Below are 288,358 nucleotides of genomic sequence, written 5' to 3'. Positions count from 1 at the left end.
TGCACCGTTGGTGGGAGTGCAGACCGGTGCAGCCACTACGCCAAGCGGTGTGGAACTGCCTCAGAACTTTAAGAATCCATGTCCCATATGATTCAGTTATTCCTCTGCGGCCTGTTGATCCAAAGAACTCGGAAACACTCCTGCCTAAAGACATGTGCTCCGCTGAGTTCACCACAGCGTCGCTCCCACTACCCAAGACTTGGAAGCCTCCCTGGAGCCCAGCAAGGGACGAGTGCAGAAGGAAGATGGGCTATAGCCACGCAATGGCATACCAGTCAGCCGGAACCAAGGATGCAATCCAGCCACTTGTGACCACCAGAATGGCTGTGAGGGTTTTAGGGAAGTGAAACAAGCCCCAGGGAGCAAGGCAAGTACCGTAGGACCTCACTTAACAGGAGAAGGAAAAACAAGCGGTCAGGAACAGGTGGCACGGGACATTTGATTGGGGGTTCCCAGAGACAAAGCGGGGAGGTGTGAGAGGGTGAAACAGATGATGAGGCACAAGTGTGTGGTGAGGGCCTGCTATTAGGCTTACGCAGGGGAAGATGATGTAAGCTACACGGAAGTCTACATCGATGAGGATGCAAATCGGAATGATATAGGATGTTCTAATGCAGGGTTGTGGCAATAAATTCACCTAAAAGCAAAAAATCCAAAATGGGGTCCAGAATGACGGCCTAAAGCTTTGGGGCTGAAAGAGATTAGAGAGGGTGAACTTCCAAGGCTGGAAAATCACCTCAAAATGCGTACTGATGCTACAGAAAGGTAGACCCTTCCAAATAGATGAAGAGGAATACTACCCACAGAACATGCTGCCTGCTAAACCCATGCACCCACGGAAAAGGTTACCGTCCAGGATGTTACTACTAATCACCTTCACGAATAATCCAAACAGGCCCACGTGTTCCCAAGCTCAGGCAAAAGGTTGGTCCAAAAGTCCAATTCAGGGCCGGCCCTGTGGCGGAGCGGGTAAGTGCCCACGTTCTGCTTGGCCGGCCCAGGCCTCACTGTTTCACATCACGGGTGCAGATCACATTAGCAGTGTTAGGACATACAGATTTCATGGTACGGTGCGGACAGGGATCATAAACTAAGTAGCAATGGTGAGGTCACGTTATCAATACGCACCAGAAAAAGAACCGTGAGGCTTTTACAATCCATGAACGCATCTGGTACACTTCCCCAGAGGAAGAAGGAAGGAAAACATGGGACCTGCCAAGGTGGAATCGGCAGAGTGCTAGGAGATGGCACGATCATTGCGCATCAGAGGACTGCCCGGGCAACTTCAACTTGGGAGGGAGTCCAGGACTTTCTCTGGGGAACGTCCACCCACTTGGCCATCTACATAAAATGTAAGAGGTAAAACCCAGGATAATCTTACAGGACAGAAACCAGTGTCTAGAGAGAATGTAGCAGGCCTTCCAAAGTTCGAGGAGCAAGACAGAAACCGACAAGAAATCGAGAAAAAGGAAAACTATCCTACCAGGAAAGGGTGAGGAGTCGGACTGGCCTGAGATGGCTCTGAAACTCTGTGTGCACGCAGGTTGTCAGGACAACTTCGAATTTTGAGGTTGTTTATGACATCACGAGGATCCTGTCCGCCAAGATGGCCGCACGGTTACAGACCGAGGATTGGCCTAGGCTAGGCTATTACAGGGAGGGATACCCAGAAACAGCTTTGAGAAACAGAAAGCGGACACAGAAACTGGAAGACATAAAACAGACGCTGATTCGAGGGGTAAGAAAGGGATCCTTGGCAAGAAGCGAGAATAGAGGGACAAGCCCCGAGAGGAGAACGTTGTCATCTATTCAAGTCTATGGGGAGGCCATGCTGATTCAAGCTTGCAACTTGATTGGAAGCAAGAGGCCGGACTTGGGCCTTATCAGACCTACGTGGTCCTTCTGCCTTAAGCATAAGCCAAAGTCAAGAATGAGGGCTTGAGGACGTTGAAGAGAAGACTCGATGCCTCCTTTCCTAGGCCCCTGGCATTCTTTGCAGATCAGTCTCACTTTCCATAGCTCTGGCGTCACGGGGGCCCACCGGGTACATGCTAATGTGTCCCAAGAGATGTCTTGGAAGCCTTGAAGGAATGGAGCCCCGTCACGCTTGGGCTACGTCTCTTTGTTTGGAAGTGCTCTACAAGGGTGCTGAAAAGCACCCTTTTCCACAGGGCTTCGTTCCTTCGTGAAGGCTGCCCTCCCAGGCTAGTGTGCTCAGTTTGCCTCCATCGAAATTCTCTCCCCCTACCTCTTGCCGTAGAAGGATTATTGATTATGTGTTTTGACACCACATGTAAGGAAGTGGGCTGAAAATGAGAACATTACAATTCTGTTTCAAGAAAAATAAACAGGCCAGGGCTGAGGATGTAAGGCAAACAAATGGCACAGCCTATAGAAATAAAGTAAGCCCGTATCTAGACGGCACCTGGGGGAACGTTCCAGGATCAGGGGTGAAGTTCGAAACTTCCCAAATCCGGAAAGGAGACAGAAAAATATCTTTCCTGGAGAGAGGGATTCATCAGATTCGTCTAATTTGTCTTGGAAACATTGTGTCCGTGAAGGGGGATGCCAGGACCACCTCGAGTTTGGAGTTTGTGACCTCAGGATGGCAAACCAACCCAGATGACCACGTGTTCCCAGTGCTTAGTTTGACCCAGGCTAGGACAGCAAAGACTCCTTCAAGTGACCGGTGCAAATTCAAAGACAACAACCAAGAGTCACGAAAGCACTCACACCTCGGCCTAGAGAACATACGGTGATTCCAGAAATGCAAAATGAATCACTTGGAATGAAGGGGAACGGACTGATAAGCATGTCTAAGGGGGATAGCTGAGAAATACCATGACGATTCTCCTATGGAAAAGAGACAAAGGTCCCAGAAAATGGAAGGCGAACAGAAATCACCCCTGGATAATCCACAATGAAAGATGATGTCCGTCTTTAGACAGACTCTGCTGGAACGTTTCAAAGGCAGAGAAATTCACAAGCCAAAAGACGGCAGCGAAGGTCAAGGCTGGGCTAAGTGGGAAGGGTGAGCTATGAGACTGCTCCAAGCGGGCCGGGAAACCGTGTGTCCGTGAAGCTTGCCGGGACAGCAGAGACACGATTATGACCAATCCTCTGACATCGCAGTGGACCCGAAAAACAACCTGGCCTCATCTACACAGTGCCAGAGTTGGGCTCAAGTAGCATATTCAAGTCCCATTGCCCTCAACTGCAGGTTGCCAACGGAACATGAAAGGGGCCGGCCGGTGGTGTAGCGGTGAGGTCCGCACCTTTTGGGTCGGTGGCCCGGGGTTGGCCGGGTGCACCCTCGCGTGAGCCTGCTCACCACTGCTTCAGGCATTCTGGGGCAGGCGTCCGAGGTAGTGTAGAGGCAGATGGGAAGGGACGTTAGCCAGGGCCAGACTTCCACAGCAAATACAGGAGCATTGCCAGCAGATGTGAGCTCAGCGATGCACTTCTGCCAGAGCAAAACCGATTCAAAGTTGCAAAGCATAGAGAAACTGAAGCTGAAAAGAAAAAGTGAAAAACTGCATGCCAGTGAGAAGGATGAGATCTCTATGAAGAAACTTAGCAAAACAGGTGAAAGCCATGGCAACGGAAAACTCACAAACGTTGGGGGAAATAAATTCAAGAAGACACAAGGAGAAAGAAGGAGATTCCAGGATCTAGGAGTGGAAGCATCAACACACTGGAAACGTCCCTACCAGAGCAAGGAATCTCTGGATTCCATGCAATCCCAGTCAAAGTTGCAGCAATGTTTCCCACAGAGACAGAAGAGGGAATCCTAAAGCTTCTAGCCAGCAACAAGAGACCCTGACTAGGCAAAGGAATCCTCAGGAAAACGAAAAAAGCAGGACGTGGCACACTTTCCGATTTCAACATATAGGACGAAGCACTAGGTACCGAGACGGCACAGTCTGGGCCCCAAAACAGGCACACAGACCCATGCAACAGAATCGAGAACCCAGAGCCCAACTCAAACGTACATGGACAGCCCATTTTCGACCAGGGAGCCAAGAGGAGACAGCGGAGAAAGGAGAGTCTCTACCATAAACGGTGCTGGGAAGCCTGCACAGCCACCTGGAACACAACGACAGTACACCATGATGTTACACCTGGCACACACACCACCTGAAATGGATCAAAGCCTTGAATGGCAGACTTGAAACCGTGAACCTTGTAGCAGAAGACCTAGGCAGAGTGCTCTTTGCCATCGGTCTGAGCCGCCTGTTTGGAAGAAGCAAGTCCGGCTGGGCCAGGGCAACCAAGTCAACAAGAAACCAACGGGACCACGTCAAATGCGGACGCTTCTGCCCAGTGAAGGAAACCATCGACTGAATGCAAAGATAGCACAACGACTGGGGGAGGATGTTTGCAAACCACACATCGGACAAGGGGTGAAAACCCCAAAGATGCAATCAACTCGCACGTCCCCACAAGAAAAAAAAAACAACAAGCCAATGAAAACCTGGGCAGAAGATGGAAACAGAGATTTCTGCCAAGAAGATCGAAAGAGGGCCAACGGGTGCATGAACACTTGTTCACCGTCATGAAGTCTCAGGCCAATGCAAATGCAAACTGCAAGGGCACAGCAGCTCACTGTGGTCAGAATGGCTATAAGGAAGCAGACAGGAAGCAACAAGTGTCACAGAAGAGGTGGAGAGAAGGGAAGCCTCCTGCACCGTTGGTGGGAGTGCAGACCGGTGCAGCCACTACGCCAAGCGGTGTGGAACTGCCTCAGAACTTTAAGAATCCATGTCCCATATGATCCAGCTATTCCTCTGCGGCGTGTTGATCCAAAGAACTCGGAAACACTCCTGCCTAAAGACATGTGCACCGCTGAGTTCACCACAGCGTCGCTCCCACTACCCAAGACTTGGAAGCCTCCCTGGAGCCCAGCAAGGGACGAGTGCAGAAGGAAGATGGGCTATAGCCACGCAATGGCATACCAGTCAGCCGGAACCAAGGATGCAATCCAGCCACTTGTGACCACCAGAATGGCTGTGAGGGTTTTAGGGAAGTGAAACAAGCCCCAGGGAGCAAGGCAAGTACCGTAGGACCTCACTTAAGAGGAGAAGGAAAAACAAGCGGTCAGGAACAGGTGGCACGGGACATTTGATTGGGGGTTCCCAGAGACAAAGCGGGGAGGTGTGAGAGGGTGAAACAGATGATGAGGCACAAGTGTGTGGTGAGGGCCTGCTATTAGGCTTACGCAGGGGAAGATGATGTAAGCTACACGGAAGTCTACATCGATGAGGATGCAAATCGGAATGATATAGGATGTTCTAATGCAGGGTTGTGGCAATAAATTCACCTAAAAGCAAAAAATCCAAAATGGGGTCCAGAATGACGGCCTAAAGCTTTGGGGCTGAAAGAGATTAGAGAGGGTGAACTTCCAAGGCTGGAAAATCACCTCAAAATGCGTACTGATGCTACAGAAAGGTAGACCCTTCCAAATAGATGAAGAGGAATACTACCCACAGAACATGCTGCCTGCTAAACCCATGCACCCACGGAAAAGGTTACCGTCCAGGATGTTACTACTAATCACCTTCACGAATAATCCAAACAGGCCCACGTGTTCCCAAGCTCAGGCAAAAGGTTGGTCCAAAAGTCCAATTCAGTGCCGGCCCTGTGGCGGAGCGGGTAAGTGCCCACGTTCCGCTTGGCCGGCCCAGGCCTCACTGTTTCACATCACGGGTGCAGATCACATTAGCAGTGTTAGGACATACAGATTTCATGGTACGGTGCGGACAGGGATCATAAACTAAGTAGCAATGGTGAGGTCACGTTATCAATACGCACCAGAAAAAGAACCGTGAGGCTTTTACAATCCATGAACGCATCTGGTACACTTCCCCAGAGGAAGAAGGAAGGAAAACATGGGACCTGCCAAGGTGGAATCGGCAGAGTGCTAGGAGATGGCACGATCACTGCGCGTCAGAGGACTGCCTGGGCAACTTCAACTTGGGAGGGAGTCCAGGACTTTCTCTGGGGAACGTCCACCCACTTGGCCATCTACATAAAATGTAAGAGGTAAAACCCAGGATAATCTTACAGGACAGAAACCAGTGTCTAGAGAGAATGTAGCAGGCCTTCCAAAGTTCGAGGAGCAAGACAGAAACCGACAAGAAATCGAGAAAAAGGAAAACTATCCTACCAGGAAAGGGTGAGGAGTCGGACTGGCCTGAGATGGCTCTGAAACTCTGTGTGCACGCAGGTTGTCAGGACAACTTCGAATTTTGAGGTTGTTTATGACATCACGAGGATCATGTCCGCCAAGATGGCCGCACGGTTACAGACCGAGGATTGGCCTAGGCTAGGCTATTACAGGGAGGGATACCCAGAAACAGCTTTGAGAAACAGAAAGCGGACACAGAAACTGGAAGACATAAAACAGACGCTGATTCGAGGGGTAAGAAAGGGATCCTTGGCAAGAAGCGAGAATAGAGGGACAAGCCCCGAGAGGAGAACGTTGTCATCTATTCAAGTCTATGGGGAGGCCATGCTGATTCAAGCTTGCAACTTGATTGGAAGCAAGAGGCCGGACTTGGGCCTTATCAGACCTACGTGGTCCTTCTGCCTTAAGCATAAGCCAAAGTCAAGAATGAGGGCTTGAGGACGTTGAAGAGAAGACTCGATGCCTCCTTTCCTAGGCCCCTGGCATTCTTTGCAGATCAGTCTCACTTTCCATAGCTCTGGCGTCACGGGGGCCCACCGGGTACATGCTAATGTGTCCCAAGAGATGTCTTGGAAGCCTTGAAGGAATGGAGCCCCGTCACGCTTGGGCTACGTCTCTTTGTTTGGAAGTGCTCTACAAGGGTGCTGAAAAGCACCCTTTTCCACAGGGCTTCGTTCCTTTGTGAAGGCTGCCCGCCCAGGCTAGTGTGCTCAGTTTGCCTCCATCGAAATTCTCTCCCCCTACCTCTTGTCGTAGAAGGATTATTGATTATGTGTTTTGACACCACATGTAAGGAAGTGGGCTGAAAATGAGAACATTACAATTCTGTTTCAAGAAAAATAAACAGGCCAGGGCTGAGGATGTAAGGCAAACAAATGGCACAGCCTATAGAAATAAAGTAAGCCCGTATCTAGACGGCACCTGGGGGAACGTTCCAGGATCAGGGGTGAAGTTCGAAACTTCCCAAATCCGGAAAGGAGACAGAAAAATATCTTTCCTGGAGAGAGGGATTCATCAGATTCGTCTAATTTGTCTTGGAAACATTGTGTCCGTGAAGGGGGATGCCAGGACCACCTCGAGTTTGGAGTTTGTGACCTCAGGATGGCAAACCAACCCAGATGACCACGTGTTCCCAGTGCTTAGTTTGACCCAGGCTAGGACAGCAAAGACTCCTTCAAGTGACCGGTGCAAATTCAAAGACAACAACCAAGAGTCAAGAAAGCACTCACACCTCGGCCTAGAGAACATACGGTGATTCCAGAAATGCAAAATGAATCACTTGGAATGAAGGGGAACGGACTGATAAGCATGTCTAAGGGGGATAGCTGAGAAATACCATGACGATTCTCCTATGGAAAAGAGACAAAGGTCCCAGAAAATGGAAGGCGAACAGAAATCACCCCTGGATAATCCACAATGAAAGATGATGTCCGTCTTTAGACAGACTCTGCTGGAACGTTTCAAAGGCAGAGAAATTCACAAGCCAAAAGACGGCAGCGAAGGTCAAGGCTGGGCTAAGTGGGAAGGGTGAGCTATGAGACTGCTCCAAGCGGGCCGGGAAACCGTGTGTCCGTGAAGCTTGCCGGGACAGCAGAGAGACGATTATGACCAATCCTCTGACATCGCAGTGGACCCGAAAAACAACCTGGCCTCATCTACACAGTGCCAGAGTTGGGCTCAAGTAGCATATTCAAGTCCCATTGCCCTCAACTGCAGGTTGCCAACGGAACAGGAAAGGGGCCGGCCGGTGGTGCAGCGGTGAGGTCCGCACCTTCTGGGTCGGTGGCCCGGGGTGGGCCGGGTGGACCCTCGGGTGAGCCTGCTCACCACTGCTTCAGGCATTCTGGGGCAGGCGTCCGAGGTAGTATAGAGGCAGATGGGAAGCGACGTTAGACAGGGCCAGACTTCCACAGCAAATACAGGAGCATTGCCAGCAGATGTGAGCTCAGCGATGCACTTCTGCCAGAGCAAAACCGATTCAAAGTTGCAAAGCATAGAGAAACTGAAGCTGAAAAGAAAAAGTGAACAACTGCATGCCAGTGACAAGGATGAGATCTCTATGAAGAAACTTAGCAAAACAGGTGAAAGCCATGGCAATGGAAAACTAACAAACGTTGGGGGAAAGAAATTCAAGAAGACACAAGGAGAGAGAAGGAGATTCCCGGATCTAGGAGTGGAAGCATCAACACACTGGAAACGTCCCTACCAGAGCAAGGAATCTCTGGATTCCATGCAATCCCAGTCAAAGTTGCAGCAATGTTTCCCACAGAGACAGAAGAGGGCATCCTAAAGCTTCTAGCCAGCAACAAGAGACCCTGACTAGGCAAAGGAATCCTCAGGAAAACGAAAAAAGCAGGACGTGGCACACTTTCCGATTTCAACATATAGGACGAAGCACTAGGTACCGAGACGGCACAGTCTGGGCCCCAAAACAGGCACACAGACCCATGCAACAGAATCGAGAACCCAGAGCCCAACTCAAACGTACATGGACAGCCCATTTTCGACCAGGGAGCCAAGAGGAGACAGCGGAGAAAGGAGAGTCTCTACCATAAACGGTGCTGGGAAGCCTGCACAGCCACCTGGAACACAACGACAGTACACCATGATGTTACACCTGGCACACACACCACCTGAAATGGATCAAAGCCTTGAATGGCAGACTTGAAACCGTGAACCTTGTAGCAGAAGACCTAGGCAGAGTGCTCTTTGCCATCGGTCTGAGCCGCCTGTTTGGAAGAAGCAAGTCCGGCTGGGCCAGGGCAACCAAGTCAACAAGAAACCAACGGGACCACGTCAAATGCGGACGCTTCTGCCCAGTGAAGGAAACCATCGACTGAATGCAAAGATAGCACAACGACTGGGGGAGGATGTTTGCAAACCACACATCGGACAAGGGGTGAAAACCCCAAAGATGCAATCAACTCGCACGTCCCCACAAGAAAAAAAAATCAACAAGCCAATGAAAACCTGGGCAGAAGATGGAAACAGAGATTTCTGCCAAGAAGATCGAAAGAGGGCCAACGGGTGCATGAACACTTGTTCACCGTCATGAAGTCTCAGGCCAATGCAAATGCAAACTGCAAGGGCACAGCAGCTCACTGTGGTCAGAATGGCTATAAGAAAGCAGACAGGAAGCCACAAGTGTCAGAGAGGAGGTGGAGAGAAGGGAAGCCTCCTGCACCGTTGGTGGGAGTGCAGACCGGTGCAGCCACTACGCCAAGCGGTGTGGAACTGCCTCAGAACTTTAAGAATCCATGTCCCATATGATCCAGCTATTCCTCTGCGGCGTGTTGATCCAAAGAACTCGGAAACACTCCTGCCTAAAGACATGTGCACCGCTGAGTTCACCACAGCGTCGCTCCCACTACCCAAGACTTGGAAGCCTCCCTGGAGCCCAGCAAGGGACGAGTGCAGAAGGAAGATGAGCTATAGCCACGCAATGGCATACCAGTCAGCCGGAACCAAGGATGCAATCCAGCCACTTGTGACCACCAGAATGGCTGTGAGGGTTTTAGGGAAGTGAAACAAGCCCCAGGGAGCAAGGCAAGTACCGTAGGACCTCACTTAAGAGGAGAAGGAAAAACAAGCGGTCAGGAACAGGTGGCACGGGACATTTGATTGGGGGTTCCCAGAGACAAAGCGGGGAGGTGTGAGAGGGTGAAACAGATGATGAGGCACAAGTGTGTGGTGAGGGCCTGCTATTAGGCTTACGCAGGGGAAGATGATGTAAGCTACACGGAAGTCTACATCGATGAGGATGCAAATCGGAATGATATAGGATGTTCTAATGCAGGGTTGCGGCAATAAATTCACCTAAAAGCAAAAAATCCAAAATGGGGTCCAGAATGACGGCCTAAAGCTTTGGGGCTGAAAGAGATTAGAGAGGGTGAACTTCCAAGGCTGGAAAATCACCTCAAAATGCGTACTGATGCTACAGAAAGGTAGACCCTTCCAAATAGATGAAGAGGAATACTACCCACAGAACATGCTGCCTGCTAAACCCATGCACCCACGGAAAAGGTTACCGTCCAGGATGTTACTACTAATCACCTTCACGAATAATCCAAACAGGCCCACGTGTTCCCAAGCTCAGGCAAAAGGTTGGTCCAAAAGTCCAATTCAGGGCCGGCCCTGTGGCGGAGCGGGTAAGTGCCCACGTTCCGCTTGGCCGGCCCAGGCCTCACTGTTTCACATCACGGGTGCAGATCACATTAGCAGTGTTAGGACATACAGATTTCATGGTACGGTGCGGACAGGGATCATAAACTAAGTAGCAATGGTGAGGTCACCTTATCAATACGCACCAGAAAAAGAACCGTGAGGCTTTTACAATCCATGAACGCATCTGGTACACTTCCCCAGAGGAAGAAGGAAGGAAAACATGGGACCTGCCAAGGTGGAATCGGCAGAGTGCTAGGAGATGGCACGATCACTGCGCGTCAGAGGACTGCCCGGGCAACTTCAACTTGGGAGGGAGTCCAGGACTTTCTCTGGGGAACGTCCACCCACTTGGCCATCTACATAAAATGTAAGAGGTAAAACCCAGGATAATCTTACAGGACAGAAACCAGTGTCTAGAGAGAATGTAGCAGGCCTTCCAAAGTTCGAGGAGCAAGACAGAAACCGACAAGAAATCGAGAAAAAGGAAAACTATCCTACCAGGAAAGGGTGAGGAGTCGGACTGGCCTGAGATGGCTCTGAAACTCTGTGTGCACGCAGGTTGTCAGGACAACTTCGAATTTTGAGGTTGTTTATGACATCACGAGGATCCTGTCCTCCAAGATGGCCGCACGGTTACAGACCGAGGATTGGCCTAGGCTAGGCTATTACAGGGAGGGATACCCAGAAACAGCTTTGAGAAACAGAAAGCGGACACAGAAACTGGAAGACATAAAACAGACGCTGATTCGAGGGGTAAGAAAGGGATCCTTGGCAAGAAGCGAGAATAGAGGGACAAGCCCCGAGAGGAGAACGTTGTCATCTATTCAAGTCTATGGGGAGGCCATGCTGATTCAAGCTTGCAACTTGATTGGAAGCAAGAGGCCGGACTTGGGCCTTATCAGACCTACGTGGTCCTTCTGCCTTAAGCATAAGCCAAAGTCAAGAATGAGGGCTTGAGGACGTTGAAGAGAAGACTCGATGCCTCCTTTCCTAGGCCCCTGGCATTCTTTGCAGATCAGTCTCACTTTCCATAGCTCTGGCGTCACGGGGGCCCACCGGGTACATGCTAATGTGTCCCAAGAGATGTCTTGGAAGCCTTGAAGGAATGGAGCCCCGTCACGCTTGGGCTACGTCTCTTTGTTTGGAAGTGCTCTACAAGGGTGCTGAAAAGCACCCTTTTCCACAGGGCTTCGTTCCTTCGTGAAGGCTGCCCGCCCAGGCTAGTGTGCTCAGTTTGCCTCCATCGAAATTCTCTCCCCCTACCTCTTGCCGTAGAAGGATTATTGATTATGTGTTTTGACACCACATGTAAGGAAGTGGGCTGAAAATGAGAACATTACAATTCTGTTTCAAGAAAAATAAACAGGCCAGGGCTGAGGATGTAAGGCAAACAAATGGCACAGCCTATAGAAATAAAGTAAGCCCGTATCTAGACGGCACCTGGGGGAACGTTCCAGGATCAGGGGTGAAGTTCGAAACTTCCCAAATCCGGAAAGGAGACAGAAAAATATCTTTCCTGGAGAGAGGGATTCATCAGATTCGTCTAATTTGTCTTGGAAACATTGTGTCCGTGAAGGGGGATGCCAGGACCACCTCGAGTTTGGAGTTTGTGACCTCAGGATGGCAAACCAACCCAGATGACCACGTGTTCCCAGTGCTTAGTTTGACCCAGGCTAGGACAGCAAAGACTCCTTCAAGTGACCGGTGCAAATTCAAAGACAACAACCAAGAGTCAAGAAAGCACTCACACCTCGGCCTAGAGAACATACGGTGATTCCAGAAATGCAAAATGAATCACTTGGAATGAAGGGGAACGGACTGATAAGCATGTCTAAGGGGGATAGCTGAGAAATACCATGACGATTCTCCTATGGAAAAGAGACAAAGGTCCCAGAAAATGGAAGGCGAACAGAAATCACCCCTGGATAATCCACAATGAAAGATGATGTCCGTCTTTAGACAGACTCTGCTGGAACGTTTCAAAGGCAGAGAAATTCACAAGCCAAAAGACGGCAGCGAAGGTCAAGGCTGGGCTAAGTGGGAAGGGTGAGCTATGAGACTGCTCCAAGCGGGCCGGGAAACCGTGTGTCCGTGAAGCTTGCCGGGACAGCAGAGACACGATTATGACCAATCCTCTGACATCGCAGTGGACCCGAAAAACAACCTGGCCTCATCTACACAGTGCCAGAGTTGGGCTCAAGTAGCATATTCAAGTCCCATTGCCCTCAACTGCAGGTTGCCAACGGAACATGAAAGGGGCCGGCCGGTGGTGCAGCGGTGAGGTCCGCACCTTCTGGGTCGGTGGCCCGGGGTGGGCCGGGTGGACCCTCGGGTGAGCCTGCTCACCACTGCTTCAGGCATTCTGGGGCAGGCGTCCGAGGTAGTGTAGAGGCAGATGGGAAGGGACGTTAGACAGGGCCAGACTTCCACAGCAAATACAGGAGCATTGCCAGCAGATGTGAGCTCAGCGATGCACTTCTGCCAGAGCAAAACCGATTCAAAGTTGCAAAGCATAGAGAAACTGAAGCTGAAAAGAAAAAGTGAACAACTGCATGCCAGTGACAAGGATGAGATCTCTATGAAGAAACTTAGCAAAACAGGTGAAAGCCATGGCAATGGAAAACTAACAAACGTTGGGGGAAAGAAATTCAAGAAGACACAAGGAGAGAGAAGGAGATTCCAGGATCTAGGAGTGGAAGCATCAACACACTGGAAACGTCCCTACCAGAGCAAGGAATCTCTGGATTCCATGCAATCCCAGTCAAAGTTGCAGCAATGTTTCCCACAGAGACAGAAGAGGGCATCCTAAAGCTTCTAGCCAGCAACAAGAGACCCTGACTAGGCAAAGGAATCCTCAGGAAAACGAAAAAAGCAGGACGTGGCACACTTCCCGATTTCAACATATAGGACGAAGCACTAGGTACCGAGACGGCACAGTCTGGGCCCCAAAACAGGCACACAGACCCATGCAACAGAATCGAGAACCCAGAGCCCAACTCAAACGTACATGGACAGCCCATTTTCGACCAGGGAGCCAAGAGGAGACAGCGGAGAAAGGAGAGTCTCTACCATAAACGGTGCTGGGAAGCCTGCACAGCCACCTGGAACACAACGACAGTACACCATGATGTTACACCTGGCACACACACCACCTGAAATGGATCAAAGCCTTGAATGGCAGACTTGAAACCGTGAACCTTGTAGCAGAAGACCTAGGCAGAGTGCTCTTTGCCATCGGTCTGAGCCGCCTGTTTGGAAGAAGCAAGTCCGGCTGGGCCAGGGCAACCAAGTCAACAAGAAACCAACGGGACCACGTCAAATGCGGACGCTTCTGCCCAGTGAAGGAAACCATCGACTGAATGCAAAGATAGCACAACGACTGGGGGAGGATGTTTGCAAACCACACATCGGACAAGGGGTGAAAACCCCAAAGATGCAATCAACTCGCACGTCCCCACAAGAAAAAAAAATCAACAAGCCAATGAAAACCTGGGCAGAAGATGGAAACAGAGATTTCTGCCAAGAAGATCGAAAGAGGGCCAACGGGTGCATGAACACTTGTTCACCGTCATGAAGTCTCAGGCCAATGCAAATGCAAACTGCAAGGGCACAGCAGCTCACTGTGGTCAGAATGGCTATAAGAAAGCAGACAGGAAGCCACAAGTGTCAGAGAGGAGGTGGAGAGAAGGGAAGCCTCCTGCACCGTTGGTGGGAGTGCAGACCGGTGCAGCCACTACGCCAAGCGGTGTGGAACTGCCTCAGAACTTTAAGAATCCATGTCCCATATGATCCAGCTATTCCTCTGCGGCGTGTTGATCCAAAGAACTCGGAAACACTCCTGCCTAAAGACATGTGCACCGCTGAGTTCACCACAGCGTCGCTCCCACTACCCAAGACTTGGAAGCCTCCCTGGAGCCCAGCAAGGGACGAGTGCAGAAGGAAGATGAGCTATAGCCACGCAATGGCATACCAGTCAGCCGGAACCAAGGATGCAATCCAGCCACTTGTGACCACCAGAATGGCTGTGAGGGTTTTAGGGAAGTGAAACAAGCCCCAGGGAGCAAGGCAAGTACCGTAGGACCTCACTTAAGAGGAGAAGGAAAAACAAGCGGTCAGGAACAGGTGGCACGGGACATTTGATTGGGGGTTCCCAGAGACAAAGCGGGGAGGTGTGAGAGGGTGAAACAGATGATGAGGCACAAGTGTGTGGTGAGGGCCTGCTATTAGGCTTACGCAGGGGAAGATGATGTAAGCTACACGGAAGTCTACATCGATGAGGATGCAAATCGGAATGATATAGGATGTTCTAATGCAGGGTTGCGGCAATAAATTCACCTAAAAGCAAAAAATCCAAAATGGGGTCCAGAATGACGGCCTAAAGCTTTGGGGCTGAAAGAGATTAGAGAGGGTGAACTTCCAAGGCTGGAAAATCACCTCAAAATGCGTACTGATGCTACAGAAAGGTAGACCCTTCCAAATAGATGAAGAGGAATACTACCCACAGAACATGCTGCCTGCTAAACCCATGCACCCACGGAAAAGGTTACCGTCCAGGATGTTACTACTAATCACCTTCACGAATAATCCAAACAGGCCCACGTGTTCCCAAGCTCAGGCAAAAGGTTGGTCCAAAAGTCCAATTCAGGGCCGGCCCTGTGGCGGAGCGGGTAAGTGCCCACGTTCCGCTTGGCCGGCCCAGGCCTCACTGTTTCACATCACGGGTGCAGATCACATTAGCAGTGTTAGGACATACAGATTTCATGGTACGGTGCGGACAGGGATCATAAACTAAGTAGCAATGGTGAGGTCACCTTATCAATACGCACCAGAAAAAGAACCGTGAGGCTTTTACAATCCATGAACGCATCTGGTACACTTCCCCAGAGGAAGAAGGAAGGAAAACATGGGACCTGCCAAGGTGGAATCGGCAGAGTGCTAGGAGATGGCACGATCACTGCGCGTCAGAGGACTGCCCGGGCAACTTCAACTTGGGAGGGAGTCCAGGACTTTCTCTGGGGAACGTCCACCCACTTGGCCATCTACATAAAATGTAAGAGGTAAAACCCAGGATAATCTTACAGGACAGAAACCAGTGTCTAGAGAGAATGTAGCAGGCCTTCCAAAGTTCGAGGAGCAAGACAGAAACCGACAAGAAATCGAGAAAAAGGAAAACTATCCTACCAGGAAAGGGTGAGGAGTCGGACTGGCCTGAGATGGCTCTGAAACTCTGTGTGCACGCAGGTTGTCAGGACAACTTCGAATTTTGAGGTTGTTTATGACATCACGAGGATCCTGTCCGCCAAGATGGCCGCACGGTTACAGACCGAGGATTGGCCTAGGCTAGGCTATTACAGGGAGGGATACCCAGAAACAGCTTTGAGAAACAGAAAGCGGACACAGAAACTGGAAGACATAAAACAGACGCTGATTCGAGGGGTAAGAAAGGGATCCTTGGCAAGAAGCGAGAATAGAGGGACAAGCCCCGAGAGGAGAACGTTGTCATCTATTCAAGTCTATGGGGAGGCCATGCTGATTCAAGCTTGCAACTTGATTGGAAGCAAGAGGCCGGACTTGGGCCTTATCAGACCTACGTGGTCCTTCTGCCTTAAGCATAAGCCAAAGTCAAGAATGAGGGCTTGAGGACGTTGAAGAGAAGACTCGATGCCTCCTTTCCTAGGCCCCTGGCATTCTTTGCAGATCAGTCTCACTTTCCATAGCTCTGGCGTCACGGGGGCCCACCGGGTACATGCTAATGTGTCCCAAGAGATGTCTTGGAAGCCTTGAAGGAATGGAGCCCCGTCACGCTTGGGCTACGTCTCTTTGTTTGGAAGTGCTCTACAAGGGTGCTGAAAAGCACCCTTTTCCACAGGGCTTCGTTCCTTCGTGAAGGCTGCCCGCCCAGGCTAGTGTGCTCAGTTTGCCTCCATCGAAATTCTCTCCCCCTACCTCTTGCCGTAGAAGGATTATTGATTATGTGTTTTGACACCACATGTAAGGAAGTGGGCTGAAAATGAGAACATTACAATTCTGTTTCAAGAAAAATAAACAGGCCAGGGCTGAGGATGTAAGGCAAACAAATGGCACAGCCTATAGAAATAAAGTAAGCCCGTATCTAGACGGCACCTGGGGGAACGTTCCAGGATCAGGGGTGAAGTTCGAAACTTCCCAAATCCGGAAAGGAGACAGAAAAATATCTTTCCTGGAGAGAGGGATTCATCAGATTCGTCTAATTTGTCTTGGAAACATTGTGTCCGTGAAGGGGGATGCCAGGACCACCTCGAGTTTGGAGTTTGTGACCTCAGGATGGCAAACCAACCCAGATGACCACGTGTTCCCAGTGCTTAGTTTGACCCAGGCTAGGACAGCAAAGACTCCTTCAAGTGACCGGTGCAAATTCAAAGACAACAACCAAGAGTCACGAAAGCACTCACACCTCGGCCTAGAGAACATACGGTGATTCCAGAAATGCCAAATGAATCACTTGGAATGAAGGGGAACGGACTGATAAGCATGTCTAAGGGGGATAGCTGAGAAATACCATGACGATTCTCCTATGGAAAAGAGACAAAGGTCCCAGAAAATGGAAGGCGAACAGAAATCACCCCTGGATAATCCACAATGAAAGATGATGTCCGTCTTTAGACAGACTCTGCTGGAACGTTTCAAAGGCAGAGAAATTCACAAGCCAAAAGACGGCAGCGAAGGTCAAGGCTGGGCTAAGTGGGAAGGGTGAGCTATGAGACTGCTCCAAGCGGGCCGGGAAACCGTGTGTCCGTGAAGCTTGCCGGGACAGCAGAGAGACGATTATGACCAATCCTCTGACATCGCAGTGGACCCGAAAAACAACCTGGCCTCATCTACACAGTGCCAGAGTTGGGCTCAAGTAGCATATTCAAGTCCCATTGCCCTCAACTGCAGGTTGCCAAGGGAACATGAAAGGGGCCGGCCGGTGGTGTAGCGGTGAGGTCCGCACCTTTTGGGTCGGTGGCCCGGGGTTGGCCGGGTGGACCCTCGGGTGAGCCTGCTCACCACTGCTTCAGGCATTCTGGGGCAGGCGTCCGAGGTAGTGTAGAGGCAGATGGGAAGGGACGTTAGCCAGGGCCAGACTTCCACAGCAAATACAGGAGCATTGCCAGCAGATGTGAGCTCAGCGATGCACTTCTGCCAGAGCAAAACCGATTCAAAGTTGCAAAGCATAGAGAAACTGAAGCTGAAAAGAAAAAGTGAAAAACTGCATGCCAGTGAGAAGGATGAGATCTCTATGAAGAAACTTAGCAAAACAGGTGAAAGCCAAGTCAATGGAAAACTCACAAACGTTGGGGGAAAGAAATTCAAGAAGACACAAGGAGAGAGAAGGAGATTCCAGGATCTAGGAGTGGAAGCATCAACACACTGGAAACGTCCCTACCAGAGCAAGGAATCTCTGGATTCCATGCAATCCCAGTCAAAGTTGCAGCAATGTTTCCCACAGAGACAGAAGAGGGCATCCTAAAGTTTCTAGCCAGCAACAAGAGACCCTGACTAGGCAAAGGAATCCTCAGGAAAACGAAAAAAGCAGGACGTGGCACACTTTCCGATTTCAACATATAGGACGAAGCACTAGGTACCGAGACGGCACAGTCTGGGCCCCAAAACAGGCACACAGACCCATGCAACAGAATCGAGAACCCAGAGCCCAACTCAAACGTACATGGACAGCCCATTTTCGACCAGGGAGCCAAGAGGAGACAGCGGAGAAAGGAGAGTCTCTACCATAAACGGTGCTGGGAAGCCTGCACAGCCACCTGGAACACAACGACAGTACACCATGATGTTACACCTGGCACACACACCACCTGAAATGGATCAAAGCCTTGAATGGCAGACTTGAAACCGTGAACCTTGTAGCAGAAGACCTAGGCAGAGTGCTCTTTGCCATCGGTCTGAGCCGCCTGTTTGGAAGAAGCAAGTCCGACTGGGCCAGGGCAACCAAGTCAACAAGAAACCAACGGGACCACGTCAAATGCGGACGCTTCTGCCCAGTGAAGGAAACCATCGACTGAATGCAAAGATAGCACAACGACTGGGGGAGGATGTTTGCAAACCACACATCGGACAAGGGGTGAAAACCCCAAAGATGCAATCAACTCGCACGTCCCCACAAGAAAAAAAAATCAACAAGCCAATGAAAACCTGGGCAGAAGATGGAAACAGAGATTTCTGCCAAGAAGATCGAAAGAGGGCCAACGGGTGCATGAACACTTGTTCACCGTCATGAAGTCTCAGGCCAATGCAAATGCAAACTGCAAGGGCACAGCAGCTCACTGTGGTCAGAATGGCTATAAGAAAGCAGACAGGAAGCCACAAGTGTCAGAGAGGAGGTGGAGAGAAGGGAAGCCTCCTGCACCGTTGGTGGGAGTGCAGACCGGTGCAGCCACTACGCCAAGCGGTGTGGAACTGCCTCAGAACTTTAAGAATCCATGTCCCATATGATCCAGCTATTCCTCTGCGGCGTGTTGATCCAAAGAACTCGGAAACACTCCTGCCTAAAGACATGTGCACCGCTGAGTTCACCACAGCGTCGCTCCCACTACCCAAGACTTGGAAGCCTCCCTGGAGCCCAGCAAGGGACGAGTGCAGAAGGAAGATGAGCTATAGCCACGCAATGGCATACCAGTCAGCCGGAACCAAGGATGCAATCCAGCCACTTGTGACCACCAGAATGGCTGTGAGGGTTTTAGGGAAGTGAAACAAGCCCCAGGGAGCAAGGCAAGTACCGTAGGACCTCACTTAAGAGGAGAAGGAAAAACAAGCGGTCAGGAACAGGTGGCACGGGACATTTGATTGGGGGTTCCCAGAGACAAAGCGGGGAGGTGTGAGAGGGTGAAACAGATGATGAGGCACAAGTGTGTGGTGAGGGCCTGCTATTAGGCTTACGCAGGGGAAGATGATGTAAGCTACACGGAAGTCTACATCGATGAGGATGCAAATCGGAATGATATAGGATGTTCTAATGCAGGGTTGCGGCAATAAATTCACCTAAAAGCAAAAAATCCAAAATGGGGTCCAGAATGACGGCCTAAAGCTTTGGGGCTGAAAGAGATTAGAGAGGGTGAACTTCCAAGGCTGGAAAATCACCTCAAAATGCGTACTGATGCTACAGAAAGGTAGACCCTTCCAAATAGATGAAGAGGAATACTACCCACAGAACATGCTGCCTGCTAAACCCATGCACCCACGGAAAAGGTTACCGTCCAGGATGTTACTACTAATCACCTTCACGAATAATCCAAACAGGCCCACGTGTTCCCAAGCTCAGGCAAAAGGTTGGTCCAAAAGTCCAATTCAGGGCCGGCCCTGTGGCGGAGCGGGTAAGTGCCCACGTTCCGCTTGGCCGGCCCAGGCCTCACTGTTTCACATCACGGGTGCAGATCACATTAGCAGTGTTAGGACATACAGATTTCATGGTACGGTGCGGACAGGGATCATAAACTAAGTAGCAATGGTGAGGTCACCTTATCAATACGCACCAGAAAAAGAACCGTGAGGCTTTTACAATCCATGAACGCATCTGGTACACTTCCCCAGAGGAAGAAGGAAGGAAAACATGGGACCTGCCAAGGTGGAATCGGCAGAGTGCTAGGAGATGGCACGATCACTGCGCGTCAGAGGACTGCCCGGGCAACTTCAACTTGGGAGGGAGTGCAGGACTTTCTCTGGGGAACGTCCACCCACTTGGCCATCTACATAAAATGTAAGAGGTAAAACCCAGGATAATCTTACAGGACAGAAACCAGTGTCTAGAGAGAATGTAGCAGGCCTTCCAAAGTTCGAGGAGCAAGACAGAAACCGACAAGAAATCGAGAAAAAGGAAAACTATCCTACCAGGAAAGGGTGAGGAGTCGGACTGGCCTGAGATGGCTCTGAAACTCTGTGTGCACGCAGGTTGTCAGGACAACTTCGAATTTTGAGGTTGTTTATGACATCACGAGGATCATGTCCGCCAAGGTGGCCGCACGGTTACAGACCGAGGATTGTCCTAGGCTAGGCTATTACAGGGAGGGATACCCAGAAACAGCTTTGAGAAACAGAAAGCGGACACAGAAACTGGAAGACATAAAACAGACGCTGATTCGAGGGGTAAGAAAGGGATCCTTGGCAAGAAGCGAGAATAGAGGGACAAGCCCCGAGAGGAGAACGTTGTCATCTATTCAAGTCTATGGGGAGGCCATGCTGATTCAAGCTTGCAACTTGATTGGAAGCAAGAGGCCGGACTTGGGCCTTATCAGACCTACGTGGTCCTTCTGCCTTAAGCATAAGCCAAAGTCAAGAATGAGGGCTTGAGGACGTTGAAGAGAAGACTCGATGCCTCCTTTCCTAGGCCCCTGGCATTCTTTGCAGATCAGTCTCACTTTCCATAGCTCTGGCGTCACGGGGGCCCACCGGGTACATGCTAATGTGTCCCAAGAGATGTCTTGGAAGTCTTGAAGGAATGGAGCCCCGTCACTCTTGCGCTACGTCTCTTTGTTTGGAAGTGCTCTACAAGGGTGCTGAAAAGCACCCTTTTCCACAGGGCTTCGTTCCTTCGTGAAGGCTGCCCTCCCAGGCTAGTGTGCTCAGTTTGCCTCCATCGAAATTCTCTCCCCCTACCTCTTGCCGTAGAAGGATTATTGATTATGTGTTTTGACACCACATGTAAGGAAGTGGGCTGAAAATGAGAACATTACAATTCTGTTTCAAGAAAAATAAACAGGCCAGGGCTGAGGATGTAAGGCAAACAAATGGCACAGCCTATAGAAATAAAGTAAGCCCGTATCTAGACGGCACCTGGGGGAACGTTCCAGGATCAGGGGTGAAGTTCGAAACTTCCCAAATCCGGAAAGGAGACAGAAAAATATCTTTCCTGGAGAGAGGGATTCATCAGATTCGTCTAATTTGTCTTGGAAACATTGTGTCCGTGAAGGGGGATGCCAGGACCACCTCGAGTTTGGAGTTTGTGACCTCAGGATGGCAAACCAACCCAGATGACCACGTGTTCCCAGTGCTTAGTTTGACCCAGGCTAGGACAGCAAAGACTCCTTCAAGTGACCGGTGCAAATTCAAAGACAACAACCAAGAGTCAAGAAAGCACTCACACCTCGGCCTAGAGAACATACGGTGATTCCAGAAATGCAAAATGAATCACTTGGAATGAAGGGGAACGGACTGATAAGCATGTCTAAGGGGGATAGCTGAGAAATACCATGACGATTCTCCTATGGAAAAGAGACAAAGGTCCCAGAAAATGGAAGGCGAACAGAAATCACCCCTGGATAATCCACAATGAAAGATGATGTCCGTCTTTAGACAGACTCTGCTGGAACGTTTCAAAGGCAGAGAAATTCACAAGCCAAAAGACGGCAGCGAAGGTCAAGGCTGGGCTAAGTGGGAAGGGTGAGCTATGAGACTGCTCCAAGCGGGCCGGGAAACCGTGTGTCCGTGAAGCTTGCCGGGACAGCAGAGACACGATTATGACCAATCCTCTGACATCACAGTGGACCCGAAAAACAACCTGGCCTCATCTACACAGTGCCAGAGTTGGGCTCAAGTAGCATATTCAAGTCCCATTGCCCTCAACTGCAGGTTGCCAACGGAACATGAAAGGGGCCGGCCGGTGGTGCAGCGGTGAGGTCCGCACCTTCTGGGTCGGTGGCCCGGGGTGGGCCGGGTGGACCCTCGGGTGAGCCTGCTCACCACTGCTTCAGGCATTCTGGGGCAGGCGTCCGAGGTAGTGTAGAGGCAGATGGGAAGGGACGTTAGCCAGGGCCAGACTTCCACAGCAAATACAGGAGCATTGCCAGCAGATGTGAGCTCAGCGATGCACTTCTGCCAGAGCAAAACCGATTCAAAGTTGCAAAGCATAGAGAAACTGAAGCTGAAAAGAAAAAGTGAAAAACTGCATGCCAGTGAGAAGGATGAGATCTCTATGAAGAAACTTAGCAAAACAGGTGAAAGCCATGGCAATGGAAAACTAACAAACGTTGGGGGAAAGAAATTCAAGAAGACACAAGGAGAAAGAAGGAGATTCCAGGATCTAGGAGTGGAAGCATCAACACACTGGAAACGTCCCTACCAGAGCAAGGAATCTCTGGATTCCATGCAATCCCAGTCAAAGTTGCAGCAATGTTTCCCACAGAGACAGACGAGTGCATCCTAAAGTTTCTAGCCAGCAACAAGAGACCCTGACTAGGCAAAGGAATCCTCAGGAAAACGAAAAAAGCAGGACGTGGCACACTTTCCGATTTCAACATATAGGACGAAGCACTAGGTACCGAGACGGCACAGTCTGGGCCCCAAAACAGGCACACAGACCCATGCAACAGAATCGAGAACCCAGAGCCCAACTCAAACGTACATGGACAGCCCATTTTCGACCAGGGAGCCAAGAGGAGACAGCGGAGAAAGGAGAGTCTCTACCATAAACGGTGCTGGGAAGCCTGCACAGCCACCTGGAACACAACGACAGTACACCATGATGTTACACCTGGCACACACACCACCTGAAATGGATCAAAGCCTTGAATGGCAGACTTGAAACCGTGAACCTTGTAGCAGAAGACCTAGGCAGAGTGCTCTTTGCCATCGGTCTGAGCCGCCTGTTTGGAAGAAGCAAGTCCGACTGGGCCAGGGCAACCAAGTCAACAAGAAACCAACGGGACCACGTCAAATGCGGACGCTTCTGCCCAGTGAAGGAAACCATCGACTGAATGCAAAGATAGCACAACGACTGGGGGAGGATGTTTGCAAACCACACATCGGACAAGGGGTGAAAAGCCCAAAGATGCAATCAACTCGCACGTCCCCACAAGAAAAAAAAATCAACAAGCCAATGAAAACCTGGGCAGAAGATGGAAACAGAGATTTCTGCCAAGAAGATCGAAAGAGGGCCAACGGGTGCATGAACACTTGTTCACCGTCATGAAGTCTCAGGCCAATGCAAATGCAAACTGCAAGGGCACAGCAGCTCACTGTGGTCAGAATGGCTATAAGAAAGCAGACAGGAAGCCACAAGTGTCAGAGAGGAGGTGGAGAGAAGGGAAGCCTCCTGCACCGTTGGTGGGAGTGCAGACCGGTGCAGCCACTACGCCAAGCGGTGTGGAACTGCCTCAGAACTTTAAGAATCCATGTCCCATATGATCCAGCTATTCCTCTGCGGCGTGTTGATCCAAAGAACTCGGAAACACTCCTGCCTAAAGACATGTGCACCGCTGAGTTCACCACAGCGTCGCTCCCACTACCCAAGACTTGGAAGCCTCCCTGGAGCCCAGCAAGGGACGAGTGCAGAAGGAAGATGAGCTATAGCCACGCAATGGCATACCAGTCAGCCGGAACCAAGGATGCAATCCAGCCACTTGTGACCACCAGAATGGCTGTGAGGGTTTTAGGGAAGTGAAACAAGCCCCAGGGAGCAAGGCAAGTACCGTAGGACCTCACTTAAGAGGAGAAGGAAAAACAAGCGGTCAGGAACAGGTGGCACGGGACATTTGATTGGGGGTTCCCAGAGACAAAGCGGGGAGGTGTGAGAGGGTGAAACAGATGATGAGGCACAAGTGTGTGGTGAGGGCCTGCTATTAGGCTTACGCAGGGGAAGATGATGTAAGCTACACGGAAGTCTACATCAATGAGGATGCAAATCGGAATGATATAGGATGTTCTAATGCAGGGTTGCGGCAATAAATTCACCTAAAAGCAAAAAATCCAAAATGGGGTCCAGAATGACGGCCTAAAGCTTTGGGGCTGAAAGAGATTAGAGAGGGTGAACTTCCAAGGCTGGAAAATCACCTCAAAATGCGTACTGATGCTACAGAAAGGTAGACCCTTCCAAATAGATGAAGAGGAATACTACCCACAGAACATGCTGCCTGCTAAACCCATGCACCCACGGAAAAGGTTACCGTCCAGGATGTTACTACTAATCACCTTCACGAATAATCCAAACAGGCCCACGTGTTCCCAAGCTCAGGCAAAAGGTTGGTCCAAAAGTCCAATTCAGGGCCGGCCCTGTGGCAGAGCGGGAAAGTGCCCACGTTCCGCTTGGCCGGCCCAGGCCTCACTGTTTCACATCACGGGTGCAGATCACATTAGCAGTGTTAGGACATACAGATTTCATGGTACGGTGCGGACAGGGATCATAAACTAAGTAGCAATGGTGAGGTCACCTTATCAATACGCACCAGAAAAAGAACCGTGAGGCTTTTACAATCCATGAACGCATCTGGTACACTTCCCCAGAGGAAGAAGGAAGGAAAACATGGGACCTGCCAAGGTGGAATCGGCAGAGTGCTAGGAGATGGCATGATCACTGCGCGTCAGAGGACTGCCCGGGCAACTTCAAATTGGGAGGGAGTCCAGGACTTTCTCTGGGGAACGTCCACCCACTTGGCCATCTACATAAAATGTAAGAGGTAAAACCCAGGATAATCTTACAGGACAGAAACCAGTGTCTAGAGAGAATGTAGCAGGCCTTCCAAAGTTCGAGGAGCAAGACAGAAACCGACAAGAAATCGAGAAAAAGGAAAACTATCCTACCAGGAAAGGGTGAGGAGTCGGACTGGCCTGAGATGGCTCTGAAACTCTGTGTGCACGCAGGTTGTCAGGACAACTTCGAATTTTGAGGTTGTTTATGACATCACGAGGATCATGTCCGCCAAGGTGGCCGCACGGTTACAGACCGAGGATTGTCCTAGGCTAGGCTATTACAGGGAGGGATACCCAGAAACAGCTTTGAGAAACAGAAAGCGGACACAGAAACTGGAAGACATAAAACAGACGCTGATTCGAGGGGTAAGAAAGGGATCCTTGGCAAGAAGCGAGAATAGAGGGACAAGCCCCGAGAGGAGAACGTTGTCATCTATTCAAGTCTATGGGGAGGCCATGCTGATTCAAGCTTGCAACTTGATTGGAAGCAAGAGGCCGGACTTGGGCCTTATCAGACCTACGTGGTCCTTCTGCCTTAAGCATAAGCCAAAGTCAAGAATGAGGGCTTGAGGACGTTGAAGAGAAGACTCGATGCCTCCTTTCCTAGGCCCCTGGCATTCTTTGCAGATCAGTCTCACTTTCCATAGCTCTGGCGTCACGGGGGCCCACCGGGTACATGCTAATGTGTCCCAAGAGATGTCTTGGAAGCCTTGAAGGAATGGAGCCCCGTCACGCTTGGGCTACGTCTCTTTGTTTGGAAGTGCTCTACAAGGGTGCTGAAAAGCACCCTTTTCCACAGGGCTTCGTTCCTTCGTGAAGGCTGCCCGCCCAGGCTAGTGTGCTCAGTTTGCCTCCATCGAAATTCTCTCCCCCTACCTCTTGCCGTAGAAGGATTATTGATTATGTGTTTTGACACCACATGTAAGGAAGTGGGCTGAAAATGAGAACATTACAATTCTGTTTCAAGAAAAATAAACAGGCCAGGGCTGAGGATGTAAGGCAAACAAATGGCACAGCCTATAGAAATAAAGTAAGCCCGTATCTAGACGGCACCTGGGGGAACGTACCAGGATCAGGGGTGAAGTTCGAAACTTCCCAAATCCGGAAAGGAGACAGAAAAATATCTTTCCTGGAGAGAGGGATTCATCAGATTCGTCTAATTTGTCTTGGAAACATTGTGTCCGTGAAGGGGGATGCCAGGACCACCTCGAGTTTGGAGTTTGTGACCTCAGGATGGCAAACCAACCCAGATGACCACGTGTTCCCAGTGCTTAGTTTGACCCAGGCTAGGACAGCAAAGACTCCTTCAAGTGACCGGTGCAAATTCAAAGACAACAACCAAGAGTCACGAAAGCACTCACACCTCGGCCTAGAGAACATACGGTGATTCCAGAAATGCCAAATGAATCACTTGGAATGAAGGGGAACGGACTGATAAGCATGTCTAAGGGGGATAGCTGAGAAATACCATGACGATTCTCCTATGGAAAAGAGACAAAGGTCCCAGAAAATGGAAGGCGAACAGAAATCACCCCTGGATAATCCACAATGAAAGATGATGTCCGTCTTTAGACAGACTCTGCTGGAACGTTTCAAAGGCAGAGAAATTCACAAGCCAAAAGACGGCAGCGAAGGTCAAGGCTGGGCTAAGTGGGAAGGGTGAGCTATGAGACTGCTCCAAGCGGGCCGGGAAACCGTGTGTCCGTGAAGCTTGCCGGGACAGCAGAGACACGATTATGACCAATCCTCTGACATCGCAGTGGACCCGAAAAACAACCTGGCCTCATCTACACAGTGCCAGAGTTGGGCTCAAGTAGCATATTCAAGTCCCATTGCCCTCAACTGCAGGTTGCCAACGGAACATGAAAGGGGCCGGCCGGTGGTGCAGCGGTGAGGTCCGCACCTTCTGGGTCGGTGGCCCGGGGTGGGCCGGGTGGACCCTCGGGTGAGCCTGCTCACCACTGCTTCAGGCATTCTGGGGCAGGCGTCCGAGGTAGTGTAGAGGCAGATGGGAAGGGACGTTAGACAGGGCCAGACTTCCACAGCAAATACAGGAGCATTGCCAGCAGATGTGAGCTCAGCGATGCACTTCTGCCAGAGCAAAACCGATTCAAAGTTGCAAAGCATAGAGAAACTGAAGCTGAAAAGAAAAAGTGAAAAACTGCATGCCAGTGAGAAGGATGAGATCTCTATGAAGAAACTTAGCAAAACAGGTGAAAGCCATGGCAATGGAAAACTAACAAACGTTGGGGGAAAGAAATTCAAGAAGACACAAGGAGAAAGAAGGAGATTCCAGGATCTAGGAGTGGAAGCATCAACACACTGGAAACGTCCCTACCAGAGCAAGGAATCTCTGGATTCCATGCAATCCCAGTCAAAGTTGCAGCAATGTTTCCCACAGAGACAGAAGAGGGCATCCTAAAGTTTCTAGCCAGCAACAAGAGACCCTGACTAGGCAAAGGAATCCTCAGGAAAACGAAAAAAGCAGGACGTGGCACACTTTCCGATTTCAACATATAGGACGAAGCACTAGGTACCGAGACGGCACAGTCTGGGCCCCAAAACAGGCACACAGACCCATGCAACAGAATCGAGAACCCAGAGCCCAACTCAAACGTACATGGACAGCCCATTTTCGACCAGGGAGCCAAGAGGAGACAGCGGAGAAAGGAGAGTCTCTACCATAAACGGTGCTGGGAAGCCTGCACAGCCACCTGGAACACAACGACAGTACACCATGATGTTACACCTGGCACACACACCACCTGAAATGGATCAAAGCCTTGAATGGCAGACTTGAAACCGTGAACCTTGTAGCAGAAGACCTAGGCAGAGTGCTCTTTGCCATCGGTCTGAGCCGCCTGTTTGGAAGAAGCAAGTCCGACTGGGCCAGGGCAACCAAGTCAACAAGAAACCAACGGGACCACGTCAAATGCGGACGCTTCTGCCCAGTGAAGGAAACCATCGACTGAATGCAAAGATAGCACAACGACTGGGGGAGGATGTTTGCAAACCACACATCGGACAAGGGGTGAAAACCCCAAAGATGCAATCAACTCGCACGTCCCCACAAGAAAAAAAAATCAACAAGCCAATGAAAACCTGGGCAGAAGATGGAAACAGAGATTTCTGCCAAGAAGATCGAAAGAGGGCCAACGGGTGCATGAACACTTGTTCACCGTCATGAAGTCTCAGGCCAATGCAAATGCAAACTGCAAGGGCACAGCAGCTCACTGTGGTCAGAATGGCTATAAGAAAGCAGACAGGAAGCCACAAGTGTCAGAGAGAAGGTGGAGAGAAGGGAAGCCTCCTGCACCGTTGGTGGAAGTGCAGACCGGTGCAGCCACAACGCCAAGCGGTGTGGAACTGCCTCAGAACTTTAAGAATCCATGTCCCATATGATCCAGCTATTCCTCTGCGGCGTGTTGATCCAAAGAACTCGGAAACACTCCTGCCTAAAGACATGTGCACCGCTGAGTTCACCACAGCGTCGCTCCCACTACCCAAGACTTGGAAGCCTCCCTGGAGCCCAGCAAGGGACGAGTGCAGAAGGAAGATGAGCTATAGCCACGCAATGGCATACCAGTCAGCCGGAACCAAGGATGCAATCCAGCCACTTGTGACCACCAGAATGGCTGTGAGGGTTTTAGGGAAGTGAAACAAGCCCCAGGGAGCAAGGCAAGTACCGTAGGACCTCACTTAAGAGGAGAAGGAAAAACAAGCGGTCAGGAACAGGTGGCACGGGACATTTGATTGGGGGTTCCCAGAGACAAAGCGGGGAGGTGTGAGAGGGTGAAACAGATGATGAGGCACAAGTGTGTGGTGAGGGCCTGCTATTAGGCTTACGCAGGGGAAGATGATGTAAGCTACACGGAAGTCTACATCGATGAGGATGCAAATCGGAATGATATAGGATGTTCTAATGCAGGGTTGCGGCAATAAATTCACCTAAAAGCAAAAAATCCAAAATGGGGTCCAGAATGACGGCCTAAAGCTTTGGGGCTGAAAGAGATTAGAGAGGGTGAACTTCCAAGGCTGGAAAATCACCTCAAAATGCGTACTGATGCTACAGAAAGGTAGACCCTTCCAAATAGATGAAGAGGAATACTACCCACAGAACATGCTGCCTGCTAAACCCATGCACCCACGGAAAAGGTTACCGTCCAGGATGTTACTACTAATCACCTTCACGAATAATCCAAACAGGCCCACGTGTTCCCAAGCTCAGGCAAAAGGTTGGTCCAAAAGTCCAATTCAGGGCCGGCCCTGTGGCGGAGCGGGAAAGTGCCCACGTTCCGCTTGGCCGGCCCAGGCCTCACTGTTTCACATCACGGGTGCAGATCACATTAGCAGTGTTAGGACATACAGATTTCATGGTACGGTGCGGACAGGGATCATAAACTAAGTAGCAATGGTGAGGTCACCTTATCAATACGCACCAGAAAAAGAACCGTGAGGCTTTTACAATCCATGAACGCATCTGGTACACTTCCCCAGAGGAAGAAGGAAGGAAAACATGGGACCTGCCAAGGTGGAATCGGCAGAGTGCTAGGAGATGGCATGATCACTGCGCGTCAGAGGACTGCCCGGGCAACTTCAAATTGGGAGGGAGTCCAGGACTTTCTCTGGGGAACGTCCACCCACTTGGCCATCTACATAAAATGTAAGAGGTAAAACCCAGGATAATCTTACAGGACAGAAACCAGTGTCTAGAGAGAATGTAGCAGGCCTTCCAAAGTTCGAGGAGCAAGACAGAAACCGACAAGAAATCGAGAAAAAGGAAAACTATCCTACCAGGAAAGGGTGAGGAGTCGGACTGGCCTGAGATGGCTCTGAAACTCTGTGTGCACGCAGGTTGTCAGGACAACTTCGAATTTTGAGGTTGTTTATGACATCACGAGGATCATGTCCGCCAAGGTGGCCGCACGGTTACAGACCGAGGATTGTCCTAGGCTAGGCTATTACAGGGAGGGATACCCAGAAACAGCTTTGAGAAACAGAAAGCGGACACAGAAACTGGAAGACATAAAACAGACGCTGATTCGAGGGGTAAGAAAGGGATCCTTGGCAAGAAGCGAGAATAGAGGGACAAGCCCCGAGAGGAGAACGTTGTCATCTATTCAAGTCTATGGGGAGGCCATGCTGATTCAAGCTTGCAACTTGATTGGAAGCAAGAGGCCGGACTTGGGCCTTATCAGACCTACGTGGTCCTTCTGCCTTAAGCATAAGCCAAAGTCAAGAATGAGGGCTTGAGGACGTTGAAGAGAAGACTCGATGCCTCCTTTCCTAGGCCCCTGGCATTCTTTGCAGATCAGTCTCACTTTCCATAGCTCTGGCGTCACGGGGGCCCACCGGGTACATGCTAATGTGTCCCAAGAGATGTCTTGGAAGCCTTGAAGGAATGGAGCCCCGTCACGCTTGGGCTACGTCTCTTTGTTTGGAAGTGCTCTACAAGGGTGCTGAAAAGCACCCTTTTCCACAGGGCTTCGTTCCTTCGTGAAGGCTGCCCGCCCAGGCTAGTGTGCTCAGTTTGCCTCCATCGAAATTCTCTCCCCCTACCTCTTGCCGTAGAAGGATTATTGATTATGTGTTTTGACACCACATGTAAGGAAGTGGGCTGAAAATGAGAACATTACAATTCTGTTTCAAGAAAAATAAACAGGCCAGGGCTGAGGATGTAAGGCAAACAAATGGCACAGCCTATAGAAATAAAGTAAGCCCGTATCTAGACGGCACCTGGGGGAACGTACCAGGATCAGGGGTGAAGTTCGAAACTTCCCAAATCCGGAAAGGAGACAGAAAAATATCTTTCCTGGAGAGAGGGATTCATCAGATTCGTCTAATTTGTCTTGGAAACATTGTGTCCGTGAAGGGGGATGCCAGGACCACCTCGAGTTTGGAGTTTGTGACCTCAGGATGGCAAACCAACCCAGATGACCACGTGTTCCCAGTGCTTAGTTTGACCCAGGCTAGGACAGCAAAGACTCCTTCAAGTGACCGGTGCAAATTCAAAGACAACAACCAAGAGTCACGAAAGCACTCACACCTCGGCCTAGAGAACATACGGTGATTCCAGAAATGCCAAATGAATCACTTGGAATGAAGGGGAACGGACTGATAAGCATGTCTAAGGGGGATAGCTGAGAAATACCATGACGATTCTCCTATGGAAAAGAGACAAAGTTCCCAGAAAATGGAAGGCGAACAGAAATCACCCCTGGATAATCCACAATGAAAGATGATGTCCGTCTTTAGACAGACTCTGCTGGAACGTTTCAAAGGCAGAGAAATTCACAAGCCAAAAGACGGCAGCGAAGGTCAAGGCTGGGCTAAGTGGGAAGGGTGAGCTATGAGACTGCTCCAAGCGGGCCGGGAAACCGTGTGTCCGTGAAGCTTGCCGGGACAGCAGAGACACGATTATGACCAATCCTCTGACATCGCAGTGGACCCGAAAAACAACCTGGCCTCATCTACACAGTGCCAGAGTTGGGCTCAAGTAGCATATTCAAGTCCCATTGCCCTCAACTGCAGGTTGCCAACGGAACATGAAAGGGGCCGGCCGGTGGTGCAGCGGTGAGGTCCGCACCTTCTGGGTCGGTGGCCCGGGGTGGGCCGGGTGGACCCTCGGGTGAGCCTGCTCACCACTGCTTCAGGCATTCTGGGGCAGGCGTCCGAGGTAGTGTAGAGGCAGATGGGAAGGGACGTTAGACAGGGCCAGACTTCCACAGCAAATACAGGAGCATTGCCAGCAGATGTGAGCTCAGCGATGCACTTCTGCCAGAGCAAAACCGATTCAAAGTTGCAAAGCATAGAGAAACTGAAGCTGAAAAGAAAAAGTGAAAAACTGCATGCCAGTGAGAAGGATGAGATCTCTATGAAGAAACTTAGCAAAACAGGTGAAAGCCATGGCAATGGAAAACTAACAAACGTTGGGGGAAAGAAATTCAAGAAGACACAAGGAGAAAGAAGGAGATTCCAGGATCTAGGAGTGGAAGCATCAACACACTGGAAACGTCCCTACCAGAGCAAGGAATCTCTGGATTCCATGCAATCCCAGTCAAAGTTGCAGCAATGTTTCCCACAGAGACAGAAGAGGGCATCCTAAAGTTTCTAGCCAGCAACAAGAGACCCTGACTAGGCAAAGGAATCCTCAGGAAAACGAAAAAAGCAGGACGTGGCACACTTTCCGATTTCAACATATAGGACGAAGCACTAGGTACCGAGACGGCACAGTCTGGGCCCCAAAACAGGCACACAGACCCATGCAACAGAATCGAGAACCCAGAGCCCAACTCAAACGTACATGGACAGCCCATTTTCGACCAGGGAGCCAAGAGGAGACAGCGGAGAAAGGAGAGTCTCTACCATAAACGGTGCTGGGAAGCCTGCACAGCCACCTGGAACACAACGACAGTACACCATGATGTTACACCTGGCACACACACCACCTGAAATGGATCAAAGCCTTGAATGGCAGACTTGAAACCGTGAACCTTGTAGCAGAAGACCTAGGCAGAGTGCTCTTTGCCATCGGTCTGAGCCGCCTGTTTGGAAGAAGCAAGTCCGACTGGGCCAGGGCAACCAAGTCAACAAGAAACCAACGGGACCACGTCAAATGCGGACGCTTCTGCCCAGTGAAGGAAACCATCGACTGAATGCAAAGATAGCACAACGACTGGGGGAGGATGTTTGCAAACCACACATCGGACAAGGGGTGAAAACCCCAAAGATGCAATCAACTCGCACGTCCCCACAAGAAAAAAAAATCAACAAGCCAATGAAAACCTGGGCAGAAGATGGAAACAGAGATTTCTGCCAAGAAGATCGAAAGAGGGCCAACGGGTGCATGAACACTTGTTCACCGTCATGAAGTCTCAGGCCAATGCAAATGCAAACTGCAAGGGCACAGCAGCTCACTGTGGTCAGAATGGCTATAAGAAAGCAGACAGGAAGCCACAAGTGTCAGAGAGGAGGTGGAGAGAAGGGAAGCCTCCTGCACCGTTGGTGGGAGTGCAGACCGGTGCAGCCACTACGCCAAGCGGTGTGGAACTGCCTCAGAACTTTAAGAATCCATGTCCCATATGATCCAGCTATTCCTCTGCGGCGTGTTGATCCAAAGAACTCGGAAACACTCCTGCCTAAAGACATGTGCACCGCTGAGTTCACCACAGCGTCGCTCCCACTACCCAAGACTTGGAAGCCTCCCTGGAGCCCAGCAAGGGACGAGTGCAGAAGGAAGATGAGCTATAGCCACGCAATGGCATACCAGTCAGCCGGAACCAAGGATGCAATCCAGCCACTTGTGACCACCAGAATGGCTGTGAGGGTTTTAGGGAAGTGAAACAAGCCCCAGGGAGCAAGGCAAGTACCGTAGGACCTCACTTAAGAGGAGAAGGAAAAACAAGCGGTCAGGAACAGGTGGCACGGGACATTTGATTGGGGGTTCCCAGAGACAAAGCGGGGAGGTGTGAGAGGGTGAAACAGATGATGAGGCACAAGTGTGTGGTGAGGGCCTGCTATTAGGCTTACGCAGGGGAAGATGATGTAAGCTACACGGAAGTCTACATCGATGAGGATGCAAATCGGAATGATATAGGATGTTCTAATGCAGGGTTGCGGCAATAAATTCACCTAAAAGCAAAAAATCCAAAATGGGGTCCAGAATGACGGCCTAAAGCTTTGGGGCTGAAAGAGATTAGAGAGGGTGAACTTCCAAGGCTGGAAAATCACCTCAAAATGCGTACTGATGCTACAGAAAGGTAGACCCTTCCAAATAGATGAAGAGGAATACTACCCACAGAACATGCTGCCTGCTAAACCCATGCACCCACGGAAAAGGTTACCGTCCAGGATGTTACTACTAATCACCTTCACGAATAATCCAAACAGGCCCACGTGTTCCCAAGCTCAGGCAAAAGGTTGGTCCAAAAGTCCAATTCAGGGCCGGCCCTGTGGCGGAGCGGGAAAGTGCCCACGTTCCGCTTGGCCGGCCCAGGCCTCACTGTTTCACATCACGGGTGCAGATCACATTAGCAGTGTTAGGACATACAGATTTCATGGTATGGTGCGGACAGGGATCATAAACTAAGTAGCAATGGTGAGGTCACCTTATCAATACGCACCAGAAAAAGAACCGTGAGGCTTTTACAATCCATGAACGCATCTGGTACACTTCCCCAGAGGAAGAAGGAAGGAAAACATGGGACCTGCCAAGGTGGAATCGGCAGAGTGCTAGGAGATGGCATGATCACTGCGCGTCAGAGGACTGCCCGGGCAACTTCAACTTGGGAGGGAGTCCAGGACTTTCTCTGGGGAACGTCCACCCACTTGGCCATCTACATAAAATGTAAGAGGTAAAACCCAGGATAATCTTACAGGACAGAAACCAGTGTCTAGAGAGAATGTAGCAGGCCTTCCAAAGTTCGAGGAGCAAGACAGAAACCGACAAGAAATCGAGAAAAAGGAAAACTATCCTACCAGGAAAGGGTGAGGAGTCGGACTGGCCTGAGATGGCTCTGAAACTCTGTGTGCACGCAGGTTGTCAGGACAACTTCGAATTTTGAGGTTGTTTATGACATCACGAGGATCCTGTCCGATAAGGTGGCCGCACGGTTACAGACCGAGGATTGGCCTAGGCTAGGCTATTACAGGGAGGGATACCCAGAAACAGCTTTGAGAAACAGAAAGCGGACACAGAAACTGGAAGACATAAAACAGACGCTGATTCGAGGGGTAAGAAAGGGATCCTTGGCAAGAAGCGAGAATAGAGGGACAAGCCCCGAGAGGAGAACGTTGTCATCTATTCAAGTCTATGGGGAGGCCATGCTGATTCAAGCTTGCAACTTGATTGGAAGCAAGAGGCCGGACTTGGGCCTTATCAGACCTACGTGGTCCTTCTGCCTTAAGCATAAGCCAAAGTCAAGAATGAGGGCTTGAGGACGTTGAAGAGAAGACTCGATGCCTCCTTTCCTAGGCCCCTGGCATTCTTTGCAGATCAGTCTCACTTTCCATAGCTCTGGCGTCACGGGGGCCCACCGGGTACATGCTAATGTGTCCCAAGAGATGTCTTGGAAGCCTTGAAGGAATGGAGCCCCGTCACGCTTGCGCTACGTCTCTTTGTTTGGAAGTGCTCTACAAGGGTGCTGAAAAGCACCCTTTTCCACAGGGCTTCGTTCCTTCGTGAAGGCTGCCCGCCCAGGCTAGTGTGCTCAGTTTGCCTCCATCGAAATTCTCTCCCCCTACCTCTTGCCGTAGAAGGATTATTGATTATGTGTTTTGACACCACATGTAAGGAAGTGGGCTGAAAATGAGAACATTACAATTCTGTTTCAAGAAAAATAAACAGGCCAGGGCTGAGGATGTAAGGCAAACAAATGGCACAGCCTATAGAAATAAAGTAAGCCCGTATCTAGACGGCACCTGGGGGAACGTTCCAGGATCAGGGGTGAAGTTCGAAACTTCCCAAATCCGGAAAGGAGACAGAAAAATATCTTTCCTGGAGAGAGGGATTCATCAGATTCGTCTAATTTGTCTTGGAAACATTGTGTCCGTGAAGGGGGATGCCAGGACCACCTCGAGTTTGGAGTTTGTGACCTCAGGATGGCAAACCAACCCAGATGACCACGTGTTCCCAGTGCTTAGTTTGACCCAGGCTAGGACAGCAAAGACTCCTTCAAGTGACCGGTGCAAATTCAAAGACAACAACCAAGAGTCACGAAAGCACTCACACCTCGGCCTAGAGAACATACGGTGATTCCAGAAATGCCAAATGAATCACTTGGAATGAAGGGGAACGGACTGATAAGCATGTCTAAGGGGGATAGCTGAGAAATACCATGACGATTCTCCTATGGAAAAGAGACAAAGGTCCCAGAAAATGGAAGGCGAACAGAAATCACCCCTGGATAATCCACAATGAAAGATGATGTCCGTCTTTAGACAGACTCTGCTGGAACGTTTCAAAGGCAGAGAAATTCACAAGCCAAAAGACGGCAGCGAAGGTCAAGGCTGGGCTAAGTGGGAAGGGTGAGCTATGAGACTGCTCCAAGCGGGCCGGGAAACCGTGTGTCCGTGAAGCTTGCCGGGACAGCAGAGAGACGATTATGACCAATCCTCTGACATCGCAGTGGACCCGAAAAACAACCTGGCCTCATCTACACAGTGCCAGAGTTGGGCTCAAGTAGCATATTCAAGTCCCATTGCCCTCAACTGCAGGTTGCCAACGGAACATGAAAGGGGCCGGCCGGTGGTGCAGCGGTGAGGTCCGCACCTTCTGGGTCGGTGGCCCGGGGTGGGCCGGGTGGACCCTCGGGTGAGCCTGCTCACCACTGCTTCAGGCATTCTGGGGCAGGCGTCCGAGGTAGTGTAGAGGCAGATGGGAAGGGACGTTAGACAGGGCCAGACTTCCACAGCAAATACAGGAGCATTGCCAGCAGATGTGAGCTCAGCGATGCACTTCTGCCAGAGCAAAACCGATTCAAAGTTGCAAAGCATAGAGAAACTGAAGCTGAAAAGAAAAAGTGAACAACTGCATGCCAGTGACAAGGATGAGATCTCTATGAAGAAACTTAGCAAAACAGGTGAAAGCCATGGCAATGGAAAACTAACAAACGTTGGGGGAAAGAAATTCAAGAAGACACAAGGAGAGAGAAGGAGATTCCAGGATCTAGGAGTGGAAGCATCAACACACTGGAAACGTCCCTACCAGAGCAAGGAATCTCTGGATTCCATGCAATCCCAGTCAAAGTTGCAGCAATGTTTCCCACAGAGACAGAAGAGGGCATCCTAAAGCTTCTAGCCAGCAACAAGAGACCCTGACTAGGCAAAGGAATCCTCAGGAAAACGAAAAAAGCAGGACGTGGCACACTTCCCGATTTCAACATATAGGACGAAGCACTAGGTACCGAGACGGCACAGTCTGGGCCCCAAAACAGGCACACAGACCCATGCAACAGAATCGAGAACCCAGAGCCCAACTCAAACGTACATGGACAGCCCATTTTCGACCAGGGAGCCAAGAGGAGACAGCGGAGAAAGGAGAGTCTCTACCATAAACGGTGCTGGGAAGCCTGCACAGCCACCTGGAACACAACGACAGTACACCATGATGTTACACCTGGCACACACACCACCTGAAATGGATCAAAGCCTTGAATGGCAGACTTGAAACCGTGAACCTTGTAGCAGAAGACCTAGGCAGAGTGCTCTTTGCCATCGGTCTGAGCCGCCTGTTTGGAAGAAGCAAGTCCGACTGGGCCAGGGCAACCAAGTCAACAAGAAACCAACGGGACCACGTCAAATGCGGACGCTTCTGCCCAGTGAAGGAAACCATCGACTGAATGCAAAGATAGCACAACGACTGGGGGAGGATGTTTGCAAACCACACATCGGACAAGGGGTGAAAACCCCAAAGATGCAATCAACTCGCACGTCCCCACAAGAAAAAAAAATCAACAAGCCAATGAAAACCTGGGCAGAAGATGGAAACAGAGATTTCTGCCAAGAAGATCGAAAGAGGGCCAACGGGTGCATGAACACTTGTTCACCGTCATGAAGTCTCAGGCCAATGCAAATGCAAACTGCAAGGGCACAGCAGCTCACTGTGGTCAGAATGGCTATAAGAAAGCAGACAGGAAGCCACAAGTGTCAGAGAGGAGGTGGAGAGAAGGGAAGCCTCCTGCACCGTTGGTGGGAGTGCAGACCGGTGCAGCCACTACGCCAAGCGGTGTGGAACTGCCTCAGAACTTTAAGAATCCATGTCCCATATGATCCAGCTATTCCTCTGCGGCGTGTTGATCCAAAGAACTCGGAAACACTCCTGCCTAAAGACATGTGCACCGCTGAGTTCACCACAGCGTCGCTCCCACTACCCAAGACTTGGAAGCCTCCCTGGAGCCCAGCAAGGGACGAGTGCAGAAGGAAGATGAGCTATAGCCACGCAATGGCATACCAGTCAGCCGGAACCAAGGATGCAATCCAGCCACTTGTGACCACCAGAATGGCTGTGAGGGTTTTAGGGAAGTGAAACAAGCCCCAGGGAGCAAGGCAAGTACCGTAGGACCTCACTTAAGAGGAGAAGGAAAAACAAGCGGTCAGGAACAGGTGGCACGGGACATTTGATTGGGGGTTCCCAGAGACAAAGCGGGGAGGTGTGAGAGGGTGAAACAGATGATGAGGCACAAGTGTGTGGTGAGGGCCTGCTATTAGGCTTACGCAGGGGAAGATGATGTAAGCTACACGGAAGTCTACATCGATGAGGATGCAAATCGGAATGATATAGGATGTTCTAATGCAGGGTTGCGGCAATAAATTCACCTAAAAGCAAAAAATCCAAAATGGGGTCCAGAATGACGGCCTAAAGCTTTGGGGCTGAAAGAGATTAGAGAGGGTGAACTTCCAAGGCTGGAAAATCACCTCAAAATGCGTACTGATGCTACAGAAAGGTAGACCCTTCCAAATAGATGAAGAGGAATACTACCCACAGAACATGCTGCCTGCTAAACCCATGCACCCACGGAAAAGGTTACCGTCCAGGATGTTACTACTAATCACCTTCACGAATAATCCAAACAGGCCCACGTGTTCCCAAGCTCAGGCAAAAGGTTGGTCCAAAAGTCCAATTCAGGGCCGGCCCTGTGGCGGAGCGGGAAAGTGCCCACGTTCCGCTTGGCCGGCCCAGGCCTCACTGTTTCACATCACGGGTGCAGATCACATTAGCAGTGTTAGGACATACAGATTTCATGGTATGGTGCGGACAGGGATCATAAACTAAGTAGCAATGGTGAGGTCACCTTATCAATACGCACCAGAAAAAGAACCGTGAGGCTTTTACAATCCATGAACGCATCTGGTACACTTCCCCAGAGGAAGAAGGAAGGAAAACATGGGACCTGCCAAGGTGGAATCGGCAGAGTGCTAGGAGATGGCATGATCACTGCGCGTCAGAGGACTGCCCGGGCAACTTCAACTTGGGAGGGAGTCCAGGACTTTCTCTGGGGAACGTCCACCCACTTGGCCATCTACATAAAATGTAAGAGGTAAAACCCAGGATAATCTTACAGGACAGAAACCAGTGTCTAGAGAGAATGTAGCAGGCCTTCCAAAGTTCGAGGAGCAAGACAGAAACCGACAAGAAATCGAGAAAAAGGAAAACTATCCTACCAGGAAAGGGTGAGGAGTCGGACTGGCCTGAGATGGCTCTGAAACTCTGTGTGCACGCAGGTTGTCAGGACAACTTCGAATTTTGAGGTTGTTTATGACATCACGAGGATCCTGTCCGATAAGGTGGCCGCACGGTTACAGACCGAGGATTGGCCTAGGCTAGGCTATTACAGGGAGGGATACCCAGAAACAGCTTTGAGAAACAGAAAGCGGACACAGAAACTGGAAGACATAAAACAGACGCTGATTCGAGGGGTAAGAAAGGGATCCTTGGCAAGAAGCGAGAATAGAGGGACAAGCCCCGAGAGGAGAACGTTGTCATCTATTCAAGTCTATGGGGAGGCCATGCTGATTCAAGCTTGCAACTTGATTGGAAGCAAGAGGCCGGACTTGGGCCTTATCAGACCTACGTGGTCCTTCTGCCTTAAGCATAAGCCAAAGTCAAGAATGAGGGCTTGAGGACGTTGAAGAGAAGACTCGATGCCTCCTTTCCTAGGCCCCTGGCATTCTTTGCAGATCAGTCTCACTTTCCATAGCTCTGGCGTCACGGGGGCCCACCGGGTACATGCTAATGTGTCCCAAGAGATGTCTTGGAAGCCTTGAAGGAATGGAGCCCCGTCACGCTTGCGCTACGTCTCTTTGTTTGGAAGTGCTCTACAAGGGTGCTGAAAAGCACCCTTTTCCACAGGGCTTCGTTCCTTCGTGAAGGCTGCCCGCCCAGGCTAGTGTGCTCAGTTTGCCTCCATCGAAATTCTCTCCCCCTACCTCTTGCCGTAGAAGGATTATTGATTATGTGTTTTGACACCACATGTAAGGAAGTGGGCTGAAAATGAGAACATTACAATTCTGTTTCAAGAAAAATAAACAGGCCAGGGCTGAGGATGTAAGGCAAACAAATGGCACAGCCTATAGAAATAAAGTAAGCCCGTATCTAGACGGCACCTGGGGGAACGTTCCAGGATCAGGGGTGAAGTTCGAAACTTCCCAAATCCGGAAAGGAGACAGAAAAATATCTTTCCTGGAGAGAGGGATTCATCAGATTCGTCTAATTTGTCTTGGAAACATTGTGTCCGTGAAGGGGGATGCCAGGACCACCTCGAGTTTGGAGTTTGTGACCTCAGGATGGCAAACCAACCCAGATGACCACATGTTCCCAGTGCTTAGTTTGACCCAGGCTAGGACAGCAAAGACTCCTTCAAGTGACCGGTGCAAATTCAAAGACAACAACCAAGAGTCACGAAAGCACTCACACCTCGGCCTAGAGAACATACGGTGATTCCAGAAATGCCAAATGAATCACTTGGAATGAAGGGGAACGGACTGATAAGCATGTCTAAGGGGGATAGCTGAGAAATACCATGACGATTCTCCTATGGAAAAGAGACAAAGGTCCCAGAAAATGGAAGGCGAACAGAAATCACCCCTGGATAATCCACAATGAAAGATGATGTCCGTCTTTAGACAGACTCTGCTGGAACGTTTCAAAGGCAGAGAAATTCACAAGCCAAAAGACGGCAGCGAAGGTCAAGGCTGGGCTAAGTGGGAAGGGTGAGCTATGAGACTGCTCCAAGCGGGCCGGGAAACCGTGTGTCCGTGAAGCTTGCCGGGACAGCAGAGAGACGATTATGACCAATCCTCTGACATCGCAGTGGACCCGAAAAACAACCTGGCCTCATCTACACAGTGCCAGAGTTGGGCTCAAGTAGCATATTCAAGTCCCATTGCCCTCAACTGCAGGTTGCCAACGGAACATGAAAGGGGCCGGCCGGTGGTGCAGCGGTGAGGTCCGCACCTTCTGGGTCGGTGGCCCGGGGTGGGCCGGGTGGACCCTCGGGTGAGCCTGCTCACCACTGCTTCAGGCATTCTGGGGCAGGCGTCCGAGGTAGTGTAGAGGCAGATGGGAAGGGACGTTAGACAGGGCCAGACTTCCACAGCAAATACAGGAGCATTGCCAGCAGATGTGAGCTCAGCGATGCACTTCTGCCAGAGCAAAACCGATTCAAAGTTGCAAAGCATAGAGAAACTGAAGCTGAAAAGAAAAAGTGAAAAACTGCATGCCAGTGAGAAGGATGAGATCTCTATGAAGAAACTTAGCAAAACAGGTGAAAGCCATGGCAATGGAAAACTAACAAACGTTGGGGGAAAGAAATTCAAGAAGACACAAGGAGAAAGAAGGAGATTCCAGGATCTAGGAGTGGAAGCATCAACACACTGGAAACGTCCCTACCAGAGCAAGGAATCTCTGGATTCCATGCAATCCCAGTCAAAGTTGCAGCAATGTTTCCCACAGAGACAGAAGAGGGCATCCTAAAGTTTCTAGCCAGCAACAAGAGACCCTGACTAGGCAAAGGAATCCTCAGGAAAACGAAAAAAGCAGGACGTGGCACACTTTCCGATTTCAACATATAGGACGAAGCACTAGGTACCGAGACGGCACAGTCTGGGCCCCAAAACAGGCACACAGACCCATGCAACAGAATCGAGAACCCAGAGCCCAACTCAAACGTACATGGACAGCCCATTTTCGACCAGGGAGCCAAGAGGAGACAGCGGAGAAAGGAGAGTCTCTACCATAAACGGTGCTGGGAAGCCTGCACAGCCACCTGGAACACAACGACAGTACACCATGATGTTACACCTGGCACACACACCACCTGAAATGGATCAAAGCCTTGAATGGCAGACTTGAAACCGTGAACCTTGTAGCAGAAGACCTAGGCAGAGTGCTCTTTGCCATCGGTCTGAGCCGCCTGTTTGGAAGAAGCAAGTCCGACTGGGCCAGGGCAACCAAGTCAACAAGAAACCAACGGGACCACGTCAAATGCGGACACTTCTGCCCAGTGAAGGAAACCATCGACTGAATGCAAAGATAGCACAACGACTGGGGGAGGATGTTTGCAAACCACACATCGGACAAGGGGTGAAAACCCCAAAGATGCAATCAACTCGCACGTCCCCACAAGAAAAAAAAATCAACAAGCCACTGAAAACCTGGGCAGAAGATGGAAACAGAGATTTCTGCCAAGAAGATCGAAAGAGGGCCAACGGGTGCATGAACACTTGTTCACCGTCATGAAGTCTCAGGCCAATGCAAATGCAAACTGCAAGGGCACAGCAGCTCACTGTGGTCAGAATGGCTATAAGGAAGCAGACAGGAAGCCACAAGTGTCAGAGAAGAGGTGGAGAGAAGGGAAGCCTCCTGCACCGTTGGTGGGAGTGCAGACCGGTGCAGCCACTACGCCAAGCGGTGTGGAACTGCCTCAGAACTTTAAGAATAAATGTCCCATATGATCCAGCTATTCCTCTGCGGCGTGTTGATCCAAAGAACTCGGAAACACTCCTGCCTAAAGACATGTGCACCGCTGAGTTCACCACAGCGTCGCTCCCACTACCCAAGACTTGGAAGCCTCCCTGGAGCCCAGCAAGGGACGAGTGCAGAAGGAAGATGAGCTATAGCCACGCAATGGCATACCAGTCAGCCGGAACCAAGGATGCAATCCAGCCACTTGTGACCACCAGAATGGCTGTGAGGGTTTTAGGGAAGTGAAACAAGCCCCAGGGAGCAAGGCAAGTACCGTAGGACCTCACTTAAGAGGAGAAGGAAAAACAAGCGGTCAGGAACAGGTGGCACGGGACATTTGATTGGGGGTTCCCAGAGACAAAGCGGGGAGGTGTGAGAGGGTGAAACAGATGATGAGGCACAAGTGTGTGGTGAGGGCCTGCTATTAGGCTTACGCAGGGGAAGATGATGTAAGCTACACGGAAGTCTACATCGATGAGGATGCAAATCGGAATGATATAGGATGTTCTAATGCAGGGTTGCGGCAATAAATTCACCTAAAAGCAAAAAATCCAAAATGGGGTCCAGAATGACGGCCTAAAGCTTTGGGGCTGAAAGAGATTAGAGAGGGTGAACTTCCAAGGCTGGAAAATCACCTCAAAATGCGTACTGATGCTACAGAAAGGTAGACCCTTCCAAATAGATGAAGAGGAATACTACCCACAGAACATGCTGCCTGCTAAACCCATGCACCCACGGAAAAGGTTACCGTCCAGGATGTTACTACTAATCACCTTCACGAATAATCCAAACAGGCCCACGTGTTCCCAAGCTCAGGCAAAAGGTTGGTCCAAAAGTCCAATTCAGGGCCGGCCATGTGGCGGAGCGGGTAAGTGCCCACGTTCCGCTTGGCCGGCCCAGGCCTCACTGTTTCACATCACGGGTGCAGATCACATTAGCAGTGTTAGGACATACAGATTTCATGGTACGGTGCGGACAGGGATCATAAACTAAGTAGCAATGGTGAGGTCACCTTATCAATACGCACCAGAAAAAGAACCGTGAGGCTTTTACAATCCATGAACGCATCTGGTACACTTCCCCAGAGGAAGAAGGAAGGAAAACATGGGACCTGCCAAGGTGGAATCGGCAGAGTGCTAGGAGATGGCATGATCACTGCGCGTCAGAGGACTGCCCGGGCAACTTCAAATTGGGAGGGAGTCCAGGACTTTCTCTGGGGAACGTCCACCCACTTGGCCATCTACATAAAATGTAAGAGGTAAAACCCAGGATAATCTTACAGGACAGAAACCAGTGTCTAGAGAGAATGTAGCAGGCCTTCCAAAGTTCGAGGAGCAAGACAGAAACCGACAAGAAATCGAGAAAAAGGAAAACTATCCTACCAGGAAAGGGTGAGGAGTCGGACTGGCCTGAGATGGCTCTGAAACTCTGTGTGCACGCAGGTTGTCAGGACAACTTCGAATTTTGAGGTTGTTTATGACATCACGAGGATCCTGTCCTCCAAGATGGCCGCACGGTTACAGACCGAGGATTGGCCTAGGCTAGGCTATTACAGGGAGGGATACCCAGAAACAGCTTTGAGAAACAGAAAGCGGACACAGAAACTGGAAGACATAAAACAGACGCTGATTCGAGGGGTAAGAAAGGGATCCTTGGCAAGAAGCGAGAATAGAGGGACAAGCCCCGAGAGGAGAACGTTGTCATCTATTCAAGTCTATGGGGAGGCCATGCTGATTCAAGCTTGCAACTTGATTGGAAGCAAGAGGCCGGACTTGGGCCTTATCAGACCTACGTGGTCCTTCTGCCTTAAGCATAAGCCAAAGTCAAGAATGAGGGCTTGAGGACGTTGAAGAGAAGACTCGATGCCTCCTTTCCTAGGCCCCTGGCATTCTTTGCAGATCAGTCTCACTTTCCATAGCTCTGGCGTCACGGGGGCCCACCGGGTACATGCTAATGTGTCCCAAGAGATGTCTTGGAAGTCTTCAAGGAATGGAGCCCCGTCACGCTTGCGCTACGTCTCTTTGTTTGGAAGTGCTCTACAAGGGTGCTGAAAAGCACCCTTTTCCACAGGGCTTCGTTCCTTCGTGAAGGCTGCCCTCCCAGGCTAGTGTGCTCAGTTTGCCTCCATCGAAATTCTCTCCCCCTACCTCTTGCCGTAGAAGGATTATTGATTATGTGTTTTGACACCACATGTAAGGAAGTGGGCTGAAAATGAGAACATTACAATTCTGTTTCAAGAAAAATAAACAGGCCAGGGCTGAGGATGTAAGGCAAACAAATGGCACAGCCTATAGAAATAAAGTAAGCCCGTATCTAGACGGCACCTGGGGGAACGTCCCAGGATCAGGGGTGAAGTTCGAAACTTCCCAAATCCGGAAAGGAGACAGAAAAATATCTTTCCTGGAGAGAGGGATTCATCAGATTCGTCTAATTTGTCTTGGAAACATTGTGTCCGTGAAGGGGGATGCCAGGACCACCTCGAGTTTGGAGTTTGTGACCTCAGGATGGCAAACCAACCCAGATGACCACGTGTTCCCAGTGCTTAGTTTGACCCAGGCTAGGACAGCAAAGACTCCTTCAAGTGACCGGTGCAAATTCAAAGACAACAACCAAGAGTCAAGAAAGCACTCACACCTCGGCCTAGAGAACATACGGTGATTCCAGAAATGCAAAATGAATCACTTGGAATGAAGGGGAACGGACTGATAAGCATGTCTAAGGGGGATAGCTGAGAAATACCATGACGATTCTCCTATGGAAAAGAGACAAAGGTCCCAGAAAATGGAAGGCGAACAGAAATCACCCCTGGATAATCCACAATGAAAGATGATGTCCGTCTTTAGACAGACTCTGCTGGAACGTTTCAAAGGCAGAGAAATTCACAAGCCAAAAGACGGCAGCGAAGGTCAAGGCTGGGCTAAGTGGGAAGGGTGAGCTATGAGACTGCTCCAAGCGGGCCGGGAAACCGTGTGTCCGTGAAGCTTGCCGGGACAGCAGAGACACGATTATGACCAATCCTCTGACATCGCAGTGGACCCGAAAAACAACCTGGCCTCATCTACACAGTGCCAGAGTTGGGCTCAAGTAGCATATTCAAGTCCCATTGCCCTCAACTGCAGGTTGCCAACGGAACATGAAAGGGGCCGGCCGGTGGTGCAGCGGTGAGGTCCGCACCTTCTGGGTCGGTGGCCCGGGGTGGGCCGGGTGGACCCTCGGGTGAGCCTGCTCACCACTGCTTCAGGCATTCTGGGGCAGGCGTCCGAGGTAGTGTAGAGGCAGATGGGAAGGGACGTTAGACAGGGCCAGACTTCCACAGCAAATACAGGAGCATTGCCAGCAGATGTGAGCTCAGCGATGCACTTCTGCCAGAGCAAAACCGATTCAAAGTTGCAAAGCATAGAGAAACTGAAGCTGAAAAGAAAAAGTGAACAACTGCATGCCAGTGAGAAGGATGAGATCTCTATGAAGAAACTTAGCAAAACAGGTGAAAGCCATGGCAATGGAAAACTAACAAACGTTGGGGGAAAGAAATTCAAGAAGACACAAGGAGAAAGAAGGAGATTCCAGGATCTAGGAGTGGAAGCATCAACACACTGGAAACGTCCCTACCAGAGCAAGGAATCTCTGGATTCCATGCAATCCCAGTCAAAGTTGCAGCAATGTTTCCCACAGAGACAGAAGAGGGCATCCTAAAGTTTCTAGCCAGCAACAAGAGACCCTGACTAGGCAAAGGAATCCTCAGGAAAACGAAAAAAGCAGGACGTGGCACACTTTCCGATTTCAACATATAGGACGAAGCACTAGGTACCGAGACGGCACAGTCTGGGCCCCAAAACAGGCACACAGACCCATGCAACAGAATCGAGAACCCAGAGCCCAACTCAAACGTACATGGACAGCCCATTTTCGACCAGGGAGCCAAGAGGAGACAGCGGAGAAAGGAGAGTCTCTACCATAAACGGTGCTGGGAAGCCTGCACAGCCACCTGGAACACAACGACAGTACACCATGATGTTACACCTGGCACACACACCACCTGAAATGGATCAAAGCCTTGAATGGCAGACTTGAAACCGTGAACCTTGTAGCAGAAGACCTAGGCAGAGTGCTCTTTGCCATCGGTCTGAGCCGCCTGTTTGGAAGAAGCAAGTCCGACTGGGCCAGGGCAACCAAGTCAACAAGAAACCAACGGGACCACGTCAAATGCGGACACTTCTGCCCAGTGAAGGAAACCATCGACTGAATGCAAAGATAGCACAACGACTGGGGGAGGATGTTTGCAAACCACACATCGGACAAGGGGTGAAAACCCCAAAGATGCAATCAACTCGCACGTCCCCACAAGAAAAAAAAATCAACAAGCCACTGAAAACCTGGGCAGAAGATGGAAACAGAGATTTCTGCCAAGAAGATCGAAAGAGGGCCAACGGGTGCATGAACACTTGTTCACCGTCATGAAGTCTCAGGCCAATGCAAATGCAAACTGCAAGGGCACAGCAGCTCACTGTGGTCAGAATGGCTATAAGGAAGCAGACAGGAAGCCACAAGTGTCAGAGAAGAGGTGGAGAGAAGGGAAGCCTCCTGCACCGTTGGTGGGAGTGCAGACCGGTGCAGCCACTACGCCAAGCGGTGTGGAACTGCCTCAGAACTTTAAGAATAAATGTCCCATATGATCCAGCTATTCCTCTGCGGCGTGTTGATCCAAAGAACTCGGAAACACTCCTGCCTAAAGACATGTGCACCGCTGAGTTCACCACAGCGTCGCTCCCACTACCCAAGACTTGGAAGCCTCCCTGGAGCCCAGCAAGGGACGAGTGCAGAAGGAAGATGAGCTATAGCCACGCAATGGCATACCAGTCAGCCGGAACCAAGGATGCAATCCAGCCACTTGTGACCACCAGAATGGCTGTGAGGGTTTTAGGGAAGTGAAACAAGCCCCAGGGAGCAAGGCAAGTACCGTAGGACCTCACTTAAGAGGAGAAGGAAAAACAAGCGGTCAGGAACAGGTGGCACGGGACATTTGATTGGGGGTTCCCAGAGACAAAGCGGGGAGGTGTGAGAGGGTGAAACAGATGATGAGGCACAAGTGTGTGGTGAGGGCCTGCTATTAGGCTTACGCAGGGGAAGATGATGTAAGCTACACGGAAGTCTACATCGATGAGGATGCAAATCGGAATGATATAGGATGTTCTAATGCAGGGTTGCGGCAATAAATTCACCTAAAAGCAAAAAATCCAAAATGGGGTCCAGAATGACGGCCTAAAGCTTTGGGACTGAAAGAGATTAGAGAGGGTGAACTTCCAAGGCTGGAAAATCACCTCAAAATGCGTACTGATGCTACAGAAAGGTAGACCCTTCCAAATAGATGAAGAGGAATACTACCCACAGAACATGCTGCCTGCTAAACCCATGCACCCACGGAAAAGGTTACCGTCCAGGATGTTACTACTAATCACCTTCACGAATAATCCAAACAGGCCCACGTGTTCCCAAGCTCAGGCAAAAGGTTGGTCCAAAAGTCCAATTCAGGGCCGGCCCTGTGGCGGAGCGGGAAAGTGCCCACGTTCCGCTTGGCCGGCCCAGGCCTCACTGTTTCACATCACGGGTGCAGATCACATTAGCAGTGTTAGGACATACAGATTTCATGGTATGGTGCGGACAGGGATCATAAACTAAGTAGCAATGGTGAGGTCACCTTATCAATACGCACCAGAAAAAGAACCGTGAGGCTTTTACAATCCATGAACGCATCTGGTACACTTCCCCAGAGGAAGAAGGAAGGAAAACATGGGACCTGCCAAGGTGGAATCGGCAGAGTGCTAGGAGATGGCATGATCACTGCGCGTCAGAGGACTGCCCGGGCAACTTCAACTTGGGAGGGAGTCCAGGACTTTCTCTGGGGAACGTCCACCCACTTGGCCATCTACATAAAATGTAAGAGGTAAAACCCAGGATAATCTTACAGGACAGAAACCAGTGTCTAGAGAGAATGTAGCAGGCCTTCCAAAGTTCGAGGAGCAAGACAGAAACCGACAAGAAATCGAGAAAAAGGAAAACTATCCTACCAGGAAAGGGTGAGGAGTCGGACTGGCCTGAGATGGCTCTGAAACTCTGTGTGCACGCAGGTTGTCAGGACAACTTCGAATTTTGAGGTTGTTTATGACATCACGAGGATCCTGTCCGATAAGGTGGCCGCACGGTTACAGACCGAGGATTGGCCTAGGCTAGGCTATTACAGGGAGGGATACCCAGAAACAGCTTTGAGAAACAGAAAGCGGACACAGAAACTGGAAGACATAAAACAGACGCTGATTCGAGGGGTAAGAAAGGGATCCTTGGCAAGAAGCGAGAATAGAGGGACAAGCCCCGAGAGGAGAACGTTGTCATCTATTCAAGTCTATGGGGAGGCCATGCTGATTCAAGCTTGCAACTTGATTGGAAGCAAGAGGCCGGACTTGGGCCTTATCAGACCTACGTGGTCCTTCTGCCTTAAGCATAAGCCAAAGTCAAGAATGAGGGCTTGAGGACGTTGAAGAGAAGACTCGATGCCTCCTTTCCTAGGCCCCTGGCATTCTTTGCAGATCAGTCTCACTTTCCATAGCTCTGGCGTCACGGGGGCCCACCGGGTACATGCTAATGTGTCCCAAGAGATGTCTTGGAAGCCTTGAAGGAATGGAGCCCCGTCACGCTTGGGCTACGTCTCTTTGTTTGGAAGTGCTCTACAAGGGTGCTGAAAAGCACCCTTTTCCACAGGGCTTCGTTCCTTCGTGAAGGCTGCCCGCCCAGGCTAGTGTGCTCAGTTTGCCTCCATCGAAATTCTCTCCCCCTACCTCTTGCCGTAGAAGGATTATTGATTATGTGTTTTGACACCACATGTAAGGAAGTGGGCTGAAAATGAGAACATTACAATTCTGTTTCAAGAAAAATAAACAGGCCAGGGCTGAGGATGTAAGGCAAACAAATGGCACAGCCTATAGAAATAAAGTAAGCCCGTATCTAGACGGCACCTGGGGGAACGTCCCAGGATCAGGGGTGAAGTTCGAAACTTCCCAAATCCGGAAAGGAGACAGAAAAATATCTTTCCTGGAGAGAGGGATTCATCAGATTCGTCTAATTTGTCTTGGAAACATTGTGTCCGTGAAGGGGGATGCCAGGACCACCTCGAGTTTGGAGTTTGTGACCTCAGGATGGCAAACCAACCCAGATGACCACGTGTTCCCAGTGCTTAGTTTGACCCAGGCTAGGACAGCAAAGACTCCTTCAAGTGACCGGTGCAAATTCAAAGACAACAACCAAGAGTCACGAAAGCACTCACACCTCGGCCTAGAGAACATACGGTGATTCCAGAAATGCCAAATGAATCACTTGGAATGAAGGGGAACGGACTGATAAGCATGTCTAAGGGGGATAGCTGAGAAATACCATGACGATTCTCCTATGGAAAAGAGACAAAGGTCCCAGAAAATGGAAGGCGAACAGAAATCACCCCTGGATAATCCACAATGAAAGATGATGTCCGTCTTTAGACAGACTCTGCTGGAACGTTTCAAAGGCAGAGAAATTCACAAGCCAAAAGACGGCAGCGAAGGTCAAGGCTGGGCTAAGTGGGAAGGGTGAGCTATGAGACTGCTCCAAGCGGGCCGGGAAACCGTGTGTCCGTGAAGCTTGCCGGGACAGCAGAGAGACGATTATGACCAATCCTCTGACATCGCAGTGGACCCGAAAAACAACCTGGCCTCATCTACACAGTGCCAGAGTTGGGCTCAAGTAGCATATTCAAGTCCCATTGCCCTCAACTGCAGGTTGCCAACGGAACATGAAAGGGGCCGGCCGGTGGTGCAGCGGTGAGGTCCGCACCTTCTGGGTCGGTGGCCCGGGGTGGGCCGGGTGGACCCTCGGGTGAGCCTGCTCACCACTGCTTCAGGCATTCTGGGGCAGGCGTCCGAGGTAGTGTAGAGGCAGATGGGAAGGGACGTTAGACAGGGCCAGACTTCCACAGCAAATACAGGAGCATTGCCAGCAGATGTGAGCTCAGCGATGCACTTCTGCCAGAGCAAAACCGATTCAAAGTTGCAAAGCATAGAGAAACTGAAGCTGAAAAGAAAAAGTGAACAACTGCATGCCAGTGAGAAGGATGAGATCTCTATGAAGAAACTTAGCAAAACAGGTGAAAGCCATGGCAATGGAAAACTAACAAACGTTGGGGGAAAGAAATTCAAGAAGACACAAGGAGAAAGAAGGAGATTCCAGGATCTAGGAGTGGAAGCATCAACACACTGGAAACGTCCCTACCAGAGCAAGGAATCTCTGGATTCCATGCAATCCCAGTCAAAGTTGCAGCAATGTTTCCCACAGAGACAGAAGAGGGCATCCTAAAGTTTCTAGCCAGCAACAAGAGACCCTGACTAGGCAAAGGAATCCTCAGGAAAACGAAAAAAGCAGGACGTGGCACACTTTCCGATTTCAACATATAGGACGAAGCACTAGGTACCGAGACGGCACAGTCTGGGCCCCAAAACAGGCACACAGACCCATGCAACAGAATCGAGAACCCAGAGCCCAACTCAAACGTACATGGACAGCCCATTTTCGACCAGGGAGCCAAGAGGAGACAGCGGAGAAAGGAGAGTCTCTACCATAAACGGTGCTGGGAAGCCTGCACAGCCACCTGGAACACAACGACAGTACACCATGATGTTACACCTGGCACACACACCACCTGAAATGGATCAAAGCCTTGAATGGCAGACTTGAAACCGTGAACCTTGTAGCAGAAGACCTAGGCAGAGTGCTCTTTGCCATCGGTCTGAGCCGCCTGTTTGGAAGAAGCAAGTCCGACTGGGCCAGGGCAACCAAGTCAACAAGAAACCAACGGGACCACGTCAAATGCGGACGCTTCTGCCCAGTGAAGGAAACCATCGACTGAATGCAAAGATAGCACAACGACTGGGGGAGGATGTTTGCAAACCACACATCGGACAAGGGGTGAAAAGCCCAAAGATGCAATCAACTCGCACGTCCCCACAAGAAAAAAAAATCAACAAGCCACTGAAAACCTGGGCAGAAGATGGAAACAGAGATTTCTGCCAAGAAGATCGAAAGAGGGCCAACGGGTGCATGAACACTTGTTCACCGTCATGAAGTCTCAGGCCAATGCAAATGCAAACTGCAAGGGCACAGCAGCTCACTGTGGTCAGAATGGCTATAAGGAAGCAGACAGGAAGCCACAAGTGTCAGAGAAGAGGTGGAGAGAAGGGAAGCCTCCTGCACCGTTGGTGGAAGTGCAGACCGGTGCAGCCACTACGCCAAGCGGTGTGGAACTGCCTCAGAACTTTAAGAATAAATGTCCCATATGATCCAGCTATTCCTCTGCGGCGTGTTGATCCAAAGAACTCGGAAACACTCCTGCCTAAAGACATGTGCACCGCTGAGTTCACCACAGCGTCGCTCCCACTACCCAAGACTTGGAAGCCTCCCTGGAGCCCAGCAAGGGACGAGTGCAGAAGGAAGATGAGCTATAGCCACGCAATGGCATACCAGTCAGCCGGAACCAAGGATGCAATCCAGCCACTTGTGACCACCAGAATGGCTGTGAGGGTTTTAGGGAAGTGAAACAAGCCCCAGGGAGCAAGGCAAGTACCGTAGGACCTCACTTAAGAGGAGAAGGAAAAACAAGCGGTCAGGAACAGGTGGCACGGGACATTTGATTGGGGGTTCCCAGAGACAAAGCGGGGAGGTGTGAGAGGGTGAAACAGATGATGAGGCACAAGTGTGTGGTGAGGGCCTGCTATTAGGCTTACGCAGGGGAAGATGATGTAAGCTACACGGAAGTCTACATCGATGAGGATGCAAATCGGAATGATATAGGATGTTCTAATGCAGGGTTGCGGCAATAAATTCACCTAAAAGCAAAAAATCCAAAATGGGGTCCAGAATGACGGCCTAAAGCTTTGGGGCTGAAAGAGATTAGAGAAGGTGAACTTCCAAGGCTGGAAAATCACCTCAAAATGCGTACTGATGCTACAGAAAGGTAGACCATTCCAAATAGATGAAGAGGAATACTACCCACAGAACATGCTGCCTGCTAAAGCCATGCACCCACGGAAAATGTTACCGTCCAGGATGTTACCACTAATCACCTTCACGAATAATCCAAACAGGCCCACGTGTTCCCAAGCTCAGGCAAAAGGTTGGTCCAAAAGTCCAATACAAGGCCGGCCCTGTGGCGGAACGGGTAAGTGCCCACGTTCCGCTTGGCCGGCCCAGGCCTCACTGTTTCACATCACGGGTGCAGATCACATTAGCAGTGTTAGGACATACAGATTTCATGGTATGGTGCGGACAGGGATCATAAACTTAGTAGCAATGGTGAGGTCACCTTATCAATACGCACCAGAAAAAGAACCGTGAGGCTTTTACAATCCATGAACTCATCTGGTACACTTCCCCAGAGGAAGAAGGAAGGAAAACATGGGACCTGCCAAGGTGGAATCGGCAGAGTGCTAGGAGATGGCACGATCACTGCGCGTCAGAGGACTGCCCGGGCAACTTCAACTTGGGAGGGAGTCCAGGACTTTCTCTGGGGAACGTCCACCCACTTGGCCATCTACATAAAATGTAAGAGGTAAAACCCAGGATAATCTTACAGGACAGAAACCAGTGTCTAGAGAGAATGTAGCAGGCCTTCCAAAGTTCGAGGAGCAAGACAGAAACCGACAAGAAATCGAGAAAAAGGAAAACTATCCTACCAGGAAAGGGTGAGGAGTCGGACTGGCCTGAGATGGCTCTGAAACTCTGTGTGCACGCAGGTTGTCAGGACAACTTCGAATTTTGAGGTTGTTTATGACATCACGAGGATCATGTCCGCCAAGATGGCCGCACGGTTACAGACCGAGGATTGGCCTAGGCTAGGCTATTACAGGGAGGGATACCCAGAAACAGCTTTGAGAAACAGAAAGTGGACACAGAAACTGGAAGACATAAAACAGACGCTGATTCGAGGGGTAAGAAAGGGATCCTTGGCAAGAAGCGAGAATAGAGGGACAAGCCCCGAGAGGAGAACGTTGTCATCTATTCAAGTCTATGGGGAGGCCATGCTGATTCAAGCTTGCAACTTGATTGGAAGCAAGAGGCCGGACTTGGGCCTTATCAGACCTACGTGGTCCTTCTGCCTTAAGCATAAGCCAAAGTCAAGAATGAGGGCTTGAGGACGTTGAAGAGAAGACTCGATGCCTCCTTTCCTAGGCCCCTGGCATTCTTTGCAGATCAGTCTCACTTTCCATAGCTCTGGCGTCACGGGGGCCCACCGGGTACATGCTAATGTGTCCCAAGAGATGTCTTGGAAGTCTTCAAGGAATGGAGCCCCGTCACTCTTGCGCTACGTCTCTTTGTTTGGAAGTGCTCTACAAGGGTGCTGAAAAGCACCCTTTTCCACAGGGCTTCGTTCCTTCGTGAAGGCTGCCCTCCCAGGCTAGTGTGCTCAGTTTGCCTCCATCGAAATTCTCTCCCCCTACCTCTTGCCGTAGAAGGATTATTGATTATGTGTTTTGACACCACATGTAAGGAAGTGGGCTGAAAATGAGAACATTACAATTCTGTTTCAAGAAAAATAAACAGGCCAGGGCTGAGGATGTAAGGCAAACAAATGGCACAGCCTATAGAAATAAAGTAAGCCCGTATCTAGACGGCACCTGGGGGAACGTTCCAGGATCAGGGGTGAAGTTCGAAACTTCCCAAATCCGGAAAGGAGACAGAAAAATATCTTTCCTGGAGAGAGGGATTCATCAGATTCGTCTAATTTGTCTTGGAAACATTGTGTCCGTGAAGGGGGATGCCAGGACCACCTCGAGTTTGGAGTTTGTGACCTCAGGATGGCAAACCAACCCAGATGACCACGTGTTCCCAGTGCTTAGTTTGACCCAGGCTAGGACAGCAAAGACTCCTTCAAGTGACCGGTGCAAATTCAAAGACAACAACCAAGAGTCAAGAAAGCACTCACACCTCGGCCTAGAGAACATACGGTGATTCCAGAAATGCAAAATGAATCACTTGGAATGAAGGGGAACGGACTGATAAGCATGTCTAAGGGGGATAGCTGAGAAATACCATGACGATTCTCCTATGGAAAAGAGACAAAGGTCCCAGAAAATGGAAGGCGAACAGAAATCACCCCTGGATAATCCACAATGAAAGATGATGTCCGTCTTTAGACAGACTCTGCTGGAACGTTTCAAAGGCAGAGAAATTCACAAGCCAAAAGACGGCAGCGAAGGTCAAGGCTGGGCTAAGTGGGAAGGGTGAGCTATGAGACTGCTCCAAGCGGGCCGGGAAACCGTGTGTCCGTGAAGCTTGCCGGGACAGCAGAGACACGATTATGACCAATCCTCTGACATCGCAGTGGACCCGAAAAACAACCTGGCCTCATCTACACAGTGCCAGAGTTGGGCTCAAGTAGCATATTCAAGTCCCATTGCCCTCAACTGCAGGTTGCCAACGGAACATGAAAGGGGCCGGCCGGTGGTGCAGCGGTGAGGTCCGCACCTTCTGGGTCGGTGGCCCGGGGTGGGCCGGGTGGACCCTCGGGTGAGCCTGCTCACCACTGCTTCAGGCATTCTGGGGCAGGCGTCCGAGGTAGTGTAGAGGCAGATGGGAAGGGACGTTAGACAGGGCCAGACTTCCACAGCAAATACAGGAGCATTGCCAGCAGATGTGAGCTCAGCGATGCACTTCTGCCAGAGCAAAACCGATTCAAAGTTGCAAAGCATAGAGAAACTGAAGCTGAAAAGAAAAAGTGAACAACTGCATGCCAGTGAGAAGGATGAGATCTCTATGAAGAAACTTAGCAAAACAGGTGAAAGCCATGGCAATGGAAAACTAACAAACGTTGGGGGAAAGAAATTCAAGAAGACACAAGGAGAAAGAAGGAGATTCCAGGATCTAGGAGTGGAAGCATCAACACACTGGAAACGTCCCTACCAGAGCAAGGAATCTCTGGATTCCATGCAATCCCAGTCAAAGTTGCAGCAATGTTTCCCACAGAGACAGAAGAGGGCATCCTAAAGTTTCTAGCCAGCAACAAGAGACCCTGACTAGGCAAAGGAATCCTCAGGAAAACGAAAAAAGCAGGACGTGGCACACTTTCCGATTTCAACATATAGGACGAAGCACTAGGTACCGAGACGGCACAGTCTGGGCCCCAAAACAGGCACACAGACCCATGCAACAGAATCGAGAACCCAGAGCCCAACTCAAACGTACATGGACAGCCCATTTTCGACCAGGGAGCCAAGAGGAGACAGCGGAGAAAGGAGAGTCTCTACCATAAACGGTGCTGGGAAGCCTGCACAGCCACCTGGAACACAACGACAGTACACCATGATGTTACACCTGGCACACACACCACCTGAAATGGATCAAAGCCTTGAATGGCAGACTTGAAACCGTGAACCTTGTAGCAGAAGACCTAGGCAGAGTGCTCTTTGCCATCGGTCTGAGCCGCCTGTTTGGAAGAAGCAAGTCCGACTGGGCCAGGGCAACCAAGTCAACAAGAAACCAACGGGACCACGTCAAATGCGGACGCTTCTGCCCAGTGAAGGAAACCATCGACTGAATGCAAAGATAGCACAACGACTGGGGGAGGATGTTTGCAAACCACACATCGGACAAGGGGTGAAAAGCCCAAAGATGCAATCAACTCGCACGTCCCCACAAGAAAAAAAAATCAACAAGCCACTGAAAACCTGGGCAGAAGATGGAAACAGAGATTTCTGCCAAGAAGATCGAAAGAGGGCCAACGGGTGCATGAACACTTGTTCACCGTCATGAAGTCTCAGGCCAATGCAAATGCAAACTGCAAGGGCACAGCAGCTCACTGTGGTCAGAATGGCTATAAGGAAGCAGACAGGAAGCCACAAGTGTCAGAGAAGAGGTGGAGAGAAGGGAAGCCTCCTGCACCGTTGGTGGAAGTGCAGACCGGTGCAGCCACTACGCCAAGCGGTGTGGAACTGCCTCAGAACTTTAAGAATAAATGTCCCATATGATCCAGCTATTCCTCTGCGGCGTGTTGATCCAAAGAACTCGGAAACACTCCTGCCTAAAGACATGTGCACCGCTGAGTTCACCACAGCGTCGCTCCCACTACCCAAGACTTGGAAGCCTCCCTGGAGCCCAGCAAGGGACGAGTGCAGAAGGAAGATGAGCTATAGCCACGCAATGGCATACCAGTCAGCCGGAACCAAGGATGCAATCCAGCCACTTGTGACCACCAGAATGGCTGTGAGGGTTTTAGGGAAGTGAAACAAGCCCCAGGGAGCAAGGCAAGTACCGTAGGACCTCACTTAAGAGGAGAAGCAAAAACAAGCGGTCAGGAACAGGAGGCACGGGACATTTGATTGGGGGTTGCCAGAGACAAAGCGGGGAGGTGTGAGAGGGTGAAACAGATGATGAGGCACAAGTGTGTGGTGAGGGCCTGCTATTAGGCTTACGCAGGGGAAGATGATGTAAGCTACACGGAAGTCCACATCGATGAGGATGCAAATCGGAAAGATATAGGATGTTCTAATGCAGGGTTGCGGCAATAAATTCACCTCAAAGCAAAAAAAATCCAAAATGGGGTCCAGAATGACGGCATAAAGCTTTGGGGCTGAAAGAGATTAGAGAAGGTGAACTTCCAAGGCTGGAAAATCACCTCAAAATGCGTACTGATGCTACAGAAAGGTAGACCATTCCAAATAGATGAAGAGGAATACTACCCACAGAACATGCTGCCTGCTAAAGCCATGCACCCACGGAAAATGTTACCGTCCAGGATGTTACCACTAATCACCTTCACGAATAATCCAAACAGGCCCACGTGTTCCCAAGCTCAGGCAAAAGGTTGGTCCAAAAGTCCAATACAAGGCCGGCCCTGTGGCGGAACGGGTAAGTGCCCACGTTCCGCTTGGCCGGCCCAGGCCTCACTGTTTCACATCACGGGTGCAGATCACATTAGCAGTGTTAGGACATACAGATTTCATGGTATGGTGCGGACAGGGATCATAAACTTAGTAGCAATGGTGAGGTCACCTTATCAATACGCACCAGAAAAAGAACCGTGAGGCTTTTACAATCCATGAACTCATCTGGTACACTTCCCCAGAGGAAGAAGGAAGGAAAACATGGGACCTGCCAAGGTGGAATCGGCAGAGTGCTAGGACATGGCACGATCATTGCGCATCAGAGGACTGCCCGGGCAACTTCAACTTGGGAGGGAGTCCAGGACTTTCTCTGGGGAACGTCCACCCACTTGGCCATCTACATAAAATGTAAGAGGTAAAACCCAGGATAATCTTACAGGACAGAAACCAGTGTCTAGAGAGAATGTAGCAGGCCTTCCAAAGTTCGAGGAGAAAGTCCGAAACCGACAAGAAATCGAGAAAAAGGAAAACTATCCTACCTGGAAAGGGTGAGGAGTCGGACTGGCCTGAGATGGCTCTGAAACTCTGTGTGCACGCAGGTTGTCAGGACAACTTCGAATTTTGAGGTTCTTTATGACATCACGAGGATCATGTCCGCCAAGATGGCCACACTGTTACAGACTGAGGATTGGCCTAGGCTAGGCTATTACAGGGAGGGATACCCAGAAACAGCTTTGAGAAACGGAAAGTGGACACAGAAACTGGAAGACATAAAACAGACGCTGATTCGAGGTGTAAGAAAGGGACCCTTGGCAAGAAGCGAGAATAGAGGGACAAGCCCCGAGAGGAGAACGTTGTCATCTATTCAAGTCTCTGGGGAGGCCATGCTGATTCAAGCTTGCAACTTGATTGGAAGCAAGAGGCCGGACTTGGGCCTTATCAGACCTACGTGGTCCTTCTGCCTTAAGCATAAGCCAAAGTCAAGAATGAGGTCTTGAGGACGTTGAAGAGAAGACTCGATGCCTCCTTTCCTAGGCCCCTGGCATTCTTTGCAGATCAGTCTCACTTTCCATAGCTCTGGCGTCACGGGGGCCCACGGGGTACATGCTAATGTGTCCCAAGAGATGTCTTGGTAGCCTTGAAGGAATGGAGCCCCGTCACGCTTGGGCTATGTCTCTTTGTTTGGAAGTGCTCTACAAGGGTGCTGAAAAGCACCCTTTTCCACAGGGCTTCGTTCCTTCGTGAAGGCTGCCCTCCCAGGCTAGTGTGCTCAGTTTGCCTCCATCGAAATTCTCTCCCCCTACCTCTTGCCGTAGAAGGATTATTGATTATGTGTTTTGACACCACATGTAAGGAAGTGGGCTGAAAATGAGAACATTACAATTCTGTTTCAAGAAAAATAAACAGGCCAGGGCTGAGGATGTAAGGCAAACAAATGGCACAGCCTATAGAAATAAAGTAAGCCCGTATCTAGACGGCACCTGGGGGAACGTTCCAGGATCAGGGGTGAAGTTCGAAACTTCCCAAATCCGGAAAGGAGACAGAAAAATATCTTTCCTGGAGAGAGGGATTCATCAGATTCGTCTAATTTGTCTTGGAAACATTGTGTCCGTGAAGGGGGATGCCAGGACCACCTCGAGTTTGGAGTTTGTGACCTCAGGATGGCAAACCAACCCAGATGACCACGTGTTCCCAGTGCTTAGTTTGACCCAGGCTAGGACAGCAAAGACTCCTTCAAGTGACCGGTGCAAATTCAAAGACAACAACCAAGAGTCAAGAAAGCACTCACACCTCGGCCTAGAGAACATACGGTGATTCCAGAAATGCAAAATGAATCACTTGGAATGAAGGGGAACGGACTGATAAGCATGTCTAAGGGGGATAGCTGAGAAATACCATGACGATTCTCCTATGGAAAAGAGACAAAGGTCCCAGAAAATGGAAGGCGAACAGAAATCACCCCTGGATAATCCACAATGAAAGATGATGTCCGTCTTTAGACAGACTCTGCTGGAACGTTTCAAAGGCAGAGAAATTCACAAGCCAAAAGACGGCAGCGAAGGTCAAGGCTGGGCTAAGTGGGAAGGGTGAGCTATGAGACTGCTCCAAGCGGGCCGGGAAACCGTGTGTCCGTGAAGCTTGCCGGGACAGCAGAGACACGATTATGACCAATCCTCTGACATCGCAGTGGACCCGAAAAACAACCTGGCCTCATCTACACAGTGCCAGAGTTGGGCTCAAGTAGCATATTCAAGTCCCATTGCCCTCAACTGCAGGTTGCCAACGGAACATGAAAGGGGCAGGCCGGTGGTGCAGCGCTGAGGTCCGCACCTTCTGGGTCGGTGGCCCGGGCTGCGCCGGGTGGACCCTCGGGTGAGCCTGCTCACCACTGCTTCAGGCATTCTGGGGCAGGCGTCCGAGGTAGTGTAGAGGCAGATGGGAAGGGACGTTAGACAGGGCCAGACTTCCACAGCAAATACAGGAGCATTGCCAGCAGATGTGAGCTCAGCGATGCACTTCTGCCAGAACAAAACCGATTCAAAGTTGCAAAGCATAGAGAAACTGAAGCTGAAAAGAAAAAGTGAGAAACTGCATGCCAGTGAGAAGGATGAGATCTCTATGAAGAAACTTAGCAAAACAGGTGAAAGCCATGGCAATGGAAAACTAACCAACGTTGGGGGAAAGAAATTCAAGAAGACACAAGGAGAAAGAAGGAGATTCCAGGATCTAGGAGTGGAAGCATCAACACACTGGAAACGCCCCTACCAGAGCAAGGAATCTCTGGATTCCGTTTAATCCCAGTCAAAGTGGCAGCAATGGTTTCCACAGAGACAGAAGAGGGAATCCTAAAGCTTCTAGCCAGCAACAAGAGACCCTGACTAGGCAAAGGAATCCTCAGGAAAACGAAAAAAGCAGGACGGTGCACACTTTCCGATTTCAACATATAGGACGAAGCACTAGGTACCGAGACGGCACAGTCTGGGCCCCAAAACAGGCACACAGACCCATGCAACAGAATCGAGAACCCAGAGCCCAACTCAAACGTACATGGACAGCCCATTTTCGACCAGGGAGCCAAGAGGAGACAGCGGAGAAAGGAGAGTCTCTACCATAAACGGTGCTGGGAAGCCTGCACAGCCACCTGGAACACAACGACAGTACACCATGATGTTACACCTGGCACACACACCACCTGAAATGGATCAAAGCCTTGAATGGCAGACTTGAAACCGTGAACCTTGTAGCAGAAGACCTAGGCAGAGTGCTCTTTGCCATCGGTCTGAGCCGCCTGTTTGGAAGAAGCAAGTCCGACTGGGCCAGGGCAACCAAGTCAACAAGAAACCAACGGGACCACGTCAAATGCGGACGCTTCTGCCCAGTGAAGGAAACCATCGACTGAATGCAAAGATAGCACAACAACTGGGGGAGGATGTTTGCAAACCACACATCGGACAAGGGGTGAAAACCCCAAAGATGCAATCAACTCGCACGTCCCCACAAGAAAAAAAAATCAACAAGCCACTGAAAACCTGGGCAGAAGATGGAAACAGAGATTTCTGCCAAGAAGATCGAAAGAGGGCCAACGGGTGCATGAACACTTGTTCACCGTCATGAAGTCTCAGGCCAATGCAAATGCAAACTGCAAGGGCACAGCAGCTCACTGTGGTCAGAATGGCTATAAGGAAGCAGACAGGAAGCCACAAGTGTCAGAGAAGAGGTGGAGAGAAGGGAAGCCTCCTGCACCGTTGGTGGGAGTGCAGACCGGTGCAGCCACTACGCCAAGCGGTGTGGAACTGCCTCAGAACTTTAAGAATAAATGTCCCATATGATCCAGCTATTCCTCTGCGGCGTGTTGATCCAAAGAACTCGGAAACACTCCTGCCTAAAGACATGTGCACCGCTGAGTTCACCACAGCGTCGCTCCCACTACCCAAGACTTGGAAGCCTCCCTGGAGCCCAGCAAGGGACGAGTGCAGAAGGAAGATGAGCTATAGCCACGCAATGGCATACCAGTCAGCCGGAACCAAGGATGCAATCCAGCCACTTGTGACCACCAGAATGGCTGTGAGGGTTTTAGGGAAGTGAAACAAGCCCCAGGGAGCAAGGCAAGTACCGTAGGACCTCACTTAAGAGGAGAAGGAAAAACAAGCGGTCAGGAACAGGTGGCACGGGACATTTGATTGGGGGTTCCCAGAGACAAAGCGGGGAGGTGTGAGAGGGTGAAACAGATGATGAGGCACAAGTGTGTGGTGAGGGCCTGCTATTAGGCTTACGCAGGGGAAGATGATGTAAGCTACACGGAAGTCTACATCGATGAGGATGCAAATCGGAATGATATAGGATGTTCTAATGCAGGGTTGCGGCAATAAATTCACCTAAAAGCAAAAAATCCAAAATGGGGTCCAGAATGACGGCCTAAAGCTTTGGGGCTGAAAGAGATTAGAGAGGGTGAACTTCCAAGGCTGGAAAATCACCTCAAAATGCGTACTGATGCTACAGAAAGGTAGACCCTTCCAAATAGATGAAGAGGAATACTACCCACAGAACATGCTGCCTGCTAAACCCATGCACCCACGGAAAAGGTTACCGTCCAGGATGTTACTACTAATCACCTTCACGAATAATCCAAACAGGCCCACGTGTTCCCAAGCTCAGGCAAAAGGTTGGTCCAAAAGTCCAATTCAGGGCTGGCCCTGTGGCGGAGCGGGTAAGTGCCCACGTTCCGCTTGGCCGGCCCAGGCCTCACTGTTTCACATCACGGGTGCAGATCACATTAGCAGTGTTAGGACATACAGATTTCATGGTATGGTGCGGACAGGGATCATAAACTAAGTAGCAATGGTGAGGTCACCTTATCAATACGCACCAGAAAAAGAACCGTGAGGCTTTTACAATCCATGAACGCATCTGGTACACTTCCCCAGAGGAAGAAGGAAGGAAAACATGGGACCTGCCAAGGTGGAATCGGCAGAGTGCTAGGAGATGGCACGATCACTGCGCGTCAGAGGACTGCCCGGGCAACTTCAACTTGGGAGGGAGTCCAGGACTTTCTCTGGGGAACGTCCACCCACTTGGCCATCTACATAAAATGTAAGAGGTAAAACCCAGGATAATCTTACAGGACAGAAACCAGTGTCTAGAGAGAATGTAGCAGGCCTTCCAAAGTTCGAGGAGCAAGACAGAAACCGACAAGAAATCGAGAAAAAGGAAAACTATCCTACCAGGAAAGGGTGAGGAGTCGGACTGGCCTGAGATGGCTCTGAAACTCTGTGTGCACGCAGGTTGTCAGGACAACTTCGAATTTTGAGGTTGTTTATGACATCACGAGGATCATGTCCGCCAAGATGGCCGCACGGTTACAGACCGAGGATTGGCCTAGGCTAGGCTATTACAGGGAGGGATACCCAGAAACAGCTTTGAGAAACAGAAAGCGGACACAGAAACTGGAAGACATAAAACAGACGCTGATTCGAGGGGTAAGAAAGGGATCCTTGGCAAGAAGCGAGAATAGAGGGACAAGCCCCGAGAGGAGAACGTTGTCATCTATTCAAGTCTATGGGGAGGCCATGCTGATTCAAGCTTGCAACTTGATTGGAAGCAAGAGGCCGGACTTGGGCCTTATCAGACCTACGTGGTCCTTCTGCCTTAAGCATAAGCCAAAGTCAAGAATGAGGGCTTGAGGACGTTGAAGAGAAGACTCGATGCCTCCTTTCCTAGGCCCCTGGCATTCTTTGCAGATCAGTCTCACTTTCCATAGCTCTGGCGTCACGGGGGCCCACCGGGTACATGCTAATGTGTCCCAAGAGATGTCTTGGAAGTCTTCAAGGAATGGAGCCCCGTCACGCTTGCGCTACGTCTCTTTGTTTGGAAGTGCTCTACAAGGGTGCTGAAAAGCACCCTTTTCCACAGGGCTTCGTTCCTTCGTGAAGGCTGCCCTCCCAGGCTAGTGTGCTCAGTTTGCCTCCATCGAAATTCTCTCCCCCTACCTCTTGCCGTAGAAGGATTATTGATTATGTGTTTTGACACCACATGTAAGGAAGTGGGCTGAAAATGAGAACATTACAATTCTGTTTCAAGAAAAATAAACAGGCCAGGGCTGAGGATGTAAGGCAAACAAATGGCACAGCCTATAGAAATAAAGTAAGCCCGTATCTAGACGGCACCTGGGGGAACGTTCCAGGATCAGGGGTGAAGTTCGAAACTTCCCAAATCCGGAAAGGAGACAGAAAAATATCTTTCCTGGAGAGAGGGATTCATCAGATTCGTCTAATTTGTCTTGGAAACATTGTGTCCGTGAAGGGGGATGCCAGGACCACCTCGAGTTTGGAGTTTGTGACCTCAGGATGGCAAACCAACCCAGATGACCACGTGTTCCCAGTGCTTAGTTTGACCCAGGCTAGGACAGCAAAGACTCCTTCAAGTGACCGGTGCAAATTCAAAGACAACAACCAAGAGTCAAGAAAGCACTCACACCTCGGCCTAGAGAACATACGGTGATTCCAGAAATGCAAAATGAATCACTTGGAATGAAGGGGAACGGACTGATAAGCATGTCTAAGGGGGATAGCTGAGAAATACCATGACGATTCTCCTATGGAAAAGAGACAAAGGTCCCAGAAAATGGAAGGCGAACAGAAATCACCCCTGGATAATCCACAATGAAAGATGATGTCCGTCTTTAGACAGACTCTGCTGGAACGTTTCAAAGGCAGAGAAATTCACAAGCCAAAAGACGGCAGCGAAGGTCAAGGCTGGGCTAAGTGGGAAGGGTGAGCTATGAGACTGCTCCAAGCGGGCCGGGAAACCGTGTGTCCGTGAAGCTTGCCGGGACAGCAGAGACACGATTATGACCAATCCTCTGACATCGCAGTGGACCCGAAAAACAACCTGGCCTCATCTACACAGTGCCAGAGTTGGGCTCAAGTAGCATATTCAAGTCCCATTGCCCTCAACTGCAGGTTGCCAACGGAACATGAAAGGGGCCGGCCGGTGGTGCAGCGGTGAGGTCCGCACCTTCTGGGTCGGTGGCCCGGGGTGGGCCGGGTGGACCCTCGGGTGAGCCTGCTCACCACTGCTTCAGGCATTCTGGGGCAGGCGTCCGAGGTAGTGTAGAGGCAGATGGGAAGGGACGTTAGACAGGGCCAGACTTCCACAGCAAATACAGGAGCATTGCCAGCAGATGTGAGCTCAGCGATGCACTTCTGCCAGAGCAAAACCGATTCAAAGTTGCAAAGCATAGAGAAACTGAAGCTGAAAAGAAAAAGTGAACAACTGCATGCCAGTGAGAAGGATGAGATCTCTATGAAGAAACTTAGCAAAACAGGTGAAAGCCATGGCAATGGAAAACTAACAAACGTTGGGGGAAAGAAATTCAAGAAGACACAAGGAGAAAGAAGGAGATTCCAGGATCTAGGAGTGGAAGCATCAACACACTGGAAACGTCCCTACCAGAGCAAGGAATCTCTGGATTCCATGTAATCCCAGTCAAAGTTGCAGCAATGTTTCCCACAGAGACAGAAGAGGGCATCCTAAAGTTTCTAGCCAGCAACAAGAGACCCTGACTAGGCAAAGGAATCCTCAGGAAAACGAAAAAAGCAGGACGTGGCACACTTTCCGATTTCAACATATAGGACGAAGCACTAGGTACCGAGACGGCACAGTCTGGGCCCCAAAACAGGCACACAGACCCATGCAACAGAATCGAGAACCCAGAGCCCAACTCAAACGTACATGGACAGCCCATTTTCGACCAGGGAGCCAAGAGGAGACAGCGGAGAAAGGAGAGTCTCTACCATAAACGGTGCTGGGAAGCCTGCACAGCCACCTGGAACACAACGACAGTACACCATGATGTTACACCTGGCACACACACCACCTGAAATGGATCAAAGCCTTGAATGGCAGACTTGAAACCGTGAACCTTGTAGCAGAAGACCTAGGCAGAGTGCTCTTTGCCATCGGTCTGAGCCGCCTGTTTGGAAGAAGCAAGTCCGACTGGGCCAGGGCAACCAAGTCAACAAGAAACCAACGGGACCACGTCAAATGCGGACGCTTCTGCCCAGTGAAGGAAACCATCGACTGAATGCAAAGATAGCACAACGACTGGGGGAGGATGTTTGCAAACCACACATCGGACAAGGGGTGAAAACCCCAAAGATGCAATCAACTCGCACGTCCCCACAAGAAAAAAAAATCAACAAGCCACTGAAAACCTGGGCAGAAGATGGAAACAGAGATTTCTGCCAAGAAGATCGAAAGAGGGCCAACGGGTGCATGAACACTTGTTCACCGTCATGAAGTCTCAGGCCAATGCAAATGCAAACTGCAAGGGCACAGCAGCTCACTGTGGTCAGAATGGCTATAAGGAAGCAGACAGGAAGCCACAAGTGTCAGAGAAGAGGTGGAGAGAAGGGAAGCCTCCTGCACCGTTGGTGGGAGTGCAGACCGGTGCAGCCACTACGCCAAGCGGTGTGGAACTGCCTCAGAACTTTAAGAATAAATGTCCCATATGATCCAGCTATTCCTCTGCGGCGTGTTGATCCAAAGAACTCGGAAACACTCCTGCCTAAAGACATGTGCACCGCTGAGTTCACCACAGCGTCGCTCCCACTACCCAAGACTTGGAAGCCTCCCTGGAGCCCAGCAAGGGACGAGTGCAGAAGGAAGATGAGCTATAGCCACGCAATGGCATACCAGTCAGCCGGAACCAAGGATGCAATCCAGCCACTTGTGACCACCAGAATGGCTGTGAGGGTTTTAGGGAAGTGAAACAAGCCCCAGGGAGCAAGGCAAGTACCGTAGGACCTCACTTAAGAGGAGAAGGAAAAACAAGCGGTCAGGAACAGGTGGCACGGGACATTTGATTGGGGGTTCCCAGAGACAAAGCGGGGAGGTGTGAGAGGGTGAAACAGATGATGAGGCACAAGTGTGTGGTGAGGGCCTGCTATTAGGCTTACGCAGGGGAAGATGATGTAAGCTACACGGAAGTCTACATCGATGAGGATGCAAATCGGAATGATATAGGATGTTCTAATGCAGGGTTGCGGCAATAAATTCACCTAAAAGCAAAAAATCCAAAATGGGGTCCAGAATGACGGCCTAAAGCTTTGGGGCTGAAAGAGATTAGAGAGGGTGAACTTCCAAGGCTGGAAAATCACCTCAAAATGCGTACTGATGCTACAGAAAGGTAGACCCTTCCAAATAGATGAAGAGGAATACTACCCACAGAACATGCTGCCTGCTAAACCCATGCACCCACGGAAAAGGTTACCGTCCAGGATGTTACTACTAATCACCTTCACGAATAATCCAAACAGGCCCACGTGTTCCCAAGCTCAGGCAAAAGGTTGGTCCAAAAGTCCAATTCAGGGCCGGCCCTGTGGCGGAGCGGGAAAGTGCCCACGTTCCGCTTGGCCGGCCCAGGCCTCACTGTTTCACATCACGGGTGCAGATCACATTAGCAGTGTTAGGACATACAGATTTCATGGTATGGTGCGGACAGGGATCATAAACTAAGTAGCAATGGTGAGGTCACCTTATCAATACGCACCAGAAAAAGAACCGTGAGGCTTTTACAATCCATGAACGCATCTGGTACACTTCCCCAGAGGAAGAAGGAAGGAAAACATGGGACCTGCCAAGGTGGAATCGGCAGAGTGCTAGGAGATGGCACGATCACTGCGCGTCAGAGGACTGCCCGGGCAACTTCAACTTGGGAGGGAGTCCAGGACTTTCTCTGGGGAACGTCCACCCACTTGGCCATCTACATAAAATGTAAGAGGTAAAACCCAGGATAATCTTACAGGACAGAAACCAGTGTCTAGAGAGAATGTAGCAGGCCTTCCAAAGTTCGAGGAGCAAGACAGAAACCGACAAGAAATCGAGAAAAAGGAAAACTATCCTACCAGGAAAGGGTGAGGAGTCGGACTGGCCTGAGATGGCTCTGAAACTCTGTGTGCACGCAGGTTGTCAGGACAACTTCGAATTTTGAGGTTGTTTATGACATCACGAGGATCATGTCCGCCAAGATGGCCGCACGGTTACAGACCGAGGATTGGCCTAGGCTAGGCTATTACAGGGAGGGATACCCAGAAACAGCTTTGAGAAACAGAAAGCGGACACAGAAACTGGAAGACATAAAACAGACGCTGATTCGAGGGGTAAGAAAGGGATCCTTGGCAAGAAGCGAGAATAGAGGGACAAGCCCCGAGAGGAGAACGTTGTCATCTATTCAAGTCTATGGGGAGGCCATGCTGATTCAAGCTTGCAACTTGATTGGAAGCAAGAGGCCGGACTTGGGCCTTATCAGACCTACGTGGTCCTTCTGCCTTAAGCATAAGCCAAAGTCAAGAATGAGGGCTTGAGGACGTTGAAGAGAAGACTCGATGCCTCCTTTCCTAGGCCCCTGGCATTCTTTGCAGATCAGTCTCACTTTCCATAGCTCTGGCGTCACGGGGGCCCACCGGGTACATGCTAATGTGTCCCAAGAGATGTCTTGGAAGTCTTCAAGGAATGGAGCCCCGTCACGCTTGCGCTACGTCTCTTTGTTTGGAAGTGCTCTACAAGGGTGCTGAAAAGCACCCTTTTCCACAGGGCTTCGTTCCTTCGTGAAGGCTGCCCTCCCAGGCTAGTGTGCTCAGTTTGCCTCCATCGAAATTCTCTCCCCCTACCTCTTGCCGTAGAAGGATTATTGATTATGTGTTTTGACACCACATGTAAGGAAGTGGGCTGAAAATGAGAACATTACAATTCTGTTTCAAGAAAAATAAACAGGCCAGGGCTGAGGATGTAAGGCAAACAAATGGCACAGCCTATAGAAATAAAGTAAGCCCGTATCTAGACGGCACCTGGGGGAACGTTCCAGGATCAGGGGTGAAGTTCGAAACTTCCCAAATCCGGAAAGGAGACAGAAAAATATCTTTCCTGGAGAGAGGGATTCATCAGATTCGTCTAATTTGTCTTGGAAACATTGTGTCCGTGAAGGGGGATGCCAGGACCACCTCGAGTTTGGAGTTTGTGACCTCAGGATGGCAAACCAACCCAGATGACCACGTGTTCCCAGTGCTTAGTTTGACCCAGGCTAGGACAGCAAAGACTCCTTCAAGTGACCGGTGCAAATTCAAAGACAACAACCAAGAGTCAAGAAAGCACTCACACCTCGGCCTAGAGAACATACGGTGATTCCAGAAATGCAAAATGAATCACTTGGAATGAAGGGGAACGGACTGATAAGCATGTCTAAGGGGGATAGCTGAGAAATACCATGACGATTCTCCTATGGAAAAGAGACAAAGGTCCCAGAAAATGGAAGGCGAACAGAAATCACCCCTGGATAATCCACAATGAAAGATGATGTCCGTCTTTAGACAGACTCTGCTGGAACGTTTCAAAGGCAGAGAAATTCACAAGCCAAAAGACGGCAGCGAAGGTCAAGGCTGGGCTAAGTGGGAAGGGTGAGCTATGAGACTGCTCCAAGCGGGCCGGGAAACCGTGTGTCCGTGAAGCTTGCCGGGACAGCAGAGACACGATTATGACCAATCCTCTGACATCGCAGTGGACCCGAAAAACAACCTGGCCTCATCTACACAGTGCCAGAGTTGGGCTCAAGTAGCATATTCAAGTCCCATTGCCCTCAACTGCAGGTTGCCAACGGAACATGAAAGGGGCCGGCCGGTGGTGCAGCGGTGAGGTCCGCACCTTCTGGGTCGGTGGCCCGGGGTGGGCCGGGTGGACCCTCGGGTGAGCCTGCTCACCACTGCTTCAGGCATTCTGGGGCAGGCGTCCGAGGTAGTGTAGAGGCAGATGGGAAGGGACGTTAGACAGGGCCAGACTTCCACAGCAAATACAGGAGCATTGCCAGCAGATGTGAGCTCAGCGATGCACTTCTGCCAGAGCAAAACCGATTCAAAGTTGCAAAGCATAGAGAAACTGAAGCTGAAAAGAAAAAGTGAACAACTGCATGCCAGTGAGAAGGATGAGATCTCTATGAAGAAACTTAGCAAAACAGGTGAAAGCCATGGCAATGGAAAACTAACAAACGTTGGGGGAAAGAAATTCAAGAAGACACAAGGAGAAAGAAGGAGATTCCAGGATCTAGGAGTGGAAGCATCAACACACTGGAAACGTCCCTACCAGAGCAAGGAATCTCTGGATTCCATGCAATCCCAGTCAAAGTTGCAGCAATGTTTCCCACAGAGACAGAAGAGGGCATCCTAAAGTTTCTAGCCAGCAACAAGAGACCCTGACTAGGCAAAGGAATCCTCAGGAAAACGAAAAAAGCAGGACGTGGCACACTTTCCGATTTCAACATATAGGACGAAGCACTAGGTACCGAGACGGCACAGTCTGGGCCCCAAAACAGGCACACAGACCCATGCAACAGAATCGAGAACCCAGAGCCCAACTCAAACGTACATGGACAGCCCATTTTCGACCAGGGAGCCAAGAGGAGACAGCGGAGAAAGGAGAGTCTCTACCATAAACGGTGCTGGGAAGCCTGCACAGCCACCTGGAACACAACGACAGTACACCATGATGTTACACCTGGCACACACACCACCTGAAATGGATCAAAGCCTTGAATGGCAGACTTGAAACCGTGAACCTTGTAGCAGAAGACCTAGGCAGAGTGCTCTTTGCCATCGGTCTGAGCCGCCTGTTTGGAAGAAGCAAGTCCGACTGGGCCAGGGCAACCAAGTCAACAAGAAACCAACGGGACCACGTCAAATGCGGACGCTTCTGCCCAGTGAAGGAAACCATCGACTGAATGCAAAGATAGCACAACGACTGGGGGAGGATGTTTGCAAACCACACATCGGACAAGGGGTGAAAAGCCCAAAGATGCAATCAACTCGCACGTCCCCACAAGAAAAAAAAATCAACAAGCCACTGAAAACCTGGGCAGAAGATGGAAACAGAGATTTCTGCCAAGAAGATCGAAAGAGGGCCAACGGGTGCATGAACACTTGTTCACCGTCATGAAGTCTCAGGCCAATGCAAATGCAAACTGCAAGGGCACAGCAGCTCACTGTGGTCAGAATGGCTATAAGGAAGCAGACAGGAAGCCACAAGTGTCAGAGAAGAGGTGGAGAGAAGGGAAGCCTCCTGCACCGTTGGTGGGAGTGCAGACCGGTGCAGCCACTACGCCAAGCGGTGTGGAACTGCCTCAGAACTTTAAGAATAAATGTCCCATATGATCCAGCTATTCCTCTGCGGCGTGTTGATCCAAAGAACTCGGAAACACTCCTGCCTAAAGACATGTGCACCGCTGAGTTCACCACAGCGTCGCTCCCACTACCCAAGACTTGGAAGCCTCCCTGGAGCCCAGCAAGGGACGAGTGCAGAAGGAAGATGAGCTATAGCCACGCAATGGCATACCAGTCAGCCGGAACCAAGGATGCAATCCAGCCACTTGTGACCACCAGAATGGCTGTGAGGGTTTTAGGGAAGTGAAACAAGCCCCAGGGAGCAAGGCAAGTACCGTAGGACCTCACTTAAGAGGAGAAGGAGAAACAAGCGGTCAGGAACAGGTGGCACGGGACATTTGATTGGGGGTTCCCAGAGACAAAGCGGGGAGGTGTGAGAGGGTGAAACAGATGATGAGGCACAAGTGTGTGGTGAGGGCCTGCTATTAGGCTTACGCAGGGGAAGATGATGTAAGCTACACGGAAGTCTACATCGATGAGGATGCAAATCGGAATGATATAGGATGTTCTAATGCAGGGTTGCGGCAATAAATTCACCTAAAAGCAAAAAATCCAAAATGGGGTCCAGAATGACGGCCTAAAGCTTTGGGGCTGAAAGAGATTAGAGAGGGTGAACTTCCAAGGCTGGAAAATCACCTCAAAATGCGTACTGATGCTACAGAAAGGTAGACCCTTCCAAATAGATGAAGAGGAATACTACCCACAGAACATGCTGCCTGCTAAACCCATGCACCCACGGAAAAGGTTACCGTCCAGGATGTTACTACTAATCACCTTCACGAATAATCCAAACAGGCCCACGTGTTCCCAAGCTCAGGCAAAAGGTTGGTCCAAAAGTCCAATTCAGGGCCGGCCCTGTGGCGGAGCGGGAAAGTGCCCACGTTCCGCTTGGCCGGCCCAGGCCTCACTGTTTCACATCACGGGTGCAGATCACATTAGCAGTGTTAGGACATACAGATTTCATGGTATGGTGCGGACAGGGATCATAAACTAAGTAGCAATGGTGAGGTCACCTTATCAATACGCACCAGAAAAAGAACCGTGAGGCTTTTACAATCCATGAACGCATCTGGTACACTTCCCCAGAGGAAGAAGGAAGGAAAACATGGGACCTGCCAAGGTGGAATCGGCAGAGTGCTAGGAGATGGCACGATCACTGCGCGTCAGAGGACTGCCCGGGCAACTTCAACTTGGGAGGGAGTGCAGGACTTTCTCTGGGGAACGTCCACCCACTTGGCCATCTACATAAAATGTAAGAGGTAAAACCCAGGATAATCTTACAGGACAGAAACCAGTGTCTAGAGAGAATGTAGCAGGCCTTCCAAAGTTCGAGGAGCAAGACAGAAACCGACAAGAAATCGAGAAAAAGGAAAACTATCCTACCAGGAAAGGGTGAGGAGTCGGACTGGCCTGAGATGGCTCTGAAACTCTGTGTGCACGCAGGTTGTCAGGACAACTTCGAATTTTGAGGTTGTTTATGACATCACGAGGATCCTGTCCGATAAGGTGGCCGCACGGTTACAGACCGAGGATTGGCCTAGGCTAGGCTATTACAGGGAGGGATACCCAGAAACAGCTTTGAGAAACAGAAAGCGGACACAGAAACTGGAAGACATAAAACAGACGCTGATTCGAGGGGTAAGAAAGGGATCCTTGGCAAGAAGCGAGAATAGAGGGACAAGCCCCGAGAGGAGAACGTTGTCATCTATTCAAGTCTATGGGGAGGCCATGCTGATTCAAGCTTGCAACTTGATTGGAAGCAAGAGGCCGGACTTGGGCCTTATCAGACCTACGTGGTCCTTCTGCCTTAAGCATAAGCCAAAGTCAAGAATGAGGGCTTGAGGACGTTGAAGAGAAGACTCGATGCCTCCTTTCCTAGGCCCCTGGCATTCTTTGCAGATCAGTCTCACTTTCCATAGCTCTGGCGTCACGGGGGCCCACCGGGTACATGCTAATGTGTCCCAAGAGATGTCTTGGAAGTCTTCAAGGAATGGAGCCCCGTCACGCTTGCGCTACGTCTCTTTGTTTGGAAGTGCTCTACAAGGGTGCTGAAAAGCACCCTTTTCCACAGGGCTTCGTTCCTTCGTGAAGGCTGCCCTCCCAGGCTAGTGTGCTCAGTTTGCCTCCATCGAAATTCTCTCCCCCTACCTCTTGCCGTAGAAGGATTATTGATTATGTGTTTTGACACCACATGTAAGGAAGTGGGCTGAAAATGAGAACATTACAATTCTGTTTCAAGAAAAATAAACAGGCCAGGGCTGAGGATGTAAGGCAAACAAATGGCACAGCCTATAGAAATAAAGTAAGCCCGTATCTAGACGGCACCTGGGGGAACGTTCCAGGATCAGGGGTGAAGTTCGAAACTTCCCAAATCCGGAAAGGAGACAGAAAAATATCTTTCCTGGAGAGAGGGATTCATCAGATTCGTCTAATTTGTCTTGGAAACATTGTGTCCGTGAAGGGGGATGCCAGGACCACCTCGAGTTTGGAGTTTGTGACCTCAGGATGGCAAACCAACCCAGATGACCACGTGTTCCCAGTGCTTAGTTTGACCCAGGCTAGGACAGCAAAGACTCCTTCAAGTGACCGGTGCAAATTCAAAGACAACAACCAAGAGTCAAGAAAGCACTCACACCTCGGCCTAGAGAACATACGGTGATTCCAGAAATGCAAAATGAATCACTTGGAATGAAGGGGAACGGACTGATAAGCATGTCTAAGGGGGATAGCTGAGAAATACCATGACGATTCTCCTATGGAAAAGAGACAAAGGTCCCAGAAAATGGAAGGCGAACAGAAATCACCCCTGGATAATCCACAATGAAAGATGATGTCCGTCTTTAGACAGACTCTGCTGGAACGTTTCAAAGGCAGAGAAATTCACAAGCCAAAAGACGGCAGCGAAGGTCAAGGCTGGGCTAAGTGGGAAGGGTGAGCTATGAGACTGCTCCAAGCGGGCCGGGAAACCGTGTGTCCGTGAAGCTTGCCGGGACAGCAGAGACACGATTATGACCAATCCTCTGACATCGCAGTGGACCCGAAAAACAACCTGGCCTCATCTACACAGTGCCAGAGTTGGGCTCAAGTAGCATATTCAAGTCCCATTGCCCTCAACTGCAGGTTGCCAACGGAACATGAAAGGGGCCGGCCGGTGGTGCAGCGGTGAGGTCCGCACCTTCTGGGTCGGTGGCCCGGGGTGGGCCGGGTGGACCCTCGGGTGAGCCTGCTCACCACTGCTTCAGGCATTCTGGGGCAGGCGTCCGAGGTAGTGTAGAGGCAGATGGGAAGGGACGTTAGACAGGGCCAGACTTCCACAGCAAATACAGGAGCATTGCCAGCAGATGTGAGCTCAGCGATGCACTTCTGCCAGAGCAAAACCGATTCAAAGTTGCAAAGCATAGAGAAACTGAAGCTGAAAAGAAAAAGTGAACAACTGCATGCCAGTGAGAAGGATGAGATCTCTATGAAGAAACTTAGCAAAACAGGTGAAAGCCATGGCAATGGAAAACTAACAAACGTTGGGGGAAAGAAATTCAAGAAGACACAAGGAGAAAGAAGGAGATTCCAGGATCTAGGAGTGGAAGCATCAACACACTGGAAACGTCCCTACCAGAGCAAGGAATCTCTGGATTCCATGCAATCCCAGTCAAAGTTGCAGCAATGTTTCCCACAGAGACAGAAGAGGGCATCCTAAAGTTTCTAGCCAGCAACAAGAGACCCTGACTAGGCAAAGGAATCCTCAGGAAAACGAAAAAAGCAGGACGTGGCACACTTTCCGATTTCAACATATAGGACGAAGCACTAGGTACCGAGACGGCACAGTCTGGGCCCCAAAACAGGCACACAGACCCATGCAACAGAATCGAGAACCCAGAGCCCAACTCAAACGTACATGGACAGCCCATTTTCGACCAGGGAGCCAAGAGGAGACAGCGGAGAAAGGAGAGTCTCTACCATAAACGGTGCTGGGAAGCCTGCACAGCCACCTGGAACACAACGACAGTACACCATGATGTTACACCTGGCACACACACCACCTGAAATGGATCAAAGCCTTGAATGGCAGACTTGAAACCGTGAACCTTGTAGCAGAAGACCTAGGCAGAGTGCTCTTTGCCATCGGTCTGAGCCGCCTGTTTGGAAGAAGCAAGTCCGACTGGGCCAGGGCAACCAAGTCAACAAGAAACCAACGGGACCACGTCAAATGCGGACGCTTCTGCCCAGTGAAGGAAACCATCGACTGAATGCAAAGATAGCACAACGACTGGGGGAGGATGTTTGCAAACCACACATCGGACAAGGGGTGAAAAGCCCAAAGATGCAATCAACTCGCACGTCCCCACAAGAAAAAAAAATCAACAAGCCACTGAAAACCTGGGCAGAAGATGGAAACAGAGATTTCTGCCAAGAAGATCGAAAGAGGGCCAACGGGTGCATGAACACTTGTTCACCGTCATGAAGTCTCAGGCCAATGCAAATGCAAACTGCAAGGGCACAGCAGCTCACTGTGGTCAGAATGGCTATAAGGAAGCAGACAGGAAGCCACAAGTGTCAGAGAAGAGGTGGAGAGAAGGGAAGCCTCCTGCACCGTTGGTGGGAGTGCAGACCGGTGCAGCCACTACGCCAAGCGGTGTGGAACTGCCTCAGAACTTTAAGAATAAATGTCCCATATGATCCAGCTATTCCTCTGCGGCGTGTTGATCCAAAGAACTCGGAAACACTCCTGCCTAAAGACATGTGCACCGCTGAGTTCACCACAGCGTCGCTCCCACTACCCAAGACTTGGAAGCCTCCCTGGAGCCCAGCAAGGGACGAGTGCAGAAGGAAGATGAGCTATAGCCACGCAATGGCATACCAGTCAGCCGGAACCAAGGATGCAATCCAGCCACTTGTGACCACCAGAATGGCTGTGAGGGTTTTAGGGAAGTGAAACAAGCCCCAGGGAGCAAGGCAAGTACCGTAGGACCTCACTTAAGAGGAGAAGGAGAAACAAGCGGTCAGGAACAGGTGGCACGGGACATTTGATTGGGGGTTCCCAGAGACAAAGCGGGGAGGTGTGAGAGGGTGAAACAGATGATGAGGCACAAGTGTGTGGTGAGGGCCTGCTATTAGGCTTACGCAGGGGAAGATGATGTAAGCTACACGGAAGTCTACATCGATGAGGATGCAAATCGGAATGATATAGGATGTTCTAATGCAGGGTTGCGGCAATAAATTCACCTAAAAGCAAAAAATCCAAAATGGGGTCCAGAATGACGGCCTAAAGCTTTGGGGCTGAAAGAGATTAGAGAGGGTGAACTTCCAAGGCTGGAAAATCACCTCAAAATGCGTACTGATGCTACAGAAAGGTAGACCCTTCCAAATAGATGAAGAGGAATACTACCCACAGAACATGCTGCCTGCTAAACCCATGCACCCACGGAAAAGGTTACCGTCCAGGATGTTACTACTAATCACCTTCACGAATAATCCAAACAGGCCCACGTGTTCCCAAGCTCAGGCAAAAGGTTGGTCCAAAAGTCCAATTCAGGGCCGGCCCTGTGGCGGAGCGGGAAAGTGCCCACGTTCCGCTTGGCCGGCCCAGGCCTCACTGTTTCACATCACGGGTGCAGATCACATTAGCAGTGTTAGGACATACAGATTTCATGGTATGGTGCGGACAGGGATCATAAACTAAGTAGCAATGGTGAGGTCACCTTATCAATACGCACCAGAAAAAGAACCGTGAGGCTTTTACAATCCATGAACGCATCTGGTACACTTCCCCAGAGGAAGAAGGAAGGAAAACATGGGACCTGCCAAGGTGGAATCGGCAGAGTGCTAGGAGATGGCACGATCACTGCGCGTCAGAGGACTGCCCGGGCAACTTCAACTTGGGAGGGAGTGCAGGACTTTCTCTGGGGAACGTCCACCCACTTGGCCATCTACATAAAATGTAAGAGGTAAAACCCAGGATAATCTTACAGGACAGAAACCAGTGTCTAGAGAGAATGTAGCAGGCCTTCCAAAGTTCGAGGAGCAAGACAGAAACCGACAAGAAATCGAGAAAAAGGAAAACTATCCTACCAGGAAAGGGTGAGGAGTCGGACTGGCCTGAGATGGCTCTGAAACTCTGTGTGCACGCAGGTTGTCAGGACAACTTCGAATTTTGAGGTTGTTTATGACATCACGAGGATCCTGTCCGATAAGGTGGCCGCACGGTTACAGACCGAGGATTGGCCTAGGCTAGGCTATTACAGGGAGGGATACCCAGAAACAGCTTTGAGAAACAGAAAGCGGACACAGAAACTGGAAGACATAAAACAGACGCTGATTCGAGGGGTAAGAAAGGGATCCTTGGCAAGAAGCGAGAATAGAGGGACAAGCCCCGAGAGGAGAACGTTGTCATCTATTCAAGTCTATGGGGAGGCCATGCTGATTCAAGCTTGCAACTTGATTGGAAGCAAGAGGCCGGACTTGGGCCTTATCAGACCTACGTGGTCCTTCTGCCTTAAGCATAAGCCAAAGTCAAGAATGAGGGCTTGAGGACGTTGAAGAGAAGACTCGATGCCTCCTTTCCTAGGCCCCTGGCATTCTTTGCAGATCAGTCTCACTTTCCATAGCTCTGGCGTCACGGGGGCCCACCGGGTACATGCTAATGTGTCCCAAGAGATGTCTTGGAAGCCTTGAAGGAATGGAGCCCCGTCACGCTTGGGCTACGTCTCTTTGTTTGGAAGTGCTCTACAAGGGTGCTGAAAAGCACCCTTTTCCACAGGGCTTCGTTCCTTCGTGAAGGCTGCCCGCCCAGGCTAGTGTGCTCAGTTTGCCTCCATCGAAATTCTCTCCCCCTACCTCTTGCCGTAGAAGGATTATTGATTATGTGTTTTGACACCACATGTAAGGAAGTGGGCTGAAAATGAGAACATTACAATTCTGTTTCAAGAAAAATAAACAGGCCAGGGCTGAGGATGTAAGGCAAACAAATGGCACAGCCTATAGAAATAAAGTAAGCCCGTATCTAGACGGCACCTGGGGGAACGTTCCAGGATCAGGGGTGAAGTTCGAAACTTCCCAAATCCAGAAAGGAGACAGAAAAATATCTTTCCTGGAGAGAGGGATTCATCAGATTCGTCTAATTTGTCTTGGAAACATTGTGTCCGTGAAGGGGGATGCCAGGACCACCTCGAGTTTGGAGTTTGTGACCTCAGGATGGCAAACCAACCCAGATGACCACGTGTTCCCAGTGCTTAGTTTGACCCAGGCTAGGACAGCAAAGACTCCTTCAAGTGACCGGTGCAAATTCAAAGACAACAACCAAGAGTCACGAAAGCACTCACACCTCGGCCTAGAGAACATACGGTGATTCCAGAAATGCCAAATGAATCACTTGGAATGAAGGGGAACGGACTGATAAGCATGTCTAAGGGGGATAGCTGAGAAATACCATGACGATTCTCCTATGGAAAAGAGACAAAGGTCCCAGAAAATGGAAGGCGAACAGAAATCACCCCTGGATAATCCACAATGAAAGATGATGTCCGTCTTTAGACAGACTCTGCTGGAACGTTTCAAAGGCAGAGAAATTCACAAGCCAAAAGACGGCAGCGAAGGTCAAGGCTGGGCTAAGTGGGAAGGGTGAGCTATGAGACTGCTCCAAGCGGGCCGGGAAACCGTGTGTCCGTGAAGCTTGCCGGGACAGCAGAGAGACGATTATGACCAATCCTCTGACATCGCAGTGGACCCGAAAAACAACCTGGCCTCATCTACACAGTGCCAGACTTGGGCTCAAGTAGCATATTCAAGTCCCATTGCCCTCAACTGCAGGTTGCCAACGGAACATGAAAGGGGCCGGCCGGTGGTGCAGCGGTGAGGTCCGCACCTTCTGGGTCGGTGGCCCGGGGTGGGCCGGGTGGACCCTCGGGTGAGCCTGCTCACCACTGCTTCAGGCATTCTGGGGCAGGCGTCCGAGGTAGTGTAGAGGCAGATGGGAAGGGACGTTAGACAGGGCCAGACTTCCACAGCAAATACAGGAGCATTGCCAGCAGATGTGAGCTCAGCGATGCACTTCTGCCAGAGCAAAACCGATTCAAAGTTGCAAAGCATAGAGAAACTGAAGCTGAAAAGAAAAAGTGAACAACTGCATGCCAGTGAGAAGGATGAGATCTCTATGAAGAAACTTAGCAAAACAGGTGAAAGCCATGGCAATGGAAAACTAACAAACGTTGGGGGAAAGAAATTCAAGAAGACACAAGGAGAAAGAAGGAGATTCCAGGATCTAGGAGTGGAAGCATCAACACACTGGAAACGTCCCTACCAGAGCAAGGAATCTCTGGATTCCATGCAATCCCAGTCAAAGTTGCAGCAATGTTTCCCACAGAGACAGAAGAGGGCATCCTAAAGTTTCTAGCCAGCAACAAGAGACCCTGACTAGGCAAAGGAATCCTCAGGAAAACGAAAAAAGCAGGACGTGGCACACTTTCCGATTTCAACATATAGGACGAAGCACTAGGTACCGAGACGGCACAGTCTGGGCCCCAAAACAGGCACACAGACCCATGCAACAGAATCGAGAACCCAGAGCCCAACTCAAACGTACATGGACAGCCCATTTTCGACCAGGGAGCCAAGAGGAGACAGCGGAGAAAGGAGAGTCTCTACCATAAACGGTGCTGGGAAGCCTGCACAGCCACCTGGAACACAACGACAGTACACCATGATGTTACACCTGGCACACACACCACCTGAAATGGATCAAAGCCTTGAATGGCAGACTTGAAACCGTGAACCTTGTAGCAGAAGACCTAGGCAGAGTGCTCTTTGCCATCGGTCTGAGCCGCCTGTTTGGAAGAAGCAAGTCCGACTGGGCCAGGGCAACCAAGTCAACAAGAAACCAACGGGACCACGTCAAATGCGGACGCTTCTGCCCAGTGAAGGAAACCATCGACTGAATGCAAAGATAGCACAACGACTGGGGGAGGATGTTTGCAAACCACACATCGGACAAGGGGTGAAAAGCCCAAAGATGCAATCAACTCGCACGTCCCCACAAGAAAAAAAAATCAACAAGCCACTGAAAACCTGGGCAGAAGATGGAAACAGAGATTTCTGCCAAGAAGATCGAAAGAGGGCCAACGGGTGCATGAACACTTGTTCACCGTCATGAAGTCTCAGGCCAATGCAAATGCAAACTGCAAGGGCACAGCAGCTCACTGTGGTCAGAATGGCTATAAGGAAGCAGACAGGAAGCCACAAGTGTCAGAGAAGAGGTGGAGAGAAGGGAAGCCTCCTGCACCGTTGGTGGGAGTGCAGACCGGTGCAGCCACTACGCCAAGCGGTGTGGAACTGCCTCAGAACTTTAAGAATAAATGTCCCATATGATCCAGCTATTCCTCTGCGGCGTGTTGATCCAAAGAACTCGGAAACACTCCTGCCTAAAGACATGTGCACCGCTGAGTTCACCACAGCGTCGCTCCCACTACCCAAGACTTGGAAGCCTCCCTGGAGCCCAGCAAGGGACGAGTGCAGAAGGAAGATGAGCTATAGCCACGCAATGGCATACCAGTCAGCCGGAACCAAGGATGCAATCCAGCCACTTGTGACCACCAGAATGGCTGTGAGGGTTTTAGGGAAGTGAAACAAGCCCCAGGGAGCAAGGCAAGTACCGTAGGACCTCACTTAAGAGGAGAAGGAGAAACAAGCGGTCAGGAACAGGTGGCACGGGACATTTGATTGGGGGTTCCCAGAGACAAAGCGGGGAGGTGTGAGAGGGTGAAACAGATGATGAGGCACAAGTGTGTGGTGAGGGCCTGCTATTAGGCTTACGCAGGGGAAGATGATGTAAGCTACACGGAAGTCTACATCGATGAGGATGCAAATCGGAATGATATAGGATGTTCTAATGCAGGGTTGCGGCAATAAATTCACCTAAAAGCAAAAAATCCAAAATGGGGTCCAGAATGACGGCCTAAAGCTTTGGGGCTGAAAGAGATTAGAGAGGGTGAACTTCCAAGGCTGGAAAATCACCTCAAAATGCGTACTGATGCTACAGAAAGGTAGACCCTTCCAAATAGATGAAGAGGAATACTACCCACAGAACATGCTGCCTGCTAAACCCATGCACCCACGGAAAAGGTTACCGTCCAGGATGTTACTACTAATCACCTTCACGAATAATCCAAACAGGCCCACGTGTTCCCAAGCTCAGGCAAAAGGTTGGTCCAAAAGTCCAATTCAGGGCCGGCCCTGTGGCGGAGCGGGTAAGTGCCCACGTTCCGCTTGGCCGGCCCAGGCCTCACTGTTTCACATCACGGGTGCAGATCACATTAGCAGTGTTAGGACATACAGATTTCATGGTATGGTGCGGACAGGGATCATAAACTTAGTAGCAATGGTGAGGTCACCTTATCAATACGCACCAGAAAAAGAACCGTGAGGCTTTTACAATCCATGAACGCATCTGGTACACTTCCCCAGAGGAAGAAGGAAGGAAAACATGGGACCTGCCAAGGTGGAATCGGCAGAGTGCTAGGAGATGGCACGATCACTGCGCGTCAGAGGACTGCCCGGGCAACTTCAACTTGGGAGGGAGTCCAGGACTTTCTCTGGGGAACGTCCACCCACTTGGCCATCTACATAAAATGTAAGAGGTAAAACCCAGGATAATCTTACAGGACAGAAACCAGTGTCTAGAGAGAATGTAGCAGGCCTTCCAAAGTTCGAGGAGCAAGACAGAAACCGACAAGAAATCGAGAAAAAGGAAAACTATCCTACCAGGAAAGGGTGAGGAGTCGGACTGGCCTGAGATGGCTCTGAAACTCTGTGTGCACGCAGGTTGTCAGGACAACTTCGAATTTTGAGGTTGTTTATGACATCACGAGGATCCTGTCCGCCAAGATGGCCGCACGGTTACAGACCGAGGATTGGCCTAGGCTAGGCTATTACAGGGAGGGATACCCAGAAACAGCTTTGAGAAACAGAAAGCGGACACAGAAACTGGAAGACATAAAACAGACGCTGATTCGAGGGGTAAGAAAGGGATCCTTGGCAAGAAGCGAGAATAGAGGGACAAGCCCCGAGAGGAGAACGTTGTCATCTATTCAAGTCTATGGGGAGGCCATGCTGATTCAAGCTTGCAACTTGATTGGAAGCAAGAGGCCGGACTTGGGCCTTATCAGACCTACGTGGTCCTTCTGCCTTAAGCATAAGCCAAAGTCAAGAATGAGGGCTTGAGGACGTTGAAGAGAAGACTCGATGCCTCCTTTCCTAGGCCCCTGGCATTCTTTGCAGATCAGTCTCACTTTCCATAGCTCTGGCGTCACGGGGGCCCACCGGGTACATGCTAATGTGTCCCAAGAGATGTCTTGGAAGTCTTCAAGGAATGGAGCCCCGTCACGCTTGCGCTACGTCTCTTTGTTTGGAAGTGCTCTACAAGGGTGCTGAAAAGCACCCTTTTCCACAGGGCTTCGTTCCTTCGTGAAGGCTGCCCTCCCAGGCTAGTGTGCTCAGTTTGCCTCCATCGAAATTCTCTCCCCCTACCTCTTGCCGTAGAAGGATTATTGATTATGTGTTTTGACACCACATGTAAGGAAGTGGGCTGAAAATGAGAACATTACAATTCTGTTTCAAGAAAAATAAACAGGCCAGGGCTGAGGATGTAAGGCAAACAAATGGCACAGCCTATAGAAATAAAGTAAGCCCGTATCTAGACGGCACCTGGGGGAACGTTCCAGGATCAGGGGTGAAGTTCGAAACTTCCCAAATCCGGAAAGGAGACAGAAAAATATCTTTCCTGGAGAGAGGGATTCATCAGATTCGTCTAATTTGTCTTGGAAACATTGTGTCCGTGAAGGGGGATGCCAGGACCACCTCGAGTTTGGAGTTTGTGACCTCAGGATGGCAAACCAACCCAGATGACCACGTGTTCCCAGTGCTTAGTTTGACCCAGGCTAGGACAGCAAAGACTCCTTCAAGTGACCGGTGCAAATTCAAAGACAACAACCAAGAGTCAAGAAAGCACTCACACCTCGGCCTAGAGAACATACGGTGATTCCAGAAATGCAAAATGAATCACTTGGAATGAAGGGGAACGGACTGATAAGCATGTCTAAGGGGGATAGCTGAGAAATACCATGACGATTCTCCTATGGAAAAGAGACAAAGGTCCCAGAAAATGGAAGGCGAACAGAAATCACCCCTGGATAATCCACAATGAAAGATGATGTCCGTCTTTAGACAGACTCTGCTGGAACGTTTCAAAGGCAGAGAAATTCACAAGCCAAAAGACGGCAGCGAAGGTCAAGGCTGGGCTAAGTGGGAAGGGTGAGCTATGAGACTGCTCCAAGCGGGCCGGGAAACCGTGTGTCCGTGAAGCTTGCCGGGACAGCAGAGACACGATTATGACCAATCCTCTGACATCGCAGTGGACCCGAAAAACAACCTGGCCTCATCTACACAGTGCCAGAGTTGGGCTCAAGTAGCATATTCAAGTCCCATTGCCCTCAACTGCAGGTTGCCAACGGAACAGGAAAGGGGCCGGCCGGTGGTGCAGCGGTGAGGTCCGCACCTTCTGGGTCGGTGGCCCGGGGTGGGCCGGGTGGACCCTCGGGTGAGCCTGCTCACCACTGCTTCAGGCATTCTGGGGCAGGCGTCCGAGGTAGTATAGAGGCAGAGGGGAAGCGACGTTAGACAGGGCCAGACTTCCACAGCAAATACAGGAGCATTGCCAGCAGATGTGAGCTCAGCGATGCACTTCTGCCAGAGCAAAACCGATTCAAAGTTGCAAAGCATAGAGAAACTGAAGCTGAAAAGAAAAAGTGAAAAACTGCATGCCAGTGAGAAGGATGAGATCTCTATGAAGAAACTTAGCAAAACAGGTGAAAGCCATGGCAATGGAAAACTAACCAACGTTGGGGGAAAGAAATTCAAGAAGACACAAGGAGAAAGAAGGAGATTCCCGGATCTAGGAGTGGAAGCATCAACACACTGGAAACGTCCCTACCAGAGCAAGGAATCTCTGGATTCCATGCAATCCCAGTCAAAGTTGCAGCAATGTTTCCCACAGAGACAGAAGAGGGAATCCTAAAGTTTCTAGCCAGCAACAAGAGACCCTGACTAGGCAAAGGAATCCTCAGGAAAACGAAAAAAGCAGGACGTGGCACACTTTCCGATTTCAACATATAGGACGAAGCACTAGGTACCGAGACGGCACAGTCTGGGCCCCAAAACAGGCACACAGACCCCTGCAACAGAATCGAGAACCCAGAGCCCAACTCAAACGTACATGGACAGCCCATTTTCGACCAGGGAGCCAAGAGGAGACAGCGGAGAAAGGTGAGTCTCTACCATAAACGGTGCTGGGAAGCCTGCACAGCCACCTGGAACACAACGACAGTACACCATGATGTTACACCTGGCACACACACCACCTGAAATGGATCAAAGCCTTGAATGGCAGACTTGAAACCGTGAACCTTGTAGCAGAAGACCTAGGCAGAGTGCTCTTTGCCATCTGTCTGAGCCGCCTGCTTGGAAGAAGCAAGTCCGACTGGGCCAGGGCAAGCAAGTCAACAAGAAACCAACGGGACCACGTCAAATGCGGACGCTTCTGCCCAGTGAAGGAAACCATCGACTGAATGCAAAGATAGCACAACGACTGGGGGAGGATGTTTGCAAACCCCACATCGGACAAGGGGTGAAAAGCCCAAGGATGCAATCAACTCGCACGGCCCCACAAGAAAAAAAAAAACAAAACAACAAGCCAATGAAAGCCTGGGCAGAAGATGGAAACAGAGATTTCTGCCAAGAAGATCGAAAGAGGGCCAATGGGTGCATGAACACTTGTTCACCGTCATTAAGTCTCAGGCCAATGCAAATGCAAACTGCAAGGGCACAGCAGCTCACTGTGGTCAGAATGGTATAAGGAAGCAGACAGGAAGCCACAAGTGTCAGAGAGGAGGTGGAGAGAAGGGAAGCCTCCTGCACCGTTGGTGGGAGTGCAGACCGGTGCAGCCACTACGCCAAGCGGTGTGGAACTGCCTCAGAACTTTAAGAATCCATGTCCCATATGATCCAGCTATTCCTCTGCGGCGTGTTGATCCAAAGAACTCGGAAACACTCCTGCCTAAAGACATGTGCACCGCTGAGTTCACCACAGCGTCGCTCCCACTACCCAAGACTTGGAAGCCTCCCTGGAGCCCAGCAAGGGACGAGTGCAGAAGGAAGATGGGCTATAGCCACGCAATGGCATACCAGTCAGCCGGAACCAAGGATGCAATCCAGCCATTTGTGACCACCAGAATGGCTGTGAGGGTTTTAGGGAAGTGAAACAAGCCCCAGGGAGCAAGGCAAGTACCGTAGGACCTCACTTAAGAGGAGAAGGAAAAACAAGCGGTCAGGAACAGGTGGCACGGGACATTTGATTGGGGGTTCCCAGAGACAAAGCGGGGAGGTGTGAGAGGGTGAAACAGATGATGAGGCACAAGTGTGTGGTGAGGGCCTGCTATTGGGCTTACGCAGGGGAAGATGATGTAAGCTACACGGAAGTCTACATCGAGGAGGATGCAAATCGGAAAGATATAGGATGTTCTAATGCAGGGTTGCGGCAATAAATTCACCTACAAGCAAAAAAAATCCAAAATGGGGTCCCGAATGACGGCCTAAAGCTTTGGGGCTGAAAGAGATTAGAGAGGGTGAACTTCCAAGGCTGGAAAATCACCTCAAAATGCGTACTGATGCTACAGAAAGGTAGACCCTTCCAAATAGATGAAGAGGAATACTACCCACAGAACATGCTGCCTGCTAAACCCATGCACCCACGGAAAAGGTTACCGTCCAGGATGTTACTACTAATCACCTTCACGAATAATCCAAACAGGCCCACGTGTTCCCAAGCTCAGGCAAAAGGTTGGTCCAAAAGTCCAATTCAGGGCCGGCCCTGTGGCGGAGCGGGTAAGTGCCCACGTTCCGCTTGGCCGGCCCAGGCCTCACTGTTTCACATCACGGGTGCAGATCACATTAGCAGTGTTAGGACATACAGATTTCATGGTATGGTGCGGACAGGGATCATAAACTAAGTAGCAATGGTGAGGTCACCTTATCAATACGCACCAGAAAAAGAACCGTGAGGCTTTTACAATCCATGAACGCATCTGGTACACTTCCCCAGAGGAAGAAGGAAGGAAAACATGGGACCTGCCAAGGTGGAATCGGCAGAGTGCTAGGAGATGGCACGATCACTGCGCGTCAGAGGACTGCCCGGGCAACTTCAACTTGGGAGGGAGTCCAGGACTTTCTCTGGGGAACGTCCACCCACTTGGCCATCTACATAAAATGTAAGAGGTAAAACCCAGGATAATCTTACAGGACAGAAACCAGTGTCTAGAGAGAATGTAGCAGGCCTTCCAAAGTTCGAGGAGCAAGACAGAAACCGACAAGAAATCGAGAAAAAGGAAAACTATCCTACCAGGAAAGGGTGAGGAGTCGGACTGGCCTGAGATGGCTCTGAAACTCTGTGTGCACGCAGGTTGTCAGGACAACTTCGAATTTTGAGGTTGTTTATGACATCACGAGGATCCTGTCCGCCAAGATGGCCGCACGGTTACAGACCGAGGATTGGCCTAGGCTAGGCTATTACAGGGAGGGATACCCAGAAACAGCTTTGAGAAACAGAAAGCGGACACAGAAACTGGAAGACATAAAACAGACGCTGATTCGAGGGGTAAGAAAGGGATCCTTGGCAAGAAGCGAGAATAGAGGGACAAGCCCCGAGAGGAGAACGTTGTCATCTATTCAAGTCTATGGGGAGGCCATGCTGATTCAAGCTTGCAACTTGATTGGAAGCAAGAGGCCGGACTTGGGCCTTATCAGACCTACGTGGTCCTTCTGCCTTAAGCATAAGCCAAAGTCAAGAATGAGGGCTTGAGGACGTTGAAGAGAAGACTCGATGCCTCCTTTCCTAGGCCCCTGGCATTCTTTGCAGATCAGTCTCACTTTCCATAGCTCTGGCGTCACGGGGGCCCACCGGGTACATGCTAATGTGTCCCAAGAGATGTCTTGGAAGTCTTCAAGGAATGGAGCCCCGTCACGCTTGCGCTACGTCTCTTTGTTTGGAAGTGCTCTACAAGGGTGCTGAAAAGCACCCTTTTCCACAGGGCTTCGTTCCTTCGTGAAGGCTGCCCTCCCAGGCTAGTGTGCTCAGTTTGCCTCCATCGAAATTCTCTCCCCCTACCTCTTGCCGTAGAAGGATTATTGATTATGTGTTTTGACACCACATGTAAGGAAGTGGGCTGAAAATGAGAACATTACAATTCTGTTTCAAGAAAAATAAACAGGCCAGGGCTGAGGATGTAAGGCAAACAAATGGCACAGCCTATAGAAATAAAGTAAGCCCGTATCTAGACGGCACCTGGGGGAACGTTCCAGGATCAGGGGTGAAGTTCGAAACTTCCCAAATCCGGAAAGGAGACAGAAAAATATCTTTCCTGGAGAGAGGGATTCATCAGATTCGTCTAATTTGTCTTGGAAACATTGTGTCCGTGAAGGGGGATGCCAGGACCACCTCGAGTTTGGAGTTTGTGACCTCAGGATGGCAAACCAACCCAGATGACCACGTGTTCCCAGTGCTTAGTTTGACCCAGGCTAGGACAGCAAAGACTCCTTCAAGTGACCGGTGCAAATTCAAAGACAACAACCAAGAGTCAAGAAAGCACTCACACCTCGGCCTAGAGAACATACGGTGATTCCAGAAATGCAAAATGAATCACTTGGAATGAAGGGGAACGGACTGATAAGCATGTCTAAGGGGGATAGCTGAGAAATACCATGACGATTCTCCTATGGAAAAGAGACAAAGGTCCCAGAAAATGGAAGGCGAACAGAAATCACCCCTGGATAATCCACAATGAAAGATGATGTCCGTCTTTAGACAGACTCTGCTGGAACGTTTCAAAGGCAGAGAAATTCACAAGCCAAAAGACGGCAGCGAAGGTCAAGGCTGGGCTAAGTGGGAAGGGTGAGCTATGAGACTGCTCCAAGCGGGCCGGGAAACCGTGTGTCCGTGAAGCTTGCCGGGACAGCAGAGACACGATTATGACCAATCCTCTGACATCGCAGTGGACCCGAAAAACAACCTGGCCTCATCTACACAGTGCCAGAGTTGGGCTCAAGTAGCATATTCAAGTCCCATTGCCCTCAACTGCAGGTTGCCAACGGAACATGAAAGGGGCCGGCCGGTGGTGCAGCGGTGAGGTCCGCACCTTCTGGGTCGGTGGCCCGGGGTGGGCCGGGTGGACCCTCGGGTGAGCCTGCTCACCACTGCTTCAGGCATTCTGGGGCAGGCGTCCGAGGTAGTGTAGAGGCAGACGGGAAGGGACGTTAGACAGGGCCAGACTTCCACAGCAAATACAGGAGCATTGCCAGCAGATGTGAGCTCAGCGATGCACTTCTGCCAGAGCAAAACCGATTCAAAGTTGCAAAGCATAGAGAAACTGAAGCTGAAAAGAAAAAGTGAAAAACTGCATGCCAGTGAGAAGGATGAGATCTCTATGAAGAAACTTAGCAAAACAGGTGAAAGCCATGGCAATGGAAAACTAACAAACGTTGGGGGAAAGAAATTCAAGAAGACACAAGGAGAAAGAAGGAGATTCCAGGATCTAGGAGTGGAAGCATCAACACACTGGAAACGTCCCTACCAGAGCAAGGAATCTCTGGATTCCATGTAATCCCAGTCAAAGTTGCAGCAATGTTTCCCACAGAGACAGAAGAGGGCATCCTAAAGTTTCTAGCCAGCAACAAGAGACCCTGACTAGGCAAAGGAATCCTCAGGAAAACGAAAAAAGCAGGACGTGGCACACTTTCCGATTTCAACATATAGGACGAAGCACTAGGTACCGAGACGGCACAGTCTGGGCCCCAAAACAGGCACACAGACCCATGCAACAGAATCGAGAACCCAGAGCCCAACTCAAACGTACATGGACAGCCCATTTTCGACCAGGGAGCCAAGAGGAGACAACGGAGAAAGGAGAGTCTCTACCATAAACGGTGCTGGGAAGCCTGCACAGCCACCTGGAACACAACGACAGTACACCATGATGTTACACCTGTCACACACACCACCTGAAATGGATCAAAGCCTTGAATGGCAGACTTGAAACCGTGAACCTTGTAGCAGAAGACCTAGGCAGAGTGCTCTTTGCCATCGGTCTGAGCCGCCTGTTTGGAAGAAGCAAGTCCGACTGGGCCAGGGCAACCAAGTCAACAAGAAACCAACGGGACCACGTCAAATGCGGACGCTTCTGCCCAGTGAAGGAAACCATCGACTGAATGCAAAGATAGCACAACGACTGGGGGAGGATGTTTGCAAACCACACATCGGACAAGGGGTGAAAACCCCAAAGATGCAATCAACTCGCACGTCCCCACAAGAAAAAAAAATCAACAAGCCACTGAAAACCTGGGCAGAAGATGGAAACAGAGATTTCTGCCAAGAAGATCGAAAGAGGGCCAACGGGTGCATGAACACTTGTTCACCGTCATGAAGTCTCAGGCCAATGCAAATGCAAACTGCAAGGGCACAGCAGCTCACTGTGGTCAGAATGGCTATAAGAAAGCAGACAGGAAGCCACAAGTGTCAGAGAGGAGGTGGAGAGAAGGGAAGCCTCCTGCACCGTTGGTGGGAGTGCAGACCGGTGCAGCCACTACGCCAAGCGGTGTGGAACTGCCTCAGAACTTTAAGAATCCATGTCCCATATGATCCAGCTATTCCTCTGCGGCGTGTTGATCCAAAGAACTCGGAAACACTCCTGCCTAAAGACATGTGCACCGCTGAGTTCACCACAGCGTCGCTCCCACTACCCAAGACTTGGAAGCCTCCCTGGAGCCCAGCAAGGGACGAGTGCAGAAGGAAGATGAGCTATAGCCACGCAATGGCATACCAGTCAGCCGGAACCAAGGATGCAATCCAGCCACTTGTGACCACCAGAATGGCTGTGAGGGTTTTAGGGAAGTGAAACAAGCCCCAGGGAGCAAGGCAAGTACCGTAGGACCTCACTTAAGAGGAGAAGGAAAAACAAGCGGTCAGGAACAGGTGGCACGGGACATTTGATTGGGGGTTCCCAGAGACAAAGCGGGGAGGTGTGAGAGGGTGAAACAGATGATGAGGCACAAGTGTGTGGTGAGGGCCTGCTATTAGGCTTACGCAGGGGAAGATGATGTAAGCTACACGGAAGTCTACATCGATGAGGATGCAAATCGGAATGATATAGGATGTTCTAATGCAGGGTTGCGGCAATAAATTCACCTAAAAGCAAAAAATCCAAAATGGGGTCCAGAATGACGGCCTAAAGCTTTGGGGCTGAAAGAGATTAGAGAGGGTGAACTTCCAAGGCTGGAAAATCACCTCAAAATGCGTACTGATGCTACAGAAAGGTAGACCCTTCCAAATAGATGAAGAGGAATACTACCCACAGAACATGCTGCCTGCTAAACCCATGCACCCACGGAAAAGGTTACCGTCCAGGATGTTACTACTAATCACCTTCACGAATAATCCAAACAGGCCCACGTGTTCCCAAGCTCAGGCAAAAGGTTGGTCCAAAAGTCCAATTCAGGGCCGGCCCTGTGGCGGAGCGGGTAAGTGCCCACGTTCCGCTTGGCCGGCCCAGGCCTCACTGTTTCACATCACGGGTGCAGATCACATTAGCAGTGTTAGGACATACAGATTTCATGGTACGGTGCGGACAGGGATCATAAACTAAGTAGCAATGGTGAGGTCACCTTATCAATACGCACCAGAAAAAGAACCGTGAGGCTTTTACAATCCATGAACGCATCTGGTACACTTCCCCAGAGGAAGAAGGAAGGAAAACATGGGACCTGCCAAGGTGGAATCGGCAGAGTGCTAGGAGATGGCACGATCACTGCGCGTCAGAGGACTGCCCGGGCAACTTCAACTTGGGAGGGAGTCCAGGACTTTCTCTGGGGAACGTCCACCCACTTGGCCATCTACATAAAATGTAAGAGGTAAAACCCAGGATAATCTTACAGGACAGAAACCAGTGTCTAGAGAGAATGTAGCAGGCCTTCCAAAGTTCGAGGAGCAAGACAGAAACCGACAAGAAATCGAGAAAAAGGAAAACTATCCTACCAGGAAAGGGTGAGGAGTCGGACTGGCCTGAGATGGCTCTGAAACTCTGTGTGCACGCAGGTTGTCAGGACAACTTCGAATTTTGAGGTTGTTTATGACATCACGAGGATCATGTCCGCCAAGATGGCCGCACGGTTACAGACCGAGGATTGGCCTAGGCTAGGCTATTACAGGGAGGGATACCCAGAAACAGCTTTGAGAAACAGAAAGCGGACACAGAAACTGGAAGACATAAAACAGACGCTGATTCGAGGGGTAAGAAAGGGATCCTTGGCAAGAAGCGAGAATAGAGGGACAAGCCCCGAGAGGAGAACGTTGTCATCTATTCAAGTCTATGGGGAGGCCATGCTGATTCAAGCTTGCAACTTGATTGGAAGCAAGAGGCCGGACTTGGGCCTTATCAGACCTACGTGGTCCTTCTGCCTTAAGCATAAGCCAAAGTCAAGAATGAGGGCTTGAGGACGTTGAAGAGAAGACTCGATGCCTCCTTTCCTAGGCCCCTGGCATTCTTTGCAGATCAGTCTCACTTTCCATAGCTCTGGCGTCACGGGGGCCCACCGGGTACATGCTAATGTGTCCCAAGAGATGTCTTGGAAGCCTTGAAGGAATGGAGCCCCGTCACGCTTGGGCTATGTCTCTTTGTTTGGAAGTGCTCTACAAGGGTGCTGAAAAGCACCCTTTTCCACAGGGCTTCGATCCTTCGTGAAGGCTGCCCTCCCAGGCTAGTGTGCTCAGTTTGCCTCCATCGAAATTCTCTCCCCCTACCTCTTGCCGTAGAAGGATTATTGATTATGTGTTTTGACACCACATGTAAGGAAGTGGGCTGAAAATGAGAACATTACAATTCTGTTTCAAGAAAAATAAACAGGCCAGGGCTGAGGATGTAAGGCAAACAAATGGCACAGCCTATAGAAATAAAGTAAGCCCGTATCTAGACGGCACCTGGGGGAACGTCCCAGGATCAGGGGTGAAGTTCGAAACTTCCCAAATCCGGAAAGGAGACAGAAAAATATCTTTCCTGGAGAGAGGGATTCATCAGATTCGTCTAATTTGTCTTGGAAACATTGTGTCCGTGAAGGGGGATGCCAGGACCACCTCGAGTTTGGAGTTTGTGACCTCAGGATGGCAAACCAACCCAGATGACCACGTGTTCCCAGTGCTTAGTTTGACCCAGGCTAGGACAGCAAAGACTCCTTCAAGTGACCAGTGCAAATTCAAAGACAACAACCAAGAGTCACGAAAGCACTCACACCTCGGCCTAGAGAACATACGGTGATTCCAGAAATGCCAAATGAATCACTTGGAATGAAGGGGAACGGACTGATAAGCATGTCTAAGGGGGATAGCTGAGAAATACCATGACGATTCTCCTATGGAAAAGAGACAAAGGTCCCAGAAAATGGAAGGCGAACAGAAATCACCCCTGGATAATCCACAATGAAAGATGATGTCCGTCTTTAGACAGACTCTGCTGGAACGTTTCAAAGGCAGAGAAATTCACAAGCCAAAAGACGGCAGCGAAGGTCAAGGCTGGGCTAAGTGGGAAGGGTGAGCTATGAGACTGCTCCAAGCGGGCCGGGAAACCGTGTGTCCGTGAAGCTTGCCGGGACAGCAGAGACACGATTATGACCAATCCTCTGACATCGCAGTGGACCCGAAAAACAACCTGGCCTCATCTACACAGTGCCAGAGTTGGGCTCAAGTAGCATATTCAAGTCCCATTGCCCTCAACTGCAGGTTGCCAACGGAACATGAAAGGGGCCGGCCGGTGGTGCAGCGGTGAGGTCCGCACCTTCTGGGTCGGTGGCCCGGGGTGGGCCGGGTGGACCCTCGGGTGAGCCTGCTCACCACTGCTTCAGGCATTCTGGGGCAGGCGTCCGAGGTAGTGTAGAGGCAGATGGGAAGGGACGTTAGACAGGGCCAGACTTCCACAGCAAATACAGGAGCATTGCCAGCAGATGTGAGCTCAGCGATGCACTTCTGCCAGAGCAAAACCGATTCAAAGTTGCAAAGCATAGAGAAACTGAAGCTGAAAAGAAAAAGTGAACAACTGCATGCCAGTGAGAAGGATGAGATCTCTATGAAGAAACTTAGCAAAACAGGTGAAAGCCATGGCAATGGAAAACTAACAAACGTTGGGGGAAAGAAATTCAAGAAGACACAAGGAGAAAGAAGGAGATTCCAGGATCTAGGAGTGGAAGCATCAACACACTGGAAACGTCCCTACCAGAGCAAGGAATCTCTGGATTCCATGTAATCCCAGTCAAAGTTGCAGCAATGTTTCCCACAGAGACAGAAGAGGGCATCCTAAAGTTTCTAGCCAGCAACAAGAGACCCTGACTAGGCAAAGGAATCCTCAGGAAAACGAAAAAAGCAGGACGTGGCACACTTTCCGATTTCAACATATAGGACGAAGCACTAGGTACCGAGACGGCACAGTCTGGGCCCCAAAACAGGCACACAGACCCATGCAACAGAATCGAGAACCCAGAGCCCAACTCAAACGTACATGGACAGCCCATTTTCGACCAGGGAGCCAAGAGGAGACAGCGGAGAAAGGAGAGTCTCTACCATAAACGGTGCTGGGAAGCCTGCACAGCCACCTGGAACACAACGACAGTACACCATGATGTTACACCTGTCACACACACCACCTGAAATGGATCAAAGCCTTGAATGGCAGACTTGAAACCGTGAACCTTGTAGCAGAAGACCTAGGCAGAGTGCTCTTTGCCATCGGTCTGAGCCGCCTGTTTGGAAGAAGAAAGTCCGACTGGGCCAGGGCAACCAAGTCAACAAGAAACCAACGGGACCACGTCAAATGCGGACGCTTCTGCCCAGTGAAGGAAACCATCGACTGAATGCAAAGATAGCACAACGACTGGGGGAGGATGTTTGCAAACCACACATCGGACAAGGGGTGAAAAGCCCAAAGATGCAATCAACTCGCACGTCCCCACAAGAAAAAAAAATCAACAAGCCAATGAAAACCTGGGCAGAAGATGGAAACAGAGATTTCTGCCAAGAAGATCGAAAGAGGGCCAACGGGTGCATGAACACTTGTTCACCGTCATGAAGTCTCAGGCCAATGCAAATGCAAACTGCAAGGGCACAGCAGCTCACTGTGGTCAGAATGGCTATAAGAAAGCAGACAGGAAGCCACAAGTGTCAGAGAGGAGGTGGAGAGAAGGGAAGCCTCCTGCACCGTTGGTGGGAGTGCAGACCGGTGCAGCCACTACGCCAAGCGGTGTGGAACTGCCTCAGAACTTTAAGAATCCATGTCCCATATGATCCAGCTATTCCTCTGCGGCGTGTTGATCCAAAGAACTCGGAAACACTCCTGCCTAAAGACATGTGTACCGCTGAGTTCACCACAGCGTCGCTCCCACTACCCAAGACTTGGAAGCCTCCCTGGAGCCCAGCAAGGGACGAGTGCAGAAGGAAGATGAGCTATAGCCACGCAATGGCATACCAGTCAGCCGGAACCAAGGATGCAATCCAGCCACTTGTGACCACCAGAATGGCTGTGAGGGTTTTAGGGAAGTGAAACAAGCCCCAGGGAGCAAGGCAAGTACCGTAGGACCTCACTTAAGAGGAGAAGGAAAAACAAGCGGTCAGGAACAGGTGGCACGGGACATTTGATTGGGGGTTCCCAGAGACAAAGCGGGGAGGTGTGAGAGGGTGAAACAGATGATGAGGCACAAGTGTGTGGTGAGGGCCTGCTATTAGGCTTACGCAGGGGAAGATGATGTAAGCTACACGGAAGTCTACATCGATGAGGATGCAAATCGGAATGATATAGGATGTTCTAATGCAGGGTTGCGGCAATAAATTCACCTAAAAGCAAAAAATCCAAAATGGGGTCCAGAATGACGGCCTAAAGCTTTGGGGCTGAAAGAGATTAGAGAAGGTGAACTTCCAAGGCTGGAAAATCACCTCAAAATGCGTACTGATGCTACAGAAAGGTAGACCCTTCCAAATAGATGAAGAGGAATACTACCCACAGAACATGCTGCCTGCTAAACCCATGCACCCACGGAAAAGGTTACCGTCCAGGATGTTACTACTAATCACCTTCACGAATAATCCAAACAGGCCCACGTGTTCCCAAGCTCAGGCAAAAGGTTGGTCCAAAAGTCCAATTCAGGGCCGGCCCTGTGGCGGAGCGGGTAAGTGCCCACGTTCCGCTTGGCCGGCCCAGGCCTCACTGTTTCACATCACGGGTGCAGATCACATTAGCAGTGTTAGGACATACAGATTTCATGGTACGGTGCGGACAGGGATCATAAACTAAGTAGCAATGGTGAGGTCACCTTATCAATACGCACCAGAAAAAGAACCGTGAGGCTTTTACAATCCATGAACGCATCTGGTACACTTCCCCAGAGGAAGAAGGAAGGAAAACATGGGACCTGCCAAGGTGGAATCGGCAGAGTGCTAGGAGATGGCACGATCACTGCGCGTCAGAGGACTGCCCGGGCAACTTCAACTTGGGAGGGAGTCCAGGACTTTCTCTGGGGAACGTCCACCCACTTGGCCATCTACATAAAATGTAAGAGGTAAAACCCAGGATAATCTTACAGGACAGAAACCAGTGTCTAGAGAGAATGTAGCAGGCCTTCCAAAGTTCGAGGAGCAAGACAGAAACCGACAGGAAATCGAGAAAAAGGAAAACTATCCTACCAGGAAAGGGTGAGGAGTCGGACTGGCCTGAGATGGCTCTGAAACTCTGTGTGCACGCAGGTTGTCAGGACAACTTCGAATTTTGAGGTTGTTTATGACATCACGAGGATCATGTCCGCCAAGATGGCCGCACGGTTACAGACCGAGGATTGGCCTAGGCTAGGCTATTACAGGGAGGGATACCCAGAAACAGCTTTGAGAAACAGAAAGCGGACACAGAAACTGGAAGACATAAAACAGACGCTGATTCGAGGGGTAAGAAAGGGATCCTTGGCAAGAAGCGAGAATAGAGGGACAAGCCCCGAGAGGAGAACGTTGTCATCTATTCAAGTCTATGGGGAGGCCATGCTGATTCAAGCTTGCAACTTGATTGGAAGCAAGAGGCCGGACTTGGGCCTTATCAGACCTACGTGGTCCTTCTGCCTTAAGCATAAGCCAAAGTCAAGAATGAGGGCTTGAGGACGTTGAAGAGAAGACTCGATGCCTCCTTTCCTAGGCCCCTGGCATTCTTTGCAGATCAGTCTCACTTTCCATAGCTCTGGCGTCACGGGGGCCCACCGGGTACATGCTAATGTGTCCCAAGAGATGTCTTGGAAGCCTTGAAGGAATGGAGCCCCGTCACGCTTGGGCTACGTCTCTTTGTTTGGAAGTGCTCTACAAGGGTGCTGAAAAGCACCCTTTTCCACAGGGCTTCGTTCCTTCGTGAAGGCTGCCCTCCCAGGCTAGTGTGCTCAGTTTGCCTCCATCGAAATTCTCTCCCCCTACCTCTTGCCGTAGAAGGATTATTGATTATGTGTTTTGACACCACATGTAAGGAAGTGGGCTAAAATGAGAACATTACAATTCTGTTTCAAGAAAAATAAACAGGCCAGGGCTGAGGATGTAAGGCAAACAAATGGCACAGCCTATAGAAATAAAGTAAGCCCGTATCTAGACGGCACCTGGGGGAACGTCCCAGGATCAGGGGTGAACTTCGAAACTTCCCAAATCCGGAAAGGAGACAGAAAAATATCTTTCCTGGAGAGAGGGATTCATCAGATTCGTCTAATTTGTCTTGGAAACATTGTGTCCGTGAAGGGGGATGCCAGGACCACCTCGAGTTTGGAGTTTGTGACCTCAGGATGGCAAACCAACCCAGATGACCACGTGTTCCCAGTGCTTAGTTTGACCCAGGCTAGGACAGCAAAGACTCCTTCAAGTGACCGGTGCAAATTCAAAGACAACAACCAAGAGTCAAGAAAGCACTCACACCTCGGCCTAGAGAACATACGGTGATTCCAGAAATGCAAAATGAATCACTTGGAATGAAGGGGAACGGACTGATAAGCATGTCTAAGGGGGATAGCTGAGAAATACCATGACGATTCTCCTATGGAAAAGAGACAAAGGTCCCAGAAAATGGAAGGCGAACAGAAATCACCCCTGGATAATCCACAATGAAAGATGATGTCCGTCTTTAGACAGACTCTGCTGGAACGTTTGAAAGGCAGAGAAATTCACAAGCCAAAAGACGGCAGCGAAGGTCAAGGCTGGGCTAAGTGGGAAGGGTGAGCTATGAGACTGCTCCAAGCGGGCCAGGAAACCGTGTGTCCGTGAAGCTTGCCGGGACAGCAGAGACACGATTATGACCAATCCTCTGACATCGCAGTGGACCCGAAAAACAACCTGGCCTCATCTACACAGTGCCAGAGTTGGGCTCAAGTAGCATATTCAAGTCCCATTGCCCTCAACTGCAGGTTGCCAACGGAACATGAAAGGGGCCGGCCGGTGGTGCAGCGGTGAGGTCCGCACCTTCTGGGTCGGTGGCCCGGGGTGGGCCGGGTGGACCCTCGGGTGAGCCTGCTCACCACTGCTTCAGGCATTCTGGGGCAGGCGTCCGAGGTAGTGTAGAGGCAGATGGGAAGGGACGTTAGCCAGGGCCAGACTTCCACAGCAAATACAGGAGCATTGCCAGCAGATGTGAGCTCAGCGATGCACTTCTGCCAGAGCAAAACCGATTCAAAGTTGCAAAGCATAGAGAAACTGAAGCTGAAAAGAAAAAGTGAACAACTGCATGCCAGTGAGAAGGATGAGATCTCTATGAAGAAACTTAGCAAAACAGGTGAAAGCCATGGCAATGGAAAACTAACAAACGTTGGGGGAAAGAAATTCAAGAAGACACAAGGAGAAAGAAGGAGATTCCAGGATCTAGGAGTGGAAGCATCAACACACTGGAAACGTCCCTACCAGAGCAAGGAATCTCTGGATTCCATGCAATCCCAGTCAAAGTTGCAGCAATGTTTCCCACAGAGACAGACGAGGGCATCCTAAAGTTTCTAGCCAGCAACAAGAGACCCTGACTAGGCAAAGGAATCCTCAGGAAAACGAAAAAAGCAGGACGTGGCACACTTTCCGATTTCAACATATAGGACGAAGCACTAGGTACCGAGACGGCACAGTCTGGGCCCCAAAACAGGCACACAGACCCATGCAACAGAATCGAGAACCCAGAGCCCAACTCAAACGTACATGGACAGCCCATTTTCGACCAGGGAGCCAAGAGGAGACAGCGGAGAAAGGAGAGTCTCTACCATAAACGGTGCTGGGAAGCCTGCACAGCCACCTGGAACACAACGACAGTACACCATGATGTTACACCTGGCACACACACCACCTGAAATGGATCAAAGCCTTGAATGGCAGACTTGAAACCGTGAACCTTGTAGCAGAAGACCTAGGCAGAGTGCTCTTTGCCATCGGTCTGAGCCGCCTGTTTGGAAGAAGAAAGTCCGACTGGGCCAGGGCAACCAAGTCAACAAGAAACCAACGGGACCACGTCAAATGCGGACGCTTCTGCCCAGTGAAGGAAACCATCGACTGAATGCAAAGATAGCACAACGACTGGGGGAGGATGTTTGCAAACCACACATCGGACAAGGGGTGAAAAGCCCAAAGATGCAATCAACTCGCACGTCCCCACAAGAAAAAAAAATCAACAAGCCAATGAAAACCTGGGCAGAAGATGGAAACAGAGATTTCTGCCAAGAAGATCGAAAGAGGGCCAACGGGTGCATGAACACTTGTTCACCGTCATGAAGTCTCAGGCCAATGCAAATGCAAACTGCAAGGGCACAGCAGCTCACTGTGGTCAGAATGGCTATAAGAAAGCAGACAGGAAGCCACAAGTGTCAGAGAGGAGGTGGAGAGAAGGGAAGCCTCCTGCACCGTTGGTGGGAGTGCAGACCGGTGCAGCCACTACGCCAAGCGGTGTGGAACTGCCTCAGAACTTTAAGAATCCATGTCCCATATGATCCAGCTATTCCTCTGCGGCGTGTTGATCCAAAGAACTCGGAAACACTCCTGCCTAAAGACATGTGTACCGCTGAGTTCACCACAGCGTCGCTCCCACTACCCAAGACTTGGAAGCCTCCCTGGAGCCCAGCAAGGGACGAGTGCAGAAGGAAGATGAGCTATAGCCACGCAATGGCATACCAGTCAGCCGGAACCAAGGATGCAATCCAGCCACTTGTGACCACCAGAATGGCTGTGAGGGTTTTAGGGAAGTGAAACAAGCCCCAGGGAGCAAGGCAAGTACCGTAGGACCTCACTTAAGAGGAGAAGGAAAAACAAGCGGTCAGGAACAGGTGGCACGGGACATTTGATTGGGGGTTCCCAGAGACAAAGCGGGGAGGTGTGAGAGGGTGAAACAGATGATGAGGCACAAGTGTGTGGTGAGGGCCTGCTATTAGGCTTACGCAGGGGAAGATGATGTAAGCTACACGGAAGTCTACATCGATGAGGATGCAAATCGGAATGATATAGGATGTTCTAATGCAGGGTTGCGGCAATAAATTCACCTAAAAGCAAAAAATCCAAAATGGGGTCCAGAATGACGGCCTAAAGCTTTGGGGCTGAAAGAGATTAGAGAAGGTGAACTTCCAAGGCTGGAAAATCACCTCAAAATGCGTACTGATGCTACAGAAAGGTAGACCCTTCCAAATAGATGAAGAGGAATACTACCCACAGAACATGCTGCCTGCTAAACCCATGCACCCACGGAAAAGGTTACCGTCCAGGATGTTACTACTAATCACCTTCACGAATAATCCAAACAGGCCCACGTGTTCCCAAGCTCAGGCAAAAGGTTGGTCCAAAAGTCCAATTCAGGGCCGGCCCTGTGGCGGAGCGGGTAAGTGCCCACGTTCCGCTTGGCCGGCCCAGGCCTCACTGTTTCACATCACGGGTGCAGATCACATTAGCAGTGTTAGGACATACAGATTTCATGGTACGGTGCGGACAGGGATCATAAACTAAGTAGCAATGGTGAGGTCACCTTATCAATACGCACCAGAAAAAGAACCGTGAGGCTTTTACAATCCATGAACGCATCTGGTACACTTCCCCAGAGGAAGAAGGAAGGAAAACATGGGACCTGCCAAGGTGGAATCGGCAGAGTGCTAGGAGATGGCACGATCACTGCGCGTCAGAGGACTGCCCGGGCAACTTCAACTTGGGAGGGAGTCCAGGACTTTCTCTGGGGAACGTCCACCCACTTGGCCATCTACATAAAATGTAAGAGGTAAAACCCAGGATAATCTTACAGGACAGAAACCAGTGTCTAGAGAGAATGTAGCAGGCCTTCCAAAGTTCGAGGAGCAAGACAGAAACCGACAGGAAATCGAGAAAAAGGAAAACTATCCTACCAGGAAAGGGTGAGGAGTCGGACTGGCCTGAGATGGCTCTGAAACTCTGTGTGCACGCAGGTTGTCAGGACAACTTCGAATTTTGAGGTTGTTTATGACATCACGAGGATCATGTCCGCCAAGATGGCCGCACGGTTACAGACCGAGGATTGGCCTAGGCTAGGCTATTACAGGGAGGGATACCCAGAAACAGCTTTGAGAAACAGAAAGCGGACACAGAAACTGGAAGACATAAAACAGACGCTGATTCGAGGGGTAAGAAAGGGATCCTTGGCAAGAAGCGAGAATAGAGGGACAAGCCCCGAGAGGAGAACGTTGTCATCTATTCAAGTCTATGGGGAGGCCATGCTGATTCAAGCTTGCAACTTGATTGGAAGCAAGAGGCCGGACTTGGGCCTTATCAGACCTACGTGGTCCTTCTGCCTTAAGCATAAGCCAAAGTCAAGAATGAGGGCTTGAGGACGTTGAAGAGAAGACTCGATGCCTCCTTTGCTAGGCCCCTGGCATTCTTTGCAGATCAGTCTCACTTTCCATAGCTCTGGCGTCACGGGGGCCCACCGGGTACATGCTAATGTGTCCCAAGAGATGTCTTGGAAGCCTTGAAGGAATGGAGCCCCGTCACGCTTGGGCTACGTCTCTTTGTTTGGAAGTGCTCTACAAGGGTGCTGAAAAGCACCCTTTTCCACAGGGCTTCGTTCCTTCGTGAAGGCTGCCCTCCCAGGCTAGTGTGCTCAGTTTGCCTCCATCGAAATTCTCTCCCCCTACCTCTTGCCGTAGAAGGATTATTGATTATGTGTTTTGACACCACATGTAAGGAAGTGGGCTAAAATGAGAACATTACAATTCTGTTTCAAGAAAAATAAACAGGCCAGGGCTGAGGATGTAAGGCAAACAAATGGCACAGCCTATAGAAATAAAGTAAGCCCGTATCTAGACGGCACCTGGGGGAACGTCCCAGGATCAGGGGTGAACTTCGAAACTTCCCAAATCCGGAAAGGAGACAGAAAAATATCTTTCCTGGAGAGAGGGATTCATCAGATTCGTCTAATTTGTCTTGGAAACATTGTGTCCGTGAAGGGGGATGCCAGGACCACCTCGAGTTTGGAGTTTGTGACCTCAGGATGGCAAACCAACCCAGATGACCACGTGTTCCCAGTGCTTAGTTTGACCCAGGCTAGGACAGCAAAGACTCCTTCAAGTGACCGGTGCAAATTCAAAGACAACAACCAAGAGTCACGAAAGCACTCACACCTCGGCCTAGAGAACATACGGTGATTCCAGAAATGCCAAATGAATCACTTGGAATGAAGGGGAACGGACTGATAAGCATGTCTAAGGGGGATAGCTGAGAAATACCATGACGATTCTCCTATGGAAAAGAGACAAAGGTCCCAGAAAATGGAAGGCGAACAGAAATCACCCCTGGATAATCCACAATGAAAGATGATGTCCGTCTTTAGACAGACTCTGCTGGAACGTTTGAAAGGCAGAGAAATTCACAAGCCAAAAGACGGCAGCGAAGGTCAAGGCTGGGCTAAGTGGGAAGGGTGAGCTATGAGACTGCTCCAAGCGGGCCAGGAAACCGTGTGTCCGTGAAGCTTGCCGGGACAGCAGAGACACGATTATGACCAATCCTCTGACATCGCAGTGGACCCGAAAAACAACCTGGCCTCATCTACACAGTGCCAGAGTTGGGCTCAAGTAGCATATTCAAGTCCCATTGCCCTCAACTGCAGGTTGCCAACGGAACATGAAAGGGGCCGGCCGGTGGTGCAGCGGTGAGGTCCGCACCTTCTGGGTCGGTGGCCCGGGGTGGGCCGGGTGGACCCTCGGGTGAGCCTGCTCACCACTGCTTCAGGCATTCTGGGGCAGGCGTCCGAGGTAGTGTAGAGGCAGATGGGAAGGGACGTTAGCCAGGGCCAGACTTCCACAGCAAATACAGGAGCATTGCCAGCAGATGTGAGCTCAGCGATGCACTTCTGCCAGAGCAAAACCGATTCAAAGTTGCAAAGCATAGAGAAACTGAAGCTGAAAAGAAAAAGTGAACAACTGCATGCCAGTGAGAAGGATGAGATCTCTATGAAGAAACTTAGCAAAACAGGTGAAAGCCATGGCAATGGAAAACTAACAAACGTTGGGGGAAAGAAATTCAAGAAGACACAAGGAGAAAGAAGGAGATTCCAGGATCTAGGAGTGGAAGCATCAACACACTGGAAACGTCCCTACCAGAGCAAGGAATCTCTGGATTCCATGCAATCCCAGTCAAAGTTGCAGCAATGTTTCCCACAGAGACAGACGAGGGCATCCTAAAGTTTCTAGCCAGCAACAAGAGACCCTGACTAGGCAAAGGAATCCTCAGGAAAACGAAAAAAGCAGGACGTGGCACACTTTCCGATTTCAACATATAGGACGAAGCACTAGGTACCGAGACGGCACAGTCTGGGCCCCAAAACAGGCACACAGACCCATGCAACAGAATCGAGAACCCAGAGCCCAACTCAAACGTACATGGACAGCCCATTTTCGACCAGGGAGCCAAGAGGAGACAGCGGAGAAAGGAGAGTCTCTACCATAAACGGTGCTGGGAAGCCTGCACAGCCACCTGGAACACAACGACAGTACACCATGATGTTACACCTGGCACACACACCACCTGAAATGGATCAAAGCCTTGAATGGCAGACTTGAAACCGTGAACCTTGTAGCAGAAGACCTAGGCAGAGTGCTCTTTGCCATCGGTCTGAGCCGCCTGTTTGGAAGAAGCAAGTCCGACTGGGCCAGGGCAACCAAGTCAACAAGAAACCAACGGGACCACGTCAAATGCGGACGCTTCTGCCCAGTGAAGGAAACCATCGACTGAATGCAAAGATAGCACAACGACTGGGGGAGGATGTTTGCAAACCACACATCGGACAAGGGGTGAAAAGCCCAAAGATGCAATCAACTCGCACGTCCCCACAAGAAAAAAAAATCAACAAGCCAATGAAAACCTGGGCAGAAGATGGAAACAGAGATTTCTGCCAAGAAGATCGAAAGAGGGCCAACGGGTGCATGAACACTTGTTCACCGTCATGAAGTCTCAGGCCAATGCAAATGCAAACTGCAAGGGCACAGCAGCTCACTGTGGTCAGAATGGCTATAAGAAAGCAGACAGGAAGCCACAAGTGTCAGAGAGGAGGTGGAGAGAAGGGAAGCCTCCTGCACCGTTGGTGGGAGTGCAGACCGGTGCAGCCACTACGCCAAGCGGTGTGGAACTGCCTCAGAACTTTAAGAATCCATGTCCCATATGATCCAGCTATTCCTCTGCGGCGTGTTGATCCAAAGAACTCGGAAACACTCCTGCCTAAAGACATGTGTACCGCTGAGTTCACCACAGCGTCGCTCCCACTACCCAAGACTTGGAAGCCTCCCTGGAGCCCAGCAAGGGACGAGTGCAGAAGGAAGATGAGCTATAGCCACGCAATGGCATACCAGTCAGCCGGAACCAAGGATGCAATCCAGCCACTTGTGACCACCAGAATGGCTGTGAGGGTTTTAGGGAAGTGAAACAAGCCCCAGGGAGCAAGGCAAGTACCGTAGGACCTCACTTAAGAGGAGAAGGAAAAACAAGCGGTCAGGAACAGGTGGCACGGGACATTTGATTGGGGGTTCCCAGAGACAAAGCGGGGAGGTGTGAGAGGGTGAAACAGATGATGAGGCACAAGTGTGTGGTGAGGGCCTGCTATTAGGCTTACGCAGGGGAAGATGATGTAAGCTACACGGAAGTCTACATCGATGAGGATGCAAATCGGAATGATATAGGATGTTCTAATGCAGGGTTGCGGCAATAAATTCACCTAAAAGCAAAAAATCCAAAATGGGGTCCAGAATGACGGCCTAAAGCTTTGGGGCTGAAAGAGATTAGAGAGGGTGAACTTCCAAGGCTGGAAAATCACCTCAAAATGCGTACTGATGCTACAGAAAGGTAGACCCTTCCAAATAGATGAAGAGGAATACTACCCACAGAACATGCTGCCTGCTAAACCCATGCACCCACGGAAAAGGTTACCGTCCAGGATGTTACTACTAATCACCTTCACGAATAATCCAAACAGGCCCACGTGTTCCCAAGCTCAGGCAAAAGGTTGGTCCAAAAGTCCAATTCAGGGCCGGCCCTGTGGCGGAGCGGGTAAGTGCCCACGTTCCGCTTGGCCGGCCCAGGCCTCACTGTTTCACATCACGGGTGCAGATCACATTAGCAGTGTTAGGACATACAGATTTCATGGTACGGTGCAGACAGGGATCATAAACTAAGTAGCAATGGTGAGGTCACCTTATCAATACGCACCAGAAAAAGAACCGTGAGGCTTTTACAATCCATGAACGCATCTGGTACACTTCCCCAGAGGAAGAAGGAAGGAAAACATGGGACCTGCCAAGGTGGAATCGGCAGAGTGCTAGGAGATGGCACGATCACTGCGCGTCAGAGGACTGCCCGGGCAACTTCAACTTGGGAGGGAGTCCAGGACTTTCTCTGGGGAACGTCCACCCACTTGGCCATCTACATAAAATGTAAGAGGTAAAACCCAGGATAATCTTACAGGACAGAAACCAGTGTCTAGAGAGAATGTAGCAGGCCTTCCAAAGTTCGAGGAGCAAGACAGAAACCGACAGGAAATCGAGAAAAAGGAAAACTATCCTACCAGGAAAGGGTGAGGAGTCGGACTGGCCTGAGATGGCTCTGAAACTCTGTGTGCACGCAGGTTGTCAGGACAACTTCGAATTTTGAGGTTGTTTATGACATCACGAGGATCATGTCCGCCAAGATGGCCGCACGGTTACAGACCGAGGATTGGCCTAGGCTAGGCTATTACAGGGAGGGATACCCAGAAACAGCTTTGAGAAACAGAAAGCGGACACAGAAACTGGAAGACATAAAACAGACGCTGATTCGAGGGGTAAGAAAGGGATCCTTGGCAAGAAGCGAGAATAGAGGGACAAGCCCCGAGAGGAGAACGTTGTCATCTATTCAAGTCTATGGGGAGGCCATGCTGATTCAAGCTTGCAACTTGATTGGAAGCAAGAGGCCGGACTTGGGCCTTATCAGACCTACGTGGTCCTTCTGCCTTAAGCATAAGCCAAAGTCAAGAATGAGGGCTTGAGGACGTTGAAGAGAAGACTCGATGCCTCCTTTCCTAGGCCCCTGGCATTCTTTGCAGATCAGTCTCACTTTCCATAGCTCTGGCGTCACGGGGGCCCACCGGGTACATGCTAATGTGTCCCAAGAGATGTCTTGGAAGCCTTGAAGGAATGGAGCCCCGTCACGCTTGGGCTACGTCTCTTTGTTTGGAAGTGCTCTACAAGGGTGCTGAAAAGCACCCTTTTCCACAGGGCTTCGTTCCTTCGTGAAGGCTGCCCTCCCAGGCTAGTGTGCTCAGTTTGCATCCATCGAAATTCTCTCCCCCTACCTCTTGCCGTAGAAGGATTATTGATTATGTGTTTTGACACCACATGTAAGGAAGTGGGCTAAAATGAGAACATTACAATTCTGTTTCAAGAAAAATAAACAGGCCAGGGCTGAGGATGTAAGGCAAACAAATGGCACAGCCTATAGAAATAAAGTAAGCCCGTATCTAGACGGCACCTGGGGGAACGTCCCAGGATCAGGGGTGAACTTCGAAACTTCCCAAATCCGGAAAGGAGACAGAAAAATATCCTTCCTGGAGAGAGGGATTCATCAGATTCGTCTAATTTGTCTTGGAAACATTGTGTCCGTGAAGGGGGATGCCAGGACCACCTCGAGTTTGGAGTTTGTGACCTCAGGATGGCAAACCAACCCAGATGACCACGTGTTCCCAGTGCTTAGTTTGACCCAGGCTAGGACAGCAAAGACTCCTTCAAGTGACCGGTGCAAATTCAAAGACAACAACCAAGAGTCACGAAAGCACTCACACCTCGGCCTAGAGAACATACGGTGATTCCAGAAATGCCAAATGAATCACTTGGAATGAAGGGGAACGGACTGATAAGCATGTCTAAGGGGGATAGCTGAGAAATACCATGACGATTCTCCTATGGAAAAGAGACAAAGGTCCCAGAAAATGGAAGGCGAACAGAAATCACCCCTGGATAATCCACAATGAAAGATGATGTCCGTCTTTAGACAGACTCTGCTGGAACGTTTGAAAGGCAGAGAAATTCACAAGCCAAAAGACGGCAGCGAAGGTCAAGGCTGGGCTAAGTGGGAAGGGTGAGCTATGAGACTGCTCCAAGCGGGCCAGGAAACCGTGTGTCCGTGAAGCTTGCCGGGACAGCAGAGACACGATTATGACCAATCCTCTGACATCGCAGTGGACCCGAAAAACAACCTGGCCTCATCTACACAGTGCCAGAGTTGGGCTCAAGTAGCATATTCAAGTCCCATTGCCCTCAACTGCAGGTTGCCAACGGAACATGAAAGGGGCCGGCCGGTGGTGCAGCGGTGAGGTCCGCACCTTCTGGGTCGGTGGCCCGGGGTGGGCCGGGTGGACCCTCGGGTGAGCCTGCTCACCACTGCTTCAGGCATTCTGGGGCAGGCGTCCGAGGTAGTGTAGAGGCAGATGGGAAGGGACGTTAGCCAGGGCCAGACTTCCACAGCAAATACAGGAGCATTGCCAGCAGATGTGAGCTCAGCGATGCACTTCTGCCAGAGCAAAACCGATTCAAAGTTGCAAAGCATAGAGAAACTGAAGCTGAAAAGAAAAAGTGAACAACTGCATGCCAGTGAGAAGGATGAGATCTCTATGAAGAAACTTAGCAAAACAGGTGAAAGCCATGGCAATGGAAAACTAACAAACGTTGGGGGAAAGAAATTCAAGAAGACACAAGGAGAAAGAAGGAGATTCCAGGATCTAGGAGTGGAAGCATCAACACACTGGAAACGTCCCTACCAGAGCAAGGAATCTCTGGATTCCATGCAATCCCAGTCAAAGTTGCAGCAATGTTTCCCACAGAGACAGACGAGGGCATCCTAAAGTTTCTAGCCAGCAACAAGAGACCCTGACTAGGCAAAGGAATCCTCAGGAAAACGAAAAAAGCAGGACGTGGCACACTTTCCGATTTCAACATATAGGACGAAGCACTAGGTACCGAGACGGCACAGTCTGGGCCCCAAAACAGGCACACAGACCCATGCAACAGAATCGAGAACCCAGAGCCCAACTCAAACGTACATGGACAGCCCATTTTCGACCAGGGAGCCAAGAGGAGACAGCGGAGAAAGGAGAGTCTCTACCATAAACGGTGCTGGGAAGCCTGCACAGCCACCTGGAACACAACGACAGTACACCATGATGTTACACCTGGCACACACACCACCTGAAATGGATCAAAGCCTTGAATGGCAGACTTGAAACCGTGAACCTTGTAGCAGAAGACCTAGGCAGAGTGCTCTTTGCCATCGGTCTGAGCCGCCTGTTTGGAAGAAGCAAGTCCGACTGGGCCAGGGCAACCAAGTCAACAAGAAACCAACGGGACCACGTCAAATGCGGACGCTTCTGCCCAGTGAAGGAAACCATCGACTGAATGCAAAGATAGCACAACGACTGGGGGAGGATGTTTGCAAACCACACATCGGACAAGGGGTGAAAACCCCAAAGATGCAATCAACTCGCACGTCCCCACAAGAAAAAAAAATCAACAAGCCAATGAAAACCTGGGCAGAAGATGGAAACAGAGATTTCTGCCAAGAAGATCGAAAGAGGGCCAACGGGTGCATGAACACTTGTTCACCGTCATGAAGTCTCAGGCCAATGCAAATGCAAACTGCAAGGGCACAGCAGCTCACTGTGGTCAGAATGGCTATAAGAAAGCAGACAGGAAGCCACAAGTGTCAGAGAGGAGGTGGAGAGAAGGGAAGCCTCCTGCACCGTTGGTGGGAGTGCAGACCGGTGCAGCCACTACGCCAAGCGGTGCGGAACTGCCTCAGAACTTTAAGAATCCATGTCCCATATGATCCAGCTATTCCTCTGCGGCGTGTTGATCCAAAGAACTCGGAAACACTCCTGCCTAAAGACATGTGCACCGCTGAGTTCACCACAGCGTCGCTCCCACTACCCAAGACTTGGAAGCCTCCCTGGAGCCCAGCAAGGGACGAGTGCAGAAGGAAGATGAGCTATAGCCACGCAATGGCATACCAGTCAGCCGGAACCAAGGATGCAATCCAGCCACTTGTGACCACCAGAATGGCTGTGAGGGTTTTAGGGAATTGAAACAAGCCCCAGGGAGCAAGGCAAGTACCGTAGGACCTCACTTAAGAGGAGAAGGAAAAACAAGCGGTCAGGAACAGGTGGCACGGGACATTTGATTGGGGGTTCCCAGAGACAAAGCGGGGAGGTGTGAGAGGGTGAAACAGATGATGAGGCACAAGTGTGTGGTGAGGGCCTGCTATTAGGCTTACGCAGGGGAAGATGATGTAAGCTACACGGAAGTCTACATCGATGAGGATGCAAATCGGAATGATATAGGATGTTCTAATGCAGGGTTGCGGCAATAAATTCACCTAAAAGCAAAAAATCCAAAATGGGGTCCAGAATGACGGCCTAAAGCTTTGGGGCTGAAAGAGATTAGAGAAGGTGAACTTCCAAGGCTGGAAAATCACCTCAAAATGCGTACTGATGCTACAGAAAGGTAGACCCTTCCAAATAGATGAAGAGGAATACTACCCACAGAACATGCTGCCTGCTAAACCCATGCACCCACGGAAAAGGTTACCGTCCAGGATGTTACTACTAATCACCTTCACGAATAATCCAAACAGGCCCACGTGTTCCCAAGCTCAGGCAAAAGGTTGGTCCAAAAGTCCAATTCAGGGCCGGCCCTGTGGCGGAGCAGGTAAGTGCCCACGTTCCGCTTGGCCGGCCCAGGCCTCACTGTTTCACATCACGGGTGCAGATCACATTAGCAGTGTTAGGACATACAGATTTCATGGTACGGTGCGGACAGGGATCATAAACTAAGTAGCAATGGTGAGGTCACGTTATCAATACGCACCAGAAAAAGAACCGTGAGGCTTTTACAATCCATGAACGCATCTGGTACACTTCCCCAGAGGAAGAAGGAAGGAAAACATGGGACCTGCCAAGGTGGAATCGGCAGAGTGCTAGGAGATGGCACGATCACTGCGCGTCAGAGGACTGCCCGGGCAACTTCAACTTGGGAGGGAGTCCAGGACTTTCTCTGGGGAACGTCCACCCACTTGGCCATCTACATAAAATGTAAGAGGTAAAACCCAGGATAATCTTACAGGACAGAAACCAGTGTCTAGAGAGAATGTAGCAGGCCTTCCAAAGTTCGAGGAGCAAGACAGAAACCGACAAGAAATCGAGAAAAAGGAAAACTATCCTACCAGGAAAGGGTGAGGAGTCGGACTGGCCTGAGATGGCTCTGAAACTCTGTGTGCACGCAGGTTGTCAGGACAACTTCGAATTTTGAGGTTGTTTATGACATCACGAGGATCCTGTCCGCCAAGATGGCCGCACGGTTACAGACCGAGGATTGGCCTAGGCTAGGCTATTACAGGGAGGGATACCCAGAAACAGCTTTGAGAAACAGAAAGCGGACACAGAAACTGGAAGACATAAAACAGACGCTGATTCGAGGGGTAAGAAAGGGATCCTTGGCAAGAAGCGAGAATAGAGGGACAAGCCCCGAGAGGAGAACGTTGTCATCTATTCAAGTCTATGGGGAGGCCATGCTGATTCAAGCTTGCAACTTGATTGGAAGCAAGAGGCCGGACTTGGGCCTTATCAGACCTACGTGGTCCTTCTGCCTTAAGCATAAGCCAAAGTCAAGAATGAGGGCTTGAGGACGTTGAAGAGAAGACTCGATGCCTCCTTTCCTAGGCCCCTGGCATTCTTTGCAGATCAGTCTCACTTTCCATAGCTCTGGCGTCACGGGGGCCCACCGGGTACATGCTAATGTGTCCCAAGAGATGTCTTGGAAGCCTTGAAGGAATGGAGCCCCGTCACGCTTGGGCTACGTCTCTTTGTTTGGAAGTGCTCTACAAGGGTGCTGAAAAGCACCCTTTTCCACAGGGCTTCGTTCCTTCGTGAAGGCTGCCCTCCCAGGCTAGTGTGCTCAGTTTGCCTCCATCGAAATTCTCTCCCCCTACCTCTTGCCGTAGAAGGATTATTGATTATGTGTTTTGACACCACATGTAAGGAAGTGGGCTGAAAATGAGAACATTACAATTCTGTTTCAAGAAAAATAAACAGGCCAGGGCTGAGGATGTAAGGCAAACAAATGGCACAGCCTATAGAAATAAAGTAAGCCCGTATCTAGACGGCACCTGGGGGAACATTCCAGGATCAGGGGTGAACTTCGAAACTTCCCAAATCCGGAAAGGAGACAGAAAAATATCCTTCCTGGAGAGAGGGATTCATCAGATTCGTCTAATTTGTCTTGGAAACATTGTGTCCGTGAAGGGGGATGCCAGGACCACCTCGAGTTTGGAGTTTGTGACCTCAGGATGGCAAACCAACCCAGATGACCACGTGTTCCCAGTGCTTAGTTTGACCCAGGCTAGGACAGCAAAGACTCCTTCAAGTGACCGGTGCAAATTCAAAGACAACAACCAAGAGTCACGAAAGCACTCACACCTCGGCCTAGAGAACATACGGTGATTCCAGAAATGCCAAATGAATCACTTGGAATGAAGGGGAACGGACTGATAAGCATGTCTAAGGGGGATAGCTGAGAAATACCATGACGATTCTCCTATGGAAAAGAGACAAAGGTCCCAGAAAATGGAAGGCGAACAGAAATCACCCCTGGATAATCCACAATGAAAGATGATGTCCGTCTTTAGACAGACTCTGCTGGAACGTTTGAAAGGCAGAGAAATTCACAAGCCAAAAGACGGCAGCGAAGGTCAAGGCTGGGCTAAGTGGGAAGGGTGAGCTATGAGACTGCTCCAAGCGGGCCAGGAAACCGTGTGTCCGTGAAGCTTGCCGGGACAGCAGAGACACGATTATGACCAATCCTCTGACATCGCAGTGGACCCGAAAAACAACCTGGCCTCATCTACACAGTGCCAGAGTTGGGCTCAAGTAGCATATTCAAGTCCCATTGCCCTCAACTGCAGGTTGCCAACGGAACATGAAAGGGGCCGGCCGGTGGTGCAGCGGTGAGGTCCGCACCTTCTGGGTCGGTGGCCCGGGGTGGGCCGGGTGGACCCTCGGGTGAGCCTGCTCACCACTGCTTCAGGCATTCTGGGGCAGGCGTCCGAGGTAGTGTAGAGGCAGATGGGAAGGGACGTTAGCCAGGGCCAGACTTCCACAGCAAATACAGGAGCATTGCCAGCAGATGTGAGCTCAGCGATGCACTTCTGCCAGAGCAAAACCGATTCAAAGTTGCAAAGCATAGAGAAACTGAAGCTGAAAAGAAAAAGTGAACAACTGCATGCCAGTGAGAAGGATGAGATCTCTATGAAGAAACTTAGCAAAACAGGTGAAAGCCATGGCAATGGAAAACTAACAAACGTTGGGGGAAAGAAATTCAAGAAGACACAAGGAGAAAGAAGGAGATTCCAGGATCTAGGAGTGGAAGCATCAACACACTGGAAACGTCCCTACCAGAGCAAGGAATCTCTGGATTCCATGCAATCCCAGTCAAAGTTGCAGCAATGTTTCCCACAGAGACAGACGAGGGCATCCTAAAGTTTCTAGCCAGCAACAAGAGACCCTGACTAGGCAAAGGAATCCTCAGGAAAACGAAAAAAGCAGGACGTGGCACACTTTCCGATTTCAACATATAGGACGAAGCACTAGGTACCGAGACGGCACAGTCTGGGCCCCAAAACAGGCACACAGACCCATGCAACAGAATCGAGAACCCAGAGCCCAACTCAAACGTACATGGACAGCCCATTTTCGACCAGGGAGCCAAGAGGAGACAGCGGAGAAAGGAGAGTCTCTACCATAAACGGTGCTGGGAAGCCTGCACAGCCACCTGGAACACAACGACAGTACACCATGATGTTACACCTGGCACACACACCACCTGAAATGGATCAAAGCCTTGAATGGCAGACTTGAAACCGTGAACCTTGTAGCAGAAGACCTAGGCAGAGTGCTCTTTGCCATCGGTCTGAGCCGCCTGTTTGGAAGAAGCAAGTCCGACTGGGCCAGGGCAACCAAGTCAACAAGAAACCAACGGGACCACGTCAAATGCGGACGCTTCTGCCCAGTGAAGGAAACCATCGACTGAATGCAAAGATAGCACAACGACTGGGGGAGGATGTTTGCAAACCACACATCGGACAAGGGGTGAAAACCCCAAAGATGCAATCAACTCGCACGTCCCCACAAGAAAAAAAAATCAACAAGCCAATGAAAACCTGGGCAGAAGATGGAAACAGAGATTTCTGCCAAGAAGATCGAAAGAGGGCCAACGGGTGCATGAACACTTGTTCACCGTCATGAAGTCTCAGGCCAATGCAAATGCAAACTGCAAGGGCACAGCAGCTCACTGTGGTCAGAATGGCTATAAGAAAGCAGACAGGAAGCCACAAGTGTCAGAGAGGAGGTGGAGAGAAGGGAAGCCTCCTGCACCGTTGGTGGGAGTGCAGACCGGTGCAGCCACTACGCCAAGCGGTGCGGAACTGCCTCAGAACTTTAAGAATCCATGTCCCATATGATCCAGCTATTCCTCTGCGGCGTGTTGATCCAAAGAACTCGGAAACACTCCTGCCTAAAGACATGTGCACCGCTGAGTTCACCACAGCGTCGCTCCCACTACCCAAGACTTGGAAGCCTCCCTGGAGCCCAGCAAGGGACGAGTGCAGAAGGAAGATGAGCTATAGCCACGCAATGGCATACCAGTCAGCCGGAACCAAGGATGCAATCCAGCCACTTGTGACCACCAGAATGGCTGTGAGGGTTTTAGGGAATTGAAACAAGCCCCAGGGAGCAAGGCAAGTACCGTAGGACCTCACTTAAGAGGAGAAGGAAAAACAAGCGGTCAGGAACAGGTGGCACGGGACATTTGATTGGGGGTTCCCAGAGACAAAGCGGGGAGGTGTGAGAGGGTGAAACAGATGATGAGGCACAAGTGTGTGGTGAGGGCCTGCTATTAGGCTTACGCAGGGGAAGATGATGTAAGCTACACGGAAGTCTACATCGATGAGGATGCAAATCGGAATGATATAGGATGTTCTAATGCAGGGTTGCGGCAATAAATTCACCTAAAAGCAAAAAATCCAAAATGGGGTCCAGAATGACGGCCTAAAGCTTTGGGGCTGAAAGAGATTAGAGAAGGTGAACTTCCAAGGCTGGAAAATCACCTCAAAATGCGTACTGATGCTACAGAAAGGTAGACCCTTCCAAATAGATGAAGAGGAATACTACCCACAGAACATGCTGCCTGCTAAACCCATGCACCCACGGAAAAGGTTACCGTCCAGGATGTTACTACTAATCACCTTCACGAATAATCCAAACAGGCCCACGTGTTCCCAAGCTCAGGCAAAAGGTTGGTCCAAAAGTCCAATTCAGGGCCGGCCCTGTGGCGGAGCAGGTAAGTGCCCACGTTCCGCTTGGCCGGCCCAGGCCTCACTGTTTCACATCACGGGTGCAGATCACATTAGCAGTGTTAGGACATACAGATTTCATGGTACGGTGCGGACAGGGATCATAAACTAAGTAGCAATGGTGAGGTCACGTTATCAATACGCACCAGAAAAAGAACCGTGAGGCTTTTACAATCCATGAACGCATCTGGTACACTTCCCCAGAGGAAGAAGGAAGGAAAACATGGGACCTGCCAAGGTGGAATCGGCAGAGTGCTAGGAGATGGCACGATCACTGCGCGTCAGAGGACTGCCCGGGCAACTTCAACTTGGGAGGGAGTCCAGGACTTTCTCTGGGGAACGTCCACCCACTTGGCCATCTACATAAAATGTAAGAGGTAAAACCCAGGATAATCTTACAGGACAGAAACCAGTGTCTAGAGAGAATGTAGCAGGCCTTCCAAAGTTCGAGGAGCAAGACAGAAACCGACAAGAAATCGAGAAAAAGGAAAACTATCCTACCAGGAAAGGGTGAGGAGTCGGACTGGCCTGAGATGGCTCTGAAACTCTGTGTGCACGCAGGTTGTCAGGACAACTTCGAATTTTGAGGTTGTTTATGACATCACGAGGATCCTGTCCGCCAAGATGGCCGCACGGTTACAGACCGAGGATTGGCCTAGGCTAGGCTATTACAGGGAGGGATACCCAGAAACAGCTTTGAGAAACAGAAAGCGGACACAGAAACTGGAAGACATAAAACAGACGCTGATTCGAGGGGTAAGAAAGGGATCCTTGGCAAGAAGCGAGAATAGAGGGACAAGCCCCGAGAGGAGAACGTTGTCATCTATTCAAGTCTATGGGGAGGCCATGCTGATTCAAGCTTGCAACTTGATTGGAAGCAAGAGGCCGGACTTGGGCCTTATCAGACCTACGTGGTCCTTCTGCCTTAAGCATAAGCCAAAGTCAAGAATGAGGGCTTGAGGACGTTGAAGAGAAGACTCGATGCCTCCTTTCCTAGGCCCCTGGCATTCTTTGCAGATCAGTCTCACTTTCCATAGCTCTGGCGTCACGGGGGCCCACCGGGTACATGCTAATGTGTCCCAAGAGATGTCTTGGAAGCCTTGAAGGAATGGAGCCCCGTCACGCTTGGGCTACGTCTCTTTGTTTGGAAGTGCTCTACAAGGGTGCTGAAAAGCACCCTTTTCCACAGGGCTTCGTTCCTTCGTGAAGGCTGCCCTCCCAGGCTAGTGTGCTCAGTTTGCCTCCATCGAAATTCTCTCCCCCTACCTCTTGCCGTAGAAGGATTATTGATTATGTGTTTTGACACCACATGTAAGGAAGTGGGCTGAAAATGAGAACATTACAATTCTGTTTCAAGAAAAATAAACAGGCCAGGGCTGAGGATGTAAGGCAAACAAATGGCACAGCCTATAGAAATAAAGTAAGCCCGTATCTAGACGGCACCTGGGGGAACATTCCAGGATCAGGGGTGAAGTTCGAAACTTCCCAAATCCGGAAAGGAGACAGAAAAATATCTTTCCTGGAGAGAGGGATTCATCAGATTCGTCTAATTTGTCTTGGAAACATTGTGTCCGTGAAGGGGGATGCCAGGACCACCTCGAGTTTGGAGTTTGTGACCTCAGGATGTCAAACCAACCCAGATGGCCACGTGTTCCCAGTGCTTAGTTTGACCCAGGCTAGGACAGCAAAGACTCCTTCAAGTGACCGGTGCAAATTCAAAGACAACAACCAAGAGTCACGAAAGCACTCACACCTCGGCCTAGAGAACATACGGTGATTCCAGAAATGCAAAATGAATCACTTGGAATAAAGGGGAACGGACTGATAAGCATGTCTAAGGGGGATAGCTGAGAAATACCGTGACGATTCTCCTATGGAAAAGAGACAAAGGTCCCAGAAAATGGAAGGCGAACAGAAATCACCCCTGGATAATCCACAATGAAAGGTGATGTCCGTCTTTGGACAGACTCTGCTGGAACGTTTGAAAGGCAGAGAAATTCACAAGCCAAAAGACGGCAGCGAAGGTCAAGGCTGGGCTAAGTGGGAAGGGTGAGTTATGAGACTGCTCCAAGCGGGCCAGGAAACCGTGTGTCCGTGAAGCTTGCCGGGACAGCAGAGACACGACTATGACCAATCCTCTGACACCGCAGTGGACCCGAAAAACAACCTGGCCTCATCTACACAGTGCCAGAGTTGGGCTCAAGTAGCATATTCAAGTCCCATTGCCCTCAACTGCAGGTTGCCAACGGAACATGAAAGGGGCCGGCCGGTGGTGCAGCGGTGAGGTCCGCACCTTCTGGGTCGGTGGCCCGGGGTGGGCCGGGTGGACCCTCGGGTGAGCCTGCTCACCACTGCTTCAGGCATTCTGGGGCAGGCGTCCGAGGTAGTGTAGAGGCAGATGGGAAGGGACGTTAGCCAGGGCCAGACTTCCACAGCAAATACAGGAGCATTGCCAGCAGATGTGAGCTCAGCGATGCACTTCTGCCAGAGCAAAACCGATTCAAAGTTGCAAAGCATAGAGAAACTGAAGCTGAAAAGAAAAAGTGAACAACTGCATGCCAGTGAGAAGGATGAGATCTCTATGAAGAAACTTAGCAAAACAGGTGAAAGCCATGGCAATGGAAAACTAACAAACGTTGGGGGAAAGAAATTCAAGAAGACACAAGGAGAAAGAAGGAGATTCCAGGATCTAGGAGTGGAAGCATCAACACACTGGAAACGTCCCTACCAGAGCAAGGAATCTCTGGATTCCATGCAATCCCAGTCAAAGTTGCAGCAATGTTTCCCACAGAGACAGACGAGGGCATCCTAAAGTTTCTAGCCAGCAACAAGAGACCCTGACTAGGCAAAGGAATCCTCAGGAAAACGAAAAAAGCAGGACGTGGCACACTTTCCGATTTCAACATATAGGACGAAGCACTAGGTACCGAGACGGCACAGTCTGGGCCCCAAAACAGGCACACAGACCCATGCAACAGAATCGAGAACCCAGAGCCCAACTCAAACGTACATGGACAGCCCATTTTCGACCAGGGAGCCAAGAGGAGACAGCGGAGAAAGGAGAGTCTCTACCATAAACGGTGCTGGGAAGCCTGCACAGCCACCTGGAACACAACGACAGTACACCATGATGTTACACCTGGCACACACACCACCTGAAATGGATCAAAGCCTTGAATGGCAGACTTGAAACCGTGAACCTTGTAGCAGAAGACCTAGGCAGAGTGCTCTTTGCCATCGGTCTGAGCCGCCTGTTTGGAAGAAGCAAGTCCGACTGGGCCAGGGCAACCAAGTCAACAAGAAACCAACGGGACCACGTCAAATGCGGACGCTTCTGCCCAGTGAAGGAAACCATCGACTGAATGCAAAGATAGCACAACGACTGGGGGAGGATGTTTGCAAACCACACATCGGACAAGGGGTGAAAACCCCAAAGATGCAATCAACTCGCACGTCCCCACAAGAAAAAAAAATCAACAAGCCAATGAAAACCTGGGCAGAAGATGGAAACAGAGATTTCTGCCAAGAAGATCGAAAGAGGGCCAACGGGTGCATGAACACTTGTTCACCGTCATGAAGTCTCAGGCCAATGCAAATGCAAACTGCAAGGGCACAGCAGCTCACTGTGGTCAGAATGGCTATAAGAAAGCAGACAGGAAGCCACAAGTGTCAGAGAGGAGGTGGAGAGAAGGGAAGCCTCCTGCACCGTTGGTGGGAGTGCAGACCGGTGCAGCCACTACGCCAAGCGGTGCGGAACTGCCTCAGAACTTTAAGAATCCATGTCCCATATGATCCAGCTATTCCTCTGCGGCGTGTTGATCCAAAGAACTCGGAAACACTCCTGCCTAAAGACATGTGCACCGCTGAGTTCACCACAGCGTCGCTCCCACTACCCAAGACTTGGAAGCCTCCCTGGAGCCCAGCAAGGGACGAGTGCAGAAGGAAGATGAGCTATAGCCACGCAATGGCATACCAGTCAGCCGGAACCAAGGATGCAATCCAGCCACTTGTGACCACCAGAATGGCTGTGAGGGTTTTAGGGAATTGAAACAAGCCCCAGGGAGCAAGGCAAGTACCGTAGGACCTCACTTAAGAGGAGAAGGAAAAACAAGCGGTCAGGAACAGGTGGCACGGGACATTTGATTGGGGGTTCCCAGAGACAAAGCGGGGAGGTGTGAGAGGGTGAAACAGATGATGAGGCACAAGTGTGTGGTGAGGGCCTGCTATTAGGCTTACGCAGGGGAAGATGATGTAAGCTACACGGAAGTCTACATCGATGAGGATGCAAATCGGAATGATATAGGATGTTCTAATGCAGGGTTGCGGCAATAAATTCACCTAAAAGCAAAAAATCCAAAATGGGGTCCAGAATGACGGCCTAAAGCTTTGGGGCTGAAAGAGATTAGAGAAGGTGAACTTCCAAGGCTGGAAAATCACCTCAAAATGCGTACTGATGCTACAGAAAGGTAGACCCTTCCAAATAGATGAAGAGGAATACTACCCACAGAACATGCTGCCTGCTAAACCCATGCACCCACGGAAAAGGTTACCGTCCAGGATGTTACTACTAATCACCTTCACGAATAATCCAAACAGGCCCACGTGTTCCCAAGCTCAGGCAAAAGGTTGGTCCAAAAGTCCAATTCAGGGCCGGCCCTGTGGCGGAGCAGGTAAGTGCCCACGTTCCGCTTGGCCGGCCCAGGCCTCACTGTTTCACATCACGGGTGCAGATCACATTAGCAGTGTTAGGACATACAGATTTCATGGTACGGTGCGGACAGGGATCATAAACTAAGTAGCAATGGTGAGGTCACGTTATCAATACGCACCAGAAAAAGAACCGTGAGGCTTTTACAATCCATGAACGCATCTGGTACACTTCCCCAGAGGAAGAAGGAAGGAAAACATGGGACCTGCCAAGGTGGAATCGGCAGAGTGCTAGGAGATGGCACGATCACTGCGCGTCAGAGGACTGCCCGGGCAACTTCAACTTGGGAGGGAGTCCAGGACTTTCTCTGGGGAACGTCCACCCACTTGGCCATCTACATAAAATGTAAGAGGTAAAACCCAGGATAATCTTACAGGACAGAAACCAGTGTCTAGAGAGAATGTAGCAGGCCTTCCAAAGTTCGAGGAGCAAGACAGAAACCGACAAGAAATCGAGAAAAAGGAAAACTATCCTACCAGGAAAGGGTGAGGAGTCGGACTGGCCTGAGATGGCTCTGAAACTCTGTGTGCACGCAGGTTGTCAGGACAACTTCGAATTTTGAGGTTGTTTATGACATCACGAGGATCCTGTCCGCCAAGATGGCCGCACGGTTACAGACCGAGGATTGGCCTAGGCTAGGCTATTACAGGGAGGGATACCCAGAAACAGCTTTGAGAAACAGAAAGCGGACACAGAAACTGGAAGACATAAAACAGACGCTGATTCGAGGGGTAAGAAAGGGATCCTTGGCAAGAAGCGAGAATAGAGGGACAAGCCCCGAGAGGAGAACGTTGTCATCTATTCAAGTCTATGGGGAGGCCATGCTGATTCAAGCTTGCAACTTGATTGGAAGCAAGAGGCCGGACTTGGGCCTTATCAGACCTACGTGGTCCTTCTGCCTTAAGCATAAGCCAAAGTCAAGAATGAGGGCTTGAGGACGTTGAAGAGAAGACTCGATGCCTCCTTTCCTAGGCCCCTGGCATTCTTTGCAGATCAGTCTCACTTTCCATAGCTCTGGCGTCACGGGGGCCCACCGGGTACATGCTAATGTGTCCCAAGAGATGTCTTGGAAGCCTTGAAGGAATGGAGCCCCGTCACGCTTGGGCTACGTCTCTTTGTTTGGAAGTGCTCTACAAGGGTGCTGAAAAGCACCCTTTTCCACAGGGCTTCGTTCCTTCGTGAAGGCTGCCCGCCCAGGCTAGTGTGCTCAGTTTGCCTCCATCGAAATTCTCTCCCCCTACCTCTTGCCGTAGAAGGATTATTGATTATGTGTTTTGACACCACATGTAAGGAAGTGGGCTGAAAATGAGAACATTACAATTCTGTTTCAAGAAAAATAAACAGGCCAGGGCTGAGGATGTAAGGCAAACAAATGGCACAGCCTATAGAAATAAAGTAAGCCCGTATCTAGACGGCACCTGGGGGAACATTCCAGGATCAGGGGTGAAGTTCGAAACTTCCCAAATCCGGAAAGGAGACAGAAAAATATCTTTCCTGGAGAGAGGGATTCATCAGATTCGTCTAATTTGTCTTGGAAACATTGTGTCCGTGAAGGGGGATGCCAGGACCACCTCGAGTTTGGAGTTTGTGACCTCAGGATGTCAAACCAACCCAGATGGCCACGTGTTCCCAGTGCTTAGTTTGACCCAGGCTAGGACAGCAAAGACTCCTTCAAGTGACCGGTGCAAATTCAAAGACAACAACCAAGAGTCACGAAAGCACTCACACCTCGGCCTAGAGAACATACGGTGATTCCAGAAATGCAAAATGAATCACTTGGAATAAAGGGGAACGGACTGATAAGCATGTCTAAGGGGGATAGCTGAGAAATACCGTGACGATTCTCCTATGGAAAAGAGACAAAGGTCCCAGAAAATGGAAGGCGAACAGAAATCACCCCTGGATAATCCACAATGAAAGGTGATGTCCGTCTTTGGACAGACTCTGCTGGAACGTTTGAAAGGCAGAGAAATTCACAAGCCAAAAGACGGCAGCGAAGGTCAAGGCTGGGCTAAGTGGGAAGGGTGAGTTATGAGACTGCTCCAAGCGGGCCAGGAAACCGTGTGTCCGTGAAGCTTGCCGGGACAGCAGAGACACGACTATGACCAATCCTCTGACACCGCAGTGGACCCGAAAAACAACCTGGCCTCATCTACACAGTGCCAGAGTTGGGCTCAAGTAGCATATTCAAGTCCCATTGCCCTCAACTGCAGGTTGCCAACGGAACATGAAAGGGGCCGACCGGTGGTGCTGCGGTGAGGTCCGCACCTTGGGGGTCGGTGGCCCGGGGTGGGCCGGGTGGACCCTCGGGTGAGCCTGCTCACCACTGCTTCAGGCATTCTGGGGCAGGCGTCCAAGGTAGTGTAGAGGCAGATGGGAAGGGACGTTAGACAGGGCCAGACTTCCAAAGCAAATACAGGAGCATTGCCAGCAGATGTGAGCTCAGCGATGCACTTCTGCCAGAACAAAACCGATTCAAAGTTGCAAAGCATAGAGAAACTGAAGCTGAAAAGAAAAAGTGAACAACTGCTGTGGAGGAGTTGGTAGAGAGGTCTCACCTGCCAATCTGTGTGTGCTCCCGGTACCTTTAAATAGTCCCTCCTGCCTCCCTCCCCTTCTCGGTTCCAAGGACCTAGTCTGGAAAGGTCCCGAGAGGAGAGAGATGGTTTCTGTCCCGGCAGGGGCACAGAGTAGAAGTACTGACAGCAGACTGCTGGCTGTTTGCAGGGATGGGCTTTGTGCAGACCAAGGCACAGGTCCCTCCTCCCAGGCAGGTTTTCTCTCCAAGAGGCCTTTTCAAAGTTGCTCCCCCCTCATCCTCCCCCTACTGTCAGCTTCTTGTCTTTACACCCCCCTCCCCCCAGCATTCCTGGTGCTTGAACCAAGCCCCTGGGCACCTGGCTTATAGAGGGGATGGAAAGAAAACATTGCCAATTTCCTGTTGGTGGTTTCTCCTTGGGGAGATTGGAAAAGCCAACACAGCCGTTCCCAGGACTTGCTGCTACAGGGCTGGGCTTGGTTTCGGAGAAGGAACCAGCACACTTTGCTCCACTCCTCCCCTCCCCTGCCATTCACACTGTCCTGACTCTCCCCACCTCTCCTGTTACTCCCCTATCCCACCCCCTCCCTGCCCCAACGTTTCTCATCCTGAGTATTATCAAATGGCCCAGGGTCCTCTGGGACCCTCTAATCCTCTTTGCTATTTTATATTGGGGAAACTGATATAATGAGAAGTTAAATGATATAATGAGAACATATTTGATATTAAACTATTAGTATCTGCATTTTATAGATGTGGCAAACTGAGGCCCAGAACAGTTAAGTAGCCTGCCCAAGATCACGCACCTAGTAGAGAACAGAACTGGATTTGAACTTGGTAGTTTGGCTTCAGAGTTTGTTCTTCCCAACACCCTATGCTGCCTTTAATGAAGTACCTGGGATCGTGGTGAAACAGGTGTTTCTACTTTCCGTCTTTGAAATCCTAGTTTCTGGGGCCAGCGGGCTCTGTGAGGAAGTACAGCAGAGGGGTTAAAAGTCCTGGGCTTTGGAGCCTGGCTCTCTGGGTTTGAATCCTGGCTCAGTCATTTACTAGCTGTAACCTTGGGCAGGTTACATAATCTCTCCATACCTTGGTTTCCTTATCTCTAATATGGGGATCATAATCTTAGTATTTGTCTTAATGAGTTGTCGTAAAGTTAACTTTCATGTAAAGCACTTAACAGTGCCTAGTACATAATAAGTATTCAATAAATGTTAACTAATATTATTTTTGCCTAATGAGTTTTGGAAATTTGGGCATAAAGTTAAGCAGGCTCTTTTGTTATAGGACTTCTCAGGACCTTTATTACGCTATCATGAATTGGCACTTTCCTGGAAGGGGATGTAGCAGGCAGCATTTTCCAACGCTTTTGGACAACCAATCTTTCTCTCTCTTTTTTTTAACTGGGTACCTGATAAATTCTCAACTTGCACAATGTTAAGATGGTGTCCAAGAACACAGTTCAGGAAGCACTGTACATCATGCTTCCTGTTTGTGCTTCGCAAGGCTGAGCTGGACATGGAGGGTCAGGTTAGGCCTGAGCAAGACTTTGAATGACTGTATGTAGCAGAGCTGGGGCTGTGCCTCGCTTCTCTTGTCCCCTCCCCACAGGATGGGGAGAAGGAATTGGCGTGAGCCAAGGTACCTGAGGGTTTCTGGAACCTCCTTGCCATGAGGAATGGTCTTGGCTGACCTGGTTCAGAGCACAGTTACTGCACTGTCTTCCTTCTGTCCTTGGAGGAGTCTTAAAGTAAGTCACCAATGGCAGCACCAGCTGGGACCACCAAACAAACCAGCCTAGCCCTGGTTTAAAATGGTCACAGGTTTGCACAATGGCACTGTTAGGGGAAGGCAGGCAAGCTCTGCTCTCAGCAGACTAAGTTCTACCATGGACCCTTTCCCTATACATTTGTGACTTGAGTAAGCCATGTCCCTGATGTATTTTAGGTCCAAAAGCAAGGTGGTTGGAAGCTAGAGAATCTTCAAGATCGCTTCCAGTGTGGCATCTTGGGTGTCCGTAAATCTAGGATTGGGGTGAAAATCTAAAGAGGTATCCCCTTCAGGAGTCCTAAAATCCAAGAGGAAGGAAGAGTCCTGAGGGGTGAAGCCCCCTGTCATGCACATGGCGTAGGGAGGTTGAGGAAGTGAGGGCCTGGCTTCAGGTCACTGGTTGGGATCCTTTTCCATTTGAGATTCTTGGAACTGGACTACCTTAAGTAGACGTTTCTGTATTGCCTCAGGCCCCATTTTTATCCTGCTCTGGGTCGTTGCCTCCTGTTGTCCAGCGCAGTGACCCGGGGAGGAATGTGCCCAGCACTCCCAGGATGGTGTTATGGAGGCCGGGAGCTTCTTGGACTAGCTGAGGGCTGACTAACTCCTCATCTCCCCAGCAGTGCCAGGAGGTGCACCAGGTAGGAATGTAGATAATTCATTACTCCTGAGCCCACCCAAACTGAGTTTTGTACTGGAGTGAGGAGAGTTTGCCGACAAGCAAATCTTTCTTGTTTTAAAAAAGTTATACATATGTATATGAGCAAACTATATAGATACATATATGCATATACATTTATGTGTTTTTTTTTTTTTTTTGGTTTTGAATTATACATTAGAAACTGCTCAGCGGTGACCTTCGGTAGGGGCTTAAAGGGGAAAGTGACTTTTCCTTTTTATTTTGTGCCTTTCTGTTCTATTTAAATTTCTCTACAATGTGCTTGTATTCCTTTTATTTTTATTTTTAAATGTAATTTATTTTTTAGAGCAGTTGTAGGTTCACAGCCAAACTGAGTGGAACGTGATTTCCATACACCCCCTGCCCCCACCCATGCAGAGCCTGCCACACCATCAACATCCCCCACCAGTGGTACGTCTGTTTCAGTTGATGAACCTATATTGACACATCATTATCACTCAAAGTCCATAGTTTACATTAGGGTTCACTCTTGGCCTTGTACATTCTGTGGGTTTTGACTAATGTGCCCACTATTTTAGTACCATATAGAATAGCTTCACTGCCTTAAAATTTCTTCTGTGCTCTGCCCTTTCATCCCGCCCATCTCCCTAACTCCTGGTAACTTACTGTCTCCATAGTTTTGCCTTTTCCAGAATGTCATATTAGTTGGAATCATACAGGATGTAGCCTTTCAGATTGGTTTCTTTCACTTAGTAATATGTGTTTAAGTTTCCTCCAAGTCTTTTCATGGCTTGATCACTCATTTCTTTTACTACTGAATAATATTCCATTGTCTGGATGTACCACAGTTTATTTATCCATCCACCTACTGAAAGGACATCTTGGTTGCTTCCAAGTTTTATCAATTATGAATAAAGCTTCTGTAAACATCTGTGTGCAGGTTTTTGTGTGCACATAAGTTTTGAACTCATTTGGGTAAATAACAGGGAGTACTAATGCTGGATCATATGGTAAGAATATGTTTAATTTTGTAGGAAACTTCAGACTGTCTTCCAAAGTGACAAAATGTACCTTTTTGCATTTCCACCAGCAGTGAATGAGAGTTCCTGTTGCTCCACATCTTTCCCAGTATTTGGTGGTGTCAGTGGTTTGGATTTTGGCCCTTCTAATAGGTGTGTAGTGGTATCTCATTGTTATTTTAATTTGCAATTCCCTAATGTTGTATAGTGTCGAGTGTCTTTTCATATATCTGTTCAGGTCTTTTGCCCTTTTTTTTTTTATTTTAAATCTTTTTTTAAGATTGGCACCTGAGCTAACATCTATTGCCAATATACTCTTTTTTCCCCCTTCTTCTTCTTCTCCCCAGCCCCAGTACCTAGTTGTATATTCGAGTTGTAGGTCTTCTGGTTGTGCTATGTGGGATGCCACCTCAGCGTGGCCTGAGAGCAGCCCTGTCCACGCCCAGGATCTGAACCGGTGAAACCCTTGTGTGCTGAAGCGGAGCACACGTGAACTTAACCACTCGGCCGCGGGGCTGGCCTCCTTTTGCCCATTTTTTAATTGGGTTGTGTGTTTTCTTACTGTTGTTTTTAAGAGTTCTTTTGATATTTTGGATAACAATTCTTTGTCAGATGTGTATTTTGTAAACATTTTTCCCAGTCTGTGGCTTGTCTTCTCTTCCTTTTATTTTAAAAAATACATCAGCAGGGACTGTCTGAGCTGCATGATTTAAACTCTGAATTTTTGCATAAAAACAGATTGAGGATTTAATATTAAAAAAATGAACACACAAATGAATTGTCCAGCCTGCAGGCTGGGGAAGGCCACTGGAGGGGTCACCCTGTGAAAGCATCCAGTCTAGTCCAGGCCTGCGTGGTTTGCTGCCAGGCTCTAAGGGGTGGGAGCTCTCACTGCAGGATGATGCTTTCAGGCCTCTGCCTCCTCCCAGCGTTAGCTTGCTGCAAGCTCCATCCCACCTGAGCTCTGTGCTGGTCCTCTGGGGAGGACACTTCTGTATCCTTGTGCCAAGGCAAGGCACTGCCGCCACCCATTGTTACTGAACCAGGTTCGTTTTTGCCCATTGCCCAGAAAGCCAAGCATGGAGACGATAAGATTACAGCAGAAAGAGAGTTTAATCACAAGGCAGCCAAGTGAGGAAAGGGGAGAACAAGTCTCAAATCCACCTCCCTGGAAATGGGGACTCAGGGATATTTATGGGGTAGAGGGACAAGATGGTCTGAAATGTGGAGATGTGTTTGGAGGTGAGGAGAGGTGAGGTAATTGATGATCTGCGCAAGTGTAGTCAAACTTCATGCCTCTTCATAGGACCTATGTTCACAAAATGGTGTTGTTAGCATGATCTGGGGGTGGGGGTTTTAGCCTCTTGATGTTAAAAGGTCACTTATTAGACATCTGTGCAGGCCCAGTTGATGGGTTGGTGGTCTCAAACGCCCTGAAGTGGACAAGGAGTTCTAATTCTTGTCAAACAGCTCACACACCCGTTACCATGGTGACCCAGGCTCCAGGGAGATGTTATCTATAGGAACCTAGTGGGAGTCAGATAGCGTGTGTCCTAAACAGCATGGTTAACAATGGGTGGATGAACAACTGAAAGCTATAATAGTAATTGCAAAAAAGAAAAAAAAACTTTAGTTACTAACTACTTAATCATCAATGGCTAACTGCCAGTTTCACCATCCCTTCTTTTTCTTCTGTGCCCCTGGAAGTCAGGCAGGACACCAGAAGATGCGCATAGTGTGTGGCCCAGCCTGTATCTCTATCTCCCATTGTTGGGGTGGGGAAACAAGGCTCTCCATTATGGTAGAGGGGTAGCTGGCTGGGGTGAGTGAGATTCTTCTTGTTCTGAGGGATTTTGCCTCTTTTCTCTACACAGCATTTCTAGATTCTTCTGTTTGGGGACTCTGGCCAGTGCCCTTGTGGAGCCCTTGTGATGTAATGGTATTCTGGTGTACGTATACACAGCTTTAGGGGACAGGCCCTTTTACAGTCCCTGAGAAGCCTGCTGTGTACCTGCTGTATTATTTCAGCATTCCCCCAGCATTCTGAGGCTTGGTTCTGATGGGATCCTGGGATGCCCAGGTTTTGGTGCTTGTCCTCAGCGCTCTGCTGGGAAGAAAGGCTAGACAGTATAAGTAGAAAGTATCCAAGTACCTTGAAGGGAAAGGTGTTTCCTAGAGTGTGGAGCACAGAATCAGTTCCATCAGAATTGCTGGGTATGGGGATGGGGCGCTTGTTTTAATTTCAGATTCCTGGGCTCATCCCAGGTTGAAGGGCCCAGAGTGGTTGGAGCCCAGGCCTCAGCATTCTGAGCGCACCCTCTAGGTGATTCTCATGCATGATGAAGCAGTGCTAGCCAAAGTGTGGTCCACAGTCAGGCAGCATCAGCATCACCTGGAAGTGTGTTGGAAATGCAGGTTTGGGGGCCTATCTCAAATCTACTGATTCAGAGGCTGTAGGGGAGGGACCCAGCAGTCTCGCTTTAACGAGCCCAGCAGGTGATTGTTTTGCAGGTTGAAGTTTGAGAATCACCAGTTTAGCCAGAGAGGGCCACAGCTGGATGAAATTGGGTACACAGCTGCTGGTAGATGGTCCTAGTGAGGAAGGGTGCTATTTTTGCTGCAGTGTGCCCTGAGAGAGGTAGGACCAGAGGCTGGAAGTTCCCTGGAGGCTAGTTTCTAAGAATTGGAGTAATCCCTGAGGAGGCCAGCTGCCTGCTGTGTGCGGGAGGCTCTCACTATTGAGTCCCCGTGGCAGTGCCATGACCAGAGCCAGCATAGAACAGGGATATCTCCCAGCCTGTCAGAATCGCATTAGCAGTGTGACGCATTCCCATGCAGGCACCCTTTTTCTTTGCTAAAGGACAGAAGTAGGAGAAAGGCATTGGTCGGTGCGTGTGTGATACCATGGAGGCCAGAGAGAAAGCAGATCTGCTGGATTGAAACTCGCTGTGTCCCCTTCTGTCCTGGAGAGTGAGGGTTGGACAGGCTGTGAGGGGAAGGTGAGGGGCACCTGGGAGCCTGCTGGAGCTCCTGTCCTAGCTGGGAATGGCTTGCCAAAGACAACAGGCCCTGATGGTGGCCTCTTTTGAGAAAAAGTGGAGGCCAAAGTTCCCCAAAGACTGGATGATGAGATTTTTTTTTTTAATTGAAGTAACGTTGGTTTATAATAAATTTCAAGTGTACATCATTATATTTTGACTTCTGTAGAGACTACATCACCAAAAGTCTAATTGCCCAGCAGATTCCTGAATTTTCTGAAAAGGGGGGAAGAATGTAGCTGTTGCAAGTTAAAGAGTTGTATGCAATGTCTGAAGTCCCCTAGGATGTGGGTGGGTTGGGTAGGCACTTGGAGCCAACATGGTGCATCCCAAGGTTGCCCCAGGTTATTTGGCTGCATTTGCTTTTCTCCTGGGGATTATTAGGCAAATGAACTGCAGGGCTCTGGGCATGGGAGATGTGTTAGAATCCTAATTTGGAGGAGGCCCTCTTTATACTGTTGTGAACAAGATGGGGAAATGTGCGCTGGGTCGTGGTGGAGTTAGGTGGCCAGATAGCTGGTTGAGTGCCTGTACCCGCTGTTGTCGAGCTGGGGTGTGTCTGTCGTTGGCCCTTTCTGTATCAGTTACTTAGAAGAACGCATGTCACGCTTACCAAATTGGTAGATATAAAACAAAGCTGAGAGGGCGCACAAAGATGTTTGATGTCAGTCAGAATCTCAGGAGATCTCAGTAGGCTGGAGTAACGGGCAGAACTTAAGGGAGAAATTTAACAAGGATCCGCATCAGGTCTTCATTGTCCTGAACACCCAAGAGTTACCAAGCCAGAGGGGCTGGGAGCCACACCCATGGGGAGAAGTGGGCTGATGGTCCTGCCCTTCACCTGGTCCTGCACTCTTTAGACCACACCTGGGGCCTTTGGTTCTGAAGATAGCTTTCAGAGAAAGAGAAAGGGAGTGGGCTGCAGGCTGAAAACTATTTCAGGCAGGAACTGGTGGAAAAAAATGAGACTTTTTTCAGGAGAGGGGAAGACTGGAGGTGGTCTCTTGGGGAGAGGGGAAGACCCAGGGATGAAGGACTGCTCTTTGGACATGGGATTAGTCCCGGCCTGTGGGGCACTCAGGGCAGAGCTAAACCAGAGTCACCAGGAGACTGATTTTGACTCTTGCTGAGAACTCTGTGAAGCGCTCCTGGGAATCAGTGCCATTGCCCTGTGAGCCGCAGAGGCTGGCCTGTGGTCCTGTCTGGGGCGGGGAATACTAGCAGTGCCTCCATTTCTGAGTCCATGGTATGTTTATGTAACAATGCTAACCCCAGACCCAGAGCCCGCTGCCTTGGACTGAATGAGCCTGTGTGAGTTGTTCAAACCTTAGAAGGACAGCCATGGCCTCAAGTGAGCCCAGAAATCCCCACCTGAATTGGGCCTTTTTTAAAGTTGTTTTTTAACAGGCAATACATGTATGTGGCAAAAAATGCAAATATAAACAGTAAGCTTCATTTCTGTCCCCAGGTTTCTCCTCCCTAGGCAACCAGTTTACCCAGTTTCTTGTTTATTCCAGGATGATTCTGTGGTTCTGTGTATATATATATATATATATATATATATACACACACACACACACCCCACTAAGTTTGTGTTTGTTTTATTTTTTTAAGTCAGCTTAGTATTGCACCTTGATTAATAATGGGGATCATTTCCTGTCCCTGTATGTAGAGCTGGCTAATTCTGAAAACAGCTTCAGAGTACCCATTGTATGGATCTGTTGTTATTTATTTAACCAGCCTCTTACAGGTGGATATGTAGGGGGTGGTGGTGGTTGTAACAGCTAATGCTGCAGTAAAATTCATGTGTGTATGTCATTTCACACTGGTGTGTGTCTGGGAAACATTTCCAGAAGTAGAGTTTCTGGGTCAAAGAGTGTCATTTTTAATTTTGATGTCTGTGTTTTTGACTGGCAATTCTCAGTGTATTAGTGAGGGTAAACAGCTTCACTTCCTTTTCTGTAATTACCTGTTCCCATCATTTAAGTTTCTCTAGTAGTTTTTGATCTTTTTATCATAAAACATTTTTCCTAAATTTGTCATTTCTTTTTAAGTTGTTTTCCTTATTTATTTCTTATGCAGAACTTTAATTTTATGTTTTTGCGGTTTGGGACCACTTCTTATGTTTAAATCTTTGGTCTGGCTGAAATTTATTTTGGTGCATCGAACAGGATGGTACCCAGCTTTTGTTTGGTTTTGTTTTTTCCCCACCTGGCTGTGGATAGGCCTTTTGGCCTCATTGCTCTGGGAGGAGACGAGAAGTGGGTGGGTGGAGGGGCTTTGGTGACCAAAGCTTCTGTGCAGTGGTGGTCTCCAGAGACAGATGTAGGAAAACAACTGTCGCACACCCTGTTCCTTTGCAGGGGAGTGCCTCTTTCTCCCATCGGAAGGTTCCTGGCCCATCCATCCTTTAAATCTCCAGGCTCTTTCTTCATCAGCGAGGTCTGAGGGTTCTGGTAGGAGAGTCAGGCTGAGGGCAGGACCTGGGAGGGCTTTGTGCTGACGGCTCACCCAGCCACAGGGAGATGAGTCAGACAAGGGCAGCACCACTGGGGAGCTCAACCACCTCACTGCAATGGGCAAGGGGAAGGGGCTTTGGCACACACCGCAGGTAGCCAATTCTAGCTTTCTCCAAGGTTACTTGCCCATCATCTGGCCTCATATTGCTTTGCCTATAGTCACCTCTGGACCCACTGACCAAAACGAATTACCACACCCATAGGGCTGAGAACTAGGCCTACCCTGTGGGGACCAGCGCCACTTTAAGGAAATCCTTCAGCTTTCTTGAAAACAACATGCCCAGTTCTCGAATGTGGCTGTGAAGGGCCACTAGAATCTTGTAGGTGGAGAGCAGCCTTTAGAGCAGTGGTTCCCAAAGTGGAGTCCCTAGACCAGCAGCATCACCTGGGAACTTGTTAGAAATGCAAATTTTGTATCTGCTGACTCAGACTCTGCAGGTAGAGCCCACTATTGTGTTTAACAAGCCCTCCAGGTGGTTTTAGTGCAGTGCAGTGTGGGAAGCAATGGGTCTAATCTGGGTTGGGGCCCAGCATGCAAGGAGGAGCAGCTCACCTGGGGCCAGCAGGTATGATTGTTAAGGGGGCCTACAGGTTTCCTCACATATCCTCACCTATCACTGGATGGCTCTGCAAACTGCAGCAGCCACTGATTAGCAAGAGTAGGCAGGTGGCATGACAGTCTCTGAGTGACTGGTGTCATGGCAGATCTGTGGCTGTCCTGGGCAGTTTAATTGGCATGGGGCATGGCAGAAGGATTTGTATACAGAGGGAGTGTGTTAGAGCAGGTATCCCACTCAGCACCAGCAGGCAAGAGCCCGGGGTTCCAGGCCTTTCTTCTTCCCTTACTTGTGATCTGCAGGTCACTTACCCTTTCTGAGCTCCAGCTGGTTCATCTGTAGAAATGGGATGGTACTGCCTCACTTGCCATGATTCCGGATCCTAGATCAGATGAACCCTCCTGAGGTCTCTTCTTGCTTCTAGGAGTAATGATTCTCCATACTGTACCAGGTTCCCTTGCCCGGTGAACCAGAGGTTGGAGAATGAAAAGTGTAGCTTGGGGCAGATCCAGTTTGGAGGCTGCTCTGGATAGCTTGGAGTCTATAGGTTGGGCACAGGGAGATGGACTCTGGCTTTCCCTGTTCGATGGAGGGTGATATGGACACTGGAAGATAAAACCAAACAGACCTGGACCCCTGAGCATGAGGCTATCTTCTGAAGTTGGAGAACAGCTCCACACAAACACAGCATCCTTTGTCAGCAGCGGTGGGAATGAAGCTTGGGTGAAAGGGGTTTTCAAGGAAACCCACCAGCTGGTGGGTGGTGAATCCTATAGTGGGGTGTGGGCGTGAGCCTGACCCTGAAGATGAGCCCACCTTGGTTGCCATTTCTAGCTGAAGGCCCCAGCAGGTAGAGGATAAATTGGGTTGCCACAGGTCACACCTGATACAAGAGGGGCACCGGTTTGTGGGTGTTGCTGTTCTACAAAGAAGCTGCCAGTAAGGCTGGTGGGAGCTCCTGGCGAAGCCTGAGCGTGCTTTCCTCTTCCTTTTCAGATCTAACCATGAGCTACCCTGGCTTTCCCCCGCCCACAGGTGGCTATCCTCCAGCTGCACCAGGTAAGAGGGTTTGGGGCGGGCCGGAGTGGGAATGCCTTCTCTGCTTAGTGTCCAGCAGTAGAGAGTAGAGGAGGAGTAGGGCTTTCCAGTCATTTCCTCACTCCTGTCATGCTCCCACAGCACAGCCAGGTTGGGACTGGAGAAGAGCATGGATGCTGAGGCCAGGAGAGGCCTGAGTTTCAAGCTGCTTCTGGAAGTCTAGAACCAGGCCAGGACCTGGTCTCTTGCCTTACTAGCTGATAGCAGTGGGCAAATGGCTTCCCTTCTCTGAGACTCAGTTTTCTCCTTTGCAAATGGCTTCAAGGATCTCTCCCTCCCTGGGCTGTCCCGGATACTAATGAGATAGCCAGGTAAAGCCTCTGGCACGGTGTCCTCCGAAGCATTGTTAGGTGACAATTGCCCTTTGTCACTTCTGCTACCCTGTGCTCAAGGTGCATGGTTTTGCAGTGGCAGGGTTCTCCCTGCCGAGGGGAGGAAGTGGGGGCAGTTGCTAAGAGTCAGATGTTCCTGCTGAGGCTGCAAGAAGCTGTGGGCCAATAGTAGTGAGGCTGCACCAGCTGGTCAGGCGATTGGATCCCGGCCCCAGCCACAATGCTTCTCTTCACACTTAGAAGGCATCTTCTCTGGCCCTTTCCCCTCCTGGGTTCCTGAAATGAGATTTGATCCCCACAGTAGGAAAGGAAATAATGAGGGCTCCTGGGACAAGGGGGAGAAGAGATACCATTCCAGGTCATCCTGAGGTTGCTTGAGCTGTGCTACCCCTCACCCCATGAGACCACTGGGCACATTCTTTTCCCTAGAACTGAGGTCCTTGAGTCTGAGCACTGATGGCCCTGCAGGCCATTTGGATCCGCCCTTCCATTCAACAGGTGAAGAACAGGTGGAGCGGGGAGGTGCAGCTCCGCCACTGTGACAGGGTGTATCAGGGGTTGAGCTGGGACATTTCCCTCTGAACAAGCCCGGGCCCAGATTTGCCAGCACTAGCCTCAGTCCCCTCTCTAGTAGGAATCGTACCATCTGTGTCCTACCACTGCCACCTCTGTCAGCACAGCTATTCTACCTCTGAGCAGCAAGACAGGGAGCAGGCAGGTGGTTCCTAGGAGGCTCTGTCCTGACTGTCCCGGAGTCCTGGAGCTGAAAAGCCAAACTCGAGGTCCCCTGGGCCTTTTCACTGCCATGGACAGGAATGCATCTCATAGGCAAGCAGCTCACATGATGATGCTCACTGCCATACTGCTTGTCACAGTGACAACTGTAACATAGGAACACTCACTGGGCACCCAGCTATGCCCTGCACAGGCATTAGCTCTCTCAGTCCTCATCACAACAATTTGAGGCAAATGCTAGCTATTATCCCCACTTGTCAGCTGAGGAAACTGAACCAGAGGGTTTGAGGGCATCGCCCCGGGGCACATACCCCTGTCTTGCTGGTTTCAGAACTGGGGCTTTTCACTGCTGTCCCCTCACAAGGACATGTGACTCAGCCCCATCTCCCTCCATCCTCTCATTCTACTTCTCCCTGCCTCTTACAGACTCCTAAAAGCAAACAGCCAACTTGGCAGGACCTGCCCCCTGCCATGCTTTTGCCTCTGGTTTCTTGGTGCTCCTTGAGCTCCCCACTGTCATGGGCTCAGTACAGTGTCCTAAAATGACACTGTCCTGTTCTTGTGTCTGCGCTCCCTCTCTGTGGTGAGCCCCTAGGCTCCTAAAAGCAGAGCCTGTCCCTGGCCTCCTACTCCTTAATACCCCACAGAGGGTCGTGGGGGTGTTTGCTGAACCTCACCTTCCTCCCCGGAAGGAGGAGAAGGTTCCCTCTTCTCTTCCGCTGGCAGTGGGATTGGGTTAGACTTTCTTGACTGAGTGTTTTCTGTATGGTCTGTAGCACCATCCCCAAGGCCCTCCCTGGGTAGTCTCCCCTTCTGAACCCCTGGGAGCTTGATGCTCTGCCTTTCCTTGTTGGAGGGCCAACAAGGAGCTAAAGGGCTTGGTGTTGCTTTCAGGTGGTGGTGCCTGGGGAGGTGCTGGCTACCCCCTGCCCAACATGCCTCCCATTGGGCTGGATAATGTGGCCAACTACACAGGGCAGTTCAACCAGGACTACCTCTCAGGACTGGTGAGTCCAGCCCTCCTGCTGGGGCTGCCGCTGGGGCCACACTTGCATGGCTAGAGGCTGCTAGCTTCCATGGCATCAGAGGTGTCTGTGTGTGTGTGACCTGTGGGTGCTGAGTGTATTGAGCTGCATCTTAGGACAGAAGAGTTTTCATCAGGGACTCTCACCTGCTTGCTATCCCTCTCTGCATCTTGACGTTTCCCACCTGTAAAATGAGGGCAAGGGGAATGCCTTGGCTGCGTGGTCTCTCAGGTCCCTTTCAGCCCTGGAGGATTGGGTAGGGGTGATGCCTCCATGAAATATATATTGAGCACCTTCTGTATGAGCTCAGCATAGGATTAGGAGGTGAGAATGTGTATGTGTGTGCATGTGCTGTGTACATGCATGTTCACATGCCTGTGCATGTCTGTATGGATGGCTATTCTGGTTGGGACTGGGAGCGGGTGCCTGGTAGCATGGACAGGCATACTACTTTTATTTGTTGATTTGCTTTTAAAATAGTGTATTTTGTAATCTGAAAACAAATGTATGCTTTATGTAAACAGTGCAATCAGTGCATAGTCTGATTTGTTCAGATCTGTTTTAGGCACTGGGGATATGTGGATAAAACAAATGAAAGTCTCAGCCTTGAGTACTTATCCACTGGGAGGAGACAGGTAGTAGCCATATTAAATGGTGTGGTGTTAGAGCAAGTCAGGAGATCAGCAGTACAGGTGGAAGGGATGTGGAACAGTGTCAAGGTGGGCCTTGCTGAGAAGCCACTGGTGCTCAGACTCTGCTCCAGCTCTGGTTGTGGCTCCTGAGAGCCCACTGCAGGGCTCAAGGCAGGGAAGGGCAGATGGCAGAGTGTGGCTCTCTCAGCAGGGGCCATTAATCTTAGGCTCTGCTTTGTGGACTTTCAGGCAGCCAACATGTCTGGGACATTCGGAGGAGCCAACATGCCCAACCTGTACCCTGGGGCCCCTGGGGGTGGTTACCCTCCGGTGCCCCCTGGGGGTTTTGGGCAACCCCCTTCCACCCAGCAGCCTCCATATGGAATGTACCCGCCCCCTGGAGGAAACCCACCCTCCGGGATGCCTTCATATCTGCCATATCCAGGGGCTCCTGTGCCAGGCCATCCCATGCCGCCCCCTGGGCAGCAGCCCCCAGGGGCCTACCCTGGGCAGCCACCGATGACCTACCCTGGACAGCCACCAATGCCACCTCCTGGGCAGCAGCAGCAGCCCATGCCAAGTTATCCAGGATACTCAGGGTCCGGGACTGTCACCCCTGCTGTGTCCCCAGCCCAGGTAAGTGCCAGCCCTGCCCTACCCTCAGTCTAGCCTGGGCCCCAAAGGCCTGAGACGTGTGGCTCAGCATCCTCTATCAGCAAGGCCAGGGAGGGTACAAGGGAGAGCTAAGTCCTTCGGCTATAACCTCTTGTTTTAACAGACTGTCACTTTCTCAAAGACTCCTCACCCCTGGTTTGTATTTCTGAAGACCTCAGGGAGCTGCCTGGTTTCTCCCAGTTTGATTAGATGTTCTGTGTGCAAGTTGGGTCTGAACGTCCCAGGGTACCCTTCATTCCTCCTGTGTTATTTGCTGCCTGGGCTCTGTGTTTTGTAAGAACTGTTTGGGCCACTGGTCTCCAGGCTTTATGCCCAACGGCTCTTAGTCTTTAGTCCCTTGGATGTGCCTTTCCAGGCTTGTTTTAGAGGATTCTTCAAACCTCCTTTGGGTAGGGAAGATTGTTGGCAGTTCTTTCAGAGCTGCTCTTGGCTCATTTTGAAGAGCAATTCATGTTTGCAGAGCCTAGAATTCATTGTCATGGTTATGTGGCCAAACAGCCAAGCCCAAGGCTAGTGGTATGTGTTTGACTACTATTTTTAGACAGAGGATCCCCTCTCCTTCCTGCCTCTACCCCCACACATTCTCCCACCCCTGCCCTGCTTGCTGTCTCCCTCCCTGCCTTCTGCCTTATCTTTCCTCTGAGCTTATCTCCTTAACTGTGTTATAACCAGTTTGTACTAGCCACAGAAGATAATCCACCAGGACACAGTTTAGGCAGGAAAATTCAGGTATGCTGGGGAGTGCAGCTGTTGGTGTCAGGAGGAAGTCCGGCAGGAACACAGGTCACAGAATTTAGAAAACAGTGCCAGGGAACCAGTGCTAGTCTAAGAGGTAGTCGGGCTACATGTACCATTGTGAAGGTCGGGCACCTTCATTCCCCTAGAGGGAGCACTTTTTTCTAATTCACACAAAGGTGCTCCATGGACTAGCCAGGCCCTGTTACAAGGACCCTGATATGTGCTCTCGTGTGCTGTGGTGGTGAGGCACTGAGAGATGCCAGTGCCCCTTGTTTCCAAGGCCTCCCCTTCATCAGGAACCCAGGTCAAGCCCTGGAGGACCTGGGCATTGGGCAGGTTTTTCAGCGTCAGGACTCAGCTAGAGGTGGGCTCCTAGCCAAGAGAGCCAAGCAGAAGCTTCAGTACCAGGACACGAGGACAGATAATGGTTACGTTAGTCCAACTCCATGTAGAGTCCTCTGCACTGTTGCTTGCGGGCTCCTTCTGGTACCCCAACTTTTAGAGAAAAGGCCATTCCCAGAGTCTGGGGTAGGGCAATCTCACATCTGGGGGATGCAGCATCTCACCTAAGTCTGTTTGTCTGAGCAGTTTGGAAACCGAGGCACCATCACAGATGCTCCTGCCTTTGACCCCTTGCGAGATGCTGAGGTCCTGCGGAAGGCTATGAAAGGCTTTGGTGAGAGACCCTGGGTGGCTCAAATGCTAACTGCCCTTTGATTCCCCAAGTAGTTACACATGGCTCTGTGGGCTGGGGCTGCTGCGTGGAGGCAGCCTGGCACCAGGGGTGGTGAAAGAGAAGGTGGATATGGGGGTATAGTTGAGAGGCCCAGGAGAATTGGAGGACCCAGACTAGGGAAGTCTCCAGCTGCAGAGCATGCCCACGACCCCCGGCCCTGCCCACTCCCACCTCTTCTTCCTCCAGGGACTGATGAGCAGGCCATCATTGACTGCCTGGGGAGTCATTCCAATAAGCAGCGACAGCAGATCCTCTTGTCCTTCAAGACAGCTTATGGAAAGGTGAGTCTGTGTGTATATGTGTTTTGTGGGTAGGGGAGTGGTCCCTCGAAAATCAAGGCATAGTCTCCAGCCAGCCCTACTCACTCTTGCTTTTCCTTGGCCGAGGGGGGCTTCCATCTCCTGGAATGGACCATGAGGTGTATTAGGGTATTTCCTGCTGTCCACCTGGCCAGTGGCCTCTCAGCTGACGGTGTCTTCTAGAGGTGAAGGATGCTCTGAGGGAGAAATCTCACAGTCCATAGGATACTTGAGGTTTGATGAGAGGTGCCCAGAGATCCGAGTTCTAGCCCTGCATCTGCCATGACTCACTGAGACCAGGGGCAAGTCATTTCCTCTCCACTCCCACCTGGTGTGTCTCCTCCTGGAACCCAGGCTGCTCTCCCTGCCCTCTTCACCACCACCTCAGGAAGTTTAGCTGATAGAAGAGCTTTGAAGGAAAAGGCAAGGTGGTTGTATTTTGAACTTTTGAATCTTAGAAAGGTGAAAACAGTAGATATTGAATAGGCAAGTGTTCTAGCCCAGAGTATCTCCAACTTTAATGTGCCCTAGATCCCCTGGAATCTGGTTCAAATGCAGGCTCCGATTCTGCAGGTCTGGGCTGGGGCCTTGGGTTTGGCTTTTCTGTTGATGCTGCGGGTCCTCGGATCTGGGATATTGTCCCTATTAATCACCTTCTGTGGATTCTCAAAGTAGGGTTTTTTGTTTGTTTGCATATCCAATCAGGATTTGATCAAAGATCTGAAATCTGAACTGTCAGGAAACTTTGAGAAGACAATCTTGGCTCTGATGAAGACCCCGATCCTCTTTGACATTTATGAGATAAAGGAAGCCATCAAGGTGTGTAATGTGTGTGTGTTTGTGTTCACATGTGTAGACACAGCCCAGGAGAAGGCCTGGATGGCATGATGTGTCTTAGCCTGCTCATTAGCTACTGTTGTCACTGTGGCTTCTGGACCCTTTTGGGTTGGAGTCTAAGTGCTACAGAAAGGGGAACTTCTGGTGACTTCCCCAAGAGGCAGATGAGGTGTCATTCAGCATCAGGGAGCATCTAAGTTTCTCTCCATCTTAAAAACATAGTGGAGGCTGGGGTTGTAGAGGAAGCTAGTGGTGCAGTGAAAAGAAGAGGGGTATGAGGCATGGGTGATGTCATCCTCATTCATTAGGGCTCTGTTATTGGCAAATAACAGAAACACTCTTGAGTAGTGTAGGCAGAACAAAGATGGAGAATCAGTTATGGGGATAAAGACTAGCAGCCTGGTGTGGAGAGGGATGGGACCCAGGCAGGGTTTGCCTCTTGTCTCTGCTTCTTCTTGAGTGTCCAGTTCATTCTTCATCTACTTCTTTGCTGCTTTTTTTATGTCTGCTTGGCAGAGGATCCCTGTTGACCCCTCTCCATTTACCTTTCAGGGATCCAGCCACAGAAGAGATCACTGTCCCCTCATTCCAAATTCCAAACAGGGGGCAGATTCTGATTGGCTTAGTTTGGGTTCACTATCTCCCCCAGTCCAGCTGGTTATGACCAAGGGCAGATTATGACCATTCTGGAGAGTCTCATGCCTCCCAAGACCCACAGCAGGTATCCACCGGATGGGGAGAGGGCAGCTCCCACAGAAGGGGAAATTCTTGTGAATCGAACAGATGCTCCAAAAGAATCCACCTTTTCTTTGAGGCCTGATAGGTGGGCACACTGTGACTCCACTAAAACACACCTACGTGCTTTCTTCTAGGGAGGAGGTCAGGAGGCATTTGGGGAGGGCAATGGCCTGGGACCCCAGCAGTGGCCCCCAGCCCTCTGCCCAGCCCCAACCCCCAGCCAGCTTCATGAGGTGGTGGTGGTTGTGGAGTGCTGGAAACAACATACAGTCCCTGTTGCTTATCAACTGTGTGGCCTTGAGCAAGTCACCCCACCACTCTAGGCTCCAGTTTCCCACCAATAAGAGGTTCACTTATATATGAGAGATAATAAATATTATAGCCCTAGGTGAATCACAGGGGCAGCTGTCACGAACTACCTATGTATCCTTGAGCATCTGTAAAATGGGAACGTGTGAACACTGAGCAAGGTGGCTAATGGAAGCTCTTTGTAAACCCTAAGTAATCTAATGGTAGCAGTAATCAAAAAAATAGCTAACCCTCTGTTGTGCTTCCTGTGTGACAGGCACTGTTCTAAGTGCTTTACGTATGTAACGCATTTAATCTGCATGACTTCCCTGTGAGGTAGGTGCTAGGATCACTGCCATTTATTGACAAGGAACCTGAGGCACAGAGAGCTTAAGTAACGTGCCTAAGGTCATACAACTAGTAAGCGGCAGAGCCGAGATTCAAACCAACATAGAAGCCTGGCTGCTGACCTTGTCCTCCACCTTCTCACTGTCCCTGACATGGTCGTCTCTGCATCCTCATTGTTGCTACCTTTTCCTGGATGTCTCCAGATGCTCCACAGTTCACTCTAGGACTCTAGTTTGTTCACATGTCTGCTCTCTTGTGTTAAACCCAGTTTCTCAGTTTTTCTCATCTCATTCATAGGCTGAACTTAGAATAAAACAGATATGGGTCCACATCTCAACCCACCATTTACTGTGTGGCCTTGGACAAGTCACTATACCTTTCTGGTTCTCAGTTTCCTGGTGGGTGGAATGGGGATGATCCTGTAGTCTCTGCTCATCACCATGTTGCTGTCATTATCTGGAACTTGCCTGGGCCTGTGGAGAGAGCTTGGCTGCTGCAGACCCAGGTGGCAGCAGCCCTCTGGGGGTGTCCCTGTGTTTGGGGCTTCTGTTGCTGGGGCTTGTGCCTTGGGGGATGGGGCAGCAGCATAGCGCCTGCTCTCTTTCCTGGGCACCAGTGAGGGAGCTATTATAAGCTTGTGGCTTGTTGTGTTCTCGGCCACTACAGGGGGCTGGCACCGATGAGGCCTGCCTGATTGAGATCCTCGCCTCCCGTAGCAACGAACACATCCGGGAATTGAGCAGAGCCTACAAAACAGGTCAGACTGGCCCCCAGGGCCTTCTGCCCTCCGCTGATTCCTGTGCTTTCTGGGCCTCGGCCACACCCTCTCCCAGGGTCTCTATTCTCCTGGCCTTCTTATCTCTTCATCTGCCACTCATCAAGCACTGGACTTTGATCCAGGACCCAACCTTGCCTGCTGTTTACACACAGGCCAGGTGACTAAGGTAAGGGAGAGCTGGGGAAAATATCTTGAGTGTGGTTTGGGCCAAGACTGGCCAGAGGCCAGGTCAGCCTGGAGGTCATAGCCCCTCCTGGATCTCTAACTATATGTCCCAGGATGCTGTGTGGGCTGCCTGTCTCTTCATGCCCAGGACTCCCATGCCCTTCTTTTGCCACTGCCCACTGTTGACTATGTACAGTGGGCAGCTTCATTCATGTGGCTGCAAGCTGGACCTTCCCTGTGTCTCCCTTTCAGAATTCAAAAAGACCCTGGAGGAAGCCATTCGAAGTGACACATCAGGGCACTTTCAGCGGCTGCTTATCTCTCTCTCTCAGGTACCTTTCCCACAATAGAGCTTGGGGCTCAGAGAGGCGTGGATCTTGGAGCAGTGAGGAACAGGGATGGGGAGGTAGGGGTGTGCAACTCCACGGAGTGGGCTTGACCATACAGCTGCTTCCTTTCAGGAAAACCGGGATGAAAGCACAAATGTGGACATGTTGCTTGTCCAGAGAGATGTCCAGGTGAGTGTGATGGCCAGGCTAGGTACGCCACCTGGCTTCCTAAGCCGGGGGGTGGGGATGTCCTCTACTTTCTTGCTTCACAAGGGAGGAGTTCTGGGATGGAAAGAGCAACAGATAAGGAGTATCCAGATGCTGTGCGTTTCATACAGTCCCTGCCACTTATCAACCATGTGGCCTTGAACAGGTTACCCAACCACTCTAGGTTATAGTTCCCCACCAATAAGAGGTTCCCTTATGTGGGAGATAATAAATATTACAGTCCTTGGTGAATCATAGTTATAGATGTGAGATTTCACGTGACTTGGTACTTTCCTTGGGTTTGCTTATATATACCATTATGTTTGCAAATGGGCAGAATTCATACTTGCCTGTTAAACTTTTGAAGGTTTGAGCCTAGAAACCACCTGTCCCATTAGTTGTGTAGCCTTAGAATTCTGCCCTTGTCCCCAGCCTTGTGTGAATTGCAGACAAAAGATGAAAAGTGTCCTGCCATTTCCTCTCTTTGTCCAGGCATCTGAGTGCCTCTTTAGAGGAGTTTGGGTTTGCCACTAATGAATTCAGACCATAGTGGTTCTGGCTGGAGAGAGCCATGGCTTCCTGGTGGGAGGGAGCTGGCCATACTTCTCTCTCCCCCTTCATTACTCCTGCCACCCGTGGCAGGGCATTCACCAGGCACCGCCAGTGGTCTCCTTATCTTTGCTTTCTATCAGGGTGAAGAGGACCTCTGTGGAGTGCCCTGTGTCAGGGCTGGAAGAGAGCTACTCTTCTGGTCTGGTCCATTTCCTTTCCAGATGAGGAAACTGAGGCTAGAAAGGTTGAGCATTGTGCCCAGGGAAGTCTGGAGGCAGAGCCTGGACAAGCACCCAACTCCTGGCTCTGTTCTCTCTGCCCAGGCAGCACACAGACCCCTGGTCCCAGACCCCTCCTGCAGGGTCTGCCTCAGTTAACATCTCCCTGGCCTGAGACATCCATTTTCATTTGTGAACTCAGGGCTGGACAGTCCCCAAGCTCCCAGGCTCTGGCTCGTGCTCCAGTGTTGCTTTTCCTATTTCTTATAGAGGCCGTTTCCTAGCTGAGGCAGAAGTTGCCTCAGTTTCAAGGTCTCCTGCCTACTGCTCTGCCTTCTTGGTTTGGACCTGCTCGGCCTCTCCTTGATCTGTGCCCCCAATGGCCATCTTCTGCTCTCACCTATCAGTGCCTTTCCATCAAGAGCTGCTATCTGAGGCCTGGAAAGCACTTTAGAGCCATTTGGGCTGAAACTTTCAAAAGCTTAATAGGCAAGTGCAGATTCTGCCCATTTGCTGATGTAATGGTATATGCAATGAAACACAGGGAAAGTGCCTAACCCATGAAATCCCACATCTGTCACTCTGATCTTTCAATTATTGTGATAGTTATTGTCTCACGTGTTCCTTTTAGATAGGAAAGCTGCTTTTTAAAGATTGGGGAATTTCACATAGAAATCTGGATTTCTGGCTTCTCATGAGAAATGGATCTGACAGCTGTGAGCCTGCATTCCTCCATCATTGTTCTCAGCTGATGCTGAGAAATCAGTTGCCCTTCTGTGTGGCTAGCTTTGGTCCCTACCACTCCCTGGCCTTATAGCTGGCCTGTTTCCCTCATTTAAGTTACCCAGCTGGCCCCCTTGGGCTTTCAGGTTTGTGACCCCCAAATCTAATCCAGCTTTTGCCTTTTAGAGATGAGAAACTGAGGCTTAGAGGGGCCTGTCTAGAGTCCCCTGGCAAGTTGGTAGCAGAGCTAGGACTCAAGCCCAGGCGTCTCATTCACATTTTCCTCTGTGCTGCTGCTCCCTTGTTTGGGTTAAAGCTGTTCCTTGTCTGGGCCCCAATGGGTCTTGGTTCTCCTGGTCCTGAGTCCCCCCAGCCTCAGAACCCTCTGTGTTGCCCAGTGAGGGAGTGCGGATGGTGTCTAGTTTGGCACAGTGAATGGAGCACAGCCGAGGCGCTGCTCCCATTTCCTTTCCCTCTTGGCCTCCAGGGCCCGGAGACTCTGCCCAGGTCTCCCAGGTGACATGGGCCTTGTGTCTGGGTCGAGGCCTGTATCGCATGCCCATCTTCCCCTCTGTCTGTCCAGGAGCTATATGCAGCTGGGGAGAACCGCTTGGGAACAGATGAGTCCAAGTTCAATGCAGTTCTGTGCTCCCGGAGCCGGGCCCACCTAGTGGCAGGTAAGGCAGTCTGGGCCTCCCTGGGGCCAGGTATATGAGGGCAGATGAATTATTGTGGGAAACAGAGCTTGCAGGAACACTTGGCAGTTATGCTCTGCATGGGGCTTTCGCTTCCTTAAAAGAGCCCCTGGTGGTGATTTAAAAGATGTTATCAGTAGGTTTCCCGAGTTTCTGCAAGCATCGAGTTCTGGAGGAAAGCAAAGGAAGAGGCAAGGGAAACTGGGAGCCTTCTTGGCTGGTATCTTTACATGCTAGAATGTGGAATGTTAGGATTGAGAGAGCGCAAGAGCATCTAATCCAAAATGTGGCATAAAAAATGAGCATAACAATAAGACTAACGTTTATTAACTCATTCATTCAACAAATTGAGCTCCTGCCGTGTGCCAGGTCTTGCAGTAGGTGTGGAGACTGTAGGAAACAGCACTACATCATCCCTGCTCTCATGGGGATCACCTTCTTGTTTGGGGACATGGGCAGTAAACAAAAATAAAATTCCTACCAGATGGTAAATCCTTTAGAGAAAATAATAAAGTTGGAAACAGGGATAGGGAATGATGGAGGATTGGCGGGTGCTTGGGGAAGTCCACCGAGGTAATGACATTTCTTTTAAAAACATGAAGTAGTTGCAGGTGCAAAGGCCCTGAGCAGGGGGCTCCCAGCGTGACTGAGCACCGGTTAAGGCAGTCGGTGTAGCTGGAGCAGATGGAGTGAATGAGAGTAGTAGGAGGTGAGGTCAGGGATGGGAGGAGGCCCTGCTGACAGTTGTTGGGACTAATTGTTTATCCTGAGTAAAACCGAAAGCCGTTGAGGGCTCTGAGTGGAGGAACAATGTGATTTGACTTAGATTTTGCAAGTTCACTGGCTGTTGTGTTGAGAAGAGTGAAGGGGTCAATGGCAGCACAGCAAACCAGTTAGGAGGCGGCTGCAGTAATCCAGTGGAGAAATGATGGTGGCTAGCACCAGGTGGCAAGGGCAGGTGGTGAGAAGGGTAGGATTCTGGCCCTGTTCGCTGATGAATTGGACATGGAGTATGAGAGAAAGAAGGGTTGAGGAGGACACAAGGATTCCTTCCCGCTGAGCCGGTGGAAGAATGAGGTGGCCCTCAACTGAGATTGGGAAGCTGTGGATGGAGCAGGCTTTAGGAGGGAAGGAAATTGGGAGCCTCAGGCTGGAGATATGAGGTAGGCAACTGGGTTTATGAGTCTGGAGATCAGGAGAGGTCAGGCTAGAGATGGTGGTTTGGAAGCTGTGAGTGGGTTGAAGGTGTGTTTGAGGCTCTGGGACTGCATGAGGTCCTCTCAGGAGGAGACCAGCAGTCAGAGGACAGGGCCCTGGCCGTTGCAGGAGACTTAAGAAGGAACACTCAGAGAAAGGGAAGTCCTGGAGGCCAACAGTGTCAGAACAGCTAATGTGTGAGGCAGGCGAGGACGGAGAATGCTGACCACACTTAGAAATGTGGGAGGGTGGGTGGCTCAGGTGAAAGCCTAGGCACCTGCTCTGTGTGTGCACGAGGTCTTGTAATACATACACGCAGACAGGTGCTGCTGTTCTCCCATTCTGTGGATGAGAAAGCAGGCCCAGGGCAGGGGCAGGAAATTAGGTCATCTAGCTGGTAATGTGGCCGAGCTCAGGTTTCAACTCCACCTGTCTGGCTCCACAGCACGCTTTTTAACATTTACACTACACTGTGATGGAACGTGAGTGAATGTATTTTCATTTTAATCATTATTTATTTTAATGAGTATAGACTTATATAAGTAGCACATCAAATCCATGGTTTCACAAACATTATGACTTAGGAGAAAAGAGGAGCTGATCTGAAGCAAATAGTAAGTAATGAAGACAGATAAAGATATAGCAGAAGTCGTGACACTGATATACAGATGACAGAAGTTTGGAGAACACTGACAGAAACTGAGACCCAGGCTAGAGAAGGATTTATATCCAGGGTCAGAGCTAACGTTAGGACCCAGGTCTCATTGTGCCGCCTGCCTCTCTAGGAACCTGCAGTCCACTTCCTGTGGTGCTCAGCTTGTCCTAGGGTGAGCTGGGGGTGCTGGGTGGGCAATAGCTCAGTCAGATTGGGAAAGACAAGGCTGATACATGGACAACGGAGAAGGAATGGCATGGACTGGAAGTGTAGGGGATTTGAGAAGAGAGGGCAGGCTATCGGTGTGTAGGGGTCCTGAACAGGGGATTATGGTGTGATGGGGTAAGCAGCCTGGTGAGGGCAGTCCTGGTGAGGGGACGGGACCGCATGAACAAGCTCGAGGGGAGTGCACTCGACTTGGGGGTGAAGCATCTGGCTGATTGAGAGCTGGGAAGGTATGGTCAATAGGGCTATCCAGGGTGCTGGGAGCAAAGTGGAAGAGAGGAAGGGGCAGAAGTCTCCTCACTGTGTGTCCTGTATTAATTTCCTCTACCTGTCATAATGAAGTACCACAGACCAGGTGACTTAAATGACAGAAATTTATTTTCTCACAGTTCTTGAGGCTGGAAGTCCAAGGTCAAGGTGTCAGCAGGTTTGGTTTCTTCTGAAGCCTCTCTCCCTGGCTTGCAGATGGCCACCTTCTTGCCATGTCCCCACATGGTCTTTCCTCTGTGTGCACATCCCTGGCGTTTCCCTGTGTGTCCAGATCTCTTCTTAAAAGGACACCAGTCAGATTGGGCCACACTAAGGGTCCCATTTTAACTTAATTCTTTAAAGACTTTATCTCCAAGTACAGTTACATTCTGAGATACTAGGAGTTAGGATTTCACCATATGAATTTTGGGGGGACAGAATTCAGTCTATAACTGGTCCCTTCTGTCTTCCCACTAGTTTTCAACGAGTATCAGCGAATGACAGGCTGAGATATTGAGAAGAGCATCTGCCGGGAGATGTCTGGGGACCTGGAGCAGGGCATGCTGGCAGTGGGTAGGTGTCTTGGGCTTGCCTTGCCTACCTGCCTGCCCACCGGAGACTGGTGTGTATTGTAATTTTCAGGGTGCTCACCCAACCTCTCGTTGAGGGTGGTGCAGTGAAAGAAACACAGGATCCAAGATAGCTAAATCTAGCATGCCCAAATGGTGGCAAATCAAAGTGCTGCCTGGATTCCTGTGCAGTTGTACCCTAACTGTCCTGGAGGCGTCTTGTTTATATTTCAGGCGCAGCTCTGGGGAAGGGAGCTGCAGTGTGGTTATTAGTGGGCCAGCAACCAGCTGCTCTCCTGGAGGAAGATGACTCATATCCTCCCAAGTTTCCTCTAAAAATACATTGCTGCAGGCAGTTGTCAGATGTTTGTGATGGAAACACATGGAAAGATTTTTCCTTGCAACAGCAAAACAGGCCCTTGCTGAGGAGAGCTGGCATAGTTCCCAGGATGATGGTGGGCTTCTTGCTGTGCCTGAGCCCTGCCCTATGAGGCAGGGCCTGATGGGCCAGGTCCTGCCCCCCAGGAGGGTTTATACCCATTTGGGAAAATCCTCCTCATTTCTCTGCGTGTCCCTCACTGTTTGTGTCGTGGCCTAAAAAGTCTAGGGAGACTTTTGTTCCTCCTGGCCGTCCTTTCTCCATGAGGGTCTCTGCGTCTCCAGCTCACCTCTCCCATCTGAGCAGCACACGGGCCTCATCACTGTCCACGTTTCTCCCCACACAGCAACTTTTACCGTGTGAGTTGCCAAGAAAGAGGTTGGGTTGGTCCAGGCTCTGGATATTTCTATTCCAAAGAGATAGAGCAAGACCATGGATAATTGAACCTGGAGAATGGGGGAGAAGAAGATGGATGCAGTGATGTGCTTGACATCTGACTTCCTAAGAGGATACTCGTGTACTCTATGCCCACTTGGACTGAGTTTACTGCAGATCGAGTTATTCTGTTTTTCTCTTCTAGTGAAATGTCTCAAGAATACCCCAGCCTTCTTTGCTGAAAGGCTCAACAGGGCCATGAGGGTATGTAAATCTCATGTGCAGGGTCTGGGTGGGGGTGTCTCAGGGACCAAAGGCTCAGCATAGAAGGCATGGGCTGAGCCACCCCTCAGCCAAGGAGACAGAGAGCCCATGGGTGGAGAGGGGGCCAGAGTGCCTGGGGAAGGTGGGACAGTGGGATGGTGAGGAGGCCCATTGCTCATGCCCTTGGGCGGACTCTCTTCAGGGAGCAGGAACAAAGGACCGGACCCTGATTCGCATCATGGTGTCTCGCAGCGAGATTGACCTTCTGGACATCAGAATGGAATATAAGCGGCTGTATGGCAAGTCATTGTTCCACGACATCTCGGTATGGGCCTTCTCGGGGCTGACTGGGCTGCCTCTTGGTGTCCCACTTGCCTGTGGACCTCCCTGGCCACCTCCACTGTCTCCTTGACATCTCCCTCCTCAGAACTCCCATGGGCTTGGTCTCTGCCCCATATGGGCGTCTTGTTTATGGGCCTTGTCCTTGCTCTCCAGTTTTCACTGGTTCATCTGGTTGCTCCCGAACAGATTGTAAGCTCCGGAGGGCAGGAGGGGTCTTGACCCTGCTGTCACCCCCACCCTACATCCCTAGCATGCAGCACATTCATTGCTCAGGAAATGGGTGGGGAAGGAGATTCTAAACATCTGCATCAGAGAATATGCAGGACTTCTCCTACCTTGGGGCCTGGCCTTCAGAGTCCCAGCCACCCTGTGATTCTGGGATCTGTCAGTGAGACTCGGGTCCCAGCACTCCCTAGAATGCAGCTCTGGCTCACTGATAACTGCTTCCTTCACTGAGCTTTGTGATGGAGGCAGTATAGAGAGGCAGTCAGAGGCGACGGCTCTGGGGTCACCTGCTCATAGCCCAGTTCTGGCTTTTCTGCTTGCTCACTGAGTGCTCTCAAACAGCTTCTTTAAACCTTCCTGAACCCCAGTTTCATCCTCCATAAGACGAGGTTGCTAATAGCTCCCCCAAGGAGTATTGTGAGTCTTGAACAAGGCAGTCCAGGTAAAGCATATTGTGTGACAATAAGTGTCTCATAAACACTAGCCATTCTTTTATCACTGTCTGCCAGAGCCAGTCTGACAAAATTTATTCCAGTCTGGGTGGTCTGAAAGTTACATTCTGAACTCACATGAACCTGGAAACTGTAGGCACCATGACCAGGTCCTGATTTCAGACTCACTAGTGTTTGATGTTGGACGTATCATTGAGAGAAGCCAATCTCCATTTCCCTGGCTATAAAATGATGCTGTTGATAGCAGAGAGTTAGTAATTATTCACAGTGTCTTCTGTGTGGGCATCTTGAAGAACTCATGGACTTGCCCTCAAGGAAGGAAATGATTAGAAATTTTCTAAGCATGGGCCGTGCTTCTAAAGTGCGATGGGCTCAGATGGAGGAGAGATCAGTGTGAGCTTGGATACCTAAATAATAACAGCACCCTCCGCTGGAAGGTCATCTCACAATAGATTACATTCCCAGCGCGGGACATAATACTACATTACGGTATAGTCCCAATTTAGTGCGACAACAGTGCGCTGTGAAAAGACCACTGTTAGTTAGCCCTGGGGAGGGGTTTTTTTGGCTGTTTAAATATGTTTTTGGTTTTATTTTTCAAATTCTAACTTTAGTCCTTGGGGTGAGTGCAGCCTTCTATTTTTTACAGAGGGTTGGGGAGGCTGAATTGCACTATCCAAGGTCTGTGCCAGCTGTGACGCTGAGTTTGTGAGCCCCTCACCCAGCATGCTGGGGGATTTCCTTGGGATGGGCCTACCTCTCTGTCAGAGCACTTGAGGCAGAAGGAAATCCAGACCCAGGAGGCCAGAACTAGCTCTGCCACCCTTAACTGATGTCTTCCTTGTTTCTGTGACCAGGGAGACACTTCAGGGGATTACCGGAAGATTTTGCTGAAGATCTGTGGTGGCAACGACTGAGCGGTGACTGGTGGTTCACTTCTGTCCACCTGCTGGCAAGGGCAGTGCCGGGAAAAGGCCAAAGGAATGTCCATCTGTTTCTAACAAATCCTCAAAATAGCCCCTCAGGTGTTCCACTGCAGACTGTCCACAGAGCCCTGGCCCTGTCCTCCTCGTGCTCCTCCTGTTCCGTATAACGTGCTTGATCTCCAGCTCCCGCAGGATCTCTTTCCTCCTCACCCCTCACAGCCTCTTGCTTCTCTCTTCTCAAGTAGACATTTTGTTTCCTGACTCACGCAATCATTCTCCTTTGCCTGTGGCTGAGACTCTTGGCTTTGTTTTAGTCATGTAGTTTTTATATGTTTATTTGGAGGCATTTTTTTTTATAGTCATTGCCAGACAGATGCATACAAGACTCTTTCCTGCATACATATTTTGAGTGAGAGAGGTCGGGTGGGGGGACACCATGTCCTCACTGAGGAGTAAAAGGGAGCACCTTTTAAGGGTAATCTTTGCATCTGGTGAGAATGTGTTATGAGCTTTGTTATTGCCAAACTCACTCCTTTTTAGAAAAGAAAAGAAAAAAAGCCAGAAAGTCATCTGTTCCTTCTTCCATGCAAAACCACAAGAATAAGGGCAGCTCCCTGCCATTGACAGGGCTTCTTATAATTTGGAATGTGCCTTAAACCTGAATGTCAATAGCCAAAAGCTGTTTCTAAATTAAAGTCAGCCGGCTCTGGAATGTTCTGGAAATGTTTCCCTGGTGCCAGCTTGTTTCTTTCTGCTTCGTGATTCTGCCCTGTAGCTCCAGGCTTATTAGCTGGTGAAAATTTATATGACTTTAAATAGAAATTTGTGCTCAGGAAACCCTGAGCATAAGTAATTTACAGGGACCTGGTTGTTTGGACCTGAGAAGGGAAGTTTCTGAAATCCATTCTGGAGGCCCAGACACTGAAAAGGTGTGGGGATTTAGTCAGATGTAGGCACACTGAAGTCCAGTGAGGGTGAGGTAGGAAGAGGGTGGCTCTTCACCCAGGTCCTGAAGGAAAGGCATGGGCGAGAGGGGGTGTGCATGACTCCTGGGATAGGCCTTATGGCCAGGGGCCAGAGAGGAGAGAGGGGACAACTCAGAGAGGCACAAGACCAGTGCCTTCCCTCAGGGACCCTTCAGTCTGAAAGGGTGCTCCTGGGTGTGGTCTCCGCCCAGCCTTTTGTCTCTTGCTTGGTGGTGGTAGGAGGGGGTGAGTCCAAAAGGGGAAGCATTTCTAGAAATCACTATCTCACGTCCAGAAGCCCAGAGCTTGCCTTGCTGGTCAGGGGTCTCCACTCACTCCTTTTGTGATCTGCAGTGTTGAAAGTTTAGAAAGGTGAGACTCTAGAGACTAGGGTTGAGATCAAGCCTGCTGAGCCCTGGCAGGGCCCTAGGGAGTGGCTTGTCTCCAAAGTAGACATCTGCTTGTGGGTACTGCTGGACTCCTCACTGCTACCTGAACATAGAGGAGGAGATGATGCAAGGGGCATACAGCAGCCATGAGCTAGACACCAACCTGGCCTACCTAGACCTGCCTTCCTCACCAGAGGAGGCTGATGTGGGCACTGGAATCGATAACAGGCCCTGCTCATCACTTCAGCTCTGCCCTAGTTTCCATGCCTGGAGCCTCTTGACCAAGACCCAGCATGCTTGGCTGAGGTGCTCCTCCCCTGGGGCAGACCCCTTGTCCTTGGGCATCAGGTGGGAACTGCATGGTGGGATGCACTGCTTGGCATTGCACAACTTGCCATGAACTCAGGCTGCTACTGGCAGGCCTCCTGAGCTGTGCCAGGGCCTAGATTCAACCTGCTCTAATGTGACTGTAAATGTATTGTGATATTACTTTGCCCTGTTGTCTATACCATAGGTTTCAAACTGCTGTCCAGCAGGCAGTATTTAACCTGTACATGCATTTACTTTGGTCTCCAAAGAGTCTTTTTAGACATTTGGATTTGTTGTCAACATTTAAACATTGAGAGATTTTGTATTTTAAAAAACCTGGAATTCTGGTTTCTCTTGAAAACCCAGAAATTCTGGCAACACTGGCCCAGCATTCCTGCACAGCAGTTGCTGCTGGAGCCAGATTGCAGCTGTCCCCTTTAGACGTGTGCTCTCCATTTTGCCACAGGCCCCACCACTCCCTATTGTCTTCCACCAAGCACATGTTACCTATTTGGCCCCTGCAAGCCTTTAAGATCCCTGGTCTACACACTTGAGGACCACCTGTGTTCATCCTGGTCCTGGTTCTCACACACATGTTCAGGGCTGGGTGGATGCTTTTCAGAAAAGCCTTGAGAAAGCCCTAAGCTCTTGCCTGTGGCTGACCTTCAGGTTCTGCACAAACAGGAAGTTAAGGCAGAGTCACAGGCTGCCTGGCTCATTGTCAGTAGATGTGCCCAACATACACAACACATCTGCAAAGACCAAAGAGATTTTTGGGGGGTTTTTTGGTTCCAGGAGTTTAAGGAAATTTGTTGAATCATTAGTGACCACTTACCTAACTGAACAGAGACTTCAATGGCCACCCTTAACAAAGAATACCAACTTTAGAAGTCACTAAAACTACAACAAATTCTGGGGAAGGGAAGAATCTGATTTCTGGAGTTGTCACATTATAATGTCAAAATGCCCAGTTTTCAACAAAAGTTATGAACCATGCAAAGAAGGAAGTTTGATCCATACACAGGAAAACAAGAAATCTGTTAATACAAACTGAGGAAAGATCAGATATTGGAGTTACCAAACAAAGACTTTAAATCAACTGTCTTTAAAAAGCTCAAAGAACTAAAGGAAACCAGGAGAGTGATGTCTCATCAAATAGAGAATATCAATAAAGAGAAATTAGAAAAGGAACCAAATCGAAATCCTGGAGTTGAAAAGTACAATAACAAATGAAAAATTCACTGGAGGGGTTTAAGAGTGGATTTGAGAAGGCAGAAGAAAGAATTGGCAAACTTCAAAATAGGTCAATTGAAATTTCCCATTCTGAGGAGCAAAAAGAAAAAAATTAACGGAGCCTAGGAGACCTGTCAGGCACCATCAACTGTACCAACATATGCATGATAGGAGTCACAGGAGAGAAGAGAGAAAGTAGAATTATATGAAGAAACAATGGCTGAAAACTTACCAAATTTGATGAAAGACATTAATCTAGACATCCAAGAAGCTCAGTGAACTATAATATAAAAAGATCCACACCGAGACACATTATAACCGAACGGTCAAAAGATAAAGAGGGAATCCTGAAAGCAGCAATAGAGAACCAACTCGTCACATTCACTGGACCTTCTATAAGATTAACATTTGATTTCTTGTCAGAAACCATGGAGGCCAGAAGGCAGTGGGGTGGTGTATTCAGTGTGCTGAAAGAAAAAAAAGTCAACCAAGGATCCTATATCTGGCAAAATAGTCTTCAAAAATGAAGGAGAAATTGAGGTATTCCTCAGTGAACAAAAGCTGAGATGGTTTGTTGCTAGTAGACCTGCCCTATGAGAAATGCTAAAGAAAGTCCTTCAAGCTGAAATGAAAGGATACTGAACAGTAACTCAAATACAGAGGAAGAAGTAAAAAACATTGGTAAAGATAATTACATAGGTAAATATAAACATCAATATTAGTGTGTTTTTTGGTTTGTAGCTCTTTTTCCTATTTGATAAAAGACAACTACACCAAACAATAATTGTAACTCTATGTTGATAAGCACAAAATGTATAAAGATATAATTTGTGACAATAACAACATAAAGGCCAATGATGGAGCTATATAGGAAAAACGTTTTTATATACTGTTGAAGCGTCCTATTAATTCAAATTGGATTGTTATAAATTAAGGTGTTACTATAATCCCAGAAAATAAAACAGTAAAAGAAACAAGGGAATCAAAACAGTATACTTGAAAACATCTATCTAACACAAAATATGGCAATAATGGAGGAATTTATTTATAGAAATAAATGACATAGAAAACAAATTGCAAAACAGTACAAGTCTTTACTTATTAGTAATTACCTTAAATATAAGTGGAATAAACTCTCCAATTAACAGGCAGAGATTGAGAGGCAAAGGACATTATATCCTGATAAAAGGGTTAATCCATCAAGATATAACAATTAAAAACATATACACCTAAAGCCCCAGAAAGTTTCAAACAAAAGCTGACAGAATTGAAGGGAGAAAAAGTTCAACAAAAATGGAGACTTCAACACCCCACTTTCCCTATTGGATAGAACAATTAAACAAAAGATAAACAAGGAAAGAACTTGAACAACACTGTAAACCGACTAGGCGTGAGAGACGTCTATGGAACAGTCTACCCAACAACAGCAATACACATTCTTCTCAAGTGCACAAGGAAAATTCTCCAGATAGACCACAAAACAATCTAAATAGATTTTAGAAGACTGAAACCATACATTGTATTTTCTATTACCACAATGGAATTAGAAATGGGTAACAGGAGGAAATCTGGAAATTCTACAGATATGTGGAAAGTAAACAACATACTTAAAAAAAACCAAAACACAGAATCCAATGGGTTAAAGAAGATAGCACAAGAGAAATTAGAAAATACTTTGAGATTAATGAAAATGGAAGTACAACATACTAAAACATGGGATGCAGTGAAAACAGTGCTCAGAAGGAAATTTATAGCTGTAAATGCCTACATCGAAAAAGAAAGAAAATCTCAAATCAATAACCTAAGCTTCCACTTTAAGGAATTAGAAAAAGAAGAACAAACTAAACTCAAAGCAACAAGAAGGAAGGAAAATAAAGATTAGAGGGCAGATAAACAAAATAGAGAATAGAAAAACAATAGAATCAATAAAACAAGAAAATGGTTCTTTGAAAAAGATCAACAAAATTGACAAACCTTTAGCTAGATTGACAGGAAGATGGAGAGAGGGAGGAGACTCAATTACTAAAATCAGAAATGAAAGTGGGGGCATTACTAACAATCTTCTGGAAATAAAAGATTATAAGAAAATACTGTTAACAATTGTAGCCAACATATTAGATAACCCAGATGAAATGGGAAAATTCCTAGAAACACAAATTCCCACATCTGATTCAAGAAGAAATAGAAAATCTCAATAGACCTATAATAAGATTACATCAATAATCAAAAAATTCTCAACAAAGAAAAACCCGTACCAGAAGGCTTCACTGGTGAATCTATCAAACATTTAAAGAAGTAACACCAATCCTTAAACGCTTCCCCCCAAATTGAGGAAGAACATTTCCTAACTCATTTTATGACACCAGTGTTACCTTGATACCAAAGCCAGACAAAGACATCACGAAAAAAGTGCAAAAATCCCCAGTGAAATACTAGCAAACTGAATCTAGCAGCATGTTAAAAGGATTATTCACCATGATCAAGTGGGATTTATCAAAGGAATACAAGGATTATTTGATACATGAAAATCAATCACTATAATACACACTATTAATTGAATAAAGGGGGATAAAAACCTAATAATCATCTCAATTGATGCAGAAAAAGCATTTGAGAAAGCCCAACTCTCTTCCATGATTAAAAAAAAAAATTCCTAAGAAATTTAGAAGGGAAATTTATCAATCTGAAATAAAGGGCATCTATGAAACGCCACAGCTGACATACTTAATGGGGAAGGATAAAAGCTTTCCCCCAGTATCAGGAACAAGACAAAGATGTCTGCTCTTGCCACTGCTATTCAACATTGTATTGGAAGTTCTAGCCAGGGCAGTTAGGAAAGAAAAAGAAAGAAAAGCATTCAACTTGGAAAGTAAGGATTAAAACTCTTTCTATTCACAGATGACATTATCTTACATATAGAAAATTCTAAAATATCCACACAAAAACTATTAGAGCTAATAAATGAATTCAGCAGAGTTGCAGGAGGGGATACATGATCAACATACAAAAATCAGTTGTATATTTATACACTAGCAATGAACAATCTGAAAATGAAATTAAGAAAACAATCCCATTTATAATAATATCAAAAAGAATAAAATACTTAAGGATAAATTTAACCAAGGTGGTGTAAGACCTATACACTGAAAAATACAAAATACCTTCTGCTCATGGATTGGAAGACTTAGTATTGTTGAGATGGCAGTACTCTGCAAATTGATCTGCAGATTCAATCCAGTCCCTATCAAAATTCCAACTGTCTTTTTGCAGGTATAGACAAGCTGATTCTAAAATTCACATGGAATTGCAAGGGACTGGTCCCCAAATATCCAAAAGAGTCTTAGAAAAAGACAAAAAAGTCAGGGAACCCAAACTTCTTTACTTCAAAACTACAAACAAAGCTACAGTAATTCAAACTGTGATACTGGTATAAAGACAGACATATAGACCCATGGAATAAAATTGAGAAGTAAACCTAAACATCTATGCTCAACTGACTTTTGACAAGGGTGCCAGGACCATTCAATTGGGAAATAATTTTCTCTTCAACAAATAGTGCAGGGACAGCTGGATCTCCACAAACTAAGGGATAAAGTTGGATCCTTACCTCACATCATATACAAAAATTAACTCAAAATAGATCAAAGAACTAAATGTAAGAGCTAAAACTAGTAAAATCTTAGAAGAAAACATAGGAATAGTTATCACCTTGGATTTGGCAATGGATTCTTAGATATGCTACCAAAAGCACAAGCAACAACAAAAAATAGATAAATTCTTCATCAAAGGACTTCATCAAAATTAAAACTTCTGTGTTTCAAAAGACATTATCAAGAAAGTAAAGACACAACCCACAGAATGAGAGAAAATATTTGCAAATCCTCTGATAGAAGCCTAATATCCATGATACATAAAGAACTCTTACAATTCACCAAGAAAAAGAACCCAATTTTAAAAATGCGCAAAAGACTTGAACAGACATTTCTCCAACAAATATATACAAATGGCCAACAAACACATGAAAAGATGCTCAGCATCGCTAGTCATTAGGTAAATGCAACTTAAAGCCACAATGAGATATGACTTCACACCTAGTATGATGGCTATAATCAAAAAGACTGATGTTGGTGAGGATGTGGAAAAACTGAAACCCTGTGTGTTCATTGCTGGTGGGACTGTAAAGTGGTACAGCTGCTGTGCAAAAACAGTCTGGTGGTTCCTCCAAAACTTAGACACAGTTATCAGTTGACTCAGCAATTCCAGCCCTAGTTATAGACCCAAGAGAAATGAAAACGTATATCCACACAAAAGCTTATATGCAAACGTTCATAGCAGTATTATTCATAATATCCAAAAAGTGCAAACAACTCAAATGTCCATCAATTGAATAGGTGAATAAAATGTGGTTCATCTATACAATGGAATATCATTCAGCCATAAAAGGGAACAGAGTACTGATACACATTACAACATGAGAGAACCTTGAAAACTCTACGCTAAGTGAAAAAAGAGTCAGACACAAAAGACCACATATTGTATAATTCAATTTATATGAAATGTCCAGAATAGGCAAGTCCATAGAGACAGAAATACTACTGGTTTCCAAAGGATGGTGGGAGAGGGAATGGGAAATACCTGCTTAATAGGTACAGGGTTTCTTTTGGGGATGATGATAATGTTCTGGAATTAGAGAGTAGTGATTGCACAACATTTTGAAGTGACTGAATTTGTAGTTTAAAATGGTTAAAATTTTGGATTTTATATTATGTGAATTTTACATAGAAATTTTTTTAAAAAAACTTTAATGTGCCCATGAATCCTCTGGGGATCTCATTAAAAAGTAGATTTTGATTCAGGAGGCCAAGGTGTGTCCCGAATTCTGCATTTCTGATAAGCTCCCAGGTGATGCCACTGCTGTTCATCTGTGGCCATGTTTTGAGCAGGATTCTTGGCCTTATCTCTGTGCCCCATCAGCTCCTATAAATAAGGAGAGCAGAAGCACAGACTCACCAGGGGCTCCCAGGTCTGAGCCTGCAGGTGAATGTGGGCCTGAGGGCATGAAAGTAGATGGAGAAGGGGCTGTAGCTATAGAGGTCACTGACAGAGACACAGAAGGGACCAAAGAAGTAGCTTTTATTGTGCACAAAGCTGAGGAAGGAAGGCCAGAATGCACGGCTCTGTTCTCAGAAGAAAGCTGTCTGACAGGTACATCACGTCAGCTGCCGGGCTCCTCCGCCTCCCGTGCCCAGGAGGGATCTGAAAGAAAGGGAGTAGCCTTGGAGTGGGCAAGCAGAGGGTGCTGAAGGCTTCCTTACTGCCCCTCCCAGTCCCCAGGGAACTCCTGTTCCAGGAAACACAGGGCTCCAGGAGGGAGCAGGGTGGCAATCCCTCCACTGCCTGATCAGAGGATGCCAGTCTTTCCTGAGAGGGTGTTATGCTGCCACAGAATTGGTTCCTTGGAAGGGAGATGAAAGGAGCCAAGGAGGTTTGAGGCATGAAAAGGGCCAGCAGAGGACACAGCTGCTCTGTGTCAGGGTGATGCTGAGAGTGGCCCTCAGGTGAATGGGGCCAGCTCTTCCAGGAGCCCCGAGCTGTGGCTGTGGCAACCCCCAGGGTGGGGGTAGGGGCAGAGAACACTTAGGGTGAGGTGAGGTGGATGCTTTCCCACTTCTGTCCCAGGTGGAGCTGGAGCCGCTCCTAGCTTGTCAGGGCTACACCTGTGTGGTGGATCAGCCATCCCTATCCTGCTTGCCCAGCCCCAGACGCTATAGTCTCTGCTACCTGAGCTGCTCACCCTCTCCAAAGAGGTCAGGGGTCAGGTTGAAGGGTCCTGGGGGCAGGTTCCAGGCCAGCTCCTCCAGCTGACCCAGCAGGCCTTTCACTTCTGCCTCCAGGTGCTCCACTGTCTTCTCCACCATCTAGAGCAAGGAGAGATGGGAGCCGGGTGGGGGTGGGGGAGGGGCAGGGTGAGTGGAGGACAAGAGTGGTGCCAAGTCCTGCTTAATCAGCCACATCCTAAGGAGCACCTGGAGGACCACTGGGGTGCAGTGGGGACAGAACTGAGTGACAGGCAACCTGGGACCTCCTCATTCAGGTTTTGCCCCTACCTACCTTCCAGTTCCCCCGATGACAAAAATCCTAGGAGCTCTCTCTCTAAGGTCACTCTGGCACTCTGCAGTTTTAGAGGTTTGGCCTGGAGCGAGTCTGAGATCCCCTTTTCCCTTTCAGGACTTTGTCACTGCGAGCTAACATTCCTTTTGTTGCCCTGCCCCCAGGTGGCAACCCTGCCAAATGACAGGTTTGGGATTTGGAAATTTTCTTTATTCGGGGTTCTTAACTTTTTTTGTGAATGAACCCCATTAGCAGTCTGATGAAACCTACAGACCCCTTCTCAGAAAATGCTTTAACTGAAAAAATAAAATATAGGATTTATAAGAACAGCCATTGCATCAAAGTATTATTCAAATATTAAAAGTTAAAATATTTAAAAGTTATTTTATTGAGGTCATAGTGGCTTGTAATTGTGTAACTTTCAGGTGTACATTATGATATTTCAGTTTCTGTATAGACTATCGTGTTCACCACCAGTAGTCTAGTTTTTATCCCAAAATTAAATTTTTGAGGTAAAAAATTTAACTCACTACATAACATGATCTAGCATCAGATCTAACAGCCACCATAATTTTGACATACTTATGAGAATGAATGATATGTTGAGATATTCATAAAAACTATAATTGGAAGAAATTACCTGATTTCTATCAATGACAAAGTCACGGTGCTGTAATTACTACTACGGTTTGTTGTCTGCATTTAGAATGAATGGGAATGCTAAATTTCAGTTAAAGTTTTATGAAATAAACTGGAATTTTCACCCGCACAATTTTGGGGACCACAGGTTACAAACCGTGGCGATATAACAACACTAAGGGAATGAATTTCCACTTCTCCAGTAATTGTGTGGAGATCTCTGGCTTGGTATGACCAAGAGCCCCAGAAGAGGCAGCTCTGTTGGTGGCTGGTCAGCTTAACAACCGAGGTAGGGCAGGGAGATGGTTAACATGGTGGCCAGAAAGCAGGATTGGCCTAGATTTCCCCGATTTTCCAAAGGAAGGTTGGCCTCAGCCCTATAAAGCCTGAAGCCTGGCAGGTGGTCCTAAAGCTGCATGTCCTCCCCGGTCACCCTTATTACCTCCTCTATGACGTGTAAACGGCTGTGGACAGCCAGGTGTCTGTCACACCTGGGGCTCCCAGCTAGGTCTCCGTGGGAGGGGATGAGGGGTTCCGCAGCTGTGGGAAAACAAGTCTTGTCACTGTGGGGCCCTCAGTTTCCCTGTAACACTGGAGACTCCTGTAAAGCACTGGGCTCAAGTGAGGTGGGTCCTGAAAACATCACAAAGAGAAGCAAAGGAAGGCTCAGTGTGGGTCAGGGTGTGAGTGTGGGGCTCCCCTAATCACTCCCTTATCTCTATGGCCATGGTCACCTGGAGACCCAGGTGGGCTTCCTCAAGGAGCTGCTGCCTGAACTGGGTAAGGTAAGGAAGGGAGGAAAGGTCTCAGCCAGGGAGAATGGCATGTGCAAAGATAGGGAGGCATGAAATAGCATGGCTCAGTGTATAAACCCTCAGGGAGTTTGGAGTGGCTGCAAAGTACAGGGTGGGTGGGAGATGAGACTGGAGAGGTGGGTCTTAGAAATGAAGCCAAAGGCCCTAATAAACCAATCATGATGCTGGTTTTGGGGGTTATTTTAACAGAAGAATGACATAGTCATATATGTGTTTTTAAAATACAGGGAGTGAATTGGAGGGATTTGTCTTTGAAGAAGGAAAGTTACTGCAGTAATAAAGTAAGAAGTGACGAAAGGAAGCAGTAGCAGGAGGAATAGAGAGTAAGGAAATATTCTAGTAGAAGCATTGACATTGGTGACCAGTTAGTACTATCGACATTTGATGAGTGCTTACTATGTACCACATAGTGGGCTAAACAAATGTGTTAACTCAGTCAACCTCTACAACAGCCTATTATTATCCCCAATTTACATGTAAGGAAATCGATTCACAGAGGGATGAAATGATATGTCCAAAGTCACACAGCTGGTAAGCAGAGAATCTGAAGTTCAACCTGTTCAACTCTTGACTCATCATTTTTCTCCCTACGTTGGTTCTTCCCTGGTTCTTCCTGGCACCACCAACCCTCATACCAGAAGTCTTAGAGCCCTGGTCCCGAACTCAGGTTTCAGAGTTGGTGGCTCTGAGATGCTGGCAGGGCATCAGAGTTGGCTGGAACCTTGAAGAACCTCCAAGAATCTTGGAAGGAGGATGCTGTCTCAGAAACAAAGAGAAGCAAAGAGCTTTACAGAGGATGAAGCAGCCAACGCGGCCTAAAGCAGCAGGGAGGTCTAGAAAGATAAGGACCAAAAAACATAGCAACAGCAAAGTCACTGCTAAATTCTACCCCAGCACTTTTAGTGGAGTTGTGGAAGAAAGCAAAGTTTAGACTGCAGTGGGATGAGAAGGAAAATGTTTTCATGAAGCTTGGCTGTGAAACAAGGGAGCTCACATCACAAGGTCCACACAAGTGTTTATTGTTGTCATTTCTGGTTTTTTAAGCAGTGAAGAAACACAACCATGCTTATAGCCTGAGGAACAGGAAGAAGACTGGAGAACTGAAGGAATGCATTTCCTGAAGGGATGAGAGGCCAAGGAATCCAGAAATGATGGTGGGGGTATAGGAAAAACATGGAAGGAAGAGAGAGAGAATGCAGCAAAAATGGGTAAAAAAGTTCTGCTCCAAGATCTCTAAGGTCCAAAAAGTTGAGTGACTTCCCACCTGATGGCCTCTATTCACTCTGTAAAGTAAGAGGGGCTTCATCTGCTGAAAATTCATGGAGAGTTAGGAAGGAGGAGAGCTAGTTGTTAAATTTTCAGAAATTCTGTGCGTGGGTTGTTAAATACAGCCACTAAAATGGGAGTCTTGGTGAGAGCATTTACACCATAAAAACTGGCAAGTGTCTTTTTCTTTTTTTTTAGAGCCAGTTTATCAGCACACCACTGGGTTGGGGGCTTGAATAAAAAGATGGCTCCAAAAGGGGATGAAGGGAACAGGAGGCAGTATAGGACTGTGCGGGATGACCTGACATCAGTGAGGAACTTTGGAAGTGCTATTCCTCCCCTAGCAGCTTCGCAGGCTGGGTGTAGAGCAGCAAAGACAGATGGCTGGATGGAGCTAAAACCTGAGAGTCTGCAGGATGAGTGTGGTGGAGGGTAAGAGCACAAAAGCATTGATTTGACCAGCAATGGTTTAAGGGGATGAGCTCTGGAGCTTAGCTTGGATAAGGAAGGAAAGGAGGCCAATTGGAGGGCCACTAAGTTGGGAGAAGTGATGAGATGATGGAGGTAACAGAAGGAACAGTGGTAATGGATACTGCAGTTTTAGCTTTTCGAGATGGAGCAACCTCATAGTGACAGTATCAAGATTGTAGCCATGGATGCGGACATCTGAAGCAGAATGGAGGTAAGACTTATTGGGTTCAATCTTTCTAGATGCAAAATTCTTGTAACTGTAAGGCCTTGGTATTGGTTGGTTTGCTCAAAGTGACATATAAAGTTGCCCAGAAGGGTGGCAGGTCTTAAGGTAAGGACAGAGATGGTGATCCATTTTGCTGGTGATGATGTGTCACTCTGAGAGGTTGAGTAACTTGCCCAAGGTCACACAATCAGTAAATGACTGGACCCCAAGCACCCTGGCCTTCTCCTGACTTCACTTGAGCAATCTGGCCTTCTGGAACTCTGCCAGAGTCCCCCTGGCCTGCGATTCTCTAGATCCTAGCTCTTCCACTCAGGGGTGAGAACCAAGAGCAGGGACAAAACTTCCTTCCACTCTAAGCATCTTTTGTGGAGAACAATTTGTTTTTTTACATTCTCCTTTTCATTATTTCCCTCCACTGAACTTAGAAAAGCCTCTTCAAAAGACAATGGGCTTCTTGTTGACTTTGGGGAAGGAAGGGGACATTATAATGGCACTTTGGTTTTTTTTTTAAAAGGGAGTCTTTTAGAGATCTATACTAAAATATTTACAGATGAAACGCTATGATGTCCTGGATTTACTTCAAAATAATCCAGGCCTGGGAGTGGGAGGAGGCATGGGTAGGTACATAGAGCAAATAAGATTGGCCAAGATTGGTAATTGTTAAAATTGGGTAATGGGGGACATGGAATCATTATTCTCTCTATCTTTGTATATATGGTTTGAAATATCTATAACAAAAGCCAGTTGTCTGATAGGATTGTTAGCAAAAAGCAGAAGTCATCATGGGCTGCATGCATTGATATAAAATGTTCAGGACAAGGGAGGGTGGTGATCTGAGAGACCCCACTTGGAGGGCTGTGCTCCATTCTGGGCCATACATTGTGAGAAGGCCTTTGACAGACAGGAGCAGGTGTAGAGGTGCCATGGTGAAGGGACTCCAAATTTTGACTCATTTCTCTCAGCTGAAAGAACAGGGGTGCTCAGCCTGGAGAGGAAAGATGGAGAAGGCAGGAAGAGTTGTTCTCACTCACAGGGAGGGCTGTCTGAGAAGATGGGGGTCTGTCTCAACATGGATCTGTGTTCACACATACCCTTTGCAGGCTCCGCCCAGGGGCCTTTGGCCAAACTTTTCCCCTGAGCCTCACTACCCTCTCTAAACTACGCTTTTCCCCTCAAAGCTCCCCCAGCTTAGGCCAAGAGCAAGCAATGTGACCTTGCCAGCCAAGTGGGGATCTGCCAGCTTTGTAAGTCACGAATGACATGAATCTGCTCCTCTCCATTGGCCCAAAACATCATGTTCTCTACATTCTTCGATGAGGTCTAACTTGGCTCCAAAACCCCTCCAGGGAAAAGTCTGGGCTGAGGTTGCGCTCCACATCACACAGCACTAATCCTTTACATCTGGACAGAACTGTGCCCTGCGCTCCACTGCACAACTGTCCATGAGCTCATCCAGTCCTCCTGACAAGCTCATCTGAGAGAGAAAGCTGGGGGCAGGACCAGGGACCCCACAACCATCCTGCACTGCTGCTCCCTCCCCTACACATATCCTCATGGCATTGACCTCAACTCATGACGGCAGAAAATACACTGGAGACACTGTTCTCAGCCTGGCTTGGCCACTAATTGGTGGAGGCCTGTGGAAACTTCCTTCTCCCTGAGGCTCTGCTGCCTCCTCTGTAATACAGGGTGGGGTAGGCTCGAGACACTGCCACCCACATGTAGTTCACGATTCTGCTATCTTTCAAAGCCTACTGAGAGGCCTCAAAAATTAGCTGCAAGGACAGAACTGGGATGAATCAAAGACAAGTTTCTTCTTAGGGCAGAAGCTCCAGCAAGGCAAGACCTGGGTGTCACACACACACACACACACACACACACACACTAATGCCTGCTTTACGGGACTTTTGGAAAGCTCAAACAATAGTAGGAGTGGGGAAAGCTGAAGGATTACCATGACCAACCTTGAGCAGCCAAAGCTGTGGTTTCTGTGTTCCTTCCTTCCTTTGCTCCCACCCTCCGTGCCCTGGCCAGTTGGGAAATGGACTTTCTTGGATGCTGGGTTGTTTTCCCTGGCCTGCCTCCCGTTCAGGGCCTGTGTGCACCCTGGATGGCAGCCATGGGTGGAACATTGTGCACTAGGGAGAGCAGGCTACTGGTGGAAGCCAGAGGCCCAGGCAGAGGTGCTAGAGCCCAGAGGCCCAGGTGGAGGTGCTGGGATAACTTCTCTAGTTAAAGAGACATGGCCACTGCGTCCTGGTCCTCAGAGGTGGGAAGTACGGCCCCCTCCCACTCATAGGCATAGAAGACCTTTTGTATTTGGGACTCAAACACTAAGAAGGTGCCTACAACTCAAATGATTTCTGCCATGCTGGATGATGACAAATACTTTCTCGGTGGTGACCCTGAGGCATGCTGCTGTGCCTCCTGAATCATCAAAGATATAATCTATTCCACCAGGAACAATTGTCACTTTGGGGTTAATTATATTTGACCACATTCAATATAAGAGAATAATAAACTTTACCACATTCAATATTTGTATTAAAATTTATGATTTATTCAAAACTATCAGTGGTTTTTTTTTTGTTTTTTGTTTTTTTAACTAGAAGAATACTATTTTTAAACAATTATATGAAGAACTCCAATCTGTGGAAATGCTCTGGCTGAAACAGGAGAGAGACCCTCGAGCCCCCAAAGAGAGAGCTCAGATTCTGAGGCACATTTTTGTTTCGTTTTGTTCCATTCTGTTAGAGACAAGTCCTATCTCCCTCAGTCTCGCGTCATTTTCCAGATGTGGATTTGAGCCCAGCTGACCAGTCTGAGAGCTTACCAATGTCCTTCCAATACATTCAGTATCTGGTTAAGTTAGTATTTTGCTTAGGATACAAACCAGACAGTTGTACAAAGAACTCCCCTCGATTACAGACGTTTTTTATTTCTTTCTCATGTATTGGTTCAGAGGTAGACTGGCTGGTGGTCAGGGCTGGCAGGCAGCTCCTTGAGTCTGTATAGAATCCAGATTCCTTCTATCTTGGAATACTGTTTTTTTAATCCACTGGGTTAAAATGTACTACTAGAACACTCCAAAATTCCACAATACTGAGAAGGTCTAAACAGCCATCCAGGATAAACCTCTCTCCACGTGCTGTGAAAGAACACAAGACTGGGAGTGGGAGACGCAGTCCCAACTCCACTGCTTACTGACTGTGCTCTCTGCCTCTCACTCAGCTTCCTCGTCTGTGAGGGACCTGCTCTGCCCTGTCTACCTTGAGGGACTGCTGTGCTGATCAAAGGGGATCCTACCCTTGAAGATGCCTTGGAATTGCCAAGTGATGTGCAAACACCATGGAAAGCATTTACCAGGTGAGCTGAAGACTGAGCAAGGCAGTGAAAGCCCCCAGGGCGCCGACTCTCCACATGGAGCCAGTGCTCCTTGCTAGATCACTGTGATCAGGTCTCCCCAAGATGGGGAAGTGTCTGCTCTAGGACTAATCCCGTGCAGGGATCCAAGGGACGCTTGGCAGGGGCTCCTGCAACAAGTGCACAAAGGGCTGAGTGCTGACCTGGCTTTCTGGGCTCTGTTACAAGCCAATCCCACTTGCTGGATCCTTGGTTTCTTCACCTTGAGAATAGGCACAACCATACTCTATATTCAAAGTTACTTTTGATTTGTGATCACTAATTACATGCTAGGCTTTTTGTTGCGTGCTGACATGATCTCATTTAATTTGATCCGTGAGCTCAGTACCTCCTTTTTTACAGATTAGAAAACCAAAGATCAAAGAGATTGAGTAACATGCCCAAGATTTCACAGGTAGGAGGTGGTGGGGACAGAATTTAAATATACCTGCTAGACACTGTCTATACTGTGTCCTGGCAATCATGTGAACTTGTATAAGTTAAGGGCTTCCCATCTTGGGGTCTCAGCTGCCTGCTCTGTAAATAAGGATCTGGACAGGTATGGGCAAAGGGGACCTGCACACATGACACCTTTGCAGCTGTCTGGAGGCCCTATAAGAACCCAAATAGTGTGCCTTGGGTCAAATTATCTTTGGGTGGTTCATTCCCCACAACATCCATTTTTGTAAACAGAAATGCTGTGATCCTCATCACAGCCCTTCAGCATCTTCCCCTTTCACCCAAAGCAAAAAAACAGAATTCCAATACAGGACAGACGTCCACGGGGACTTGCAGCAGCAGTGGACAGTGAGAGCTTCCCTGATGGGCCCCAAGGCATGGGTGAGAATGGTTACACTGGTTAAAAGGACAAGGCTCTAGGCCTTCAGATCCCTCTGACAGCAAAATAGGAAAGGGACTTAGCTGAAGCCTTAACTTAAAAAAAAGTCTGTACAAGTAACACAAAACAGTTTGCTTCATGCAATACATAAAGAGCTTTTGCAAATCAATATGAAAAATCCCAATACCAAAATTAAAATGTCTAAGACAATTTGCACAGATTAGTAGAAATGACCAATATGCATTTGAAGGAAAAGTCTAACTTAAGGAATAATCAAAGAAATGCGAATTAAAGCAATAAAGACCATTCTTGCAAAAAAAAAAATCTAACTGGAATTAGATCAAGCTTCTAGATCTATAAGCAATACAGGGGAGAGAAGAACATTTAAATGTCACCTAGGGGATGTAATCAGCTCAAATCTAATTGTGGAAAACTTTACAGGACAAATTACCCAGTTTCTTCAACAAATAAATTTTTTTTAAAAAAGGGGAAAAGAGAACTTACATATTAAAAGAAACTTAGACATATCAAACAAAAGCAATGCACGCACCTTATTTGGATCAAACAAACCAAATATAAAAACATATGACACAATCAGGGATACTTGAACTCTGATTGCACATTTGATAATGCTAAGGAATTATTGTTCATTTTTAGGGTGTGATAATGGTACTGCAGTTATGCTTATTAAAAGATTATTTATCTTTTAGAGATACATAAGGAAATATTTATAGATGAAAATATATGATGCCTGGAATTTCCTCTAAAACAATCTGAGGGAGAGGGGGGAGGGTGGGAATTGTAGATGAATAGACCCTTTTTGAAGAGGGGTGATAGGTACATGGGGCTTCATTATACTATTCTGCTCTTCTATCCAAAAGATTTCATAATCAAAATTTAAGAAAAACAACGGTATATTATCTGAAGTCTGAAAGGTTATACACAAAAATGTGTGACCTCAATGTGAAATTACATTAGTATGTTTATACTTCCTCTTTTTTTTCTTAATGTGTAGCAATGAGCAAGCATAATCAGAAAGAAAATGTTTAAAAACAGTTTTAAATTAAAGTGTATATACCATCTGTGGCCACGGGGCCACGAAGAGCCACTTGTGGGTAGCAGCCAGCTCCTCCCTCTAGGGGAGCACAGATGAAGCTTTGTCCCCTCAGCTCCTGGAGCTGGGGACTCTAGGAGGAGGGTAAGGGAGAGGGAGCAAAAGGGAAGCTCATGCTCTATGGGCCTGGATCTGTGCTGGGCATCATCCCAGCTACTCTTCACAGGCTGTGAGGAAGTGGTTGTTGGTCCTCCCTAACACGTGGAGAAACTGAGAGTCAGAGAGATCAGTGGAGCTGTCTGAGGGGACAAGAGAAGGAGGCTATGTGTTGAGACGTGTTCCATGCTGGGCCCTTTCCTTCCCATCCAATCCTTGAAGTCAGCCCTGTGGGGTGAGTATTATTCTCCCCAACTTACAGAGGACGAAACAGCCTCAGAGAAGTGAAGTGACATCCAAGGTCGCTCAGCACTGGCCTCAATCCTTTCCCTGAGAGCTTACTCCCACAGTTCACTGTGCCCCAAAAGGGACTGGGCACAGGTGAGGGGGGCTCCATCTTAACATAGACACTTCAGCTGGGTGACTCCAGGTTGATGGGGGGCAGCCTGGCTGGGGGCAAGGAGCTGACTGAGAGGGCAGAAGGCCTGGATGCTTGGGGAGACCTCAGCCTTCCTCTCGCCTGCACAGTTGGGATGAGCACCAGTGGTCTCTGGCTGGGGCCTGCACGAGATGCTGGGTAAATGGGAATGTGGCTTGTAAACTCTAAAGTGCTGTGCAGAGTCTTGGGGGTGGGGGTGGAATGAGCACTTGTGTGTACCGTAAGTATATCTGCAGCCATCCTGTCTGAGCCTCACCTGTGAAGGGGCAGCACTAAGACTGCTGTCAGCAGAAGGGAGGGAAGAGAGTGCAAGGCAAGGATCCCAGCCAGGGGAGCACCCAGAGGACCTCTCTCTCCTGTACCCTGTTCCCACGCACCCACCCAAGGCAACTCAGGGGCTCAGGGAAGCTCTCCGGAAGCCTGGAGACTTGCCTCCTCCCCCAGACAGCAGAACCCCCCTAGGCCTCCTGGCAGGTGACCCAGTGGCCTTTCTCCTGGGCCCGCCTGCCTGGTTCCTGACTGGCTGGCTGTGCTAGGCCAGGCCTGGGTAGCTTCCCTGGCAATGCCCAGTAAAACCAGGCCTGGACGCCTCTGCAGGCCTTCTGGATGAAGCTGGCCTGGGGGGCTGCCCCACCCTGTAGACTTGACCTCCCACCCTGTGATCCTTGTCCCTTCCTCTCTCTCCTTGGGCATCGGGTTTCTCCACTCTCTCTCTTTAAGTCTCTCTCAAATCTTTCTCTTTTCCTCAATATCCTCCTTCTCTCTCCTCACCTTCCCTTCTTTTTCTTGCCAGGTTAGTTCCTCTATTTCTTTCCTGGTTGTACCTTTTGCTTCTCAAACTCCTTTTTCTATCTTTCCTCCTTCATAGTTCATACCCATCTGTTTACTTCCAAAGTCTCTTTCTCTCAGCCTCTCCCTTTCTCTCTTTATTCTTCTCTTTCTCCTTTCTCTCTAACTCTCTCTGCCCATCTGCCTTTTTCTCTTTCTTTTTCTGTTTTCTCTTTCTCTCTCTCTCTCTCTCTCCCCCTCTCTGCATCCCTTTCTCCAGCTTTCTCTCCATCTGGCTCTGTTTCCATCTTCTCCCCTCTCCACCCTCCCTCCCTTCATCTCTCTTGCTCATCCTACCTCGCTCGGCGCAGCTCTCCCCTACCCTCGCCCTCGCCCTCGCCCTCGCCCTCACCCGGCACCCGGGTCCCACTCACCGACAAAGGCGCCCGCGGCGCGGAGCAGGGCGAGCCCGGCCAGCGCGCAGAGCAGGGACCGCATGGTGCCGGCCCAGCCGAGCGCAGCGCAGCGTCTGCCCCCAGCTGCTCTCCCCAGGATCGCGCCGGGCCCGCCCAGGAGGAAATGCTCTCAGTCCTAGCCAAAATTCCTGGGCGGCTCCCGGCTTTCTGGCTTGAGCGAACCCGCCCCCTCCAGAGGCCCCCTCCGCAACGTGCGGGCAGCGCCGAGCCTAAACACCCCGCAGGCGGAGGGGCCAACGTGTTAGCCTGGGCGCCTGCACAGGAGGGAGCCGCCCTCTGAGTTCCCCGCGCCTCCCGGGATGGGGGCGCAGAAGGGGAGAGAGAGGGGTGAGGGAGTGGGTTCTAGGCGATGGGTCCCGGGGCCCAGGTACTGGTTGTGAGCCCTTTTCATAGATGGGCAGACTGAAGCTTAGAGAGAAGCGCCTTCCTCTGTGTCACCGACAGCTGTGGCACAGGATCTGAACACTGACTGCTTGGAGCATGGAAGCTTTTCTCTCTGTCCGCCTGTGACAGCGCCTGGCCCTGAGCAGTAGACTCAAAAGTGGTGTCTGCCTTCTATAGAAACTTATTATTTTGCTAAAGGAGTAATAGTAATGTTAAAAGATACTTTACAAAAAAAAGGTAAAATCATGACTTTCATTCAGATATAAAACGAGCATGTGCTGAAGATTTTAACTCACCATTAATGAGGGAATCAGTAAGAGGTGACAACCAGTCCTACAAACAGACAGAGCTGGAATATTGACACGAATGTGCAAAAGGAGGTAAAACTGGCTTCTTTCACACAGGGAGGGAGGAGAATTAATTGAACCTATAACAGGAATTATCTGCATATCTATAGACAAGAATTATGTTGCATTGCTATTACAGTTTGCTGACTTCTAAAATGGCTCAAAGGCAATGAAAGGCCCAGGCCCTAACTAAATCAGAATCAGAATCAGAGTGTTCAGCAAATACTTAATCTCTGTACTAGATAGTTGTTAGGTAACCTCTGCAGGTGGGAGGAAAGGAAATAATTCTCATGTTCACATATGTCTGCCCTCCAGGAGCTCACAGTCTATTAGCCACCATAATATTAATAAACAGTAGCTAAGCTGTGATGGACTTACTTCTACATACACCACTTCTCTGATCTTCACTGCAACTCCATGAGGGGCACATCATTACATCCATTTTGCAGATCAAGAAATTGAGGCTCAGGGATGTTAAGAACGTTGCCAATAGTCACACAGCTGGTATAATGTGGAGTCAGGATTTGAATCCAGTTTTGCTGTCTCTGCAGACCAGCCCTTAGATAATAATATATACTAGGTCCCTGAGAGCCAGGTTGTATTTTCCATTCTAAGCAAGATCAGAAGAAGAGCTGGGTGGGTTTTTCAGTGAACTTCAAATCGTCCCCACCTCCTTCCAGTTTAGAACACAATAGTCGAATCCTCACCCATGGGACACCCCACCCAACAAGTGTAAAAAAAGTTAAGTTTTAGTGAAAAGAAAAAGCAAGAGCTGCAGCCCCGACGTCTGTGCTGCAGAGCCTGAGTGCCTCACCTGGCTGTAAGCAGAGCGTCTTCACCAGCAAACCCACGAGCATGTCTTTATCCATCAAGGGTCCCCATTAGGTTAACTGGAGTCCTGGCAGATTAAGGCTGCCCCTCTGCCTTCTCTGTTCCTCACTGTGACTATGCAATTGTCCAGTACAGTCACCACACTATCCAGTAATCCTAAATTCTCACTTCCTCCTCCAGGTAATAGCCTTGGGCACAGAAATTCCGGTTCTGAGTCAGCAGATCTTGGGCAGAAAGTTGGATCTAAATTTTTAAAAAGCTCTCATTGAGATTAGGATGCCCAGATGAGCTAGCTCAGAAAAAGTGTTTATTTCAGGAATGCCAAGCATCCCTATGTTCATCACAGCATTTTTCACAATAGCCAAGATGTGGTAGCAACCCAAGTGCCCATCAATGGACGAATGGATAAATAAGATGTGGTATATATACACAATGGAGTAGTACTCAGCCATAAATAAGACAAAATTGTGCCATTTGCAACAACATGGGTGGACCTTGAGGGTATTATGCTAAGCAAAATAAGCCAGACAGAGAAAGACAAATACCAAATGATTTCACTCATATGTGGAAGATAAACAAACGCATAGATAAGGAGAACAGATTAGTGGTTACCAGAGGGGAAGGAGGAGGGGGGAGGGCGAAAGGGATAAAGGGGTACACATGTGTGATGATGGATAAAAACTAGACTATTGGTGGTGAATATAATGCAGTCTATACAGAAACTGAAATATAGTTATGTACTCTTGAAATTTACACAATGTTATAAGCCAATGCGACCTCTATAAAATAATAATAAAAAAAGAATTTCTCACACTGGGTAGTAGGACAGTCCTTGGTAGTTTACCCAGGTGGGAAGTTGTCAAAGAATAGCCAGACCCACAGGGATTCTTGAAGCTCAGAATGAGCAGGCCACCTAATATTTTGAATTTGCAATAAACACAACACATATGCAATACTTTCATATTGTGGTAGAGTCACAAAGTAATACAGCAAACAGAGTAAAACATGAAACTCCTCCCTATCACTAACTCCTCCTGCCCAGTGATTCCAGTCTAGTCCCCTCAGCTTGGTGGACTCTTCCAGTTCCTTGTCTATGCATGCCCTATCTATCTAATACGTATTCAGACACAATTGTATATACCTGGGATTGAATAATAGATATTTTTGGGATTTGCTTTCACATTAATGCTTATCACAGTCATAACATCAAATCTCCAAGATCATTCTATGCTAATACACTTAAATCCATCTGGTTCTTTTTAAGAGTTCCAAAATATCTCATGAATGTGTGCACCATTATTTGTCCAGACAATCCCCTATTGATGGACATATAGTTTGTTTCCTGTCTTCTCCAATATAAAGCATGCTTTAATGAACATCCTTTTGCATATATCTTTATATACATATTACATACTCATGTATTTCTGAAAGACTAGATTCCTGGAAGAGGAATCATTGAGTCAGAGAGCCTTTTATGTTTTGCTGGGTAGACAAAAACCTCACTAAATCCCTAGGAGGGGCCTGGCACTCAGAGCACTGCTCCAAGACACACCCATCACATTGTAGTCCATGTTGTCCTGCAGGGGTGCTATTTACATAAAATGCTTCTGGAGTGGGAGACCTGAAGTTGTAGATCTAGCAGCCATGTACATTCCCCAACACTGGGTGTTTATCTTTTAAAATTTTGACAATTTGATGAGGAAAAATGTTACTTTCTTGTTTTTATTTACACGCTATTTATTATGAGTGAAGTTGAGCTTTACTCAAATATTTTTTCCTCTTTTCTTTACATATTCTGATTAGTAATCCAATGCTTGTTGTATATGTTGGCAATGTTTTCTTTCATTTTTCCATTGTCTTTAATTTTCTTTGTGGTGTCTTTCATCGTACAAAAGTTTTGGATGTTTGGGTAGCAAAATCTCTCAATGTCTTCTTTTATGGCTTCTAGATTTTACACACTGCTTATGATTTCTCACATCAAGGCCATAAAAATATTTTCCAATATTTTCTTCAAATAGTTTTAAGTTTTTTTAATGGTATAATCTCTAATCCATCTAGAATTTTTTATGGGATTGAGAGGAAAAGTTCAAACAAAATTTTTCCCCCAGTGGACGTCTAAATATTCTAATGCTCCTTGTTGCATAGTCCATTCTTTATCCACTAATTTGAACATAAAATAAATTATTGGTTAGCTATTCATTCCCAAGTGGAGTTCCAGAAAAGTCTTTAGCCATCATGTCTGTCATAAGGTCAAAGAACAAAAATAAAATAACCTTATTTGAATAAATACTGATGAAATTAAGCAGCCGTACCTGCTTAAAAACAACAAACTCTAAGAGTTAGAAATAAAGGAAATAAAGGGAGGTTTCCTTAACAATATAATTACCTTTATCTTAAACAAATAGTTCACATGTACATACAGGAGAAAAGAGAGAGGCATTCTTCATTAAGCCAGGAATGAAGTAAAGATGATACCATCACAATTGTTCATTATCCATGATCTGATCAATGCAATAAAGCACAAATGAAGAGTTATGGGGAAGGAGACAAATTATGGTTATCAGTAGAAGATTAAATTGCTTTCTTAGGAAATCTTAGAACTAGAAGAACTACTTGAATTACTCCATAAATTGGCTGGATTTAGGATAAGTGTTTGGAAATCAATTTATTTCCTCATACCAATAGAAGCCAGCCCAAACAGGTAAAGGAAAACTTCCAGATGTTAATAAGGACCCAGTTTGCTAATGTCCTCCTTTCAACATTCTCTAAAAATGACCCATGAAATTAAAAATAAGAGAAACTGGTGTCATTGTCAGGAACTAGGAAATATGCCAACCATATGCCAGGCCTCTAAGCAAGTTGGCAGCCAGCTGGGACTAATGACAATAAACACTGTTATGTATTATTACTGCTACACTTCTTTGAAACTGGTATTGTGCTAAGGCCATATACGTGTTGTTCATTTAATCCTTGCGTCAATAAACCTATCTGGTAGGTATCCTTATCTCATTTGTCAAATAAGATGTATTTGATCAAGGTCAGAGGGTGGCGAATCTCAGCTTGAAAACCAGGTAGATGTTCTTCTGAAATCCGTACTCTTGCATTATCAGACCTCTTGACTCTCAGGCCCCAGAGGTGTAACTAGATGGTGAGGGAATCTGGAAGGAGGTGAAGGTGAGAAGAGGGCAAAGGGGGTATTTGGGGGCTCAGAGTGGCAAGTCCTCAGAGCGGCTAGGGGGAGACCACCCATAACCACCTCATAAATGAAGCACCGAAATGTGCAGAGCTTCTCTTTCATCTAATGCTCTGGCAGGTAACATCAAGATCCACAGTGAACACAGTGTGAGGCTCGGTGAAGTTAGGAGGTGATCCAAGGTCACACAGATGCCATTCAGAAATGTGGAGATTTGCCTCCAGAGTGCCTGTGCCTCCACAGGCAATGCTACAGGATGCACACCGGCCTCCCACCCTAGCTGTGCTGAGGGGACAAATGGTGGGGAGTCTTGCTTTCCTAGCCCAGGCCTAAGGCAAGGGGCCAAGGGAAACAAGAAATAGGGGCTGGCCGTCTCTTTAGGGGTAGAGATCAGGGAAGAGTGACAGCCTAACTGGAAGGGCCTCAGTAGCCAGAGGGGTCAGAGCCACACAAAGCCTCCTTTTCTTCTTGTCTTGGCACAGGCAAGACCATGCTGGGTGGGCCGGGTCACCTCCTCTCCACAGAGATGGAGGGGGACCACTAGCCCCGGGCCACGTAAGTTATGGTAAGAGAAAGTGAAGCAGTGGGGTGTGGGTATGGAGGTCTCTGTTGGGAGATGGAAAGCTGAGTGGGGCAGGGGTCTTGACAAGTTGAAATTTAAGAAGTGCTTTCTTTTAAAAAAATAAAATATACTCCCTGTCTTGCATGCAGTCCCGAATTCTCCCTGGTAGGGAGGGAGATATAGGAAGATGGGAAAACCTGCTGGGTACAGGGAGAAGTGAAGTGTGTGGGGAGGGTAGAGGTTTGATATGAACAATTATAATATCAATAATTGTAGTCCTAATAGCCAATATTCGTTGCTTCTGACTTGGTGTCAAGCACGCTCTGTCGCTCAGTTAATCGCCGCTGCCGCTCTACCAGGTGGGTTTGCTGGTTCACCCAGAGCTTTGCAATAGCAGTTTCCCAACCAGTGTCTTTTGAAGTGATGAATCCACATTTAAATGTGGAGGAAGCCGGCCAAATGGTGTCTAGCAAGGTATCCCACCTGCTCAGCTTTGGGATATTTTTGCACAGATTCACATAGCTCATGTCAATTTAGTTCATTGTAAAAGCCATTGACATTTCCTGAGAACAAGTTCATCCGTGATTCCAGGATCCTCTGTGGGCTTGGTGGGTAGGGAGTCAGTTGGCATGTCCCTCAGCTCTTTGAGAACTTTGTCTGCAGTGTTCTCTAGGAAGATCTCATTTTGCTCCTTGAGGTTGGAGTTGGGGTAAAATGTAAGCTGTCTGAGGACCCTGCTTGGCTGACTATTCAAAGCATTTGAGAGTTGAATTCCTCAGCGGGGGGAGCAGGAAATTGAGTTCAAACCTGGCTCTACCTTACTGGTTGTGTAGCCTTAGGCGGGTCACCTCTCTGAGCTTCAGTTCCCTCACTAGCAAAGAGGGAGTAAGAAGAACACCTACTTCACAGCAGAAGATGTGAATTCCCTTGCCTTTCTCTGACCTGCCTCCTTGAGCTTTCCTGAGCCTGTCACTATTGTTTCCTTTCTTATTCATTTGCAGGTTGCGAGTTTCCTGAGGGTAGAAAGGGTGTCAGCAATGCCTGACTGGCCTGCAGAGGCCCTTAGAAGGAGTTCAAGATTTCCAGGGAGTCAGGAAAGTCAGCTGCTGACCCAGGAAGAGCCAGAAGCTCCCTCTGCTTCCTGAAGCGGGTGCAGAGTCAAGGTCCTGTGCAGGAGGTCTTTGAACGTGAGTAGGGTTTTTCTAAGCAGTGTGTACTGCGTGCTGTGGAGATTGGTGGGGTGTGGGCGGGTGATAGGAGAGTGAAGGGCAATAGCTCTGGGGGAATGTTTGGCCAGGTTATTGAGGGCCTTGAAGGCCACTCTCAGGAGAGTCAGTCTTTAAGCCGTAGGCAGAGGTGCTTGCAGGGTTTTTGGCTGAAGCACGACACAATCATGCCCCACCCCCTTCTTCTTTTTTAAAAATCTTTTTTCTTTGAAGTAATTTTAGACTTACAAAAATAATACAGCAAGTTCTTGAATACTCTTTACCAGCTTCCCCAAGTATAACATCTTACATAACTACAGGAGAATTATCGAAGTCAGGAAATTAGCATTAATATACTACTGTTAAAGAATCTACAGACTTTATTCAGATATGGCCAGTTCTCCCACTAATGTTCTTTTTCTGGTCCAGGATGTAATCCAGGATCCCACACTGCGTTCAATTGTCATGTCTCTTTAAGGACTCTTTAATGTAGAACAACTCCTCAGTCTTTTTTTTTTCTCTCATAACTTTGACAGTTTTTAAGAGTCCAGGCCAATTATTTTTGTCTTTCGTGACCTTGACAGTTTTGAAGAGTACTGGCCAATTATTTTTGTAGAGTGTCCCTCAACTTGTATTTGTCTGATGTTTTCTCATGATGAGGTTGAAGTTATCCATTTTTGGTGAGCATCCCACAAAAGTGATGTTGTGTCGTTCCCAGTGCATCATATCAGAAGGCACATGTGATATTGCTGTGTCTCATTACTGGTGATGTTCACTTTGAAAGATGATGTGGTAAAGATGATGTCTGCTAGGGTTCTCCGCTATAAAATTACTGCTTTCCTTTTTGTAATTAATAAGTATTGTTTGGGGAGATACTTTGAGACTATACAAATCTTTTTATCATTACTTTCAACTACCTAATTCTAGCATTCACTGATGATTCTTGTCTGCAATATGTATTACCTTTGATTTTCCAAAGGTGATTTCTATTTGCATAATTCCTTCTCCATTTATTAATTGAAATTCAGTTGTAAGGATGAGCTGTACCTTCCCTATTTATTTATTCAGTTATTTATTCCAGTATTAACTCATTGATATTTATTTTATTCTACAGATTATAATCCATTACTAACATTTTTTGTTTTGTTGCTCAAATTGTCCCACATATAGTCATTAGGAGCATCTTCAAGTTGGCTCCTGCGTCCTTTTGAAATACTCCCATTCTATTTTGAGCACTTCCTTACTTTCTGACACCACAAGATGTTTCAGGCTCATCTTGTATTTTCATTGCCCCCTCCCTAGACTCAGTCATTTCTCCAAGGAACCCTGGTTCCTTTTCTTGGAGAATGACATCTAGAAATGAAGATCTGGGTGCTGAGTGTGTTCATTGCACTGAGGCGTCATTGCTTCTAAGCCCTGTCAGCAGACAGAGCTGGGGAATATGGGTTAGCAGTTCTTTTTATGGGCATTCTAGGATTGTGCAAATAAGAAAATATATTATATTTAATGGGAGCTACATTTCTCACTGTTGAAGAAAGGAATTGCAAATGAGGAAAGGGGAGAGGGTAAAATGAGCCCTGTTGTCTTAGATTGGAATCAGCGGTATCAGCATGAATTCATCGTTTTTTATATATATATACAAACTGATAGATATAGAAATAAATATGACCTAGCAATTCCACTCCCAGGTATATACTTAAGAGAAATGCATGGCATAAGAAGATATGGACAGGAATGTTCACAGCTGTACTATCATAATAGTCCTAAAATGGAAACTACCCAAATTCGTATTGACAGCAGACTAGATAATGAATGGATCTACCACTAGATGCAACAATATGGATGAATCTTGGAAAAATACAATTAATGAAAGAAATTTTCGCAAAAAAAATCTGTGTGATTCAATTTATATGAAGTACAAACACAGGCAAAATTAATCCATGTTGTGAGAACTCAGTATTGAGTGACTTTTGTGTGTGCTGCGGGTGGGTGGTGACTGAGAAAAATGAGGGGGCTTCTCAGATGCTGGTAATGTTCTGCAATTTGATCTGGGCGCTGGTTACACAGGTGTGCTCAATTCTTAAGATGTATACATGTTATACTTCAATAAAAAGTTTAAAAAAAATCTCTATCTCCTAGCTCTAAACTTCATGTTATCTTCATTTCCCCTCAGCGGCTGCAGCAACCCATTAACTGAATACAACAGGACCCACCACTAAACCTTAGGCATTAGAATTTAATTCTTTCCCTTAATCCTAATTGAAAGATCATGTAAACTGGTATTAACCTTCAATAATCTAATCTGGCCCCCTCACCCTCCTGGTTCCTTCCAGACTATGCGTGTTTGGTATTAGCCTTCCAGGGCTAGGACCCTTGATCCAGCCCCACCTTGTGGTGTAGGGTGGGAAAAGATTATTTAGGCCCACTCGACTAGAAGGGTGAGTAGGAGGGATAAGATTAGGGTTGTTGAAGGTTAACACGATCTCTGATCTTCCAGTTACTGCCTTCCAGGTTTTCTCATCTAAGATTAAGGGCAAGAATTAACTCTAAGGCTTCCATTTTTGTGAAGAATTATAATGAATAGGGCTTCTGTCCTGTGTGCTATTAAAAGGTACATTAAAAAAAAGATAAAATCATGACTGTCAAACAGATATAAAATAAACATGTGTTAAGTGATTTATAAATAGTGATTATAAAATAAACATGATTTAATTCTCTATTTCACAGAGAAACCAGAGGATGGATGCTTGTGACTGTGAACTGTCCACCCATTAGCATTTTAGCAGACTAGCAGAGTTCACAAATTTCTGCAGCTATATGTGTCCTGTATAGTAAAACTTCTTTGACAAAAATGAACATGTTCATTAACAGACCCAGAGATATAGGCTCTCTGTAGACGTAAAAAAAGGAGCAAAAGTATATAAAGTTAAATTATGCTCGGTATGCATGTTTCAGTATTCCACTTTGCTTAGAAATTATCCAGGGGCTGGTGCTGTGGCTGAGTGTTTAAGTTTGCACGGTCCACTTTGGCAGCCCAGGGTTTTGCCAGTCAGATCCTAGGTGCAGACATGGCATAGCTCAACAGGCCATGCTGAGGTGGCGTCCCACATAATACAACCACAAGGACCTACCACTAGAATAACAACTATGTACTGGGGGGCTTTGGGGAGAAGAAGAAGAAGAAGAAGAAAAACCCCAGAAGACTGGCAACAGTTGTTAGCTCAGGTGCTAATCTCAAAAAAAAAAATTAAGTACCCAGTGAATATCCATCAATTAAATTAATCAGTCCAAGCTCTTAAGTTACTTAAAGATCCTGGAAAATATCTTCAAGCTGATAAACGACAAAATGTATTAACTTTTGAAATAAAATTCATCAGCATAACAGTTCAACTTTGTTAAAACAAATTTGCATTTATAAATTTAAACAATATGTAAAAGTACTGCTAGCCTATTTGATCAGTAAACATGCATAAGTTTAGGAAAAAGCATACCAAAGTAGAATTAAAATGTATACTCCTATCATACAAATAATTAATGTGCAAGTTTCAAGAGTTATTTTATTCACATATAAGCAAATAAATGTGGATATATATACACACACATACACCTCCTGTTCTATCACAAATATTAGCATTTGTACTCCTCATTTGTTTCTACTTGTATTTTAGAGATCTTTCCATATCAGTACATAAAAGAACTTCCTCATGCAGTTTCTTTTAAAGCTGCATAAAATTTTATTATATGCTATGGCAAATAATGCTGCAATGAAAAATCTTGTCCATACATTACTTCCATGCATCAGAATATATCTTTATTCCTAGGTCAAAGGTTATGTGCATTTACATTTTGATTGATAATGACAAGTTGCCTTATAGAGGTGGTTTAATATACACTCATCAGCAGTGTATAAAAATGCCTTTTTCCTCACACAAGCTCCAAGTGTGTTAGAAAAGTTGAATATGTTTCTCAACATGATAGGTGGAAAATTGTTCTCTGAGTACTGTTTTAATTTGCATTTCTTTTAATATGAGTGAGGTTTAATATCTTTTAAAATATCAAAAACTATTTATATTTCCTTTTCTGCGACCTAGATGTTCATATCATTTACTCTTTTTTCTATTGTGTTATTAGGCTTTTTCTTATTGAATTGTGGAAGTTCTTTATATATTAGAGAACTTCACTTTTGTCTGCAATATGAGTTGCATATATTTATTCCAGTTTCATGATTGTCTTTTCAGTCTTCTTACAATTGTTTTAACATAAATTTTTTTATTAACATAAATTTTAAATTTTTTGTAGTAAAATTTACCAGCATTTCTGTTAATACTTTTTTAATGACATTTGTGTTTTATGTTGTAGACAAACCTTTCCTACTACAAGGTTTAAAAGTATATATACCCATTTTTTTCTAATACTTCATGTTTTCAGGGTTTTTAACATTTGAATCTTTTTTTCTCCACAAATAGGATTTTTTATTTATCACCATTAAAAGTCTGAATTTTAAACAGATTCTTGGGCTGGTGGCTTGCATTCATCTTTAGCACCTGTCTCATCCCCAGTAGCTTTTCCACAACCTTCTCCATGAAACTCCATGACTTTTCCCAGTTCAAACTTGGGCTTCTTCAGCATTTTTACTTTTCCAACTAAGACATCATGGAGTGGATAAATAGATTGGCAAGCCTTTTCTGTGTCTTTCCAATGCTGTCTGGAATCAGTTTACTGACTACTTCTTTCAAGTCATCTGTCTGTACCTCTTGGGTCATGACTTCCATCATCTTCTTCCAGATTTGGCACGCCTGTTGGTGCTGAGCATAAGAGGTCTACTGAATCTGATTGTTGTGTTTTTTAGTAAAACCAACACAGAGAAGACGAGGCAAATAACCATTGGTAGTCTTGATATCAACAAGAGAGCTTCAATCATGGTCTGCCGTTTTTTGACCATAGAGCACATTCTGTCATAAGTAAGATCCACACCATGGAAATTAGATAGACAGTTTTTGCCCTGAACATCCTCAGTTATTAGCTTGAATTTTCTAAGTGCAACTTGATCATTCTGCAGATCAACAGGGCTCACTTCAAACACACAACCCTTGAGGCCGTCAGGTGTGATTTTGGTCCCTTGAGTTCTCATGACTAGTTTTCCTAATATTTCTTATATATATATATTTTAAAATATATTTTTATATTTGTTTATTATTTATTTATATATATTTTATTTTATATATATATATTTTATGTATATTTTTAAAGGACTATTAGCCCTGAGCTAACATCTGCCACCAATCCTCCTCTTTTTGCTGAGGAAGACTGGCCCTGAGCTAACATCTGTGGCCATCTTCCTCTACTTTATATGTGGGCCGCCTGCCACAGCATGGCTTGCCAAGCAGTGCTAGGTGTGCACCTGGGATCCAAACTGGCAAACCCTGGGCCACTGAAGTGGCACATGTGAATGGTTGCACCCTCAGGCTGGGCCCCCACTATTTCTCATATGAACATAGCTGGTGCTTTCACATCATACAAATCTTTCTTAAAAATTGGATCAACCACTTTCTTCTTGGCTCCCTTTTTGGTACCTTTCTTAAAGTGCTTGTTCTTGCCGATTGCCATGGTGCTACTCAGAGAGCCTAAAGGGCTACATTTGAATCTTGAGGTAAATGTGACTCATACCAATTCTATATTTTTCCAGATGACTATCTAGTTTCCCCAGAAACATTAATTACACAACTTTTTTTTCCTATACTGATTTTAAAATTTGCTTAGGAACCATACAAAATTCCTCCATATATTTAGGTCTTTTTCTGGACTATCTATTCTGTTTATTTGTTATGTTGGTTATTCATGACCAGTTCTATCCTCTTTTCATTACTGAAGCTTTATAATATGCTGTAATATCTGATTGGTATAGTTCCTCTTCTTCTGTTTTTGATTTTTTTCCTGGTTCTTCTTGACTTTATTTATCTATATGAACTTTAGAATCAGCTCATTTGATTATAAAAGTATTTCATTTGTAGCTTATTTAATTTATAAAATAACTTAGAGAAAATTGCTATCTCCATGATCTTGATTCTTCTTGTCCAAGAGCATGGTATGTCTTTCCACTTGTTCAAGTCTTCTTTGGTGTCCCCCAATAGCATTTCCAAGTTTTCTTCATGGAGATTGTATCAGTTAGCTTTTCCTGTATAATAAACCGTCCCCAAACTTAATGCTTTTTTTTTTTTGAGGTTTCTACAGTGATTTATTGTTCATTATTTCTACAACTTTTTCATGAAGATAATTCACATATTGAAAACATCCTCAAACATTTAAAAGACATTATCACTTTAAATAACTGACATTTTACTAGCAAAGTTATGAGAATCTACAACACTAAAATTCTTCTTACTTTTTTAAAAGAAAGAACACTGATGAACTAGTGGACACAATTTCCCTTCTTTGCGGAGCTTATCAGTGTCAGTTGCAACTCCAATAAAAGTTACATTGACAAATATTCTTGGCACAGTTCTTTCACCAGTCATTTTGTAAAGAACATCTTGAAACTGGCTTCCATATTCAAGTATGTCCAATTCTACCACTTTATAATTAACATTTGTGTAATGGAAAAGTTTTTTTGCCATTGTACAGTAAGAAAGATATTTTTGAGAAAATTACCACACAATTATCAGAAGTCGTTACTTGGATCCGATTCACAGGAGCAATTGCTGACTTCCCCAAAGATGGTGATGTGCCGTTCTCCATCCCTGATGCCGCAGTGCCCACTGCCTGCCAAACCAGCCCCCTGAGCAGATGGAGATGACTCCCCATCAGCGCCTTGCAGCACCAGGAGGGCATGGTGGGAGCGCAGGGCTGCAGCGAGCAGAGGGGCGGGTGACCGTGGCCTGGGACAGCTTGCCTCCTCTGGCCGGCCCTGCCCCTAAAGGTTTTAAACCACAAGCTATTATTTAGTGCATGATTCTGCAAGTTATCAGTTTGTGCTGGGCTCAGCTGGGTGGTTTTTCTGTTGGTCTCCTCTGATCTCAGGTGGACTCACTTATGAACCTGATCGGCTGATGGGATAGCTAGGACTAGTAGCCTTTTGATGGCCTTGTTTGGGAGGAATAGAATGACTACATGGTATCTCATCCTTCAGAAGGCTAGTCCAGGCTTTGTACATGATGTCTAATACTCTGAGATTTTCAGTTAGCTCTTCAAAATTATACGCAAAATTGCAGGTGCATTTGTGTGAGTATGTGTGCACACTCAGGGATTTAGGATTATCAAATCCTAAAAGAGGTCCATAATCCCAAAGAGATTAAGAACCAAAGGGCTGTGATCCTCCTGTGATAGAATTGAGGTAAAGGTCCTGGTTCTCTCTTCCCAATAGCATGAAGCGTCCTCCCACCTTGGGTTCTTAAGTAACCAATACTATGTCACTGTGAGCGACCCTGGGGTGCTCTCTATTCTGCCCATCCTCAGCCTGCAGAAGTAGACTTTCTCCCAGTCCTCTGGGCTGAGGTTCCTCCTTTCAGGCTCTACTACTGACCTATCACCTCAAATTTGGTTCTCCTGACTGCTCCACCTTTCCATGATCTAAGTCTCATATACTGTTGGTAGGAATGTAAGTTTGTACAGCCTTTGTGGAGGGCCATTTGCCAATGTCTACAATAATTTTCAATGTGATGCCCTTTGACTTTGCAATTTCCCTTCCAAGAATCTACTCCATACATAATGAAACAAGTGTATAAAAATGGTATGTGGTATACTAAGCAGATGTTAAAATGAATGAACTATATCTATGTATACCAGCAGGAAATTACTTGCTAGACTTATCATTGAATAAAGGAAGCAAGTTGCAGAAGAGTGTGTGTAATACAATCCCATTCATAAACAAAAGTATGTCTATGAGTATGTATGCATGTATATTATACACTCTTTCATTCATACCTATTTTTATATATATAGCCGATATCTAGAAAAGTGCACATTCAACTGCTAAAGTGTAATTGCTTTTCTACACAAGGGTTAGGTTGAGAGTGAGGGTACTGGGATAATGGGGAACTTCATGTTAGACATTTCTCATTGTTGAACTATTTGGTGTTTCACAGCAAGCACAGGATACATTTGTGATAGCAGTAACAGTAATTCTTGTTGCAGCCAAGCTCATCTTTGTCCAGAAAAGGAAATTGAGGCCCACAGAAAGGGCCTTGCCCAGGTTTAGGCAGTAGGTTAGCAGCAATGAAGTGGAGAGGGGAGCCGATGAGGAAGCAGGACTTAGAGGGAGAATAGGTGAGCAGAGGAGGCCCAGCTGGGGAGACGCATAGAAAATGTACTGATCATAAGGAGCAGGAGAGGCTTGGCACTGCCTCCTAAACTCTGAGTGTCCCTGGTCCAGTGAGAAAGTGAACAGGGCTTTGGGACTCAGCTTTGCAGCACAAGGCACAGTCCCTGAATGTGAAGGTGACCACGATGCCAATGGGAGATGATGCTGATGACTAGTTCTAACTACAGCTGAGGGTGAAGTGAGAAGTGTAGTGGGTGCCAGAGAGCAGGGTGGAGAGGCCCAGGGGTCACGAATTCCCCTTTCAAACGTTTTCTGTGAAGGAGCCCCTGTCATCACTTCCATTTTAGAAAAGGGTTTGAGAATGGATAAGAAACCTGCCCGAGGTCACCCTGGACTCCAAAGCTTGCTCTTAAGTGTGAACATGCTCCAGACTGTGCCTTGAGCCCTGAGTATGGCCTAAAGTTACATAGTCCTTGGACACCGTTCAAATCACAATTAAATTGAGCATGTTGCAGCACAAATTTGAAAACCACTGAACTTGACTAAGAAGGAACAAAGAAACAAAGAAAAAAAAGGCCTATGCAAGTATCTTTGCCCTGGAACAATTTTGCTTTTAACTTAATTCCCTAGGACTACAGGGTAGATGAATGGAGAATTCTAAAGTGTTCCTACCAGTCTGCAGATTTTATTTCTTAAAAACTTAAAATATATTGAGAAATTTGTATGTTGTAAAGCTTAAATGGGGGAGTGGGTTTGCGTGTTTCTGACACAGGTATAAATGTAGTTTGTAGGGGCTGGCCCGGTGGCACAGCGGTGAAGTGCGTACGTTCCGCTTCTCAGTGGCCCGGGGTTCACCAGTTCGGATCCCGGGTGCAGATATGGCACCACTTGGCAAGCCATGCTGTGGCAGGCGTCCCACTTCCAGTGACAGGGAACTCACTACTTCTCCCAGTAAATTGTCTATCACTAGTAGATAGTGCTTCTGGAATTTTTTGGAATTTTAAAGCTGGAAACTTATAAATCATCAAGTGTAACTGCCTCATGAGGAAACCCAAGTTCAAGAGGTGGAATGATTTGCTCAAGATTGCATGGCTAGTTAAGTGGCAGCTGCTACCCTCTTCTGCCTTCTGCTCTTGCTCACTAAGTCCATTTTCCTTAATGCATCTGAGAGCCTTGGTACTGCATCCACCAACGCCCCCCACACTCCCCAAAGAACAGTTCCTGGAGGCCCCAGGCTGTCTGTTTGCGGGGCCTCTTTGGATCACAGATTATATATATATAAAAATATATATATATATATATAAATATATATATATATATATACACACACACACACACACACACACTTTTTTTTTTTTTTGGTGAGGAAGATGGTCCCTGAGCTAACATCTGCGTCCATCTTCCTCTATTTTGTATGTGGGACGTGGCCACAGCATGGTTTGATGAGTGGTGTGTAGGTCCACACCCAGGATCCAAACCTGCGAACCACGGGCTACCAAAGTGGAGTGCCAAACTTAACCACTATGCCACCTGGCCAGTCCTAATCCCAGACAATATTGAAGGTTCACTGACCCATCCGTGGAACCCATGATGAGAACCTCCATTTTAGAACTTCTAAGTGATGAAGGCCAAATTCTCCTTGCTACATTCTGTAAGACAATCCTCCTCCTCCACCCCACAGTCACAGGGCTGATTCAACTCTACTCTGCTCCTGGGCTCAGCCCAGCCTTCTCTAATCCCAGTGGCCCCTTAACCTCCACCTTGACCCCGCTTGAAGATGCCTGGTCTCAGGCTCACAGGCCCCCTGAAGGCTGATATCCGTTTACTAACCCGCTCCACCTAGTCTGGAGAAAGAGTTACAGCTGAATTGCTTGGAGCTCTCTTCCCCACAGTGACTATGGAAGAATGGCATATGTACATGCGCAGGAGAGGGGCCTGGCCCTGCCCACCCCCAGAAGCCCTCTGTGCTGCTGACACGACCTTGGATGATGCCTCACAGAGAGGGCAGCATGGCCAGCTCTGTGTTCCTGAGCTGGCCCCTCCTCCTTTTTTGAAAAAAGTTATTTTATTGAGGTCATATTGGCTTATAACATTATGCAAATTTCAGGTATACATTATTGTATGTCAGTTTCTGTATAGATTGCACTGTGTTTACCACGGATAGTCTGGGTTTTATCCATCACCATACATATGAGCCCCCGTACCCCTTCACCCTCCACCCACTCCCTTCCTGTCTGGTAACCACTAATCTGTTCTCCTTGTCCGTGTGTGTGTTTATCTTCCACATGTGAGTGAATTCATGCAGTATTCGTCTTTCTCTGTCTGGCTTATTTTGCTTAACATAATACCCTCAAGGTCCATCCATATTGTTGCAAATGGCTCTTGAATTAACTAGTTGTGGTGAGAAATCAGAAGGCATCACTGGGATCTTTTCCTGGCCTGAGTCTCTGCTGCACAGTTCCTCAGTGGCTTCAGAGGGGGCTGCTCTGGACAGTCCTTGCTCAGACTCGTGTTCAAATGGAAATGTCTTTTCTTAATAGATGCCATTTCAAAGAGGCATTTCAAATGAATCCCTTGCTTGAAGTAGAAATGGAATAATTTCTATAAAGGGAATTAGATGGTGGAGTCTGTTTTAAATACCTATTTCACAGAGCAATGTATTTCACTGTGAATATATTGAATCCAGGGAATGATTTTATACTATGGTCACATCTGTAATTTACAACCAATAGGCCATGAATACACGTTACAAACACAGGCTTTAGAGTCACAGGGATACAGGTTTGATTCCTGGTTCTACCACTCACTAGCTCTGATTGTTAACAAGCTACTTAATTTCATTAGGCCTCAATTTTTAAATTGGGAAAATAGAATGGCAGTGCCCACCTCCTAGGGGTTAAGGTGAGGATTAAATGAAAAGATGCAAGCAAGGCTCTAATCATAATGCCTGGCACACAGTGAGTATTCAGTTAAGGTTTGTTCTTTTCATTAACATAGAAGTCATTCTGTGGGATTCCTGCAGATTCAGAGGATGTAATGGGATTTCATAAGGAGTTCCTGCCTCTGGCCAACAGTGTGTTTTGCAACAGGTGTGACAGGATGCCAGTACAACACTACTGACATGTTGAAAATTGAAATTTCATAATATATTTATTTTCAGTTTCCTAGGAAATACTTTGTAATACCCACAACATAAGCCTGGCAAACTGGCTGTGCAGATGTTAAAGCTTCATAAATGCTGTAAATACCCCAATTCTGTGTACATGTGCAACGTATTATTGCTTCACGATTAACCCTGGCAAAAAAACCCCTAGTCTGCAGAGTGTTTACAATATTTGTGCATTGCTATGGATACAGTGTCAAAGGCAGGTGCCAGCAACATGAACTGGATGTAGGGGCTTATGGCAGCTAACAACGATGGAAACTATTCTTACTCTTAATGCATCATTCTTGGATAATATTTACAAGATATTTGGGAGGTGAAGCATGCTGTGGAGAACATTACTTTGGATGTTTTGTGCAACACTACTGAGAGGGAGCTTGGTGAAATATTGAGGAGGTGGGGACCTAGGTCTGCCACCACACTGGCTGTGTGACATTGGTGGTTACGTTCATTTGTAGGTGCTCAGTTTCTCCCAGTGTAAAGAGGTGTGTATGTGTGTGGGGTGTTTATCTTAAGATTTCTGCAGTCCCTTCCAGCATTCTGATTACAAGTGAACCACGAACATGGTTTCATCTCATATCCTGTGTAGTTTGATGCAATTCTGGCTAAGTAGAGCAAAATTAAGATAGATTTGTGGAGGTGTCCAAGATTAGCTATGCTAGTTGGCCAGCCTGGACTTTCTTTTTCTATTGTTATCTGTCTTGTTCATAAACCTCGTGGGTTCCAGTTGGCTCTCATGCTGTCTTAGAGACAGATGTTTTTCCCCCTCCAAGGGAGCAGCATGGAATGTGGACAACTCAGCTCTTGTTGGCAAATTGTCAAGAATTAAATGAAAATCAGATTAAGTTACCAAACTCACACTGTCCTTGGAATCCTTTTCAAGATGCCAAAGTTTAGTAGCAATTGACATATTGCAACATGATTGGGTCTTTAAGTCATATATATCAAAATATTATTCATGTAAATTAAAAATACATGCTCACAAAAACAACAATGTACATTGTGCAAGAATACATGCACAGCAAACACATTGGAATTGTTGCCTGGGAGGGGGGACTGTAGTGGAAGGGGGATAAAAGGAAGCAAACAAAACAAGAGGAGAGTAGTTGCTGAGACTCAAAGAGATGATGACATTTACCCAAGGTGATGGAGCTAGTAAGCAGTGGGTAACAATTTGAACACAGTGTCACTCAAAAGGCCAGGACCTTGTTCTACTACATCCTGCTGCCTTTTTGCTCTTAAGTGGAAACTACGACAATAACAACAAAAGATTGAATTGTGGCTTGTTATTTATCAGTTCTCTCAGAGGGTTGCTATGCTGTTACTTTTCCCTCTGGAAGTAAACTTCTTGCAAGATTCCCTCTTAGGGAGCTTTGTCTTTATCAGATCTTGTCTTTTTTGGGTGATTTCATCTTCCAGTAACAGGAAAGGTAAGGTAAATTAATTCAACTCAGGGTTTCTGAGGTTGTATCAGGGTGAATAATTCCAGTTCACAGAGATTTTTAGAGGCCTCTAGAGAGTTAGAAAGTGGGAAGTTCTTCAAACTTTGGTTCTTAACGTGATATACCACTATCCCAGAGATGGGCACCTGAAATATATATTTTTTATTTTTTTTTGAAGATTGGCACCTGAGCTAACATCTGGTGCCAATCTTCTTTTTTTCTTCTTCTTTGCCCTAGAGCCCCCAAGTACATTGTTGTATATTCTAGTTGTAGGTCCTTCTGGCTCTGCTAGGTGGGACGCCACCTCAGCATGGCTTGATAAGCAGTGCCATGTCTGTGCCCAGGATCCGAACCAGTAAAACCTGGGGCAGCTGAAGTGGGGCGCACAAACTTAATCACTTGGTCATGGGGCTGGCCCCAAGGCACCTGAAATAGCACAGCAGGTGTGTTGTGAAAGAACTTTTGCCCATTTTGTCTGGGGAATGTACTCCATGGTGGGCATCTATTACAAGACTTGACACCTAGGAAAAAAGTGAAATAATAATATTTATATGTCTTTACTTTTATTCGAAAAATTACACACAGAAATGATAAACTGGGAATTAATGATATTTGTTACATAAGCGTAAATAAAAATAAGATTGAATTTTCCCTCTTGCCCAAAGGGAAGGAGATCTTTTCCTCTTTCTCTTTTCTTGGAGCATTTCCTTGAGAAACTGTATTTATGAGTGTATAATTAATATAGTAAATATACAATATGTAACTATATATATAACATGTAATTGCATTTATGAATGTATAATATAATAAATATATAATATATAACAATGTAATTGTATTTATGACTGTATTTATGAGTAAACTATATTTATGAGTCCTTTCCCCATCTCTTTGATATGTATATAAACCTTATGTAAAAGCTAAATAAGCCTCTTGATGATGTTACCACCCAGGAATGTTTTCTTAAAGGCTTGGGAGCTATTGCTTAGAAATGTAAATATCCAGGGAGACAGTGGCCCTATCACCTTGACACCGTGAGAATTGAGCCTACTGCCTTGCACCAAGCTGTAGCTACCTGCTTGTCATTAGAGAGAGAAATTTTATCCTTCCTTAGGATGAAGGTAATACAGATGGTCACCCTACTTACTAGGTGAATTTAGGAAGAACTATGAAAAAATGTACAGCAACTGGTGCTGTCATGTCCCCTTACGTGAAAACTAGTTATCGTTTATCTTGAGAACATGTATGTAATGGATCTTATCTGCTTGCCTATCTAGAAGGGTGAGATTTCTTTCTGTCTTTGCAATCTTGTTAGAAGATTGTCTGGGAGGCACATCATAGTCTGGTTTAGTGCTTATTAAATAATAAAACTGCTTTCTTTCTTTTCTCCATTTGTGGAAAGGATTTCTGGGTTGGCAAGAGATTTTATTTTTAGCTTTTCCTCCTACAGTTACCTATAGAGAGTGGGTAGGATTGGGCTGGAAGAGATAGAGGAGGGAATGAGACTTCTTCAATTATACTTCTTATATAGTTTTGCCTTTTGAACCCTATTGATGTCTTATATATTAAAGAACATAAGAACATTAACAAGGATGGGGAAAAAGGAAACCCGAAAATTGAATACAAATTAGCAAATGAACTTAAAACCTAACTGAACAGCAACTATGGCATATTCACAAGGAGGCAAAAATATAACTCCTATGACATACATTGTACGGATCAAAAGGACTGCCAAGAAAGTTTGTTCTTCGTAGGAATATTGGCTGACAAGTCAGCTATTCTAAAACTATTTTGTGTGTGTTGTAGGACTGAGTGATTAAGTAAATACATTGATATTTGAACTAGAGTTCTCCTTGTGGGAGGAGACACAAGGAAAGGAAAAACCCTGTTGCAAAGAATTGGAATTACAAGGTATCAGTATGAATTCATGATTAAAAAAAAAAAATCTATGTCCTTAGCTCTGTCCACTGAATGGTTCTAAAGCAAGGACACCCTTGGCAGCAAGAAACAAACCAGATCTTGGTTTCTAAACACCTTTCTTCAATGCAAGAAAGCCAAACTGCTTGGAGAATAGGCTGATTCTAGGCCTAGCATAGAAAAATTACAGCTTGTTGAAAATACTAAAAAACTGATGAGAGCATTTCAAAAGAACGCAGAAATCACCTTGAAGGGGCTCCCACTGGCCAAATTTTAGCAGCAAAATAAATGAACTTAGAAACAATTTATAACACATTGAATAAAAAAGAATTCATAAGTTCATAATGATACCTCCAATACTAAACAAACCAATAAATGAAAATAGGAGAAGGAAGAAAACTCTTCTATGCAGAAAAATGCCAACTGATAAATGTAGAAGAAGTGATAGAAATAGGAAAATCACCAGTTTACAAACATCGTGGTAAAAATTGTTTGAGACAAGAATCATCAATGGATGCTTCAACAATTGGTGGGGAACATGTGGTCATGTGGTATTGTAGTATAACTCCTCGGATCTCTTATTAATTCAAAGGGAGGGGAGATATCTGTAATATTTTTTTTAATATCCTTTTTTTTTCCTTTTTCTCCCCAAAGCTCCCCGGTATATAGTTGTATCTTCTTAGTTGTGGGTCCTTCTAGTTTGTGGCACGTGGGACGCTGCCTCAGAGTGGCTCGAGGAGCGGCGCCATGTCTGCGCCCAGGATTCGAACTGACGAAACACTGGGCTGCCTGCAGCGGAGCTCGCGAACTTAACCACTGGGCCCCGGGGCCGGCCTCAGGAGATACCTTTAAAGTGGAGAAAACTGTTGAACACCAGCTTACCAAGTGATGAAATTTAGGATCATTAATAATGGGACAAACATCGTGGCTCTTGATGTGATGCACTGAAAAGGACATAGCGTCATCTGGCTCTACTCCTACTAGTGTGTTTAACTTCAGTCTGATCATGAGGAAGCAGACAAAATTGAGGGCCATTCTGCAACATAAATGGCCTGGGCTTTTAAAAAATGTCAGTAATTAAAGGTAAAAACCAAAACAAAAAAGGCAAGGGAACCCTTCTAGATTAAAGGAAACCAAAGAGACTTGATCACTAAATGCTGTGTGTGATCCTGGATGGGATCCTGGACTTCCCCACTACTGCAGTCCAAAGGCTTCTAAAGACATTATCAGCACAATGGGAGAAATTTGAATCTGAACTGTATAAGATAATGTTAAATGTCCTGAGTGTAATACTTATGTGGGGGTTGTGTAACACAACACCTGTGTTCTTAGGAGATGCACACTGAAGATGAAGTGTCATGGTGCCAGCAACTGCTCTCAAATGATTTGGGGGAAAAAAGAAAAAGTTATATAGGGAGAGAGAAAAAGAGAGTGATAAGGCAAATGTGGCAAAATGTTAACTGGTGAACCTGGGAGGTGAAGGGTATGTGGATGTCCTCTAACCTCTTCTCTGTGACTTTTCTGAATGTTTGAAAATTTTCAAATAAAAACAATTACATATCCTATTTTTGTTCTTTTGGCAGTTGCGCCTGTTAACCTAAAAATAAAGAGCCGAAATGAGAGGCAGTGAGATGTTTATTTTGGGATCAAAGAATTGCAATTCAAGGAGCACAGATTCGGGTAGAAACCCAAATACTGTCCTAATTACAGGAGAGGGGCTTAGGGTTTTTATGGGGAAAAGGGAGGATGAGAGGAGCTGTATTAAAGAAGAGTTCATTTGTGCTAGATAAGGTAAGGCTAGCTTTGTACTTCAGAGATTGGCTTGCGGTATGATCATCAGGCAAAAGGCCAGACTTGTTTGGTTAATGATTGGTGATCAGCAAAATCCAGTTTCATCAGTCCTTACAAACAGGATATTCTTGTCCTTACTCACTTCTTGGAATGTTGGTGGTTTGGTCCAGTTTGGAAGATAAAGAAAACAAGTGTTGCAAGGCAATTCCTCTGCAATGGCTGCTCTGGCTCTGTTTTAATATGGCTCCACTCACGTCATCTTTCACACACCTAATTCATCACTTCATGTTTGTTCATCCTGATTGCTTTTTAAAATTTATTAGTATCTATATTTCCTCCTAAGGTGGCAACTGTTTAGTGGATGAAAATAATCCATAACCAATCTATAAATGAAAATTTGGGAGAGAGTTTATTCTGAGCTAAAATGTGAGGACCGTGAAGTGGGGTGTGCAGAGTGGTTATATACCCCCAAAGAGGATGTTTCACATATGACTGAAATGTCCCTTTTACAATAGTTGCGAGACTGCTCAGTCAGCACAGTGATTGATGGACACAGCAGGGTGGCAGGTCTGTTGTCTCGAGCTGGGTGGTCACAGATAAGCTGGATGGTCACAGGCAGGCGCAGCAGTCAGTTCCTAGCCTAAGGAAAGATGCTTGTCCTTAAGGAAATGCCAATGTGGGGGGAAGTTGCACCTTTATCTTAAGGCCGTTTGTTCTTGCCATAGGAAATGTTTAAAGCAGATATACGATGCATGCTCAATCGCCATGTCAGGCCTTTTTGGAAACTCAAAGTCAGGCCGAATTAGGTTTACACCAAATGACTTCCTCATATATTCCAATATATCCTATTGCTTGCCATTTCTACTTGTCAGTTTCAACTTACCCTCATGCCCAGTTAACTCATCCTACTGCCTCCCTCCCCCATACACACATGCACACACACATGCTATCATGGAAATTTTCTAGAACATATATAATTTAAATTTGGGGTTATTTTGAAAACATTATCTCCTTTTATTTTTCTTTCATGACTCTCTCCCCTTTCCTCCCCCATATCTCTTGCAGCACTGCCTGACTTTTTTCATTATTTAAGGACTTCATTCAAAGGTGCTTTCAATGTGGGTCTTTGTGTGGCAAACATTCTGTGCCCTTGGATACAGGGAATTTTCTATGACTTTCTCCTATTTGAACGATAATTTGGCTGAATATAAAATTCTACAAAGTTATTTTTCCTCAATATTTTTAAACTACTATTCCACTGTCTTCTAGCATCCAATGTAGCTGTTTGATATCCATCTCATTGTCATTTCTTTGGAGGTGATCTGCTCTTTCTCTCTGGAAGCTTTTAGACTTTTCTCTTTGTCATTATTCTCAAATTTTATTGTTATTCCTAGGAATGGATTTTTCCTGATCTCTGTTCTCTGCCCCTTTATGAGCCCTTTCGAATAAGGTTATTTAGGGGAAATTTATCTCCACTATTTCCTCAAATATCTTCTCTGCTGCATTTTTACTTTTCTCTACATTTGGAACTATTGCCCAGGCATTGGTATTTCTATATTTATCATCCACATTTCTAAGCTTTTCTTTCATATTTTATATTTTTTGTGTTTTCCTACTGTGAGACTTCCACAATCTTGTGTCCACAAATTCTTTCTTCAACTATATTCATTCTATTTCACTTACTCTGTTTTCACTTATTAGATTTTTTTATTTCAACTATTTTATTTTTCATGTCTAATATTTTCACTTACTTCTTTTTTATGATTTCTTGTTCTTATTTCATGTTGCTAATATCTTCTTTTAATAATGCCTTGTCTCCTACTTAAAGAACATCTTTAGATTCCAGGTCTTTCTGTTCCAGAGCTTTTGTTTCAGATGGTATGTGTGGCTCGGTGTATATGTGTCATCCTTAGCTATCTGGTTATTTGGTTTGTGAGCTCATTTTCCCTTCAGGCATCAACTAGCATGCCTGCTACTATGCATTGGGGGAGGGTTAAAGCCAATTAGAATTGGCCTTAACTATATATTGGAATCAGAGATTTAAAGATGAGAATCCAGGAACCACAGAACCCTTCATGAAAACTGACGCCATTCCACCAGTCAGTCTTCTGCCTGAGATTTTCTCTTTTAAACCTTTAGGAAGAAATAACAACATAATCCACAATCCTGGTGATTTGGTTGGGAGCATGGTGGAGTGAATGCCTGTGTCTATTTTCATGAACTTTCCCCTGTCTCCCAGTGAGGGTTTTGTGTTGCTAATATTGACAGACACTGCCATGGGCACTGTTATTACCTACTTCTGTGCTGAAGGGTCGGAGAGAGATGACTATCTGTCTTAAGGCAACTTGAGGGAGAGACAGAAATGGAAGGTAAAAAGTTCTCCTCCAAGCTAGTTCTCCCTGCTGCCCAAGGCCATGGCCACCCCTCCCCACTCCACACCAATTCTAGTAGTCTTGTCTAGGGGAGATTCCCTAATTTTTCCTCGGTTTTAGGAATCCATGCTTCTCTTGTGCGTTGACTGTTTTTTCAGGGTTGATCTTGGAAGACGCAGTCAGTGGCCTGAGCTAGTGAGCCATCTGAGCAGAGATCCCCTCAGGGTCTTCAACTATAAAATGGGCATAACTGTTACCTCACAGAATTGTTGTGGGTTTTGCATATTTTATGTCAGTGTCTAGAACAAAATGTTTGAAAAGTATTGGGTTTTTTATTTTCAAAAGGCCTCAATTCCAAACTTTTATCCTCAAGGAGGGGGAGTATGCAGACATGCCAATTGGCTAATTTCATCAGCATTTTTAGCACTGCAACAGTGCTCTTTGCTGATTATGTCAGGACTCCAAGTGCTGAGCTCCCAGTGAGGGTGTTTAGCTGTTTTTCTTACAAAAACATGTTGGCATGCATAGAAATCAACCCAAAGCCTCATGAAATCAGAGTTGAATTGTTTTATTTCTAGTTCTAAATTTTCTCTAAAAATCTTGCTATTCAAAGTGATCTGCAGATCAGCAGCTTTAACACGACCAGGGAGCCTACTAGACATGTGAAAACTTGGACATGCTCTACACTCACTGAATCAGAATCTGCACTTTCACAAGATCTCACGTGATGCATTTGCATGGTCAAGTTTAAGAAGTGCAGGATGCATCCTCAGCCAGCCTTCCAATAAAACTATACTCTTGTTTAATGCGTTATAGTGTAAAAAGTTGCTTTACCTAGATGATTTCATTTAAATTTACCATTCTATTTTTACCCCAGCCACAATGTAAAATTACTTATATTCTTTTTAATGATGAGTTTAAACTGAGGTCCAGGACGGTGACAAAAATCCTGTAGTTAGAGCCAGGTTAAACTCCGCACTTCAGTCTCAGTGAGTACTGTGATACTTTCTAATTACTAGTAGTGTGCTGAACATATCATTAGTATGCATGGTGATTTTAGGTAATAATTATGCTTTATTCTCTTCTCATATGTATTAGAGGAATATATAACGAACAAACCAAGCCTGGCATTTCAGTTATTCTTGCTTAGGAAGGTTTTTAAAAAGTGAATTCAGGTGCAGTGTAGACATGACTAAAGTTATGAGTGGGCCCTACATGCTTGAGGTTTAAGGAACACTTCACTGCTTTATACTATAGATGCCATTTCTCTTTCATTTACAGCAATGTCAAGAGTGGCAATTTTTATTGAGTAATTTTTATTTACTAGCAACATCCTGTGCAACGTGTTGGTACAAGAGAAAAGTAAAAGTTCTTTCACGATTATTTCCCTGAACAGTATTAGTATGCCAAAGGTATTTTCCCTAATCCAACTTTATGACTTACTACAAACAGAAATGAGGCAATGGGTATACTCAAACCTATTACAAAAGGTTAGGAGCCATCTTAAATGTTTGTTGATAGAAATTGCAAACACAGTATTTAAAATAGGACTTTCAAATGTCCACTGTGAAATCAGTATAGATCTCCTCTTCATAAAGAGAAATGTGAAATGATAATTATACACTCTCATTGTCCAACCTTGATGAAAGGGAAACCAAGATTTCCAATTTGATGTGGTCAAGGAGTCTTGTAGAGAGAAGGGTCTCAAAGACTTAACAATATGTTACTCAGCTGTCCTACTAGCATTTTTTGGTCTGTGCTGATAAGAAAGGGAAGGATAAATATTTACAAGCCAGGTTGCTAAACTAAGAGCTTTAATTAACAAGGCTCCAGCAAGGGCCCATGCAAAGATAACAATGAGATTGCACTCTGTTCTCTAACCTCAATGGCAGGTTCTCTAACTTCTCTGTTTTCAGAGCCTATATGTAAACACATAAGGGCTCTCAGATAGCAAGTTGTTTTGCCAAAGAACCTCTTTACACATCTGGAGTATAACCTCTTAAACTCAAGACTTGTTTTAAAACCATGACTTATAAAATGTTTATATTGGATTGCATGAAGTCATAACATGTTGAATGCAGGAAATAGTTTATAAATCTATCCTGTTACTAGGTTGTGAGGTCATTCTCTCTTTTTTTTTTTTCCTAATTGGTTCTTTCTTTTTTGTCCTACCAAAACTATACATGCTTTTGATATTTCGGGGTCGGGGTAGGGGGTGGGTAAGAAAAGTTTAGTTTGTTTGCCCTCCATAGTTGCTTCCACCAAGAGCCTCTGGCCTTTTCTCATCCAAATTCAACATAAAGGTGTTTCTCCCATGTCACTACTATGACTGCAACACAAAGCCAAGATGTCACCATTTTTCTGTTTATTTTTTGCTTCACAGACTTACTTCTAAGCTCCTCTGCTGAGGCAGGGGAGAACAGGACACTCAATTATTTTTGTGTGGTGTTGTTACCTCACCTTGATGGGATGCAGTTTATGGGTCTATAAAATGAATGACCTGCACCATTTGCTCACTAAGATCCTTTTTTGCTCTAAGCCATAATACTCCAAACAGGATTAGAGGATTTTATACTTTTGGCACTTAAAAAAAGAATACTACTCTCACTTGGTGTGTAGACTGTATCAAATGCTGAGTGAAACATAAAACAAGAGGACAATCCTACAATGAAAGGAGACACTCACGTCCACCCATGACTCAGTGCATGGAGGAGTCAAATGCGCTATGGGCGTCTCTGTAAACATAATGAGGAACATATGCCCTACAACTAGGGCATCTGTATTTCTTACCAGTGAAAAAAAAATCCCTGAACTGTACAAACAGTTCCATAATAGAGCCTATTTGAGAAAAAGTACAATCAAGCATGTGACAATCTATCAAACCTGACATACAAAAAAAGCATTTGATTGGAGAAACATTTCTGAAGAAATTCACAGCATTTTATTCAAGTTAGTCCATTTCGCTCACTAATCTGCCATATTGTTTCTGGCACCATTAATATTATCCTCATTATTTCTCTTTGAAGAGGACCATTGCTTCTAAAAAATCTGGGTTGGAGTTCCATGATGTTTAACTCTATGATCAAAAATCTTTTTCTTTACCAAAAAGCAACCCCTTAATCATAAGAGAAACAGAGGGAAAGACCGACATTAATTTGCAGAAATTGATCTCCACCAGAAACAATTCATTAGTCCGTAATCTTTTGTTGTTGTGCTTTTACTTGGGGCCTTTCTTTGGAGGAAAGGGCTGTTTCTGACAAATGCTTGCTTAAAACAAATAATATGCCCTACTGTATCATGGAAGGAAAATAAGGTCTAGTGCCTAGAGAACAAGAAGGTAGTCCTCCAGGAAAGAAGCCCTAATGGCTTCTAGAGGTGACAGAGTCATTCTACCAGGGTCAGGGGACACAGTCAATGACCCTCCTGCCCCTACCAGTCAGTCATAAGGTACAACCAGGTGAATAGGAGTAGTAGTAACTAGCTGGATAAGCCATGGGCTAGAATCTTTAGAAAAGGAATGTTTGTATTTGAGTAAGCCAGAGCTGGAGGGAGACATCTAGAGAGCCTGGAGAAAGTGACCCAGAATAGGAAAGTGCGAAAGACACAGGTTTCCTATCAGGGGACCCACAGAATGGTGAGACTACAGTCAAAAGCAGTCCTGTGCTTTTCTTTGAGGGTGCACTGAATGGGTTCTAAACTTTTCACACACAAATTGGAATGATACTCAACAAGTGGAAAGTGAAATCAGAGTTTCCCTCCTTTGTTCAATAAACACTGACAGAATACCTGTGTGCAAGGCAACGGGACAGGTGCTAAAAGAAAAATAAAGCTGTCTAAGATGTGGTCCTGACTTGAAGGAGCAATCTAGTGGTGGCCATTAGACCCCTGCACACTACAGAGCACTGTCTCCGTGGGGCCATGTGGCGGCCAGGATCACTTCTGGCTGGAAGGATCAGGAAGGCATTCCCCAGTCCTCTCCTCCTGGTTCTCAGCAGGTCCTCTTTGCCTCTATGTAATCGCTCAGCCTGCCCCATTCCAGGCACTTGTTTATTTTCCTTATCTTTCTTGGTTGTGTGAGAAATAGAAGTTTGCAAGAATAAGATCTTGATTCACAGGTGCCTAGTAAAGCATGTGGAATTGATGTGTTGTGGAAGTATCACTCTATCTTGTTCCAGAAAGGTGGAAAAGATTGTGCAAAAGGAGAACAAAGATGGTGCTGGTAAGGGTAAGGTGTTTTAATCAGAAGGTGGGAGCAAAGGTATGCCAACAGGCAAATTTAGTGCCTGGCTTAAACCAGACGATAGGGAGAGCACCAACACAGCCAAGGACCTCAAGAAGGTAGCTAGAAGTCCTCTGCCAAACAGGTCAGTCTGCAGAATTGGAAAGTTAAAGTCTTTTCCTATTATCTGCTCAAGCTCAACCAGAATGTATGAAAGAATAATGAATAACTAGAGGGTCTTAACTTTCTAGAAAGTAGAAAGTTTGAGAAAAACACAGCACCCCTTAAAAAAGGTGGGGTTGAATATCAAAGGGAAGAGAAAGCTTTTGGATATCTTCTTTAAGTTTGTTTTTGGTGTTTTGGTCTGTAAGCAATCAAGATGGAGAGAGATGCTATCCCAAAGAGGAACGTCTGTAAGAACCAGAGTAGTTGAGCTCGACCATCTGTGATGCCTTTAGACCTAAAAAAAGAAAAAGAAAAGTTTAACCACCAGAATTTTAATGTTGTGGTTTCATAGGAGTTATTATCTTCTATTTTTTAAAAAACTTATTCCTTCTACCGACTTTCACTGGGTTTATTTTGCCATTTTCCTCCAGCTTCTTAACTTGAATACTTAGTTCATTTATTTTCATTTTTCTTGTGCATTTAGGAGGGTACACTCACTCTTCCCTGAGAAGCAGTCTGGCTACTGCCTAGGGCATGGTGTTATAGAACTGCTTCCCACGTGATTCTGATGAGGGGATAGGGTCAAAAAGCACTGATATGGCTTCAGAGCAAGTGTTTTGAAGATAGACCAGATGTAACTGGCCAATTACCAGCTGTGACCTTGGGCAAGTCACTCACTCTCTCTCAGAATCAGTTTCCTTGTCTGAAAAACAGGAATAATGTATTTATCTCACCAAAGTTTTGAGATGATTTATAAGATAATATATACAAAGTGCTTAGTAAAGGGCCTGGCACATAGTAATAATAAACACCTGTTTATACAGTCATTCAAACCAAACGGCTTAAAACAAAGCTTAAAAGAAAATATCCCAAAAGAAGTAAATGGCTTGCTACAGTCTCATTTGTATATAATTAAGTCTCATGTGGATGAATTTTAATTTAAAACAAAATTTAAAAACAATCTATGTAAAAATGATATAATTTTCCACACTAACAGATTAAAGGGGAAAAATCACATGATCATCTTAATAAAAGCAGAAGAAGCATTTGATAAATTTCCACATCCATTCTTAACACAAGTTCTCAGCAAACATAGAAATGGAATAGAACGTCTTCATTCTGATAGAAGAAATCTACATAATTCTAGAAAAAACATGATGCAAAATGTTGAAAGCTTTCCCTTTGATCAGGAACAAGGCAAGGATGCCTACTATCACCACTTCTGGTCAACACTGTGCTGGAGGTAGTGGGCAGGGCAATAAGGGAAGAAACAGGAATAAAAGGTATATAAAATTGAAAAGAAGAAATAAAACTGTCTTTACTTCTGGACACAATTGTGTACCTAGAAAATTAAAAAGAATCTATAGATGAACTATTATAATTAATAAGCGAATTTAGCAAGGTCACTGGGTGTAAGGTCAACAGATAAAAATCGACTATATTCATACATTCTACCACCAAACAATAAAAAAATGATATACCAAAGTGGGCCGGGATGTATGAGACATTTATGTTTATGCAGTACTATTTATAACAGTAAAAAAACCAGAGACTTAAAAGTCCATCATGAGGGAGATTTGTTAAATACATTAAGGCATATACATAGAATAGAATACTATGCACTAATAAAATGAATAAAGTAAATTTATAGGTCTAGACATGGAAAAATAGGCATGTACGACACAAGAAAAAAGTTATGGAAGAGTTTATATTTATATGTACACATATTATGGTGTCTATAAAGTAGAACATAGAGTCCAATCTTATCTCTGGTTAAAAGGAATTCACCAACTGTCCTACACAAATGTCCTGCATGTCTTCATATATTGATTCATTCACTTACACTTGCTCATTAATTCATTATTCAGAAGGAATATTTATTCTGATTTATAGTGACCAATGATACACTGCAACATGTTAGACCATAAACAAATGATTTCATGAACAAAATAGTGGTGACCTAACCTCTCTATGCCTGTTCTCCCTCCACCTTTCAAAGAACGGCATGGCAGGATGTTAAATTTGATTCTTTCTGTTTTCATTACAGGTTTCAAATGCCAACGACAAAATAGGTGTCAAGTACTCCAACACTGTCAGTGGACAGTGTCAGTGTGGCTGGACCACACACCTCCAAGCTGAGGTTTCACCGAGAGGCTGAAGAGGCCAGTGGAAAGAGGTGCTAGTGCTGTGGCATTTCCTATCACAAATCAAGCCCAAAGAACAGCTTCAATAGAACCAACTGGAGAGCTTGACACAAGTCCCCTGCAATTTGGGGGAAGGGATTTATATTTGATTCAAAAGATTAAAGGCTGGTAGGCAATTAAAGTGCATGCACTGGGAACCGCATGCACTTGCAGATTTTATCCCACTGGAGGGATAAGGAAGCTATTATCGTGAGCCATACAGATCTTGTGGAAGGGCGCTGGCAACGGGTGGGCCTAAAGACCTAACTGAACGGCAGAAAAATTCTCAATAAAAGGGAAATTCCCCCCTAATCATAGTTCCTGAGAGGAAACTGTGACTGGCATGCTGGAGGAGGCACCTGAAGGAATCGTCGTGGGAACTGCACAAAGGAGATCCCCAGTGATGGGTGGTTTTTCAAAGATCCACCAGGGACCCTCTGGAGAGAAAGAGCCAACACTGGGTATGCAACATCCACAGCACCTCACTGCTGATCACAAGGCACACTGTGCCCTGTTTCCCCTAACTGCTCCTACCAGCCCAAGGGGCACAAGCAGCTGTTGCTAGTGAATATGGCAAAAAGGTGGAATAAGAGAAGGCACTAACTACACTGTTTTCCCCACAACAGGCTCTTGATCCCCAGCTGGATGAGAAGAGCTATTTTGAATTAGATAAAAGTTTATAGTTTTAATAAATAGACTGTACTAGACTGGATAATATCAGATAGTGACTGGAAAATCTATAGTGCTGCTTCTGATTTCATGCAGGGCTGGGAGGGAGGCAGAAAATAATCCACAGAATGAGTTTACTTGGAGAGGAGTGAGAAAAAATAAAGTCTCTTTCTGCTCCTCTCCCAAAAACTCCAGCTTGTTTAATAAACCAGAAGATAATCTATTTAAAGCACTTAGTGGTGTCTGGCATAGGGTGCACCCAATAAATATTATTTCTATTATTAAAAAGTAGTGGTAATAAAGTATCTTATTTTCCACTTTTAGAGGCAATACAACAATAACACAGGTGGCAGTTAATCTTGACCAGAAACAAAGTTAACTGCAAAGCAGTCTGGCATTACTATAGCCATCTCTTTCATTACATTATACTTTCTGTATATGCTTACATAAGTACAAATGTAAAGAGAATCTTTTCTATTACTGTCACATAGTATTGACTTACACTGACATCTGTTGAGTAGGGTTTAGTCAAGGGGCTTTTAACTTGCATTGCAACCCAGAATTATCTGCGAAGCTTGAAAAAATAACAAATTCTCATGCCCGAAGTCAGGCCTACCAGGTTAGGATCTCTGGGTCTGGAAACCAGATATGTAGACATAAGCATTTTGAAAAAGCTCATCAGGTGATTCTGTTGTGAAACTAGAATGGGGCATCATCAGCCTAAGTCAATAATTTAGCCCCTCTTCAAACTAGAAGGTAGCCTCCTAATCTTTTGTTCTAGTTGGGGCTATACAGAGAATTTTAAAAAAAATACAAAAATCATCAAATTAAGTAATGAAATAATTGATTAGCTAACACAAATGAAATGAATTCATTAATTAAATGTTTACTGAATACTCCCTCTAAGCTAGGCTCAGTATTAGGTGTGGGGATTCAACTCTACCCTGAGAGTGCTCTCAGCCTACAAATGCATGAATTATTTAAATGTGGCTACTCTCAACTTAGATACCAAGAGAAAAGCGACAAAGACCTATTAAAAACACTTACTTGCATAATACCACGGCACACAAGGACTCTCCCACGTGAATCAGCCAGGCAAGCCAATACCTGAAACAAAAGTCAGCCTAGTTTAAGGTGATGGTTATCACAGAAACCTCAAAAAGAAAGGTGCTTTAACGTGAACTAGCACTACTCTTAAATATCTAAAGGCAACTGCAGGCCTTCCTGGCGTACAGTGAGACCGGAGCTGCAGTGTCCACACCCCATTTCCGCAGCTGTCCTTACCCATTATGCAGGAGGGCGTGATGATGGTCCACCAAGTACTGAGTGAAGGGGCCCAGGGGCCCTAGGTTCTGATAAGGAATACTCTGAGGCCAGAAGACAACCCACTGAAAAAGAACCAGAGGCACACAATACCTATTAGGTCACTTAAATCAGCAAATGTTCCCTTTTGAGAGAGGCTAGGAAATAATTCTGATTCCACAAGAACAACTATAGACCAAAGAAACTCTGAATTAAGTCACCTGGGCTTCCACTCTCTACTTATATTTTCTAAACACTATTCTAGTGGGAGATTTATGCTCAGGAAACTATATGGTTATCAGACTCAATGTCCAAGTTGGATGACTTCTTAATGAACTCCACCAAAAACATTATTTTATACAGTTTATTAACACATTTTAAGAGTTTATGTGCCCTGGCTAGCTTTTTTACTGCAGAAACCATGCCTTGAGCCAAACGCCTGTGGGTTTTTTTGGTGAGGAAGATTGGCCCTGAGTTCAAATCTGTCGTCAATCTTCCTTTGTGCTTGAGGAAGACTGGCACTGAGCTAACATCCATGCCAATCGTCCTCTACTTTGTATATGGTATGCTGCCACAGCATCGCTGATGAGTGGTGTGTAGGTCCTCGCCTGGGATCTGGGCCAGAGAACTTCTAGGCTGCCAAGTGGAGGGCACTAACTTAACCACTATGCCACCGGGCCGGCCCCCGAAACCCCAGTTTAATTTAAAATCCCTTTCTCTTCTTTCACTTTTTCTACCTCTAAAATTGGGAATGATCCTGCACAAAGTTGGAAAATAAGTGAGATCAGGTTTGTGAAGTGCTAATAGCAACTACTTAATCACATAAGCTTTTTGTAATCTCATCAGCTTTCCCTCAGTCTCTGTGTTGTAATCTCTGCCAGCTTAGGCTTTTCTGAGAACAATTATGTGCCAACAGGCCCAAAATTTATTGTCCCATTCAGATCTCAGCCAGGAGCAGTACTGCCTCTCCTATCATGTTGTTACACATCCAAAATATAAATAAAGCATGAAAAATCACTGCATCCTCCAAAAGCAAGGGGACTAGAAGGAGCAGCACCTGCCAGTTCCAAAATATCCCAATTTGAAGTCCCCAAAGCTTTCCTCCATCTGTATTCTAACTAGTCAGAGATGCAGAATCACAGAACAGAAATGCACCTTCAAGAGTTTTCAGTTCAATACCTCCATTTTACGTATGGGGAAATCAGGACAAAGGTGGTCAGATTCGTCAATAATCAACACTGTGGACACGACAAACACACTTCTTTTACTTTTTTCCTTTTCTTTTTTTATTGCAGTAACACTGATTTATAACATTATATAAATTTCAAGCGTACATCGTCATATATTTCGATTTCTGTGTAGCTTACATCATGTTCACCACCCAAAGACTAATTTCAATTCATCACCACACACATGGACAAACACACTTCTAATCCCCAATCACCACAATCTCCTGAGCAATATCCAAATAGCTTTGCCTTCCTTCAAAATTATACCAACTTAGTCCACAACCTACTTTTCCAGGCATCTATCCCATTATCCTTTAAAGGAACTCAAGACAAAAGTCGCTCCTCTTCTAGTAGAGATCCTCAGTCTTCTTGATTCCATATCTATGCCATACATTTTTATCCTTTCTATCCCTTCTTAACAACTATCCTACCCATCCCTTAGGTCTATTCCCATTTTCCAAGCAATTCTAACTGCCTCAAGCATTCTGCGTCGGAAGCCCTATCCTGACTTGGCAGGCCTACGGGAGTCTGCCAACTTGGATTCCCCCTCCGTCAGCTCTCCTCACACTCAGTTTAGTCTAGCAACCGTGGATGTGCGAGGACGCAAAGGCATGAACACTCTTAAAGCAGAAACCGTCCAAAGAGCCAACCTAACTTCCGCTTACGCCAGTAACCTAGGCAACCACCGGGCACGCAAGTGCAAGACCTCCCTTCCACAACTTCCCCGTCCCCCTCCCCCCCGCCGTACGAGGGCCTGGCAGGCCAAAATAGATGCCCCGTCCCGCCCTATACCTCACCGCAAAATATCCCAGCCCCACGACCGTGACCAGCGAGGGCAAGGCTCTGCACGTACGGAAATAGGCCGTAGCAGCTCTGCTGCCCTCTGACTTCGCCACCACCATCTTGAAAGAGCTAGACGCTGAGTCATGGGGTGGGAAGCCGTCCCCGCCCCCATAGAGGGAAAGCCTGAATAGCCGGTTTCTCAGGACCTCGAGCCCGGGCGACGGGCAGGGGCAGAGGAGTGCGCCTGCGTCTTCTTGTCGGCCTGCACCCCTTTCACTTGGCTCAAAGCGCCTGAGAGCCGGAATGTGCCTGCGCGGACTCTCCTCGCCCGCAGGCGCGGATCTTACGCTAGGCCGTTGCCCTTACGGTGTAATAGCCAAAGGAGAGGGTGATGACGGTGAGCCAGAACAGACTGCTCCTCTGGAAGTACGCCTCGTCGCCGGCGGCCTTCCCCATCGTTGCAGCACATCCCCGGAAGGCGCTGCCGGGGCACACTGCTCCGCTGGAGGTTGGAGGCAGGACCTCCGGGAGGGTGAAGGTCTAAGGATTCGGAACCTTGGGGAGCGAATCTTGCAGAGCTCTGGTCTGGTGCCCTGGTCATCTTGCAGGGGAGACCCCTCTCTCAGTGTCACTTTCCTGGGTTTAAGAAAAAGATGTTGGAATAGATGGTGCTTTCCGCCTCTAATAACCATGAGTCTAATTTTTGAACTTCAGCTCTGCCATGCTCGGTGAGAAATCATGCCATGCTTCTTCATTAGTGAAGTATCGAACCCTAGGGCACAGCAGTTATGAACAGGGGCTGTGGGATAGACACCCGGGTTAAGTCCTGGCTCTGCCATTAACTTTTTGTCTGTGCCTTGATTTCTCTACCCCGGGGCTTTGGGTCGATTAAATGAGTTATGCGTGTATTACACTCACAAAAGTGTTTGGCCCCTAGTGCTTTATAAGTTTTGGTTATTATTAATATTACTGAGCCTTCGACGTGTGTGCCGAGCCTGTGCTAAGCACTGTGTCATCAGTGCGCAGTGGGAGACATATCAGACAGAAGCGTGTTCTCAGACTTCATGAGAGGAAGACCATTTCGCTGGGACCTTAAAAGTGAGTGAAAACAATAGCTCATATTTATTGAGTGCTTACTACGTTCAAGACATTGTTTAAAGTACTGTTAAACAACTCTATGCAGTAGACTATTGTCCTTCATTTGAAAGAAGAGGAGACAGCACAGAGAGGTGCCTAAAGTCCTGCAAGTGGGTAGGAATATTGGAAGCCAGTGGTAGCCGAATGCTCTGGTCCTCTTAAGGACCATGCTATATGAGGTGTGGCACATTTCCAGAACTTCTTCAGTTGACATGGAAACAGCTAAGGTTCTGTTTCCTTGTTTTTTACATGAGTGTATTCGGTTATGTCTTAATGAATTCCAGAATATGTGACAAAATCCTTTCCCAGGTAAACCACAGTGCCTGTCACTATCAGGGTTACCAGTGCTAAACAGCTTGTCTTAGTCGTAATCTTTCTTCATCATATCACCCTCTTGGTTCTCCCTCTCTGAATACCTGTTTTCTCAGCTTTCCTTTTACCTGTCCCCTAGATACAGGTTTTCCCTATTGTCTTCTCTCTGTGTTTATAGTATCTTTGAGATTCAATTTCACCTCCATCTGGATAACTTTAAAACAATCTCTCCAGCCTTAGCCTCTCTCAGTTTCCTGCTGGTAACTTTCACTAAGTATCGCACCACACCTCAAAGACAAGTCCACTGTTGTTATCCACCAAGTCAGTCCTCACCAAGGCTCCCCTATTTATTTTAATAGCATCTTCCTTCTTCCAGGTACCCAGATTCCCCCCTTGGGCTGCCCTCATATCTAGTCTGCTGTCAAGTGTTCTATTGATTAACATGATATCTCATCCTCTGAATTAAACTGTGGTTTAATTTCTGTTGCCTCCCTGGGTCATTCCTTCCTATGTTCTACCACTTCAACAACCCACATGCAATCCGTTTATCGAATTTGTCCTACAAATGACAGGGTAACTCTCCTCAAGTACACTGCTGATTAAGCCTTTAACAGAACTTTTCAAGAATTTCTCTAATTTTAGACTATTTTTCAGTATTTCTCTTTTATGGTTAGGCTGTCATGCACATATAAGGAATTCAGAAGGTACCAGAAGATCTTTACTCAGATATGAGTAGTTTATGTCAATCCACAAGGAACTCACAATCAACTGGAAATTCGGAGGGGTTTCCTCTCTTCTACCTAAGTTACCCTCTCCACACATGCCAGAGGTGGCTAAATTCTTTTGTTTTCTTTTTAAAGATTGGCACCTGAGCTAACATCTGTTGCCAGTCTTCTTTTTTTTCCTCCCCAAAGTCCTCCCAGTACATAGTTGTATATTCTTGTTGTGGGTGCTTCTGGTTCTGCTGTGTGGGATGCTGCCTCAGCATGGCTTGATGAGCGGTGCTAGGTCCATGCCCAGGATCTGAACTGTTGAAACCCTGGGCCATCGAAGTGGAGCACATGAACTTAACCACTCAGCCATGGGGCTGGCCCCCCAACTAAATTCTGTATCCTATATTGCCATCCCCTCTGGGTTGGCAAAGAAATCTCTTACCCTTTTACACTTTATCTCTTTCTTTCCCCTCTGGATGGATTAATGACCTAAACATTGAAAACAATGAAGAAAATATGGGAGAAGAGTTTTACAACCTTTGAGAGAGGGGAAAGAAACTATTTAGCAAGATATGAAAATGAAAAGCCATAGAGGGCAAGAAAAAAATTTAACTGCATCTAAATTAAAAACTTTGTTCTTATGAAAGGCACCATAAGTAACATTGAAGGACCTGGAAGAAGAAATTCTTCAATGTATATAATAGGCAAATGAGTGAAGGATATGAATTGGACATCTGTTAAAGAGAAGACTTGAATGGCCAAGAAACATGAAAAGACGTTCAACCTTAATGATAATTTGGGATGTGCAAAATAAAGCAAAAAAAGATAGTTTTTTCCTATAAGCTTGGTCTACCAGGTATTGAGACACACTATAAAGAGCTATAATAATTAAAAACATTTGATATTTGATATGTAAATCAAATAAATCAGTGGAAAATGATACTCCAGAGATCTGACATATACACAAGCATTTATGATAAAGGTAGCATTTCAAATTAAGGAAGAAAGAATGAACTATTCATTAAATTATTTTATGATGATTCGTTATCTATTTGGGAAAAAATATTTTAAACTCTACCCTCCCCCAACACAAGTATACCAATAATGCAGTATCATGACGTCCAGAGATAATAGTACCCCTAGGGGATTTCTGATGAGATGGCTGTAGTGTAGGATGGGCATGTGCTAATATAGCAACCCAGTTTTCCAGGATCATGGGGGAGTGAGGAAGGGAGAGCAATCTAAACAAATTTATGGGAATTTGGATACAGCATTGTGTCCAGAGAATTAAGAGCAATTTGTTGTTGCAAGAAGGAACAATGTGGGAACATTGTGAAGTTGAGTGAAGGGAGTTGAGGCTCACAAGGTGGGTAGGGTCCTGATCATGAATGTCGTTAGGTATCAAACTAAGTAGTTTTGATTTGATCCCTTAGCCAAGGTAAGTCAGTAAAAACTTTTTTTTTCTTTTTTTTTGCTCAAGGAAGATTAGCCCTGAGTTAACATCTGTGCCGGTCTTCCTCTATTTTGTATGTGGGTTGCCGCCACAGCATGCCTGACAAGTGGTGTAGGTCTGCACTGGGGATCCTGCGAACCTGGCATGCAGAAGTGTAGCATAGTGAACTTAATCACTACGCCATGGGGCTGGCCCCCCAATTTTATTTTTTTAATCAGTGAGGGGAAAATGACTGGTGTACGTTGGATGGAGTTAAATTGGAATCAGGGAAACTAGGAAAGATGAAAGGTTGACAAAGTATAATGTGAATGGAGAAAAGGTTATGTCATTCACTCAAATATTCAGTCAGTCCTTCTGAGGACTCATTTAGTGTCAGGTGCAGTGCTAGGTCCTGGAGATACAGCTGTGAATAAGACAAATACAGTCCAGGCTTCAGGTTGGGTACAGTGTAGTTCTGATGACAGGCAAATCAATAGGGATTTACTAGAGGCAGCATAACTTAATATTTTAATACAACTGACCATTTGACCTTAAGGTATGAGATCCTACATTCATGGGTTGCAAACAGAAATGTCCTCAGGGCATTAAATTAACAAATGAATGAAAGGGATAGGGATGATCCAATTTGGTGTGGTGAAACTCTGGGGAAACCAAGGTGGGTTTGTCCTGCCTAAAAATCTTCAAATTCAAATAATGATGATGGTTGATGATGACGATGATGATAATCAGATTTTGTGCAGGATTTTGGCCTATAGGACACTGATTTATTATGTGTATTTGGGAAATGGTTAGTTTAGAAGTGGCATAAAGTAAATCTTCAATAAATGTTAGCTGTTGTTCTTACTATTGTTTATACTTCCATGAACTGAGTGCTGTGATATGGGAGGAGGAGGCAAGCAAATGGATAAAATTCAGTTTGAGAAAATACAATTCATTGAATGGGCAATTTACATAAAATCATCTCAACAAAACCCAAAGTGCTCAAAGCGAATTTGAATTGTCAGTTTGCCAAATTCACCAGATTTGTGGAGTGTAGCTTTAATACTTCAATAGGTATGTTATATAGCTTTGTCAGGCATGTTTACTTTTGGTCATGGAGTAACTTTTCTGTTTATATTGATATTTTGTGAATCTTTTAACATGTCATTTCCTGTTTTGTTGAACTTTGGAATTTTTAAGGATTTCTGAGCCAAGTTTTCAGATAGCGTATTGTACTAGTTAGGATTACATATGGCTTTAGACTTTTATTTTCCTCCCACAAATCCAGGTGTTGACTTCTAGGGCTAGTTTTGATACTGGCCCTGATATCAGTTTCCCTACATTAAACCAAGCATATATGGGGTTAAAAGCAAAGCACTTATTCCCTGCTTACTCCCTGGCTTCCTGGCACCAGAATCCGCCATCACTGATTGAGGCAGACAACCAAGGACAGCCACCTGCATTCCTTATCATCTCTTTCTCCTCCCTGCAAACAGCTTCCTGAGGCTGAATGCAGGCTGGTGAGAAAGCTCCAACCAGCAAGGCCACTGACTCCCCCCACCCACAAGCAGACACATTCCTTGCAACCTTTAAAAACCCCTTGCCTCTGATCTTTTGGGGCGATGAGATGAAACAAGATGAATTTGAGGGCTCAGTCTCAACTCCCAGCTTGACGTCACCCAAAATAGAATCCTTTCCTTGCCATAAGCCTGGCATTCCAGTTTTTATTTGTCCCCTCTTGTGTGGCGGGTAAAGAACCTATGTTTGTAGCCAGTAACAGTTTGGGGGTCCCCATAGAGCCTGTAGGGGGTTAGGGAGAATTCCCCCATACCCATTTCCCTCTGGTTCTTATGGCTGGTCAAAAAATTTAAAAGGCAGGGGGCCGGCCCCCTGTCCAAGTGGTTAAGTTTGCGTGCTCTGTTGGGGTGGTCCAGGGTTTTCTGGTTCAGATCCTAGATGTGGACGTGGCACTGCTCATAAAGCCATGCTGAGGTGGCGTCCCACATGCCACAACTAGAAAGACCCACAGCTAGAAGTATACAACTATGTACCAGGGGGCTTTGGGGAGAAAAAAGGAAAAATAAAATCTTTTAAAAAACATTAAAAAGGCAGGTTAGCAGGAGGAAGTAAAACAAAGTTTAATAACGTGTACATGGGAGAAACCCAGGAAAACTGAACAACTTGCCAGAATGGCCAAAGGTGTCACCTTAAATATCATCTTCAGCTAAAGGCAAAGGAGGATGTTGGGGGTATCCGTTTGGGACTTCAAAGGGGAGGAAGACAATTCACATGGAAATGGAAAGCAAATGTTTGTTAGACATCTGTTTGCTGGGCCCCCTATAGAGAATGTGGCCCAAGAGACAGAATTTTGATAAGATGAGCTTATTGGTGCCTTTCTTATCACACCTATTTTCCCTTATACTATAGTTATCTCATGGTATTAGCTGCTTCCTGGATCAGGCCTTCTATGTTAAATCCTTTTAGGCAGTTTGGGGGAAGGTGAAATGTTCTTCCTGAGTCTTCTGAATCTTTATTGTCTTCAGCTCAAAATAATCTGCATAACAGAGTGGCATATGCTGGGGCAGCCTGCTTTGAACCCCATCAGGACATTTGGCCTGTTCTCAGTTTACTTCCACTAGGCTTGTGGCCTTGTGGTTAACCCTCCCAGGCATCCTTAAGCCTGTGTGAATAATTTTACTCTTCCTCTTGGAATACTGTAGCACATTGCATACAGTTTGACAGAGATCAACTTCTCCTCATGAATAACCAACATTTCAGCATAGGGTAAGGGATGGAAGGAAGTGAAACTACTGTTGCCTGAAATAAAGAGTCTAGGTGATATTAGAGAAGGAGTTTATTCAATAATCAGCATGAGGAGTTCAGACCCCAGGAAAACTGTTCAAGAGAGTGCTCTGATGGAACTGCTCTGAGGGGTATGAGATTAAGTGCAGTTTATGTCTCTTTCACAAACAGTGTACATGCAGGGAAGAGGAAAAAAACCCCTTACAGCTAGAGTTCACATATCTTAACAAAAGGGATAGAGCACATCGCGGCTTTTCTCTAGATTATATAATAAAGGTAACATAAACAAGAATTTCTTGATTATATATCAAACAAGTTCAGAGATACTGACATTATCTATGTGGGGAGGGAGGCAAGGACCAGGGTCATTAATTATTCCCTCAATCTCTAAGATGCAGCTGGGAGATGTGAGAGTGAGGTACCCCTTTCTCTTTTCCTGATGTGGATCTGTCCAGCTGGCATCTTCAGTCATGAGGTGTGGGGTTGCAAGGTCATTTTAACACAGGCTGAAGATGGCCTGCACAGCTGTTTCACAGTGCAGCACAGACGTTATTGTACTGACTTAAAGCCCATGAAATTTTCTTGCTAGATTTACCTATTATACTACGGAGAGAGGTCCCAAAAATCTGTCCACAATGCTGAATAATTTCCCTTTGAGCATGTACATTGAAAAACAAAAAGAAAAGGATCACTTAAAGGTGAAGCCAAAGGCTTTGTTTAAATAAAAACAATGAAAAAATGACCCAAACTTTGGTATAACAAACACATTATTGCTAATCGCTAAATAGAACAATTGTGGCACACAGGAGGGGCTCAGAAATATTTATTTAATAAGTGAATGAACGAAATATTCTGTTTCCAACATCTGTGTAGAAGGCAAATGTTATATTTTTGCAGTAGGCAAACTGAGGACTAACCACATTTTTGTGCATTTATGGTTTAAATTTTAACATCACAAAAACAATGGGGAAAATGAATTAAAAATTCACTGGATGCAAAAAGTAGAGGAAACATCCCCAAATTCTGCAGGCAGGGAAAAACCCAGAGGAAAACACTTAAGGAAAACAAAATTACTCTACAGAGCACCAAATTCTTAAATCACTTGTTGTTATTGCTGCCTTTTTCTTTTTAACCAGATGATTATTTTAATCAAATTGCCATGTTGATCAACTTGCTTTTGGTTAAAGTATTTTCTTCTAATGTCACCTGGGACTTTTCTTTGCAGCACCTGAAGCAGATTGTCGACGAAAATAATCCATAACCAATCTATAGATGAAAATTTGGGTGAGTTTATTCTGAGCTTAAATCTGAGGATTATAACCCGGGAGAGTCTTTCCACAAAGGAACAGATCACTCCAAAGAGTTGGGGGGGGGGTATACAGGGTCATTATATACCCTCAAAGAGAATGTTTCACATATGATTGGAATGTCCCTTTTACAATAGTCGCGAGACTGCTCTGTTGGCACAGCGATTGATGGAAATAGCAGGTAGGTCTTCTGTCTCGGTGAACACAGCAGGTGGCAGTCTGTTGTCTCCAGCTGGGTGGTCACAGGTGAGCTGGGAGGTGAGTGCAGCAATCAGTTCCTAGCCTAAGGAAAAATGCTAATGTGGGGGGAAGTTGCATCTTTATCTCAAGGGCCTTTGTTCTGGCCATAGGAAATGTCTAAGCAGATATGCAATGCGTGCTCAATAGCCAGTCAGGCCCTTTTGGAGGAAAAAAAAGAAATCAGGGTGAATTAGATTTATACCAAATGGCTTCCTCATATACTCCAATATATCCTATTACTTGCCATTTTTATTTGTCAAGATGTACAGGCCAGGAGGGCGGAGAGTATCTCAGTACCTGGAAGTGGCCTAGCCTGTTGGAGCTAAGAGTTTGCAGGAAGTCACAGAGTCTCAAAGGCGAGGCTGAAAGGGAAGTAGTGGCCAGGTCATGAAACTCCTTATTAGGCATTCTAGTAAGTTCTGGCTTTTCCTTGCAGGTGACAATTGGGAGTTAAGTACTTCTAAAAGTTCACTCTAATGTTGCTTCTCTGAGAGCAGAGACTGCATTTGTGCTTTTGCACAGCTGTGTCACAGGGCTCAATACACAGGGCCTGGTCTATGTTGGGCTCTCACGTTATGAGGTATTTTTAAAAAGCATAAAGGACTCAAGTGGATATTCCTTGAAGCCAAGCTTAATATTGTTGATGCAAATAATCCGTAACCAATCTATAAATCAAAATTGGGGTGAGTTTATTATGAGCCAGAATTTGAGGGCCATATAGCCCAGGAGAGTCCTTCCACAAAGGAATGGCGCACTCCACAGAAGTAGGGGTGCACAGAGTGGTTGTGTACCACCAGAAAATATGTGTCATATTTGATGCGGGGTCGGTGAGCCGAGGAGTCGAAAGAAAGATTTCTTAGACTCTCAAGATCTGGCAGTAGTGCTCTTTTATTTAGAGAATAGTGTGGAATAGCATGGGGACAGGACCCACGGGCAGTCAGAGCTCCTGCTGCTGCTGCTGCCCCGAGTTGAGGGTTAGGGCTAAATTTAAGGCATAGGTATGTGAGTCATCTCTTTACAAGACAAAGGAAAAAAAAGTTAAAATGGTACCAGTGCCGGTAGGGTCCGGCCATGGGGCGGCCCCACAACTTTTAGATAAGAATCAAACCGGATTGAGTAAATGGCAGAAGTCACCGCTCAAATATTATCTTCAGCTAAAGACAAAGGAGGATTTTGGGGTGGGGGGTTAGTTACATGAGGTTGCCAGACAGTAAACAACTTAAGTTCTTGCCTTCCCCATTAAGGGTTTCCAGAGATAAAGCCATCCCCCCTTCCTCCTGGCGCAGAGAGGGAGGCATGGAGATTTCCTTCACAAATGCAATTGTCTCTGATCAAAGGGCAAACAAATTCCACTCCTCGGAGCCTGCTTCTTATCTGTAGTTTTAAAAGTAACCAGCCTAAAAATCCTCATCATAAACTGTTTTAAAATTAAGCAGCCTAAAAATCCTCATCAATATTGATGCGGGGTCGGTGAGCTGAGGAGTCGAAAGAAAGATTTCTTAGACTCTCAAGATCTGGCAGTAGTGCTCTTTTATTTAGAGAATAGTGTGGAATAGCATGGGGACAGGGCCCATGGGCAGGCAGAGCAGCTGCTGCTGCCCCCGCTGGCATGGGGACAGGACCCATGGGCAGGCAGAGCTGGTGCGTGGGGACAGGACCCATGGGCGGTCAGAGCTCCTGCTGCTGCCCCGAGTTGAGGGTTAGGGCTAATTTTCTAAGGCATGGGTACGGGACTTATTTTTACTGGAGAAAAGAAAAGATGATGTAAAAAGTCATTAAATGATTTCAGTGCAGATGGGGTCTGGTTATTGTGCGGTCATATAACTTTAGATACGAATCTGGCCATACAGATCGGCATGTAGGTGAGGATGCCCTGGGCTTCGCTCCCTGGGGCGGTCCTAATTCATACCATAAAAAAAGTCCACTGGGTCGTATAGTTTGGCATGTAGGCCAGGTCACCTTGGGCTTCTCTAGCTGGGGCAGCCTTAATCCACATCAATATGATTGAAATGCCCCTTTTACAATAGTGATGAGATTGCCCTGTCATGACTGGTGGACACAGAAAGTAGCAGGTGTGTTGTCTTGAGCTGGGTGGTGACAAGTGGGTGCAGCAATCAATTCCTAGTCTAGGGAGAGATGCTTATCCTTAAGGAAATGCCAATGCACCAGGAGGTGCATCTTTATCTCAAGGGCATTTTTTCTTGTCTTTGGGACATAGCCGATGCTTAAAGCAGATATACAATGTATGCTCAATGGCCACCTCAGGCCCTTTTGGGAAAAAACAAGGTTAGGCCAAATTAGTTTTGCACCAAATGGCTTCCTCATATACTCCAATATCCTATTGCTTGCCATTTATTTATCAATATAAAGAATCTGAAGTAAGAGAGTTTTCAAGAAAAAAAGGATTGGCCAACGATGTTTGATGCCTTAGGGAGGAAGTTTAACTATACGATTAGGCAATTTAGAGGCTGATTTGTTGACCTTTGTCAGTGACATCTAAATGATGGAATGGGACCAGAGGCAAGACTGACTGGAGTTAGGGAAAGAACCTGAAGCAAGGAAGTGAACGTGTCTGGCAGAATGTATTTTGGAAGCAGCTTGATGGAGGAGGCACAGGAAAGGTCACCACCTAGTGTGAATTCAAGGTACTGAGAGAAAAAATAAAGCCAAGAATAGCTGATTTGAACTTTGAATTACTGGGAAGAAAAAAAAAAGCAGAGAAATCAGTTTAGGTCCAACCTTATCTTGGTTTGCTCTGCTCTCTTAGCCTCCAAACTCCTCCAACACTTCCAGCTCCCAAAATATTCCCCTCAACTACCTCAGAGCACCTGGTACTGCCCAAATGCACTGGCTTGGCTATCAGTGCCTCTGACCCCAAGCAGACAGCAGAGGACCAATCTACAGTCATAACTCATTAACATGACCTCCCATGATTTCATCTGCCCACCAAGTCTCTTCCTTGTGCTTTATCTTCATTTGTTGGTAAGGTGTGATCTCTGTTGAAATCAAGTCAGAAACACGGGCTTTCCCTCTGCCTGCACCTCTGCCATTAACATGCCTAATTAAACCTTACTTCCACCTGCTTTATGTTCCTCTAGGCATTTTCCTCTTCTTAGAGTTTGACCTCAGGCAATTTAGCTCATCTCTCTGGGCTTCAGTGTCCTCATATGTATCACAGGTATGAGTAATATATATCCACGTAGGGCTATTGCAAGACTTAAGTAATATAATGTGTGAGAGATCAATTCGTTGGGTTTGTCACATAAATTTGTAGCAATTTTTTTAAATAGAAAGGGGCACATGTGGATCCCTCTGAATTCAGATGAATTAATATGAAAGAACTGTCAAGCATGTGTTATGTTTTTCAGACCTGGAGTATATAAAAACCTTCTCCCACACATTTGGGAAGGTAAAAAGTCCTAGAATTGTGAAGAAAACTCCAATGGCCTGCAATTTCCTCATCTGTAAAATGGAGGGTTTGGTTATCTCAAGGACTGTTTCAAGGATAAGATGAATTAGCAAATGATCTAATGTCTATAATCCTTATTCAATATTAGTCTCTGGTCTCTTCTGCTCCCAATCTCAGTATTCCTTAGTCGAATGATATATCAAGCAATGTGGATCCTCTGTGAGCCTGACAAGCCTTCCATACTCACACATCCTGCAGTCTATAACATAATAGGATGGTAGTGACAAGCATGAGGTCAGAGATCAGACTGTCTGGGTCAGAGGCTTCCTCTATGGTCTAAATCTCTCTGTCCCTGGTGTCCTCTAAGTCTAAGTGGGGGTAAAATAGTACCTACTTTGTCAGGGTATTACAAAGATAAATAAGAAAATTGGATTCAGTTGGTGCTCAATGAATGGAAGCCAGGTTTTGAAGAGGTGGATTAGGTAAGGTGATCCAAGGGTGTATCTGGGGTGGAGCCCCACCTAGGGTGGAGCCATGTCTAGGGCTGTGTCTAAGGTGTGTCTAGGGTGGGCACCTCAGGGGTATATTATTGCTGCTCCAGAGCTCATCACTTTGTCACTCCAAAAGACCCTGGACTAGAGATTCAACATGTCTTCCAACGGTGAGTTTCTTTGGTGAGAGGCAACCTACCTTATGTACTAGTGCTTTCCGAGGGATTGAGCTTTCATTTTTTAAAAGTGCAGGTTTGTAGGCTGAGGACAGCTCATGTCACTGATGTAATTGTTTGTGGTTGCCGAACAGTGGAATTGGGTGCTAGGACTTTCTGAGAGGCTCAGGTATTTGAAAATGAAGTTTTGATTACATTAAAAGGGATATCTTGTCAATTGTATCTCAATAAAACTGGAATAAAAAAGAGAAATGAGAACAAACCTAAATAAATATCCAACAATATGGAACTCATTATAAAAAATATTTCTTATATTTTAGAGATATATATTGAAGTAGTTTTGGGTGAAACAGTATGTCTGGGATTCACTTCAGAGTAATGGGAAGGGGTGTCAAGGAGGTGAGTGGATGAAATAAGACTGGCTATGTAGTGCCATTTATTTGAGTCAGTGATAGGATCATCAGGTTCATTCCTCTCTTCTCTCTTACTTTTCATGCATGTTTAAAAGTTAACAGGGTAAAAAGTTAAAAAAAAACCTTCCCAAACCTAAAGAGCTATCCTGGAAGAATTGCTGAAGTGGTCCTGGGATTTTTTCCCCCCTGGTTCCCAAATGATTTGATATTCTGTGCAATTCAAAATAACTTGGAACTTTCCAAGCTTGGGGTATGAAAGAGACTTGACAATCTTGTTCTTTGAGAAGGTAGATATCACAAAATATCAGTGTTCTGGCTTTGATTTTTTTTTTTAGAAGAACCTTAACTGAGGAGAGAAGGCTCTGTGGTCTGCTCCAACTGTGTCTTATATCTTTTGGTGTTGTGCTCAATGAATAATATGTGACTCATTTGTCAGAGGCTCCTGAACTATGTATGGTGGACCCAGGAGTCCACTGCTCCCATCACCATCTCTGTCTCGAGGCAAAAATCTTCAACAGAGAGACTCCAAAGCAATGATGGCTCAATCACAGTGCCTGTAGGATGTGAAGTCCTCCAAGCAAGTGCTTTGGGAATGGCTTTCAGTCTTTCACCACTGAGTATTATATTTGCTGTGGGTCTTTCAAAAATGGCTTTTATTATGTTGAGGTACTTTCTTTCTGTTCCTAGTTTGTTGAGTGTTTTTATCCTGAATGGGTGTTGAAAATTGTCAAGTGCTTTTTCTGCATCAATTAAGATGATAATATGGTTTTTGTGCTTTTTGTTAATATGGTATGTTACATTGAAATTTTTGTATCTTAAACCATCCTTGCATTTCAGGTATAAATCCCACTTGGTCATGATGTATAAACACTTTAATGTGCTGTTGAATTTGGTTTGCTAGTATTTTGTTAAGGATTTTTGCATCAATATTTATCAGAGATATTGTTCTGTAGTTTTCTTATGATATTTTTGTCTACCTTTGTTATCAGGATAATGGAGGGTAAAACTCATAAAATGAGTTTGGAAGTATTCTCTTCTCTTCAATGTTTTGGAAGTATTTGAGAAGGATTGGCATTAATTTTTCTCAAAATGTTTGGTAGAATTCTCCAGTGAAGCCATCTTGTCCTAGGCTTTTCTTTACTGGGAGGTTTTTGATTACTGAGTCAGTCTTGTTATTAGTCTGTTCAGATTTTCTTTTTCTGCATGATTTAGTCTTGGTAGATTGAGTGTTTCCAGAAATTTTTCCATTTCTTCTAGGTTATCAAATATGTTGGTATACAGTTGTTATGAAACACAAATGCAGGTTCATTTACCTGATGCATTGTAGGCACAATAAGCGAAATGTCAGGCTTGTGGCAAGGAAAGAGGTTTACTATTGAAAGGCAGTCAGACAAGGACATGGGAGTTAGAACTCAGATTCACCTCCTTAAAGGGAAAAAGGGAGGGGTTTTTATCTGGGGTTTTAGGTAGGAAAGGGAGAGCATGTGCTGGAGTGTTAAGTAGGGGTAGCGGGAGCATAATGCATTGCTGGTTGGTACCTTCTCATCAGCCTGCATTTGGCCTTGAAGACTGAATTTCTTTTCCCTTGACTGGACTTTTCTGTTTAGTTTTCATCTTCAGCCTACATTTGGCCTTATGAAGCTGAATCTTGACATCTGGGTCTTGAGTTCCTGGGAAAGACAGCTCCTTCCTTTACTAAGGAGGGACATCAAAATCTGGTTAGTTTTAAACAATAGTTGATTATGCAAAGCTGGAGTTAGCAAAGCTTATCTCAAAGTTTTCTGCTCTAGGGGAGATTTTTTAACTTTTTCATTCTTGGTTTCACAATTGTTCGTAGTATTCTCTTGTACTCATTTTTATTTCCATGGTATTAGGTGTGATGCTCCCATTTCTGATTTTTATTTGAATCTTTCTTAGTTAATGTAGACAAGGATCTATCTATTTTGTTGATCCTTTAGAAAAACCAACTGCTAGTTTTGTTGATCTTTTCAGTTTTTTTCTATTCTCTACTTTTTAAAAAAATTTTATTTTTCCTTTTTCTCCCCAAAGCCCCCCAGTACATAGTTGTGTATTTTTAGTTGTGGGTCCTTCTAGTTGTGGCATGTGGGATGCCACCTCAGCATGGCCTGACAAGTGGTGCCATGTCCACCCCCAGGATCTGAACTGGCAAAACCCTTGGCTGCCAAAGCAGAGCACTCAAACTTAACCACTTGGGACATGGGGCCGGCCCCTTTATTCTCCATTTTTAAAAATCTTTAATCTTTATTATATCCTTCTGTCTTCTATTTGGATTTAGTTTGTTCTTTTTCTAATCACTTGAGGTCTAAGGTTAGGTTGTTGATTTGATATATTTTTTAACGTACTCACTTACAGCTAAAAAATTCTCTCTTAGCACTGCTTTCACTGCATCCCATAAGTTTTGGTGTTATGTTTTTTATTTTCACTTGTCATAAGGTATTTTCTAATTTCCATGGTGACTTGTTTGACCCATTGATTGTTCTAGGGTATGTTGATTGATTTCTACAGATGGGTAGATTTTCAGCTTCCTTTTGGCTATTAATTTCTAATTTCATTCCACTGTAATTGGAAATATACTTTGTGTGATTTCAATATTGAATTTTTTAAGACTGCTTTTGTGGCCTAATGTATGGTCTCTTCTAGAAAATGTTTCATGTGCACTTGAGAAGAATGTATATTCTTCATTTAGGTGGGGTGTTCTGTATATGTCTGGTATGTCTAATTAGTCTATACTTTTGTTCAAGTCCTCTATTTCCTTATTGATCTTCTGTTTGGTTGTTTTATCCATCATAGAAAGTGGGGCATTGATGTTCCTACTATTATTATGTTGTTCACTATTTCTACCTTCAATTTTGTCAATGTTGGCTTCATATATTTGAGAGGTCTGAGGTTTGGTCTGTCATACTTAAAATTATTGTATCTCTTTGGTAAATTGATCCTTTTGTCATTATATAATGTCTTAGTCTCATAACAGTTGTGACTTGAAGTATATTTTGCCTGATGTTAGTATAGCCACCTGTGCTTTCTTTTGGTTACTATTTGCATGGGATGTCTTCTTCCATCTTTTCACTCTTTGGCCTATATGTGTCCTTAGGTCCAAAATGAGTCTCTCATAGACAGTGTATAGTTAAACCTTGTTTTTTTGTTTTGTTCTTGTTTTTACCATTCTTGTAACCTCACTACAAAACCTTCCTACTGTTTTCAAGTGTCCTTTGATTGCTGTGTTGAAGGATATGTGCATTTTCAATTTGATTGTATATAATAAAATTACTTCCAAGGTGGTTCTAAGAACTTATACTTATACCAACCCTGCTTCTGATTTCCTATTTTCTTTATCGTTCTTCCCTACTCTAGTCCCATACATTTAAGTTGGTTACCAGATGGGTGTGAGCTGGTTTATTTGTATTTCTTCAATTACTAATGAGGCTGAGCATTTTTTCATCAGCCTTTTCTTTTATAATGTGTGACTTCTTATTAAACTAAAGAAATCCTTCCCTACCCTTGTTGCTAGTGCTGTTGAGTTGATTCCCTACCTTAGAGGTCATAAATCTCATTTTCTCCTCATAATTTTAAAGATAGGCCTTTAACCTATTAGTAATCTTATTATTGTAAATAGGTGTGAGGTGGGGTTCCACTTTTTAAAAATCTTTTATGAATGGTTAGTCAGTGAACAGTCTTTTCTTTTTCTAGATACTATCATTATTCCTCAATGCATTTCCCTTTCCATTTATATATTTTTCAGGATCTCCAGTCGAAGAAGATGGTCATAAGGAAGTTAAAGGAACAAAATGGAGAGGAGGAAAGGGAAAACAACGACATAAATTTACTACAGATGAATTGTATATTCTTAATCAGACATTTGAAGAGACTCCTTACCCTGATTTTACCACTCGAAAAGAACTGGCCAAACAACTGCGTTGTCAAGTATATATAATTGATGTAAATGAAATATTCAAAGCTTTGCATTCATATATCTTTTATTGACAAATATAAAATGTAAAGAATTCTGAAAAAGTTTCATAGTATTTCATCACACAGAACAAAGTGTTGACATCTGGTCACTTTTCTTATTTATGTCAGTGTGGGCATGAATATGTTATGTATGTGTTTTATGGAAAATAGACTATTGTGGATCAAGTTTGGAAGCAGAGACCAGTTAAGATTCTGTTGTAATTATCTAGGATAAGGACAATGATGGTTTGGATTAGGTTGCTGACTGTAGAAGTATAAAGAACTATTATTATTATTATTACTTTTGAGGAAGATTAGCCTTGAGCTAACATCTGCCACCAATCCTCCTCTTTTTGCTGAGGAAGATTGACCCTGAGCTAACATCGGTGCCCATCTTCCTCTACTTTATATGTGGGACGCCTGCCACAGCATGGCTTGACAAGCAGTGCATAGGTCCACACCCAGGATCTGAACCAGTGGATCCCAGGCCAACAAAGCAGAATGTGTGGATTTAACTGCTGCACCACTGGGCTGGCACCTAGAGAACTATTATTTTGAAGGTAGAGCCAATAGTTTGCTGAGAGGTCTTTGCATCTTCTCACTGTATATCCAATAAAGAGGGATCCAAAATTTTGGCCTAAGCAAGTGGAAGATTAGAGTTGCCTTTAAGATAGGGAGGCCTGGAATAGAGTGGTTTTATGCTAGAGGCATTAGGAGCTTTACTTTGGACATAATAAGTTCAGTATGCCAATTAAACCTCCAAGTGGAAATAGTAAGTAAATAGTTGAATATCCAAGTCTGAAGTGCAAGAGAAAGGACTTGGCTCAATAGTGTCCCATCACTTGGCACAATACATCACAGCTATAGCAGGTGCTTCATAACCATTTGCTGTGTGAACCAAATTTTGTCCAGGGAATCTCTCATATGATTGTTTTTAGAAATGATTGATAATAGCTCCATGAAATTTTATTAGAGCTGTACTTTTTGTGCCATACACACAATTAGGAAGATTTTCTTATTTCTCTTTGTCCTGTAATTTCCATAGATCTTTGAATTTATTGGTTGTTTGTTTGACAATAGGAGGAAATTATCTTGGTGGAAATAAGAAAGGGAATGCAAGAGTAGCTTTGGAGGATAAAAGTATAGGCAAATACTATGTAAGTAATTATGTCATCATATTATAAGAGTTTCATGAGTTGGAAACATTTCAAGAAAAATACAAGTTAATGATTTCATATAACTAAGTAGAAACTCTAAAAAAGGTAACAGCCAGGAAACAATAGAGACTGGTCAAATACTTAAAACATTTTTATACTGTATTTTCTTTACATTTCTGGATTCATGACCACTGGGTTTCTCAAGTTCAAACTGTTTTTTAGTCTTTTTTTTTTAATCCTCCAAACATGTCACAGGGATAGTTTTATAACATGAAGTTCACAGATATGGCCATTCAAATTGCCTTGCACTGAATTGAGCTGCATGTGCTTAGAGAGAGTGTCCGTGATGTGATCAGGAAGCAAACACAGTTGGGGGAGGATCAGGGCAGGCTGTTAGACTAGGGAAAGTGAGCACTTGTTTTCTGGTTGGGTCTTCGTGAAATCAACATTCGAACTGGCCCTATAATCTCTGACAAATTGACTCTTGTAACTCAGCTTTCTGTAAAATTATCTATGTTGTGGAGTTGTGAGGAAAAAATGAGAAAGTGTGTTTGGAGGTGTCAGGGTCACTGTGCGCAGTCAGAATTTTGCTTTAAACAATCATCATGAGGGGATCAGAGATCCGTTTAGCTTTAGTAATACTAATGGCCTAAAGCTATTCTGAACTGGGAGCCAGAGGGCAGTTCCAGGAGTGAGCAGATGGCAAAAGGCCCCCAGGTACTGTTGCTTAGGCTGCATGACTCTAACTGTCTACAGCAACCCTGGCTTATTAGGATGGATTGTCTACAAAAGCATTTTATCATTTCCAGCTCACCCAATGTCCTGGGGATTATGGGTTGGCATGTATAATTATCCTCATTTTAGGGAGGATGAACAATGGAGACTAGAGGTGTTAAAATGAAATGCTTAGAGACACATATACAATACAGTAAAGTTATGACTTAAACTCTTGCTTATGTATAACGTTTGAAAACAATGAATTTAAGAACATGATTTAGAATACATTGAGCCATGAATTCATTCTTATGCAGCAGCTTGAGTAATGGTTTAATGTAGGTTTGAATGTACAGAAGGGCCAGTGAAGACTTTGAAGGTGGTTGGAGTTTTGGAATTGTGTACAGTATGACTTCCATAATCACACGTGTAGCCCCAGGGAAGATTGCCTTTATTTTTGAGTACAAGGTCAGGAGGAAAGTCAGTGATAATGCTGAGACTAGGCTTAACTACAAAATTCTCTCCTACATTATGGAAATATACTGAGGAATATAACCAGATAAGTCAATTTGATAAAACACTACTCTTTTTTTCTCTTTAGAACTGGTTCCAGAATAAAAGAGCCCGACTGCCACCCAGAGAGAGACACAGAATGTTTGCTATTTGGAAACTACATGAATTCCCTGTTCAAGGTCGTTCATGTTTAAGCCTCCAGGATACTCAGGCAGAATCTCCCAACTACACCACTGAGCACAACTTCTCTTCTACTGAGGAGGCTGTACTGGGGAGAGCTGGCTATTCTTCTCTAGAGACACAGGAAATTCCCAGTCAACAGGATGGCCCAGGCGACACTATGGTCCCAGGCATTGTAAAGGAACCAAGCTGTACTTTGGAGTATCAAGGTGATACGAGAAGTAAACTTTGTCCTGCCTATCCATTTTCCAGCTACAAATCAGCACTCTTTTTTCATCCTCCTACATCTTCTGTGCAGTATTTTTAGAGGGATGGGCCTGAGAAAGAAGAAAGCCAGCATGCAAGGCCCTTCATTCTGCACCATATTTCTACTGTGCAGGGAGAGAGGCAACAGCAACAGGAGAAGAAGGCCCATTGTCATCACTCACTATTTCAAGGACAGCAGGCTAATGGTTGCAGATGTCCTTTACAGCAGCCTCAACAGCTTCAGGATTATCAAGAGAATCTGCTCTTCCAGGCTCAGTATCTAATGCACCTGAGTTGTGGGGATTTAGGGCAGCAGGTGCCTTCCCTTCCATCACAAGAGCAGAGGGGGTTTTCTCAAACTAATGGAGAGCCCCTGTGTTCTCAGCTGCAGCATACACCTCTACAAATGGTGGTCAAGTCTCGGCCAATGCCTCTTGGGCAAGGTATGCGTCAAGGAGCTGCCGAGGAATCCCATTCTGAAATGCAGCATCTTTGGGATGAGGGGTCTGCAAAGGTCCACTGCTGGGATCGAGATTGTGGCCACAGGAAATAATAACCATATAACATTCAATAGTAATCCACACAGCAGATCAAGGCGAACACCTCTCCAGAGCCTGAACATAAACACTGTCTTGAGGAAAGCTCCATGAGCTGTTGATCCCTTCTGGTTGGGCAGCAGTGTCCACCAGTGTTTTAGCCCCTGATCATACAGCTTATAGTGCCCTCTAGGGCTGGGCTAGAGGATGGAGCACAAAACCAACAAACACAAACATAGCAAGACAACCAGCAAACAGCAGTTGCCAAATTCAAAGCAATTTGTGCTTCAGAAGAAAGAGGCCCTTGCACAGTACCTGTTTCAGATATTGTCTGCCCCTCAGAGGGGAGATAGCCAACAAGAATCCGAAGGACCCCACTGCAGCAGCCTTTGGATGAGAGGCCTATGAGGCTGCTACTGCAATGTTCCTACACCATGGAGCCACCACAGTAGCCATATGTCCTGCAGCAGCCTCACTGAAGCCCTACTGTGAGAGACATCCAAACGTCAGCCAGGTCTCCATACATCTAAAAGGCAGTCCCTTTGTTGAGGCCACCCAAGTTTTCCCCACTTAAGGCAAGAACTTCAGTGGAGATGCAGGCCCAGCTGTTGCCCTTTGAAGAGCCCCAGGAGGATCCTGTGCTGGGTCAGGTGTGCAGCCCCCACCATCCCCCTTACCTGAGAGCTGCTGCCTGGGAACCCAGAGTGTTGTGACCAAGTCTCCTGTGGATGTGCATAAAGCAGATGTCACAAGATCTGAGAGTACCCAGTTGAGCATCTGAATGCTACATTATTTCATATGTACACAATTACCTCATCTGCCAGTAATGGCACCTGTATTTCTATACAATCCTTATTCTATTTTCCTTTTACTGTGTTGGCTGAAAACTGCAGTAATACATTGAATCAGCAGAGTGAGAGGTGACATCGTTGTCAGTATTTCCCAGTTTCATATTTAGTATGTGGCATTTACTATACTGCATATTATCAATTTCTGCAAAAGGAGTCCACTTATTTCTAATTTGTTCAGTTTCTTTATTTCTTCCCTCTCTATGGATTTTGAAGCACTTAAATGTTTTTTCATTGATTGCAATTATATAATTTTTTTTCTCTTGTAACTTGTTCCTGTGGTGATTTAAATAGATTTTTCTTATATCAAAGAATGTCGTGTTTTTGGAATAACCCAACTACGTCATGATGTATCCTTCTTATGTATTTTTGGGTTGTAGTTTCCAATATTTTGATTACAATCATAGCATCTATGTTCACAAAGGAGTGGGCCTCTAATCATTTTCTTTACTAGCACTATCTTTAGGGGTCTGGATCATGTTAAACCAGCCTTGGAATGAATTAGGTTTGCTACCTCTCTCACTATTCTCTAAAATCTTGTGTAAAAACTTATTCCTTCATTAAATGAATTTTCTAGTCAATCCGTCTGAGTCTGATGTTTTCTTTATGGGAAGATTTTTGACTACTAATTCCATATTTTAAATGATCATAGGACAACCATTTCTCCTTGAGTCATTTTTGCCAAGTTGAACTTTTCCAAGAATATGTCCATTTCATCTCTGTTCTCAAATTTATTGCTATAAAGTCATTGGAAATATCCTCTTAACTGATGTGCCTGGAGCATATGTAGTAATGTATATTGCATTTTACAATTTATATTTGTACTTTTTATTCTTTCTTTCTTTGGCAGAGGTTTGGAAAGACCCGGCCAGGCCAGCCCAGAGAAGCCTCAGGATGCAGACCTGTGCAGTGGATTACATCTTGTCACCTTGCCCATGAAGGCCTCTGTCAGGTCTGGTCCATTCCCATCAGTTGACAGTCTCCTCCAGGGGAACATCTGTTAAAGCGGAGAGGAATCCTCAGGTGCAAAAAGCCTCCCCTTTGCCTCTGGAGCAGGATTTAGCACCTGGAAATGGGAGTTGGGATTCACTCACTAGCAGTCTAGGTCAGATCTTAGGCTCTGAAGAAGGTCCAAGTGCTGTTTCTTGCTGGAGAGTTGGGACTCATTCCTTGGCCTGGCCAGTTTGTACTTTGTGCAAGTCAGGAGTCAGGAATTTGTGGCTGGCCCTAAACAAAGGACTTTGTACCCCTGAAGAGTTTCCCAGGGAGTCAGGTGCAGTCCTGTTGCTCCCCAACCAGCTCCAGTGGAGAACCAAGGTTGAAGAAGAAAAGAGTGTCAGGCAACTGGCCAGCTACAGAGGGGAGACTGCTGTGGGGATTCAGATAGTCCCCAGTCACTGAGGGGCCTCTCCTTAAAAGCCTTTATGTGTTCCAGGCAGGCAGGAGCCAAACTGTACCTTTGATACCTCTCTTGGCTGGGGCATGGGTGGAGGTCAGATGGCTGGTAGCTGTATGCAAAGTTTTTGGGTGAAAAGAGTATTAAACCTCTTAAAGTGTGTTATTACTTGTCTCAGATAAGATGTGGTCAAAATGAATTCCTATAGGAAATACCACAGGTATTTTTATCTCCTTACAAGTGCTTCATCTGGATCCTATATCTTAATTCACTTCAAGTCCTTGGTAGCCCATCACAACAGTGGTTGACATGGCAGAAACTACACTGAGTGGCAATTACTATTGTAGTAAGAGATGGGAGATAGTTACAGAATGAACAGAATATTCCTTTCATTTCCTCAAGAATAGGAGAAACCAACACAGTTTTTGAGGTACACCCCAAGGAAAAGTCCCATGAAGATTGTCTGCCTATCAGTATGTCCATTCTGCAATTTTTGAAAGTCAAACTGAGTTTTATAATCGCCTAGACAAAGACAGATAGATGGAAAGAAAGAATTGGGGAGCAAACATTTGCACAAAGGTTTATTCATTTCTTTCTACATTATACTCTATAATAAATATTTGAATTGCAGTTGCAAAATAAGCAAATACTTCTTTCTCATTGAAAATATTTAGCAAAAAGCATTGTAAAGTTCTTGAATGGTGGATAAAGTTGCCTCTCAGAACCACACCCTGACCTCTTTGGGGCATTGTCTGTCTCTCACTGAAAATGTTCTCAGCTGAAAAATGACACACCTGCTTTCAATAGAAAAGATCTGATCAAAAAAATCTGTGGAGAATGCATGAACGCTGCACAAATTACAAGGCCTCTCCAGGGCCTGGCCTGGTGGTGTAGCAGTTAAGTTCACGTGCTCTGCTTTAGCAGTCTGCGGTTCGCAGTTTTGGATTGCAGGCACGGACCTATACACTGCTCATCAAGCCATGCTGTGGTGGCATCCAACATACAAAATAGAGGGAGATTGGCACAGACCTTAGTTCAGGGATAATCTTCCTCAAGCAAAAAGAGGAAGGTTGGCAACAGATGTTAGCTCACGGCCAATCTTCCTCACAAAAAAAAAGCCTATCCAACATAAAATAAAATGGCCAAGCCAAGATAATTAAGAAACAAGAGAACTTGAACATAGTAAAGAACAACATGTTTATATATGTATAAACTAGAGAGCACAGAACCAAAGTCATATTTGGAAAGGCATTATGATAGATGCAAAATTACCTACTGTAATCTTTACTTTCACATCCTCTTAATCTGATTGCTTTGAAATCCTTTGTAAAGGCATTAAATATTTAATGAAATGATTAAATAGAAAGATATTTAAGAAATAGGTGGGCCACCCTAGGTCTTGATAAATCCTGTGTCTCTGGGATTTGCTAAATTGGCCAGCAGTCTCTGTGAAAGCTAGGTGACTCTCCCAATATGGATTTGATCAGCATTTCAAGTGATAAGTTCCCATCAACCTCTTCACTGTTTTCTTTTATAATAACAAAAGCCTAATTTATTTTCCAGAGTTTATGAAAGTTTAAATTATCACCATGATTGGAGGGATATGTTTTTGGAGGAGACCCAGTGATAAACTGGATCCAAGGACGGTGTCTTTTGAAAAGTGTTACTGTAATTTCAAGTTTAAGATGGCAACCAGGGGTACCACACATGAGTTGTTTACCTGAAGTGTTAAAGTTAACATTTTAGTTGGACAAAACACAAGGAATTCCTAACATTATATATTTAATTTTATCAAAATATGTCATTTATTCCACTGTACCAACTTCTATGATTTTATTCAAACTTTTAATTTTTTCATGATATTGTTTCATTTAGTTTCAGGAATTTTCCTAGGTTCTGTTCCTTCCTATTTTCTTTGCATGTAATGTCATGGATGTTCTGTAAACTCTTGCTTTGTATACTTCGATCATTGATTATCATCCTTTCTAAAATATATATTTATACCTATTTGTGTCCATAGTAGCATGGCTTAATCTGTGTCCCTAAAGTAAAAATATATAGTCATCATTGAATGTACAGACTTTCAACCTGGAATAAACAAAAACTATGTGCTCCCACCACAATCCTTCATGCTCCCTATCCCTTTTTTGTTTTCATCAGGCTCACTACAAAGAGAGCCCAGCAAAGGAGGATTGTTTTGAACCACAGTGAAAAGGATATCCTCCAATCATGGTTTGAACAGAACGCTTATCCTGGAATAGCTACCAGGGAACAACTGACCAAAGAAATTGACATTCTAGAACCTAGAATAACGGTTGGCATTAATTTCTATTTCATTCTCTCTCAGAATCAAAGTAACAAGAAAAGCTAGGCTAAACGTTTTTGAGCAATTCTCTTATATCAGGTATTTTGCCAAGAAATTTTTCCTGTTGTATAATGGAAAAATAACACAAATACAGAATTCTGTTTATAACTTTTACTAACAGTGGAAATATTGGTTGTGTGTATTCACTGATGGGGGAAGGATGATGTACTGGCTCAGGCTTTCTGCATAGGAGATAATGAAAGCAAATTTTGAGATTTACAGAATATAGTACAGAATTGGATGAGTATGATAATGATATGGTGCCTTTAGTTATTGGATTAAATACAGCAAAACAATAACATATAATTTAGAGAAAACTGTGGAGTAAGAATTCATGGAAATTGCCAATTCATAGGCTAATCTTTAGTTAATGTCTGAAGTGTGATTCATACACAAAAGAGTGTTGGAAGTAAAGTTCTGTATTGAATTATTTTGAATAAAATTGTTGATGTAAAAATGAAACAACTGCTGTTGTGATGAATTTCTCCTAATCATTAAAGAGATAGATGTATATAATTATACCAGGTGAAGCAGTATTTAAACTGATGAAGATAAGTAAAAATGTCTTTTTAGAGATAAATGAGTTCAGGGTTTTGTATGCATTATGTAGTCTCAGGTTAACAATTGGCTAGAATGACCTCAGTCTTGGAGGATGCTGAAAAGAAGAAATTTTTCTTATCTCTCTATGTATCTGTTCTGGATAGGGAAGACAGTATTTACTCAAACTCTGGTAATGAAAGTGATTCATGTGGAAACACCTGTCAGAGAGATTTGGCTGTCAGAGAGAGAGAGAGAGAGATAGACAGAGACAGAGAGAGGGATTTCTTTGAGGAGACATAGCAGTGTTTTGAACGAGGGAAATTTACTTTGGATACTATGAGAATGATCATAGAAGACATGCTAATTTGAGTGTGGATCAAGTGCTGTCCTGAACTTCTTGCTAATATTTGAGATAATAACATTCCTAGAATAATACGTGGCCTTTCTCTTATGGATAATACTCCACCAGCAGATGCCAAACCAGCGTTGTTCAATTGGATCAATGTTTGGAGTGATATAGACTGAGTTACATGACTCACACCTTCTTTTTCCCACTTAGATTTGGTTTGAAAACCACAGCTTAGATAGAGATGGCTGAGATCTGAATGCTCCTTAGGAGACTATCAAACCCAAGGATGGGATAAGCCTCATCTTAGGACTCATGGTAAGAAGTCAGCAGTCCAAATACAGTTCAGTAATAGATCTCCTTGAGAGGATAAACAACTCTGCATGTTGTGCCCAAATTTTCTGCAAACAACTGCACAGAACAGGAAAAAATAATAGTATGGTTGGGGCATCCTAGTGTCAAAGATATAAACATCATCCCACTGTTTGCTGGGAAAGGCAGGTTCTTAGCAAGAAAGCCTTTGGACTTTGTTTCTGCTGTTGCTAAGCAGTGCAGTGTCCTGCTCTTCTGTCACCTCAGGGGTTTTATCCAAGGGCCAAGAGTTGTTGATGAATTCCTCGGGGAAATAAGAGGGAGTGAAGGTTGTCAGAATGATATTTAGAAATCTCTGTTTTGAGGTTAAATGTGAAAGATCGCCTAAAAACCCTTTTTTCTTCTCGAGTTTTCCTTTACAATGCTTACCAAAAGAAGCCAGACAAAAGGAGACATCCATCACTGGATCACCAACTTGTTCAAGCCTTTGAGAGGAATTGATTTCCTGGTATCAGCACCAGGGAAGAACTAGCTAGACAAACAGACATTCCAGAACCCAGAATTCGGATAAGTTGTCTGTGGCACACAATTTTGTCCTCTCTGGAAGTGGTATGCCCCCTGAGATGTTGATGAAGAAATGAGGGCTATTTGGGGTTATCCCAGTGATCTAGCGTAAAAATATATAATGGGAAACACCTGACATTGTGAGTTTGAGTCTGGAAAAAGGACATATTTTCAAATCAAATTGGCAGGAGCATATGCATTTAGAACCAATAGTAGGACAAAAAGTGGAAAAAAGTGAAAGTTGATACTTATTTTGAGAACATACTCTGTGGCAGGGCTTCCAAACCCCGGCAGTACTATCATGTTTGGCTAATTAGTTCTCTGTTGTGAGGGCTTTCCTGTGTGTGGGAGGATGTTCATCAGCATCCTGGATCCCTAGGCACTAGACACCAGTAGAGGCCCTGACCCCACCCCTCTCCTAATTGTAAGCATCTAGGGTCATTGCCAATGACCTGGGGTGGGGATGGGTGCACAATGACCCCTACTGGACAACTACTGTTCTACATAAGTCATGAGGATAGTGGTTTCATGTATGTTAAATGTTTGTGAATTATGAAGCAGGTGCTTGGGTAAATCAAGATGGAAACTCTCATTTGGATCAAAGAACCTAGGATTCTAATTGAACATGCATTCAGAAGCCCTGTGTTCTTATCTATGAAACTCAAGCTGGTCAGGAGAGCTCCTTTCCTGATCCAGCCTGGGCTGATTCTAGATCCATTTTTCTTTTCCATCTGTATTCAGTGGCTACCTTTGTCATGACCTCCATCCATAATAGATGTGCTTGTATACACATCAACTATACACATGGACTAGAGGCATGAATTTCAACCCATGACTGAACCAGGGATAACCTCTGAGCCAGATTAGGTGATTTCCATTTGGGTTGCAGCCATTAGCAAACAGACGAAAGGTTCCGAGGAATGCATATATACTTGAGGACTTGGAGTATTCTGGGTAGGAAAGAAGAGGTGCATATCTAAATATTTGCCCTAGAACTCATAAGGTGATTGATATTAAGGTATAGATTTCCAGGAAATGAAGAGAAAGAGAGTTCCTGGGCAGAGTGTGAAAGGCCCATAATTCCAGCCAATAAATGTGGGATCCACTCCTACACAGGTCTCAGTAGTTACCCTGAATTTGTACCTAGTTTTCAAAGAGCAGAAGAAAGGTATAGATAGAATCCCCCCTGAGATTAGGCCAACATGCATGGCCCTCTACCTCTCCTGTATTCAGGAAAGATAGAGCTGAATGCTCTGATATCCGTATCTCCCTTTATCCGTCCTAGATATGGTTTCAGAACCAAAGAGCTCAGCACCCAGGGCAGAGTAGAAGTGAAGCTGTGAATTTCCTGGCAGAAAGACCCCAAGTAGGAGACCTTATCTGGCTGTTCAGCTGGAACAAAGCAACCTGCACACTGCCCCAGGCAGCTCTCATCACTTTCCTATGCTCAAATATTTCATCAGCAAACAATCACCTGTACTGACTCTTTATCCACTTCACACATCTTTTGTTCCTTGGATTTTTTCTGGGGGCCATGTGGGCCAGTAACTGGAGGCCATGGTGGTCCAGCCCTCTCAGGCTGTGAAGGGAGGATGGAACTCTCACCTTCCTCAGACACTTATGAGTGACTTGTCAACAGGACCAACAGTGAGGGGCATCCTTCACCTACTCACCCTCCTCTCTAGCCCCCATATCAAGGAAAATATTGGGAGCATGAGCACACTGGCATGGCAGCTCTGTCCTTCCAAGACTCCCCTCAGCATGACCCTGACAGTCCTCAGTGACAGTTGCATGATCTGGGTCCGTGAGACATATCTCTCTTTATGCAGCGTTGGAATGAGTCATTCCAGTCTGTGATTGCTGAATGGGAAACCTATGATGGGATGCTTCAGCTGCCTGGACACACTGAGACACTTTTCTGAAGCAGCAGGGCCAGCTACCTGAAGAGCCATCTTGTCCATTTGACCAACCACACTAGCTCTCTGTAGAAACCTCAAGCATTTTACATCAACTCTTGTCAACCACATTTTCAGGAAAAGACAATCTTTCTGAATCCATATCTATCAGCAGAGGACCATTTGTGACCTGAACAACCTCTCAGTGAAGATTTTCAAGCTCTGCTCCACATGCTGCAAAGCTCATCAGGGCCTCTGCTTTAGTAGGAGGAAAGCATCATTCTCACAATCTTGATCCATGCCTCCTTTCCTTTGATGCAGAATCAGTGTGATTTAAGGTGGATGAATGAGAGACACATCATGTTTGGGGGCAAGAAGGAACATAAACCACTTGGAAGTATAAAGGTTGCATCTTTGCTTATTTGGTTATTTTTTTAAAACTTTTAATTGTGGTAAGGAATACATAATATAAAATTTACCATTTTAACAATTAAATTTTTTTTTAAATTTATTTTTGTTTTTTTAATTTTTAATTTTTTTTAATTTTTATTTTTTCAGATGTACATCATTTTTCGAATTCTGTATACATTACATCATGTTCACCACCCGAACACTAATTATAGTGCATCCCCTCACATGTGACCCTAATCACCCCTTTTGCCCTCCCCCCTTTCCCAAATGGTAACCACCAGTCCAATCTCCAATGCGATGTTTTTTTTTTTTTTGTCGTTTTTATCTTCTACTTAGTGAGATCATATGGTATTTGACTTTCTCCCTCTGACTTATTTCACTCAGCATAATACCCTCAAGGCCCATCCATGTTGTCACAAATGGCTGGATTTCGTCATTTCTTATGGCTGAGTAGTAGTCCATCGTGTATATATACCACACCTTCTTTATCCATTCATCCCTTGATGGGCACCTAGGTTGCTTCCAAGTCTTGGAGATTGTGTACAATGCCGCAGTGAACATAGGGGTGCAAGTATCTTTATGCTTCTGTGTTTTCAAGTTCTTTGGATAAATACCCAGCAGTGGAATAGCTGGATCATATGGGAGATCTATCCTTAATTTTCTGAGGATACTCCATACTGCTTTCCATAGTGGCTGCACCAGTTTGCACTGCCACCAGCAGTGAACAAGTGTTCCCTTCTCTCCACATCCTCTCCAACATTTGTTGTTTCCTGTCTTGTTAATTATAGCCATTCTGACTGGAGTGAGGTGATACCTCATTGTAGTTTTGATTTGCATTTCCCTGATAGCTTATGATGTTGAGCATCTTTTCATATGCCTGTTGGCCATTGGTATATCTTCTTTGGAGAAATCTCTGTTCAGATCTTTTGCCCATTTTCTAATTGGATTGTTGGGGGTTTTTTTTTGTTGAGCTGTATGAGTTCTTTGTATATTTTGGATATTAACCCCTTATCTGATATATGGTTTGCAAATATCTTCTCCCAATTGTTAGGTTGTCTTTTCGTTTTGTTGATGGTTTCCTTTGCTGTGCAGAAGCTTTTTAGTTTGATGTAGTCCCATTTGTTCATTTTTTCTTTTGTTCCCCTTGCCCGGTCAGGCATGGGACTTGAAAATATGCTGCTCAGACCGATGTCAAAGAGCGTACTGCCCATGTTTTCTTCTAGAAGCTTCATGGTTTTGGGTCTTACATTCAAGACTTTAATCCATTTTGAGTTGATTTTTGTGCATGGAGTACTAGCTGTGCATAAATGTGTGGGTTTACTTCTGGGCTCTCAATTCTGTTCCATTGATCCGTGTGTCTGTTTTTGTGCCAGTACCATACTGTTTTGGTTACTATGGCTTTGTAGTATAATTTGAAATCAGGGAGTGTGACACCTCCAGCTTTGTTCTTTTTTCTCAGGAATCCTTTGGCTATTCGATGTCTTTTGTTGTTCCATATATATTTTAGGATTCTTGTTTCTATTTCAGTGAAAAATGTCTTTGGAACTTTGATAGAGATTACATTGTATCTGTAGATTGCTTTAGGGAGTATAGATATTTTATCTATGTTAAATTTTCCCATTCCAAGAGCACGGAATATCTTTCCATTTCTTAGTGTCTTCTTCTATTTCTTTTGACAATGTTTTACAATTTTCAGTGTATAGGTCTTTCATTTGTTTAGTTAAATTTATTCCTAGGTAGTTTATTCTTTTTGTTGGAATTGTAAATGGGATTGTTTTCTTAATTTCTCTTTCTGCTACTTCATTGTTAGTGTATAGAAACACAACTGATTTTTATGTTGATTTTTTACCCTTCAACTTTACTATTTTCCCATTTATTATTTCTAAAGCGTTTTGGTGGATTCTTTAGGGTTTTCTTTATATAAAATCATATCATCTGCAAATAGTGACAGTTTTACTTCTTCCTTTCCAATATGGATCACTTTTATTTCCTTTTCTTGCTTGATTGCTCTGGCTAGAACTTCCAAATTATGTTAAGTAAGAGTGGTGAAAGTGGGCATCCTTGTCTAACTCCTGTTCTTAGAGGGATAGCTTTCAGTTATTCACCATTGGGAATGATATTAGCTGTGGGTTTGTCATATATGGCCTTTATTATATTGAGGTTCTTTCTATACCCATTTTATTCAAGGTTTTTATTGTAAATGGATGCTGTATCTTTCAAATATTTTCTCCTCATCTATTGAGATAATCATGAGAGTTTATTCTTCATTCTGTTAATGTGGTGTATCACGTTGATGCATTTGCCGATGTTGAACCATCCCTGCATCCCTGAAATAAGTCCCACTTGATCACAGTGTATATTTTTAATGTATTGTTGTATTCGATTTGAAAGTATTTTGTTAAGAATTTTTGCATTGATGTTCATCAGTGATATTGCCCTATCATTTTCTTTTTTTGTGTTGTCCTTGCCTGGTTTTGGTATCGGGGTAATGTTGGCTTCATAGAATGAATTAGGAAGCCTCCCCTCCTCTTCAATTTTTTGGAAGAGTTTGAGAAGGATAGGTATTGTGTCTCTTTGAATGTTTGGTAGAATTCACCAGGGAAGATGCCTAGTCCTGGAATTCATTTTGGGGGACTTTTTTGATTTGTTTCCATCTCCTTATTGGTGATTGGTCTATTCGAATTCTCTATTTCTTCTTGATTAAGTTTTGTAAGGTTTCACGATTCTAAGAATTTATCCATTTTTTCTAGAACATTCAATTTGTTGGCATATAGCTTTCTGTAGTATTCTCTTACAATCTTGTATTTGTGATGTATCCATTGTAATTTCTCCTCTTTCATTTCTGAGTTTAAGTTTTCTCTCTTTTTTTCTTGGTGAGTCTAGCTAAAGGTTTGTCAATTTTGTTTTCAAAAAACTAGATCTTAGTTTCATTGATTCCCCCCCCATTTTTAAGACTCTATTTCATTTATTTCTCCTCTTATTTTTGTTATATCTTTCCTTCTACTGATTTTGATCTTTGTTCTTCTCTTTCCAGGGCTGTTAGATGCACTGTTAGATTGTTTATTTGAGATTTTCTTGTTTGTTGAGGTAAGCCTATATTGCTATAAACTTCCCTCTTAGAACCACTTTTGATGTATCCCATAAATTTTGACATGTCGTATTTTCATTTTCATTTGTCAAGTACTTTTTGATTTCTCCTTTGATTTCTTCATGGACTCAATCGTTATTCAGTAGCATTTTGTTTAATCTCCACATTTTTGTGGCTTTTCCAATTTTCTCCCTTTAGTTGATTTCTAGTTTCATACTGTTGTAGTCAGAAGAGATGCTTGGTATTATTTCAATCTTCTTAAGTTTATTGAAACTTGTTTTGTGGCCTAATATGTGATATATTATGGAGAATGTCCAATGTGCATTTGAAAAGAATGTGTATTCTGCAGTTTTTGGATGGAATGTTCTGTATATATCTACTAAATCCATTGGTCTAATGTGTCATTTAAGATCACTGTTTCCTTATTGATCTTCTGTTTGGGTGATCTATCCATTGGTGTAAGTAGTGTGTTCAAGTCCCCTATTATTATTGTGTTGCTATTTCTCATTTTATGTCTTTTATTAACTGCTTTATATATGGAGGTTCTCCCATGTTGGTTGCAGATATATTTATGTGTTATATCCTCTTGTTGCATTGTTCCCTTTATCATCATGTAGTGCCTTTCTTTGTCTCCTGTTACAGTTTTTGTTTTAGTTTCTTTTTTCTGAGATAACTATTGCTACCCCAGCTTTGTTTCATTTGCCATTTGCATGGAGTATCTTTTTCCATCCCTTCACTTTCAGTTTGTGAGTGTCTTTAGGTCTGAAGTATGTCTGTTGTATGCAGCATATATATGGGTCTTGTTTTTTATCCAATTGGCCACCCTATGCTTTTTGAGTGGAGCATTTACTCCATTGACATTTATAGTAGCTCTTGGTAAGAATGTGTTTATTGCCATTTTGTTAATTTTTCCCGGGTGTTTTAGTAGTTCTAATCTGTTCCTTTCTTCTTCTCTTGCTCTGTTCTCTGTGGTTTGATGGCTTTCTTTTTTTTTTTATTATGTTGGGGTTCCTTTCTCTTATTTTTTTTGTATTTATTATTAGTTTCTGTTTTGTGATTACCATGTGGTTCATATAAAATAACCTATGTATGTAACAACCTATATTAAGTTGATAGTCTTTTAAGTTTGATCTGTTGCTAAGCTCTACTCCTTTACTCCTCTCCTTCCACATTTTATGTTTTTGATATCATATCTAACCTCTTTTTTGTTCCTGTATATCCATTGCCCTCTTATCGTGGAAATAGATAATTTTAGTATTTTTGTCTTTTGACCATATTAGCTTCATAGGTGGTTGATCTTTCTTGTATATTTGCCTTTACCAGTGATTTTACTGCTTTTTTGGATAATTTTCCTATTCCTACTTATGGTCTTTTGTTTTCCACTTAAGTTCCATTAGCATTTCTTGTAAATCTGGTTTCTTGGTGATAAACTCCCTTAATTTTTGATTGTCTGGGGAACACTTTATCTCTCCTTCCATCCTAATGATAACCTTGCTAGGGAGAGTAGTCTTGGCTGTAGGTGTTTTCCTTACAGCACTTTAAATATATCACTCTATTCCCTTCTAGCCTGCAAAGCTTCTGGTGAATAGTCAGCAGGCAACCTTATGTGGTTTCCTTTGTACATAACTTGTTGCCTTTCTCTTGTGGCTTTTAGGATTCTCTCGTTATGTTTAATTAGAGGACATTTTAAGTATAATGTGTCTTGGTGTGGGCCTCTTTGGGTTTATCTTGTTTGGTGCTCTCTGTACCTGGATGTCTGCTTCCTTCCTTAGGTTAGGAAAGTTTTCAGGTATTATTTCTTCAAATAGATTCTCTTCCCCTTTGTCTCCATATTCTTCTTCTGGGACACCTGTAGCACAGATGTAAGAGCACTTGGTCTTGTTCCAGAGGTCCCTTATAATGTGCTTATTATTTTTAATTCTTTTTTCTTTTATCTGTTCTGCTTGGGTGATTTCTTCTAGTCTTTCATCCAGCTGATCCATTCTTCTGTATTATTTACTCTGCTTTTGAGTCCCACAAGTGAATTTTTCATTTCCAGTGTTGCATTTTTAATTTATGATTTCTTCTTTTTCATATTTGCCAATTCTTGTTGAAGTTCTCACTAAATCCATCCATTGTTCTCCCAAGCTCAGTGAGCATCTGAACATCTTATTACTCTTTGCTTGAACTCTTTTTCACTTAGATTGTTTTTCTCTGTTTCATTTAGTTCTTTTTCTGAGGTTTTGTCCTGTTCCCTTACATGGAACATATTCCTTTGTCTCCTCATTTTGCCTATTTCTCTGTGCTTATATCTATGTATTAGGTATGTCAGCTACACCTCCCAATCTTGGAGAGATGGACTTATGTACAAGATTCCCTATGAGGCCCAGCAGTTTGCTTCCCTCTCATCACCAGTTCCAACTCTTTCTGGATGTCTCTGTGTGGGCTACATATGTCCTTCTGTTATAGCAGGGTTGCTCTTGCTACAGGTGCCCAGGGAGTGTAGGCTGTCCCCCTGGCATGCTGGTTGTAATGCTTAGCTGCATTTAGCTGTTATGGTCCTTTCAGTCACTTTATCAGGCATGGGAAGCTCCAGCATAGTTGGCTGCAAGGACTAATAGCACATTCCTGTTTCAGTTTTTCTAAGTGAGTAGGTCATCAGTATGGCTGGTTGCTAGGCTCAATACCTTACAATTGCTGCAGGCCTGCTGCCGGCAAGGCTGTTGTCAGCTGTCTCAGGGTTGTAGGTGAGTGGGCCTAGCACAGGTATTGGAGCGCCCAGTTTTTCAGGCCTTGGAAGATGGGGCCAATCCCCTATGTGGCTGTTTGAGAAGCACAAGTCTGCTGCAGCTGACAGTCCTCACCACCCACAGGGCCACACACCGTGTCAACAGAGTCCTGCCCTAAGTGTGTGTCCAGATTCACTCAAGTGGACTCAATTGCCCCACTGCAGAATCCCCACATGCTCCACAAATGCAGGCCTTCCCCTCATACACATCCTGCCCCACAGAGGCAGATCCACTCACCTGGTAGCATCTGTATCAGTCACCCCACCTATGTGGACCCACAAGTTGTCTAAGTTCTTGCTCTTTGCAGGCTGCCTGCCCTGGTTAAGCTGGACTAAATTGGTGGTCTGGTGGGGGTAGGGGGGGCAGACTCCTGCACTAACAGGCCAGAGGAAGAACTCCAATGGTATCTGCCAGTGTCTGTCTCAACACACCTGAAGTAGACCAGAATAATGGTTACCACCAATGTCTAAGTCCCTGCAGGGGTCTTGCCTCTCATTGAGATGCTCCCAGAGTCTATCAGGTGAGTCTCTTTTCACCAAAGGATAGTGTACCTTCCTTCTGCTGATTTTAGGTAGCTTTCTGAAGAGGGTGAATTGGTGCATGGGCTCTTTTTCTCCCCTTGTGTCTGATAGTGTTTCTGGGGATACTCCTCATTTTAGTTAATAGCCAACAAAAGTATTCCAGGTATTAGGACACTTGCCTCAGTTGTGCCGAGTACAAAAGCTGTTTATTGTGGTAATGCTCCCTTGCTCAGATCCACCACTCCTGTATGGAAGGCTTTGTACCTTAAGGTTGTGTCCAGCTAGCCACGAATAATCGTGGCTATAAGATGGCTTTTTTCCTCTCTAGAAAGGAATTTCTGCCTCTTCCACTGCCATCAGCACCATCCCTTGTTGTGGTGGTTCTTTTTATCCAGTTTTCAGTTCTTTCTTAGGGGTAGTTGTTCAAAGAGTAGTTGTAAATTCATTCTGTCCATGGGAGGAGGTGAGTTCAGAGTCTGCCCATGCCACCATCTTGACGCCATCTGCTGAAAAGTCTTATAGAAGATGTTCCTAAAGAACTACAAGCAAGATTCTTTATCCCCTGTGTTCTTTAAGTGAATGAAATTCATAGATATTCCCTCATGCTTTTAGTGAAATGTTTGATCTGTCTTATATGAAGACGTTCCTAAATGGCTGTAAGCAAGACAGATTAACCACAGTTTTCTTTCCTTGATTGAACGTTATAGACATTACGTCACAACTGGAGTGGTATGTTTTGTAAGGCTTATATGAGGATGTTCTTAAATAGCTACCTGAAAGCTTAGTTCACCACAGTGTTATTTCATTATAAGGACGTCATCACCATTCTTTAAACCATATAATAAAATCTTTGAAAACCTTTATCAGAAGATGTTCCTGAAAGTTAGGTACAGCACAATATTCTTTCTTTGTAAGAAGATGATCAGTGTTCTGTGAGGCCTTAGCTAAAATGCTTGAAAAGTCTTGTAAGAAGATGTTCCTAAACAGCTACAACCGAGATGGATTAACCACTGGCTTATTACCCTGAATGAACATTATAGATATTCTGTCACACTGGTTGTGATGTTTGTTGTCTTATATGAAGATTTTCCTAAACAATTACTTGCAAGCTGGGTTTAGAAAAGTGATCTTTCCTTGTGATAAAGTAATAGTCATTCTGCATAACATATACTGAAATGTCTGAAAATCTTATAAGAAGCTGTTCCTAGTGATCTACAGGCAAGATGGTTTAACTGCAGTGTTCTTCCAGTGAATGAATGTTATAGACACTCTGTCATACCTGTACTGATATGTTTGTTAAGCCTGATATGAACATGTTCCTGAATAGCTACCTGCAAGCTGGGTTCACCACAGTGTTCTTTCATTGTAAGAATGTGATACCATCCTGTGCAGCATATTCTAAATTGTTTGGAAACCCATAGAGGAAGATGTTTCTAAACAGCTGCAAACAAGTTGGTTTAACCACAGTGTGATTTCACAGAATGAACGTTATAGATATCTGTCCCACCTGTAATGAAATCTTTGATAATGTTCCTAAACAGCTATGTGCAAGCTAGGTTCAACACAGTGTTTCTTTCCTTGTAAGAAAGTGATAGCCATTGTGTTCAGAATATACTGAGATGTTTGAAACTCATATTAGAAGATGTTTCAGAAGAGCTAGAAGTAAGATGGTTTACTACAGTGTTCTTTCAGTGAAAGAATGTTATGGATATTCTGTCATGCAGGGAGTGACTTGTTTGTTAGCTCTTATATGTGAATGTTCCTTTACAGGTATCTGCAAGCTGGGTTCATAACAGTGTTCTTTGATTATAAGGGAGTTATAGGCAGTCTGTCAGGCCTAAGCTAAAATGTCTGAAATGTTTTATACAAAGATTTTCCCAGAAAGCTACAAGCAAGATGGCTTAACTACAGTGTTCTTCCAGTGAATGAACACTATAAATATTCTTCCACAGCTTTATTGATATGTTTGTTAGTATTATATCAAGATATTTCTAAACAGCTACCTGAAAGCTTGGTTCAGCACAGTGTTCTTTCCTTGTCAGGACTTGTTAGCCATTCTGTTTGGCATATAGTCAAAAGTTTGAAAAGTCATATATGAAGATGTTCCTAAAGAGCTCCAAGCAAAATGGCTTAACCAGAGTGTTATTTCATCATTGAATGTTAAGATAGTCTGTCCTGCCTGTAGTGAAATGTTCATTAAGAGTTATATGAAGATGTTTCTAAACAGCTGTCTTCAAGCCTGGTTCAGTACAGTGTTCTTTCATTGTAAGAAAGAGAGGCATTCTGTAAGGTATAAGCTGAAATGTTTGAAAAGTCTTATAAGAAAATATTCCTAAACAAATACAAGCAAGACAATTTAAACACAATGTTCTTTCAGTGAATGAACATTGTAAGTGTTCTGTCATGCCTGTAGTGACATGTTTTTTAACTTGCATTTGTATATTCCTAAAAAGTTATGTGCAGACTGGGCTCACAATAGCGTACTTTCCCTGTGAGACAGTGATAGCTGTTTGTATGGCATATACTGGAATGTTTACAAAGTCATAAAAAGATCATCCCAGAGTACTACAAGCAAGATGGTTTAACCACAGTCTTGGTTCAGTGTATGAATGTAATAAATATTCTTTCACACATGCAGTGAGTTGTTGATAAGTCTTATGTGAAGATGTTCCTAAACAGCTAAATTCAAGATGGCTTAAGCACAGTATTCTTTCAATGTATAAAAGTGATCAGCATTTTGTAAGGTCTAAGCTGAAATGTTTGAAATATCTTGTAAGATGTTCCTAAACAGCACAAGCAAGATGGTTTACCCACAGTGTTATTTCAGAGAATGAATGTTATAGATATTCCCTGATGCCTGTAGTGAAATGTTTGAGAGGTCTTGTAAGAAAACATCCATAAACAGCTACAAGCAAGATGGTTTAATTATGCTGTTATTTCAATGAATTAATTTTATAGAAACTGTGTTACCCCTGTAATGAAATGTTGAACAGTCTTATATGAAGATGATTCTAAATAGCTACGTTTAAAATGGATTCAGAATGGTGTTCTTTCATTGCAAGAAATTGATAGGGTTCTGCAAAGCATAACCGAAATCTTTCAGAATTCTTATAAGATTTTCCTAAGCAGTTACAAAATTTTTTAACTCCAGTGTTCTTTAAGTGAATGAAAGTTATAGATATTCCTTCACACCAATAGTGAACTGTTTAAGTGTTACATCATGATGTTACTAAACAGCTACAAGGTCATTTATTCACAGCATCCTTTAATTGTGAGAAAGTGACATTCATTCTGTAAGGGGTGTACTGAACTGTATGTAAGCCTTCTCTGATGACGTTCCTAAACACCTACAAGCAACATAGTTTCACCCAAGTGTTCTTTTGTTGTAAGAAAGTGATAGCCATTCTGTATGGCATCTACTGAAAAGTTTGAAAAGTCTTAATATAAGATGTTCCTAAAGATCTAAAAAAAGATATTTCAACCATATTATTGTTTCATTAAATGAACTTTAAATATATTCTGTCCTGCTTGTTGTGAAATGTTTGCTAACTCTTATGCGTAACCATTTGTAAACAGCTACCTTCAAGCTGCTTTCAGCACAATGCTCTTTCATTGTAAGAAATTGATAGCTGTTCTGTAAGGCCTAACCTGAAATGTTTGACATAATGTGTATAACATTCATTCAGAGAAAGAACACTGTGGTTAAACCATGTTGTTTGAAGCTATTTAGGAACATTTTCATGTAAGACATTTCAAACATTTCAGTATATGTCTTACATAATGACTGTAATTTTCTTACAGTGAAAGAACACTGTGGTGAACCATCTTGCTTGTAGATGTTTAGGAACATTTTAATACAAAACATTTCAAACATTTCCTTATATGCCCTAAAGACATCTGTCACTTTCTTACAGTGAAAGTACACTGTGTTAAACGATCTTGATTGTAGCTCTTTAGGAACACCATATGAGAATTATCAAACATTTCACTATTGGTGTGAGAGAATATCTATAATAATCTTTGACTGAAACAACACTGTGGCTAAACCAATGTGCTTGTAGCAGTTTAGGTACATTTTATTAGAAGATATTTCAAATATTTCAGCATATGCCTTATAGAATGACTTTCACTTTATTGCAAGGAAAACACTGTGCTGACCCAGAGTGCACATAGTTGTTTAGGAACATCTTCATGTGAGACTTATCAAACTTTTCACTATGGGCATGTCAGAATATGTATAACTTTCATTCACTGAAAGAGCATGGTGCTTAAAGCATTTTTCTTGCATCTGTTTAGTAAATCTTCATATAAGACATCAAAAAGTTCACTATTGCATGAGTGAATATCTATAACTTTCATTCACTGAAAGAATACTTTGGTTAAACCTTCTTGCTTACAGCTCTATAAGACATCTTCTTATAAGATTTTTGAATTATTTCAGATTATACCTTATAAAATGACTATGACTTCATTACAATGAAAGAACACTGTTCTGAACCCACCTGAAGCTAGCTACTTAGAAACACCTTCATATAAGACTTAATCAAAGAATTCACTACAGTTGTAACAGAATATCTATAACATACATTCACTGCAATAACACTGCTGTTAAACTGTCTTGATTGTAGCTATTTAGGAACATCTTTTAAGACCTTTCAAACATTTCAAGTTATGCTTTATGGAACACCTATCACACTCTTACAATAAATGATCACTGTGCTGAACCTAGCTTGATGGTAGTCATTTAGAAACAGCCTCATACAACATTTATCAAACTTTTCACTGCAGGCTGGAGAGAATGTCTATAAATTTACTTTCTAAAGGAACACTGTAGTTAAACAATCTTACTTGTAGCTGTAGAAACATCCTCCTATAAGATTTTCAAAGATTTCAGTATATGCTGTACAGAATGGCTATCATATTCTTACAAGGAAAGAGCATGTGCTGAACCAAGCTTGCAGGTGGCTGCTTAGGAACATCTTCATGTAAGACATAAGAAACATTTCACTACAAGTGTCACTGAGTTTCTGTAACATCATTCACTGACAGAACACTGTAGATAACCATCCAGTTTGTAGCTCTTTAGGAACAGCTTCATGTGAGGCTTATCAAACACATTTCACCACAGGCCTGAGGGAATATTTGTAACTATCATTCACTGAAAGAAGACGTGTTGAAACCATCTTGCTTGTTGCTGCTTAGGAACATCTTCCTGTAAGACCTTTCAAAAATATCAGGTTATGCCTTAGATAATGCCTATCACTTTTGTACAATGAAAGTACACTATGAAAATCCAGCTTGAAGGTAGTTGTTTAGAAAAATCTTCATGTAAGATTTTCAAATATTTCACCACAACCGTGATAGAATATCTATAATATTCAAGCACTGAAATAACACTGTAGTCCAACTCTCTATGTTGTAGCTCTTAAGGAACATTTTCATACAAGATTTTTCAATCATTTGTGTATATGCTGAACAGAATGGCCATTATTTTCTTATGAGCAAAGAACAGCTTGCTGAACCAGCTTGCACATAGCTGTTTAAGAACACTTTTATAGGGGATTTATCAAATATTTTACTACAGCTGTGAGGAAATATCTGCACCTTCCATTCACTGAAAGAACACTGTGGTTAGAGCATCTTACTTGTAGCTGTTTAGGAACATCTTCTTATAAGGCTTTTCAAGAGTTTTAGGTTAGGGCTTTGGGAAAACTGATCACTTTCTTACGTTAAAGAACAAGGTGCTGATCCCAGCTTGAATGTAGCTGTTTAGAAACGTCTTCACATAAGACTCATCATACATTTCACTGCAGGTAGGACAGAATATCTATAACATTCATTCACTGAAATAACACTGTGGTTAAACCATCTTGCTTGGAGCTCTTTAGGTACATTTTCTTACAAGACATTTTACACATTTCAGCATATGCCATTCATGATGCTATTACTTTCTTTATAGGAACTACATTCTGCTGAACCCAGTTTGCATGTAGACATTTAGGGACATCTTATAAAACTTATCAAATATTTCACTACAGATGTGACAGACTATTACATTCACTCACTGAAAGAACACTATGGTGAGACCATATTCCTTATACCTGTTTAGGAACATCTTATAAGACATTTCAAACTTTTCAGGTTAGGCCTTAAAGGCTATCACTTTCTTACAATGAAAGAACTCTGTGATGAACCCAGCTTGCTGGTATCTATTTAGGAACTTCTTCACATAAAACTTATCAAACATTTTACTACAAATGTGAGGGAATATCTATAACTTTCATTCACTGAAAGAACACTGTTTAAACATCTTGCTTGTAGCTCTTTAGGATCATCTTCTTATAAGACATTTCAAACATTTAAGTTTACGCCTTAGAGAACAGCTATCAATTTCTTACAATGAATGAACACTGTGCTGACCCAGGTTGAAGGTAAGTTGTCCAGAATCATCTTCTTATAAGGCTTATCAAACATTCCACTATAGGCAGATCAGAATACTTATAACATTCATTCACAGAAATAATATGTTGGTTACACCATCTTGCTTGTAGCCCTTTTAAGTACATTTTCTTACAAGACATTTCCAACATTCAGTAAATGCTGTACAGGACAGTTATCACTTTCTTACAGGGAAACACACTGTGCTGAATTCCGCTTTCAGGTAGTTGTTTAAGAATATCTTCGTTTAAGACTTATCAAAAATTTCATTACACGCATGACAGAATATAATATTCATTCACTGTAAGAACACTGTACTTCAACCATCTTGCATGTAGCTGCTTAGGAATGTCTTAATTTATGACTTATCAAAGATTTCACTACTGGCAGGAGAGAATATTTTAACTTTCATTCAGGGAAAGAAATCTGTTAAACCATCTTACTTGTAGCTGTTTAGAAACATCTTCATAGGGGCCGGCCCGGTGGTGCAGTGGTTAAATGCACACGTTCCACATCTCAGCAGCCTGGGGTTCACAGGTTTGGATCTCAATTGTGGACACGGCACCACTTGGAAAACCATGCTGTGGTAGGTGTCCCACACATAAGGTGGAGGAATATGGGCACAGATGTTAGCTTAGGGCCTGTCTTCCTCAGCAAAAAGAGGAGGGTTGGCAGTAGTTAGTTCACTGCTAATCTTCCTCAAAAAAAAAATCTTTATATAAGACTTAACAAACATTTCACTATTGGCAGGATAGAGTATCTATATCATTCATTCAGTGAAAGAAGACTGTGGTTAAACCATCTTTCTTGTAGGTATTTAGGAACATCTTCCTATAAGACCTATCAGACATTTCAGTACATGTGAAAAAATATCTATAACATTCATTCACTGAAAAGACACCTTGTTTAAACCATTTTCCTTGGTGCTTTTGGAACATCTTCATATGGGCTTTTCAAACATTTCAGTATATGCTAAACAGAATGGCTTCACTTTCTTTCAATGAATGAACACTCTGATGATACCATCTTGCTGGTAGCTATTTAGGCAATGTTCATATAAGACATAGTAAACTTCACTACAAGCATGAAGGAATATCTATAACTTTCATTCACTGAAATAACACTGTGCAGAACCATCTTGTTTGTAGTTCTTTAGGTACATTTTCTTACAAGAAATTTCAAGCTTTTGTTACATGGGGCATACAGAATGATCTTTCTTACAGGCAAATAAACTGCACTGAATGCCGGCTTGCAGGTAGCTGTTTAGGAACATCTTCTTATAAGACTTATCAAATATTTCACATCAAGCATAAGATAATACATAAGATAAGTAACATTCTTTCACTGAAAGAACACAGTAGTTAAACATTCTTACTTGTAACTGTTTTGAAACATCTTCACATAAAACATTTCACTACAGGAATGAGGGAATATCTATAACATTCAATCACTGCAAGAATATTGTGCCTAAATGATCTTACTTGTAGATGCTGAGGAATATATTCTTGAAAGACTTTTCAAATATTTCAGGTTAGGCCTTAGAGAATGCCTATCACTTTCTTAGAATGAAAGAACACTGTGCTGAATGAAGCTAAAAGGTAGCTCTTTAGAAATATCTTCATAGAACATAACATACTTTTTACTACTGGTGGGATAGATTATCTATAATATTCATTAACTGAAAAATCACAGAGGTTAACCATCTTGCTTGTAGCTGTTTAGGAGAACCTTCATAGAAGATGTTAGAAACATTTCAGATTAGGTCTTAAGGAAAGGCTATCAATTTCTTACATGGAATTAACACTGTGTTGAATCCAACTTGTAGATAGCTATTGAGGAAAATCCTCATATACAACTTATCAAGTATTTCTCCATAGGAATTACAGAATACCTAGAATGTTTATTCACTGAAAATATCCATTGGTTAAACGATCTTGCTAGTTAGCAGTTTAGGAAGATCCTTGCATAAGGTTTATCAAACATTTCACTACAGGTATGACAATATATATATAACATTTTTCACTGATGCAATACTGTGGTTAAAGCACGTTGCTTATAGATTCTTAGGAACATGTTATTATGAGACATTTCAAACATTTCTGGTTAGATCTTACAGAATGGCTATCATTTCTTACAATGAAAGAACACTGACTGACCCCAGCTTGAAGGTATCTGTTTAGAAACACCTTCGTGTAAGCCATCAAAAATTTCACCACAGGCAGGATAGAATGTCTATAACATTCATTAACTGAAATAACACTGTGGTTAAACCATCTTGATTGTGGCTCTTTAGGAACATCTTGGATGACTTTTCAAGTATTTCTGTATATGTTGTGGAGAATGGCTGTCACCTTCTTACAAGGAAAGAACGCTGCAGAACATATCGTGGTAGCTGTTTAGGAACATCTTCATATAAGATGATAAACATTTCACTACAGGTGTGACTGAATAACTGTAACACTCATTCACTGAAAGAACACTGGTTAAACCATCTTGCTTCTAGGTGTTTAAGAACATCTTCATATAAGAGCTAGCAACGATTTTACTACAGGTGTGATGGTTATCTATATCTTTCATTCACTGAGAGAACACTGTGGTTAAACCTTCTTGCTTGTAGCTGTTTAGGAACACCTTCTTATAAGACTTTTCAAACATTTCATGTTATGCCTTACAGAACACACTTTCTTACAATGAAATTACTCTGTGCTGAACCCAGCTCGAAGGTAAATATTTAGAAAAATCTTCATATATGACTTATCAGGGGAATGCTGAGACAATGGTGGCATAGCAGGACTCTGAATTCACCTCCTCCCATGAGCCAAATAAATTTACAGTTACCCTTGGCACAAGTACACTTGACGACTGGAAACTGGATAAAAAGAACCCCTACAACAAGGGACAGTGCTAACTAAGGTGAACGATCAAGAAATATCTTTCTGGGGAAGAAAACAACACATTCTGGCCATGGTGCTTCACAGTCAATTGCAATCTTAAGGTCCAAAGCTTTCCCTTGAGGAGAGGGTATCTGAGCACAGAGAGCTAAGCCACAATAAGTAGCTTTTGAACTCAGCACCACCGAGATGAAAGTCATAGTATCTGGCTTTGCTGTCTCTTAAAAACAATGATGAATACCCCTTGAAGAGCTATGGAACATAAGAGAAAGAAAATCCTGCTCCTAACAAGCCCATGAAAAATTTACTCATTTCATAAAGTAACACAAAATCACCAGAAAGAAAGATGCTCAGCTCTTTGGTGCAAAGAGACTCACATGATAGGCCCTGGGTGCATCTCAAGGAAGAAGGAGGCAGCTGGGACCACCTCCACAGGAACTGAGACATTGGCAGCAGCCATGATTGTGACCTATAATAGGCATACTAACACAGATACTGGCAGACATCATTGGAGTTACTGGCATGTTAGGAGTTTTCCCTGACCACTAGAGCACTGTTTTAATCCAGCTCACTCAGGGCAGGTAGCCCTCCCTAGGGGTGAGCCCCATGACCAGCAAGCCCTTGTGGGCCTGCATATGTGGGATGTGTGGTCTCACTGCAGTGGGGAGGATGGGTCTGCCTTCATGGGACAGAGAGTGCATGAGGGGTGGGCCTGGGGTGTCTGAGTGTGTGGGGACTCTGCAGCAGGGTAAGTGGGTCCACATCAGTGTGGTGGGTGTGCACTCAGGGCAGGACTGTGTGGATGGGTTGGATGGGCCCAAGGGTGGTGGGGCTTGTCAGCTGCAGCAAACTTGTGCTTTTCAAATAACCACATAGGGGATCTGCCCCACCTCCAATGCCTGAAACAATTGTTTGCTGCCACACCAGGGACCAGTGCCACCCAGCTACTCTCCTGAGAGAGCTGACAACAGCCTTGCAGGGTAGATGCCTACAGCAAGTGTGAGTCCCTAAGCCTAGCAACCAGCCATGCTGGATACCTCCTTATTTAACAGAAAAACTGCAGGAGGATTGTCATATTAGACTTTTCAGCCAACAATGCTGGTATCCCCTGCCCAATAAAGTGACTGAAGGGACCATAGAAGTCACATGCAGCTGAGCCTTACAACCAGCTAGCCATGGACAGAGTAGCCTTCCCATACACCTGCAGTAAGAGCCACCCTGCCACAACAGGACACACACAGCCCACACAGGGGACACATTTGGAACACTGGAATAGGTAATGACAGGGAAGCATGTTTCTTGGTTTCATAAGGAATCTCTTACATAAAGCCCATTCTCTAAGATTGGGAGACATAGCAGATATACCTAAAACATAGATATAAGCACAGAGAAATAGGCAAAATAAGGAGACAAAAGAATATCTTCCAAATATGGAACAGGGCAAATCCTCTGAAAAAGAACTAAATGAAACAGAGACAAATAACTTACTTGATAAAAAGTACAAACTAATCATGATAAGGATGCTCACTAATCTTGGAAGAGGAATAGATGAACATAGTGAAAAATTGAACAAAGTATTGGAAAATATAAGAAAGAACCAACTAGAACTAAAGAATAAAATAAAGGAAAGGAAAAATTCACTAGAGGATATCAATAGCAGAATAGATGATACAAAAGAACAGATCAGTGAGCTGGGTGAAAGACCAGAGGAAATCACCCAAGCTGAACAGAAAAAATAAAAAGAATGAGGACAGTCTAAGGGACATCTGGGACAACATCAAGTGCAATAACTTCTTTATTAGGTGTCTCAGAAGGAGAAGAAGAGAGACAAAGAGGTAGAGAAGCCATTCAAAGAAATAATTGCTGAACCCTCCTACCTAAGGAAGGAAACAGACATCCAGAGACAGGAAACACAGAGAGCACCAAACAAGAAGAACCCAAAGAGGACCACACCAAGACAAATGATAATCAAAATGACAAGAACTAAAGACAAAGAGAAAATCCTAAAAGCTGCAAGAGAAAGGCAATAAGTTACATAGAAAGGAAATCCCGTAAGTCTATCCACTGACTTCTCAGTAGAAACCTTACAGGCTAGAAGGGAGTGATGTGATTTATTTAAAGTGCTTAAAGGAAAAAGCCTACACAAGAATACTCTACCTGACAAGGTTATCATTCAGAATGGAGGGAGAGATAAACAGTTTTCCAGACAAGCCAAAACTAAACGAGTTTAATATCAATAAGCCAGTCTTACAAGAAATGCTAAAGGGACTTATTTAAGTGGAAAAGACAAAAACCACAGATAGGAATAAAAAATTTATCAACAAAACCAAACAAGAAAATCATTGTTAAAGGCATATATACAATACAGGTAGCAGATCAACCACCTATGAAGTGAACATGAAGGTCAAAAGACAAGATTGCTAAAATTATTTCCATGATAAGAGGATAACAGATACACATGCACAAAAAAGGGGTTAAATATGATAGCAAAAATATAGAATGTGGGAGAAAGGGAGTAAAAAGTAGAGCTTTTAGCAAGAGGTCAAACTTAAGAGACCATCAACATTATATAGATGGCTATATATACATATATTATTATATATGAACCTCATGGTAATCACAAACCAGAAACCTATAATAAATACACAAAAAATTTAGAGAAAGGAAGCCAACATAATACTAAATAAATCCATCAAACCATAAGGGAAGAGAGCAAGAGAAGAAGAGCGGAACAGAGAATAACTAAAACACCCAGAAAAAAAGTAACACAATGGCAATAAGTACATACTTATAAATAGGTACTTTAAATGTCAATAGACTAAATGCTACCATCAAAGACATAGGGTGGCTGATTGGATAAAAAACAAGACCTATATATATGCTGCACACAAGAGACACACTTCAGACCTAAAGACACTCATAAACTGAAAGTGAGGGATGGAAAAAGATACTCCATGCAAATTGCAATGAAAAGAAAGCTGGGGTAGCAATACTTATCTCAGACAAAAGAGACTTTAAAACAAAAACTGTAACAAGAGACAAAGAAGGGCACTATGTAATGATAAAGGGAACAATCCAACAAGAGGATACAACACAGGTAAATGTCTATGCATCCAACATAAGAGCACCTAAATATATAAAGTAATTATTAGCATAAATAAGGAGAAATAGACAACAACGAAATAATTTTAAAGGACTTTAATACTCCGCCTACATCAAAGGATAGATCATCCAAACAGAAAATCAATCATGAAACTTTGGCCTTAAATGAAACATTAAACCAGATGGACTTAGTAGGTATATATGAAACATTCTATCCAAAACCCACAGAACCCACATTCTTTTCAAATGGACATAGAACTTTCTCCAGTATAGATCACATCTTAGGCCATAAAATGTTTGAATAAATTTAAGAAGATTGAAATAATACCAAGCATCCTTTCTGACCACAATGGTATGAACCTAGAAATCAACTACAGGAAGAAAATTGGAAAAACCACAAAAATGTGGAGATTAACCAAAATGCTACTGAATAATGATATGATCAAAGGAGAAATAGAAAAATACCTGGAGACAAATAAAAATGAAAATACAACTTGCCAAAATTTATGGGATACAGCAAAAGTGGTTCTAAGAGGGAAGTTTATAGCAATGCAAGCCTACCTAAACAAACAAGAAAAATCTCAAAAAATCTAACAGTGCACATAACAGGACTGGAAAAAGAAGAACAAGTAAAGCCCAAAAGCAGTAGAAGGAAGTAAATAATAAAAATAAGAGCAGAAACAAATAAAATAAAGGCTAAAGAACAATAGAAAAGAATCAATGAAAATAAGAGCTGGTTCTTTGAAAAGGTAAACAAAATGGACAAATCCTTAGTCAGAATCATCATAAAAATAAGAGAGAATGCTCAAATAAATAAAATCAGACATGAAAGAGGAGAAAATTACAATGAAAACCTCAGAAATATAAAAGATTATGAGTATATGAAAAGCTATACACCAATAAATTGGATAAACTAGAAATAATAGATAACTTCTTAAAATCATACAACGTTTCAAAACTGAATCAAGCAGAAATGGAAAATTTGAATAGACCAACCACCTGTAAGGGATGGAAACTGTAATCAAAAACCTCCCAGAAAATGAAAGTCCAGGAATACATGGCTTCCCTGGTGAATTCTACCAAACATTAAAAGAAGACATAATACCTATCAATTTCCAGCTCTTTCAAAAAATAAGAGGACGAGAATCTTCTTAACTCATTCTACAAGGCCAACGTTACCTTACTACCAAAACCAGACAAGAACAACACAAAAAAAGAAAATTACAGGCCAATATCACTGATGAACATTGATGCAAAAATCCTCAACAAAATACTAGCAAATTGAATGTAACAATACATTAAAAAGGTCATACACAATGATCAAGTGGGATTTATTCCAGGAATGCAGAAATGGTTCAACATTTGCAAATCAATCAAAGTGAAACACCACATTAACAAAAGGAAGACAAAAATCACATGATCATCTCAATAGATGCAGAGGGAGCATTTAACAAGATACAGCATCCATTTATGATAAAAACTCAGAATAAAATAGGTATAGAAGGAAAGCAAGTCAACATAAAAAGGCCATAAATGGCAAACCCACGGCTAATATCATTCTCAATGGAGAAAAACTGAAAACTATCCATCTAAGAACAGGAACCAGATAAGGATGCCCACTTTCACCACTCTTATTTAATATAGCCTTGGCAGTCCTACGTGGAGCAATCAGTCAAGAAAAAGAAAGAAAAAGAATCCAAATTGGAAAAGAAGTGAAACTATGACTATTTGCAGATGACATCATTTTATATATAGAAAACTCTAAAGAATTCAACAAAAATTTCCAGAAATAGTAAATGAATACAGTCAATTTGCAGGATACAATATCAACATACAAAAATCAGTTGCATTTCTATACAGTGACAACAAAGTAGTAGAAAGAGAAATTAAGCATACAATATTATTTACAATTGCAACAGAAAGAATGCAATACGTAGGAATAAACTTGACCAAAAAGGTGAAAGACCAGTACACTGAAAATTGTAAAATTTTGTCAAAAGAAATAGAAAGCACAAAGACATGGAAAGATATTTCACACTCTTGAACTGGAAAAATTAACATAGTTAAAATGTCCGTACTTCCTAAAGCAATCTACAGATTCAATGCAATCCTTATCAAAGTTACAATGACATTTTTCACAGAAATAGAGCAAAGAGTCATAAAATTTAAATGGAACAACAAAAGGCCCTGAATAGCCAAGGGAATCCTAAGAAAAACAACAAAGCTTGATACATCACACTCCCTGATTTAAGAATACACTACAAAGCCTTAGTAATCAAAACTGCATGGCACTGTCACAAAAACAGACACACAGATCAATGGAACAGAATTGAAAGCCCAGAAATAAAACCGCTCATCTATGAACAGTGAATTTTTGACAACGGAGCAGAGAACACACCATGGAGAAAGGAAAGTTTCTTCAATAAATGGTGTTGGGAAAACTGGGCAGCCACATGAAAAGAATAAAACTAGACCATTATCTTACCCCATACACAAAAATTAACTCAAAGTGGATTAAAGACTTGACTGTAAGACTGGAATCATAAGACTTCTAGAAGAAAACATAAGCAGTATGCTCTTAGACTTTGGTCTTATCAGTAAATTTCAAGAACCATGTATGACAAGGCAAGGGAAACACTAGAAACAATAAACAAATGGGACCAAATAAAACTAAAAAGCTTCTCCACAGCAATGGAAACCATCAACAAAACAAAAACACAACCTAACAACTGGGAGAAGACATTTATAAACCATATATCTGATAAGGGGTTAATATCCAAAATATCCAATGAACTCATACATCTCAACAACAAAAAAACTAACATCCCAATTAAAAAATGGGAGAAAATCTGAAAAGACAGTTTTCCAAAGAAGATATCCAGATGGCCAACAGGAACATGAAAAGTTGTTCAACATTAGTAATTATTAGGGAAATGCAAATCAAAACTACAATGAAATATCACTTCATGTCCATCAGAATGGCTATAATTAACAAGAGAAGAAATGACAAGTCTTGGAGAAGATGTAGGTAAAGGGAAGTATCCTACATTGCTGATGGAAATGCAAGCTGGTGTAGTGACTATGGAAAACAGTATGGAGATTCCTCAAAAAATTAAGAATAGAAGTACCATATGATCCAGCTATTCCACTGCTGGATATTTATCCAAAGAATAGGAAAACATGAATGTGTAAAGATAGATGCACCCTATGTTCATTGCAGCATTATTCACAATATCCAAGACTTGGAAACACCCTAAGTGCCCATCAAGGGACGTATGGATATAGAAGATGTGGTATAGATACACAGTAGAATACTATGGAGCCATAAAAAATGATAAAATGTGGCCATTTGTGACAACATGGATGGACCTTTAAGGTATTATGCTAAGTGAAATAAGTCACAGGGAGAAAGTCCAACACCATATGACCTTGCTTATAAATAGAAGATAAAAACAACAATAGCAACATCAACCAAACACAGATACAGAGATTAGATTGTTGGTTATCAGAGGGGAAGGGTGGAGGGAGGAAGAGATCACTGGGCATGTGTGTATGCTGATGGATAGTAATTCATCTTTGAGTGGTGAACATGAAGTAATATACACAAAATCAAAATATACAGATGTACACCTGAAATTTAAATGTTATAAACTAATATAACCTCAGTTTTAAAAAGTACAGTAAAAGCAAAAGAAAAGTTATACCTTTTTGTAAGTCAGATACTGAAATGATAAAAATGTCTTATCAGAAGATGTTCCTAAACAGCTACAAGCAAGGTGGTTTGCCACAGTGTTCTTTCATTGTAAGAAAGTGGCAGCCACTCTGCAAGGCATATACTTAAATGTTTGAAATGTCTCATATGAAGACTTTCCTCAGCAGCTTCCAGCAAGATGTTTTCACAACAGTGTTCCTTCTTTGTAAGAAGGTGATAGTCGTTCAATAAGGCATAAATTGCTGTGTTTGAATTGTCTTATAAGAAGATGTTTCTAAACAGCTACAAGCATGATGGTTTAATCAAAGTACTATGTCAGTGAATGGATGTTATAGATATGGTCTCATGCCTATAGTGCAATGTTTGATAAGTCTTACAATGGAAATATTCCTAAACAGCTACAAGCAAGATGGTTTAACCTTGGCGTTCTTTCATTGTAAGAAACTGACAGGGGCTTTGTAAAGCATTTACTGAAATGTTTGAAATATCTTATATTATGATGTCCCTAAACACTTACAAGCAATATTGAGCCACCACACTGTTCCTTCATTGTAAGAAAGTGATATCCGTTCTGTAAGGCATATCCTGAAATATTTGAAATGTCTTATTAGAATATGTTCCTAAACAGTACCGGCAACATTGTTTAACCACAGTGTTCTCTTAGTGAATGAATGTTACATTCTCTCACATCTGTAGTGAAATGTTTGATGTCTTATATGAAGATGTTTTTCAGCAGTTACAAGTAAGATGGTTTCACCACAGTGTTCTAACATTCATGAAAGAAAGATCCATTCAGTAGATATATTCTGAAATTTAAAAAATGTCTTATAAGAAGATGTTCCCAAACGGCTAAAATAAACCTGGTTTAACCACAGTGTTTCTTCAATGTAAGAAAGTGTTAGGTGTTCTATAAGGCACATACAGAAATGTTTGAAATGTTTTATGAGATGTTCCTAAAACTACAAGTAGCATGGTTTAACCACCGTGTTCTAGCATTGAATGAATGTTATTGATATTCTATCATGCATGTAGTAAAATGTTTTAAAAGTCTTGTACAAAGATGTTCCTAAACACCTACAATGAAAATTGTTTAAACACATGTACTTTCGGTGAAAGAATGTTACAGATATTCTCTCAATCCTGTATTGAAATGTTTTGCAACTCTTATATGAAGATGTTCCTAAACAGCTCCAAGCAAGATGGTTTAACCATAGTGTTCTTTCAGTGAGAGTGTTATGACATTTTCTCACAAATGCACTGAAATATTTCATAATGCTTACACAAAGAGCTTCCTAAAAAGCTACAAGAAGATGTTTTTTAAACACAAGGCTCTTTATGTAAATGAGTGTTATATATATTCTCTAATACCTGTAATGAAAAGTTTGATAGGTCTTATAGGGAGCTGTTCCTAAACAGCTGCAAGCAAGATGGTTTAACCAAAGTTTTATCTTTCAGTGAAGGAATTTTACAGATATTCCACCCTGCCTATAGTGAAGTGTTTGATAAGTCCTATATGAAGATGTTCCTAAACAGCTATGTGCAAGATGGTTTAACCACAGTGTTCTTTCATTGTAAGAAATGGAAACCTGCTCTGTAAGGCGTTTACTCAGTGTTTTAAATGCCTTAAGTGAAGATATTCCTAAACAGCAACAATCAAGACAGATTCATCACAGTGTTCTTTCATTGTAAGAAAGTGACAGCCATTCTGTACCACATACACGGAAATATTTGAAATGTTTTATTAGAATATGTTCCTAAACAGCTCCCAGCAATGTTGTTTAATCACAGTATTTTTTGGGTGAATGAATGTTACACTCTCTCACATCTGTAGTGAAAAGTTTGATAAGTCATATAAAGATGTGTTTAAACGGCTACAAGCAAGATGGTTTCTCCACAGTGTTCTTTCATTTTGAGAAAGTGACAACCACTCTGTAAGGTCTACACTGAAATATTTGAAATGTCTTAAATAAAAATGTTACTAAGCAACTTAAAGCAAGATGTTTTCATGACAGTGATCTTTCATTGTACGAAAGTAACAGTCATTCTATAAGGCATGTAATGCAATGTTTGAGTTGTCTCTAAGAAAATGTTCCCAAATGACTACAAACAGGAAGTCTTAGCCACAGTGTTTTTTCAGTTAATGAATGTTATAGATATTCTCTCATGCATATGTTGAAATGTGTGATAAGTCTTATATGAAAATGTTCCTAAAGAGCTACAAGCAACAAGGTTTCACCAAAGTTTCCTTTCAATCTAAGAAAATGAAGGCTGTTCTGAAAGGCGTATACTGAAATTTTGAAGTATCTTATATGAACATGTTGGTAAACAGCTTCAAGCAAGATGATTCCACCACAGTGTTCTTTTATTGTAAGAAGCTGATAGCCTTTTTTCCAGACTACACTGACGTGTTTGAATTGTCTCATAAGAAGTTGCTCCTGAACAGCTACAAGGAGGATGGATTAATCACATTGTTCTTTCAGTGAATGAATATTACAGATATTCCCTCAGGCCTGTAAAGAAATGTTTGAAATTACTTATGTGAAGTTGTTCTTAAACAACTTTGAGCAACGTGGTTTCACCATAGTGTTCCTTCATTGTGAAAACATGATAGCCATTCCACAAAGCATATATTGAAGTTTTAAAAATGTGTTTTAAGAAGATATTTTTAAAACAAATGCAAGCAACATGGTTTAACCCGTGTTGTTTCAGTGAATGAATGTTATATTCTCTCACTGCTGTAGTGAAATGTTGATAATTCTCATATAAAGAAGTTTCTTTTTATTTATTTATTCAATTTTGGTTTATCTTTGTTTTTTACTGTGGTAACATTGGTCTATAACATTATATAAACTTCGGTTGTGCAACCCTATATTTGAATTTCTGTGTAGATTACATCATGCTCATAACCCAAAGACTGCCTACAATCCACCATGATACACGTGTGCCTAATCATCCCTTTCACCTTCCTCCCTCCCTTCACCCTCTGGTAACCATCAATGCAATCTCTGTCTCTATGTTACTTTGTTGTTGTTTTTATCTTCTATTAATGAGTGAGATCATATGGTATTTCACTTTCTCCCTCTGACTTATTTCACTTAGTATAATACCCTCAAGGCACATCCATGTTGTCACAAATCACCATATTTCACCCTTTTTTATGGCTGGGTAGTATTCCATTGTGTACGTAGACCACATCTTCTTTATCTATTCATCCCTTGATGGTCACTAAGTGTTTTTTCGAGTCTTGGCTATTGTGAATAATGCTGAAGTGAACATAGGGTGCATATATCTTTATTCATTCATGTTTTTATGTCCTTTGGATAAATACCCATCAGTGGAATAGCTGGATTGTACGGAAGTTCTATTCTTAAGTTTCTGAGGAATGTCCATACTGTTCTTCATAGTGACTGCACTGGTTTGTATTCCCACCAGTAGTGTATGAGAGTTCCATTTTCCCCACATCCTCTCCAAGACTTGTTAATTATAGCCATTCTGATGGGTGTGAGGTAGTATCTCACTGGAATTTTGATTTGCATTTCCCTCATAATTAGTGACACAGAAGTGGAATGTGTGAACTCAACCACTGTGCCACAGGGCTGGCCCCTGACCATTTTTTAATTGGGTTGTTAGTTTTTCGTTGTTGAGATGTAGGAGTTCTCTATATATTTTGGATATTAACCCTTTATCAGATATACGGTTTGCAAATATCTTCTCCCAATTGTTAGGTTGTCTTATTTTTGTTGATTTTCTTTTCTGTGCAGAAGCTTTTTAGCTTGATGTAGTCCCATGCATTTATTTTTTCTATTGTTTCCCTTGCCCAGTCAGATCTGGTACTTGAAAATATGCTGCTAAGACCAACATCTAATAGTGAACTGCTTAGGTTTTCTTCTAGAAGTTTTGTAGTTTCAGGTCTTATGTTCAAGTCTATAATCCATTTTGAGTTAATTTTTGCGTGTGGTGTAAGATAATGGTCTACTTCCATTCTTTTCCATGTTGCTGTCCAGTTTTCCCAACACCACTTATTGAAGAGACTTTCCTTTCTCCATTTTACATTCTTGGCTCCCTCGTTGAAAATTAGCTGTCCATAGATGTGTGGTTTTACTTGGGGCTTTCAATTCTGTTACATTGATCTGTGAGTCTGGTTTTGTGCCAGTACCATGCTGTTTTGATTACTGTAGGTTTGGAGTATATCTTGAAGTCAGAGAGTATGATACCTCCAGCTTTGTTCTTTTTTCTCAGGATTCCTTTGGCTATTTGGGGTCTTTTATTATTCCATATAAATTTTAAGATTCTTTGCTTTGTGAAAAATGTCATTGGAAGTTTGATAAGGATTGCAGTGAATCTGTAGATTGCTTTAGAAAGTCTGGACATTTTAACTATATAAATTATTCCAATCCAAGAACATGAAATATCTTTCTATGTCTTTGTGTCTTCTTCTATTTCTTTTAATAATGTTTTACAGGTTTCAGTGTAGGTCTTTCACCTTTTTGGTTAAGTTTATTCCTAGGTATTGTACTCTTTCTGTTGCAATTGTAAATGGGATTATATTCTTAATTTCTGTTTCTACTAATCAATTCTTAGTGTATAGAAAAGCAATTCATTTTTGTAGGTTGATTTTGTATCCTGTAACTTTACCATATTCATTTACTATTTCTAAAATCTTTTGTGGATCCTTTGGGGTTTTCTATATATAAAATCATGTCATCTGCAAAAAGTGGCGGTTTCACTTCTTACTTTCCAATTTTGATCCCATTTATTTTTTGTCTTGCCATTGATCTGGTAGGACTTCCAATACTGCGTTAAATAAGAGTGATGGAATAAGACACCCTTGTCTGGTTCCTGTTTTAGATGGATAGATTTCAGTTTTTCATCATTGAGATTATTAGCTGTGGGTTTGTCATATATGGCCTTTATGATGTTGAACTACTTTCTTTCTATACCCATTTTATTCAGAGTTTTTTAAAATCATAAATGTATGCTCTATCTTGTCAAGGGATTTCTCTACATCTGTTAAGATGACTATGTGATTTTTCTTCTTCATTTTGTTAATGTGGTGTATCACTCTGATTTACAGATGTTAAACCATCCCTGCATCACTGGAATTACTTCCAATTGTCATGGTGCATGATATTTTTCATATTTTTGTATTTGATTTGCTAGTATTTTGTTAAGGATTTTTGCATTGATGCTCATCAGTGATATTGGCCTGTAATTTTCTGTTTTGTGTCTTCCTTGTTTGGCTTTGGTTTCAAGGTAAGGTTGATTTTGTGGAATGAGTTAGGAAGCTTTGCCTCCTCTTCAATTTTTTGTAAGAGTTTGATCTGGATAGGCACCATTTCTTATCTGAATGTTTGCTGGCATTCACCATGGAAGCCATCTGGTCCTGGATTTTTATTTTGGGGTATGTTTTTCATTACTGTTTCAATTTCCTTACTTGTGACTGGTCTATTCAATTTCTCTATTTATTCTTGATTCAGTTTTGGAAGCTTTCATGATTCTAAGAATTTATTTTTTTCTAGCTTATTCGATTTGTTGATATACAGCTTTTCATAGTATTCTCTTATAATCTTTTGTATTTTTTAGGTCTGTTGCAATTTCTCTTCTTTCGTTTCTGATTTTACTTTCATTTCTGATTTATTTGCGCACTCTCTCTTATTTTCTTGGTAAGCCTAGCTAAAGTTTTATCAAATTTATTTATCTTTTGAAAGAATGGCTCCTGATTTCATTGATTTTTTCTATTTTTTTAGACTCTATTTCAATTATTTTTGCTCTTTTCATTATATCCTTCTTTCTACTGATTTCGGGCCCTGTTTGTTCCTCTTTTTCCAGTTCCATTGGGTGCACTGTTAGATTGTTTATTTGAGATTTTTCTTGTTTGTTGAGGTAGGCCTATATTGCTACAAACTTTACTCTTAGAATCACTTTTGCTATGTTCCATAAATTTTGGCATGTTGTATTTTCATTTTCCTTTGTCTCCAGGTATTTTTTTAATTTCTCCGTTGATTTATCCATTGACCCAATCGTTGTTTAGTAGCATTTTGTTTGATCTCCACATATTTGTGGTTTTTCCAATTTTCTTCTTATAGTTGACTTCTAGTTTCATACCATTGTAGTCAGAAAATATGCTTGGTTTATTTCAATGTTCTTAAATTTATAGAGACTTTTTTGTGGCCTCATATGCCATCTATCCTGGAGAATGTTCCATGTCCTCTTGAAAAAAATGTGTATTCTGAGGTTGTTGGATGCAATGTTTGGTATATATCTACTACGTCCAGCTGGTCTAATTTATTATTGAAGGCCAATATTTCCTTATTGATTTACTGTTTGGATGATCTATCCATTGGTGAAAGTGGAGTGTTAAAGTCTCCTATTATTATTGTGTTGCTGTCTATTTCTCCTTTTAGGTCTGTTAATAATCACTTTTATATTTAGGTCCTCCTATATTAGGTGCATAGATATTTACAAGTACTGTATCTTCTTGTTGGATTGTTCCCCTTATTATCATGTAGTGCCCTTCTTTGTATCTTGTTACAGTTTTTGTTTTAAAGTCTCTTTTGTCTGAGATAAGTATTGCTACCCCAGCTTTCTTTTCATTGCAATTTGCATGGAGTATCTTTTTCCATCCCTCACTTTCAGTTTGTGAGTGTCTTTAGGTCTGAAGTGTGTCTCTTGTGTGCAGCATATATATAGGTCTTGTTTTTTTATCCAATCAGCCACCCTATGTCTTTGATTGTAGCATTTAGCTCATTGACATTTATTGTATCTATTGATAAGAATGTACTTATTGCCATTTTGTTATTTTTATGGGTGTTTTAGTAGTTCTTCTCCGTCCCTTTCTTCTTCCCTTGTGGTTTGATGGCTTTGTTTAGTATTATGTTTGGGTTCCTTTCTCTTAATTTTTTCTATATTTGTTATAGGTTTCTGGTTTGTGATTGCCATGAGGTTCATAGATAATAACCTATGTATATATCAGTTTATATTAAGTTGATGATCTCTTTAGTTTGACATTTGCTAAAAGCTCTACTCTTTTACTCCACCCCTTTATCTAACCTCTTTTTGTATGTATGTGTATCCATTACCCTCTTGTCATGGAAATAGATAACTTTTGTACTGTTGTATTTTGACCTTCGTATTATCTTCATAGGTGGTTATCTGCTACATTTACCATATAGTTGCCTTTACTGGTGATTTTATTGTCTTCTTTTTTGATAATTTTCTTATTCTTATTTGTGTTCTTCTCTTTCTCACTTAAATAAGTCCCTTTTGCATTTCTTGTAAAGCTGGTTTCTTGGAGTTAAATTATTTGCTTTTGCTTGTTTGGGGAAGTCTTTATCTCTCCTTCTATTCTGAATGATAACCTTGCTAGGGAGAGTATTCTTGGCCGTAGGTGTTTTCCTTTCAGCATTTTAAATATACCGTGCTGCTCCTTTGTAGCCTGTAAGTTTTCTGCTGAGAAGCCAGCTGATAGAAGTATGGAGTTTCCTTTGTATGTAACTTGTTGTCTTTCTCTTGTGACTTTTAAAATTCTCTCTGTATCTTTAATAGTATACATTTTAATTATAATGTGTCTTGGTGTGGGCCTCTTTGGATTTATCTTGTTTTGTGCTGTCTGTGATTCCTGTACCTGGATGTCTGCTTCCTTCCTTAGGTTAGAAAAGTTTTCAGCCATTATTTCTTCAAATAGATTCTCTGCCCTTTTTTCTCTCTCTTCTCACTGGGACTCCTATAACACAGATATTACTGTTCTTGATGTTGTCCCAGTTGTCTCTTATACTGTCTTCATTCTTTTAAATTCTTTTTTCTTTTGTTTGTTCAGGCTGGGTTATTTCCTCTAGTCTTTCATCCAGCTTGCTAATCCATTCTTCATATCATATACTTTGCTATTGAGACCCTATAGAGAATTTTTCATTTCCAGTATTGTATTCTTAATTTCTGATTTGTTCTTTTTTGTATTTTCCACTTCTTTGTTGAAGTTCTCACTGAGTTCATCCATTCTTCTCCTGAGACCAATGAGCATCTTTATGACTATTTTTTTGAACTCTTTGTCAGGTAGATTGTTTATTTCTGTTCAATTTAGTTCTTTTTCTGGGGTTTTGTTCTGTTCCTTTACTTGGAACATATTCCTTTGTCTCCTCATTTTCCTCCTTCTCTGTGCTTATATCTATGTATTAGTTACATCAGCTACATCTCCCAGTTTGGAGACGTGGCCTTGTGTACAAGATTCCCTATGAGGTCCAGTAGTGTGCTTTCCTTTAATCACCAGTTCCCGATGTTCCAGGGTTTTTCCCTTTGTGGTTTACGTGTCCTTATTTTATGGCAGTGTTGCTCTTGCTGCAGGTACCCAAGGAGGCTAGGCTGTCCCCATAGCTTGCTGGTTGTTATGCTCAGCTGTGTGTGGCTGCTATCATCCTTTCAGCCACTTTATCAGGCATGGGGAGCCCCAGCATAGTTGGATGCAAGTTCTAATAGCACATTCCTGTTGCAGTTTTTCTGTTAAGTGAGTAGACCTCCAGCATTATTGGTTGCTAGACTCAGGGGATTACACTTGTTGTAGGCCTCTGGCCTAGGAGGCTGTTGTCAGCTCTCTCATTGTTACTGCTGAGTGGGCCCAGCCCCAGGCATGGGAGTACCTAATTGTTTCAAGATTGAGAAGTGGGGCAAGTCCCCTATGTGGTTTTTTGACAAGCACAAGTCTGCTGCAGCTGTCAGGCTCCACCCCCTTCAGGGCTACACGCTCCATGAACACCTTCTTGCCCCATGTATGTGACCTGAAAAACTGAATTGGACCCAGTCACCCACTGCAGAGGTGCCACACACTCCACCAATGCAGGCCCACCACTCATGTACACCCTACCCTACTGAGGCAGACCCACTTGCCCAGTTACATAGGTTTCAGGCACTCCACCTATATTGGCCCACAAGTTGCCCAAGGGCTTGCTGTTGGCTGGGGCCAGTCCCTAGGGTGGGCTGCCCACCCTGGCTGAGCTGGATTAAATTAGTACTCTAGTGGGTGTGGCATTCCCATGGTCTAACAGGCCAGGGAAGGTACTCCAATATTGTCTGACAGCATCTGTGTAAGCATGCCTGCACTAGGTCACAATAATGGCTGCCACCAATCTTAAGTCCCTGGAAAGGTCTTGCCTCTCATTGAGATGCACCTAGAGCATATCAGTTGAGTCTCTTTGTATCTTTTCACCAAAGGACTGTGTACCTTTCTTTCTCATGATTTTAGATTGCTTTCTGAAATGGATGAATTTATGTGTGGGCCCTTTAAGAGCGGGCTTTTTTTTACCCTTATATCCAATAACTTTTCTCAGGGTATTCCCTGTTGTAGTTAATAGCCAGAAAGGCAAGTATTATAAGACTTGTCTCGGTTGTACTGAGACCAAAAGTTGCTTATTTTGGTAATGCTCTCCCACTCAGATCCCTGACTCCTCCAGAGAAGCCTTCATAGTTTAAGGTTACTCCCAGCCTGCCATGAAGCATTGCAGCTCAAAGGTTGCTTTTTTTTCTCCAGAAGTGGATTTCTGTATCTTCCACCTCAATCAGAACTGTCCCTTATTGTCAGGATTCTTTTTAGCCAGTTTTCTGTTCTCTCTTAATAATAATTGTTCCAAGAGTAGTTGTAAATTTATTCTGTCCATGGGAGGAGGTGAATTCAGAGTCCTCCTATGTCACCATCTTGACGCTGTCCTCTATAAAGATGTTTCTAAGAAGCTACCAGAAATTGGTTTCATCACAGCATCCTTTCATTTACAAAAGTAATAGCTGTTCTGTAGTCATATACTGAAATATTTGAAATTTCTCTTAAGATGTTCCTAAACAGCTACAAGCAATATTGTTTAGCCACAATGATCTTTCAGTGAATGAATGTCACAGATATTCTCTCATAATTGTAGTGACATGTTTGATAAGTCATATGATTTTTTTCCTGAACAGCCATAAACAAGACTGTTTAACTGAGAAGTTATTTCATTGTAAAAAAAAATGATACCTGTATGTAAGGCATTTACTGATGGGTTCAAAATGTCTTATATTAAGATTTCCTTAAACAGTTACAAGCTATATTGTTTTGCCACAGTGTTGCTTTACTGTAAGAGAGTGATAGTTGTTCTGTAGGCATATATGGAATTGTTTGAACTGTCTTATGAGAAGATGTTCCCAAACAGCTACGAGAATAGTTTAACCACAGTGTTCTTTCAGTGAATGAATGTTATTGATATTCTCTCATGCCTGTAGTAAAATGTTTGATGTCTTGTATGAAGATTTTCCTAAAGACCTACAAGGAAGATGGTTTAAAATGTGTACTTTCAGTGAATGTATGCTGTAGATATTTTCTCAGTTCTGTAATGAAATGTTTTATGTCATATGAACATGTTCATAAACGGCTCCAAACAAGATCATTTAATCACAATATTCTTTCAGTGAATGAATGTTATAGATATTCCCTCATGTCTGTAGTGATTTCATATGAAAATGTTCCTAAACAGTCACAAGCAAGATGGTTTAACCAGAGTGTTCTTTCAGTGTAAGAAAGTGATAGCCATTCTGTAAGGCAATAATAACTGTTTGAAGTGTCTTTTATGAAGATGTTTCTAAACAACTACAAGCAAAATGGTTTCACACAGTGTTTTTTCAGTTTAAGAAAGTAATAGCCATTTTTTAAAGCATATACTGAAATGATTTAAATGTCTTATAGGAATATGTTCCTAAACAGCTACAAGCTATACAGTTTAACCAGAGTATTCTTTCAATGAATCAATGTAATAGATATTCTGTCCCACCTATAGTGAAATGTTTGACAGATCTTGTATGAAGATGTTCCTAACAGATAAAAGCAAGGTGGTTTAATTGTAGTGTTCTTTCATTGTAAGAAAGTGATAGCTGATGTGTAAGGAATGTACTGAAATGTCTTGTATGAAAATGTTCCTAAGCAACTTCAAGCAAGATATTTTCACGACTGTTCTTTCATTGTAAGAAAATGATAGTCATTCTATAAGGCATATACTGAAATATTCGAATTGCCTCACAATAAAGTGTTCCTTCCTACACAGCTACAAGCAGGATGGTTTCATCAAAGTGTTATTTTAGTGAATGAATGTTACAGATATTCATTCATGCATAGATTGAAATGTTTGATAAGTCTTATATGAAAACGTACGTAAACAGCTATGAGCATGATGGTTTCACCACAATGATCTTTCATTCTAAGAAAATGATAACCGTTCTGAAAGGCAGCTATTGAAATGTATGAAACTTCTTATATGAAGATGACCCTAAGCAGCCTCTAGCAAGATGTTTTCACTGCAGTGTTCTTTCATTCCTACAAAGTGATAGGCATTCTGTAAGGCTTATACTGAAATATTTGAATTGTCTCCTAAGAAGATGTTCCTAAACAGCCATGAGTAGGATGGTTTAACCACAGTGTTATTTCATTGAATAAATGTTATAGAAATTCTCTCATACCTTTAGTGAAATGTTGGTAAGTCTTATATGAAGATATTCTGAAATAGCTACAACAAAGACAGTTAAACAGCATGCTCTTTCAATGAATGAATGTTGTAAATATTCTGTGCTGCCTATGTGAAATGTTTCATACATCTTATATGAAGATTTTCTTACACATCTACTTAAGATTTGTCAGCCAGAGTGTACAATCAAGGTAAGAAAGTAACATCTATTCTGCAGGGAATATACTGAAATGTGTGAGCTATCTTCTATGAAGAACTTCTTGTACAGCTCCAAGCAAGATGGTTCACCAATGTGTTTTTTCATTGGAAGAAAATGATAACTATTTTGTAAGGCATATGCAGAAATGTTTGAAATGTCTTATAAGAAGATGTTTCTAAACAGCTACAATCAACATGATTTGACCAGTGTCATTTCAGTGAATGGATGTTAGATATTCTTTCATGCCTGTAGTCAATTATTTGTTGTGTTTTATTAAGATGTTCCTGAAGAGCAGCAAGCAAACTGGCTTAACCACAGTGTACTTACACTGTAAGAATGCGATAGTCTTTCTGTGAGGCTTATACTGAAAAGTCTGAAATGTTTTATAGGAAGATATTCCTAAACAGCTACAGGCAAGATGGTTTCACTATAGTGTTCTCTCAGTGAAAGAAGGTTATAGATCATCTGTTATGTCTCTAGTGAAATGTTTGCTAAGTCATATAAAGATGATCATAAATAGCTACCTGCTACCTTGGTTCAGAATAGTGTTCTTCCACAGTAAGAATTTGATAGCCATTCTGTACAGCATATACATTTGTTTGAAATGTCTTGTATGAACATGTTCATAAACAACTATAAGAAAGTTTCACTACAATGTTGTTTCAGTGAATGAATGTTGTAGATATTCTGGTGTCAGCACGGTGTTCTTTCATTGCAAGAGAATGATAGTCATTCTGTACAACATATACTGAAAAGCTTGAAAGACTTAAATGAAGATTTTCCTTAACAGGTACAAACCAGCCAGTATCACCACTGTGTTCTGTGAGTGAATGAATGTTACTGATATTCTGTCATGTCTGTAGGGAAATGTTTAAGTGTTATATGAAGACGTTCCTAAAGAGGTACAAGCAAGCTGGCTTCACAATAGTGTTCTTTCATTTAATGAATGTTATATGTAATTCTGTCATTCTTGTAGTGAAATGTTTAATAAGTTTTTAAATAAGTTTGTGAATAGGTACTGGCAAGCTAGGTTCAGAACAGTGTTCTTTCATTTTAAAGAAAAAGTGATAGCTTTTATGTATGGCACAGCCTGAAAAGTTTGAAATGACTTATTTGAAGATGTTCCTAAACAGCTGCAAATGAGATGGCTCACCACAGTGTTCTTTCACTGAATGAGTGTTATAGATATTCTGTCAGATCAGTAGGGAAATTTTTGATGTCTTATATGCAAATGTTCATAAAGAGCTACAAAAGCTTGTTTCATCATAGTGTTCTCTTTTTTTTTGAAATAAGGTAAATTTATTGCGTTTTAGTTTAACAAATAGTATTTTTTAAAATTATTATATTTGGGTTATAATGGTTTATAACATTGTGTAATTTTGGGTGTATATTATCGTTGATCAGTTTCTGTAGACTGCATCGTGTTCACCACCAAAGTCTTATTTTTATCCATCACCATACATATGTGGCCCTTTATCCCTTTCACCCTCCCCACAGTGCCTTTTGTCTCTGGTAACCGCTACTCTGTTCTCTTTATCCATATGTTTGTTTATCTTCCACAAATGAGAGAAATCATATGGTTTTTGCCTTCTCTGTCTGGCTTATTTTGCTTAATGTAATACCATCTAGGACCATACATGTTGTTGCAAATGAAATGATATTGGTTTTTTTATGGATGAGCAGTATTCCATTTTATATATGTACTCCATGTCCTCTTTATCCATTCACCAGTTGGTGGGCATATGGATTGCTTCCTTGTCTTGGATATTGTGAATAATGCTGCAATGAATATATAGGGATACACAAATCTCTTTGAGTTGTTGATTTAAAGTTGTTTGATAAGTACCCAGCAATGGGATATCTGGATTGTAGGGCATTCGTATTTTTAATTGTTTGAGAAATCTCTACACTCTTTTCCTTAGTGGCTGAGCCAGTTTGCATTGCCACCAGCAGTGTATGAGAGTTCCCTTTTCTCCACATCCTCTCTAACATTTGTTATGCTTTGTCTTGGTAATTTTAGCCATTCTGACTGGTGTAAGGCAGTATCTTATTGTAGTCTTGATTTGCATTTCCCTGATAATTAGTGATGTTGAACATCTTTTCATGTGCCTGTTGGCTATCTGTATATCTTCTTTGGAAAAATATCTGTTCATATCCTCTGCCCATTTTTTGATAGGATTGTTTGATCTTTCTGTTGTTGAGTTGAATGAGTTCTTTATATATTTTGGAAATTAGTACCATGTTGGATATATGATTTACAAATATTTCCTCCCTTTTGGTGGGCTGTCTTTTAATTTTGTTCATAATTTCCTTTGCCTTACAGAAGTATTTTAGTCTGATGTTGTTCCATTTGTTAGTTTTTCCTTTTGTTTCCCTTGTCTGAGTAGACATGAAATTCAAGAAAATGCTGCTAAGACTGATGTCAAAGAGTGTACAGCCTACATTTTCTTCCAGCAGTTGTACGGTTTCAGGTCTAACATTCAAGTCTTTAATCCACTTGGAGTTAATTTTTCAGTATGGTGCAAGACAGTGGTCTAATTTCATTCTTTTGCATGTGGCTGTCCAGTTTTACCAAGACCATTTATTGAAGAGACTTTGCTTTCTCCATTGTATGTTCTTGGCTCCTTTGTTGAATATTAGCTTTGTGTTGATATGTAGTTTTGCTTCTGGGCTTCCAATTCTGTTCCTTTGATCTCTGTGTCTGCTTGTGTGCCAGTACCATGTTGCTTTGATTACTATAGCATTGAGGTCGGCGATTGTGATGCCTCCATCTTTGACCTTTTTCTCAGGACTCCTTTGTCTATTCAGGGTCTTTTGTTTTTACATATAAATTTTAGGATCCTCTGTTCTGTTTCCATGAAGAATGTCATTGCAGTTCTGATTAGGATTGCATTGAATCTGTAATTGCTTTAAGTAATATGGACATTTTAATTATGTTTACTCTTCCAATCCATAAGCATGGAATTTCTTTCCATTTCTTTAAGTCCTCTTTGATGTTTTTGAATAATGCCATATAGTTTTCAGTGTATAGATCTTTCATCTCTTTAGTTAAATTTATTCCTAGATACTTTTTCTTTTCGTTGTGATTGTAAATAGGATTTTATTCTTTACTTCTCTCTGCCAGTTAGTTGTTAGAGTATAGAAATGTAACTGATTTTTGAAAGTTGGTTTTGTACCCTGCAACTTTGCTGTAGTTATTGATTAGTTCTAATAGTTTTCTGAATGATTCTTTAGGGTTTTCTATATATAGAAACTTGTCATCCACAAACAATGAGAGTTTCACTTCTTCCTTTCCAATTTGGATACCTTTTATTTCTTTTTCTTTCCTAATTGCTCTGGCCAAAACCTCTAGTACTATCTCGAATAGAAGTGGGAAGAATGGGCATCTGTGTCTTGTTCCTCTTCTCAGAGGGATGGCTTTCAGTTTTTTCCCCATTGAGTATGATGTTGGCTGTAGGTTTGTCATATATGGCCTTTATTATGTTGAGGTGCTTTCCTTCTATGCGCATTTTCTTGAGAGTTTTTGTTGTAAATGGAAGTTGGGTCTTGTCAAATGCTATTTTGCATCTGTTGAGGTGATCATGTAATTTTTATTCCTTATTTTGTTAATATGATGTATCACACTGATTGATTTGAGGATGTTGAACCATCCCTGCATCCCTGATATAAGTCCCACCTGATCATGATGTATGGTCCTTTTAATGTATTGCTATATTCAGTTCATCAATATTTTGTTGAGGATTTTTGCCTCAACGTTAATGAGTGATATTGGCCTGTAATTTTCCTTATTTGTGTTGTCCTTTTCTGGTTTTGGTATCATGGTAATGTTGACCTCATAGAATGAGTTAGGGAGTGTTCTGTCTTCTTTAACTTTTTGGAAAAGCTTGCTATGGATAGGTATTAAACCTTACTTGATTGTCTAGTCAAATTCTCCAAAGAAGCCATCTGGCCTTGGCCTTTTGTTTTATGGGAGGACTTGTTTTCATGAGGAAGAATTGCCCTGAACTAACATTAGTGCCAATCTTCCTTTATTTTGCATGTGGTTCACCACGAGAGCATGGCTGCCAATGAGTGGTTTAGTGGTGTAGGTCTGCACCCTGGAACCAAAGCTGGGCCAAACTTAACCACTAGGCCATGGGGCTGGCCCTGGGAGGTTTTTTTTTTTTATTACTGTTTCAATCCCTTTCCTTGTGATTGGTCTATTCAGATTCTCTATTTCTTCTTGATTTTGTTCTGGGAGGTGGTATGAGTCTAAGAATTTATCCATTTCATCTAGGTTGTCCAATTTGCTGGCACACTAGTTTTTTCATAGCATACTCTTATAATTCCTTGTATTTCTGTGGTAGCCATTGTAACTTCTCCTTTTTCGTTTCTAATGTTATTTGACCCTTATTTATTTTTTCCTTAGTGAGTCTGACTAAAGTTTGTCTATTTTGTTTATCTTCTCAAAGAACCAACTCAGTTTCATTTATACTTTCTACTGTTTATTTATTTCACTTATTTCTGGTCTAATTTTTATTATTTATCTCCTGCTTTCTTGAGCTTTGTTTGTCCTTCTTCTCCTAGTTCTTCTAGATGTGGTTGAAGGTTACTTATTTGAGTTGTTTAAAATTTCTTGAGGTAGGCCTGTATTGCTATATATTTCCCTTTTAGAACTGCTCTTCCTTCATCCCATTAGAGTTGGTATGTTTTATTTTCATTTTCATTTGTCTATTGGTATTTTTTAATTTCTCTTTTGATTTCTTCATTGATCCAATGGTTAAATAGCATGTTGTTTAGTCTCCACTTACTTGTGACTGTCCCAGCCTTTTTCTTGTAGGTGATTTCAAGTTTCATAGCATTGTGGTTGGAAAAGATGCTTGATATGATTTCAGTCTTCTTAAATTTCTTGAGATTTGCTTTATTTTCCCACATATGGTCTATCCTTGACAATGTTCTATGTGCACTTGAGAAGAATGTGTATTCTGCTGTTTTGGGACAACTGTTAAAGCCACTGTGTTCTTTCAATGAATGAATGTTATAGATATTCTGTCACATTTGTAGTGAAGTGCTTGATAAGTCTTTTGTGAAGATGTCCCTAAACAGCTACCCATAAGCTAGGTCAAGCACAGTGCTCTTTCATTTTAATAAAGTGATAGCACTTCAGATAGCTTTATATGAAGGTGTTCCTCACCAGTTACAAGGAAACTGCTTTCATCCCTGTGTTCATTCAATGAGTGAATGTTTAGAGATTCTGTCATTCCTGCAAAGGAATGTTTAATAAGTCTTACATGAAGATGTTGAAATATTATAAAAGCCTTATATGAAGGTGTTCCTATTCAGCTAAAACCAAACTAGAATAAAAATAACTTTCTTTTATTAAATAAGTATAATATATATCCTGTCATGCTTATAGTGCAATGTTTCATAAGTCTTATATGAAGAGGTTTCAAACAGCCACCAGCAAGCTGGGTTTAGCACAGTGTCCTTTAACTGTAAGTAAGTGAGAGCCATTCTGTATGGCATATACTTAAATGTTAGAGAGGTCTTATATGAAGATGTTCCTAAATAGAATCCAACAAGATGTGCTCAGGACAGAATAATTTCATCATAAGATAGTGACAGCCATTTAGTATGGCATATACAGAAATGCTGAAAAGGACTTAAATGAAGATCTTCCTTAACAGTAAAACCAAGCCACTTTCACCATAGTGTTCTTTCATCGAATGGATGTAATAGATATTCTGTCATGCCCGTAGTTAAATGTTCAATAGGTCTTACATAAAAATACTCCTAATAATCTACCTGAAAGCTATGAAACACAACCTTCTTTCCTTGTAAGAAGGGTATGGCCATGCTGTATGCCATATACTGAAATGCTTGAAAAGCTTTATACGAAGATGTTCCTCAACAGTTACAAGAAAACTGCTTTCATCCCTGTGTTCATTCAATGAGTGAATGTTTAGAGATTCTGTCATTCCTGCAAAGGAATGTTTAATAAGTCTTACATGAAGATGTTTCTAAACAGCTACAAGGAAATTTTTTTAAATATAGTGTTATTACATTGAATAAACATTAAAGATATCCTGTCATGACTGTAGGCAAATGTCTGATAAGACTTGAGCAAAATATTAATAAACAATTACTTGCAAGCTGGGTTCATCACAGTATTCTTTTCTGGCTATGGAGATGATAGCCATTCTGTATGGCATAAAGTGATATGTTTGAAGAGCCTTTGATTTATATTCTTAAACAGCTAACAAGCAAGATGGTTTCTTCACAGTGTTCTTTCAGTGAATGAATGTTCTAGATATTGTCACATCTGTGGTGAAATATTTGATATATGATGTTCCTAAACAGCTACCTATAAACTGGATTCAGCATGTGTTCTTTCATTTTGTGAAAATGATAGTCGCTCTGTGTGGAATATACTTAAGTATTTGAAGTGTATTATGTGCAGACGTTCCTAAACAGTGAAAAGAAGATGGTTTTTGCATAATTTTCTTTCAGATAACAAATGTTATAGACATTGTCACATCTGTAGTCAAATGTTTGATATGATTTATGTGAAAATATCCCTAAACAGCTACCTGTTGGCTTGATTAAGCACAATGCTCTTTCATTGTAAGAAAGTGATAGCTGTTCCATGTGGCATATACTGAAATGTTTGAAATGTCATCTGTGAAGATGTTCCTTAAGAGCTACTTGCTGGGTGTTTTCAAGACAATGTTCTTTCAGTGAATGAATGTTGTAGATAGTCTATCACACCCGTAGTGAAATGCTGGATAAGTTTTATGAAGATGTCCCTAAGTAGCTACAAGCAAAATGGTTTCACAACAGTGTTCTTACAGACATTGAAGGTTATAGATATTCTGTCATGCCTGTAGTGAAATGTTTGATAAGACTTGCATGAACACTTACATGAAGATGTTTCTAAACAGCCACAAGCAAGCTTTTTCAACACAGTATTTCATTGAATGAATGTAATAATTATCACATTGTGGCTGCAGAGAAACGTTTGATAAGACACACACAAAATGTTCATAAATAGCATGTGCCAGCTGGTTGCATCACAATGTTGTTTAATTTAATGGAAGTGATCATCATTCTGTATAGCATATGATGTGTTTGAATAGCCTTATATAAAGATATTCCTAAAAACTTATGAGCAATCTGGTTTCACCAGAGTGTGTTCCTCAGTGAAGGAATCTTACAGAGATTCTGTCAGAGCAGTAGTGACATGTTTGGTGTTTTGTATGAAGAAACCCTAAATGGCTTCCTGCAAGATGAGTTCAACACAGTGTTATTTCATTTTAAGAAAATGATAGTCATTCTGTTTGGCATAAACTGAAATATTAGAAAAGCCTTATATCAAGAGGTTCCTAATTAGCTACCAGCAATCTGGCTTCACAATAGTGTTCTTTCATTGAATGGATGTAATAGATACTTTGTAGTGAAATGTATGATAAGTCTCTTATGAAAAGGTTCCTAAACAGCTGCCTGCAATCTGGCTTCAGCACATTATATCATTGTCTCAAAGTGATATTCATTCAGTATGTCTTATATGGAAACGCTTGAAATGGTGAACATGAAGAAGTTTCTAAATATGTACAAGCAAGATTGTTTCTCCACAGTTTTCTTTCAGTGACTGAATGTTATGTATAGTCTGTCACGACTATTGTAAAATGTTTGATGAGTCTTATGTAAAAACGTTCCTAGATAGCTATCTGTGAGCTCTATTTAGCACAGTGTTCTTTCATTGTAGGAAAATGATACCCATTCATTATGGCATATACTGAAATGTGAGAAATGTCTCAAATACACATGTTCCTAATAATAGCTTCAAGATGCTTTCACCACAGAGTTCTTTCAGTGAAACAATATTGCAGATATTCTGTGACACTTGTAGTGAAGTGTTAGTTAAAACTTACTTGCAAGCTGGATTCAGCACAGTGTTTCTTTCATTGTTTGAAACTCATATTCAATCAGAACAGCAAATATTGAAATGGTTGTAATGACTAATATGAAGATGATCCTTAATGGCTGCAAGTAAGATGGTTTCACCACAGTTTTCTCTCAGTGAACAAATGCTGTATATATTCTGTCCCACATGCAATGAAATGTTTGTTAAGTCTTATATGAACATGTTCCTAAACAGCTACCCGCAAACTGGGCTTAGAACAGTGTTCTCACATTGTTAGTAATTGATAGGTCATCTGTAGGGCATAGGCTGAAATGTTTGAAATGTCTTATGTGAATATGCCCCTAAACAGCTGTAAACACATTTGTTTCACCAGAGTTCCTTTAGTGTCTGAATCTTATGGATATTTTTCAAGTCTGTAGTGTAATTTTTTAAGTATTTTATGAAGTTCTTCCTAAACAGATACTAGGAAACAAGGGTTCAGCTCATCCTTCTTTCCTTGAGTGAATATTAAAATTATTCTGTCATGACCATAGCGCAATATTTGTTAAGACTTATAAAAAGATATTTCTAAAAAAACAACTTTCCAGCTGGGTTCTTAACATTGTTCTTTCATTTTATGGAAGTGATAACCATTCTGGATGGAATACACTGAAATGTTTGAAAAGACTTGTATGAAGATACTCCTAAATAGCTACAAGCAATCTGGTTACACCACAGTGTTCTTTCATTTAATAAACTTTATATATAGTCTCCTATAGCTGTAGTGAAATGTTTTATATCATATCTGAAAATGTTCCTACAGCTACCTGCAAGCTGGGATCAGCACACTGACTTTTCATTGTAATAAAGTGATAGTTACTTTGTATGGCATACACTGAAATGTCAGAAAAGACTTATATGAGTGTATTTCTAAAGAGATACGAGCAAGCTGGTTTCACAATAGTGATCTTTCATTGAATTAATGTAATAGATATTCTGTCGCACATGTTGTGAAATTTTCAATAAATCTTACATGAAAATGTTACTATAAGTCTACCTGAAAGCTGAGTTAAGTACAATGTTTTTTCATTTTAAGAAAGTATAGCTGTTCTCTATGGCTCATACTGAAATGCTAGAAAAGACTTACATGAAGATGTTCCTTAAAAGCTACAAGGAAGTTGCTTTCACCACAGCATTCTTTCAATGAGGGAATGTTATAGATATTCCATCATGCCCGTAGTGAAATGTTTGATAGGACTTATTTGAAGATTCCCCTAAACAGCTGCAAGCAAGGTGTTTTCACCACAGTGTTCATTCAGAAAATGAATGTTATACGTATTCTGTCATGCCTCAAGAGAACTATTTGATGTCTTATGTGAGAGTGTTCCTGAACAGCTACAAGCAAGCTTTTTCAACATAGTGTGGTTTCCTTGAATGAATGTTATGGATATCATGTTGCGGCTGTAGAGAAACGTTTGATAAGACATAAATGAAATGCTCATAAAGAGCCACTGGTTTCATCAGAACGTTCTTTCTGGATATGGAAGTGATAGCCATTCTGTAGGCATAATGAAGTGTTTGAAGAGCCTTATACGAAGACATTCCCAAGGCGCCAGAAGTAATCTGGCTTCACCACAGTGTTCTTTCAGTGAACGAGTGTTATAGCTAGTCTGTCATGCCTGTAGTGAAATGTTTAATAAGTCTTATATGAAGAGGTTTCAAACAGCCGCCAGCAAGCCGGGTTTAGCACAGTGTCCTTTAACTGTAAGTAAGTGAGAGCCATTCTGTATGGCATATACTTAAATGTTAGAGAGGTCTTATATGAAGATGTTCCTAAATAGAATCCAACAAGATGTGTTCAGGACAGAATAATTTCATCATAAGATAGTGACAGCCGTTTAGTATGGCATATACTGAAATGCTGAAAAGGACTGAAATGAAGATCTTCCTTAACAGTAAAACCAAGCCACTTTCACCATAGTGTTCTTTCATTGAATGGATGTAATAGATATTCTGTCATGCCTGTAGTTAAATGTTCAATAGGTCTTACATAAAAATACTCCTAATAATCTACCTGAAAGCTATGAAACACAACCTTCTTTCCTTGTAAGAAGGGTATGGCCATGCTGTATGCCATATACTGAAATGCTTGAAAAGCTTTATACGAAGATGTTCCTCAACAGTTACAAGAAAACTGCTTTCATCCCTGTGTTCGTTCAATGAGTGAATGTTTAGAGATTCTGTCATTCCTGCAAAGGAATGTTTAATAAGTCTTACATGAAGATGTTTCTAAACAGCTACAAGGAAATTTTTTTAAATATAGTGTTATTACATTGAATAAACATTAAAGATATCCTGTCATGACTGTAGGCAAATGTCTGATGAGACTTGAGCAAGATATTAATAAACAATTACTTGCAAGCTGGGTTCATCACAGTATTCTTTCCTGGCTATGGAGATGATAGCCATTCTGTATGGCATAAAGTGATATGTTTGAAGAGCCTTTGATTTATATTCTTAAACAGCTAACAAGCAAGATGGTTTCTTCACAGTGTTCTTTCAGTGAATGAATGTTCTAGATATTGTCACATCTGTGGTGAAATATTTGATATATGATGTTCCTAAACAGCTACCTATAAACTGGATTCAGCATGTGTTCTTTCATTTTGTGAAAATGATAGTCGCTCTGTGTGGAATATACTTAAGTATTTGAAGTGTATTATGTGCAGACGTTCCTAAACAGTGAAAAGAAGATGGTTTTTGCATAATTTTCTTTCAGATAACAAATGTTATAGACATTGTCACATCTGTAGTCAAATGTTTGATATGATTTATGTGAAAATATCCCTAAACAGCTACCTGTTGGCTTGATTAAGCACAATGCTCTTTCATTGTAAGAAAGTGATAGCTGTTCCATGTGGCATATACTGAAATGTTTGAAATGTCATCTGTGAAGATGTTCCTTAAGAGCTACTTGCTAGGTGTTTTCAAGACAATGTTCTTTCAGTGAATGAATGTTGTAGATAGTCTATCACACCCGTAGTGAAATGCTGGATAAGTTTTATGAAGATGTCCCTAAGTAGCTACAAGCAAAATGGTTTCACAACAGTGTTCTTACAGACATTGAAGGTTATAGATATTCTGTCATGCCTGTAGTGAAATGTTTGATAAGACTTGCATGAACACTTACATGAAGATGTTTCTAAACAGCCACAAGCAAGCTTTTTCAACACAGTATTTCATTGAATGAATGTAATAATTATCACATTGTGGCTGCAGAGAAACGTTTGATAAGACACACACAAAATGTTCATAAATAGCATGTGCCAGCTGGTTGCATCACAATGTTGTTTAATTTAATGGAAGTGATCATCATTCTGTATAGCATATGATGTGTTTGAATAGCCTTATATAAAGATATTCCTAAAAACTTATGAGCAATCTGGTTTCACCAGAGTGTGTTCCTCAGTGAAGGAATCTTACAGAGATTCTGTCAGAGCAGTAGTGACATGTTTGGTGTTTTGTATGAAGAAACCCTAAATGGCTTCCTGCAAGATGAGTTCAACACAGTGTTATTTCATTTTAAGAAAATGATAGTCATTCTGTTTGGCATAAACTGAAATATTAGAAAAGCCTTATATCAAGAGGTTCCTAATTAGCTACCAGCAATCTGGCTTCACAATAGTGTTCTTTCATTGAATGGATGTAATAGATACTTTGTAGTGAAATGTATGATAAGTCTCTTATGAAAAGGTTCCTAAACAGCTGCCTGCAATCTGGCTTCAGCACATTATATCATTGTCTCAAAGTGATATTCATTCAGTATGTCTTATATGGAAACGCTTGAAATGGTGAACATGAAGAAGTTTCTAAATATGTACAAGCAAGATTGTTTCTCCACAGTTTTCTTTCAGTGACTGAATGTTATGTATAGTCTGTCACGACTATTGTAAAATGTTTGATGAGTCTTATGTAAAAACGTTCCTAGATAGCTATCTGTGAGCTCTATTTAGCACAGTGTTCTTTCATTGTAGGAAAATGATACCCATTCATTATGGCATATACTGAAATGTGAGAAATGTCTTAAATACAAATGTTCCTAATAATAGCTTCAAGATGCTTTCACCACAGAGTTCTTTCAGTGAAACAATATTGCAGATATTCTGTGACACTTGTAGTGAAGTGTTAGTTAAAACTTACTTGCAAGCTGGATTCAGCACAGTGTTTCTTTCATTGTTTGAAACTCATATTCAATCAGAACAGCAAATATTGAAATGGTTATAATGACTAATATGAAGAGGATCCTTAATGGCTGCAAGTAAGATGGTTTCACCACAGTTTTCTCTCAGTGAGCAAATGCTGTATATATTCTGTCCCGCATGCAATGAAATGTTTGTTAAGTCTTATATGAACATGTTCCTAAACAGCTACCCGCAAACTGGGCTTAGAACAGTGTTCTCACACTGTTAGTAATTGATAGGTCATCTGTAGGGCATATGCTGAAATGTTTGAAATGTCTTATGTGAATATGCCCCTAAACAGCTGTAAACACATTTGTTTCACCAGAGTTCCTTTAGTGTCTGAATCTTATGGATATTTTTCAAGTCTGTAGTGTAATTTTTTAAGTATTTTATGAAGTTCTTCCTAAACAGATACTAGGAAACAAGGGTTCAGCTCATCCTTCTTTCCTTGAGTGAATATTAAAATCATTCTGTCATGACCATAGCGCAATATTTGTTAAGACTTATAAAAAGATATTTCTAAAAGACAACTTTCCAGCTGGGTTCTTAACATTGTTCTTTCATTTTATGGAAGTGATAACCATTCTGGATGGAATACACTGAAATGTTTGAAAAGACTTGTATGAAGATACTCCTAAATAGCTACAAGCAATCTGGTTACACCACAGTGTTCTTTCATTTAATAAACTTTATATATAGTCTCCTATAGCTGTAGTGAAATGTTTTATATCATATATGAAAATGTTCCTACAGCTACCTGCAAGCTGGGATCAGCACACTGACTTTTCATTGTAATAAAGTGATAGTTACTTTGTATGGCATACACTGAAATGTCAGAAAAGACTTATATGAGTCTATTTCTAAAGAGATACAAGCAAGCTGGTTTCACAATAGTGATCTTTCATTGAATTAATGTAATAGATATTCTGTCGCACATGTTGTGAAATGTTCAATAAATCTTACATGAAAATGTTACTATAAGTCTACCTGAAAGCTGAGTTAAGTACAATGTTTTTTCATTTTAAGAAAGTATAGCTGTTCTCTATGGCTCATACTGAAATGCTAGAAAAGACTTACATGAAGATGTTCCTTAAAAGCTACAAGGAAGTTGCTTTCACCACAGCATTCTTTCAATGAGTGAATGTTATAGATATTCCATCATGCCCGTAGTGAAATGTTTGATAGGACTTATTTGAAGATTCCCCTAAACAGCTGCAAGCAAGGTGTTTTCACCACAGTGTTCATTCAGAAAATGAATGTTATACGTATTCTGTCATGCCTCAAGAGAACTATTTGATGTCTTATGTGAGAGTGTTCCTGAACAGCTACAAGCAAGCTTTTTCAACATAGTGTGGTTTCCTTGAATGAATGTTATGGATATCATGTTGCGGCTGTAGAGAAACGTTTGATAAGACATAAATGAAATGCTCATAAAGAGCCACTGGTTTCATCAGAACGTTCTTTCTGGATATGGAAGTGATAGCCATTCTGTAGGCATAATGAAGTGTTTGAAGAGCCTTATACGAAGACATTCCCAAGGCGCCAGAAGTAATCTGGCTTCACCACAGTGTTCTTTCAGTGAACGAGTGTTATAGCTAGTCTGTCATGCCTGTAGTGAAATGTTTAATAAGTCTTATATGAAGAGGTTTCAAACAGCCGCCAGCAAGCCGGGTTTAGCACAGTGTCCTTTAACTGTAAGTAAGTGAGAGCCATTCTGTATGGCATATACTTAAATGTTAGAGAGGTCTTATATGAAGATGTTCCTAAATAGAATCCAACAAGATGTGTTCAGGACAGAATAATTTCATCATAAGATAGTGACAGCCGTTTAGTATGGCATATACTGAAATGCTGAAAAGGACTGAAATGAAGATCTTCCTTAACAGTAAAACCAAGCCACTTTCACCATAGTGTTCTTTCATTGAATGGATGTAATAGATATTCTGTCATGCCTGTAGTTAAATGTTCAATAGGTCTTACATAAAAATACTCCTAATAATCTACCTGAAAGCTATGAAACACAACCTTCTTTCCTTGTAAGAAGGGTATGGCCATGCTGTATGCCATATACTGAAATGCTTGAAAAGCTTTATACGAAGATGTTCCTCAACAGTTACAAGAAAACTGCTTTCATCCCTGTGTTCGTTCAATGAGTGAATGTTTAGAGATTCTGTCATTCCTGCAAAGGAATGTTTAATAAGTCTTACATGAAGATGTTTCTAAACAGCTACAAGGAAATTTTTTTAAATATAGTGTTATTACATTGAATAAACATTAAAGACATCCTGTCATGACTGTAGGCAAATGTCTGATGAGACTTGAGCAAGATATTAATAAACAATTACTTGCAAGCTGGGTTCATCACAGTATTCTTTCCTGGCTATGGAGATGATAGCCATTCTGTATGGCATAAAGTGATATGTTTGAAGAGCCTTTGATTTATATTCTTAAACAGCTAACAAGCAAGATGGTTTCTTCACAGTGTTCTTTCAGTGAATGAATGTTCTAGATATTGTCACATCTGTGGTGAAATATTTGATATATGATGTTCCTAAACAGCTACCTATAAACTGGATTCAGCATGTGTTCTTTCATTTTGTGAAAATGATAGTCGCTCTGTGTGGAATATACTTAAGTATTTGAAGTGTATTATGTGCAGACGTTCCTAAACAGTGAAAAGAAGATGGTTTTTGCATAATTTTCTTTCAGATAACAAATGTTATAGACATTGTCACATCTGTAGTCAAATGTTTGATATGATTTATGTGAAAATATCCCTAAACAGCTACCTGTTGGCTTGATTAAGCACAATGCTCTTTCATTGTAAGAAAGTGATAGCTGTTCCATGTGGCATATACTGAAATGTTTGAAATGTCATCTGTGAAGATGTTCCTTAAGAGCTACTTGCTAGGTGTTTTCAAGACAATGTTCTTTCAGTGAATGAATGTTGTAGATAGTCTATCACACCCGTAGTGAAATGCTGGATAAGTTTTATGAAGATGTCCCTAAGTAGCTACAAGCAAAATGGTTTCACAACAGTGTTCTTACAGACATTGAAGGTTATAGATATTCTGTCATGCCTGTAGTGAAATGTTTGATAAGACTTGCATGAACACTTACATGAAGATGTTTCTAAACAGCCACAAGCAAGCTTTTTCAACACAGTATTTCATTGAATGAATGTAATAATTATCACATTGTGGCTGCAGAGAAACGTTTGATAAGACACACACAAAATGTTCATAAATAGCATGTGCCAGCTGGTTGCATCACAATGTTGTTTAATTTAATGGAAGTGATCATCATTCTGTATAGCATATGATGTGTTTGAATAGCCTTATATAAAGATATTCCTAAAAACTTATGAGCAATCTGGTTTCACCAGAGTGTGTTCCTCAGTGAAGGAATCTTACAGAGATTCTGTCAGAGCAGTAGTGACATGTTTGGTGTTTTGTATGAAGAAACCCTAAATGGCTTCCTGCAAGATGAGTTCAACACAGTGTTATTTCATTTTAAGAAAATGATAGTCATTCTGTTTGGCATAAACTGAAATATTAGAAAAGCCTTATATCAAGAGGTTCCTAATTAGCTACCAGCAATCTGGCTTCACAATAGTGTTCTTTCATTGAATGGATGTAATAGATACTTTGTAGTGAAATGTATGATAAGTCTCTTATGAAAAGGTTCCTAAACAGCTGCCTGCAATCTGGCTTCAGCACATTATATCATTGTCTCAAAGTGATATTCATTCAGTATGTCTTATATGGAAACGCTTGAAATGGTGAACATGAAGAAGTTTCTAAATATGTACAAGCAAGATTGTTTCTCCACAGTTTTCTTTCAGTGACTGAATGTTATGTATAGTCTGTCACGACTATTGTAAAATGTTTGATGAGTCTTATGTAAAAACGTTCCTAGATAGCTATCTGTGAGCTCTATTTAGCACAGTGTTCTTTCATTGTAGGAAAATGATACCCATTCATTATGGCATATACTGAAATGTGAGAAATGTCTTAAATACAAATGTTCCTAATAATAGCTTCAAGATGCTTTCACCACAGAGTTCTTTCAGTGAAACAATATTGCAGATATTCTGTGACACTTGTAGTGAAGTGTTAGTTAAAACTTACTTGCAAGCTGGATTCAGCACAGTGTTTCTTTCATTGTTTGAAACTCATATTCAATCAGAACAGCAAATATTGAAATGGTTATAATGACTAATATGAAGAGGATCCTTAATGGCTGCAAGTAAGATGGTTTCACCACAGTTTTCTCTCAGTGAGCAAATGCTGTATATATTCTGTCCCGCATGCAATGAAATGTTTGTTAAGTCTTATATGAACATGTTCCTAAACAGCTACCCGCAAACTGGGCTTAGAACAGTGTTCTCACACTGTTAGTAATTGATAGGTCATCTGTAGGGCATATGCTGAAATGTTTGAAATGTCTTATGTGAATATGCCCCTAAACAGCTGTAAGCACATTTGTTTCACCAGAGTTCCTTTAGTGTCTGAATCTTATGGATATTTTTCAAGTCTGTAGTGTAATTTTTTAAGTATTTTATGAAGTTCTTCCTAAACAGATACTAGGAAACAAGGGTTCAGCTCATCCTTCTTTCCTTGAGTGAATATTAAAATCATTCTGTCATGACCATAGCGCAATATTTGTTAAGACTTATAAAAAGATATTTCTAAAAGACAACTTTCCAGCTGGGTTCTTAACATTGTTCTTTCATTTTATGGAAGTGATAACCATTCTGGATGGAATACACTGAAATGTTTGAAAAGACTTGTATGAAGATACTCCTAAATAGCTACAAGCAATCTGGTTACACCACAGTGTTCTTTCATTTAATAAACTTTATATATAGTCTCCTATAGCTGTAGTGAAATGTTTTATATCATATATGAAAATGTTCCTACAGCTACCTGCAAGCTGGGATCAGCACACTGACTTTTCATTGTAATAAAGTGATAGTTACTTTGTATGGCATACACTGAAATGTCAGAAAAGACTTATATGAGTCTATTTCTAAAGAGATACAAGCAAGCTGGTTTCACAATAGTGATCTTTCATTGAATTAATGTAATAGATATTCTGTCGCACATGTTGTGAAATGTTCAATAAATCTTACATGAAAATGTTACTATAAGTCTACCTGAAAGCTGAGTTAAGTACAATGTTTTTTCATTTTAAGAAAGTATAGCTGTTCTCTATGGCTCATACTGAAATGCTAGAAAAGACTTACATGAAGATGTTCCTTAAAAGCTACAAGGAAGTTGCTTTCACCACAGCATTCTTTCAATGAGTGAATGTTATAGATATTCCATCATGCCCGTAGTGAAATGTTTGATAGGACTTATTTGAAGATTCCCCTAAACAGCTGCAAGCAAGGTGTTTTCACCACAGTGTTCATTCAGAAAATGAATGTTATACGTATTCTGTCATGCCTCAAGAGAACTATTTGATGTCTTATGTGAGAGTGTTCCTGAACAGCTACAAGCAAGCTTTTTCAACATAGTGTGGTTTCCTTGAATGAATGTTATGGATATCATGTTGCGGCTGTAGAGAAACGTTTGATAAGACATAAATGAAATGCTCATAAAGAGCCACTGGTTTCATCAGAACGTTCTTTCTGGATATGGAAGTGATAGCCATTCTGTAGGCATAATGAAGTGTTTGAAGAGCCTTATACGAAGACATTCCCAAGGCGCCAGAAGTAATCTGGCTTCACCACAGTGTTCTTTCAGTGAACGAGTGTTATAGCTAGTCTGTCATGCCTGTAGTGAAATGTTTAATAAGTCTTATATGAAGAGGTTTCAAACAGCCGCCAGCAAGCCGGGTTTAGCACAGTGTCCTTTAACTGTAAGTAAGTGAGAGCCATTCTGTATGGCATATACTTAAATGTTAGAGAGGTCTTATATGAAGATGTTCCTAAATAGAATCCAACAAGATGTGTTCAGGACAGAATAATTTCATCATAAGATAGTGACAGCCGTTTAGTATGGCATATACTGAAATGCTGAAAAGGACTGAAATGAAGATCTTCCTTAACAGTAAAACCAAGCCACTTTCACCATAGTGTTCTTTCATTGAATGGATGTAATAGATATTCTGTCATGCCTGTAGTTAAATGTTCAATAGGTCTTACATAAAAATACTCCTAATAATCTACCTGAAAGCTATGAAACACAACCTTCTTTCCTTGTAAGAAGGGTATGGCCATGCTGTATGCCATATACTGAAATGCTTGAAAAGCTTTATACGAAGATGTTCCTCAACAGTTACAAGAAAACTGCTTTCATCCCTGTGTTCGTTCAATGAGTGAATGTTTAGAGATTCTGTCATTCCTGCAAAGGAATGTTTAATAAGTCTTACATGAAGATGTTTCTAAACAGCTACAAGGAAATTTTTTTAAATATAGTGTTATTACATTGAATAAACATTAAAGACATCCTGTCATGACTGTAGGCAAATGTCTGATGAGACTTGAGCAAGATATTAATAAACAATTACTTGCAAGCTGGGTTCATCACAGTATTCTTTCCTGGCTATGGAGATGATAGCCATTCTGTATGGCATAAAGTGATATGTTTGAAGAGCCTTTGATTTATATTCTTAAACAGCTAACAAGCAAGATGGTTTCTTCACAGTGTTCTTTCAGTGAATGAATGTTCTAGATATTGTCACATCTGTGGTGAAATATTTGATATATGATGTTCCTAAACAGCTACCTATAAACTGGATTCAGCATGTGTTCTTTCATTTTGTGAAAATGATAGTCGCTCTGTGTGGAATATACTTAAGTATTTGAAGTGTATTATGTGCAGACGTTCCTAAACAGTGAAAAGAAGATGGTTTTTGCATAATTTTCTTTCAGATAACAAATGTTATAGACATTGTCACATCTGTAGTCAAATGTTTGATATGATTTATGTGAAAATATCCCTAAACAGCTACCTGTTGGCTTGATTAAGCACAATGCTCTTTCATTGTAAGAAAGTGATAGCTGTTCCATGTGGCATATACTGAAATGTTTGAAATGTCATCTGTGAAGATGTTCCTTAAGAGCTACTTGCTAGGTGTTTTCAAGACAATGTTCTTTCAGTGAATGAATGTTGTAGATAGTCTATCACACCCGTAGTGAAATGCTGGATAAGTTTTATGAAGATGTCCCTAAGTAGCTACAAGCAAAATGGTTTCACAACAGTGTTCTTACAGACATTGAAGGTTATAGATATTCTGTCATGCCTGTAGTGAAATGTTTGATAAGACTTGCATGAACACTTACATGAAGATGTTTCTAAACAGCCACAAGCAAGCTTTTTCAACACAGTATTTCATTGAATGAATGTAATAATTATCACATTGTGGCTGCAGAGAAACGTTTGATAAGACACACACAAAATGTTCATAAATAGCATGTGCCAGCTGGTTGCATCACAATGTTGTTTAATTTAATGGAAGTGATCATCATTCTGTATAGCATATGATGTGTTTGAATAGCCTTATATAAAGATATTCCTAAAAACTTATGAGCAATCTGGTTTCACCAGAGTGTGTTCCTCAGTGAAGGAATCTTACAGAGATTCTGTCAGAGCAGTAGTGACATGTTTGGTGTTTTGTATGAAGAAACCCTAAATGGCTTCCTGCAAGATGAGTTCAACACAGTGTTATTTCATTTTAAGAAAATGATAGTCATTCTGTTTGGCATAAACTGAAATATTAGAAAAGCCTTATATCAAGAGGTTCCTAATTAGCTACCAGCAATCTGGCTTCACAATAGTGTTCTTTCATTGAATGGATGTAATAGATACTTTGTAGTGAAATGTATGATAAGTCTCTTATGAAAAGGTTCCTAAACAGCTGCCTGCAATCTGGCTTCAGCACATTATATCATTGTCTCAAAGTGATATTCATTCAGTATGTCTTATATGGAAACGCTTGAAATGGTGAACATGAAGAAGTTTCTAAATATGTACAAGCAAGATTGTTTCTCCACAGTTTTCTTTCAGTGACTGAATGTTATGTATAGTCTGTCACGACTATTGTAAAATGTTTGATGAGTCTTATGTAAAAACGTTCCTAGATAGCTATCTGTGAGCTCTATTTAGCACAGTGTTCTTTCATTGTAGGAAAATGATACCCATTCATTATGGCATATACTGAAATGTGAGAAATGTCTCAAATACAAATGTTCCTAATAATAGCTTCAAGATGCTTTCACCACAGAGTTCTTTCAGTGAAACAATATTGCAGATATTCTGTGACACTTGTAGTGAAGTGTTAGTTAAAACTTACTTGCAAGCTGGATTCAGCACAGTGTTTCTTTCATTGTTTGAAACTCATATTCAATCAGAACAGCAAATATTGAAATGGTTATAATGACTAATATGAAGAGGATCCTTAATGGCTGCAAGTAAGATGGTTTCACCACAGTTTTCTCTCAGTGAGCAAATGCTGTATATATTCTGTCCCGCATGCAATGAAATGTTTGTTAAGTCTTATATGAACATGTTCCTAAACAGCTACCCGCAAACTGGGCTTAGAACAGTGTTCTCACACTGTTAGTAATTGATAGGTCATCTGTAGGGCATATGCTGAAATGTTTGAAATGTCTTATGTGAATATGCCCCTAAACAGCTGTAAGCACATTTGTTTCACCAGAGTTCCTTTAGTGTCTGAATCTTATGGATATTTTTCAAGTCTGTAGTGTAATTTTTTAAGTATTTTATGAAGTTCTTCCTAAACAGATACTAGGAAACAAGGGTTCAGCTCATCCTTCTTTCCTTGAGTGAATATTAAAATCATTCTGTCATGACCATAGCGCAATATTTGTTAAGACTTATAAAAAGATATTTCTAAAAGACAACTTTCCAGCTGGGTTCTTAACATTGTTCTTTCATTTTATGGAAGTGATAACCATTCTGGATGGAATACACTGAAATGTTTGAAAAGACTTGTATGAAGATACTCCTAAATAGCTACAAGCAATCTGGTTACACCACAGTGTTCTTTCATTTAATAAACTTTATATATAGTCTCCTATAGCTGTAGTGAAATGTTTTATATCATATATGAAAATGTTCCTACAGCTACCTGCAAGCTGGGATCAGCACACTGACTTTTCATTGTAATAAAGTGATAGTTACTTTGTATGGCATACACTGAAATGTCAGAAAAGACTTATATGAGTCTATTTCTAAAGAGATACAAGCAAGCTGGTTTCACAATAGTGATCTTTCATTGAATTAATGTAATAGATATTCTGTCGCACATGTTGTGAAATGTTCAATAAATCTTACATGAAAATGTTACTATAAGTCTACCTGAAAGCTGAGTTAAGTACAATGTTTTTTCATTTTAAGAAAGTATAGCTGTTCTCTATGGCTCATACTGAAATGCTAGAAAAGACTTACATGAAGATGTTCCTTAAAAGCTACAAGGAAGTTGCTTTCACCACAGCATTCTTTCAATGAGTGAATGTTATAGATATTCCATCATGCCCGTAGTGAAATGTTTGATAGGACTTATTTGAAGATTCCCCTAAACAGCTGCAAGCAAGGTGTTTTCACCACAGTGTTCATTCAGAAAATGAATGTTATACGTGTTCTGTCATGCCTCAAGAGAACTATTTGATGTCTTATGTGAGAGTGTTCCTGAACAGCTACAAGCAAGCTTTTTCAACATAGTGTGGTTTCCTTGAATGAATGTTATGGATATCATGTTGCGGCTGTAGAGAAACGTTTGATAAGACATAAATGAAATGCTCATAAAGAGCCACTGGTTTCATCAGAACGTTCTTTCTGGATATGGAAGTGATAGCCATTCTGTAGGCATAATGAAGTGTTTGAAGAGCCTTATACGAAGACAT

General features: G+C 44.8%; 3 protein-coding genes, 2 long non-coding RNA genes and 1 pseudogene across 11 annotated transcripts; 3 read left to right on the top strand and 3 right to left on the bottom strand.

Annotated features, from left to right (window-relative positions):
- The first annotated feature begins 124,118 nt into the window (after window positions 1-124,118).
- LOC139042214 (annexin A11-like) lies at window positions 124,119-146,512 on the top strand. 2 transcript variants are annotated; one of them, XM_070499397.1, is made up of 14 exons: window positions 124,119-124,209; window positions 131,167-131,229; window positions 133,230-133,342; window positions 134,242-134,628; window positions 135,994-136,081; window positions 136,328-136,422; window positions 137,146-137,259; window positions 139,318-139,408; window positions 139,847-139,926; window positions 140,056-140,112; window positions 142,207-142,300; window positions 145,122-145,217; window positions 146,173-146,231; window positions 146,434-146,512. In XM_070499397.1, exons 1-12 carry the CDS (start codon window positions 124,134-124,136, stop codon window positions 145,151-145,153), a joined length of 1,290 nt encoding a protein of 429 aa, XP_070355498.1. In that variant the 5' UTR covers window positions 124,119-124,133; the 3' UTR covers window positions 145,154-145,217; window positions 146,173-146,231; window positions 146,434-146,512. The 2 variants fall into 2 exon arrangements, with proteins under 2 accessions (XP_070355498.1, XP_070355499.1); XM_070499398.1 differs by lacking the exons at window positions 142,207-142,300; window positions 146,434-146,512 and having other exon boundaries at window positions 146,173-146,233.
- A 9,091-nt stretch (window positions 146,513-155,603) lies between these two features.
- On the bottom strand, window positions 155,604-168,054 carry LOC139039683 (placenta-specific protein 9-like). 3 transcript variants are annotated; one of them, XM_014837316.3, is made up of 4 exons: window positions 167,692-168,054; window positions 158,265-158,362; window positions 156,867-156,990; window positions 155,604-156,049 (listed from the first exon to the last, which is right to left on the bottom strand). In XM_014837316.3, the coding sequence occupies exons 1-4, from the start codon at window positions 167,753-167,755 to the stop codon at window positions 156,027-156,029; spliced, it is 309 nt and encodes a 102-aa protein (XP_014692802.2). In that variant the 5' UTR covers window positions 167,756-168,054; the 3' UTR covers window positions 155,604-156,026. The 3 variants fall into 3 exon arrangements, with proteins under 3 accessions (XP_014692802.2, XP_070355503.1, XP_070355504.1); XM_070499402.1 differs by having other exon boundaries at window positions 155,604-156,328; window positions 156,854-156,990; window positions 167,692-168,027; XM_070499403.1 differs by having other exon boundaries at window positions 155,604-156,328; window positions 167,692-168,013.
- LOC139042215 (uncharacterized) lies at window positions 158,270-200,711 on the top strand. Of its 2 annotated transcripts, none has more exons than XR_011498692.1 (3): window positions 158,270-163,966; window positions 174,052-174,237; window positions 199,629-200,711. It is a non-coding gene; the product is annotated as an uncharacterized lncRNA (long non-coding RNA). The 2 variants fall into 2 exon arrangements; XR_011498693.1 differs by lacking the exon at window positions 199,629-200,711 and adding an exon at window positions 189,689-190,668.
- On the bottom strand, window positions 178,543-179,862 carry LOC106828033 (small ribosomal subunit protein eS1-like; annotated as a pseudogene).
- Window positions 195,546-204,346, bottom strand: LOC139039680 (transmembrane protein 254-like). 3 transcript variants are annotated; one of them, XM_070499400.1, is made up of 4 exons: window positions 204,114-204,346; window positions 201,718-201,821; window positions 201,481-201,540; window positions 195,546-197,876 (listed from the first exon to the last, which is right to left on the bottom strand). In XM_070499400.1, the coding sequence occupies exons 1-4, from the start codon at window positions 204,201-204,203 to the stop codon at window positions 197,756-197,758; spliced, it is 375 nt and encodes a 124-aa protein (XP_070355501.1). In that variant the 5' UTR covers window positions 204,204-204,346; the 3' UTR covers window positions 195,546-197,755. The 3 variants fall into 3 exon arrangements, with proteins under 3 accessions (XP_070355501.1, XP_070355500.1, XP_070355502.1); XM_070499399.1 differs by having other exon boundaries at window positions 203,762-204,213; XM_070499401.1 differs by having other exon boundaries at window positions 203,818-204,213.
- A 189-nt stretch (window positions 204,347-204,535) lies between these two features.
- On the top strand, window positions 204,536-228,543 carry LOC139042216 (uncharacterized). The gene is made up of 4 exons (XR_011498694.1): window positions 204,536-204,845; window positions 211,369-211,427; window positions 219,940-220,136; window positions 222,621-228,543. It is a non-coding gene; the product is annotated as an uncharacterized lncRNA (long non-coding RNA).
- The last annotated feature ends 59,815 nt before the right edge of the window (window positions 228,544-288,358 follow it).

Source organism: Equus asinus, chromosome 26, assembly GCF_041296235.1.
Source record: "Equus asinus isolate D_3611 breed Donkey chromosome 26, EquAss-T2T_v2, whole genome shotgun sequence".
Lineage (NCBI taxonomy): Eukaryota > Metazoa > Chordata > Mammalia > Perissodactyla > Equidae > Equus > Equus asinus.
This window is presented reverse-complemented; position numbering and strand designations above follow the sequence as displayed.

What these genes read in the sequence shown, in the direction of transcription:
- LOC139039680 (XM_070499399.1), bottom strand. Translation starts at nt 203,866, where the DNA reads ATGGTGGTGGCGAAGTCAGAGGGCAGCAGAGCTGCTACGGCCTATTTC. An exon ending in CACGCCCTCCTGCATAATGG is followed by an intron (nt 201,541 to 201,717) that starts GTAAGGACAGCT and finishes CTTTTGTTTCAG; the next exon opens with GTATTGGCTTGCCTGGCTGA. An exon ending in TGTGCCGTGGTATTATGCAA is followed by an intron (nt 197,877 to 201,480) that starts GTAAGTGTTTTT and finishes TTCTTTTTTTAG; the next exon opens with GTCTAAAGGCATCACAGATG.
- LOC139039683 (XM_070499402.1), bottom strand. Translation starts at nt 167,755, where the DNA reads ATGCGGTCCCTGCTCTGCGCGCTGGCCGGGCTCGCCCTGCTCCGCGCC. An exon ending in CGCCGCGGGCGCCTTTGTCG is followed by an intron (nt 158,363 to 167,691) that starts GTGAGTGGGACC and finishes GTTTTCCCACAG; the next exon opens with CTGCGGAACCCCTCATCCCC. An exon ending in GTTTACACGTCATAGAGGAG is followed by an intron (nt 156,991 to 158,264) that starts GTAATAAGGGTG and finishes TCCTTGCTCTAG; the next exon opens with ATGGTGGAGAAGACAGTGGA.
- LOC139042214 (XM_070499397.1), top strand. Translation starts at nt 124,134, where the DNA reads ATGAGAGTTCCTGTTGCTCCACATCTTTCCCAGTATTTGGTGGTGTCA. An exon ending in CTATCCTCCAGCTGCACCAG is followed by an intron (nt 131,230 to 133,229) that starts GTAAGAGGGTTT and finishes TGTTGCTTTCAG; the next exon opens with GTGGTGGTGCCTGGGGAGGT. An exon ending in GAAGGCTATGAAAGGCTTTG is followed by an intron (nt 136,082 to 136,327) that starts GTGAGAGACCCT and finishes TTCTTCCTCCAG; the next exon opens with GGACTGATGAGCAGGCCATC.